General features: G+C 41.7%; 3 protein-coding genes across 21 annotated transcripts; 2 read left to right on the forward strand and 1 right to left on the reverse strand.

Annotated features, from left to right (window-relative positions):
- Window positions 1–22,530: 22,530 nt before the first annotated feature.
- MBNL2 (muscleblind like splicing regulator 2) lies at window positions 22,531–140,543 on the reverse strand. 13 transcript variants are annotated; one of them, XM_068928726.1, is made up of 10 exons: window positions 140,403–140,543; window positions 139,364–139,432; window positions 96,148–96,994; window positions 58,124–58,288; window positions 54,748–54,948; window positions 53,286–53,549; window positions 47,635–47,688; window positions 46,833–46,986; window positions 41,969–42,063; window positions 22,531–25,450 (listed from the first exon to the last, which is right to left on the reverse strand). In XM_068928726.1, exons 3-10 carry the CDS (start codon window positions 96,319–96,321, stop codon window positions 25,436–25,438), a joined length of 1,122 nt encoding a protein of 373 aa, XP_068784827.1. In that variant the 5' UTR covers window positions 96,322–96,994; window positions 139,364–139,432; window positions 140,403–140,543; the 3' UTR covers window positions 22,531–25,435. The 13 variants fall into 13 exon arrangements, with proteins under 13 accessions (XP_068784827.1, XP_068784807.1, XP_068784840.1 ...); XM_068928706.1 differs by lacking the exon at window positions 139,364–139,432 and adding an exon at window positions 43,438–43,473 and having other exon boundaries at window positions 140,403–140,525; XM_068928739.1 differs by lacking the exons at window positions 47,635–47,688; window positions 139,364–139,432 and adding an exon at window positions 43,438–43,473 and having other exon boundaries at window positions 140,403–140,525.
- Window positions 140,544–162,910: 22,367 nt separating this feature from the next.
- Window positions 162,911–213,700, forward strand: LOC104139303 (2-oxoglutarate receptor 1). Of its 7 annotated transcripts, none has more exons than XM_068928751.1 (7): window positions 162,911–163,124; window positions 165,753–165,869; window positions 190,109–190,207; window positions 200,756–201,270; window positions 206,723–206,860; window positions 207,301–209,058; window positions 212,030–213,700. In XM_068928751.1, exon 7 carries the CDS (start codon window positions 212,046–212,048, stop codon window positions 213,030–213,032), a length of 987 nt encoding a protein of 328 aa, XP_068784852.1. In that variant the 5' UTR covers window positions 162,911–163,124; window positions 165,753–165,869; window positions 190,109–190,207; window positions 200,756–201,270; window positions 206,723–206,860; window positions 207,301–209,058; window positions 212,030–212,045; the 3' UTR covers window positions 213,033–213,700. The 7 variants fall into 7 exon arrangements, with proteins under 7 accessions (XP_068784852.1, XP_068784862.1, XP_068784870.1 ...); XM_068928761.1 differs by having other exon boundaries at window positions 190,114–190,207; XM_068928769.1 differs by lacking the exon at window positions 200,756–201,270.
- Window positions 213,701–233,774: 20,074 nt separating this feature from the next.
- On the forward strand, window positions 233,775–235,040 carry LOC104139302 (2-oxoglutarate receptor 1). The gene has a single exon (XM_009667395.2). It carries the CDS (start codon window positions 233,976–233,978, stop codon window positions 234,948–234,950), a length of 975 nt encoding a protein of 324 aa, XP_009665690.2. The 5' UTR covers window positions 233,775–233,975; the 3' UTR covers window positions 234,951–235,040.
- The last annotated feature ends 29,506 nt before the right edge of the window (window positions 235,041–264,546 follow it).

Genomic DNA, 264,546 nt, shown 5'->3' on the forward strand with positions numbered 1-264,546 from the left:
CAGCTCCGGGACACGCGCTCCCCACAGGGCCAACCAGCGGCCGCGCGGCCGTGACGCGCCGGGCGGGTTGAGCCAATGGCAGCGCGGGCTGGGGGGCGAGCCGGGCTGGGCGGGCGCGCGGCCGGAAACGGCTGTCGTAGGCCGGCGGCGGTGCCGGGGCGCGGGCGGGCGGGGGCGGCCGCCCTGGGGCGGCGGGAGCGGCCTGTGGCGCCGGGGGGAGCCGGCGTCGCCCTGGGGGCGGGAGGCGGCCCCTCCGCCGTCCTCCGTTGTGGGGGGAGTGGGGAAGCAGAGGCCTTTCGCTGGCGCCTGGGTGGAAATCCCCGGTTGCGCTTGCTCGGGGCTGGGGGGGCCCCGGGGAGGCGAGTTCGGCGCCAGTCCTGGCCGCCTCCGTGTGTGCGGGGGTCTCAAGGGCACCGCTCTAACCCCGCTTTGTGTGCTTCCTGTGCACAGAGTCAAAGGGGATTGGTAAAACGGACCGCACCGCTCCTGCGAGCCTTCCCTTTGCATCCGGTGCGGCCGGCCGTCGTGCCGGTGTGTGCTCGGAGGGACGCAGTCATGCGTTTGTTGCTAATGAACGCCCGCCGCCTTGTCCCATCCCGATAGAGAGTGAGGGCCGGGAAAGATCTGTGCTCTGAGCACACGGTGACTGAAGTGGAGATACCGGAGAAATGTCAATAGCATAACAACTGCAATGACGTATAAACAACTCACAGGATCCAGTATCGCTTTGGAAGAATGCTCACACTTCTATGCTTATCTTTTTGCTGTGACACAGGACTCCTTAATTTTTTTTTCTCCTTCAGCATCATTAGTTGCGATGGTTGGATATAGGGGGAGAAGACTTTATTTTCATTAGCAGCGCGTGGTTCAGCCAGAACCATTAGTCTGCTGCTAGTGAAAGCTTTCAGAGGTCGCTCGTGAGGTTGTGTTTCTCTTTGGGCTGTTTTTCCCTTTACACTGACCCATCTTCATTGTTGATCTCTCCCTGCTTTCCAGAAATGTCCAGTTCTGTTTCCTGGCTGACTTTTACTTTCAGATGTTTTTCTAGTGCTCAGGGGCACACTTATCCTCTGGCGGTGTCCTTTGATTAAATGTTTGTCGTGTGCAGTCCTTCAGACTTTCAGTCTTTTACTGGGGCCTTCTGCTTGAAGAGTTTCTCTTTTCCTCTGTGCTTTTGTTTTTGATCTGCAAAGCTTGGACAGACAGACAGACTAGCTTTAGTCTGTCTAGAAGAAAAGGTTGGTCACTGAAATGGGCCCACAAGAACACGTAATAGTACAAAATGCAAGATACTACATGTATGGATTAGTAAGTATTTCCGCAAAGAGGAACTTATAAAGAAAAACAGCCAGGAGCGTTATTGGAAAAGCATAGAGCTTATTTACGAGAGTACACTGGCAACATTTGTCTAATTAGCCTAGCAAAATCAAACACGAAGGAGGGCTATGACTGCTCATCATCAATAAGGCAGGGTAGAGTCAAGGGGTAGGCATGTAAATTAACTAACAGTATTGACAGAAGGGCAGGGATCTAACCCGATTATAAGTCTCAGATATCTCAGGTGACTGAGATTTTCACCGTCCAATAAGAATGGTGCAAGACAAAAATGGCTAGCAGGCTATAAAATACATCACGTTTCAGAAGAGGAAATGTTGTGCAATCATACAAAATAGGTTTACATGATCTATGTTGAAGGGAGGTGATTGGGCATCCCTTTTTACACATCCTGAGACTAGAACAATCTCCTCATGTTCATTACTGCTCAGAAAAAGAGGCTATTGAGTCTTGATTAATGATGAGGATGATTAAAATGAAAATGTAATAATTCATAAAGTGGCAATACAAACGCTCACGCTACAAGATTTACATCAGATGTTCAGTCTCATAGATGAAACAGTGGAGTTTGATGGGCAGCAAAGCATTTTTTCCCTTAAGAAGCAACAATAATAGTGTGTGGGGGGGGGAATGTGTGCAAGCAGTAAAGAAATACGCACAAAAATGAGAAACACAGGGAGAGTATATAGCATGCAAGATGAAAAAGAAGGAGCAGGATGATCAACTGGAGGAGAGGCTGGCTTTCTAGAATGGATGAGTATTCCCAGGGATCTCATTCATTTCAGTTGTGAGACTAAACACATTATCTTTACCCTGCTTTTCTATCCTTCACCCTTGACTGATTTTGATTTATCTGGGGAAGATGAAAACATTGAGAATTCAGCTGGTAAGTGCTGGAGCCTCTGCCCTAAAAACAAAACCAGTATCAATTGCGTGGAGTTATCTGTAGTGAGGTGATTGGAGACCATGCGGATGTGTAGGTGCTGCCAGTTTTTCTGATCTCTGATTTTTATGCACATTGCCTATACTTTTATTATTTTCTGCCCAAGGGTGGAAAAGAGAAAAGTGAATTTCAAAGGAAGGGAAACTTTCTGCCGCAGAAGATTGAACTGGACAGGGCATGTCCAGGGAAATATGTCAGCCCACATCTGACTGGCAGACAGGCTCCCTTCCCAGCATGACATCCTTTGCAGCTTCTCAAAGCAGGAGTCATCTAGTCCCTCTGTACCATACAGCTGGGGTTTTGCTGGCTTCCTATGATTTAGAAAGCTTACTTCTTGAGTCTTTCCTGTCTTATATTGGACTATCGTATTTCAAACTTCAGCAGCCTGTGGCTAACCACACTGTCTTGTGATAGGCTGGAGTTTCTCAATAAATGGTGAATTTTATCTTATGTTGAAAACAACTTATGGTTGCATAATTTTTTTGCTAGCTATTATAGCCTCTGGCTACACATTAGGTCATGTGTTTGAAAGAGGAACGAGGCCTCTCACATTTACTTTCATTCCAAATCCAAGGTTTGCTAATTGTGCAGTAACAACAGTATCAGTGACAAGATTTAAATTGGAGCAAAATGAAAAATGAGCAGGTCTGTAGCCCCCTCCCTCTGAAAGCTAAATGATTGTCCTCTGACGTCTGAGCACAAGATAACCTGTCTACTCTACAAACTTTACTCTAGTGTATATTTGTTTTCCGTGGTCAAGAGCTCTTTTGCAGTGCAGATCATTAGAACAACAGTGATTTCCTGTTTTTGCTTACTATCATATTTTTATGTTCAGGCTGGCAATGCAGTTCTGTCATCCCACAGATTGCTCCTAACCATGTGTAATTACGGTACCTTAGGAATTGTAGCTAGCATTTAGTGTTAAGGATTCAGATTACATTTAGTCTTTCATCTAATATTTTTGCTAAATTACTTATCTCATTAGAACTGTTTATGAAATTGTTATCAAAGTCGAGATGCAACTGACTACAGTGAAAGGTGGCTGACTTTTCCTACCCCATGCTTAGCACACGAACACATTTGTAAGTGATCACACTGTTAGGTGATGATCCCTGCTGTAACAGCGTGCCTTTCTTGCTGACTGTGAAAGCATACGGGTTTGAAATCTTAAGTTCATGAAAACAGCAGCTTTCCAGAGGACAGCCAGACCCTTGCTGGGGCCATGGGGAAGGAAAGACCTGAGCCCTTCTCCATCCTGTTTGGCAGTGCTCAGGGAGCGGCTCCGCCACATGAGAGCCAGACAAGGGACAGCAAGAGCTGTCTCCTGCCTGGCAGGGGGCATGGGGTGGGATTTAACTTACTGCACTGCAAGAGCACGTTTTTTAGAAGCTAGGTTCCATTAATTTTGCTACTTGCATGCCAGTTTGGGTTCGCTGGCTTTTGTTTTGTTTTGTTTTAAGGAAATCCGAGCCCTTGGCTTCACAGCTATAGTGGGCGCGCTTCTGTTAGGTACTAGTAAAGCCTGGTGGTGAGCTGACTTCTGTTTCTGCTTTAAGCCTTCCTGAAGTCAGGGCATCTGTACAAACATGGGAAAATAGCACTCCACAGAACTTACTGCAGGATCACAGTCAAAATTCGCAGTGGTGGATTGCAATGATCTGTGTTTGCGTTGGCTGGTGTTAGCCGTTCTCTAAGCATAGCGACTAGCCCTTGTAACATCCTGTGCTTAGCGCGGTTGTGTATTACAGCTGGTAAACTACAGTGCACAGAGGCTGAAGCTCAGATCCACAAAGCATATGAAGCATGGTGGCCATCAGCATTCCCACACTTTAGGTTTGGTACCTGCTTTTGGGAAGGGAATTCACAAAGCTGAAGCAAGCACTGGGAAGTTCCTTGCCAGCTGAGAATTTGGTGCTAGAGTTGGATTGCCGGCAGTCCAGTGTGCTGAGCAGGGGGATCTTACACCAGCCGAGCAGAAATGTTGGGTGGCCAGATTTTTTTTCCCATCGTTTAACTTGCTTACAGCCTTTATTTAAGCATCTTTAGAGACAGGGAGGCAAAATTTGAAACAGTCTCCTGCACTTGGGCCCCCCGATCTGCGACTCCATAGCTGCGCAAGCAGCCGGTACCTGCTGGCCACGGTAGGTCCCCTCCTTCAGGCCCGCGCTGCCTTTTTCTCCAGTACCGCAGTGCTGGCACTCGCCCGGCTCTGCTGAGCTATTTCAGCTCACTAAATTTGGAGAAAGTTAATAAGACAAAGACAAGTAATTATTTTGTAATTGCTAGCTGCCAGGGACTCAGCCATGAAACAAGAACAAAAGTTAGCTCCATCCTCAGCTTGAAACAGTTTAAACCCACACCTATTGCTTCCCAAGAGAGTGTTTTGTTTGGTGAAGTGAAACAAACTAGATCACATTCCAGCACAACTAGATTAAATTAATGCATCGTACCTTCCAACTAGAGAGGACAACAAGTGTGAACACAGTTACTGTGGCTCTGCCAATAGGTACTCATTAAGTTGCTGTAACTGTCACTTTCAATTGCGTGCTCCCATCCCTCGGGGTTTTTTAAACAATTTGAAAGACACGGAGACAATAGGAGTAGGCATACCAAAGTCTTCCCCCAGCCATAATTTAATTTTCTAATCAGAAAGGAGCATTCAGGCTTCAGTCCCATGTGTTTTTTTCCACAGGATGACCAGTTTAGTAGCTTTGCAAATCAACACAGCTTTCTGTTGTTATCATCTCATTAATGCTCTTTCCTGACATTACAAATTAACCATTCAAAGGACGGGGATTGCTCACTGAGGGGCAGGTCTGGTATTTTTTAACTGCTTTATGCAGTCAGCTATCCATCCCTGTCGTGTAATAAGGTCATTGTATTTAATTGAAGATGTTGGTTAAATTTAAAAAGAAGTGCTCCCGGCCCCTCTTTTACATTAAGAATGAAAATTTCTTTGAACCTTTTCCCAAAGCACCGAGAAATCTAAGTGCAAATATTCTGTTTTAGCTTGTGACCTGATTCTTATTGTTTTAGTGGGGTTTTGGTGGACTTCTGCTGATGTATGATGGTGTTTCACAACAAAGCTTTCTTTGTTTCCCACAAAAGCAAACAAGAAACCTTTGTGGTGTTATTAATTTTAATGAAAAGCTTCCACTGCATATTTAAGTGTTGTAAGAAATACTGATCTGCCAATAAAGTTAGGTTAAATAACTGTCGTTCAGACGTAGGTTCAAAACAGGAGAAGTCAGTTTCAGGAGATATATATATATGAATAGTGAAATAAACTAAGAACAGCTAATTTATTATTCCATTTGACTCTTTCTCCTTAGGATGTTCAAAAATAAATCAATTCAATCACAAGATTTAAGAGAAAGTGAAGATAATGAAAGTCTGTTTTTATTAAGATACTAAAGTTTTAGAATACCTATCACAAGTCACATAGCCATTTTTTTTCTGAGTCAGACTTGAAAGTAAATGTTTAACTCCTCTTTTTTAACAACCAGAGTATTAGCATCAGAGTCTCGTATTTCACAGGCATTAAATTTCAAAAGTGTCAATAAAAATCTAATATTACAGTTACAATAATGTTTTCTTTCTACATGGTTGCTTAGTTTAAAGAAAATATTGAGAACTAAATTAAATTATAAGGTGCCTTAATTGTTATGAGTTACAATTTAAATTAAAATAAGCTTTCAAATACATTTTTCTCATATATATTTCTTACATATGCATTTTCTTGAACAGGATAGTATTTAACCTTTATCGCTCAGGAATGATCAAGTCACAATTTACATCAGTTCAATTAAATACACGTCCTAAAACTGATTTAGTAAGTTTGTGCATGTCTGAGTAGACACGTTTGTTCTGGATGTTTGGATTTACATCATCTGCTATAGGCAGTTTAACTGGTTGCTCTGCAGAGTATCCATAGCAAACGATGTAAGACCCCTGAAAGGTCAATGAAGAGAGGTAAGTTTTAAGGGCTGAGTGAGCTGGGGCTGAAAATTGCTTTGTGGGAAGTGAGATCAGGTCCCTTCCGAAAGACAGTCTGCAGCCAGTTGGTCTGCAAACACTGGCCACGTGTCCATATCACAAATAGATGGACACATATGCTCAGACCAAGTGTGGGCCCCCACTCTCTCCCTCAGTAAATGTAAATATGTACAGATGAGGTCATTTGGGGTATAGCTGTGGGCTAGGAGGCAAGCTTCACCTAGAGTTACTGTCTCTTTCTACCTTCTGTTAGGGTTGCTGCTTCTGGGAACTTACTGAACTGAATCTCCAGTTAGTTGAGCTAGAAGTGCTAACTAAATGCTTCAGAATCCAGAGTTTTATATCCAAATAAGAGTTGCTAACTACTGGCCTTCAAAGATAAACAATAAAGGTCTGAAAATCATGAGGCTTTGGGTGTTTCTTAATACTGAATACTTAATTTGCCTTTTAGTCTTTATTGCTTCTTTCTGCTACACCCTCATACACTAGACTTTTTTTTTTAACAGAAGCCAGACATTTTATGTTCTACTTGATTCCAATAGTGGGTGCTTTAAGACCCAATATAAATTTGTGATAAAATCAGAAGTTTTGGCAACATAGACTGTGATTACCTCAGTAATCCTTCTAAGCACGGAGAGAAGATTCATACAAAGAAAAAACACAAAGGAACTCAGTTAGTAAGGGGTACGAAGCTCTCTTAGACTCTTTTCTTTAAGCCTTTCATGCTGTATGACTGCTTTGATGCTACCCTGTGACTACTGCTTTATAGCAGATTTTCGGAGTTGTGTTATACTGGGAGGACTATCCCACAAGCAGGGGAAAAGCACGTGTTACTTTAAAGTAAAGAATCACAATTTGCTTCCTTAAAGAAAATCATACAAAGAATAAGCGCAGCCTCTCTATGGATTTCCTTTTGGGACTTCAGTAAAGCATGATTAGACTACAAGCAAATTCTTGCAAAAAAATTGGGAGCAACTTAGAAAATACCCAACAAATCCATAAAATACTATTTTTCTGACTCATTCAGGAACTTTCTTAGACACCTGCTCCCACTGCACAGATCTGAGCTTTATCAGACTTTTTTGGGCCGGTTCCAGCAAGATTTCCTACTGGGTTTGGGAGGAATGTAGTGGGCATATTAGGTGACTGATCAATCTGCTGGAACTGATCCTTGGTTGTCTTCTCAAGGCTCTGTCTGCTGGTTTCTCTCTTCTTCCTAGTTCTGCTTTCATCTTCTAAGTCAATGCTCTTCTCGCACTTTGATCTCTGGTCCAGCTACTCAGCAAAGAGAGAAAAAATACATAATCTTTTGTATTTACTTAAGTAAAGAGTGTGATGCACCAGTCCAACAAGGATTATCTCTTGGTTGCTTTGTTTGTAGTGTCATTCTTGTTGGTTCTTCATCTTGTAAACTTCCTTGCCTCATGTCATTTCTTGGCTTCCTTCTCTGTAATGTAGTGTCCTCATGACTCATCTTCACCATGGCTATACCCTCATGATACGTTAGCTTTGACAGGGACACTAGAGGACAGATGTCCTCCTGTTCCCCCTAGCTACTCCCCATATCAACCCCCAGTGCTTCCTCTCCCATTTAACGCAGAGCCTTGGGGCTCCAACACACCATTGCTCCTCCTCTTTCAGTCACTGACTGTAAAGTTATTGCTGCAGTCTGAGGAGCTGTTCGAAAGGAAACTAACATTATTTTCTGTTTTCTAATTGTTACTGCATTTACGTTTATTTTACCTCGTGGTACAAGAAAAAAAGCTTTGATTAGAACTTCAGCATTTGGAAACTCTTTAGTTATATCATGTCCTGATGTCCTGGGTCTATAAGCATTCACTGCCTGGGAAAACTCTCAGGTGCTGAAGTCACCTATGAAGGGGCTTGCTTCCACCCTTATAGAAGGACAGCACTCAAGCATCTGCTTCAGAAATGTCAAGATTACTGCCACGAGCAGTTGCTACTAAAGCATACTGGAATTTCTTTAGCGCTACAGAAAAATAGGCTGATGAGTGGATTTCAAGCAAACATACGCTTCACTGCTCCGCTCTGGGGCAGCCTGAGTGTATCAGGGTCGGTCCTGACTGATGTCTATACAACCTGTTACTGAAGACCTCAACTGGTGGAGCTGCCACAGAGTGGCATGAAGTGTCATGTCCCCTTTTCGCCAGCCTTTTGAGAACCTTAAAAAAATCATATTTTTCTCTGTCTTCTCCAGGATAACAAATGCCTGATCACTCAGTTTTTCCTCATAAGCAATACTGACTAGACCGCCAATCAAATTTGCTGGTCTCCTCTGGAGTTGTTCTGATTAGACCACCTTTTTCCTGAAGCACAACTTCCCAAATTGGACACAGTACCTCAGTTTAGGCCTTACCAGAGCTGAGTAGGAAGGAATCATTTACCTTTCTAGCAGGCTAGGCTCCTGCTTTACATACCAATATAACTGGAAGCTTTTTTTTTTACAACAAAACCATGGCAGAGATGGTTCATGTTCAGCTTGTGATCTGCAGTTAAGCTCACCCACCCAGTTCCTGTAGGAAGAACTTTTGTTCAACCGGTTGTATCTCATCCTGATTTTGTGAAGCTGATTATTATCTATGTCTTCACTGAATTGCATCATGTTTTTCATACTGTTTTTTTGCAATTTGTCAAGACCGTTTTGAATTCTAGTTTTGTCCTCCAACATACTTGTAGTTCCTCCCCAGCTTTGTCTCATTCTCAACTCTAATAAGCATTCTTTATTCCATATAATACACTAATAAGTGACTAGTTGCTGGATTATGCCCTAGTACAAGAAATAGGTATTACCTTTACTGTTATTACATAAGAAACTAGATTGTAGCAAGTTCAGATGCCAAGCATATTGGATATAACCTAGAGGTATCTGCTCTGTAACCACAAAAGTGATGGCAAGGCAGAGTACAGAGACCTGAGCTAGCCAGTATAGCTACCATAACTACTCAGTTAATTCGAAATAGCAATTAGTAGCACAATTTGCACTGCTCTATCGCATTCTCTAAGCAGTGTATTTTTTCAGAGGGGCTCATGTCTGCAAGGGCATGCTCTGTGTTTAGATATCATTACGCCATTGATCAAAAAATTCCTCAAAAATGTCCCATTCAGATAAAGATTGTGATGACTCAGCTGTATCATGGGTCTACACATAATTCATCTCAACAGCCGCATCCAATGCCAGGCAGCCATTAGTGAAAGCTAATTGCTGCCTTTGTTTAATTAAAAAAAGGGGCTAGTTCATAATGTAGATGTCTGTATAATATTTCTGTACTTACTTACAGTTGCTTCCTAAGGTTTGTATCACTGTGTTGTCAAATGCCTTTCATCAAAGCTACTGTTTGCTTATAAATGAAGCATGGGAGTTTTTGAATTGCATCCACGCAACAGAAAGAAAATCCTGAAAAAGTCCAGAACTACTTATTTGCCTCTCTCTTCAGGTAAAAATGCGAATCTCTTCTGTAAATACAGACCACAGAGACCTATGAATGGCTGGCTTCATGGGAGACCTATCCAGAATGAGAAGACCCATCCAGAATGAGAAGACCTGGGACCATGGTGTTCAGATACCTCCACGTGTTCCAGACCGGTCCTTTCAAGGGCCTGGAGCCACGCAGCTATCGGCTAACATAGGAAGCTTGTTAGCTCAGGTCCAGCCCCACGTGAGCACGGCTCTCCTGAATCAGGATTCCCATGGATACCTCCATGTGGCCCTGCAGTCTGGCTAAACATGTGTTAGCGATGTCTTCACCCCTGCAGGATACAGATGCACTCAAAGACATGGGGGAAATCTGCAGGCTAGATAGCGGGTCTACTGGGGTATCTGTTAGATGCTGCTAAGTTGATCCATTATCTTTTATCAGTCATTCTTATCAGTTTAAAAAGTGTTTTAACTGGCTATTCTCACTATTTTCAGCTGGGAAAATACTGGATAATATGCAGGTGGTTGGTAGATGACGCAGAGAGCGTGTAACTACCAAGAGAAAAATCTTGGAAAGGGATCTCCAGGGAGATGTTGCCATATGTGTAGCATGTAGCAAATTAGACTTTACTGCAAGATGAGAGATGCTAGTAAATCAACGTGAATTTGAACTGGGATATCGTGTTTTAGCATAAGGTAAGAAATGCTCCTTCCCATGCAGCCTTGATGAGGGTCTCCTGAAGTACTTGGTCAGACCCAGCCTCTTTAGTGCCCAGATCACTTTTGAAATTGGTTCTTGAGCCCCAAAGTCTTGCAGATGTTTGAAAACTGTCCTATATGTTTTAGACTACAGTCTCCAAGGTAAAGCAACAGGGAGTTTGTGTCCCCAAAGTATTTTTAAAAAGTTGTTTGGAACAAAACCCAGAAAATAACCAGTTAGGTCTCTAAAAGAATTCTTTACAACAAGAAATAGCTGCAGTTTAATGTGGGCGGAAAAGAAAACAAGCCAGTAGTGGCTCCAAATCAACCATGAATAAATGTGTTTGTTGTATGTAGGAAGGTGATATATCCAGAAGAGCGCTGTACGTTTGTCTCCACTACCGTGAAGGCGTGCCTGCAGTTTGTATTAGGGCCAACTGCACAATAGTTGATGTGGGAATCATAGTGATGCAGCCCAGTGCGGGTGTCTGGTGGGAGTGATAAATGTATTTATCCGTGCTCCTGATAGGGCTGCGCTCAGTCACTACTGCAGCTATCTAGTTTAAAGGTGAGTTGGGTGTGTATGAATGTTAGCTGTGGTTACATTTTTAACTGCTGTGCCGACATGCCCTATGCCTATTTTAGAAAAATACACTTCTACCAGACATCTTATCATATTTTTCTTTCTGCAGAGAGTGATCTGAGCGGGAAAATTTACTGGTCACTTTGGCCCTAGAATGATCTCTTAATCATAAAAATCAGCCATCACATGTCTAATTACGGACTAAATTTTAATAAAATGCTCTTATAAGTAAATTTTTAAATATACTTATTGCAAAATTATTTTAAAATCATTAGAAGCATGCCGGAAAAAATCTGTGTCATATTCTAAAAAGTAATAATGCAGTTTGCAAGTTTTATGTTTTTATGTTTTGTGTAAATGTGTGTGTGTATACATGTAAGTATATTCTCTGTGTGTGGGTGTGGGGGGTGGGGGGGTGGGTGTGCGTGCACGTGTACATGTGCACAGGCTCACAGCCTACTTTGTTATATTTACACCTGGTCGTGACTGCAAGTTTTTAGAAACTGGCTTATTCTTGTCTGTTTGAAAAGGAGATAATATTGTCTCATGTTTTAAATTAGATAGCTGTCCAGAAGAAAATGATGATAATATAGTTAAGGCCAAAAAAAAAAATTTTTAAAGAGAAGAAAAGAAGCCTGTTTTGGTTAAACAGACTATTTACAACTCTCTTTGCACTCTTTTATTTCCTTTATTTTTGTATTTTAGCCAGTGCCCAGGAAACGGGTTGTCTCTCTGATGCTGATATACTGTCATACAGAGTCATTTGATTAGAGAAAGAAACGTCTATTTAACACTACATAAGGGAAAAAAATAGAAGACCAAGAATAGACTTAGGTGCAGTATTTTCAATAGCATTGAAAACTTTCAGCCAGAGCCTCAGCAGCTATAAATTGGCGTGAGCTCCAGTATGTTAAGGCTGCATGGGTTTATGTGACCAGAGGAGATGATCTCTGGGATTTGTGGAACTACTGTGTAAATACCAGAGCCTTCAACCTGCCAATGTCCAAATAAATAACGCTTTGGGTCCAGTCCTGGCTCCGTGCTTTTGAGCTGCTCTGCACGTCAGCTCAAAACGCACCCAGATACTGTTTTGAGTGTTGCCATTTTCATCTTATAGATGAGGAAACTGATGAAAAGAGGCTGTCTCTGTGCTGCCATACTAAAAACGGCATTTCTTTGCAGCTAAAAGAGGCCATGGCAGAGCCTTCAAGTACTGAGTCTAGAGTGAGGGACAAGCCCTGCTGCTAGCGGATGGCTGGCGTTTTTCCTCCACGCCAAGCATTTGCCAGGCCTAGCCTATTTTGGGATACTGAAATAGGCAGAGAAAAGAGGAACAAGAGCAATAAGGTTGTTGGCCCCCAAAGCTAAAACTGAGAAGGTGAGATACTGCTCCTGCAGTGCTGTAGCACTCACCTGCCACCTGCAGAGGTGCTTCCGCCCTATTTCAAACCATGCGAGGGCAAAATGTGTGGAGTTGTGCATCTCCAGCAGCTCCACCTGTGGGTGCCCATGCGCAGCGGGGCTGTTGTCTCAGCTGGACACGAAGGGACAAAATTGGATGATTCAGCCAGCCCAAATAAATTGTTTGGAATGTAAATGCCTAAGCAACAGGATTTTTTTTTTTTTCTTAGATAAAAGAGGTAGTGATAAACCTAGACCTTGAGAGCTGGGACCGGAGGGAGGGGGTGTAAGGCAAAAGGTGCCAATGTGAGCTTTATTCAAAAGAAAAACAGCAGCAGTTTGTGAGCTGCCAGGAAAGCTCCCAGCAGCGGAAGTGGAGTACAAAGCAATTCCTCTGCGAGGCAGGCTCGATAGATTTACTCTACGAACAGGCATAGCTGCAGGCGGCCATAATCGTAAACCTCCAGCTATTTTCATTCCATCAAAACAAATGCAAAGTTCACCCATAAATGCATACAAATGCTCTAATGGGGTCTTGGATTATTTCTAATACTTAAAAAACAAACCCAAACCCAAACCCAAACCCAAACCCTGCATCTCATGTCTGCAGGGGGACAGATGTGTGGATGGAGGACTGAAGGGCTTTAGCTCGTGGGCTCTGTGCAGAGCTGGGTGAACAGCTGAGCAAATGAGCCTGTGGCACTAGCGTTAAGCTAGTGGGGCAGTTGCAGGCTTAAGACCTAAGGCAGAGGATTCAGGAAATACAAGAAAATACAAGGAGATGAGAAGAGGCTGAGGAAGCTCAAGGGAGAGAAGGAAGAAGAGGCAGGTGCCCAGAAACCTTACGGTGAAGCAGCAGCACAGGCTGCAGTAAGGAACTGTTAATACAGGAACCAAGGTGCAGTAGGGAAACTGCATAAACTTCATTATTCAAGACAAATCCCACAAAGACCTAGTCTCGCTCGCCTGAAGGTACAGGTGCTTGAGCAACACCTTTGCCGTCACCACACTGATGGAGCAACCCACACGGAGCACACAGCAGCCAGCCAGATGCAGCGCAGGTGTGCCTTATCTCGCTTGAGCTGCCTCCGATTTTTGTAGGTGTCTAGTGTCAGCTAGTCTCCGAGGTCCCTGACCTTCCTAACATACTGGTTTAAAAATAGCCTCTGGCTCCTGAAGGGACTGCAGCTTGGTAGGCTTCCTCACCGCCCAGCTAGTTGAACAAGCTCTGTAAAACCTACCTGTGAGTCTTCCAAGTGTGGTAGGAATAGATGTATCTACATTTCTCTTTTCTGTGTGCTCCAGTTTCCCAGTGTTTTACAAGAAGGAAATATGGCAGAATAAGATGGCTCCAAGGCCAGCCAGCCCTTGGATCCATCGAGGATTTTGCAGAAGAAATCCATATGATGACAAGTCATAGGACTTATTGTGGAGGCCACACACTTTCCTTTTTCATACCCCTAGCTTCTTACAGGGGTCCTGCTATTGCTGATGCCAAAGGGGAGATGACCTTGGGGTTTTATTTTGAATAAAGTTATTTCACTTTATAATGGCTGTTGAAGCCATTATAACTGTAGCAGTTAAATACACCATGCCTCTGATGCAAGTTCATTTAATTTAGACCATGAAACTGTAACAATGTGAAGAGCTTTCTGCGACAAAACCCCAGCAAGATCACTTCACATCACTGTTTGTTCACTGAAAGCACCCCCCATTATTGAACGTCGTAAGAAAAATCATGATGTTATTGATAAAAAATGTAGCTCTAAGATTTTTATTCTTATTTATTTCTATATTCTTTCAGTTAAGCAAGAACCAGCTATGTGGGCAGTGCATATGTTGACCCTGTTTCTACAGAGCGGTGAAACAGCAGGGCTCCAAGAAATGTGCAACTTAATTGTACTTTGCAGACCCAGGACTAAGGGCCCAAGCACATTATCACAGCAGCAGCGTACGCTAAAATTGCCACGCAAGTTTTGAGTTGGAAGCGCTGTGAAATTCAACGCACACAAGTACCATTGACGTCTTTCTGTTCCCTGAACCCAGTGTTCTTCACGCTGGGAGGTTTGAATGATTGGAGGGAGGGAGATCAGGCTGCGTTGGTCATGCGAAATAAAAGAGGGCCAGCAAACAGCGTGGGCAGGCGGGGGCACGGGAACAGATGTTCGCAGATGAACTCTCATATTCTGGACTTAGCAGGAGCACTTTCCTCTAGTGTTTGCTTCTCTTCCTTACTTCTCCAAAATGCTCTCCTTGCCTGAGCAGCCCGAGCTTCCTCTGCTTGCCCCTGAGCCCCACCAAGGGGCTGCCATCAGCCTGTCTCCTACCTGCCCCCACCATCTCCTCCCTGTGCCCACCTGAGCTCCCCCATGGCTCTCCTGCTCTGCTTTTTGTCACAGGGCTGGGCCAAGCTAGTCAGGATAAAAATATATCCCCTGGGCTGTGCCTCTGAGAGGCAAAGCTTTTGCTTCTGGAGCCCTTCTGTTGCCTCCAGTGCTGTCAGGAAGCTGTAGGAAGTTCCTCGAGTAAATCCAGAGACTTGGCTAGTGGGATAAGCTACTTTATTTTATTAAGATACCTGAAGAGACCTTCTACAGCTTGTTTATAGCCAGTCTGGCTATCCATGTGCTGATTGTCACAGAGAGACAACATCTTGGGATCCTGAAAAAATTCATTACTTGAAAAGATTAGATGCTGTCTTCTGTCTCGGACAGCTGGGACACTCACTGCAGAGCAGTGCAGTGAGTTGCTACTGCAGAGCATGAGCACGCGCACAATCTTTGTAAACGCACATGTTAGCATACTGTAATACGCTTTTCAAGTAACTCAGCCTAAGTTTACTCCTTTCAGCTGCACATGCAGATATGGTAATATTTTTTTAATCCCTGCAAAGCCTAGCTGCTGCAGCTCTGGCTACTAAGAAGCCCAACCGTAAACTCTGACTGGTTCAAAGAACATCAGCCTGATTAACGGGAGCTCCTGACACCACAACGCCGCAATACACATTTCTAGATGAAATTCATATTGAAACATGTTTCCGTCACTGAGCAGACTAAGTCCATGTTCTACAAATACCACATCTTATCAAGCCCATTTTTTCTTGATTATATTGCAAATTGGCTGAAGTGTTTAGACTCCTGGAGCAAGAAGGCAGATCCAGCTATGTCTTAGGAAGAAGCTAAGAAGTAAAGGAGCAACACCTATTGCTCTCTGAAGCATTTGTGACGTAATAATAGTAGCAATACGGAAAATTAAAATCAAGTGCTTTCATTGTGATATTAAAAAAATAAGAATTCAATTGAATATAAAATGATCATTGATTTTAGCCACTTTGACTGACTAACGTTTGATTCTGAGTAATTTTCTGAGAAGAGCAAAAAGAAAGCCGGGTTGAGAGGAAACAGCTATAGCTTTGTATAGAGAGGTGCTGCTGAGTAGCACTGCTGGAGTTCTTTATTTAAATAAGAATAATTACATTGCACAGGAAACTTGGGTTTGAAAGCAGTTCCTCTGATAATTACTCCTGAAAAGGAATATATATGCCACACTCACGGAAATTTGAAGGCTGGTCACATAGCACAGAGGATTGTCTGTATTATGGCTAAAATTAAAGATAAGGGAGAGGAAACAAGCAAACAACAAAAAAAGACATAAACTACCAAATAAGTCCGTGCCAAAAAAAAAAAAAGCTCATTTCACCAATAAGAAGTGGCTAGTCTCTTAGAGTGAACAGGAGATGTAGACAGAAGTGAGAGGCAGAAAAGAGAAAGTGCTTGTTTTCCTTTTATGTGTCTACTGCATTCTTGCAGTAGGAAGTTCCCTCACTGCTCTGCACCTTCCGCTTTTCCTTGGATTTCCACAATACTCAATAGCTCTCATCAAAACATTTCCTGTGAATAAAATTCACTGTGAAAGACTGGCAATTTTTTTCTCACCAAACAACTATAAGCAGAGAGCTGGTTCTGAAGCAGGGTTTATTTGCAGACAGCTTAGAATAAAGCCCTCCCTCTCCGTGTTCTCCTTGATCCTGAAATATTGCATATAGCAGGCTAGTCATTGCCTGCATGAAATTCAGATCCTCCCTAGGAAGGGCCTGACCATTTTACCTTCAACACAAAGTGAGTCTATAATTAAACAATGTTTGAAATACTCAGACCATTGTGGTTTCCTATTGCAGTTATGAAAATGAAGATTTTTCTGGAGTCTAACTGGAAATGACCCTCACACAAGCTTTCAGAAGCTTGCAAGAAACTTCTCCACATGGTCAAATATAGCATGGCTCTTAATTTGGAAGCAAGCAGAAGCAAGTGAAACCAGATAAAAGCCTCTGCGCACAGATGAGAACAGGCTCAGCTAATAGTTCTCAGTAGCAAGAAGACTTTTTTTTTCTTCAAGTTTCTCTGTGTATTAAAGGATTCACTTTAATGTGCATGTGTAGCGCTGGGAAAGGTATTTGATTACTGCAGAACAGGTCACTTACTTACAAATCAGATTCCTGCCACTCAGATAGCATGCTGAATCTGTGCTGGCAAGAGAGATCACTTGATTAGAACTAATGGGCATAAACAAGATGTTAAAGAATTGTGATGGTGGAAGGACTGCAACGTGCTCCTGAACTACATGAAGGTTTAAAAAAAAAAAGCCAGCATCATTTCAGGAAAGAAAGAAAGGAGGAACAAGATGCTTTAAAAAAACAAACAAACCTCAGACAAAAAAGATACAGGAGCAAAAGCTGGCAGGCACCACTGGGTTCCTATGGTGCACATATGCTCAGAAGAGAAGCTCAGGTGAAAGTCAGACCAAGGAGGATCTGGCTATATGGAGGTATCTGGCTATACCTCACTGTGTGCACCAACCTGAGTGAGGAGGAGACTCGCCCTCAACATCTCAATAGCCAGCAGGGCTGGAGAGGCTCCTATAGAAGGCAGTTCTGCACAGAAGTTCAAAGTTGTTGCCCTGACTGGCCCTCAGGCAAAACCTCACTCTCTCTCTCGCTCCATTTCCTTATACTGCCAGTCTGTGGCCACATGCTAATGAGCTAAATATTGGGTGGTAAAAATATACCTGTTATTCCTCTAATCCAGCTTCCACCTAACTTCAATGGGCCAGTACACAGAAAAGGATGCCCAGAAACAAATTAACACTATCCAGGCAAGCCGTATAAATATTGTTTACATTTGGCAGAGTGCTTGCAAGTAAGAAAATGCAGCGTTGGTTGACAGTTTTATATAATTATGTTGCATATGGCTTACAGGCTCCCTGTATATTATCATTTATTGTTTTTCAATTTGTCCTTCATAAAGTAGAATATGTGAAATATCTTGTTGCAGAGTAAGTTCCATGAAGAATAAGAGAAACTGAGCTAAATAAATGAACGTTTGAAATGTGCACTTCAAAACAACTAAAGAGCTACAAGAGCTACAAAGGATAAGTGATCAGTCTAACATCTAAACAAGTTGGGCAAAAAAACACGAATCAAAAAACCTTATACATACCTGCAACTCCAAACAAAATCAGGACTTCAGGAGGTTCAGCTTCTCCCAGCATCCAGTTCAAAGAAAGTAAAATTAAAAGTCCTCGAGCCATAGGAGGAGTTGCCAGGGATGGACAGTAAGATCAGCCTAGGGATTTCTCGAGTGACTGGCGTGGATCAGAAGGGTCCCGGATTTCCACTTGCAGAGGAGGGCACTGATTCCCTCTTAGAAGAGATCAACATCATTTACTTCTCTAGAATTGTTATAAAGAAGTCACTTTTAAGGTCAATAAAAAGGGAATATGCTTTCAGTCACCTGGAGATGCATCTTGTAGTTAGAAAGCACACTGAAATCTGATCAAATGTGACTTTTTTTTTTTCCCTAAAAGTCCTATTTTCTTCAGGTTTGCTTGCATAGCTTCTTTTTTGAGCATATTTGGTTTGAGGAAGGACACAAAATAGGACTCTTGCCTTTCACTATTTATCTTAAATCTGGAAAGAATGTGTAGGATCTACCACAACGTCTATCAAAGGACAGCATGTTATCAAAACTTAGAGACAGAAAAGTTAAAGGAACATAACTACATCTACATTGGATACGGCAGGTTAGAACCTGCTCCACATGATATATTTACAATAGAATTTATTTGCATACAGGAAGAGTCCATCCCATTGCAAAGGCATTCACACTAAGTTATACTGATAACCTCACACCTCCATTGACATAATAATAATAATGGAATAAAGCCTGTATGAAGATCAAGCCTGAAGAGATGACACTACATGCCACAATATTTCTTAATTCCTCCCTGTAATATGTTAAGAGATAGGAACATCCCTAAGTCACCAAGCCTGTAAAATTCATGTTGTCAATTTTTATGACTTTCTCAAGAACATTGTAAGCTTTTAGTACTCTTTAATGTCACCTCCATGCACACATGGGCATTTTAGTTGACATGAAGAATCTTCTGGGCCTCATGGTTAGAGACAAAAAGCTTAAATATGCAAGCTGAAGGTACCTCACATACCTCCAGACAAGAACAGGATTTTTAACCATCAGATGATTTAAACTGGTCTCCTGATTTTGTGACTGCTGTGCTTGACGGTGTCTTAAAAGCCATCAAAACTATTGTTAGATTGACAGTCCCTTGTGAAAAAGGTGGGATTCATCACCTAAAGCCATCTGAGATGCTGCTGAGAAACCTGCAAGGGCTGGCAGACATGACTTAAGATAACTGCGCTCCTCCAAAGCAGCAGCTTTAGGCCAAGCGGGATACCCTACAATCGTCTGCAACGATACTAGACAGCTACAGATAGCTGATCCCACCCTAAAAGTCTTCCAAGTGTGAAAAACTAGTTTGCTTGCACTTCTGAGCAGGGCTGTTAGCTACAAACTTTAGCATCTTTGAATGTGCTCCACTAGCATTCAGTGTAGTGACTATAGCCATAAAACAAGTGAAGAAAAAGATTTGCCTTCTCTCCCCCAACTCTTCACCCCGTTAAAAGGAAAGGCATTTATGGCAGATGGAAACACAGCACAATGAGTGGATCAGCTCAGGTTTAGCATAGGCATGCACCTGAGCGATCATCCCTGGGGGCTGCTCCTACAGTATGAACTGTGCTCTACTGTGGTCACCCGTTTGGTCCTGTGACCCTCTGAAGAGCTACCGTTCAGGCTACACCTCGAGTGTTTTGTGACATGGACAGTTAGACTAAGGAGGATCCTCACCAAAAGTTGTTTTCCTTAAAAGCAGGGTCTAAATTCAGCTCTTTGAAGATGAGAGGAGTGGGGTGTCTTGCCTGCAGTGGTTTTCCTAAATTATAAATCCACTTTTATTTTCCTCATGCTGTAAGAAACTTTGGTGGATATAATGCAACTGCAACACCACACTGCAAAAGCAGTTCACACCAGTATCTCCCTTTCACATTTTTAGTATTTTTTCCCTCCTGAAGCAGAAGGGATTTTCATATAACAACCTGTAATTTATCTTCTACAATTTCTATAGTTCCTGTAATTGCAGAATTAGAAGAGTAAGAATTTAGAAGACATTTCTATAGTTTATTCACTCACAGATAATCTAACTATACATATTTTATACCTAACACTATGTGCTCCAACACTTTGCATACCAGAAATAGTAACTGCTCTGATGCAACAGTTGTGATGGTATCCCCCGACTCCACAACAGCAATAAAAATCATCTTGAGCCATAAGAAAAGCCTTCAGAACTGTAAATTACGTAACATTAAAAAGAGAGGTTACTCAAAAAAGGGCTTGGATAGAGAAATGTTTGCAGGCATAAAGAGCATGGTATGCATATGATCAGATGCCAAGCTTTCAGCAGTTTCAGGCAAGGCCTTTTTTTGGGTCCCATGAGTTTATGCAATAAATGCCTTTAGCAGAAGACTCACTATAGGGCATGTCCACACTGTCAAACACCCTTGCTCCCAAGTCCTTTTTCCCTCGTCATCCACAATGCATACATGTGGGGTTGTTCCCAGGCTCTTGTCTGGAGTGAAACAACTCCTTCTCTCTGAAACTAAACCCAGCTGCTGTTTTGGTAACTCGCTGAACAGACACTCCCAAATGCCGTGTGGACAAGGCTGAACCAGTTCTGGCTTCCTCCACTGTACACAAACATCCAAATCCACCCCAGCAGGCTTTAACCCCTCAAATGTCACGCATAGCCTCTCTTCCATGCTATTAACTGCAGAAGGCTGCAAAACAGCCCTCACGCTATTTCACACTATTGAACTGAAAACCAAACAAAACCATGCTAAAAATAATACTTATGGTCACGGCCACACCATGTGGTGTGGGAGGAGCTACAGAGCCAAATGTGAGGATGGACCTGGCCAGTCTGCTCTCGAGAAGGCTAACATTAAGCAATGTGATATTGTGGCACCACTTGGCCCGGGGTAAGGGGCTGCTCCCTGCAGTGAAGATTTGGCACCAAGACTGTAGCCCCAATACATTTGTGATGACGTGGAGGCTCCGGGCCACGGCCACAAGTCCATGAGAATACCACGGCTTTCTAAATTCTCATCTCTCAAAGTGTCTTGTTTCATTTTGGGAAACCCTGAAGTCACCTGAAGGAGGTGCACAAAGCCGACCTGCTCAGTGTGACACTCTGAAGTTCATGGCCCCCACAAGTGCTTCACAGCTGCTGCTGTAAATGCCAAAGTTGACAAGAAACAAAGCAATTTTTAGACACGAAAATCAACATGTTCTGACCCTTCTTGGCGGCTGACAACTGTCTAAAAAGTCACTGCAGGGTGGGGCCTTCTGTAAGAAAGTGTAAACAGACAGATTGCCTGCCCTGAACCTTTAGGAGATCAATTTGCATCTTCTGCTACTTCTCCTTTACAATGCCTTAACAGCCCTTTAATATTCCAGTCCTTCTCTGTCTTTGCAAGTCACCCCTGTATCTTTTCTCCATGTCACACGTTTGTTCTCAGCAGGCTTCTGGCTCAGTATGTTTGTGTTAGTTCCAAATTGATGGGTTGACCTGGTGGTTTTCCACATCACTTGTGACCTTGGACTCCTTTCAAACCAGCCCTGTGCTGCCGCAATGTATACAACTTTATGACACAAATTCTCGATTCTGCATGCTCCCAAGGGGACAGGAGTTTTACTTCCTTTCTCTGAGGTATTTAAAAAATAGATGATCAGAAAAAGGTGCCTAACTGATAGCCTTGGAGATTAAAGTCACCTTGGCCAACAGAACCAACCCTGTATTTCCAGAAAACTTTAGGTTTTTGGAACTACAGCTTTTGTGGCTGGAAAGGGAGGTCAGCCTCTTTGCTGTCTTCTGACAAAAATGAATACAGGCTCTTCATTTACGTCTGATCCCTTTCAAGAAAGCACGGCTCCATTGCTTGAAACAGGAGTACATCATGTTTCTCTTTTCTTCTCTACTAACTACAAAGGGTTCTGTCCAAGACTCAAACATCAGCACCGTCTTGTGAAGAAATTGTGCAGCTGCAACCTGGAAGTTTTAATCCCTTCTCTGTTACTAGCTAGCTGTGTGATCTCTGCCCTTAGGCACATAACTTCTCTGAGATGCTGCTTTCCCAAGAGGAACCAGTAAATAATAGGGATTACTTGTTTGTATAATATTATCTGAGATGTCAGGGGGAAGAAAAATCAGCATAATGTACTGGCAAAAATCCCCAAACAGTTATGCATCTGCGAGCTACACCGCTGAGATAACAACTGTGTGTGTGCACACCAGCAGGCACGTGCAGACTGAAAAGGCGGCTAAGTAATTGTGCAGGCTAAATCTGTGCCACGCAGCTGGCCCTACACAGGGTAGGCGCAAGGCAGAGACAGAAAGAAAGAGGGGGGTCCTTAGAATGGGGACACGGCAAGGACGCAATTTCACCACCAAACCTCTGTCCTGAGCAGAAAGTACACAGCAGGTGCAGATGCTGCTGCTGTAGTCAACAGGCCCATGGTCTTCTGTGCACGCTTCCTCATGAAACGCCTTTGTGTACCCTGAGCCAGAGGATCCCGTTCCAGGATTTGGTACTCAACATGCAGTTAAGGAAAAAAACCCTGCAACCTTTTTTGAACACCCCCTGCATTTTCGTTTGATTATTTTCGTAATCCTAGTTCCTCCTTTGCAGAGTAACGGCCCAACAAAGGAATGCTCTGATTCTACTTTCATTTTAAAATGCTTCTTTTTATTTCAGTGGTTGTACATTGGGTGAATGAATTTAACGTCACAACAGAAATAGACTGGCTATTTAACAGACCACTAGTAGTTATGCTGAAAAAGAGTGAATGAAGGGGTTTCTTTAACTGTTCCTGAAATATTCATTGTAAGTGTTGTCAATTATACTGTATGAGAGAGGCAAACAAAAAGGTATTTTGGTGAGGTGCTATATCTTTTAAAGAAAATAAATACTGAGACATCTCAAGTAACTTGAAACTATATCTCAGCTACAGTATTCACTGTCTCTGGGTTGGCCCATCTCATGGTTCTTCTGGGGGGGTTTATTTGTTTTTTAATTAAACAAAGCATTTAAAATTTACTCATTTCCATTAGACTTTTTAAAATATAAACAAAGTTTTGGCAAATAATATTTATACAGAAAAATAGTTTTAGATCTTCCCAAATTTTGAAATAGTCTATAAAATTACTTTATAAATAAATAAAATGCAGAATCTGTTGTACACGTATTTGCACATCTCTGTAATTGCCTCCTTATTGTTAGCATAGGTTTGTAGTTGTACAGCTTTTAGGAATATTACAAAGTCATAAAGTCGGAAAGTGGATCTCTTATTAAAAATACATTTTCTCTTTTTTGTCTGTCAGTTTATCTGGATGAAAGACCTGATGAATCTGAAGCTTCGTCATCCAAGGGCAAAAAATAGTAGTATTGGATTAATTGTAAAAAACATAGAATAACAGTTATTTTGAAACATAAAAAGTTCACACAAACAATGTTTTGAAGAGTTATCTACATAAAATATTTAAACAACATGGATAATTTACCATTTAGTATTATACAATAAGCTACCCAAATGCCTAAATTAACTATTATAAAAAAATAAAAACAACTTTGACAGATATAGGCAAGTTGCAGTGTCAACTACCTAGTTATAATGACTGAGAAAGTCTACAAATATTAGTGTTTAATAGTATATAATGGTGATACCTTAACTGCTAAAGTAACAAGTTAAGATACATTATTTTTCCACAAATTAAAACTAACGCAACGTTACAAGCACTATGTTAATTTTACAATCAAATTGTGATTATTTTTTTCTTTCGGATGATCAGATCTCCAGCTTTATATATAAATAGATAGTAATTAGACACTGGACAAACAAGATTTAGCCCAGAAAATAATTTCGTAGACAAATAATTATATGGTTAGTGCCTTCAGTCGTTCAGAACAGGCAGTGTTGCCAAAGTTTAAAATAGTTTACAATCAATCTGAAGAGGTTAAGTTAAAATACTGCAATCACTAATAATGTCCACATAGAAAATTTATGCCGCAAACAATTATACATAATATCCACTTATAACAGCTGTCCTGTTTTTTAAACAATAATTTAAAAACTATGTAATTTATGTGATACATGTGCAACATATAAAATGTGAAATATGAAATATTTGGTACAATAGTGCTTGAAACAAATCTCAAATCAAACAAATGAAATTTTAATTATACAGATATAATTACCTTGTAAATCAACAAAGTATTTAAAAAAGTAAACAACATTAAAATCTGCTTCATCCATATATATGTATGTATGTATATATAATATGTATATAACTGTATTAAAGATATCTTCATACTTTTGTGACATAAAATATGTTTTTAAAGAAAAACAATTAAAAGAACTATTTTTTCTCCACTCTAATCTGGTTACAATCTTATAATCCAATTTAAAAAATGCAAATACAGTAATGATTTATTAAACTGAATCTCATCCTACATTCTTAGTATTCAGTTAATAATCTAGATTAAAGTCACTTATCAAGTTTCAGTGACTAAACTGAATTTTAATTAAGTTAGAATATGATACAAATCTCTTCATCTACAGCCTTCTTTTTCTCCTTTTCCTTTGTTTGTTTGGTCTTTTTGTTTGATTTTGCATTTATAGAATTTGCTTCTTAACAGCTTGGATCTTTTTGGTAACCTGATTATGAGTTTGAAAGATTATTCGCTTCCTGCAAGATTAGACTGTTGGCATCAGGCTCACTTTCATCAAGTCTGATGTGACAAAATTTAGGCACTTCTGCAAAGTCTCTTTTAAAAACATTATAAATATACTTGTAAAATAATATTTTCAAGACTTTGTTCTTTTGGGGATTGAAGAGGGTATGAAGTTCATACTGTGCAATACTTTTAATTTTCTTCTGCTATTCTGCTATGATTCAAATGCAATTTCTCCATACAAGTTGAACATCAACTATGTGCATCTAAAGAATTTGTGCTTTACTTTGGATTTCTGGCTAAAAAATTTAGATTGGCAGGGTCAATGTGCAGGATACTGGGCCTTGTTTCACTTCCTTTGCCTTGGAATCAACTCACTAGGGGAGCAAAACCAAGATTTTTAAACCAAGAAGAAGAAACCCTTCAATAATTGGGGTTAAAATTAAACCTGCAACTGGAATAAGTTTTTAGCCAATACAAATTAATTATTGCTGAACTTGAAAGATTCATAAACATTGAATCTCACAAGACTAACTTAATTGGACCAATTGCATTAGGTTATAGTTATGGAGAAAAGACAATATTTGCAAGAAGTAAACTATGTTTAGAAAACCTTTAAAACTAAATGTTACCCTTTATGTCTTGAAACATCACAGCTGGTATCAGGTAGTTAACTATTTTAGGTTGGAATATAGTAAGCATACCATATTTAATATTCATATATAACATAGCAGCACTAGCTTTTTTAGAGTTTGTGATTTGTCCGTCAGAACAAATTCATTACTTAGCATGCAGTTTGTGGCAACTCTAGAGAGGAGGAGACAGGATAGTATGTACAGTAACCGGGTTTTGCCATTCGCAGGGAGGCTTCTTGACATTCCATTCCGTTTCGGCTGATTATTTCAGGATTATCTGTTAACGAAACGAAGATGTGATTGCACTTTCAGGTGACGCTACGAGAGCAACTCGCCAAACCGCGCGGTGCTGGCCCTAATTAAGCAAGTCACAGTTCGTACAAGACAGCATCCCGTATTCTCACGCTGCGTTATAGAAGCGTTTGCCTTTCACAAACCTGGTCTTCTTCCTCCCAATTATACCTCCTCAAGTGCACGAGAGCAGACACAAGGGACGTTTTACATACCAAAGCATCAGAGAGGTGCGAGAGAGAACCGTGCCAACGGGACGGGACGGAGGAAGGGCCCTGCAACGCGAGGCCAATCCATAGAGGCGCCAGGCGCCCTTAGCCCCCTTCGGTGCCAACGGGAGGGGAAGGGGCTCTGCGCCTCTTGAGGAGGCTGAGAATTGCATCAGTGTTCGCTGCTATTAGAAAGCTCAAATCTATCTCCAAAAGTATCGGGAATGATGGGGGGAAAAAAGGGTGGAGGCAAGGCCACTCACCACTCCCAAACAGAAAAATGTACCGGGCTGGATGCTTGCAACAAGCCAAAGTATCTTTTCCATGCATTTTTAGCAACTGCTGATTTCCTAAAAATTATCTGCAGGTCAGTGAAATGAAGAGTTTTCTCCCATTTCCTCATGTCAGGAGATCCAGAGGAATGCTCACAACGGTACCCGGGGAGCCTAGCTAGTCGCTAGCCTTGCTAGTTTACCTCCAGATGTTTCATACTGTGGGTGAAGCAATCATTTTACAGAGGCAAGCTGCTGTGCTTCCAATACTGCAAAGGTGAACAGCAGAGCTCTTTAAAATCAAGAAACTCAACCAGCTCAACAGGACTGGAAAACAATCCAGATTTCTATCATCTGCCTGAAACAGCTATCGGGGAACGCTATGTCAAAAGCAAGCAGTGTGATGTTTCATGCCATCACTGCTACATCTGTACTCCAGGCTTAAGCACAAGTCGAGGAATTAGGAGTGAAACGCTTGCTTTCTCTGTTTAACTTGGCATTCAACATATTTTTAAATTGTATTTGCAGGTAGTACGCAAGACAGTCATGACAGCACTCTGACCTACTTGTGCATTACAAAGACAGACTGCTGCTTAATGTAATATTTATTTTAAAAGGAAAAAGAAAATGTTTTGAAAGTAACTGCAGCAACATACTACCTCTGACATACAGATCGCCAAAAAATAAACACACTCCCCGCTGCGTGGAAGGCTCTTATTCTAGCCACCTTCGAGATCACATTTTAACATACCTCGCAGCCATAAATGCCTGCAGCCACTGCATGAATCATGTCCTGAAACCGAGTGGAATGTTTTGTTTCAGGTACGGCGTGCCGTGAAGACAGTTAACTATTACAGACAACTGCCCGGACACCTTCCGTCAGTGAAATAAAATTCCCAATACTGTGAAGCATTTGCAGGAGCCACACGAATGCTGTCGCACCTGAGAGTCGCCCTCCTTTCTCCCCGAGTATGGGAAGAGCTCCATGCTGGGGGGCCACATACTGAAAACATGCGAACCCCCTTCCTAGGGCACCTACAATTCGTCCATTCTGTTCAAGCTTTCCACCCCATAAATAATCCACTCGACGTCTGAGTTGGAAACATACTACTTACAGAGGCAAGGAACAGCCTCCGCTAATATCTGGTATCTGTACATGACTACAAGCTCCCCGGTCCTACGTAACCCACTGGCATGCCAAATGTAATCTCTGATTATCATCAACACTGATAATCTGGCAACAAGCAAAGCCCAGTTGTAATGACGACCTGTTGCTGCAAAGGGCTGAATATTTAAATATATGATGCATACAACACGGATATATATTTTTAATGACTTCCACTCATTGTGAGTTTGTTAGTGTTTTTTGTCTATCCTCTGTTTCCTGTTGAAATAATAAAGAAATATTTTTGCTGAAATAATAAAGCCCCTCCTGTAATAAAATCCTGGTCCATTTACAGCATTGTGGCTTGATAATAAGGACAAACAATATAGCCATGCTGAAAATAAGAAGTGACAAGGATTATCAGCACTGATATTTTTAGCATGTTACAACCCGACATGTCAATATAATTATTACAAGCAGCTTTAGCTACACTGGGTTGACCATAATCACACAGGTGCATTTAAGAGATCCTAAAGTCTAATTTAGTGGCACACAACCTGAAATCTATTCAGTTTAAAGAAATCAGAATTTCAGATACTGCAGCTGCCTACATCCTCTGCCAGTTTTTGAGGTGATACAACTTACATTACTCTATAGCTTTTTTCTCCCTGTACCAGCATTTCAGAAATACATATGGGGAAAGGATAGAAACAGCTCACTGCTCCTTGTGGTGAGATCTCCCGAAAGGTCAAATGTCTTCGTGACACTCCCAATTCCCTCAAAATATATGCCAGAAGGGGCAGTGGACCTGATCCTGGGCTCTATCTCTAGAAGAGAGTGAGGCTCTCCATGCAGAAGCATGCACGCTCCCCAAGCAGGCTCCCTGGCTGTTTGCCTAACCCCGCGCAAAACTGAGGCAACAGCAAAGACAAGGTCAGCACTTTGCTCGTGCGTGTCCCGTTTAGGTTGCTCCAGGTGCAGAAGGAAGAGCTGGAGCTCACCCTTGCCGCACCGCCACTTGGGCAGGGGATGTAACTAGGGCATGTTGCACCCTGGCTATTTCTAGTATACGTAGGAGTCCTCGCAGGGAAAAAAAAAAAAAAAATCAAGTCTGTCCTTCAGAACAAGCTTCTCCAGTGCAGAGACTCAGAACTGAGAAGCTACTTTTTTTTTTTCCTAGCCACAGAGTGTAAAATGCATCCTGTAGTCTTTAATCATATGTTCACACCCTATTTCTAAAAAGATATCACATCTCTACCACAGCTATATACACATGTAGCAGCTTCTGCAACTGTTTTTTCACTGTGTCTGACAGAAAACATAAAATACTGAACTACTTTACATGGCAAACACACTGTGAACCTCCCCTGTTTAATCTACAATAAAAGTAATAAACTGTGATGGAACATGTGGGCTATCTAAGTCTGCATCACTGCTAATTGCCTCAGCTCTTGCATGCTGAAAAAGAAGAAATTGTACAGAACATACCGACCAAAGAACATCCGTGCAAACACTTATTGCAAGGGAGACTCCCTCATCACTTGCAAATAGGTCCAACAGCCTTCTTGTTCACTACTGTTTGAAGAATGAGATCCCAAATGTATGCATATATGACTCATTTTCCATGATACTATTATTTTCATTATACTCCACAGTAACTTGACATAATGTATTGTCACTTTTACCATAGTAAATGTAAACATAAAAAATTGCAAATAAGACTATCTTATGTGTGTATATGTGTGCAGGCATGCACTTGTGTACACACATACTCCCAAGTGCAAAGATCTATGGGTCCAGCAGGAGAGAGCATTTTCTCCTGCTCTATAAGACCATATCCATATCCATGGGTGTGGATACAGATGTGCATGAGAACACACTTTCTGCTACTGCAGTAATAGATCCCAAAAGAACACTACTTCTGGCAAAAGCAGAATGGCCTGGTACTTATAACCTCAGATAATTATGCATATACCATAGAAGATTTAATAACAGCATTTTTTGAGGCAATCACAGACACAGGGTATTCTCTCCATTGCCTTCTCACTCGGTACCTGTTTGAGATGATGCGCCAGAAAGACTGCCACTCTATAGAGTCAAATCACTAAAACTGCCAATGTTAGTTGCTAGCTCTCAGTGAAACTGGTAATACATACGGTAAATTGAAATTTCTGCAAAGTACGTTCTAACTGCCAAGAAATGTTTGCTCTTCCAAATTTGCCACCTCTAAAAATATTGTAGGCTCTCAAATGCCAAGGCTTTCTCTCCTTTCCATCAGAGCATGGCTCATTTAAACTTTTACAAGCCTTCAGGCTCTGTGAAGTACTACAGTGTCATTAAGCCCATTGTGTAACACAGAATATCCATTAATTTAGCCAGGACAACCTAGGTTACTCCTAATGGTGATATAATTCTGCAATGCGCTCCATGGGAAAGACAACCAACAGATATGTTACTGTCAGTGCTTTCAGTTAGTTTCTCACCAAACCACCAGCCCGCTGTATGTAGTAGACCACTCTACAGCAGCTTGGAATTTCTTCCAATCCTGCAAAGATGGCTGTAGCTCGTTATTGTCCCAAGGCTGAAAAGGTAAAATTCAGAGTCTTTTAAAATAAGCTGGAAATTCAACCTTTCTGAACTCTTTTCTGACATCTGGATTACTAAGTGCAATCCTTTAGTTCATACAGTTCACAGAATTATCTCATCCATATAACCTAAAATCATGACTGCGTATTATCAATTCAGCAGTATTGTCTGGCTTGAGATTTTCTGTCTTGATTGCTACAGCTCATGAAACTTCTTTACTCTCTGTGTGTTAAATACTCTTTCCAGTTCCTTATTCAGTATACATCCATGAATCCAGAAAATTTTAATTTAAAAATTTTAAAATCCAGCATGAATTTGGTGTACATGATCTTTAGCAGTTCAGCTAAAGATCAGTCACAGTGGATCAGCAGAAAAACATGACTTGGCACACGTCTCTGAGATCTTGCTCTCTAAGAAGTTTTGAAATTATTTCTCCAAATTACACCTTGTTCTGTAAGTGCTAATACATCTGAAGATGGGATTAAGACCATATTTGACCTCCATATTGCAAAGCATCTGTCCCTCCAAAAACATACTCATACTCAGCAAACATCTTAGACTACTCAGCCTTCTGTCTATACAGCAATGTAGTAATAGGAGTTTCCTGAGGACAAGATTCATCTCACATGACTTTGGACATATAAGCCTCAGTTGGTCACCATACCTTACATCTGCCTGCACTGTTTCAGGAGACAGATCATCCTCTGACGGTACTTTTTTCTCCCTATCAAATGTAAGCATCTATGGCAAATGGTTCACACTGAGATATTTAACTTTTAGACACCTGCATCAGGGCAGATGAATCCTACCACAGTGACACTTTCTGTTTTCATGTTTTTCACAGGAGCAGCAGATTGGTCAGATATATCCGGAGTACACATTCAAAAAGACAGGTAGTTTCAGACAGCCTGCTCATATCAGGCTGTCTCATAACTTCTTCCACGTTCTAAAAATAAAACTAACATGAAGGATTTCTTCCCTTTGACATGAAACCCACAACTATTTATATTTCTCCATGCCTTTGGGAAGTGCATCCGTCTGTATATTTTTCATTTTCTCTTAGAATGCTCTTCTGTGGCATGTGCTTTGTCCTTTTTTCCAAAAGGAATTAAAGTCTCTTTTTTTCAACTGAAAGTGGAAAAGGATGAGTAAATGTTCAGCTATTTAATGAAAGTAATCATCATCATATCAGCTATGCTTATTTAATTTTTATATAACCTTACAGATCGACTTTTTTACCGCATACTTCTCCTTGGCTGCAGTACCAGCACCTACATGGAGCACGAAAGGCAGCTTTTTAATCCTCCACTCCAGGATGCCTATTTACACTCTTCCAAGGTATGGGATTTGACACTGTCCTCAACTGGCTAACAGTTGGGGTGGCTCCAAATCTCACTCAACCTACCAGCATAACATTAAAAACAATCTGCCTGCTCTGAAAGTTCAGGGTAGCAAGGTGCTTGGTTATACTCACCTCTCCCAGACTTAGTTATGGTGTTGACACTTGCTGTAATACCCCGCTTGAAGTGCCTTCCTGACTGACTGTCTTGGCTACATTATAGCTCTTGTCAGGGTCCCTAGAGTCCCCCTCTCTTACCTCTAACAAATACATTTGCACATTCATGCATCCCTTTCACCCGTCAAGTCTGCCTCACTGATCTGTTCATGTACACTTCCAAAACCGGCAATAATGCCATTACTAATTGTCACTAGTTTGTACTGCTGTCATTTCTCTCTACAGTGTCATTTGCAAACGCTTTGAAAGAAGAACAAAAATGAACAAAAGCCCCCCAAGTAAAACCTGTAGGAACTACTAATAGCATTGGAGGGTCTTGTTGGAAGCACCTTGTCACCCCTGCTACTCCCTGCTGATCTCTTCATACAAACCCCTTTATAAACATATGTCACTAGCTTCTTTCCTCTGTTGCTCTTACCAGAGGTTGCTCATTCTCCTGATGGCTAGAAATCTTATTTTCATTTCCGGTATTTTATGATTTAATACATATGCCGCCTTTTTTTCCCTCACTAACTGCAGACCTCTTCTTAGTGTTACAGGTTGTGGATTTTATCTTCTTGTTTCTCCACTAATCCAATGCATTCCCAAAACGTTTGTCTATTTTGCTCATCAGTGACGACACCTTTGACTCAAACAAATACGGTGAGATCTCTAGGCTATAGATGATCTCCTTGGTTGCTTGTCCATCTAGTAACTAATACAGTGGGCCTCAGGTGTTTCCTGAGGCATGGAGGTCCTGTTTGTTTGCCATATCTCACAGCTCACTCCCTTACATAGCAATTCCAGCGCCCTGCTCCATCTTCATTTCATTCCCTAAATCTGTGCCTCCTCAGTTCTGTCTGTTCCAGTCCCACACTGCTTCCGGGACCATCTACCCTTCTGTCCACTTGCCCAGTACTGCTGAGGTAAAGTGCCTGCCCATTTGGTTACTCACATTTGTTTGGGTCCGCTAACATTTTTACATATCCCATGCAATTGGATTTTTACCAGCCAACGCACACAAAACTGCGCGTTGTCATAGCCGGAATGATTTGACAAACACATAATCACATACCCCTGGCAAACTAATTCATCTGAGTTTCTTTGGATATGATACAGTAATGTTTTTACAGTGAAAATTCAAAGTGTCAGATAAGGGGACAAACATAGGCTTCGTTCTTACAGTTTCAGGAGGAGTAAGAAAAATGCCTTATCAGCTTCTCAAGACGGATATTTTTCGTGTATTTGATTCCTTTTATAAGGAAAAACATTAGTGATCTCTTCTAAATAACAACAATCAATTTCTCATTAAACCAAGATTACAGTTCCTAATTCTTTTATACCTCCTTCTATTTACTCTGTGTGGGTAAAAGACTTGAACTCCTATACCAGGAGTTGATAATATGCGTCTGGAAATGGCTGAGGGTCAGAAGTTCATGCTGAGGTGGACACATCTACCAGGATACTTTTATTCCATTAGACACAAGCTGTTGGTCATTAGGGTGTTATAGAGTTGACAGAGATACCGTCTGAATTTAGCTCGTCATGATGATCTAAAATCAAAGATCAAGGCTACTATGGGAACCCCAAAGGGCTCAAGGATTCAACAACACCATTCTTCTCATTTAATATTCACAAGGTCCCAAAAGACAGTCCAAAACCGCTGGTGCTGCCAACTCCTTAGCATGCTTATGAGCTTTAATAGGTACTTCCTCAAAGAGCGCTTTATAATATTTAACTTCATAGGTACTTACTCACTTTGAAGAAAAAGGATCAATTGCTTTTAAATGAAAGCAATCTGCTTTTATTTATTCTTCTCAAAAATAATAAATAATGCAGTCCTTAAAACTGATCATAATATACTCTAATATATTCCACCAAAATCTGTTTTTTCATTAATTGCACAGGCAACGAATGGACTGCATAGAAATGAGAAAACCACTACTATAATATTGTAGGAGTACCCATACAGTGACTCTTTTGAATAGCCACTCAATATTACTTTCAAGAAGGTCTGAGCTACTGCAATCATCTGTATTTTTCACTTCCTATTTTTAGGTGATTTTCTTTCTCTTCTTAAATTTTCGAAACTGCCATAATAGGCTTACACAGAGGAACTGAGAGAACAAAGGAGTGAAAGGCCAAGCACAAGTTGTGCATTCCCTATAAAAATATCTGTATTTCTCTTGTAAAAGAGCGCTACTTCTACAAAGCCTGAATCTTTCTAGTCTTCCTCACCCAGCATTTTTCCTACAAAACCTGCTTTATATTTTCCTCTTACATTTCATGCATGCCCAAATCATTCAAGATGAGAACGTCACTAAACACTTGACATCCCTATTAGGTGAACATTGCCACAGCATAAAGAGCCCAGCTCGTGATTTTCTCAGCAGTAACAACTGCACTGTAAAATCCAAAACCTGGGTTCCAAATTCAGATTCCGTTCAAAGCAAAAGCTGTTCTCCTGCAACATTCAGAACTCAATTTAAACATAGAAAGGCACCACATTTGTATTTTCTTCATCAAGGCTACTCATCACCCACCATGCTTATAACACGATATACTTTTTCGCATTACTGAACTTTTGCTCAGATTTTTAAAATTCCCTATACAGATAACTTTTCTGAGGAAAACCTAATGTTCCTGACTTCTGTCTACTTACTGCTTCTTTAATTTTCTTCTTATCTGAATACTCTCCTACAGACATATGTACATACTACTGTGTGTACATACTACATACACATAATATTGTGCCAAAAATGAAGTCAAAGTTAACAAACCTCTACCTCAAGCTGAAAGGCATGACAGGCACAGCAATAAATAAAGAAATAATTCCATTGTGGTTATGTGGGCAGCTGTCTGCACGCTCAAAGCCAAAGAACAGCATTTCTAGTGGGCAAAATGTTCACGTAATAGGTGATACACTGAAATAAAAATAAGATATTAGTTTATTTCAAAGGCAAGTAGTTGAAGTAACTAGAAATGTACAGCTGCAATTATTTCAATGAGCACAGTTCCAAACAAATGCCTTTGGAGCTCTGCATTGCATTGTGTTGTTAAAATTTTATGAACAATGAAACTAACTAACTCACTCATTTTCCCCCAAATGCCTACTAAATCACTTGACCCTTATATCTTCTCAAATATAAATACACTATTTTAATTGCAATGCTATAAACACTAAAACAGTCTGTAACAGGAGAGGGGAATACATGTATATTTTTGTTATATAAAAGAAATTGTGTTTGCCTTCGCTTAATTCTCATCTTATGTGATGCTGCCATCTAGCAGGCCAACAGGAGAAGTCAGTGATCACGCGTCTCTACTGGGGGGGGGGGGTGAAATTCCAAAAAACCAAGCAAGCAGATTTTGCATTTTCCACACTTATTTCTTGTGTATCTTAGCATGTGATCTAAAACTTCGTATGCAAGCCTGCCAGCAGTCTTCATCATATACACAGAACAACAGTCTATCAGAACTGAAGATATCAAAAAATGTTACTGAAAGTAAAACAAATATGAGTTAATTTGCATTAGGTTTAAATTAGAGTTCCTTTAAATGTTAGAGAGTAAACTTCTGGTTTTGCTTCTTTGCCACCTTTACGCTTTATAAAAACAAAGTGTTGCCATGCATTTTGTCAATTGTTCCAAGGAGATTCTTTTCTTGACACGGCTTGAGATTTCTTTAAGATTGAAAACTCTAACTTCTTGATTTTGCAAATTGTTAATTTTGAAAGTTAAAGTTACTTACATCTAACTCAGTGCCTCCGGAGAGGAAAACTTGCTTGAATTTGTGCTTTTCATTCTTGGGTGTCTAGCATGAAATAGGCAGCAAACAGTTTAAGTTTGCATTTCATTCCATGACTAACTATTGCTATTCAAATACCTTCCCAAGAGAAATTACTCTTCAGTATCTTCATGATGAAGGACAGTTTAGGAAAAAATGAAACACCCCAGCACACCAGTAAATCCACTTGCTATTGCTACATGTCATAAAGCAAAGAAATTGAAATTCTTATCCTTTTGTGAAAAACGTGTTAGAGAACAAATCTCGTTCCTCCGCCGACTCACACACAGCAGACTATGTCAGGTCAATTGGATGGCTTTCAAGAGCAAAATACTAGCAGGTATTCAGAGCTGCTGGGTGCTGCCCAGGTAAACTACAAAGCTGGAGTGTTTACAGCAGTATTTAGGAACACGTAACTACATTTGACTTTGTGCAGGTTCATTTCTCCAGACTCGGTCTGGGTTCTCCAGACCCAGCGCTCTTTCACCTGGCCCAGCTGGCTCAGGGCCAGCTGCCAAGGTGAGATGTCCAGTCCTGCATCTGAAACCCCAAAGCTGGCTGGTACCTCTCCGTGGCCCAGCACGGCTGAGCATGGACCCCCTCCGCCAATGCCCAAAGCTTTTCTGCCCAGGGCTCACTCTCTGCGAACATGCCCTTCGAATGATGTTTCTGAGAAAAGAAAATGTACTGCTGTCTCCTTTTCTAGATGTTTTGATGTCAGATTCAAAGCACTCTTTCTGTAGCTAAGAACAGAATGTCCTATAGGAGGATTTACTTTGGATTTTCTAGAATGTTTAGCCAACATTTTTAGTCAAAAAAGACCAAAATTCTTAAGACACCTCTTCTTTACTTTCTTACCTCTTCCCTTAGAAACTGCAGTGTAAAGCCTTTCAAAACAGTAACAATAGATTAGCATAGACTCCTAATTGTAACATTGTTATATATTGGCACCAAAGACGCAAATAACATTTCCTTTGCCTTCCCACCTTCCTTCTCAAGAGGTTGCTTTAAAACCAGGAAGAGCATCTGTCTTACTACTCCCTTCCAGGTTTTCAATTCATTTACTCAGCATTTGTTACTTTTCTCCTTGTTTACAAGTTCAGCAGATTTCCACAAAGAACAAAGGGAATGTGACACACAAAAAGTCTTTTCGCTCCTCAGCAACAGTGATGACAGCCACTTGCCCTACCAGAACAGTTCTTGGGGATAAATGGGTGGACTGGAGAGGAAGCCCTTTTGGAGATACAAGGGTCTATTTGCAAGAGGGAAGAACTTCCATAAAGTGCTTCTGCTTTATGCAGACAGAAGAAATTCATTTGCACGGGCTTGTGCTGGTACCACACGACATTTTCAGTTTCATGGGAGTCTGTCTCTGGGAGAGCAGTCTATCTTAGACAGCAACGCTGCACCCCCTCTTCCCAAGAGAGGTGTTTCCTTGCTGCATTTTCCTGTTCCCCTCACTCCGGAGGAAGCTGCCATCCACAGCTTCTCAAATCCTCATCAGACATTTCGTGTGTTTGTATTTTACATTATGTTAAACACTTCTTGAATTCTGGGGCAAATATTTTAATTGTTTTTTTGTTTGTGGTACTTGAATGTAATACAACTATTTTTATTTTCACTTCAGTGTATTTTATGGATTTCAACAAAATTGAAGACTATTGAATGATTTCATAATTAATATCTCTGCATAATTGCCACCTAATTTAGTGCAAAAAACTGATGCATAATTTAAAACAGCTGTGCTACATAATCACAAGCCTTAGCATGAGACAGCCTGTTGCATTTTCATTTCTTTTCAGACATGGCCTGTAAGTATTTCCTTTTTCTACTACATCTGTCTTTTAATTTTTTTCCTTGATTCAAGGCCTTATAACCAGTAGAATAATGTAGTGACTACATAATATCTTTAGCTGGTTCTCTCCGTAATGCTGTTTTTATAATGTTAGCATTTGGCACATATTTGGTGCTACAGAAAATATAAAGCATGTACTGTTCTTTACCAAAGTGATATAAGCAAGACTAATTTCTTTCAAATAATCTGGAATTCGTAGTTAGTTGCCTTATAACCACCAAGAACTGAAGATGCACGCACTGAGCTTGAAACTGAAGATTAAGACACACAAATGCTGGTGTCTAAATTCCCACTGCAATAAATGGCATGATACAAGCTAGTCAATACGTAAACGGAGCCTGGAGATCATTTCATGTGACTGTCTACTACAGGCTCAGTTTATTTGCTCACCAGACATTTAGTACCATTTTGGCTAAGGTCTCCTGTCTTGTCATCCAGCTGCCAATTCAGAAACATGCAGATTTGTCTGTAGGTCCTCTAATGTATCTGCCAAGCCCGCCAAAATGTTTCGGATAACCTAGACATTCAAGGCTGTCTTAGGACAACCTGAAACGTCAGTAGACGTGTGTTTAGGCAACTGAATCAAGCCTTATGTGCCTACCACAGAGTGAGCCAAATTGTTCTCCAAACTTCATTTGACTGTGCTGATAATCTCCACAGTCCACAATGGACACCTAAACTTCTAGCTCCCATGTAGACAACTATACTCAGACACCTACATTTAGATGACTTAATTTCAAACTGAATCCCATCCCCGTAATCCTTATAGGACTCACCAATATGCAGTATTTGTAAATGTAGCAATAGTAAGGGTTTCTACTTAGATATTGGAAAAAAAAAAAGCAGTAAGTAAATGGGCACATTGGCTTTATTCGACACCGGATAACACAGTCCCAGAACTGAGAATAGCAGCTCTGCCAAATAATATTAGGACATATCATTCCCTAAAATCTTACAGCTATCTGTGAGCAAAGCTGAGAGAGTAACAATAGCTTTGCTTGCTTGAGTACTGCCAGTCCACCATCTATATGAGCAACAATTAAATGTTTTGTTAAAGATCTCTGAAGTGTATTATTTACATGTTTTTGTCCACACACATGCACTAGAGGGAGCTAGTACCAAACCCTCCATTGATATTCCCTAAGGAGTCTCCTCATAACCATTATATACTTTTTTGGAACTCTTTTGGTTCCAATCTGCAAGAAAATGTTGTCAACGTCCCAAAACAACACCTGAACATAAGCTAGTTAAGGATCTACGCAAGCTTAAGCAGCTGTGGCTTCCATTCTCACTCTGGTAGGAATGGTTGGAGCAGTTGCGACTGCGGAAGGAAGGAAAAGGGAGAGAAGTGAATTACAAAGGGCTCCTTGAACCTCTCACAGATCACGCTCCTTGACTCCTCACGTAGCTCTAGAAGCCAATCTGCCTTCCACTGGAGATCCCAAAAGGGGCAGAAGTCTTCCCTTCATCTGCTTCGCATCCAAGTCTGGCAGCTAAAGTAGGGACACTCCCTTGCAAGATGTCTAAACACAGTGAGTGGCAACACCACCATCTCTTATATGAACTTAATTTCTTTTTAATTAGAATTTGTAAAATAGAGTTTGCTAGAAGTAGAATAGCTTTCACTCAATCCTGTTTCCACTGTACCAAGCCAAAACAATTCTCTTCCCCTCAAAAGTACAATAAAATAAAATCATTTTGGTTTTAAACCAAACTTCTAAAAGTTAGGAAAAGCAACAGATTTCCAGTTTTCCATGTATTCTTAACTGCATTCCCCTGCATGTATTGTTATGATATAGCCTTTAATCCTGTAAGTTTTCTCATTTGTCTCATTCCATGCTCATATTGAACATCAAGCACACAGAGCTGGCTGAGATTGATTGTGAATGGGTAAAGTGCAAGGTACATTTTGTGCCTTCTTACTGATGCTATTTTCAGAAAGAGAAGATATAGAGAAGACATGAGACATAGCTCATCTTTCTCAGAATGCAAACTGTCAGCACATACTAAATAGTTTTCTGGGCCCAACAGAGTTGTTATGTTTTTTAGCCGTCAGCTGATACTCCATGGCTTTTGGGATGTTAGTGTCTTCTCCCAACGGTGCTTCTAGCACACCTGGAACATCAGACCCCATCCCGGAAATTCAGCAATCTTTCCCCAGGAGAAGGCCAGAATATTAAGCCAATTGTTACTGAGCCTAATGATTAAGCACTGCTATGACTTTCCTTTCATGCCTGGCACGGCGAAGAGAAGCTGCAGATGCAGAAACAGGATGGCCTGAAGACTGCAGGATGATAAGAAAACTGCAATGGAGACACTGTAAAGGGGAGACTGTATCCCACAAATAAGTAAAGAGGCCTCAATGCTGCACAGATCAGGAAAGGAAATTTTATCCAGATAGGAATAAACAAATCCTTTTCTGAAGTGTACAAGACAGTCTAAATGCATAACAAAGGACAACAGCAAAGGACCCCTGAACTAAGTCGTAACAGGTGAACTCAAGTTAATTCCCTGCTTCTTCTGTGTTTCTGGGGCCAGAGAAATACTGAAGGTTAGTGCTGGGCCCTTCCCAACGTAGACTGGTCTCCAATTGTTAGGAGGCTGTAAAGAAACAGCAGAGCTGGAGCTTCACCTCTTACAAAGAAGTAGGTGCTACTACTTTGAGATATATAGTTTCTTAACAGTAGCTTCTAAAGGTTTACAGTGACTAAAATAAGGATCAGAATGACAAGAAAAAAGACAGCAATGGCACACACTACAGAAACCAACAAGAAATAACTGCTGGGGTGGGACTCATCTCCACTAACCGCAGTGGTGCAGAACTTAGGTGTTTTATCTAAATTACTCATCCAAGCTCCTTCCAGAGTCAACAGAAAGAGACAGAACCTCTGGAGGGCAATTCATCTCGCCCGACCACAGACTTCTAGAAAAGCAGAGGAAACGGATGTCAAACTTCTACCTGGCTGAAATTACACAAGAAGAAACCCATCCCGGTGTTAAATCATCCTCTAATTTCAGCAGTGGATTACACACACACACACACACACACACACACACACACACACACACACACAACTAAATACATACAGACACACACACACTTTCGTAACTCCTGTAAATGCTCTTAAACTGCTCTAATCCTCCACTGCCAACAAAATCTGCACCAAGAGCAGAAGGGTTCTGCTTGCTACCCTGCTAATTGAAAAAAGGCATTACAGCACACCTCTGTGTCTCCCACCAGCAAAAGTTACTCATACGAAAGTAGCCCCTGGGGAAACAACAACAAAAAAGACCGCTTGCCAGCCCTTTTGTAGGTATACAAGTATTTGCTTTACTTCAGCCACAGTTAGCACCTTTGCTACTCATGCAAAACTTCTCTCTGGGGCCCAGGAGTGTTGAGGGCAGAGAGGCAGTGCACTGGGGAGAGGGTCTGCCAGGTGATCCACTCTCAAAACAGCCCTGCTTGCTCCTATTCCCTTGTCCTTTTCAAGTCCCTGTGCCACCATTTTAGGACCACAAAGCTACACTGAATACTCTCATGCCATTTTCTGTTGCACAGACTGTTCTTCTGTGTTAACTACCAAGAACCTGCAATCCGGCACACCCACAGGCCCTTCAACCTTCCCACCCAGAGTGTTAGCTCACTGCATCACCATACCCTGAGAAACAGAAGAGGATAGCTAAAGGCATCATCTGCCTGTTAAACTTCTCTTCTTGTCCCAAGCGTTTTCTTCACTAAAATGAGTTAGCTTTCAGAAAGGAATGCACAAAAGAGCCCTGTTCTGATCAGAAAGCTAAAAGCACTAACACCGCTCTGTTGGCAAACAAGCCCTTCAAAAAAAAAAAAAAGAGAAGAGAAAATGGACTGGTTTGTGTTTCTTTAAGAAAGTAAGGTGTATTTCAGAGGTAGTATATTTTCCCTAGATTATTACACATTAACTGTTATGGAAACTACTATTCGTTAATGGGATATTTAAAATAGTTTTGACAGTTAAAAAAGAAATCTTCTGGTATAACATTACCAAGCAATACATTCTCACTAATTCCCTCACAATTTATTGGTGGGTGGGAGAGGAATCAGTGAAGGGGTGTGCATTTCTGCTAGGTTCAGAGCAGCTTCTCGGTCTGTCCGGGCCCGCCACAAGGCAACACGATCACAACACAACCCTTTACTTTCTTTCGGGGAGCAAATCCACATGCTTCCTCTTCAGTTTGACCTTTAAAACCCCGGGGGAGAAGAGCACATCCCAGCTGCCACAGAAGTGCCTGAGCATGATCATGCAGCCAGAAAAAAGCCAGAGCGACCACAACACAAATGGACATGATAGCCCTTCTCCTAGCAGAAGTCTTGAGCTTCGAGGGGAGCATCTCTGCAGCCTGAATGGAAAAGCCAAAGTTGCACACTAAGAGCTACAACAGACACCTCCCGTATGAATCCTACAGGAGGAGGGGGAAACCCTAACAAAATGAGAACTACCACTAGCATAACGAACCACACAAAAAACAGAGAAAGTATTTTCTTTCCTGCTCTGTCTCTGCCGATAATTTTAGGGATTCTTTGTAACCACGTCCTTCCTTAGGGAAATCAAATTTCCAGGTTGAAGATACTCCTTCAAACATAAAGCAGACAGAGTCATAAATAACTAGATTGCTGTGAACTAGCACTGGCAGAAAACATTCAATTTTGTTTTGCACATTTTCTTTTTCAGCTGCCTTGTCCCCGCTTGTTATTTTAGACAGCTTCCGTGCTTACAAATTACTCACTGCCACAACGCTGTATGGAGAAGATTACATTAACACACCTGAACATTTGAAATCTGTCACGGTCTTCCTTTTGAACACAGGATTTAATAAAAGACTATTATAAGTAGTCTGATACTACAGTGATTCGAACTCCAGTTGGGTTAATTACACGATAATTAGGTACAAACATCGCAACACAAAACATAGCTATACCATTATTTGCAATAAATGTTAACTCTAAATAAGTGCAACCTGTCCCACAAACACTTGCTATAAACGACTTTTTTTAAAAAAAAAAAAATTGATGGGTAAACATGAAAAAAAATTCTCCGGGAGAATTTTTTTTTTTTTTGAGGGGGGAGGGGTGGGGGGGGTAAAAAATAAAGATAAAAAAATCTCAGCACTCATTTAGAGTTCGGGGTCCGTGAAAGAAAAGCTTTAAAAGGAGCAAACCTGATTGGCTGTGGCTGTTGCGGCGAAGGGAACACTTGTTGCAGGAGTTGTTGCTGCAGAGACAGTGGCGGCCGTAGCGCTGTGCATCATGGGTACTTTCAGGAGGGGAACCATGGAAGCAATGAACAGGAGGGTGTAGCATTATGGTAAGAGAAGTGGTATTTTTGGCATGGTGAATATCAGAGCGGCAAGCCATCATGGGTTAAACCAGCAGATGGCATGCAATCACAGTGCAAAGCGAGAAAAGCGTGGCAGAGAAATAAAAAAGGGAAAATAGCTTATTACAAGTACAATTAAAGGAAGTTTGTCAACACAATCAGCGATTCCCAGAAAAAGAGCAAAGATCATTGAAAACGCGGGGACTTGCCTTGGGCTGGTTGTGCAAATTAGGGCTCTACCGAAATAGCCGGTTACCTGCAAATTGCTACCTGGAGAGCTTTTTTTTCAGTACTTGTATTGCAACTACTCCAGCATAGAATTCTACAAATAAAATGTTTTGCCCAGGGAAGGAAAATGACAACTGTTTATTAATTTTTAAACACAATTAAAAAAGAATTATATTCATTTACCTTCATTACGAAGTAAACCAGATATTTGCTGTCTTCCTTTACAATCCAATTTTTGCATTTTGTCTTCCAGCACCCCATAACTGTTAAGCCTTTATCAGAGTTAAATTATCATCTGGTTTGAGGCAAAAATCGGGAGGAGGACAACGATCGTCTTCCTGATCTAAACACTAAGTCGTTTGATCTAATAAAGCAAGGCTGAGTCTGTGAAAGTTTCTGCTTTTGTCCATCTTAAGAATGAATTTTAATCAGCATTTTCATGACAGGGTATTAATTTGACTTTTAAAGGCCTGATACTTGAACTGCTGATCTGAGTAGTCCAATGAAAACTCATTGGGATAGGGCTACAGAACGGAACAAAGATTACTTTTCTGAGTTAGAGTCTGTTGCGTTGGACTTCAATTTGCACTGCCAAAAGTGTTTGTTCCGAGTTGCAAATATGTTTAAAGGAGGAGTGAGATTCAGATCGCGGGTCTCTACAGAACATCTGTGGATCGAAGTATGTATTTCTGGGAAACGCTGATAAAACTTTCTAACACACAGCAAAAAGGAGAAATAGGCACACCACTATGAAACTTTAAAACACTGATGAAATTTGCTGGCTTTTCCAATATTTTATGATTTTATAGTACTAGACAATATAAAATATAAAGAGAAATAAAACTTTGAAAACTGAAAAGCAGACTGGAATTCATGATATTATGCTTTTGCAGTGTAGTTGTTATAGCAGGTGATATCACATCTAAGCTGCGGTTTTTATCTACAAATCTAAACACTATACAACGTCAACCAGAAGGACAAGTGAACCTTTAATTCTAGTCATTGTCTAAGTCTGGGCTAAGATTTTTGAAACAAGTGAATATACATTATACACAGTATAAAATAAAGAAATTTGGAACCTACCAATACTGGTAGCGGGTGTCATGCACAAAACTGACCCTGCATGTCATGCAATGATAGGTGAAAAAAGTGAATAAAGGGAAGAAACAGGTTAGCTGTTTAGAGTTAACATTCAAAGTGAGATTCAAGCATAACCACAGATAAGTTAGTTAGTTAAACCAAACCCTAAGGTCATTCATAGTTTTGCTTTGTTTTAACCCCCAAAATGTGATTATGTTCATATTAAAGTTCCACTTGATTATACTATATGACTTTTTGCATTTTTCTGCGTACATACAAGATACTTCATAAACCTTTTCATTTAATATGTTTGCAGCAATAGGTTGATGTTTACAAAAACTTCTTCCAGTAAATATCACCTTATTTTGGGGACTTTCAGAACACCTTACAAAATTCAAACAGTTTAATGTTGCACAGACTAGTGTTCATCAATTCTGATCTGCAATGGAGAAGGAAGGCAAAATGGAATTATCCATCATTATTCTGCAGGTTTTGTCAAATTTATGTTTAATATTAATGGGCACATTCTCAACAACACACAAAGGTTAAGTGGAGATGTGTTTCTGACCAATCCAATAAAAATGCTGCTGTGACAATTGTCAAAGCTATAAAAATACAAATTGAAAAGCGTGGTCAGAAAATAAAAACCGTAAAGCATGGTCAGAACTCTGTAACGTCCCTTGGGCCTCCAGCAATGCTCAGGAAAGACTATTTACCTGCCATGCAGTTTAGTTTCGGTGCCTTCAACCTTTCTGAAAGGCCAAATGAGAAAAAGAACAGTGTATTTTCAGTATAGTGCATAGAGCAAGCCAGTGAAGGGTGGACAGGAAAAGAGACTAGTACCACATACACCCATGTTTGTTACAAAGTCAAACACGTTTTCTGTATTCCTGCTGGATTATTACAGCAGCCTTTAATCCAACCATCACAGGAGCAGAGTAACTATGAATGACCTTACCAAAGAATAATCCCAGAGAATATACAAAGTTCCTAGTCTAGTGGTTATAAAAACTCCGACAAACAGCACTGGAAGGAGGGAAAAGACTTGTTGCTTTTCAGATCATTCACCAAACAATAAGGAGAGGTGATAAAGCAATCATACGGACGTAAAAGAAATAAAGTGCAAAAATTTGGAAGTAAGCCATGCTAAATCAAGCCCCACACTTTTTTATTAGGGGAGCAAGTGGTTAGGAAAGCAGAGAAGTTATATAAAACAATTCAGTTTTATATGTATTCCAGCAGCAAAATTTGTCTTAAAAATAAACTTTTTAAACACACACACACAAGGAGCATATTTTAAAATTACAGCAGTTCAGAAAATATTACATAATCATTTGAAATCCAATAGACAATGTCATGCATTGCTCCTCAGAATTGGGTGACACGACAGTCCTTGCACCCAGCAATTCCAAAGAGATGCATCTTCTTTTGGATTTCTCAAGAAATACGGGAATTGCAGGTGCACCATCTTTAATGAAAAGCTCATTATACCCATTCTTATAGAGTGGGTTCCCCCTTCCTAACCTCCTCCCGTACCCCACTCCTCTCTCTAACGTCCTTTAAAGGTGCTGATGGTGCTCACAAAGAGCAGGAGACTCAACGTTGTTAAAAAGGTCTTCCACTGTGGGTCTGGGCTTCATCTGCTATGTTATCCCTCTATTTCTTCCTTTTTGTGCACTTGTTTTGGCACGTGCCAGCAATCTGGCCCTTAAGATTTGGCTCCAATAAACCACCTTTTCTACCATCAGAAATTTATAAGCGAAAACTGTAATTATGACCATAAGTTGGAAAGAGGAAAGGATAATAAACAGCACAAAGAATGAGCTACTCAGGGAAGCATGAGCACTCCAGAAGTCTGGAAAACATCTAAATGCTATTTCACTGAAAAAAGTTCATAGACTACTGTACTTTCCATAGTTAGTCTACATTCTATGGTAATTGCCTACAATAGTAATAAACCCTGAAAGGGAGCGCCTAAGGGAAGGAATAATGCATATCTTACTGCCGATTCTTCGGGTGACAATATAAGATGAATTTGTGGAAATGTCTGTATGTTTGTAAGCACAGGGCAGTCTTCCATTCATTTCTAAATAGGCAGGCTCATGAATTTTTCTCAAACGCTCCCATAAGTGTCAGCACATTTTCTGCTACAAATATTCTGGTGCACCCATGTGCTAAAAATACTGCGTTCTATAATTTGTTGTAACAAATACAGGGGAAGGTTCCAAGGTTATTACTTAGGTCTTACAGCAAAATTCCATGAAATTAATGCCATCTGTGTTTGCTTTTATCTTTAAAAACATATGGAATGTTGATATATTGGGAAATCATTGCATGTTGCACTTCATCCCTTGTTTAACTGGCATTATTTCTATATACTAAAATAAAATGTTGAAACGTCAACAAATGCATTGAAAACACATAGCTTTAAATGATTCTGGAAGTTCACAGTTGATAACAATCTGAAACTAAAATACGTAATTTTTTAATTACATTACACGTAATTCATTACACAGGCTATTTACCTTTAGAAAGTTCAGAGTGGGGGTGACTGACATAATTTAAAAAATTATACTGCTATTGTTTACGCAAATATCTAGCACCTCCTTTCTTTATGTTAAATAGAAGCCCTGGCACCAGCTGTTATGCAGCGCAAGCCACAGTGGATCTTTGAACGGTCTATCTTTACAGAGGTTTGAGCAATGAAATACAAATTACACTCTCTTGTCTTTAGATCACCTACACGAAGAATTATAACTCCAACTATTAGCCATAAACGCTAGGAAAAGTACTGGTTTCATTCCAAAATGAAAACCACGAAAACCAATCTGATGCCTGAAAACCCTTAAAGGCAGATGCAGGGAGCAATTTCTTTTCACAGTGCTTCCATGCAGGCATTGGCTACGAGGTTACTTCTAGGGCTCCAGTTCTCCCTCGGCTGATGTGCAGCAAGGGTAATCCCATGGCTGCAAAACAGCAATGGAGGGAGCATAAAGCTGCATCCCGAGGATGGGGAGCAACTGCACACTTCACATTGCATCTTGGAAGCGTAAGGCCTTTTGCAGCATTTTGTAAGCAATATTTTGCCTTCTCATTTCCTAGGAAAGCTCTGGCAGATAAAGTCAAAATACAACCAATTTAATGTGGGAAGAAAGGGCAAAGTATGGACAATGATTAACTAGACTGTGAATATGAAAAGCAATCTAATGGCATGTTGAAATTACTGCTTGAATTCTCATACGCTGCAGAAGGATTAAAATAGCTTGTAAACGCATGTGCAGACTTCATCTCAGAAAGAACAGGGAACATAATAAAACATGTTCTCAAGCACAGTAGAAACTGTCTTACATAGAGGCTACCCAATAATATAAAATTGGTTCAATGTGAATGCAGCATACCTGTTGGGATAAACGCTGCGTGTTGCTGCAACTGAGCATTGGCAAGAGCCTGTTGATAGTGCAAGACACTGGGATTGAAAACGGCACTGGCACCATTGCTTTTTTCAAGTGCTTGTCTCTTTGGTAGAGGGTGAAGAACACCAGGAGGAAAGGCCTGTAAATAAGAAAGCTAGTTAAAATGGCGTCATTTTTAAGACACTGTCTTTAACATACATACAAATACAAAAACTTAATATTTTTAAAGCAGCTAAGGATGCCTTGCCATGCATATTAACTCAAAGCATAGCAATGTAAAATGAGTGAAATATTGTTATTGATAGCAAAAGCATGGTACTATTAACCTAAAACTGTAGCAGCACAACTACTGAAAAGAAAGGCCTTTAAAGCAACAAAAATGGCATTTCCTTTAAAGAGGTTTTTGAGTATTACAGGGAGAAAAAACCACTTGTGTTTCATTGCCAAGTATCTTTTTAATTTAAATACTGTTTCCTATTATTATATAGATTAATGGATTATGTTAAGCATTTTCAATTACAGAAGCAGTTTTATCTCAGTTCAACTTTTTTATGACAAGATATTTAAAAATGAAACCATGTTAGGAACCAAACTAAATCGTCTGCGTTCATTACGTATGGAAATGAGATGGAGAACTACAGTACGGAGGGTTTTTTTTTTTTTTTCCGTAAATTAACGAGAGGTGAAATCATTTCCGGTTGATGTTTAAACGAAAGCAATACGAGTTTCATTAGTTGCTTCTCCGAAAAAAGCTACATGCAAAGCAAAAGGTGAAAGGTCAAAGTACCAGGTCTACAGTTGCTTCGAGAGGTCGCTTCATTGCTTTGGCAGTCGACTGAGTCTTTTAATAACAGGCAGCGAGCACATGATGGCAGTGGGCCAATGGGATTCAAGCGAATTAACATACAGGTAAACAGCAAGCAGAGGTGCATCATGGGAACGGCATTGCATTGTGGATAGGTGAGAAGGAAAAAAATATTCTGAATGCAATATACAACATACAAAACACTAGGCATGCACAACAACAAAAATGTCTTCTAAAGAAATGAATATTACACTTTGAATTAGTACTGAAGCAAAAATGCATCTACTATACCTTAGTTAAAAGCATATAAGAGAGTAAAATATAGATGTTTGAAATTCAGGAAAGTTGAGTAAAATAGCAGCTTGCAGACACTATTAAGCATTTTATCAACACTTCACAGAGATGCAGCAAGTTTTAAGGATACTCCTATAGGAATTTCTGATAAGTTAGTTAAGTCAAATTAAAAAGCATAAAATAAGTTTTGAAGGTCAAATTTTAAAATCAAAAGCACTAGTGCACGTTGTAATAGGTTACAAAGGCTACTAATACATGTGTTTGCAAGACAAGGGTCTTAGTTGATAATAGTGCATTACTGAATAGATTTGGGGTTCAAAATGAAAGAGGTTCTCCTTTTCCAGGACAAAGCAGATTAATATGTTGAGTTACACTAACTTATCATTAATTCTTTATTTTTTCAGTGTGGGGGAACATTTTCGTAGATTTTTTTCCTTGTAACTTACCACATTACATTGAGAGGAAAAAAAGCCCTTCAGAATTTAAAACTTATTTTCTAAATTTCATTACAACCTTTAATACCTAGCTTCAGGAGCATACACTAACAGAAAATATTGCTCCTAGTGCTTAAGTGAACATTTAAGTATGACTTCTGATACTAGTCCAGCATCATTAAAAATGTTTAAAGAAAATATCTAGGCATAGTAAAACAACATTTATGTATATTTCCATAATAAGATAAAACTTATGGCTGCTATGACAGCTTTCTGCAAAAAAATCTTCTCAATATATTAAGTACTACTTTCAAGTTTTAACGTAAAGAATGCTTTAAAATGTTTAGAAAGGAAAGAAAGGTTTACTTATAAATCAGAATTTTTACTTTTTTTTTTTTTAAACAGACTGACATTTAGCTTTTTTTATGATATGTGGGACTATGTATGTCTTGACATCAAAATGTGGAAACAGGGAACAAAAGTGAAAAAGGGAGAACAAGGCACAAAATGCCTTCAAACAGCTGATGGTCACAAGATTACCTAACGTCAGCGGGAAATTTTCCAGCATGAGCCTTGCTTTGCCTATTCCATGCTCCTGCTCTGCTGCACCTGCATTCCAGGAGGATCCCCACCACTCTCACTGTCTCTCTTTCAGCATATTTCTGGATTATATACCCTGATCCACAGGATCTGCTCTTCTGCGGTTCCTAAGGATGTGTCTGAGTCCAACACGGAGATATAACAAGAAACATCTCATGTAAAGTTGTAGAGTCTCCATCCTTGGTCACATTCAAAACCCAAGTGGACACGGTCCTGGACAACCTGCTCTAGCTGACTCTGTTTTGAGCATGGCAGGTGGTTGGACTAGACTATCTTTGAAAGGTCATGGTGATGAGGAGAGGTTCCTGAGGACTGGAAGAGAGCAAATGTCAGCCCTGTCTTCGAGAAGGGCAAGGAGAATCTGGGGAACTACAGGCCAGCTAGCCTCACCTTGACCCCTGGGAAGGAGTATGGAGTAACTAATCCTGGATACCATTTCCAGACAAGGAGGTGACTGGGAGTAGTCAACATGGATTTACAAAGGGGAAATCATGCTTAATCATTCTGATGATACCTTCTATGATGAGATGACTATCTGGGCAGATGAGGGGAGAGCACTGAATATTGTTTACCTCAACGTTAATAAGCCTTCCAACACTGTCTCCCATGAAATCTTCACAGAGAAGCTGATGATGTACAGCACTGCAAAGTCCAGCTGGAGGCCAGTCACTACTGGTGTACCCCTGGGTACAACACTGTTTAACCTCTTCATTAATTACCTGGATCATAGGAATCATAGGACTGAATGCACCCTCAGCAAGTTTGCAGATGGTACAAAACTGGGACGAGTGGCTGATACACCAGAGGGTTGTGCCAACATTCAGAGGGTCCTCAGCAGGCTGGAGAAACGGGCAGAGAAGAACCTCATGAAGTTCAACAAAGGGAAATGCAAAGTCCTGCACCTGCGGAGGAATAACCCCACGCACCAGTACAAACTGAGTGCCAATCAGCTGGAAAGCAGCTTTGCAGAAAAAGATGTGAGGATCCTCGTGGACAAGAAGTTGAACATGAGCCAGCAATATAACACTGCGACAAAGAGGGCCAACAGTCTCCTGGGCTGCATTAGCAAGAGCATTACCAGAGGGCTGAGGGAGGTAATTCTTCTCCTCTGCTTAGCCCTGGTGAGGCCACATCTGGAGTGCTCGGTTCAGTTCTGGGCTCTCCAGTAAAAGAGAGACATGGACCTACTGAAGTGAGTCCAGCAAAGGGCCAGGGAGACCATTAAGGGACTGGGGCATCCAACACGTGAGGAGAGGCTGAGGGAGCTCGGGTTGTTTAGCCTGGAGGAAAGCGGGCTCAGAGGCATCTTACCAATGTATGCAAATACCTGATGAAGAAGACAGAGACAGACTCTTCTCAGTGGTATCCACTGACAGGACAAGAGGCAATGGGCACAAATTGGAATACAAGAGATTCCATTTAAACATCAGAAAAGACTTTATCACCTGTGAGGGTGATAAAACACTGTAACAGATTGTTGCCCAGAGAGGTTGTAGAGTCTCCATCCTTGATCGCATTCAAAACCCAAGTGGACACAATCCTGGACAACCTGCTCTAACTGATCCTGTTTTGATCAGGGGGGTTGGATTAGACAATCTCCAGAGGTCCCTTCCCACCTCGATTCTCCTGTGAACTAGTCTGTGAATTATCATTTTAATTCAGGCTGTATATTCCTCATGGACTTTTCATGCTCTCTCCTGTATGAGCACTTGCAGCTCCTTAAGTACAACGTTGGATGACATCATCTTCTAATGCCCTTCACATTTAAGCTGTACATGGTCTATAGCCTCTTTCATAGATTGTCATTCCCCTTGCTTCATATCTAAACTGTACATGGACATGGTTTATAGCCTCTTTCACACTGTCATTCCCCTTGCTTCTTACTTCAAATGATGAGGTCAGCTAAGGCATGCGAGTAAAAACTCCTAAGCTTAAATTACAGAACTACAGGCAGGGTGTTTTGTGCAAGGTCCCGGACTACAGCATTCATTGACCTTCAAAGGTCCTCTGCTCTTAAGGATTCCCTATCCACAACACTCACCCACAAGAGCACCCTCTGGACCAGAACAACCCAGCTTGCTCACACAGGAAGGAAAACCTCCTGCGTTTTTGCCAACAATCCACAGTGCGCTCCCTTGCTTTGTGAACGGGCCCTGGCACCCTACGCCTAGCTTGTGACTTCCATCTGCTCTTTCAGTGGCATCACATGACAAACAGCCAGTAAGGCAGACAGTCCCTGTGCCCTCCCCTGCAAGGCTGTGATGTGAAGGCAGCCTAAGTCTGACCCCGAGTCTGTGCAGACGTGGCCAGCATACAACTTTGATGCTGATGGAGATGTACGTTAATACATTTCACTATAAATATACATAGGGCTATCGAGAGAGATGAACATCTACACATAGCAAAGCATAAAAAGAATTGTATATCCTGACAGGAATATTTCATAAAGCCCTCGATTATCTAGGTCTTACACATTTTAGTCTCTCAATGTACCTGCCTCTGCAATTGCAGAGTGGCAAGGTACAGTTGTTCTTGGACACAGTTTCAACTTGGGAGCAACCTGCAAACAAGCCCTACAGATAAGGAGTCTTACTTCTCCCTTAGTTTTGCTGTCAAGATCCAACTGCGTAGTCTGGTCATTCTTGACCACATTAGAATGCTAACATTTCAATTCTGTGTTCCCAGAGATGGTTCATCTTCCTCATTTGAGGCTAATACAACTCCAGTTATGGCTTATTTAAAATCACAGGATTACCGAAGTGCAAAAAAAAAATCTCAACTCTCTCCCCTCTTCTTTAGTATATTGCCTAAGAAATATTCTGTTCTCTAAAGGGGCAACAAAAATTGTAAAATTGAAGCTAATTAGAATTAGAAAAATCTCCTTTGCTTTAATTTCCAGATGGTATTCAATTTCTGCAAGCACAGGGAAGTTTAACAAAAAATCATCTCATTCTAAATAGAGATTGGAGATACTATAAAAAGGATTACAATTGAAGAAATTTTCTTCTGTTTGGAGGTTTACTTTCTTGCATAACTTATCCTTTGTCCCTCGAAATGTCTGGTCTTTGCTAATTTGCTAAATACAATAGCTTGGGGTAGTTATATACTGTACTGTATTGTGTTTCTGCTAGGCTTCTTACCCAGAGAATAACTGTATTGTCTGTAACTATTGTATGCACTGCCCACAAGTCCACAAACCACATCTGCTTAACTATTCGTCCAGTGCCAGCAATGAGGACAACGATTCTTTGATTCGCTGGCAGCAATTCTGTCTCCCAAGTCAAATCCTGCATGCTTTATTTATTTAACTTTATCAGTACCATCCTATGCATTTAAACTTACCAACTTTGCTTGTAGCAAACATACTAGATATCTAACACTGGTGAATGGATGGAATGACTGCTCTAAACAGTTTTCAGCAAGTGCTTAAAACTTCCGAAAATAAAAACACCGTCAATCTCTCTTCATCTGACTGTACTGAATATGTTTTTTCTTGAATATTCACATTGTAGTTTACTGCTTTTTAACCCCATTTTTCTAATAGCAAAACTGTAACACAGATTAAAGTAACTTGCCCATGACAGTGGGAGAGTTAAGTAAAGAGTCTAGGTAGGCATGAGACTCATCTGTCCTAACCAGAGTTCAGAAAGAGCTAGTCAACACTTTCTAGTCAATGGATAGAGATGTGTATGTCCTTTCTCATCCTCAGACAGGCACAATGATAGATCAGATGAACAGCTCTCTGAATGTGCTTGTTTTTCTCTGCTAACTAAAGGCAGACAAGGGTGGCTAGGTTAGGCTCAGATATCTAGAAGTCTGGCATCTAAAGTGAGGCAAGCTGAATCAGAATTATAGGGGTTTTTTTCCCGTGGCCCGTCTCTGAGGCAAAAAAACCTCTCTCTCTGCATTTCTTCCTTTTCTTCCCAATTTCCACATTTATATCCACACCAAAGAGCTGAAACAGCATATATGCACCTATTTTCCAGGGGGCATTGCGTCTTATCAGTTTTATTTCTGTTCAAAAAATAGGGGCAAATTTAACATATAATCAAGGCAGAGAACATAAGTGGTATAGAGCGTCATTTGCTTCACTGTCTTGGATAGAAACACAGCATTAAAATAAGGGAATAAAAGGGAAAAAGACTGTTTCCTCCCAAAAAGCAATAGTAATTTTATAAATTCTTATCTTTTACCAAAAAAAAGGCAAAAGAGAAAAGAAAGTACAAGCAAACAGCATAAAATTGAAGCAAAATAGCCATCAAAGAGCTTTTGTCAAAAAAGGCAGCCATATATTCTAGCACTTACCATCACAGTCGCAGCTGCCGCAGCTGCCTGGGCTGCCACCGCAGCCTGGTTGGCTTGGTGTTGCGCCGCTTTGATTTTGGCCTGCAAATGTGCAGGAGGGTGAAAATACTTGCATTTCTCCCTCATGCAACGACCTTTTATGTAATCCATACACACGGTTACGGTGTTGTCGTTTGTGTCAATCATTGTGCTGTCTGCAGGATGTGCAAAGCGGCAATCAGTCTCTCCACGCGCACAGTTTCCTCTCTGGAACTCCCTGCACACCTATGTGCAAAACAGCATTCATTGCAGCGGAAGGACCCAACAGCGTAACGTTAAAGGGGAGGGACAGCCCACACCCCTAAAAGACAGACTTTCCCCCTTCCCCAGCTAATTCAAGTTTTTCAGTAAATTCAACTTAATTAACCCTTTATCTTCTTTTGGGAGAAGGGAGAGGAAAATGTATCCATTTTACCCTTACACATTTGGCTCCACAAGCAGCTTTATGGTATAACTGCTAAATGGACTTGATATGGAACAGAAAATTTCCCAAATGTCTATTTTTTTTTTTTTGTTCCTGTTTAGAAAACACCCAGGAAGGATACTCACTGAAGTAACTGCCCCTGCAAAACTAGCTGGGGATCACAAAACATTCAGTCCCTTTCTGACTGTACTTTATATTCATGCAACTCCACTGGCAGAGAAGAGGTTCATCTTGCTGATACCAGGGGGAGGTATGAATCAGATTCACAGCATTTTAATACAGTCTACAAACAAAATAGAGAGCTTCCTTAAAAAATAAAAAAAGGACAGAGTAAACACAGAGATTTTTGTAAAAAGAAATGTGCTCTACACATTAGAGCTCAGGCTTTTGGGAAAGGACATTCATTTCTGCAAGTGTCATTTGGCCTTCTCATGTATTTGGATGACAGACTCTGCCAAGCTCAGTCATACAGAGATCCATCACCTCCAGTGAGGCTCTGGGTGTAACTGAGGGTTTGCCTGTTCAGTCTGTTCCGGGGTTTTTAACATTCAGCATCGGTATTTGCAGCTCAGGGCTGAAAGGCTATAAAATTCCCCTAATACCAATCTATAAAGATCAGGATAGAATTAATACTGGAATAAAAATGTGACTGTTAGATATTTCATCAAAGCATACCTTTAAAGGCCTGTATACTTGCGGTTTAAAAGCTATGCCATGGAGAGTTTCACAATGAAGAGGCAAACTTTTCAAACAAAGCAACTTTGTGTTGCTTTCTGTGTATTAAATTTGAGCAAAGGTGCTACCTTAAAAATAACAACACAAAAAGCATGGTTTAATTACCACTGGCTGCAAGAGTAGAAATCCTGCCTATTCATGATGTCTGTATTTGTAGCAACTAAATTTAAGCATAGCTGGTAAAATTAATAGAGTTTTTCTCAAGGATCTTTCATACAGCCTAGCAGAGAATTGTATTTCTAGTCACAGTGGTGTCTACAGTACCTCCAGTTTATCAGTCCTGAGGAGCTTCTGGGTAGCATTTGAACCAGGGACTGAAACCGGTGGACTTCCAGGAACAATGACAGGCGGCGTGGGTAGGATCTCGGTCGGGACTAAGCCAACTCCTGGTGTTACTGGTGTTAGGTAAGGAGCAAAGCTAATAGCCGTGTTCGTTCCTATTGTGGGACCCACTGGAAACGTGGGCTGCAAAATGAAACACAGAGCAAGATGAAAAAAATGCTCTTACCTTTAGAAGAAACTTAATCGAGAGCTTATTAGCTGTCTTTTGCATGTTATTTCTGGCACCAATTCATCTTCTTACTCAAAAATTTCAAACAGCTGGCAAAACACACAGCATATTCTCTTCTTCTAATCATGTAACACATTCCGGCTGCATACTAAGAGCTGCACTTTGCAGCTCTGTTACTGGAAAAGAGGCTGCCAGGGCAAAGGAAGTTATAGTTCTAACCTGAACCTCTATGGAGGTCCAGCTTATATTGCAGGCTTATTTACACATCTGAAAGTAGAAATAACATGGACTTTATTGCTTTTTCTCAATACCTGTTTCCTTAGGAAAACATGCTGTTTTTCAAACTATCAGATTTCACAGGTGAAGCATTATTAACTATACCAAAGCTATGTTATATTATAGTTAATATATTAACTATATTATATTTCTAATAACCGTATTCATAATGACCTCTTCAGCATGTCACTTCCATCTGTTTGCATACTGTATTTTGCCACCTCATGCAATTATATGTTACTATGGCTCACACGTCTAAAAACCTCACCTGCGCAAATGTTTGTGTGTTCAGCTGCCATTAGTGGCAAGCAGAATAAATATTATAATCTCAGCTGGACTCAATATTTAGAAAAGGATTATTCAGGTTTAGCTAGAGAGTTCATCTTACAAATCTTACAAAGAATTTGACTAGAAGGAATGACAGGAGTCTAAAAATCTGTTTCATGACTTCCTAAAGCAAGTCAGAGAAGTCATGACCAGAAGAAAGAGCATTTGTGTGATGCTAAAACCCAGCTCTACTAAGGTAGAATAGAGGATCTGTTACCACCCATTCCACTGGGGATGGAGACAGAACATCACCATGGTCAGACCATGGTCAGAACCGGAAAGCTTTTCAGTTCTGCAGAACTGATGTTTACTCCGGAGAGTGAGGCTATAATTATAAATGAGGAAAAACTGCAGAAAAATAGGACAAATTTCAGATTAGCTTTGTCACAAATTAAGTTCCCACATAGCCTGGCAGCTAGAAATGAACCACATAGCAGAACGCTAGAGAAAAATTTAAGAACATTTAATGAAGGAGGAATGTCTTCCTCATCAAGGTGGCCTCTATGGGCTCTATTAGAAAAGGGAAGCCAGACACACATATGATGAAGAAAACACGTAAGAGAACGCATAGGAGCTAGGGGGTTTATTTCTGTTTTGTTTTTTTGTCTTTGGAACAAATTCCTAAACTATAAATGAGTCTGAGTTAGTACCGAGAAGACGCTGAGAGCAGCAGATTAGCCAGGACACTCAACCATATGGAAATGGAATCTATTTGCCCCGGCGACTTAAAAGCTAATAATGCTCTGCTTTTATCAGAGGTCAAAACTGTTTGCTATAAAACAGCACAGTTTATATCCTAAGTACTAGCTAAATTCTTTAAGTCATAATAATGAAATTTATAGGACATAACAGTTCAAATATTTTGGGACAATATGTGTTATATAAAATATAAATACCACCTTTGTATCAGATACAATTTCATGAATAAATCCACGCATCAAATGACTTCGGTGAAATTTTTTCTACTTTTTATCCATTTGGTCAAAGCTGAGTCATCTTATTGTGGCAATTTATGTGAGACAGAGAGAAATAAGTCTTCACTTTTATGGCAGCAATCAGTACAGAAGACATTATGTAGATGAAACTGTAAAGTTCAAATGATGAATTGGGAGAGTAGAAAAAAGGATAATTTTGCCACTTAAATTTTGCTCATAAGACTGAGTAGTGGAATCCCTGTATTATTTCATGAAAATTTTGGGGGTGTGAAAGCTCAAGCAGTAAAAACATAAAAGAAATACCAAAACACTTTATGACAGTATGTATATTCAAGGTACATCTTACATACATTGTGAAAGCTGATGAACTTCCCCACTGGGAGGACTGGAAACTGAGACACTAAGGTGAAATCACCCAAGAAAACTACACGTACCAGAAAGCCAAGGACTCATACATGCATTTTTTTGCTCATACAGCAAACATACACCTTACAGCAGACATTTCAAGTGGAAAGCAAGATTTGAAAGAGAGGAATCTGGGTTGAGATTCCTCTGACCAAATACAGATGTCTTCATCCAGGATGCTGTCACTACTGGGCTCCGCTGACAGTCCACGGAAGGAAAAAGGCACTTTTAAAACCAAATCATCTAATCCTAACGCACACATCTGAAACAAGCCAACCGAACAGTATTTAAAAGTGCCTGTTTCTTTTGATAAACTGTAAAGGGATCTAGGAAGCCCAGCTTTGAAGCTGATGCATACACTGTAGATGCCTCAAGTCAGAGAAAGAAATCCCACCTCAGTGCCTTATGCTAGCTGTTTGAAATGGAAAAACAACAGCAGCAGCCATGTGTGAAAAGTTCAATGCGGATAACTTGCCTAACAATGTTTGGGAAGTCTGGTACCATCAGGGAATGAACTGCAAAGGCAGCCCAGAGCAACTGATCATTTTCATATATATCCAAAGATGCTGCTCATGCCTGCAGGACTCTGGCTTTATGTCACCTTCTGGATTCGAAGTATTCCACGTACTATATGGATTACCTCAAGATAAAATGCTGAAGATTTTAAAGTGAATGCATCATCAATTCTCTTTGTCTGGCTTTTCCTGGGACATTTCGGATTTCAGGGCAGTAACAAAATACTACCCGGAATGACATGACCCTTTGTTCCTGGTAATGGGATTAAATATTACTTAAAGCCACTCAACCTCATAGACTCCTGTGAGGAGAACTTTGTAGCCCTACTCAAATAATTTACTAGCAAATTATACAGCTTTTCTGTCCCAGGAGGATTCTGGGTAAAACCTTTGCAAATCTAGACAAAACCTGACATGAACTGAATGAGAGAGAAAGAGAGAGAGAGAAAAGTAGATGAAGCTGGGATAAAAATATATCAACCCTACAGTAATACTCCTTCATATTTTTATATGCAAATTTAAATAAATATATTTCTAGCACCTCTGCAGTTCCATAAGTTAACAGATAATGATTATTTTTATTGATATTGCTTCAGAGAGCTTTTGCAGGTCAGTATAGTCTGGTACCTCAACTTTACTTGTCAATAACATTATCTGAGAAACATACTTACCACCGGCTGTAGCGGCGTTCCTGGAAACATGAACTGCATTTGCTGGGCAAGCATTGCTGCTGCAGTTTTTTGCTGAATTAAGTTGTTCCTGCCATTGATTTCCAGTTGAGTTTTTAAATGTGTCGGTGGATGAAGGTACTTGCAATTCTCCCTTGTACAACGACCCTGGGAAAAAAAAAAAGTTACACTAATTGCTCTATTGCTTTTGACGAGTTTAATGCCTTGGGGCAAAATATTACACCATAAACTTAGCAAGAACTAATGAAATACTGGGTGTTTCCTGGGAACTCTGTAGCAAGCTGAGAGGACCTGATGGCCTAGAGCTCTGCTTCAGCCCACTACCTCTGATTGGTCATTAAGGCTATTATCTATGAAAAAAGAAAAAGCCTTTGGAAATAGTTGATGGCATTTTAGTTTGTTAAGTACAGATCACTGCTCTATAATTAATACTCTGAGTATTATCCAGACTACCTGAATCGCCTCTCATGATGTCTTGGCTAGGCTATCTGGTGTTACCATAACATAAATGTTTTTTTTGAATTACATTATGAATAATAAATTTAAACATTCTTTCAGAAAATATAGCTTTTAAGCACATTATATTAAAATAATTGCATGGTTCTGGCAGTAAAGATATAAAATAGCAACTTTCTGCATGTGTTCTCTTGTATGTTCATCTTTACTGCAGTTCACTGTCTTCCAGCCTCCTGTTTTTATTGCATCAGTGCAACTTTGAACTAGTTCTAGTGACCTCACATTGGTATAGAAGAAAGAAGCCAAGCCGGTATTTCTGATATTTCTAAATTTAGTAGCAGTACATGCGGCTAAATCTGAAGATAAACAGCAAAAGCAGAGCTCCTGACCAACCTGAGAGCAGGAGTATGAGACATTTATATGACGAAATAGATAACGAAATATGGTGGTCTGTGGCCTTCGAGAGCTTGTGTTGCAAAGGGATGGACACAGAGTATGCTTCTACAAGCAGTACATGTTGACTGAAATGGAGATAGTGTAAGAAGCAGTGACACATTTTTCCCCCAGAAAAGGAGATCAGAAGGTAAACTAGCAGGGCATGAGTTGATCCCCATAGCTGCACAGTAGGATGCTAAGATGAGAAGCTCCTCAATGATACAGCTCATAAACAGCCATAAAGTTCTAACATCTGTGGCCAGAGGTCGTAGAGCATTGGTCAAACTGGGTTTGACATGCTCAATTTGTAGAAGATAAGTTTCTTAATCGAGAAATGTTTAAAAAGTGCTTCTTGAACTTCCCATTCACAGGTGCAAGGGCTTTATAATTCTTAGCCAGGCAGGAACATATACTCCTGTAGCCCAGACTAACTCATTAAGATCCCTAAGAAATAACTTATCACAGCATACTCTGACTCTGTACATTTATGTACATGTACACACACACACACACACACACAAAAAAAAAACATGGACTCTTCTAATGTCCCAGAATTAATGCTACACTCTGTTCAGATACTGAAATGCTGCTGATTCTTCCTCTAATCTTCTATGAGGATTTAACAGCTACCTATACAGCAGCAAATTCAACATGCCCATGTTCTCTTGTACTGAGGCCAATGGGAATGTAAACGGCTATATCCGCACTATTAAACTACTGCGAACAGCCTCTATCCCCTGCTAACTCCAGAACTGTGCCTGGCAACTGCTTGGGAGTACGTTAGATAGCAGAGGCCAAAAGAGTTCAAGAAATCCAAAAATTTAACAATATAGATAAAACAGGTTTCAGCGCTCAGGAGCATTTCTTCGTGCTGTTTAACTTGCTAGCACAGATGCAGCCACTTTCAGTATATTGTGCCTTCTTTCTGAGGTCTGTGCGTCACTAATTCTGTCTGTTTTAATTAAGTACACAAAATAAAAGTTACTTTGTCAGCTGGCATAAACAGGAATAGTCACAATTTGCTGAGGACGCAGAAGAATACTGGCTCTTCCATTCACTTGGTAATAATGCCATCGCCTTACGATGTTAAATCACAACATGTTTAGCGCAGGCAACGAACACGCTTTCATGTTGGTGGATGAGGATTTCCTGATTAAGACATTTTTAACTGAGCCCTATTTAACCTTTATCTAATTTATATGTAAATGGTTTATACTGCAAATATGAAAACAAAAAGAGCAAAATAAAATCAAGCACCACTCTTATCTGATGGAAACAGCTATCTGTGGAAATGAAAGTGATCCTGAAATAAAGAGTCAGAGTAGCTCTCAACTGTCATGGCTTTTGAAGTGTCTTAAGTCTGAAGAGAGGGAACAGGCAGCACTCTAATATGATTTCGGAAAGCACACAGCTAGTAAACAACAACACAGCAAGTTCTGCAAAGCAACCCACAACGCACAAAAGATTGTTATTCCAGAAACTTTCCAAGATAATCCAACCATATAGAAAACTATTGCCTTATCTTTCCATGCATCTCCAAAATTGCTCATATTTGTGCCTCATTTCCTAGTTTTCTGAGCTGTTTGTTAGCAATGAACTCACTATACGAGAGTCCTGGGGCCCCCTTCATGCTTCTATAGAAAGCACTGTAAACAGATCAAGTCTTGTTGAAATGAAATGACCCAAAATAAACTGCGACAGAATGAAGACTGAAAACAACCACAAGATTAACTCAGTCCTCTCTACCCAAACGAAATAAAATCTGAGACCAGGCGTCCCTTTTTGGACCTGCAACGGCTGAAGGAAATTCCCTGAAAGTAACTTTTCATCAGCAATTGTTAACAAATGTTCCGCATTCCCATGAACTCCTGATGAGAACCACTTCAGAGCTTAAGTGGGCTGATTCCCAACTACTGATCAATCCCAAAGCAAAAGCAAAAAGTCAGATTTGAGGTGTCATCCCAGTCAACTGTGACCCTGGATTTCTTGTTTTCTAAGAAATCAAACATGAACTCCAACCGAAATGATAGTGCACATCAAGCAAACAGCAGAAAGAACAACTGTACACAGAATGAAAGAGTTCTCAACGTGGTGGGTCAACGTCTAGAAAAAGAGTATCTAGCTATCAGCTAGCCTGTTTAGGATTCTTGCAAAGAATTACTACGCCAGTAGGCCACCTCATAGCAAACACAGAGGCAAAACTGAGTGTGTTAACTTTAGGATGGATTAGTATCAAGCCCCTGGAGCGAGGCTTGGTTCACCATATCCCACCAACTCTTAAAACCAGGGAAGTTTGGCAGCTGCTCCACAGACGTTTGCTCTTCCTGGTGCAAGTAGCACAAACTCTGTTAGAAGGATGGAGCGAGCAGCAGGGAAAATAACTGCTTCGGACATCCACTCCCACGTATGAGTCAGAGTCCTGAAACTGAGGGTGCAGGCAGATCGATTGGCTTGAAAACTTTGTCCCCAGAAAGTTCTTCCACCTATGAAGTGTAGATTATCAGCAAGCTCATCAGGAGCTGTTGTTCACTTCGCGTGCACATTCACTTAAAAGCTCACTTTCAATGAGCTGTCTCCTTGTCCGGACTTGACAGCAACGATGAATGGACGTCAGATTAAACTCCCAGTACGGTGGTACTCCCCTCATCCTGGGAGGACTGTGCCTACCTCTGACCTTTCATTTCTCCAGCTCTGTTTCCTACAGCTCACCTAGCTTAATGAGCAAGGCGAAATTTCAAGCAGGTATTGGAGCACTTTGGCACAAACACCATTTTTCTACAGCTAACTAACCAGCCTGGGAACATGCTGTGGCTCGCCCTGGGAGTGTGCCACAGGTTTCATTGCAGCAAGGGAGTGGGACACAGAAAGGATGAGCACATGGGGCTGGGAGCTCAAAGGACTTCCAGGGCCCCCAATTCAGGTGCAGCAATGGGGGCAATGCTTTCCAGAGTTGCCACCAGACTGGCTTCATGTCAGAAATACATCCCTTAATGATGAGCCATGTCACACCACTGTTTCTTTTAAATCAACAGATTTCCCTGTGAAGAACGATGGATAGTTTTGTGTAAAAGCAATGGCACAAAACAGCCCAAAGACTGGAGTATACTAAAAAGCTGAGAACTGTAATTTTAAAATAAGCAAAATAAAGCCAGTGCAGAAGTAACACCCCATAACCGTGCCTATTAAAATACTAAGAAACCATTTCCTGTCTACAGGTTGTATGGCTACAACTCTTTCCTGAATATTTTATTAATCCACAAAATTCTTCAGTATTTAACTATTGCTTTAACAATAATAATAATAATAATAATTCATCCCGGTCCAGGCTGTGAATTGTCTATGCATAATAATAATTCACAACATGGCCCATAGTTGTTACTTACTAAAATTACCGTTATCTTTCATAACAATTAGATGTTTGAATGTAATTATAAAAGAAACCAAAATGATAAGGTTTCTTTTATCTCTGAAGCTGAGAATCAACTAACACATGCACATTCATTTGGCCCATGCACTGAAGTTGGCTTTTAAGACCAGGGTTGATACGCATTGTTAACACGTTTACCATAGAAGCCTGGTACTAAATGAAACAGCCCAGATTTATGGCAGTCAATCCAAAATGCCTGTGACATATTTTCCTGCAGCGAATTCATTTTGCAGGGGCAAAAGCACAGTCTAATTCAGATTGGAAGGGACATCGGGAGGTCTCCAGTCCAACCTGCTCAGAGCAGGGTCAGCTCTGAGCTCAGACCAGGCTGCTCAGGGCTTTGCCCAGTCGGGTCTTGAAAACCTCCAAGAATGGAGCCTCCCAGCCTCTCAAGGCAGCCTGCTCCACTGCCTGTCTTCATCATGAAAAAGCTTTCCTTGTATCCAGTCTGAACCTCCCCTGTTTCTGCTTATGCCGATTGTCTCATGTCCTTCCAGCACACACCGCTGTGAAGAGCCTGGCTGTGTTTTGTGGATAACCTCCTTGCAGGCATGGCAGGACACCAGGGCCGGTCTCGGGAGTGTCATGGTGCAGCACCACAGGTGCCCTGTATTAGCGTGCCTGTCTGAGGTCTGAACTCTGATGTCTGAGGGTTCACGTGAGGTTTTTTAAACCATATCAGAAAAACTAAGACTTCATCATGCTTCACACGGTACTCTGGGAATGCAGCAGCCCTGGTGACCTGTCATCCTATCAAAGCAGCAACATTATCCGCCATCAAACCAACCAATTGACTTATATTTTTGTTAAACAGTTGAAATGGGAAAAGTTCAGCTTAAAGCTGATGATGTGTATACAACTCCAACACCAGTTAAGGTCATTTACTGATACTATTAGTGGGAAATAACAAAGCCTGCCTCCCTCACCTCACAGTATAGCATAGCACCGCATGATTTGAACTGAGACGCCTCATCACATTTGAGGGATAGGTTATCCGATGAGGAGCAGATTTCGGGAGCCTACTTTCTTGCAGAAGTCTCTCCTTAGTTCCTCATCTCCTTTCCCATGGTACTTCTGGTTACCCGCACACCTGCCAAATCTTCATAAACTCCCAGATTCCTTCTGTGCCCCATTTCACAGAATCACAGAATCACAGAATCGTTTAGGTTGGAAGGGACCTCTGGAGATCATCTAGTCCAACCTCCCTGCTCAAGCAGGGTCACCTAGAGCATATTGCCCAGGATCACGTCCAGACGGCTTTTGAATATCTCCAGCGAAGGAGACTCCACCACCTCTCTGGGCAACCTGTTCCAATGCTCTGTCACCCTCACAGGGAAGAAGTTTTTTCTCAGGTTCAGATGGAACTTCCTGTGGTTCAGTTTCTGCCCATTGCCTCTTGTCCTGTTGCTGGGCACCACGGAGAAGAGGCTGGCCTCATCCTCTTGACACTCCCCCTTCAGATACTTGTACACGTTGATGAGATCCCCTCTCAATCTTCTCTTCTCCAGGCTGAACAGGCCCAGCTCTTGCAGTCTTTCTTCATAGGAGAGATGCTCCAGCCCTCTAATCATCTTGGTAGCCCTCCGCTGGACTCTCTCCAGTAGTGCCATGTCTCTCTTGTCCTGGGGAGCCCAGAACTGGACACAGTACTCCAGGTGAGGCCTCACCAGGGCTGAATAGAGGGGCAGGATCACCTCCCTCGACCTGCTGGCAACACTCTGCCTAATGCACCCTAGGATCCCATTGGCCTTCTTGGCCACAAGGGCACATTTCCCTCCCTCCTTGTTTCCTTCTTCCACAGATATCCTCTTCCCCTCCCATGTTTCCTAACTATAGACTGGGAAACAGGCACACCGTAAATATAACTTGCTCATGCTGTGCCTGTCCTGAACGGCCAGCCAGAATGTGCATGTGGCTGGCACACCAGATTAGTGAACAGCTCAATTTGTGCTGTGGCCTTTTCCTTAACTGGGCAATAATTTGGGTCTCTCTCTTTCAAATAGATATGGACATTTGCATAACTAGCAAGAATTTTCTGATGCATCTTTGAGATGTCTGCTTCTAGCAATTATTCCTGAAATTGGCCAAGGTACTCAAAAGTTATTAGACTGCGGGGATGACTGACAAAAACATGGATAGTGCAATTATGCAAGCTTTGTTTCTTTAAGAACACAAGCTAAAATTAACAAATGCAGATGAAATTGTGTGATCTCCCCAGATTAAATATGCAGTTTTATGAAAAAACGTATGTGACTTCTAAGACATGAATGGTTTTAGAAGGCATTTGAGCAACTGGTTCTACAAGAGAAAAATGATCTTCTGCTTTCTAGCTAGACTTACTCTCAGACACAAACATTTTCTGGAGTTAAAACACACACGCACAAACCCACCAGCCGGTACTACAACCACATCTCTAGCTGAAAAAACAATGCTATTTTCTATATTGTACAGCTTCAACAAATTAGCACATGGTTATAAAGATCAGATGGCATTCTAACCAACTAATGTATTTGCAATCATGGGAATGCTAGTTAGCTAGAAATCACCTGCTAGATGTTGGTATCAGATATCTGAAGATATTACATGCTGTTCAACTCTTACTTCTTGGCAGGGGAAGAGCTAGCGCAGGCCACTGTCTGAGACGGTGGCAGCACACAGCAAGAATAGCCCCTGAGACAGCAATGTCAGCAGCTGTGAAGGTAACGCAGCCAGAAATACTCCTCCAAAAGAGTTTCTGATGAGTGCAGAAACCATTCCTTCTCCTTTTGGGGTTCCTCCTCAGCAGGCCCTTGGCAAATGCTGAATGGGAATGCGCGCGGCCTCACCTAATCGATTTAACAATTTCATCATTACATAAACAAAGACATTCTCAATTCCAGTAAGGCTGGGCTCTGTAAGGCTAAAAATAGACTCCATCAGTAGGAGGGCAGGGTATTTTGAGATACTATGCTCCTGTCCACAGGCAGCAACACTAAATCTGCCACCTCAAAACATCTAATTCAAAAATTATTTTTGAAATGCAGAAATACCAAGAAGGAAAATGAAATCTAAAGAAAACATTGACTGTATATTCATTCAGGCATCCAGAAGTGATGATTCCTCTTATTCTACAGGACTGACGTTTACATATTTCCCTTTATATTTTAGTATATAAGAACTCAAGCACCAACAGCACTTTTGACACTCAAAATTAAGGAAAAACACTAGACTCCAGTTCGGGTTAAGTTAAAAAGCATTTTCCTTCTAACATCACAACGCTGAGATTCAATTTACATATGCAAGTCTATCTGCTTCTTAACTTCTCTCAGAAAGCAAAAAAAAAAGTAGACTACTCACAGCCATTAAGCATTCCCTCTGTAATGGCTGTGAATACATACTATCTCATTGTACTGCACTATACACGCCTGTAGAGTTTAAGCATATGTGGAAAGACTTAGAGGATTTTGTTAAGCCTTAAGAGTGAGCTGTAATAGATGTTTTTTTAAATGTGACTTAGTATTTTATTTCTTCCTTTAAGGTATAGGAAAAGAGCTTCAAGCATTTTTTGATTTTTGCGTAATTTTGTATCTAGGGTATGTTGACTTGCAAATATGCACGCTTATGAAAAGAAAATATGATTCCTTTAACCTCAATAGAATCTTATTTTATAGAAAGAAACTGAGATCAGAATAAGAGTCTATATCTTGAAAATGAGACATACCTGAACTATTTGAGGAAAAGAATATAAAATTCAAAAGGACCAAACTATACCAGTAACAGGAATAAGAAACTTCTGACAGAGAGTCAATTGCCTCAGAATTCACTTGTTGCCAATACACCTCCCTAACACAAAGACCTATAGGAAAAAATGTATTTCAAAAAACAAAAGTATCTTATCTATTACATTTGAAATAACTCAGTTATTGGATCTGTTTTCTCAGAAAGAAGTAGAAATTTTGCAGAGCAAATTCATTCCTTATTTCTACAGCTACCTTGCAAGTCCACCCACCAATGTTAGTGAGTGTGCATACATATTTATATGCACCTACACATTTCCATTTGAAGAAAAAGTAGAAGGCAAATTCACCTTCTTGCTCTGAAAGTTGAAAGAGAAATGAAAACAAAAAATTCTCAGGTGACTTTAGCTTGATTCAGTTTGCAAAAAGATAAGAAAATCCATGAGCTACTCTTGTAACGATTTCAATTATTTGTAAGAAACGAAAAGCTGGCATAATACAAATGATCATTTTATTCATAAACTTAGAGAACAAGAACTGCCTGTAATTGACAAAAAAAGACAGAAAAATAATGAAAAAAATTGAAGTCTTACAAAAAGACGGAATCTCTAAATGTTGCAAGGGTCTTAACACTAAAGACTTAATAGGAAATACTTATTTAAATGGAAAAAGACAAAATGTTCTACTGAAGAACACACTTGCAATACACAGAGAGCTCCGAGTCTTTCAAGATGCTCTTTCAAACAAATGTTGAGAAGGATGGCTATAGAGAACGGTTTAATAATTTACCTTACAACATCAAGGGGAGTGTACTCAATATTAAATTGCTCAGAAGAGAAAGAATTCAAGCAGATATTGCAGATGCCAAAGAAGATGTTTACGAAATTGTAAGCCATTTGACAAACATCCTTGAGATTACTTTTACAAATAAGACAAAGAAATTTAGACAAAGGAACAACAGTTTTAAATTAATATTGATTTATTTTATTTCTATGTTTGTTGCCACAAAAATAACTTGAGAAATACAGGGAAATAAAGGTTTCTTCCCCAATTACTTAGCCTCTTTTCTTTCCTGTTTTCCATTTTTTCCCCCTCATTGGCACTCAAAATCTAAAACAGTGCTGGTTACATTAGCTCCTTGTTTGACTGTCAACATTGATGAATATATCACAAGAAACTGCATACAATGTTAAGTAAATCTTCACTCTAAAGTGCACAGGCAACTCCACGGAATAAAAGGCAGACAGCATGGAGGTAGGGGGGAAAACCCCTATGAAACTAGCATAAGAAGAGGAAAGTATAACCTTATTTACATGAAATACTTAAAATGCATCATTTCTATTACCTTAGCAGACAGACTTCATAGGTTGCAAAGTCACCTTGTGCAAAGCACTTTACAACCATATGGCTCCTCATGTGAAAAGACTATATGCAGTCAGCCAAGTAACTCAAGAAGAGTTGCAATAACAGAGTCATAAATTTAAATGCCCCAACTCTGCATATTCTGAAAAGTAGAAGTATCTGCAGATTCATGCACATACGACAGAGAGTATGTTTAAAATCTTTATGAAGTATCACTACGCGCTGTAAAGAGAGCATTAGACGCAGTTAAATGTTGACTGGGCAGTGCTAACACATCAACTCATTACAAAGATCAACTGTTTTTAACACAGAAAATAACGGCATAAATTTTACATGGGACCACACAGTAACTTAGGGTGACACTGATTTTTCCCTGGTAAACAGCGTACTTGATCACTAAGTTTAACCTGACTGAAGTGAAAAACAAGAAGAGCTGAAAATCTTGGTAGAGGCAATTTTCTTCAACTTTTCTCACTCTCTCAAGAGCAGACAAAAATAGCCGTTCTAGAAGTAATGCCAGTAAAGAAGATAAATTGTCTGACTGCAGGTCAGCTGGCAAAAGAAAAGGGAACAGCAGTGTAAAAGAAGAATAGCACATACTAAATTCTGACCAAAGAAGAAAAGGAGTGTGGCACGGCTCCACTCCTTGATGTACTTCTTTCCTCACCACTTTTACAATTTGCATAAACGTCTTCAAGGAGACATACGCTTATTTTAATTCACGCTTGCTCATATGAACAGAAGTGAATTTAAACTCCAGGCTGTGCTTTACCTTGGTTTGGAAATAACATTTTGCAGTGAAAATGTAGGCCAAGATAACTGAAGGATTGAGACACTGTATTTCTCTCTTGGTAGACTGGGAAGGAACCCTACAACTGCTCAACCTACAGATTATACCCTCCAGTGCCCACAGACATATGAGGACGGGCCTTTGCTGTCAGGACATCTTCTTGTCCTTCACAAACAGCTATAAAATATACGGCATCAAAAAGGAGTAGAAGACACTTTGGTAGTGACATGCCTAGCTGACTGGATCATAATAAAACAAGACGAGAATGTTATAAACTGGCTACTGCATATAAAGTCTTGCACAAAATACTATCCACTGGAGGGAATCTTGAGGAGATGTTTAATTTGAGGGCTGCAGTCAGTCCAAAAAAAATGCTTCCATTTAGAAAAGGCTGATCGGTATGATTTGGCAAGTCTGCTACGCATCAACGGACTCAGCTAGTGTATCACGAAGAATGACAAACACCACGTACCAAGGGAGAACCTCGGGGACACGTGCTTTCCAGCATCAAATTCTCAAGCAGGACACACAGCCGCCGTACATCTCCATAGGGGCCAAGAGAGGAATTGCCACTTGGGTGACTGCCATTTGGCCACCAGCCTGTTGTGGGCAAGTCACACTACCGCTCTTTACATGGGTGTTTTCACCCTGTCTTCGTCATCCTTCGTCTGCAGAGCTCAGAGGCAGCTCTTTAAGGCAGAGGTTTCTCTTACTTGTGCATCTACACGCAATATAATATACTGGGACTTTTGAGTTAAGCCGAGGCTTTCTAGGCACTACCAGACTACAAATAAGGAAAAAAAAGTTTCTTTCCCACATAGATTTCATACTTTATTAGCCAACTGTGGGGTCTACTTAACAAACAACAGGAAATGCACAAATAGTCTAGGGCATGTTACGTAATTGGAAAGGTGAAAAGTACACTATCTCGTCTCTACAAAATGAAGAGTGTTTACCAGCCCTTAATGGCAGTGCTGAAACTACAGCTGGGTTATTAATAAATCATGGGTTTCGCTGCTGGGACCTGCCAGGAAGGGCTGAGATCTGACAGCAGTTCCCGATCCACTGGAAAGCTGGTGAAAACACACAGAAATTTCTTAAAGTTTTAAAAACACTGTATGCTTGTAACAACATTAAAAAGCACAAATTAAAGAAAAAGATTCCTAAAATAAAAAAGAAAATATTCTTGTATTTCCAAACAAGAACCACAGACAAAATCTCCTATACTATCTATATCCACACAAGAAGCAGCAAACAAACTACCAAGACAACATTAAAAGACACCGTATCTCTCTAGTACCATCTACAGAGAACAACTGTCTACCAAGTGTGCCTCAACCGAAAAACAAAAGGTAAGCAGACACCTTTCTTACCCTTTCCCATACACAGTCCATGCTCTTCCTTTTCCAAGCATGGACTTTCTGAGCAATGGTGATGTATCTCAGAAAGGTAAGCCTTTTCTTCCAGTTTGACCTACCTTGGATTGCCCTGTTTAGGAGGAGGGAAAGCAGTACTCCTGGTCGGAGGGTTAATCAGATCCCTGTCTCCGGAGCAGCAGGACACAAGGGTTAATACTGGGATTTAGCCAGAAAATCCACAAAATAGATCAGCTTCAAAAAAAGAGGGAAGGAGGGTGACTAGAAGCCCAGAAACTCTAGTAGGGGGAAAAGAAGGAACCCCAAAAGTTTAGTGACCAAAAAAAAAAAAAGCTTTTCTTTTTGGTGAAGGGCTCTTCTTTGCCCACTCTATGTTAGGAAAATTCCAGAAGAACTAACAAAAAAAGAAGTATAAAGCAGTTGCATTTATCTCAACTGGTAGCTTACAGAATTAGGCCGCTAAATCATAGCTGTGAGAAAAGATAGGACACATTAGGATGTCTTATTACCTTATTTGAATGCTGTATTCATTTAAGTACTGGAGGATATGATTGTGGTCTTGAGAGTGCTTATACCTTCTCAGTACTCTGTTGAAGGAGCAGATAATGATCCTTTTCTTTAAAACAGATTCAGTGATCACTAAAGACAATTCTAGGTTAATCTCAAATTAAAATATTGTCTGTAGATTTTCTAAGGCATATATCTATGACTTTCAAGGGACTGTATACACCAGACTGACAGATACCACTACCAACTATTATACTGCAGCTACACTGTCAAATGCCAGCAATACTGATGTCCATTTCTTCAATGTTGCGAGTAGATGTTGTGAGGCCAACCTCAATTACATGATCGTAACTACTATTTCACCCTGGCCTCTTTCCCAGTCAGAGAATAGGCAGTCAAATACTCTTTCTTTTTAACCCTGACAGTCAGTGGATAGTAGTGCTTTAACTCACGTTCATCTACACACTGTCCCGAGTGCAACGTTATTCACTTCCTTTTGGGCCTATCGTATGGCTGACCGTATACGACCACATTATGAATGACTTCATTTAAAAACACTAATGGATTTCTCAGTCTTTGTGTGAGATTAGATATTATTCTCATTTTACACAGAATGAACTGAGGCCAAATATGGTTAAAATGCTGAGAAGCATCTGTGGTTTCTGGCTTCAGTTCTGTTTTGCCTTCACTTTACAATTGTGCCCGCTCAGCACACACAGGTGCTCCAGTTCACTCCCACTGCTCTTGATTTGGGGGAGTCCAGCCATTCAGCGGCTAACAGCGAAAATGCCAGTTTAAGGGTCTCACTCTTCCCAAGAGTGGCAGTGAACTTCTTGGACCATCTCTTGATCGGCAACTGCATGCCTCACTTGCTGCTCAGCTTTCCATGAAGGAGACGGGCATCCTTTGGACAGAGACCTCACCCACTTGATACACCTGCCTCTTGCCAGAACACAGTCCACAATGTGCACACGCTGAGGCTGAAGTGCCTGTGCAAAATTAAAGACTGGAAGAGAATATACACTAACGTTATCTGAACAATACTTCTTTAATCTATTTTCCTCAATTTTTGGATCATCAGAGGGTCCTAAAATTTCAATTCACATCTCAGCTAATGAGCCGAGCGATCTGTGGTAAGAAAAGAAATACATCCTGCCTGAAGGCTTCCAAGCTATTTGCTGACAACATGGGAGAGAAGAAAGTAAAGGTTTTCGTGTTGCGTTCCAGCCCCAAGAAGGCCACGTGCCTAGGGACTGCAGACCAGGCAGAGCCTTTGGCCCCCACTGCCCTGAAAATTTCTATGCCCTATGTTCTCCTCCCAGCCCCTCTGCCATCCCAATCCTGTCCTCCCCTACTCCCCCCAGTTCGGTTGCGTGAACTCTCCATCTTGTTTGAGTTCTCCTCTCCCTCTGCCTGTCCCCACAGCCCACCCCCTACAGCCTCTCTTCTTTTCCTGCTCTCATTTATTTGCGTTTTATGATGCCCATTCCCTTCTCTTCCTCCCCATAAGGACTGCAATTAAAGAGAGCGCTGAAAATGGAGAAACCTTCCCTGCTCTGCAGCTGCAGAGCCTAACACCAGAAGGAGCAAATGCAGAGACAGTGGTGTTCAGCTCTTCAGGCACTGAGCTGAGGCAAGCTTACTGCCTCAAAGCCTCTACTAAGCATCCATAAAACGCAATTTTTGACACTTGCAAAAAAAGCAAATTTGGATGAAATTTTACAAAAAAAAGCAAAAGGCAAATTACTGATATCAGAGCAACCCTTCCATTGCTAGATCTCAAGTTTCAGCTGTAAAAAATGAGAAATAAAGTTCATTAATGACCCAGTTCTGAGAAACACTTAAGAAGGAAAAGCAAGGTATTTACCTCTCAGCTGCTTCTCAAAAATGGTTGAAAAGTTTCACTGAAACTTTCACTGAATAGTGTGAGTCAGCTACTCCCGTGTTTCACCCCAGATAATTACAAAGAGAAACACAAACTTAAAAGTAAGATATTATATGGAAAGTGGTGGGCAAGATTAAATCCAGGTGATGATGATGGCACACTGTAGGTAATGAAACACTCATACATGCCTCCTTAACACACGCAGTCAAAGGCTAATGATCGCAAGTACTCCAAGCACTTACTGAGAAATACAGTTGTTAGCACACAGTGACAGTAAACAAAACATTAAGTAACGTATTAAAAATGAAATCTGCAGGCCAAATGACCATTTGTCTAGAAATAATTTAAAGCAATTGGCTGCTGTGCATCTCAGCTGACATACTCCATAGATGGAATAAAAAGTCACCAAACAGTGTTACGGAAAACGTGATGCCCATAAGCACAAGTGGCATTGCCACGGACTTCATTCCGTGTCAAGTTCCATCAAAAAGAATGGTCTCCTTGTCTACCCAGTCTTTTCCAGTGTCAAAGCAAAGCCCAAAGGATATATGCAGCAACTGAGTAAATTACAATCATCTGACTTAAATAAGGACTTCCCTGAATTTTTCTTCTTCAATATTTTGAAGATGAAGAAGTGACCACTTACCTTCATACCCTAACTCTTAGCAGGTCAAAGAAAGTTAGCAGTTATTGACAGGCTATCAAATGATCTACTGTAGAATGAGCAGGCCCACTTGGACTGATGGATCACCTTTGTGACTTGGTTTTCCTTCCCTTTTTTACAGGTTTTTACAGGAGGCAAGAAGGTTTTCCCTGCAAAGGTGACAAACTGACAGCTTTCTGTGTCTGTTTACTAGAAGCCTTCACAGGTTTTGCACCGCTCTCATGTTTCTGAGGAAAAACTGACTCAGGGTCTTGCAAAAGCGTACTCCAAACAGCAATCACAAGACCACATAATTCATGACTTTCCTCCAAAAGTAAAGTGTTTTCACTCATCTGCAACATATCTGAGCAGCAGTCATAAGACAAAGATTCCCACAGAACATCTTTTTGTCAAAATGCTTCCTTTGTTTGGGTGCTAGGAAGGAAGGGGCAGGACGCAGTTAGAAGCAGAAGGCTAAGCCAAGGCTTCTGTCACTCCTTTTTACGCAAAAGTGGCAACGCTACAAAAATGAGGCACTCCAGTTGAAGATTATACCACCTGTGACTGACAGAACTTTCCTCCCTCTGCTTCTTAATGGGAATGGAGAAGAAGTGTTGAGAACTTTTCATTCCAAAACAGGAAAGAGGAGAACAGAATAACAATAAAGTCCTTAAAACCACATCTGAGACTTGCAGAAGTCATCCAGCTCACCACCTGGCTGCTGCTGTGGCTGAACTACGTCTTCGTCATTGCTGAGAGAAGCATTCATCACAGCTGCATTGTGGTCAGAAAGGGCTTCAGTTTAAATATTCTTTACAAACGTCAAAAGGCTGAAGAATGCATTAAACTAAAACTCCACAAACCAAAACAAAGTTTTATGGAAGAAAAAATACATAATGATCTCATGCTTTTCACAAGAGTAGTTCTTTCAGGGCCAGAAACCATGAAGTACTTGTTTCTATTTTCTGTTTTTATTTGTCTGATATGCACATCATAATGTGATTAAAAACGCCATGGCACTTCAAATTCGATCTGAAGGAAGGACACACAAGTTAAAATGCAGTATGGTACAAAACGTTAATCATTATGGAAACATTCAAGATTCAGATTTTTTTATAATGCCTTTGCAATTGCAAACAGTCTGGAAAAGAAGCATTTACAAGGCCTAATCAGTGTTTTTTCCCATCCTGCTGCTTTTCAGTGAAGAATTATGATGGATGAGTACCACTCATCAGGAGAAACAGTCATAATATGAGATCACTAACCAGCATCTAGACAGGGTTTAACCAACTCCCTGATTTAATTGGTGGGGATTCAGTTTCTGGATGGAGAGAGGGCTGGAGGGAGTTTAGCTAATTCTACAAATTTAGCACTAACATATTAAAAGGAGAAAAGATTTTCATCGGTGTGCAGTGCCCAGTAAAATCTATTGTTGATTTCCCAGCACAGAGAGAGAACTCACTCACCTAATGCTGACTGTGTGATGATTTGAATATGTCTCACCAAGAGCTCATTTTGCCATGATACAAGCCAGAGGCCATAGTCTGGCTTTCTTTGTTAAATGCAACACAGAACTGTGTCCAAAAGGTACACCTCCTGATACAAGCAGTCATTTACCTCCTACCACAAGGCAGCCTGCAAAATACCACTCTTCAGGCTACTAATTCCTTACGTTATACGAATTAGCAAACAAATAAAACAATGAAAGCAGAAAGAAAGGTCTTCCTTCACAGATGTCTTCATGTCTTCGGGCCAGGCATGGGGACACAGAACTAAGTGTCAGGGCATCCACAAGTATGGTATGAAAACTTGAAACTTATTTGCGAGCCTCTGGCACCCCTATGAGCCACAATGACTACCTTCACACAGTAAGAGCAAAGCCCTGTTCCCATGCACAGAAAACTACATACATAGCAAGTGCGCAGGTAAAAGATGCAGGCAGTTGGAAGGACTGTGATGTCCGCCCCTCTTCAGTACACAGGCCCTATACTACAGGGTAGGTAGACTGCATATAGGCAGACCGAATATACACAGGACAAAAGGCAATCTCTACAGATGGACTTTGCCAATGAAGATCATACCATTACCTTATGGTACCTCACCTTCTAAACAGCTTTACAGTGAGAACTTCATAAAGGTGCCTCTATACCTTCAAAGAGGTCACAGAGACATCTTTCATGCAGAGACTGCTTTGGCAATGAGTTAAACAAGACTGCACCCCAAGCATGTAGTTAATAGCTTTACAATTATTTGGTTCCATTTGTTTTTGTAAATTTTTTAGATACTTTAAAAGTAGAGTGATTAGAAGTATCTTGTTTTCCTACCCTATCTCAAGCAGAATATAGTAAATAATCTCAGCCTTCCTTGGCAAGTTACTTCAGTAGAAAGGAACAGAGCGCCAATGCGGGAAATGCCTTTTAATGAATATTAAATTGACATTAAGAATACAGTAGTTGTGCTAACTTTTTCAAAGAAATCATGTTCTCCTCCCGTAGACGTCACTGGGCTTTTTGTTTATTTTACGTTACCAACCCACACTGAAATCCCAGTGTTTCATCAGTAAGTATTTATCTGAGTTCTTTTCAGCGATGTCAATCTCAGGCCTCAAAGTTTCAGTGAACAGAGAATTCCAAATTAGCTTTAAAAGTCAACTCTGCTTTGAGTGGAGCAAATGTAGTGTATACTAAAAGGATGGAGGACTCAATAGAAGGTTCGTCATATGTACAGACACCCACCATACCGGAGACCACGCTTGATCAGTCTTCCTGTGCTGTAATCCTAAGAACAATGAAACAAGAGGATGGCAAAAAATGGAGATGTATGCCTCAAGGATTTCCTTAGCTAGCTGTATTTAACAAATAAGTGTTCAGTTTTAACTAGTTAAGGAATGTTTGATTAGCACGTCATAGCAAAAACAAACAAAAAGTAAGTGCTATGAAAGACTTTCTTTCAAACAGCAAACAGAAATGAAGCAAGATTATAAATAGCGTTGCCTGCAAGCAAGTAATTTCTGGAATGTACCGCGGAAAGCAAAGGAGAATCCCACAACAAAAGACATTGCAAAAGCCAACCCAGTTTAACAAGTGGAATTACCAGTTTGGAGACTAGAGGGAAACGATACAGAAATACCAGGCAAATCTAACACAAACAATTTTTCTCGGCATTTACCAAACAGAACCCCAATATACAGGTCAATTGCTAGGTAATTAGACATGGCTCCTTAGAAATACAAAGCCTTATAGAGTTATTAATTACTCATTAAATACTACAATTAAGGAGGCATTGAGGTTCTCACACTAAAGCTGAACAATTTCAGATACATTTTAATATATTCAAAGCAAATGACTGAAATTAGAACTGAATCCTATATAAACCATGCTGGATCCCAGACGGAAAATGTTAAGATATTTAAGGACCAGACAACAAATTACATACCTTCAAAGAGATGTCTGCCAATTTAGCATTTATTTCTTGTAGACGCACAAAGAGCTGATAACACTATGAAGACCTCTAAAAGCACGGCTCTAATGCTTTACATCTACCTTTTATGACTGCTATAAAAACAAACACAAACATTAAAGCATAGACCTATAATGAAATGTTTTTCAGATCTTTCTGACTGCAGACAAGAGGATAATCTGTTACGGTGGAAATGTGATAGCTACCACTGCTCCGCCACAAAACGCCTATTGCTAGTAGGGGAGGATCACTGAGGTAAGAGAAAGCAAGTATTTGCCAGTCTGGGAACAAGAGAGTCATCCTGGGATGTTTCTCCTTCCCTGAGCATGGCCCAAGCAGACGGTTTACTCATCTGAGCAGAGGGCTGTCTGGATGCTGGTGGAGTCCTTCAGCTGTTGGATATCGTGGATATCACTGTACTGCGTGACCATATTAAATGCCCCCGGTTCCCATTCCCTCTTCCCACACAGACAGAGCCAAGATGGCTGTGAGTAGCTGCACTAGGAGGTCTGGGACTGCTGGTCTCACGAACTGCCCAAGAGCCAGTACCACCTCCTCTGAGGACCCAGCAGAAAACACAGCAAAGCAACCCAATCCAACCCAACCCCCCCTCCTTACCTTATCACTGCCTGATCCCACAAAATACAGGGTGGGCCAGCCTGAGCTTGCGTATTCAATTCATTAGCTGTCTATAAGCACTTATTCAATGGTCTTCAGCTAACTGTCTTCCATTTAGAAAGGTAACTTATACATAACAAACTGCATCAGGTCTGTTTTTTTGCTCATGTTTGCTAACAGATAAGGGATGAACACTTGTATCTGCCCTGTAATTACGAAAAATAAATGCATGTTTCAGGAGTAAAAATCTGTGTTTAAGGATAAAACAAAAATACCTGTTAGCGTTCCTTAGACTGGAAGCCTTTTAAGGACAGTCGAGTCCAATGAAAATATACTGCGTGTTGGCTAGTTCACAATTGCTGGAAAAGGAAAAACTGCTGCTATCAGTACCACAGCTAAGAGGTATTTAGGAGAGATATTCAGCCAACTTTAGCTAACTGCTGAGTCACAAGTCAACAAAGCCCAGGATCTGTAAGTGCTCGCACAACTTGAAATTTAAAAATGTTGGTCAAGGTTTTCAAAATTTTCAGCCTCTTTTCAATAATATAAAAGAACATGGTGAATACATCAATTAATTAAAACCCTCACAGTATGTGAAAAGGGTTAGCCTTGGGGAAAATAATAAAATCAGATGACAGTACACTTAATTATAAAATCCATTCTGATTGATAGGTAAAAGTACGCCTAAACTAATTTTGATGTCCAAATGTAGAATTTGGTTGAAAATTCTGTAAGTACAGATCCCAATCTCAAAAAACTAGGAGGGCTTTGACCTTTTCATACCTGACCAAGTAAGCAGATAGGATTTACGCCCAGGAAACTTAAAAGACCTCACAAAAAGGGCATCACCATAAAGCTATCTTTATTAGTCTAGTGTTACTAATAATACTTTTACGGAGTCAAGTCTGGGCTCCTTGAAGCATACCACAAAACTGTTAGCAACTTCAGTGAATGAATCAGGAATACAAAAAAAAAAAAAATCATTATGAAGCAATAGATTCCACAGTCTTATGCCTACTTGTTAAAAAAAACACAGTAACTTTGTATTACTCTACATATTAAAAGGAATAAAATATTCAAGGATCAAAATTCATTAATGTTAAAATATAGAAGTTTCAAAAATAATATATAAAAAGACTGCACTTCGGGGCCCTTAAAGTTTTGCTAAAGGGACTGTTCAGTAGAACATTTAAGATCTAAAGCTTTGATAAGGTATTATGGAATTTGGAAAACTCCCTGATTCTCTTCTGTCAGATTTGGGGCAGATTTTGTTCCCATTTGACACCCCTTTTTTCTCTCCACAGCGCAAGCTAGTGTAGCTCTCCTCTTCCGCTGCTGTTGGAGTTCTCTGGCTATGGCTCCTCTGAAATATCCAGTCCTGCTGCAAGTTGCACACTTCCTCGCAAGCCGCGATTCCTGATTCTGCACTCTGCAGAAGGTCACAATCTGGAACACTTCTGCAATTACTAAGATGAGCTGTTGTACACCTCTGAATTTGCCTTTATATTCTCAAGAGCAAACCACAGACTATGCTTCTCAAGAGCCACTGCAGCTGCATACAAGTAAATAAATAAAAATCACTTTTTCTGATAAATGATTCAGCATCTAAGAAAATAAAAACAGCTGTACTGTGTTAGAACAAGGTCCATCCAGCCCAGTGTCCTGTTTCCAAAAGCAGTCAGAAGCAGACGTCTAGGGAGTAGTATAAGAACAAGGAAACCATTTAATGATATATACTGAAAACATTTTTCGCATATCCTTGATGGAAAACAGAGATGGAATTTTGGCAGAATGGGGGAAAAAAACCAAAGGAAAACAAAGAGTTGAACACATAAAACCCTGTGCAAAAGCATGAAACACTCATTTCAAAATAAAGCGGGAACTGAGGGGAAAATAAATCGTATATATTTCCCTATCTTCCCTTTCTGAAAAAAGTCTGCAGGAGCAAGACAAAACCAAAATCCCACTTGCTGTTCACAGAAATAGTGTAAGCACATATTGATGCACATCATTGACTAAATAGTTTAAGAACCCTTAACTATGAGTGTCAATGGCTTTTTCTTGTGAAATAATCCTCATGGAAACCTTCAGCTGCATGCCTTTATGTCATGATACCACTGCTGAGAGCTCCCACTGTATTTAAACTAATAGATTTATAAAGACAGCTTCAAAAATATACATAAGATGGAAGGGAAGCCTGTTCCACCTAATTCCCCAAGTAGTGGAACAAGCATTAAGTCAGCATATTGGACATAGGCAAAATAGGTTGAATTTAAAAAGGTACAGAGAATATGGGGCCAGTTAAGTGCCCCATGATATCAACCAGAGGTAATTATTATAGACCTATTTGGACAGAGGATCAGTCCCCAGGATAAGTCATCCATGGGGACATAGGCTGGAGGGGCTATAAAGTCACAGAGACAGAAAACAACTGCTTTGATTACACTGTTTAGCTTCGTGTCTCCAGGACAGTGGGTTTGTTTCTCAGAAGCTCCAGACAAGCTAACGAAATGTGCTGATGACTCAAAGTCAGTTGGCAATGGGAAGAGAGAAGGATCTGTGTATGACCAAAGATGACGACCTTGAAATTTGGAGAATGAGAAACAGTATGAAAGAACACAGTATTTCTAACTGGTGACATCAACTCCAGACATCAGTCCAGATACTAACAGGAAGGCGTTCAGCTGCAAAGCGGGGACACCATGCCAGAGCACATTGCAGATGCTTCAACCAACCACTGACTAACGGTGGAGGCATGAATGTCATGAAACTGTGAAAAAGGCAAACACAGCCCTAAGGATTTATCGAACAAGGACTATCTAGAAAAGGGAGCAAGCTTCCGTAGCAAGGCTTTTTCTCTTGGGGTGATTCTCTGCTTGCAATGCTGTGTGCTCTTCTGGTCAGCAATATCCAAAAAAGATGGATTCAATCTGGAGCGGGCATGGGCGAGGGCTACCAAGGGGACTTGGGGAGTGCAAAGCCTGTCTTACAAGCAGAAAAATAGAGCATGGTGTTTTTTAGCTTAATAAACAAAGGTGGAAGAGGGATACGATTGCTTTCAGTGAATATGCCGAGAGAAGCAGGGACAGCAGGGGAGGGGTGCCAGGACGGGGCAATACGATCAGTTAAACTGCAGAATAACAGTGCCATTAAACTAAACGGAGGCAAACTGGCTGCGAATAAATTCATAGTGGAAAACAGAAGAATGCATATGGGAAGTGAAATCACAAGAAAGTCTTCTGATGGAAGCAGAAAAAATCCCTCCCAAAAAACCCACCCATTTTTAGGATGGAGTTTGGTAAACTACCTACTGAAGAAGTGACAGGGCTGTCCATGACGAAAAGGTACTGGAATCTCTGAATTAAACAACTGACTCAAAGTTACGTTTCTAACATCATTAATAAAACAGGCATTTGCTGGTATACAGGAAAGATGTCAGGAATGCAGAAATCTTTGCTCCATAGAGAACTAGCAAGCAAAGCGCTTGAGTGTGCTCAGGCCCCTTCCAGCTCAGCAAAGCATAATACGCTGTATCGGCATGCTTAAGGGAAAACCTTTCTCAAGCAGCAGGTGACAAGAGCTAAGAAGTCGAATGATTAAAAAAAGGAGTTGATAGTTTTTTTAAAATACAGAAACAATCAACCCAATTGGATTTTTGAACCTCCAGTTTCACACTACATTACAGGTAGCTGCAATTGCAGGTAAAAAGTAAGGCTAGAAAAGAGTGCATTCAGATGTTACCCAACACCTTCCAAGTGGCGCTTTTTGCATCTAGAGAAAAATCTCAGCAAAAGAGTATACATTTCCACTTTGAAGTTAACAGAAAAGATTATATCAAGCTTCACCCTAATATGAAAATAAAAACTTTGTGTACTTGACAGGTTTTGAGAACCTCTGGAACGCCGTGTTTTTAAAAAAGCTTGAAATGGAGTCTCATTCACTAAGGGGACAGACGTCAGTATCTTCCAGCGTAAATTAGTATTTCTAACCTGTTCTCTGCAGAGCCCTTCAAGCGTACTGTCGGGTTCCCGGTACGGCAGCGTGGCTGCTAGGCAACAGCGTTCGCTGCCTCCACTTCGGCATCCCCAGCACAAGCGGTTTCTTCATGCAGTGTGCCTCCATTTTGGGGTACCCAAATTTAAAGACCTAGGCCAGCCCCTCTAAAGGGAGACATCTAAAGTTGGGCAGTATATTTAGGGGATCTCGATAAATGACTTGTTTTGCCCCTGAGCACTGAACTTGCACGTCAACCATTAAAGCTCCTACGCGCAGACGAAGGTCCCTCCTGTAATGCTGGATACGAATTGCTTCTCTGAACTGCAGAAGAAATCAACAGTGCTTTTAATTCCTCTCAATTCTGCCATTTTGCCATAATCTACCAGACTTTTGGAGGCCAGAAACCTGCAGGCAAACTGCCATTGCCATGCAGGAGTGACTCCTAGTCCAGTTGCATCAATTGGGTGCATCAACGCCAGTGCACAGCACATACCCAATATCAAGCATACGCATGTAATCTACACGTTCATCTACCCAAATATGCAAAGTAATGAGCTAGTATGAGCTAGCTGCACTACAGATGCAACTTCTCCCAGATATTTTGAAACGGACCAGTGACTGCAGGTGTGCTCTTATATTTCCAATATACGCAATTATTTACAAATATGACCCAAAAAAGGGTGTGTGAGCACAGAGGTTTCGCTGTTTTTTCCCAACTGTGTTAGCTGGTCTAATAGGAAGTATTATTTCTCCCCATAAACCTTGCAGAGCTTATTAATTTTTCCTACTTCTAAAAGACAAAGAGAGGACAACTAAAAAGCACAACACAATCACCTCCCTTTCACAAAAGGGAAAACAAAGGCACAAAGATGTTGAACATTTTGCTTGATATCATTCAGCACATCGTTTCAAAAGCCACCATTTAAATAGACATCTTCTAATTTTCAAGGTCATCTATTTCTGGTCCAATAGAGCTCTGCTATAAAACGAGTGGTTACTATGTCTTGCAGACATGCTTACTACCTCAGCTTGGTACAGGCAGACACAATAGAGGCATGCTTAAATATACATATAGATACTGATATACTGAGATGATTTTAATTTACCACTAATTTTAAGATCTGTGTAAAAGCCATAGCTATAGTCAGAGCTGTAATTAGGAAGAAGTATTTAAATACCATAAACTTTACACAGATTTTCCAACAGCATCATTGGACAAATGTTGCCTTACAAAGAACACAAGAGGAAATACTATATCTAGGAAATTATAATTAAATACAGTGTAACCAGGCCTCTTCCACTTGCCTCAGGAAAGAACATGTTGAAGCTACTGTATCTGCGTCGATACATTATGGTTGTCTATACTGACTAGGGTCTTAACTGCATACACATGTATGCACATAAGAAATAAAGTCAAAAAGCTATCAAACTAATACATTTTAAGAGTCATCCTGCATATGTCATCACAGGAAGCTCCAGGTCTCCCTTCATTTCAGGTCATTTTTACATTTGCCTTTATCTACAGTTGTACAGTATATTTTTCTTCCGTATGATAATGCTGCTCTCCAGGTCGGTTTGAATTAACACCCAAGCAAGAGTAGATGTGGTACAGTCTGAACATCCTCTTAACAGCATCAGCATTACCGTATTGTCTATGCCTGCCCGTTTTTATCATCATACTAGAAAACAATCCGTTTAGGAGGGAAGGTTCCTTCACATTACGTGCAACAGCAGGACACAGTTCTGCCCACAGCTTTCCCATTTCTACGTGTTTACTTTATTCTTAAAAATGTAGCTGAAAAATTGGCACAGCATTTTCCAAAAAGTGTTGTCCTCTGTGTAGTCTCCTCACGGCATCCACAGCAATGCAGAACACCAATGTCAACTATTAAGCCAACATTGGGCTGTGCCAGCTCAGCAGTCCATTCTCTCTCTTTGGACCGCGCTACTTAAATGTTGTTCCAAGAGACGAAGCAGTCTAAGATCACAAGCACGCTGGGATCAGCAAGACCTGTTAGTTGCATCGGTTAATTAACGTCTGTTGAACTGAACCAAAAATCAATTTACCATCATTTCTCTGTGGCTTCTAAAGAAGCTTCAAATTTATTAACTTATTGCACTATGATTTTGTTTGGTATTTCCATGTCTGCATCGAGAGAGAAGCACACTAAGCAGAATTTGGCCCTGCGTACAGATATTTTATGAATTAACTGACCTCCACTTGCTACTTAATTAGCTTGTGATAACAGTTCCCATATCACATAAAATCTTCAGACCCCCCATTTCACGTGCATCACCAAGATATACAGCTGGTTTACACCAAATCAAAGCACATCATGATACAATTAACACAGATCAGAGAAGAACTTCTCCAGTAAGCAGGGTTTAAAGGTGAATAACTAATTAGAAAGAACAGCATTATTCAAAAAAAATCTAATAATAAAGTCCCTTGCTCATTAAACATATTATATATACTGTAACAGCTGGCACGCTGAAATATCTCATAAAGAAAAACTTGCTTATAGTATTGTTGGTGCTTTAGGGAAATCTGGCAAAACCTCCTTTTTATAATAGCATTTGTTTAGAAGATCATCTATACATGGAAAAGTGGAGGACTTATGACACTGCAAAAATGATGAGTCTGGGAGAAGAAAGAACTTATGCAAACATCTCTTGTGCCAGTCCTGAGCAAAGCAGAAGTCCAGCTAACCCGTGTGTTGGGATACAGGAAAAGCCTTGTAGACTACTGCTCTGAAAACAAAATGAGATGCTAAGAGTTCAGGACAAAATGGCATATGGTTCTCATATAAGAGATATATACACCTCTGCTCCCAGGGCCGGTTTCGTTTTTTTCATCAGGTGGTTGTCTAATGTAAGAATGCATAAAGATTTGATGGGAGATGAGAACTACAAACTCCCTCCTTCCAGATGAGCTCTAACCACACAGTTTAGAGCTACACCTTCCCTTGTGATTTCTTATTGCCTTTACGAATTCTGCAGTGCTTTTTATACAACAGCCAGCTTCAACGAGGTGAGTTGATCCACCTATCATCTAGGATCCTTTCACTGCCTTGTACAACTACCTAAACTAAGTACTGAATCTGCATTCCTAGTCATATTTTCCTTCTCTCTGAAGAAAAAAGAATTAAAGGTAAGTACCAATGACTCAATATGATAAATCTGCTATTTGAAAAAGTGGAAAAAGAAAAATACCAAGAAAGTGGCATTTAAAAATAAGTGAAGGTTCAAGCTAAGAAGGAATGAATAAACACAGCCCTCAGCAATAGCTGTTTCTCAGTGAAAGGACTTAAAGACCACTAGCATCGTTAAACAGGTAGTTCTGCAAGCACCGGGACAAATGAAGGCGGGTGTTTTACACATTTAATCGCAAATTCCAAATGCAGACTTTCTTGTGAGTAACCCAGTTATAAGGATCTCCTCTTGCCTGTGCTCCCTGGCAACAAGAAGCAAGTTCACACTAACACCTTTTCCCTCATTTGGGAGGCTTAAGGTCACTCTTTCTTTCTCCACCGCTCTCTTCAGCTGCCTGTTTTCACAAAACGTGTAGGAACTTAATTATCTTGGAGACTATGTTCTCTTTGTCAAACTTGGCTGAAATTGGCCAGCGGGTTCAAAAGTTAGTGGGGGAGGAGGGAAAGAGAGGCAGTCTGATTGCATAAACCTCATTTCCTCAAGAATCCAGGCTAAAAACAATTATAGCCAGAAGGTTCAATTAAAGAAAAAGAACCATAGACTTTTCCTGCACTTCTAACAGTAACCAGTTCATGCATACTAATCATCTAACGTTGCTCTCACTGAAATAATGAGAGTTTTGCAGCAAATTAGTATTTGTATTGATTTATACCGAGGACTGTTGTAGATCAGAATTTCAATAGTACAACTATGTTCAGCATGCAGGGCACCATATAAACTCCATTTTACACATGCACACAGACGCAGTATCTCCATATCCATATCTACATACCTCCATGCTTCCACTTGCAAATCCAAAGTCTTCACTTTTAATGACACTGATATATATGGCATGACTAACGCTGTGAAGCGCACAGGTAAGGCAGGATGCGTTTAGGGATCAGCCTGCATATTCATTACGTTCATTATGTAAAACCACTACCTTAGCCTTTGAAAAGCAATTCATTTTTCTTGTTTTGTATTATAAACCAGCTACATGTATATCTGATAGCACCTGACACACAGGTTCACATCTGTGACAAACATTGAAACAATGGAGAATTATATTTTGGGGAAAGAGGGGCTTTGTTCTTCCTTTCATTGTTTTCCAAAGTGCATAGACTATATTCTGGTTAATTTCTAGTTTTAAAATCTTTACTAAAAAGCTATGGTTGCAAGTCAATTTAAATTTGCAAAAAGTTGTCCACCTTTTTATTTTTAAACAGACCGAGTTCACTGTCATAACATCTCAACGCCACAAAAGACTTTTACTCCTGTAGACTGGTTTACACCTATGTCAACTTAATGAATTTACATTAGCTGTTGTCTCATTATTGAGAGTGAGCTATACAGTACACGCTGAAAATATTCATCCCCTTTTTGCTCCCCATGATTGCATTCTTCTATTATATAAGACAGCTTCTTCTGGGTTTATTCTAAACCCCAGCTTCTCTCACAGCCAGGTCATCACTGTGAAAACGCACTGTCTGCCTTCTTCTCCAACTGGGTGCCATAATCTCCAGCTGTGACAGCAGCTAATGCTGCCTCCTAAATGGCTTCACTGAGTTACCAGAAGAGAAGTTTGCAGGGCCACTTGGAGCACCCTGGGACAACCAGGACCTCTGCCTAGCACCAGCAGATATGACATACTCCTCTGACACGTAACTGCAAAGCCAGCAAGGGCGCTCTACGGCATCTCAAATGGTAGGAGATGGCTGTTTTCGGGCAACTGAATCAAGGCCAAAGGGTAAGGTCCCATTCACAGCAAATAAATATGCATTAATTTTAAAGTGATGGCCTAATCTAGAACCTGATCTTAAAAAAGGCATTTTATGTCTCTGTTAGTTTCTGAATTACAGCTGCACTGGTCTTATGGCCATCGGGTACTTTCACAAGTGCCACCAGACTGGTGCTCAGTAAGCTCCCTGGCTGACAACGCACGAGCTGGTGCATGAATCAGTTCAGTCAGAGGCTTACCTTCACTGCAGACTGAAGTCAAGTCTTAACACAAGGGACATATTAAATTTAAAACCAAAGCAAATAAAGTAATTGAAAAAAAGAGGTGAAAAGCTGTCTGGCCTACTGGCACGTGCAGGTGAAAGCTCTACCTAGCAGCACCCCTTACGCGCAGCTGGAAAGACGCTGCACAGCATGGATTCCCTTCCGTTGCAGCCGAACAAATTTGACACCAGGCAAAAGGGCTGAAACCTTGCCAGCCTGGTGGAAAAAGGTATGTCTGCACTGTGGTGACTGCACCAAATCACCTTGCATTTGGGGGGGGGGGGGGTGAGGAATGTGGTGTGGCACAGCACAGCACAGTGTCATACAGAAACAAGTGAGCTTGCAGGTTCACACATGAGTGCAGGAAGCGGGACGGCTACATTAGCCGGAGGCTCCTTGAGCTCATCCGTGCTGCTGACTGGCAGCATAGAGGAGCGTGACATGAGTGGAGTGACGTCTCTCATACATGGTGCTGTTCTCTAATGACTGATGACTCCTCCTCTCTCTTCATGGCTCAATGATTTGTCTTTCCAAGCATTGGTGCTATCTGATTTTTGGGGAGTCATTCAAAACACCTTGCTATACATTTCACAAGATGGACCAAATAGGTAAGAAGATCATCTTTTTCCTTTTATCAATTTCTTCTTTGCTATGGTCAAGACCTTGCAGGAATCTCATCCTGGGTGGCATGCTATGCTCGTGATCAGCAGAAATACATCAGTTTGAAGAAAAAAAATAAACTAATGAGTTCATCTTGAATTTCAATCTTGGAACTGGTATCTCGGAGCAGTCCTTGAAAACTAAGTTTCAGCATCTCCAAAACCGCTACAGCTTTCCTTTTTTGCAATGATTTTCCAATACCATCTACCTGCTCAAAAACAAGGAGCCAGTCCCTGCCTGAGGAGATGTGAGTTGGAGAAGAGGGATGATTGCAAAATGGGACTTGGCTACCTGAGTCTTGTCTATGGTTTTTTTTTTTTAAATCTCAAAAATTCTAAAAATTTTGTTAAAGAACTCTTTCTTGTCCTCTGGCTGACTGTTCTAACAGGAACACGTGCCTTGTTTCTACTAGGCTTTTACATCAGGAAGCTCCCTGTATCTGAGCATAACCCTGTCTTTTGCATTGATGATGCAGCCTTTAAGTATAACAGCTTGGGAAGAATGGCTGACACCTGAGTCGAGAGAAAGCTGCTTACACAAGGCCAATAGAAAAAAAAAAAAAACCCTGGAATGAAAGAGGTACCACCTGTCAGAAAAATAAAGGAGTAGGTGGGGAGACCCAGAGAGAGCAAGCCTGTAGGAGCGGTGACCTGAGTTAATAGGGAGCGTGGGGGAGGAGTGGGCAGCAAGCAATTGCTCTTGTGTTCAAAATCCTAGTGATGGGATGAGTCAGAGATTCTGATTGAATTTTGCCTTCACTACACCCACAGACTGGTTATTATAAAGCTAAGGGGAGCATGGGTTGGTACAGCAACAAAAACTACAGCATGGTGAGTTGGTGGGTATCTGAAGGACCCCTAAATGCTTGAAAATCTGAAGAACATCTGCTAAATATTGCGTCCGGCATTTCCTGCAGTTCTGACCAATCTGCCTATCTACACTTCTTCACATAAACAAACTTAGACTGGCAACCAAGTGGTGGCTGCATCTGAGGCAAAGGGGTATGACAGACTATCCAGGAATGCCGTTAGTGAGGACTGCTGGGGCTTCTGGAAGCAGCAAGCTCCAAGAGCTACCAGGACCTAGCAATGCCACTGCCTGAGAACTACTAGGAGTAATGCGGGTCCTTGGGACAACATGAGACACCTGTATTTCATCCTTCAGCTAGTGTTTTTTAATTGCTTTTTCCTTCAGCTATTACTGATCCTGTTGTTCACTCTTCTCCCCAAGCCAGGAGCAGCAGGCAAGACACACACCAGACAACCCGCTCAGCAAGTTGCGCTACACCAAAAAAAACAGTGAAAACTGCCAGTAAACATCCACTCACTCACACAGGGCACTCCATCATAACGGACCAAAAGAAGCACCAGTTGCGACAGGTCTTCCAATGTGAAAGAGCCTGATCCCACGTGCTCCGATGACAGCGAGCCTCTGAAACTTAACTGCCTCACTGGCAAGTGGGGTTCCCATATCTTCAAAGGGAAAGAGGGGCCACGTATCTCAGTCACCAAATGTCCGACTTGGCATTACTTTATGAATACAATCAAGCTAAGGTAAGGTGCTCAGATTTTAAATTTGACAGCTCTAGTGGTTACTGGGGATACTAGCAACAGTCAGGATATCTTCACGCTCTCATTTCTTCACACTGCTGACAGAGATACTCAGTATTTCCAAAAGAGAGAAACACTATCTACATAATGAACTGCCATTGGTCCCTCCCTTTCCCATCGTTTCAGTCTGCAGGTAAACTTCACCACAGAAACGGTGGTGACAGGTTAGGGCTTGCTCCTCCAGGTCGATCTGATCGTTAATGGCCCTCGGTCGCGGCGCCCAACCCTTCAGCTCAGCCCACAGGAGAGACCCCATACTCCCATAGGACACAGTCCAGCAGTTTGACACCACAGGCTATGGGGCTGAGTTAAGCCTCTTGACCTTGCTCCAAAGCAGATGAGAAATGTTCCTCTTGAAAGAGGGACCAATTCTAGCAAACAATACAGCTACTTTCGCAGTGAACAAATGCCCAAGGCCTTTGTAAAAATGATGCCAAACGCTGTGTAATGCATCAGTTTAGGGTTTATGTCACTTCTGTTTGACTTGCTCCTAACCAATTTAAACTAAGACAAGTCTATGTATTTTTAAGTGTGTCCAAACACCAGTTTAGCTATTTGGTTTTAAATCACACCTTTAGTCAAGCCAGTACAGCTAGCACGTAGACAGGTGCACAAACTAAACTCAGGTAACTAAACTCAGAGATATAGGGGTGTCTGGACTGATTCAGAAAGAGATTCTCCCCTCCAAAACTACACTAAATCTCAATTTACACTGGATTTTGACAGTTAAAGTCATGGTTTCACGTTACATTTAATCCAGTTCTTTCCTTGTGCTTGGGTCAGTTCAAACTATCACTTGAACAAAGATTAAAAAAGGGGGAAAAAAAAAGTGGCTCGTGTAACTGTGACAGGGATACAGACTGGATTAACCGTGCCTTTCAGCAGCAGCTCACAGTTGCATGAATTAGGTATAATATGAAACACAGCGTAATTTCAAGTAATATCTAACTCCCTATACTTTATTGTGAGTCACAAACTTCCCATAGCCTGAAAAAGGCACCAGGAAGCATACCCGTCCATGGAATAGTATTGCCATGGACTAAAGTCAAAACAGTACAGCTTCTCTAATGAGACTTCCTTTGAACTCAGCAGAGAGAGACAGGCTCCTTCCAGAGAAAAGTCAGTGGGGGGGGGGGGGGACGCGCGGAATTAGATTCCTCCTTGGGACAATTCACAGTAGATTGTTTTCTGCTGCTCCAGTACAAGAACTACAGGATATTAAATGAAACTGGGAGGTTCAAAAGGAACAACAGAATTTGGTTTGCATGCTACAGATAATTAAGCTATGGAACTCCTCACTGCTGTATCCTGCGGATGCTGAAGGTATTCATGGTTCAAAAAGCAACTGGGCAAAGCCAGAGGAAAAATACATCCACCAAGAGGTATTAAGTACAACCACATCGCATCTGGCTCTCAGACTCCTTCAGCACTCCAGGAAACTATTACATGCTTGCATACTACTTCTTACATATCCACTGCTGGGTCAACTGCGCCAAATGGGGCTTTGGTCTGACCCAGCATGGTCACTGTTACTCTGAATACAGGGGGCACCTACACAGTCAAGTTTCAGAAAGCTAAAATTGGCCTTCATTAACACTTCCTCTTCATGCCTACAGTTTACTGCAATTCAGAAATCGGAAAGCTTCTGTCAGGTCTTCTCAGACTGCCTGTAACTTAGAAGAACTTCTAAAAGTTTAAATTAAAAAAAAGATGAAAAGGGGCGCTCTGCCTTTTTTAAGAACAACCCACTGATAGGTCAGAAGAGGGAGATCTGGATTCTGAATCCTCCACCTGAAAGGCTTCAGTCTACAACTTCCACATCCCAGGAGCCTAAAACTACCAAAAGCACAGCCTTTCCCTATCCTGCTGAAATTATGTCACTGGGCAGTAAAGGAGGCCAAACTCACAGGGCCAGAAAGACGAGCTGATTCTGCAGCCTCCAACCAGCCCCACACGCAGCCCTTGAACTCACCCTGTATTTGAACAGGGTGACACTACCTAACTGTGTGACAGGCAGAGATTTAGCCAACTAAAACGCTACGAACGTTCACTGTAATGTTTTCTGCTATAGCCAAGTCTAGCCAATCCAATCCGTGTCCTGTGCTCATCTACAATCTGCCTCAACTGTCTCAACTGCAAAGTGAGAAGAGGTATCACCTACCTCAAAGTGTGATGTGATCCCAATTCCTTCACATTTGTAAAACATTTAGGGATCCACAAAAGAATCACAGAAATGCAAATGACTAGTTAGCGCATCCTAACTGTGAGATCACACTCTTAAAAACAGCCTGCTCAGTTTACAAAGACTTTTTTTTTTTTTTTTGGAATAAAATCAAATCCATTTTAAACAGCTTCTCTTCAGTTCCTGATATTTCAACAAAGTGGATGTTCCTAAAATTTCTTTTTTTTCCTGGAACCCTTTTAACTCAGTAAACAGGTCTCTGTGTACAGTTTTCAATTACCTTTTGTTCTGTAGGGCTAAATGAGACCAGATAGGCATATTCTTAAAAGGCTTTCATGCAAATGCAAATGAACAGTTCACACTAGTCTGCTGGCTCAATAAATAGAACAGTTCAAAGTATTTAGTCACCACTAAACAGACTTTAAAAAATTACAGAAAAATCCATCTGTGGTTCTAGAGAAGCTTTCATTTTCTTGTTACTACCACAAAACTTGCCATGGCAATATATGTTTAGAATACTTCCTCCATTATCTGTACTAGCTTAGACAGTGTATCCATCTAATAGCTGACCTGCAGAAAGGGTAAAAATCTGAGCCAGGGGAAATTAGACCAGAATTTAAAACCTAGGCTTGCCTGTGAACGCAAGCAAGTCAGCTGCAAGTAAAACACACGTGATCGTATTTTCTTATCCGCCAAACTTCTCCCCCCTTCCTCTTCTACACTTCACCATTCATTTTAATGTTGTTTTTAAATCCAGGTCAAATACAGTGAAAGGTTGCACGTTCTTGTCCCCAGAGATAATATATGTTAATATTCCTTTGAAAGGATTTTGCTCTTCAAGTAATGCTCAAAAGCAGGTTTGCTTATAGTGTTCAGCTTGCAGGAATCTACACGGGTACATGAACTGTTAGACACCCAGGTTTTTCACTTCTAAAAAGTTTAGCTACTTGAACTGAGCAGGAAGTATACAAACGTGAAAGGAGGAGTTCCTGAAATTCAAGCTTCCCAGTTTCACAGGCCCCTTCACAGCCCCTTTCCACAGCAGAACCGCCGCAGCATCCAAATGGGAGCTCGTTACGTGAAAGAAACAGCCCAAAAAAGGCTTCAGAAAAGGGTTTAAGGCCATGAGGCTCTGGCTCTAATGGTGCTTCCCTAAGCAGCTCTCTGCTTTCCCTTCCACCGGCACGGCTCTGGGCTGCATCACGTAAGTCTTCCTTAATCCACTTCAGGCAAAGGCAACCGGATTAGGTCAGAGCCACTTTCATCCATGCACTAAGCTAACTTAGGCCACTTGCCTGCTACAGTTTAGGGCGTGGGTTATATGACCACATTGGCTGGCGGAGTTCGGGAGGTCTGCTGTTGATGCAGGGTGTCAAATTCCTAGGGGGACTGCTACGATCAGTTAATGCTCGTCTTAAAAGCAGGACTGGTCTAGCCACACTCTCCTACTAATTCCCCAAAATACCCTGCTTCAGACAGACCAAGCTCTGTCCTTCACCAAAGAGCGGGAAACAAATGCAGAGTCATATCTTAGGAGGCTGTGCCGCAGAATCCGGCATCAACACATTTCTGGCAGGAGAAACGAAGTTCATGAGGCCTCAGCTATTTCTGTCTAGCCTGGAGCAACTTGCAGATGAAGGATATTTAGAGGCTAGACAGTCTTCAACAGTGAACATTTTGGATCCTCAACACTGCAATTAGTCCACTGGGTTGTTGCAACTTTTGCTGGGTTTAAAGTCAAGTATTGCCAAGGACAGGTATTCAGAGCCAAGAATCCCTTTTGAGCTAAAAGCAAAGTGTCCACTGACTTCTGCTCACCTTTTACTTGCAACCAGCAGAGAGCTACTGATACACTACTTTAACATAGGAAAATGAGGAGTCTGACACACTTGTGCCACTCCAACAGCCTGGGTCCAAGGCCATGGCACTACCACTGAAAGAGGTAACCTAGCGCTCTGCTGGCCCCATGCAGACACTCCCGCTACACAGCTCTTCTCCAGTGTGTCAGCAGCAAAACTAAATTATTGCTGCTGTAGTTAACCGCCCTCACTTTCCCAGTCTGGTGCACCGCACACTCAGAAAGACAACAATGGGAGCACAGAGGAGGATGTGGCCGGTGGGATTATTTCTCGCAACCCCAGGCAGGATCAGCTCTTGCTAACTTAGAGCAACCATGAGGCTACGGGTAGAGGCAGACTGAAGATGCTTCTGGTCCTTTGGCTGTCTCATCCAGCTGGCAGATACTGTTACCGTGCTCTCTTATATCGTGGAAAAGTAGAAAGAAGACCAAGGCAGACAACAAGTTCCTTCCCAGAACTGGGATTCTGATCACCAATGTTTAAGGGAGATCACCTCAGAGTGCTATACCTTATATGCGACTGATTTCTTATTGAGCTGCCACAGCTATTAGGCACCACCAAAACATAGCACATACCTCAATCTTAGAAAAAAATTTCTTCCTTTTCTCTAGATAGGAAGACATCTATTCAAAGAAATTCAGCTTTCTCACTGCGATTTATTTTTACAGCAGGTACACTCAATCAAGACAGTAAAAATACTAAGTCTTCAAAGCTAGATATTATGTAAATAAACGCTAAATCATTGTCTGCACTGATATGCGGCTCAGTTTTCAGCAAGGAAAACAGTTCTTGCTTTTTAATTAAATACTGGTTTCATCTATATTCTAGACTGTTCTGTTTATTTACTTATTTATTTTTACATAAAATGTTATCCTGCTTGTTGAATTCCAAACTGTTATTCTGCACCTATCTGATTAACACCACTATTTTAGAAAGGTGCAAATCAAATCAACTTACGTGACTAATGACAGAAGTCTCAACTGGCAGTATAAGCAAACGGAGCTAACCAGGTGCAATCTTGGTGTACCTACATCAATTTACAAAAACCCTTCACAGCATAATGAAGATAATGGATGGGAGGATATTAGTTGATATAGCCAAGAGCCATGCACTTGCAATGATTCCTAAAAGCTTTTCATGTACTAAAGGGTCAGGTAACACACTTAAATGCAAGGCTGTGACTCATGCTCACCAGCAAAGAGCTGCAGCAATTGAAGACATTATCATGCCATTATTGGATCGCACTCTGCCTGCGGCACAGTCAGTGGAAAGAAACCCGTACCTCCAGCTCCGCTGCTGCAGGCCACAGTTTAGCATTTTAGTATAATCCCATCTTTAATGGCAAGTTAAGCAAATATACCCAACGACAACACAGAACATCGGGGCACACGTGCACGTTCCCTTCTGCCGACTGCTATGAGGGGGCAGACATGAAGCAGGGGGGCAGGATGGAGCAGTACGACTTCAGCCACCAAAGGAAGATTTGACAGAGCAAACCTGTCAGAGCCGATATCTGACTGCACTAGAACAAAACATGCTCATTAACTACATTTTTGAAATGATTTCAGACTTCTCTCCAGTGAGTAATAACACTGCTTGTCAGTAAATTATCAACACAGATCCCTTAGGATCTCTCTTCACAGTATTATTAGCTCAGGCTATGACTCAAATTTTGATTCTCAGATGATTCTCATCCCCGCACCAAAGTCCCCAGCTCCGAGCAGCCGGCTCTGAGCTAGCAGCAGTATCAGGGAGAGCAGGAAGAAGCAGGAGTGCTGTGGATGCCAGGGCACGGGGCAGCACAGAGGCACACGCTGCCACTCAGGCAGTGAAGGCGCAGGAGCTCAAGTCACAGCAACTCAGGCACTGCGGACTCATTGCTGGCAGCACCGCCCCTGGGGCTCACCCAGCCGCCCGGGCTCTGGCGGCGGCCCTCCCGGACAGGTACGGCTCGTTGGAACGGAAACAGCTCCGTGTGCTAAAACCAGAAGAGCGTTGCTGCAAAGACTGACGCAACAAGGTCAGGTTTGTAAAACTTTTTTCTCCCCCGCCAGAAAAAGGAGATAAGCACAAACTCAAAGCACTGGGATTTGGGTTGGTTGGTTTTTTTCCACTTTTATTTTGTTCATGTACCTAACAGTGTATTAGTTCTAAACTGAGACATTAAGACAATGGCTTTGGTAGCGCTCTGCTTTCCACTGAGTTTTCTTGTTTAAAAACTTTTTTGGTAAGGAATCGAGATGTTCCTCTCATATTAATCCTTTGCTTCCAAGGTTATAGGTATGAATCATGAATTTTTCAGCTGTGATTCATGCTTGATGTCAGAAGTGAAAGATTAAGCCATGGTCTGGTTGATTCTGAATCTTAGAATTATAAAAACAAAGAAAAAAAAGCCTTAGTGCAAAATTAAAAATTTCTAGGCAGCCTGTAAAGATTCAAGAAACATTTCACAATCGTTAAAAATTGCATTTGAACAACTTTTTTTGGCTTGTACATTTTTTGTAAAAGCTACTTACTGCCCATTTGCTGCAGATGCTAGGCTGCCATTAAAAAAAAAAAATCCCATTGGCAGATGACCCAATATACCAGAACACCTACAAAGAACCAGTTACAGTTCACCATGCAGTAATCCATGGATTAAGGTCATTCATAGCACTTGATGACATACTGTAATGACTCTTAAGGGGACACTGTGGTTTGAAGGATGTACAGAATGTAAACCCACCACAAACATTTCCACAGATACCTTCTTCTTCGGCATAAGAGGAGACGCAAGAAGATGCCCAGTAAGAAAAAGATGCCTACTACAATATTGCCATGGCACAAAACGCATAATAATGAAAATAAATGAACATTTTTCAAACAAAATAAAATTTTCTTCTCATTCACATCGGAATTTTCACTGTCTAGTAAGAGACTTCTGGTGGGTAATTGAAATTTTGTTCTACAGAGCTTATTTTCAAGCAAAGACATTCTGATATGCCCCAAATACAAAGTTACTCCTGAAACTTTAAGAATTAAAATCTGAAATGCTAAAGTTTTCCCTTTAATTATTTAGCTTAAATACTTTTACCTCCTGTTTACATGAGAATAAATGTATCATTACAGAAAACACTGTTTACACACTAAATCGCCCAGGGTTATTAACCTTATTATGCAGTATATACAGCATTTTCTCAAAACTTTTAAAGTAATTTTCTGAAGTATGTTTGACACCATCAACAAGTTAGGAAAAGCTGATGTCCTATCAACATAATATCTAAATTTCCTCCAGGGGAAAGCATCCCTTCACTCTGTTCTAAACTACTATCTGCACTGTTTATTTATAGTTAGCAATGTTATTCATTTACCTGAGACTCCACAGTACCAAGAATAAACATAATAGGTTGCGTCAAAATTGAAGTAACGGCGATTTCTCTTACTTCTGTGGATTTAAATAAAAGAATCTGTGCTTTTAACGTAATTTGCTTCATTATCACTCTGACAGTAGCCTAGCATTTAAGCCACGATGTATTTCAATTTGCAATGAAACAAAGATAATCCATAAAGTGTACTCCAGTGAACGCAACTGTCATACCACGTGTAGACAATCCTGTATTCCACAGTCATATGCAATTTTTGTAAACAACATACTGGCACTAGAAAAGAGAATCCTTAGAAAGGAAACTTCAAAGCTTCAACAGACAAAAGTTAAGACAAATAACATTTGTATTAATACATAACTTGCCTAGAGCAAATCATTTTCTGATTAATCAATTTGAAATTGAAATACCTTCATTTTTTACTTGTGATATATTAGTCTTTTCGTTACACATGCAATTTTCTTCCTTACCTTTAAGGAATCAAAGCAGGCAATAACTCTTCCATTTTCAACCTGGCAACTTTTAGGGGGGTGTGCAAATTTGCACTCTTCATCAGAGCGTGAACAAGTTCCCCTCTGAAATTGTCTGCACACTTCTAACGTTAGCCATTTTGTATCTCTTACAGGAGCAACATTCAAAGCCATGATCAAAAGCTGATTTAGATTCTGTGAATTGCTGTTAAGTGAACTATGCCAAAGAAATTTCCAAAAACCACTGATGAGGGGAGCCGGGGAAAAGAAAGGGAAAAAAGGCTAACCAGAAAAAATAATTCCAACAGGAAAGGAAGTGTCTGTTTTGTTTTGTTTTTCAAAGTGGTGGGGGAAGATTAAGAAAGTCCAACACGCACAAAGCAAAAAAAAAAAAAGCAGAGAAAGTTTATCAGCAAGCAGTCACTCAATCATTAAGTCCCACTTGTAGACTTTCGGCTGAAAAAAACCATGCTCAGTAGCATTTCTGTCTGTAAAACGTTTGGGCCTGTTGATTGTATCACGAATACTCCAGTTAAGCAAAGGTTCTTCAACGCAATGGCACTCCTTGAGAGAGCAGTAATCCTCTGTAGGTCGCTCGCTGGTATTGATTACACAAGAAAAGCAATGCAGTCATTTGCTCGTGTCTCAGTAATAATTTTTCTTCTTCCTGTTACGTTGAAGTCCGTTTCACGTCAATGGATTGGCAAACCAAGACAGCTGAGGTATCTTCTGCCACGTGTAAGGTCAAGGCAACGTCTAGATGGCAAAGACAATATTTTGAAGACACAGGCGTAGCAGTCCTCTCTCGTAAAAGTGACTTCACAAAGGCACTTTTAAAATCACTGACCTGATAAAACAAATACAGTATCAGTTCACATTCAACTTATTTGAATTCACCTTATGAAACCTATCATCACTTCTTACCAGAAATTGTAAACACACTGCCAATGCTTACTTGTATTCCTTTCTCCAAACCAAATCAGCCTCCTTCATGAAGTTAGGCATGACAGGGGAATAACCAGTTGAAACACATATTGCAGTAATATTCTAGGCAGCAATCCAGAAGTTGGGAATGATTTAAATAGATGAATGTGGCAGACGCAATAATTAGGCATGCTGGTTGTGAAACAATTCAATCTAATGTATATTGTTTTGGAGACTAAGCACAAGTTTCCATTAATTTATCATTTGGACCTTTAGATTGTGTGCTTGCATGATAAACTGTTATTTATTCTCTTTCAGAATGAAGATGGTACTATTCTGTTTAGATGTCCTGTCTCTCTCTTTTTCTCTTGCTCAAAGGAGGAAAAAAGAAAAAAAAAAATCCCAACATTACAGGAAAAAACCGTTCCTTTTCCAGAAAAGATAATCAGTTTCCCTGTTAAACTAAAGGCTCTTTTTGAAAGGCTTCATGAAGGGCCACACCTTTCCAAGTCACCGTTCTCTGATGAGCTCTTTCTAATATGCAGAATCCTTTTCTGAACTTTTCCTTGATTAAATTGGCTTTTATGTCCCTTTTACAAATACACGGTTCACCATCAAAATCTTGGACTTTTAAATATGGAACTTAAACTATAAAACACCTAGAATATTCTACAGATAGACTGGAAAAAACAAAGGGTTATATGTTATATACAATCTTTAATGAATGACTGTATTTTACATGCAGATCGTGAAACTAGAGTCACCGTGTTTCCTTCCTTCTATTCAGTTTCTAAAGAACACAAACTTTGCTTTGCAGATACCAACCAGAACAGTTCATAGATTTTTTTTTTTAAAGCAAAAGAATAACGAAAGGCAGATGATTGGAAGAAGTGATATTTTAAGATGTACCAATCAAAATAGCTCTAAACACACTGTCGGCTTTCCCACGCCAGAGTAATTACCATTCTGTGCTCGGATTCATCTGGTTTAATTGAAGTCAGTATTGTTAGAAGTAATGCGAGTAGGAATTACAGAGAGTTTCAGGAACAGTTCTGACTTCTAGGTCTTCACCACATCAAAAGGCTCTTCTATTACTTAGTAGTGCTATCAAAAGGAGTTTTACTATGCAACTAATACCTACAACAAAATTTGCTGCTGCTGCTAGCACAAATAAAGGTAATACAGCACTGATTGCTCAGAACTTCAGTTCCAAGTCAAACGTGCGATGAAGTATCTGGATCACACTTGGCTAGCTCCACCTTCAACAACAGCAAACCGCAAAAGCATACATTTCGAAACAATTTTATACAACTGTAATACAGTACAAAATGTGAGTTAAATATTCCTTTCATTAATTATTCCTTCGATGCTGTCTCACAGCATCAATGACGAATAGAGTTAAACTGAAAGTGTAGGCAGAGGTGAGAAGAGACTTGTAAATGATTAAAAGCAAAGAGGAAAAAAAGAAAAAAGAAAAAAAAAGAAAGAGAGACTTTCCGAAGAGCTTGCTGGGCTGATGATCTTGCTGGCTAAATGAAAGAGGAACTATTCTCTCTAAAACCACCCATTCAAATTCAGAACTTTCAGTAATGGTTTTCAGTAATAAATGTAGGAGATGTAATTTTTTCTTAAAATTTCAGTCTGTTATACTGCATACTGCCTAAAAAAAAATCACAAATAGTAACTTTGCTGCACTGTATACCACTACAGTTGATAAAGTCATTTCTCAAATAGTAGGTGTCAAGACTGACAAAAAATAGACATTACATATCATGACAAAGTAAACACTACACATTATACAAATGGCTCCAGTCATATCTAAAAACATGTTCACAGTAGAATCAAATATGAGAGTGTAACAAGAATACCACAAAGCTTATGGAAGGGGGAGGAGGAAGAGAATGGAAGAAATACTAAGTATACACAGAAACTTTCCCCATATTTCCTGTCGTCTTAATATTCGAACATACTAGTTGAGATTTTCCAAAGAAAGAGGGCATGAAGAGTTTGTCTCCCAAATCCTTATTTCATCAAAAATAACGACACGATGATTTCCTGAGAAGGATGGAGTACCAGCAGCTTCTGCTGACCCAGCCTTGGGGGAGCCTGAGAAAGAAAGTTGAGATGTTTCTGAGGGTGAAACGGCTTTGAGGCAGAAGTAGGCGTGAACGTAGCGGGGACAGAAGACTTCAGGGAGCCCCATCAGTACAACCTATGTGGCCTACACGTTCACGATCACACCACAGGCAGCTGCTGTACCTCCTCCTCCTCCTCCTGTCTTCTGGGTCAGGATGGGGACGGAAGAAGAGCCTGAATTTGAGAGGGAGGTAACGTAAGGAGAAGGGAGGGAAAGGAAAACCTGAGAAAAATTCTAGAAGGAATGAAGAAAAAGAGTATAGAAAGAGCTCAAGAGAAGGAAAAACGCAGGAGTAGAGAAACAGAAAATGAAACAGCTGGTTATGGAAGAGGAGGGCAGAGGCTTCATGGGAAAAGTGAGACAGGGAGAAAGAGGAAGTGAACATTGGGGGAGAAAAGGGAGAAAAGGCATTTTTATAAGGAAGGGAGAAAAGAATAAGGTTACATGGAAAAATCTACTGGTTTTGGTAAAGACATAGAAGGAAATGAGAGGAAAAGAAGCATGGGATTTATGTAGGAAAATACAATAATAAAAAAAGCCTCAGTAAAATGCACCCCCCCCAAGCCACAGGCCATTATTAATGTGACAGCTAATTCAGACCTTACGCGTTACAAAACCCACCCACGTGGAGAAGAGGGGGGCCTCTAGCAAGTGTAAATTCTGTTTTTCTTTCCACTGGTTCTAACTTAAATTTGTCCCACGTGCCAGGCAAAGTTAGCTCGTCCTGCTTAAAACAAAACAACCCCCCCTCCCCCCCAAAACTAGCCTAGAGCACTCAGCACCAAGGGAGCCGCACCTCCAGGCAGGAGGGTTTGCTTTTTGGTTTGTCTAGGGTTCTTGTTTAGGTTTTGTTCTTGTTGGTTTTAATGATTCCAGCTCTCTGGGCAAAACAACTCGACCCTACATCCCCCACTGTAGCTACACAAACTACCAAAACTTAAATATGGACAACTGAGATGCAAAATACCATTAGTAAAGCTGCCGAAAACATTAAACATGATACAGATAAAGGAACTAATTTTTTTTTTGTTACAACTATTACTATTTAGTCTCTCGTGCACTTGGATCAATGGAATCAATCCATAATATATCCACAAATGTAGTTTTCCATACACCAAATGAACAAACTTATTTGCAAACACTGTTCAGCTGTAGACCTCCCCCTTTCACTTCCCTTGGCAGAATCCTGGAAAGGCACAGAGGAGTAGGTGGCTTTTGCCAACGTCACGTTCCTCTGAGATAATAGGGAAGGGCCTACGTCCAAATCCAGATCTTCTTTGCTATATATTTTAAGCCACAGAATCCTTTTTCCTTTTCTGAGTAGACATCATATACCAGTGCCTTTAAAATATACTCTTTCTGATAAATAGCTTCCCTTTAATTTTTAAATAAGGCAGAAAAGGTTCTAACTCAGAGAAACATTAAGCAGCTGCATGGGAGCTTCTAGTGAGCACAAAGCCTTGCCTTATTACAAAACAGTGGATCTCTTAGCAAGAGCTCCTATTTTCTAGCTATGTAAAACACATGGGCTGCCCTGGTCCAGTAGTTTTACTTATCAGGCAAGTTACGCAGTGAAGTGGATCTGTGTAATGGAGAAGCTGAGGCTTCTTGGATGTGTTCTGTTCATGCTTCAGCAGACAATTGCAGTAAGGTCACAACAACTTTTTCTGTGTAATAACGAGCTAAGACCTCATCTTCAAAAAGCCACCTCTGCAGATGACAACTTCCAGTAAAGCAGCAGAGAGGACTATGTATGGTCCCAACAGAGATCGTGAGTGAAACCACTAATTTCAGAAGGAGTTATAATTTTCCACTTTAGAGAATTAAGTGCTCCATATTATTCACCAAATGAAAATCTTCAATAAGAGATGTCATGACTGGGACTCTATTTATTGATCCCACTGTCAGAGCTTATCAACAAAATCCATTTATTACTTTATATATATATATGCGCACTGGAAACTCAGGAACTGTAAGTCAGAAAACCCTCAGTTGTACGTAAGCAGGATTGCATAGTTTAAGTACATGACCACAAACTCTTCTTTCCCAGGGGACCAGAAAAGATTTGCTAAATATACTTAACTTTTAAAGTTCTATTTTTTACAGTAGTCTGTTTTAAAACTAAGGGATAAAAAACAGTAAAACAAAAAAAACCCGCACCCCACTGTGTGGCAGAACCATGCTGACCTTCCGTTAGGTCACTAGCAGGGCGAAAACCTGTTGACCTTCAGCACAGCCATCTGCTGCCCAAAATCACACTTTAAGTGGTTGCAACAACTATTTTCAGTGTGAAACAGCCCCGAAGCTGGGATGAGACACAAATTTTGGCACAGGATTCATAGCCATTCACCAGAATAGGTAAAATGGGATGGGATCCAGTACAGGAGAAGATTAGGCTAACTTTTCTAATAACCCTACTCTCTTGCATTACACTTTATGAATCCAGTCAGCCAAGAAATCCTGCATGCATTTTGAAAAACAGAAGGTGTAAATCCTCAAGTAGTTACACAGCATGGTACTTCAGCTCCTCTACCTACTCCCAGCCAGCCACTTTGTCTCCGTTCATGCTCCCATTTCCCTCCAGGTTCAGGGCAGGCAGCCATTCGTCTCGTCAGCCCTGCTTGGGTATCAGAATAAGAAGGCCCAAGGGGATACAAAGCAATCTCTGAATATGCAGGTTAGGCTTAACTCTGAGATGGCTTCGCCCTCTCAGGTTGTCTCACTCTCCATCAGGGGAATCTAGGCAATTCTGTTACTGAGATTAACTGAGATTAACTATTGCAATTAAATGCCTGAAGTTAGGTGGAATAAAACCAACCTTCAGGACCTATCTGACTTACAATCTCCAACACTGACCTTAGCATCCACAATCCAGTTACACAAAATCCTAGTCAGAGCAAATAGCCTTGGTGTGCTGAATACTCAATGGCACAAGAAAGTCTTGAGAACTTATGTTTTTAAGAATAGCAAGTGTATAGCGTGATTTTTCAGACTGCTAGCTTAGTCGAATATGGTAACATGTTTAAGAGACCCAAAGTCATATCTCTAACCCCAGGGAAATGTTACTGTCAAATTCCAAGCTCTTGATCCCAAGAAGGTTACTATTAGAGCTTTTATACACTTACATACCCAAACATAAAATTATTTTGGTTACTTCTACAAAATTGCATCCTTAGTCCTAAATTCACTTCAAAAATAATTTTTAATAAAGAAACAAACAAAAAAAAACCTGCAGTAGACACCAGGCATAGAGGATTTCAGGCTGACATTTTAAGGTTTTGCTAAAAGTTATCAGCAGGTGAAAACAGACTCTCTTATAAAGAATGAAAACTGTCGGACATTCTTAACCATAAGAATTGCTAGCTTCACAACCCAGCAACCACGTCTTTAACACAGGATAACCTTATCCATGGCTTAAGGTCCTCTGGAGTCTTGACATTCAGCGAGTTCCAGCTGTCTTGTCAGAGGATAAACAAAACTGTAACTGTTTAGCCATTCCCTTCCATCAACAGTTACTAGTTCCCAGGCAGTGATCTTGCTTGAGATGGCATTGCAACAGGCAATATGGGACAAAATGCAACCATCCCCAGATGCCGCAGGATATCCCATTAAAGGCAAACACCATGACTAGCCTATGTGCCATGCTCTACAGATGCATCTTCAGATCACTGAAAAGGAGTCAAACTTTTAGGAAATACGGTGCCACGTGATCCTTCTGAACACTTTTTCCAACAGCTACTATTCTTGCTGGCCTTCGGTTTCGGCACTCCAGTGCTGGGAAGTCAGGCGGTGCGCTACGTGAAGGCCCACAGGCGGGCCAAGGCGTGGGAAGGCTGGCTGGCGCAGGGACAGCAGCAGCTGCGGTGAGAGGCGCCCAGCTCCTGGCGAGTCCTGAATGCAGCAGAGGCCAAGAGCTCTCCGCCTTACGCAAAGCCACAATGCTGCTGATCAGCAGCATATCGCTCCTCTGGTAAACAGCTTCTGCCAACTCCTGAAGACTACCGACTGGAATACTTGCTAAACTCCAGTTCAAGAGAGAAAAAATAAGATCTGGAAAATCACGCTCACTCCCTTTCAAAAAGTTGCCAATCCTTCGGCAGCTGACCACAACTGCAAAGGAAACTTTCTTTGCAGCTCACTGTGTTTATAGTCAAAACCTAGTGGAAAGATTCCCGATATAAATCTAATACACAGGGATTCTTCCATATAAAGCAGAATCAGATCAAGTTAAATACCTTAAGATATTCACAATGGAAATATAGATATGTACAAAGACTGACAGCTACTGAACATGCCCCTTCATCCTTAAGATGGACCTCTAAAATAACACAGGCCAAAAGAAAAGACATCTAAATCCCACTAAGTCACACTTACCAGCACTGCACAGTGGATTCTAGTTTTAAAGCGCTCAGGAGACTACTACACTTCTACGGGACACTGGCAGGTAGTTCAGTCCAAAAGACAGTGTGGTTTTTGCTCTGTTTCCCCCCCCCCCCCCTCCACTAAACCTCACTGCTACATTCTTTAAAGTGTCATTATTTTTCATTCTTTGTTCTTTAAATAGCATTCAGGGCCTCAAAACTGAATACAAGCTGCATATCAAGTGACCACAACCACTTGAGTGCACTCCACCATGATCTTAAATCCCAGCCTCCTGTCTCTCCTGGCCCTACTTGTGCTTGCCCTTCCTCAACGCTGCCCAGAAGCTCGGGAGATGGTGGCTGCAGTGTGATTATAGGCGAAAGCCAGGTGTAAAGCTCCTGCTACCAAAGCATTAAACACCCCAGCGATATGACAGCATGCTGATCCCATATAACCCACTCTACCAGTTCAAATTTGTTAATAATTTTTGAAAAGTTAATTCTGATCCAATAGGTTTTCTGACAGATCCAATACTGCTCATTCACATCACTTAAGATTTACACTGGCTCAATCATGATCTCTCCCCAAATCCAGAATAAAGCCACCAGAGAAGCATACAGCAGGTACAAACCCTGCATGCGATGCAGCTGGTTAACTCACTAGAAACGTGATTGTGTGCCCATGTCTCACACCTGATGAAGCACACAACAGACCTGAGGTTAATGACCGTGAAACCACGGACTAAATCGCCGTTCCTTCCCCTACACTCGGGCTGCCCTTTCTACTGTGACACGTCCAGTTCTTTGTTGCACGCTCCTGTAATGCGGTGAATCTCCAAGATAACCTAAATTCACCTAAATTACTCACTGTCCCTGGAAAGCAAGGCCATCTCTGAGTCATTTCACGCTATTACAAGCCTCACTGCAAAATTCCCTGCTAGCCAATATGGAGAGGATCTTATTTCAAAAGATGCTAAAGTGGATGAAAAAAAGTTATTTTGCAGACAAATAACATGCCAGTCAGTATGCTTGTTAATCACATTTGAATAAATTACATTCTTAAAGACTGAACATGCAAGGACATTTTTGTGTGGTAGATAAGCTTTTCTCACTTCACCAGCCTACCAGGTGAGGAAAAGGAGTCCAGAAAGCCATATGACAACACTGAGGTATCGTTCATCAATAAGTACAATGCCAGTTTTGTACTGCTCTCTTGAACCAAGTTCTAACCCTTCATTCATATTTTTGACATATAACTGTAATATTAGAGTATTTAGTAAAACTACACAATGCATGGCAGAGTTTAAGTAACATCTTTTTGCATAGTTCAGTAAAATTTGAGTATTAAAAACCGAATCAGGCCACTCTTTCCTGAACTATTACAAAGTCACAAAAATAATGACTTCAGATGGGGAGTAAGCTGATGTGCCCCAAGAAAGTGACTAAAGAAAACCAGGATATCATAGAAAAAATCCCCTATATTCAAGAAACAAAACAAAACAAAAAAGATTTCCATAAAACACCATTTGTTCTTTTATGGAAAATATGCATGGAAAACCATAACATTCTTAAGAAAAACTATTCAATTATAGTAGAAAGCAACGAATGCATTCTCTTTGATAGATTAAAAAGAAATTTGTGATCCTTTTTTTATTGTTTTTTTTAAGGCTGAAAGCAGATTTCATTCTTCATTGAATAAACCACTATTGCTCAACTGAGGAAGAAAACAGAAATACCCTATCAGAGAAGCAGCACAATAGTCAGAACAAGTGGGCAGGAGCCATATATACTAGAATTTTATTCTCGGTCTTTTTATTAATTTGACTTGAACTCTACTGAAGTCTCCAGACCTACAAAAAAAGCCCTGTTATTTATTTGCCTGACCTGGAGATAACTATTGCAACACCTTTGTTTGTTATACAATCAGAGATGGACACTTTAGTCAACCATAATTCAAATGAATAATTTACTGAGAGTCAATTCTAACTATTTTAGTTCAGCTGACAGAAGTCCAGGGACAGGTTGGAAAGTACAGGTCTCTTATTTGAACTACAAATAAGAGACCTACAAATAATCAGTTTTACTAAATGAGCCATATTCTCCTTGCCAAGATCACTAATCTGATATGTTGATCCTTTTGCTGCTCTAACCAAGGTTCAGGTTTTTTAGTATGTTCCATGCTATTTACAGTATAGCAATGAGCTTATTCAGAAAATCTATCGGTTTACTTTAAAGCTGGCTTTACAATATAATAGCACTAATGTCCTTTGTCCTCTGAGAAACAGGTGAGGAAAGCGTACCACCAACTGTGAAACAACAGATGCAGCACAGGACCTTTACAGTGATCCATCATACTCTGCTGGTAACGGACCATGAAATATTTCTGCTGAAGTTTAAGTCTGTAGATGACTGGAACCCACAGGAGTATTTTCTAACGTCAGAGTGCTTAGAAGTCATGCTGATAAAACTTATGCTCGTTATACTTTAGTTAAAATGCAATCGCAGAAAACAGTTTTTTCTTCTTCTGGCAAACGCTTTTTGGCTTTTACAATAGCTGTCATCCTGCTCCACTGCACCTTCCACTCTATTTTTGGTCTGTATCTTCTCTTATAGTCTGTATCTTAAAACATTCCTTGTTCCTGAGTCAAAAGGAAACCAATTTCATTCTCTAGGTGTATGAATTTCATACATAAAATTCTGCTCCCACTTTGACAAGAGGGCTAAAGTAATTTTTGTTACTGTGCCTCTGTGAACAAAGTTAATCATCCCCAGCAGCAATGACGTATCACTTGGCCTCTTGTGGACACAAATGTTTTGCTTTTGGCAGCCTGTACCATGTAATAGCTATTAATCAAGTTGAATTCCCCAAGGAAGGGTACCCCAGTACATCAGGAGGATCTACTCACATCCAGCTGCGGACGTCTATTGTATTTTTCAGGAGTTTAACAAAATTCATAAAAATGTGTGCTTATGTACTCTAAAATTTTTATAGCTCTGGACAAGCATACAGAGAATACACAATCATGACACGATTAATGCATGAACATGACTGCTCTCACCTGCCAAAGGACCAATAGCACGCTACTACAAAGGAGCGCAATTTAAAAGGGCTCAGACGGCTGCTGATTCTTTATTTTCTCTACTCCAGTTTTACCCTAAGCCTAGAAAAGAGAATCCTTACAAAGGCTTTTATTTACGTGACAAACAGCATTCCCTCCCAGTGAAAGAAAGGGACAGGTCTGACTAAACCAAGACTCCATGTAAATTAAGAAATGTTCAGCTTACAAGCTGAAAATATGTTTAAGACTGCGAATAACGTTGTTATTGAAACAGGTTGCACGGCACATCCAAACACAGCTCCTGATAAGCGTACAGCAAGAGAACTATCTAATGCTATTAACTCTGGCTGTGTCTTAAGCACTAAACCCATTCTGATAAAGAAACAGATTCTCTAGGCAAAACCCAAGAGGCAGCAAAGTTCTGAGACAGAACGCATGCGTTCTTGTGCCATTTTCGCCATTCACGTTTTAACTACATTTTAACTTACGTACACAAGAATAACTTTAGCAGGTCAGCCAGAAAGACCATCTACCCCAATACCCTGCCACCAGCAGTGGTCAGTACCAGACGCCTACAGCACAGTACAACAACGGAGCAAGCAGAGTGTGATAATTTCCACGAATATTCTCCCAGCCTCCAGCAATCTGCGACTGATGTCTCTGTATTTAATAGGTCTCACTGGATTTCTCCTCCATGGATTTGCCCAGTCCCTTTTTCAATGCTGCTCTGCTAGAAGAGGCTTTCATCAGCACGTGCATGGAAAGTGGGATACTAGGAGGGAGTCTGACTAGTTTTGAATTGTTGACAAAAGATTGGCCCCACAGGAGAGAAAAATGGATACGGAGGGAAACACTTCAGGACTTCTGCTGTTCGCAAATTTGTGCTAATCTCCAACCTAGACAAGGGGTAGTGAAATGACCGATTAAAAAATTCCTTTGCTAAACCTGTGTCGTTAGTGGCCTGCTTGTTATCACCCCAGAACGGGTTAACCAAGAAGAGAGGGTGCCCGCTTTTGCCTCCAGCAAAGGTGGAGCTTTGAGAAAAGCCGTTTTTAAAGCCTACCAGAACAGGAAGAAACACTAGGCTCCCTCCCCCCGCAGCGCTCCAAGCTGCATTAGGCAGAAGTACTCGCAGAAGCAATGCTGTCAGCCACCCCGCAGGGGATCGCACCAAGCCGAACCTGCTGGCGTGCCCTGAAGACCCGGGGCTGTGCACAGGCATTAGGCTCTGCCAGACCCTACGTATTTCACAACCACCTCAAACAGATTCTGGAAGCTGCAACTCATCACGACTTGCAAAGCGCTTTACCACAGGCAAAAACGACTAATGTCTTTAGCGCCTTGACTTCTCAAAGGGTTGCCCAGGCAAGCCTTCATCACGGCCGGTTTTATCACAAGTATTCAGTCGCCCTTTTTGCCTTCATTAGTGGCACGCACCTAACACGCACAGTTTTATTTACTTCCAAAATTAAAAGCAATCATGATGAAGCTGAACGTACTCAAGCTTCTTGCTTCTTACATATTTTACGGGCCACACTGCACAGCCAGATTAAAAGCATATGTGACAGAGGATTTTTTTTTTTTTTTAAAACAGAAAAAACACTATTTTCTGTGAGAACTGCCAGAGTTTCCTACCTTAGGTCAGAATATTTTATCCCTTACAACAGTTAAAAAGATGGTACAGTAACCTAACTTTAGCTTAATCTATGAAATAGCAGATTGTTAAGATTGTAACCAAGTATCTTTGCTAGTAATTCTTTTGTATCTTTTTAAAATACTGCACACTCTTATGCTAACATTCAGACAGCAAGTATTTTATATGACAAGAGCAGAAATTTTCCTATTAAAAGTCATTTTTCGAAGCTCCTTCATAGTCAAGGAAAAATACAGGTTTTTTGGCATGCAGAATTTTTTGGCATTTTTTTAATACCCGAAAAATACATATTAAACAGGTTCATTGATCTCTTCTAAAGACAGTATGCCTTTTTGTTTGGAACAGAAAGGCTCATTCCTTCTTTTTTTCTTTTTGGCCCTCCAAGGTGAATAAAGAAAATATCCAATCGTGCCCAATGTGGAGACGACAGTAAAAGACTTTTTCATTTCAAAATTCATGTCATTTATTTGTCTACAAGAAACCATTTAAGACTTCCGAGGCCATGCATGCTGTATTAGATGATACATAACGGAAACTGAACTGCTACTGAACTTTTTGCTTGAAAGCTGACTAAGCAGCAGTGACATGCTAAAAAGGGGTCATACTAATGCGTTGCTTTAATTTTCCAAATACATCTCCCTTGGTCCAAGAAGCTCACCACTGCTTTGATGACACTTGAAGAAAACTACTTTTTAACCTGTTCTCATTTTAAAAAATAATAAACATATTTTTGAATAAATAATGGGAGACAAAGCACTTAAGGAGAGGGTACTTAGGAAGAAACTCTGAAGGTTTATCAGCTTTTAGCAATGACACCAGATGAGTTCATACTTGTTTTTCCACCACGGGCAAAAAGCAGAACTATAGTTCAGTTGCCTGCAACAGTAAAAGCGGACATAAACCACATGCACGTTCCTGGAAGAAAAAAACCTGCCAACGTATTATAAGAACAATTTTAACGTACAAAGTCTTCCTTTTCATTTCTGTTAGCCTGAAAGTTAAAAAGACATTGGACTCGTGAAGCAATACTCACCTTGGGAACATCATTCAACCAAATTAGGCAGTGTCAGGCCTAGTATTCCTCGATTCTACACAGAGGCATGTCACTGACTCAAATCAGCAAACTGCAAACTTTGTCAACATTTTAAATGACTATTCATCTCTATTTTACCTCATTTAATAAGGAGAGAGAGCAATAAGGAAAAAGTCTTTCCCACTCAGACTTGCTGAAAACTTTCCTAAAGAAAATTTCAGTATCTCAATGCCTCCTCAAAGCTGAAAGGTGAAAGTATTGGGGAAAAGGAAATGTAGCAATATTGAAGCAATTCCACCTGTATGCTTTATTTACATACAGTTGAATCATTTTATTGTAACTTAAATATTATCATGGATAAGCACACACTTATTCTGGCATAGGTTATAAACAGCATTTCAATATGAAAGTTGAAAGGGAGTTCGTTCTTCTTACTGAAGCAAAGAGGTGCAATATTTTTTCAGTGAAAATTTAAACTGAATTGAGAAATGTTTTGATGGAGCATTTTTTCCAGACCTTTTTCTACAATCTCTGCTTACCTATAACCGTAGAGATTTATCCCCCCTGCTGGGGTTAACAGTACTGCTAAGTGCAGCCTGGCGCTCAGGCATGCTTCCAGTGCAATGGATATGCTCGTGACAGTAAGTCAATCTAGCTGGCTTTGGGCAAGAGAGGAGTTTCTGCTCATACTGCAATATAAAACTCGGACTGTTAAACTTAAGTCTCCACAGTTTTGTTCCTTTAAAAGCTTAACTTGTTTGCTGTGCTTCAGGCTTAGTCCTAGATGGGTATTTGAATCCACATTTTGTTATACACTGCACCATTTTTATTCCTCTTAAATAACTATGTTAAATTCAAATTCAAAAACTTGCTTTAACCCTGCATACATACATCTCACCTCGATAGACAGCACTATCTCTAAAAGATAACATCAGGTTTTTCCTAGTATTTCTTTCCTTACATAAAAGTTTTTGTGTTACAAGGTCTTTGAGGCCACCAGATAGCACAAAAAATATTTCTGATTTGGGCAAATAACACCAAAAGTGTCACTCAGGGATCAAATACTGTGTGTCTATGAACATTTAAAAAAAAAAAAAGAAGAAAAAGATAGTTGTTGTGATTCTTAAACACGTTTCTACCCTAGAAATCAACTTTGTAAAAATGACTTAACGGATTTCTATGTTGAACGTGCCTCATTTCTATGCAGTATTTGCTTAGCTTGTAAATCACAGATTTTCTTCTTTTCTAATCTCCAGCCTATATACATATACTGGCCTGTGACACTCGGTAGGAGTTCTTTTCATTTCCTACATCATTCCCAGGACTAAAAGCAAGTAACATGCAAAATCAAACCAGACCAACAAAAAACACAAACCAAGGAATTCACTCTCAGTAAAAATTATGCCCTCAAGCAATCCCGGGCAACTTCATGAGCTGCAAAGTATACATTACCAATACGTGGCTTTCACAGAGATATCCAACTTATTACAACGCATGGACTCTCAAAACCCTCAAGATGTATTTGAAAGGCCTTTCTCCACATTTATCCCTCTGTCCATCATCTAAAATAGTAGTAACCACGGTACCACTTTACAGCAACTGAACAGAGCTGACTGTCCACTACCAAAAAAGGCACTATTATACTCCAAAAAGACAGAAAAGGGAGAGACTAAAAGTGATGCAGTGGTATTCTAGTTTTATGCTTTCAGAATTTCAAACAAACAAAAGGTAGCTCAATTTGCATATTAGAAGATTTTTTAAAATTAATTATGATGCTCTTGTAAAGTTAAATGGGGACCCATAATTTAAGGTCCCTTGTTTTCTGGCTTCCTTACTGCCACATATTCACCAAATGAGCAAGCTCTGGAAGGACAACTAAAAGAACAATCCTGCTGATGCACAAGGCACAACACCATCTACATTTTGTAACTGTAGTACTGGAATCAATACAGGTGCACAAATAAAAAAAAATTTAGAATCTTTAAATTAGAAGAGTAAAAACTAGTCTGCTGTTTCTGAAGTCCTGTTTCAAGCCAATCATTTTTACCTTCCAGACGAGGCACTTCAAAGATGAAAATCATCATGTACCTTCCTAAGTGAAAAGTAGGCTAACTTTTTGGTATCCAGAAGCCAAGAGGATTCAGATCAAGGTGGTTAGCTCCCTAACGTCTACCACATACAACAAAGCAGAACACTGCCAGTAATTCTGCTTTAATTTCACCTAGTTTTTAGAAAAGAACCTATACTGATTCCTCTCACAAGAATTGTACACACTGAAGCTTAAGGATCCACCACACAATTCTATGGCAGCATAGCTAACTCTTACCCATTTCCCTGGGAGCCTTAAAATATCAAGTGCATTTCATAAAGCCTACAAATACGTTCACAAGGAAACGTCAGTTTATATTAAAAAAGATTTAAATCTGACAACTGCTGAGAGAAGTTAGAAAATACAAATCCTACAATTTTAAAATTACAAAAAAAAGAAAGCAAATGGATCCCCCTCTGTCTGTAACCTGATGATTTTTGTGGGGCATAATTCTCACGATTTTGGAGGCACAGCAGTCTCGATGCTATGACTCTTATGGTTGTTTGGAGAAATTGAATTAGGAGAACCAGCTGAAAGTGTAAAATACTTGCAGATGGCATGAAGACTGAAGTTAGAGTAGAAGCTTAGGGCCAACAAATTCTATAAAAGCCTCCAAAACCAACAAATTCTCATGATTAAATAGAATGCTTTCACTTCTAATAATCTGCTGTAATTTTCACAAAGAACACTACAACAAAGTCCTCTCCTCTTCTGCTTGGCAATATATCCATGAAAAATAGTTTGCAGATGATACCAAAACATTTAGAGGTCAGACCTCGAGCCAACTGTGAAGAGTTACAAAAGTATCTCATTATACTGAGTATACCAGACGATAAAACGACACACAAATTTCACATGAACAGAGACAAAATAATGCACATGAGAAAAATACAAAACAAAGGCAATAATACACACACAACAAGACACTACCACTCAGGAAAGAGATTTTGTACGTGTTATAGGAAATGTTATGAAAACTTCAGTAAAATCCTCAGCAGCTGATGAGTATGAAAGCAGTAAAACAAAACCGAGAATAAAACAGAAAAAAAGTTACACTAGTACATAAAGTCATGAAGCACATAAATCTTGAGTAATAAATGAAGTTCTGATCTGCTTCATCTCAAAAAAAAAAGATTACAACAGAACTAGAAAAGACAGAACAGCAGCACGATCACTGCTATGAAAAGGGTACCATACATCCAGAGACAACAATGAGGCTTTTGACAGCAGAAAGAATGTGACATTCATATAGAACGATGAAGAATTCTAAATGCGACTAAGAGGCAGGGGGTATCCAGTGAATTACCACTCAGGAAAACATACAGAAGGCAGTCATTTTTGCTCAGGGTAAACAACTAAGGTGTGAAATTTAGGTGATGGTGGGGTGATTTAGGACAGGTGATGTACTGAAGGTCAGAAATATGAGTAGGTTTAAAATGTCAAATTTTCAACTGAAAAAAAAAATCAGAATATTTAACAGTCATCAAAATTGCTGTTGGCTACTAAATAGGGTCAGATGGCAACTCCTCCTCAGAAAATCTCCACCCCCCCGATGACCAGAAGCCAGAATCATTTGCCAAACAAGCGATGTACTCCTGTCCTCAACTGACCTCTTTTCCTTCTCAACTTCGGAACTGCGATTCCTTACATGCAGCCTAGTTCTGCAACTAGGGCTGGCTACAGATCCATAGGGAAATACTGATCCTCAAATCCTGCCATGAGAAAGTCAACAAACACTTCAATCTTTTCTTTCAAACAAACAGGTTTTGGAAATGGAAGATTCGTATCACCTATCTTCAGACACCTGAAGGTGCCACTGTTGACTGACCGACAGGCGTCAGTCTCTTAGTCATCTTCAATGTCAAGGGAGAGACAGGCCCCCCCCAAAGAATGATTCAGACCTTAAAGGCATGGCTTTATCTCCTGGACCTTGATGAAGTTATTGTACATAGGAATCCCTACAAGAAGGGTGGAAAAGCGGTCGCGCTCCAAACATGCTCAGAAACATGCGTTTGTTCTCAGGCCACCCTACTTTGCCCTTTAGGGCTTGCATTCTGCTCCTCAAGAGACTGGGGAAAGAAGGAAGGACAAAAAAAAAAGAGTAAGAAAACAAAGACAAAGGAGGGGGACATGATCCCTCACGTTCTACCGTTCACGTCCAACCGTTTCTAGCTCCATGGATGAGGTCTAGGTCCATAAGATGGATTTAATGCCACGTATTGCTCTCAAGCTCAACTTTCCCCCCTTTAAGATGGAAGTTATGGCTCCTTAGCACTTAGGGCTTTTTACACCAACGATTAAGCTGCCTGCTTGTCTCCTGCTGCGGTTTCTACTTCAAAGAATTGCTACTGTGGACTGCAAAGCCCTTCAAAGTGGTCTCACTACACAGTCAAAGTAGTGAGCATTAAATGGGAGGTGGGGCACAGAAGGTTTTCTAAACATTTTAATACAGCCACTTCTAAAGGCTTTCACGCCCTGCCCACCATGGCAATGGAAAACTTCAGGTTTTGGGGTCCTCCCCCAAATTATGGCAGAAAAAAAAAGACTCAAAGTGTGCCCCAGAATTAGCAGAGGAGATTAAAATGCACAAGAGAACTAAAAAAATACATATGAAGTGAAAAGTTTTTAAACGTACGTGCTACAGCTCCAGGACAGTGGCACACCGTCCTGCTAACGCCTGTTTAGCACGTCAGTAAGGACCACAGCACTGCAACCTACACCACAAGCAGTCCACACGCAAGTGTCCTCTTGTACAGAAACCTCTCACTAGATAAAGGTTGCTAAAAAAACGCAGGAAACGTCAAGGTCTTGTTTGTCTTGCAGCTCCACACCTCGCTTCCAGGACTGCGCGGAGCATTTCTGCTTTTCCATTCGTGATGGCAGCTGGCCAGCAGCCCAGCTTCACATGTTCGGGGGCCCCCCATCTCGACACCCCAAACCTCGCCGTTCGGCTGCGCGTCAGGATCAAGCACACTGACGAGGACAGAAAAACAAACGTTGCTTTCCTCACAGCACTAAGAGGCAATGCAGAGGAATACTGTGCTATCAAGCAATACGGCTGTCAGGGAAATCCCATAATTATCTTGGCAACCTTTTAAACAAATAAAAGGTAAGGCAGTGCTGAAGTCCTGAATCATTAACTGGGTACACACATGCACTCCAGTTGCAAATGGGGGAAGGGAAGGGCTTGTCCGGAGACCAGAGACAGTCAGAGGGGTTTCTTTACAAATCACAACAGTTGTAGGGTTGAAATATTTATATAGCTGTTGACAACAGCACTGTAAACCGTCCAAAAAGGAGGAAGGAATAACAGACAAAATTGGACTACAGCTAGTCTGCGATATTCTACGAGGCCATTACTTCTCCCGTCTCAATGTCAAAGAGTCTCTTAGAGGAAACTTCCAGCTGAAAGCTTTAAAACAGAGAACAAATACATTGAAATCCACCATTGAAAATCATGTTCTAAGCTCTTGGTAATAAATAGAAATCTTGTCACTTTACAATTGAATCTTAGTTTCAGCCTGTAAGTTCAGAACACTGTCTATAATACACATAAGCCATAAAAACAATGACAGATTCAGGAACTGGGGTGAAAAAAGGATTTTGAGCCATTTGGTGTACGCAAAGCTTTAAAACAGAACATGTAAAGAAACAAAAATCCTCAGAAACCCAAGAAAGAAATATTATGCTTGGATAGGAGACAATGTTATAGGAAAATAAATATTATTTACTGGGCCTGCCTATTAAAAGTGATCACAAAAAAATGTATTTTGAAAGTTACCATCAGAATTTACAAAAAGGAGAGAGAGGAGCATTTTTACTGAACCTCAGCTTCCTTCCATAAACAAGACACTCTTGCACCGGTGTTGATCAACCACTCAGATATTTCCAAGTTATTGATCTAAAAAAGAAAAAATTAATAGGCGGATGTGAACCATTTGTTCCTACTTCTTCAGCTGCTTTTTGTGCACTGTTAAAACTCTCCTACTGTCTTATTAGGGCTTTTTTCTCTTTCAAAATCCCCAAAAGGAAAGATCGTATGTGTGTGTGTGTGTGTATCTATATATAAAAATAGGAGAGAGAGCAACTGTGTCGTGTCTGCGTGCGCCTCTCTGTTTCTCCCTTTTATTTACCAGAACTAGAGCTGAGCTCTTCTAACTGGCAGAGCTGGCGGTATCACAAGTGCACCAGATCCGATGCCAGACTTGCAGCTCCAGGAGTCCTGTGGGTCTTCTGCAAAGCAGCATGATGAATTTGGCACAATGCTGGCAATTCTCAACAGCTTTAATAAAAATCACTAGCACAAAAAGCGCACTGCATGATTACTATTCCTTTGCATTAGTTATATGGATTTTTCATTTAATCTCCTGTTAGATATATTTTTCTATTTTCACTGGCCCCCAAAATTTTCCTTTTTAGTATGCTCAAAATATGGAACTAATAACACAGAACTTGACACTGTCAATGTTGTTGAAAGGAGAGCTGGATGTTTTAACAAGCCTTCATGAAAAAAAAAAAGAGTGTGAGAGAGAGAGAGAGAGAGAGAGAGAGAGAGAGAAAGAGAAAGAATAAAAAGCTGGCAGATTCTGGAAAGGGGACGCATAGTTTCTTTCTTCTCAACTACCCTCTACCCCAAATACAGCTGAAAAGGTTGTTTTTAAAAGGAGACTTTGGACTCCATTTATCAATAACCAACAACTGCCACTGAATTTGCTAGTAACGTGTAAGAAGATCAGTTTATTTAGTCTAGTAGTTAATAGTACCATTATTTGGACTTGTTTTCAGTATTGACACCCTCCTAAAATGAGTTTTACTTTCCCCCTCTTAACATGAGTTTTATTTTCCTCAGGCTGTAACTTCTCTTTGTTTGCAGACAAGTTGCATTGCACGGATGTACACCTTTTAACCAAAATACATTGTGTTAAACACAACATAGCAAATGAGTCTCACAGTCAAAGGCTATAAAAAATGTTTTTAAGAAGGAAAGTATACTAACAAATTTTAAAGTGATTATATTCTCTTCTGCTACAATTGTGTTAACAACTACACGTTCTTAGTCAAAGAGGAATAAAAATCACTGAGCTTAAAAAAAAAAAAAAAGTGTTTCTTCCCTGAAAGAAAAACATCTGAAGTCAGGGACTTCTAATAACACTAGAAAACAAGAAATCACTGAAAGCTAATATTTGAAGTTTTAGCTCAGCAATGCATCTAGCCAACGATTTTGATTCAAGAAATTAAAACCATATGTCCACTTATTAATGAGGAATATCATTTGAACACTATAATTCTTTTTTCTTTTCTCTCAATACTACAAAAAAGGAGCATTTTATAAACGTAAGAAGAGCTTTTTACAAATAAACACAGTATGGATTATTCCCGACGTACTTGTGAACAAAAGAACAACATTCATTCACAGAAGAGGTGAGTTATCAGACATGAGTACCCAAAATCACATTAATAGCTGTTTTCCTTTCCCCCAAAAAATAATACTAGTAGTATGATTTTTTCAAAATGTCTATAAAAATGCATACTTATAAGAGAAAAACTTGATTTGATTTTATGAAACATTCCATAAGCACAACATTATACTTCAGGATGAATAACTTATTAGTAAATGCTATTTTAGGAAAACGAAGAAACTAAGTAGAGTAATTATTGCTTGTAAACAGACAGACTGCATGCAGTAAGATATTACTGCACAAATAGCTCTGATGGAAACGACAGAACAAGTAAGGGTAAACAATACTGCTCGGAATGAAAAGAGGTACCAGAATTTGGCCTGAAATAATTTTACTACCAAGTATTTATACAGTAAACAAATACTGCGTATTTAATACTGTCTCTATCCTCCAAGGCCAAAAAGCCCACCTAACAATCCATATAAAGCATACCTTGAACAGGAAAGTTTTTTTTTTTTTTTTTAAATCCCTTTGTCTGCTCGACTGCCTGTTCTGCCTGATCTTCTGATAAAAACTGTTTCATTGAGTAACGAATACAAATTATCTCTGCGTCAGCTGGGCATAAGGTTGGTAACTCTGTATGCTGCCATCTCAGCAATATGAAAAACAGCCTCTTAAAATAAAAATTATCTGAAAGATAGTCTGAAAACATATGACTGGAAAGTTTTGTCTCTAAACTACGCATGAAAATAGTTTTATTTGTGAAAATTAAAATATTAGCATTTTATAGCTTGAAAAAGATAACTTATTTCTAACAATTAACCTTTGCTTCGCAGACTTAACGCCTCCTCTGCACACAAACACTACCTCTAAACATATCCAGTGAATGGGTTAAACATACACTGTACATATTCAGATCCCTTGGCATTTAAAAAAGGCTTTTTTAATAATAGCGTTCTATATCCCGATATAGACATAGCGCATAAAATGATCCTGAGAAGGGTTTGAGATTCTCAGAAGAAACTTACAGCTTATTTTACTTACAAGGGCTTAGCATTTAAAAACAACTGGTTCATAAACCGAAGATGTATTGGCATCCTTGCTCTAGATCTTTACCAAGCATGGAGGCAGGTAACTGGGAGCTTGAGTCACGCTTGCCTGAACAGCGAGCGGGCTCCGAGGAGTTGAGGGATGGCAGCAGAAGTTTTAAGCCATGCCCTGTACTTCTCCTTGAAGTGGGAGGGGGGAAAAGGCTGGTCTGGAAGGACTTGTTTAACATAATCCTTTTAAAACATTTAAAACATTTTAAATGCCTTTTAAACATGCGTTTTAAAACATTTTTTTCCAGCCAGATCCTCTTTAAATACAAATATTTATATGCAATATTTATGGGCATTACAGGAAAAATAAGACGACATTTTCTTGTTTCACCAATGGTCTGCTAGCCTTAAAAAGGCAAAAAATTAAAAGGAAAAAAAAAAGCTATGTAGCATATTGTACGTACACACATTATGCTCCTACAATACAGCTGAAGCCAGCATGTTAATTCAGGTAGCTCATTGGGTGCACTCCTCAAAGGTACTGAGCACCATCAACGCCTATAGCAGTTAAGGAAAGTTGGCTTTGCTTGATCTTAAGGATCTCATATAATGAGGTGATGTTCTCAGACCTTCCAACCAATAGTCTGGTGAAGTTTGCTTCCAAAGTCTAATAATAATAATAATAATAATAACAAACAAACAAAAAAACCACTTGTCATTCCTTCCAAAATTTTACAGACGTCTGTCTAAATACCCTTTTCCTTCTCTCCAAAGCACTTAACATAAATCTTCACCATTGCTTGCTGAGGCTCCTCCTGAGCAAGAAAGTTAATGTGTCTCAGCACAGTGAAACCATTGCTTTAAAAGCCAGCCTGCTCATTAAATTATTCTGCTAGCTGTGTGTTCTCTCATTAAAAATGTATAAAGATCACATAATTGCAGTAAGTATTATTAACCTTGTTTTCACATAAAGGTTCTATTCTGCTCCCAAGACAAAGACCTGGAAATGGCAGGGGAAATGTTCAACTGAACTACAATGTCAGAAAGTCTAAGAGTTTGCCTTCAAAAACACAAGGAACCACCGTGTATTCAGAAACACCCATACTTTTACAACGGAATAAAACCTTGTCATCTTACTGCATGGCTCCTCCGTATCTAAGATAGTCAGCCTTGGTTTAGTTAAAGCCTCTGAGAGGGAGTTGTTTAGATCAGCCATCCTAATTCATGTAGCTCTTCAAACATATCTGTTATAAACTTCACAGATTTCCAGGTTGACTCATTCTCTGTACTAAAGCTAGGAAGCACTACCAGATGACAACCCAGCTAAAAATCCAATTAGGGTACAGCACTTCTGAAACATACTGACCTATTTCTTTTTTTACTTGTGTTATTTTTAATATACATATGCTCACGTTCTATTTCTGAAGACAGCTATTTATATTTGTAAATTAATTCCCTTAGCAAGTAAGATAACATAAAATTCACGTATTACACCCAAACAGTACGCATTCACCAAAGAAATCTCATTTCCCCGACTCCCCCAAGCAACACATATGGTATGCAGCATACTGCAGCAAACTCTTTAAACATTCAATAAAAGACAATGATCCTCCTACCTTGTTTAGCTCTGTCTAGTCGGCACATTTCCAGCGCGAACTGAAACGTCTGATATAAACAAATAACCGTCTCGTTCCCATTGCATCATGATGATGAATAATTTTCACGAGAAACAATTAACAGTGCTGCTTTTCTGTGCCCGGGAAGCCTTGTGCCTTATATCTGGGGATTTTTCCCCTCAGATGATGAAGCAAAGACACAGCCTCAACTCTGTTGCTGAAAGACTGCAGCCCTGCCTTCTAACAAATCCCTCCCAGCATATGGCAGCCAATCACACCCAAGTTCGTCAGTCCTACTGCTCTTAAACCGACTGTAATAGGATGATTGACACGGCAACACAGCACTTGTAATGTGTAAAAACAATGCATCCATACTGATGACCAGGAATTTCCCTCGCGCAGCAAAGGAGTTTTGCTGGCGGGGTAAGGTGACACCTCTGTGAACGAACACACGCAGCAAAAGCAAACAACTCCCTTCCCCTCCGTTACAAACACAGCCAACCCATTCCTTGCACAATCGTTTTAAACGCTTTTGTTAATCATAAATGCATAGGTAAACAACATTTTTTAAACACTAGCACTGCAATGGTGCTATCCCTTTGGTGCCCTGCAGCACTAGAAGAGTATAAACCACATAATCTACCCTTTATTTTAAAATGCAGCCAATACACAGACAAATTCAGACAAAGTGTTTCTATTTTAATACTGCATATCCTTACCGTGTAGTGGCTGCATTTAACAGCAGTATATACATAATATCTTCCAGAAAATCTGAAACCAGCTACCACGGACTACAGGTACGGGATGCTTCTCTTGATGCCAACATAATCAAGGATATTAAAACATTATCATATTGGCAGACAAATTGCATCAGCAGCATCCAAACTGTGGTATACGTGATCAGCTTACAACTAATGTCAGTTTGTTGTAAGGTTCAGGCGTAAGGACTATGATAGCAGCTGCCATTTTCAGGTCCACCTGTTGGCTGCTTGATGTACTTTGTACGCAATGCCTGCTGCTGACCAGTTTTCTCACAAATTCTGCTCAAGTTTTAGGACAAGAGATCAAAGCAGCAAAGGATTATTGAGCAAGAGCTGGATATAAGAAAAATCCAGAAAGGAACAAAACCTGAAAGGCAATGAAAAAGGGTGAAAACTGCAGTGTAATACTACTTTGGAAAACACTGTATTAAACGGATTGTATTTTATAAAAATGTGTAAAATGTATGCAAAATTCTATTAAAAGCTTAGAAATATGAACAGACTAGAAAAACAGAGCTCTCATTCAACTGGCAGTCCTATGCCAAGGCCCCATCGTTTCCGACTGACTGTTTTGCATCTTGTTAAAAAAATAATAATAATAAAAATTATTCCTCTGTCCAACAAGTGAAAACTCTCCTTTCGGCTTCACCACCTCTCATCCAACTTGCTAAAATCCACCCTCCCCCCCCCCCCCCCCCCCGGCACAAGCTGGCCACTTGGCTGGGCCTCGGCCCCCTTGCAGGCTGCGGTGGGCAGCTCCAAGGCCGCCTCCCTGGGCCCACGCTGCCTCCCGCTCCTCCACCACCTCGCACCGGGACTGCTCGCTCCTGCCAGGAGACTCCTACCAGGCGGTCTCCTCTTCGCTGCATCACCCCACCAGTCTCGCTCTATTTGTGCGCTACTAAAACAAAAATAAAAACAAACAACAACAAAAAGCCACTAAATAGCTGATTCTGCCAGGTCTCAGGAGACCCCGGAGACAGTGCACGCTCTTGGCAGGGGTGGCGATTCCAGCTGTTATTAAGGGGGCCTGGGGCTTCTTATTGCTATTTTCACATTTTTTTGACTTTGCCAAACTGGAACTGCCAGTGTTAAAATTTTCCATGCTGGACATCTGCTGCAGGATTTATTTGTTTTTCTGCCAAAAACAGTTTGCCCATTTCTGAGCTAGCCTAGACAAAAATCTGTTGCTCTGCCACTCTTCTCACCGATTTAGAAGAAGATCTCTGCTTCCCCTGCCCTTGACAGAGCAGTCTTGAAATTTGATAGAGTGCTGATCTCTCATATCTCTCAGGGTGGTTTGTTTGTTTGTTTGTTTTTTAAATCAAGGATACACCTTTTGCTAGTCTTATGAAAACATGTTCCTATTTGGCAAAGCTATAAAACCCGCTAGAATTCACTCAACAATAAACACTATCCTATTTTTTTGAACTCCGCAATGTAAATCTCAAAAATTCTTCTGCAGTAAGCATCCCCCAACTCCTCCAAATGTCTGTATGTGACTAGAGGGGCACCATCCAGACACTGCAACTGAGCATGTAATGGCCTCAAGTTGTAGGAGATTAGCAGGATTCCCCCCTGTAACTGCTGCTCCCATCTGCCAGACCCCAGAGGCTGGAACTGCTAGCGGGACAAGTCTCTCCTGTTGCTTTCATGACCCTTCTGATAGTACCCCACAGAGGTATCGGAGGAAGACCCTTGAGAGAGAAACTGCAGTGGGAGCAGGAGAAAGGTAGCATGGACCAAAATAAGGCATGATGTTGGGCAGAAAAGGGAGAGACCAGAGACCAGGTAGACCTGGCAGGCAGGGAGCGAGGAGTAAAGAGATACAGTATGGACAGGACAAAACGGAGAGGCACATTCAGAAAGAAACATGCCTGCTAACACACTCCCTCTTTCATCTTCAAGGGGGCCCACAACTTAAATCCCCTCCCCTCCCTCTGTGGCCATCAAACTTCTGCGAAACAGTCGTAAAGCATGGCACGCTTTGAAGTTGGTAACGCTCCTTGCTATCATTGCTCCCAAATAAAGATAGCCCAACTGTCAGAAACCTGGATCATAAGGGCACCGCTTTACTGCTAAGTGGAGGAGGGCCATGGGGCTAGCGCAGGCACTGGCTATACAGCTTTCTTAACGGCTGGCCCACTCCCTGGATCTGCTCTGAATCATTCCCACTAGCTCCCATGGTCCTATGCCAAGGTATTCCTGGGCATAGTACCAGGCACATCTCTCCAAAGGATGCATCTGCGCCAGATCCAGCTCCCTTCAGGTTATGCAGTCCATTAAGGCTTTCCCAGAAGGCCTTACACTCTCAAACATGCTAGGGCATGCAACGCATCCTCAGTTTCAAGCTGTGAGACCACCACACTGGTGGGCTGCAATACAGCCCTTACGATTATTTCCGTTGCTGAGTCAACTCCCTCCTCCCAGAACACACCCCCCAAAAATAAGAACGATGCCTTATGGCCCAGGCACACCACAGAGGGTGCAAACACAGCCCACGGCCAAATGGTACATAGGCTAGACACTGCCAGTCTGCTCTCAAAGGGGCTGGTGCTATGCAGTGTAGATGCAAGCCAATCATGTTACCTGGCTTCAGGGCCAGCCCTCAGTCCCTGGCCCTCTTCTGTGCAGCAGCACACACACAGTCAAGGTCTTCCTGCTGAACCATACCCACACTCACCTGACCACAGATACTGTGAAATTCGGGGGGAGGTTAGTTTGTTTTTAAGATGGAAATTAGCAAGTTACCTCAAAAACATTAAGACTAACACAAGAACGAGAAACACTGAGATTCAGCGTTGCCCGTACAACCTTGTTTCGGCATCCTTGCTTCATAATACCTATATTGAATCTTTTAACTACACAAACCACTGCCTCACTCCATGTACAGGACAGACTGTTGCGGGAATGAATCAGGCCTGTGGTGAGTAACAGCTTTGCGGGCAGGACTCTTGCCTCCTTCCTCACAAAGCCAGAAGGTATAAAGCAAGTGAGCAAGGCAAGGGATTGCAGGAGGAGAAGAGCTAGTCTCACAATTAAGGAAGCTGAGCACTGTCCTGAAAAACTGCAGCATTTCCTATCTCTGCCAAAAAGTTCCTATACAAAGATAAGTCAATTAGTTAAACTAAAAACTCTTAGTTGGCAACGGGGCAATCTCTCATTTTTCAGTTGGTCAGTTTGAAACATTTAGAGTTAGATTTGCAGAATTAGAGTTTTTTGCAGAATTAGATTTAAGTTTGCAGAGCTTCAACTGAAGTCAAAGGGGCATTCTGGTCTGTATACATAAAGTGTTCTACAAAGCTCAAGTGCTCCGAAAAGTTATTCCTAGGCCTTTCAAAATTTAAACCCAAAATTAGCAGCCCCACATGCTCACCTTGATCTTCTTGCGGATGACTATATTTTAGTTCCTCCCCAGTTAAAGGATAAAACACCCCTCAAATCACAAGGGTGTGCTGAAAATAAGTCATGTCACCTTTGTGAACCCCATTGCAAAGCTCATGAGAAAATACACAATCTTTCTCAAAAATGGTGTGTGAGTATTGTGCAGCAAATAAGGCATGAGTTCATTGGAGGGAAAAAAAAAAAAAGAGATATTTTTAAAAGAGAGATATTTTTTAAAATATCTGCTGTGTGCATTGAGTGAGGTGTTCCAAAGTGACGGATCCAAAGCTAAGATGGATCCACCTAATCACTCATTTTTCACATCAGTTACAAAAGAAAAAGGACATTATTTTAACTTTCAGGCCTATTTATAAAATCTTATTATATATTTAATTGCAAAATGGCATAATCAAAGAGGAGCAGAGAAATTCAGATGTCAAACACGACAAAGAATAACAAATGAAAGGTAAATTCGGAATACAGAAAATGCCATCTGCTCTGTTAGACGTGCTTCTGTAATTAACAACCCAAAGTAAAAATGCTGCTACAAACAATTTTCTGAAGGGTGCGGATGTCACTTATACAGAAAACTGGACTATTTGGGAAGTTAAAAATAAATAAATAAATAAAAACTGGAACATGCAAAACCTGTGGGTTTTTTTTCTTTACTCTTGAATAATAGGAATAATCTCAGAAACATCCAACTTCTCAATTTAAATAGAGTTATGTAAGACGTGTGGCACATATATAACACAAGCGCTTAAGATGGCAAGCAATTTACATGACATTTAGTATAGTAGAAAGATGGTTTTGAGGCATGCAGAGATTACTTGTGGCAACAGTGACGTTTTGATAAATTCGGCAATGGCGAAAACAACTTCAAAACTATTCCTTGTGTCAGTAATAGACTCTTCCCCTAGTAACTTCCCACAGCTGCTACTACAAGCAAAACTCAACCTTGGTAGCTATGATCCAAATGGTAGTATACAAAAAATTCCAGGCAGCTGCTGAGAGCGTAAGTCTAGATACCTAGATCTGTTCATGCATAACAGCGTTGAAGCAAGACCCTCGCCTTTGGTAGCTGCCTCCCTACTCCTATCTCTAATGGAGCTGTGAACTGCTGGTAGAAACCACTGTAAATTACAAAAATTAAAAAAGAAATAAATCCCTAGCACTGCCCAATACTCAAGTTAGTAATTGGAAGCAAGTTTACTGTTCTGAAAGGGCACTGTTAGGTCTAATTTTGGTTTTTAAAATACACTTATTGGTAAAAACAGTATTTCACTTGTTTAAACATCCTAGCAACCAAACATTGTAAGGTCTCCCTAACCTAGAACAACTTGAAGTTGATTGTAAACAGACATGACGACAAGCTATTCTATTCTCATCATCTATGCTGAGAGAAATAGGAAATGAAACCACACCGCAAAAACAAACATACATGCGAAATAGATGTTAGGATTCAATCTTACCAAACTTACGGTGGCTTCTGGAGGCCTTCCAAATCCCCTCTCTCCTTCCGCTGGTTGCACAGGGAATTTAAGCCATGTTTAAACTGTGAGACCCAAATACATAGGTTTAGGCACACACCCTGTCTGTTTTCTGACTTGATGTTGGGATGACACCAATTCCCCATTAGGATGAAAACTGAGTACCTAAGCACCTCCTGCTTCACACACTGGTTTCAGCTGGGGCTGGCATGTTCATCACTCTTCTCAAATGAGAGCTATAAGTATGCTCCCACCAGGTTTTATAGCTGAATATTTGAGACATCCCAGGTGCACCGGAGAGCTCAGCTGCCTCTGGATATATCCTTATGCACTTAGCCTGAAATATATTTGACCAAATATAAACAACCCCATCTCACTGAGTCACTCTACTCCCCCTCTCTCTTTATAGTCACTGAAGAGAAATAGGTATTTGTAGGCTGTGATTCATCTTATCCCAAAGTAAGTATCTGAATTCTAGCAGATGTATCATGTCCTGTAACTGCCTGCGTCTCTCTCCTGATTACCTGAGCTCCTCACCCTTAGGGTCCTTCTATTGAGTCCTTCATTAAACATATAAAAGATGAAATTTTACTGAAGAAGAAGCTTTATTAGGAACCTAAAATTTAAATACTTAAGTTACCTGCATTGGATAGCACTTTTGATTTTCAAATTCATTTAAAATAACTACAGACATCAACACATAGCTGAAGAACACCTGTGTTTTGACAATGTGCAGATAGAACTTCAGTGTAAATCCTCAGCTTGCTATAAGCATGCCCCAGCTTTGCTGCTATATAAGTGCAAAAGCTTGTTCTCTTAAGCTATGTTGAACACGTTTCTTGTTTTTTTCCCTAACTGAACATCAATCCTTGCATTTGTTCATGCTTTCTTCCACCTCCTCTGAATAACTGAGTGAAACCAAATTAACCAAAAAGGAGCTGGACTGGGATCGTCTTTCTGATTGTTTTTGGTTTTGCTGGGGATTTTTGCGAGGGAGGGTTGGTAAAACATATAGACAGAATCAGTAAGAAATCTACTAAGTTCAGTAATATAACACTGGCAAACCATTATATTAATCAGCTTTTAGAATGCAGGCTTCTGTAAAAGTTTTATTAGGAAAATGATTCTATTTTTCTTCATGACAGCTGAAAAAGCTGTTTGCAGGTTGATGATCTGAAATATGAAATCACAGAACTGTTATTAAAACATTAATCTTTAAAAGTTTAGCCATCCAAAAAAACATTTAGTGCCATTTCAGACACCCTAGGGAATCCCCGCTGGCCTCCATCCACCACCGCAGAAAAGACTGAGTCACTGGTATGTTCTGGGTCATATCTGTCAGGCCCATGCAGATGTCTCAGATATGAAACAGTCTAGTGTCACTTCAGATGCTGTATATTTAGATACCTGAACCCACACCAAAATGTAAACCATTTCCTCAATACACTTTCAAAACAGATGTTTCCAGCTCTTTTAGCAGAATATGGAAGAGGTAAATACAAAACCAAGTCCTTTATCTTCAACCATGGAACACTATTCAGAATAGCTCTTTCATGATTCACAGGGAATCATACGGTAAGGGTACAAACGCTATTTAAGGCAGCAACATATGTAGTAAATTCAAGATAAATCCTCCCCTTTGCTAAGTGACTTCATGTCCCCCTCTTCTGTACAGCATCCACCACAATCAGGGAATGATCTCATGGCAGTCTTCCAAGTCTTACTCTAGATGAAATAAATGCTGAATGCTCAAGCCTTCATAAAAACGTACTTGAAAATCCATGTGCTTGTGAAGAATACTTTCCAAATGTGCCAAATGTAAAAAGAGTTGTACCCTTAAGTTTTCAATATCCAGCTGGAAACAATGCAAAGGTGTAAACTGCCGCTATTCTGTAATGCCTAAACAAGATTTAACAAGACCACTGTGTATAGGGAAGTTCTTTCACGGCTGGTAAAAACATGCTCCTTCCTCCTCAGATTCCTCCATGACTAATTTCCTCCGTAGCTATTGTTCTGGCCTCAGATTTGGAGTAGCTCCTACTCAAACTCACAACAAGAGGAAACCATTTGATAAATCATCTAGGCAGAGAACTTACTAACCTCATCCACAAAGCCACATACAGTATATAGGAAAACCACCTTGTGTTTCAGGGAGCACAGGTGGAGGATGTGTATATTCAAATTCCTGCCCTTATCCCAAGAAGCTAAACTTTACTGGCTTCCTATAATGGCCAATGTACTGGGAAGATCAAGCAGCAATCTAACAAGTTCCCAAACTACCAGAATTAAACCTTCACATGATTACATGAAAAAAGTATTCTAATTACGTTTTCTGCAGGTAAACCAAATATGTACTTTTTAAATCATCTACGAAGCTTCAGTTATTAGCCTCTAATGTATCCCAAATCCTATAAAAAATTGAAGTAATGGTTGCAAATAATAAATCTCACCAGTGATGTAATGAGGACTCTTGAATTATCTTTTAAATTCAAAAGCTGTATTTTATTAGTCAATTATAAATCCAAAGGGGAAAAGATGCCACTGAAACTAAATTAGTATTCTGAATTTCCCCCTCTTCAATTGGCACAAAAACAATTCAACTCAATCTTTTTAATTCATTAAAATTACTCTATTTGTTTGGCACACTGTTGCAATAAAAGTGTGCAATGTTCCTTTGCATTTAACAGGTGATGCAAGCTGGCGTTTCCCTACAAGCTGCCACTTAACAGCCTGAGCCTGTAGGGTAGATGCTCCGGGGCATGCAGCAAAACCAGCAAGCAATCTTCACTGTAAGCAGAGAAAAGAGGCTCTCAGAGACTTCACAGAAAATGAGAGCCAATTGGATAATTTTTGTTTTTTAAAATCAGTCAGAGCACGACTGAATCCCTCACGCTTTTACAACAATTAATGGCCTGTATATGTAAGAGCAGAATACTCCATGTAATTAACAAAGCATTACCTTGGCAAGGAGGAGAGGCCTGGAGTATGTAAGTAAAGGGTTTTATTTCTTTCTGTGAAGTATGGATGACAGGTAGGAGAAAGCTATGCCAAGTGAACTGCTGGCAAGCAACTAGTCTTTCGGTTAGCAGGCAGCTCTGTTTTGTGAAGTCTGCGGGTCTGTGTTCACCCAGGCAAGCTTTTCTTTAAGCATCAGAGTTGCACATGTTCAAATGGTCATTGGTTTTGCACCAAATTTCACTTTTCACCTCAAAAAAGGTTGCTTTGCTTTAACTTGCTGTCTGATTACTGTGAAGTGTCTGGAATACTTTTATTTGTATAACAGTTTTATACATTATAGGTCATCCTTGGCCTAACTACTCTGTCACATAATACTGTTTTTACCGATGTCATCCTAAGTTAACGGCAACATAAAAAATAAGTAGCTGTATAAACAGGAGGAAACAAGAATTGCTTTCACTCAAGAAAAAAAACAAACAAGTAGAAGTAACGAAAGACAAGAAACAAGGTTCTCACATCCATAGCAGAAGCATTAGTGTGCGATAAAATAGCATCCAAAAGCCTAGTCTCTGATGGCAGTATGGCTCACACAGCACACATCAAGATTTAATCCCACCACCCCAAAAATGAAGTAAACTCTATAAAGAGTGCCTCAAACAAAAAAAAAAAAAGAAAAGAAAAAACATGCAGTAATTCATTCATCAGGAGTTCAAAGACAGAACCAAGAATTTATTTGTAGGGAGAAGTCTGTAAGTGGATAGACTCCAGCTCTCCAACACTATGCGCTTTACCTCTTCCGTATTTTACTCTTAACTCTCCTCTCTCTCAAAAAGCAAACCAAGCTAAAACAGAAATCCCCCAAAACCCTAAGTAAAATCGACAGAGACATTCATTTGGCTATTCCCCCTCGTACCAGTTCTAATAATGATGAAATTTTGGCACTAATAGGTATTGGTACACCCAAAATAAGCTTAGAAGGCATCCTGTCTGCTACCTTTGGCTTACTTAAGCACTAGGTAAAAGGCACTGCAGAAGAAAAGAGCAAGATGAAGACCAGATCTTTTGCTGTATATAGTCCTATGAACTTAGGACTGTATGATCAATTCCACCAGAGCGCACGGTGCTCTTGGGGAACCCAGTGACGCCTCACCTGCAAAAGCCACCTGTGCCAGGCGCACGAGGAGGAGTTTGCCTGTTTAGGTCATATTAACCACCCAGAGGGTAGTGCCCCTTCTCTCTTTGCTGGGAGTGACAACAAAACCTGTCAGGGCAGAAGTATCCTGCAGGTCATCAGGCCCTAAATATTTAGGCCCACCCTAGTGATCTCAGGATTGATCACTAGAGCACTGCTATCTAAACTACAAAAGCAGTACTGAGAATATAAAATTCAGCTTAGCACCAAGGATCAAGAGAGAGCTGCTCAGCTCAGTTCAGAGTTGTACAAAAGATATTGGTTCGTGTTCAAAAATAAAAAAAAAAAAAATCACAGAAACATTGGATGGAAGAGACCTCTGAGCAACACTCGATCAGGTCAGCTGTGGCTTTATCTTAATGAGTCCTGAAAAGCTCCTAGGACAGATATTAGCTTCTCCGGATGACGTGTTCCTGTGCCACACCACCCTTCTAGTGAAAAGGATCTTCCTAATGTCCAACATAAACTTGCAAAGCAAGAATTGTTGGCCATTGCCCCCTGTTATGTCATCTAGCAATACTAAGAAGAGTTTGGCCCTATTATCTCTGTAACTACTCTTCCAGTAGCTGTAAGCAGCTGTCCCTTAACCTCCTTTTTTAGCTTTAGATTGTCCCTTAGCCTCCTTTTTACCAGACTAAAGCAGCCCAATGCCCTCAACCTCTCTAGCTCTAATTCTCTATTCACATTAGTAGACATTCACTGGATCTACAGATGGCAACATCACTTAATCTGAGCTAAAAGTATTGCCTTTCAGTCAAAGCAATGAATGCGTGCTCAGCTCCCAATGGATGAACCAGAAAGACTTCTAGCTTTATCTCTTCCCTCTACTGTTGGCACAGCACTTGGGAGGGTAAGGGAATATCACTCAAATGTTTTGCATTTGCTTCTTTTGATTCTTCTTTGAAGTACTGACAGCAGGGACAGATAAAATGCCCTGGATCCTGCACGTAAAGGTCCACAGAATTTTGCGCCCTACTACTTCTACCCTCTTAGATATTTGATGCATTGAGTGCACTTCCATTTGTTAAAGATAGTTACAAATAACACGCACAACATTTCACCAAAATCTCTTTCAACTACTGAAAGACAGGTGGACAACAGAAGAATAAAGTTATCAGTGCTTACTTCCTAGAAGAGTTCCTTACAGATCCTTCAGAATTCAAACTCTGATATGGACAGTTCCTATTATGGCTGTCTCCAAAGTTTCTTTTCGAGACAACATAACTTCAAGTGTACTGGCAGCTCAAAAACATAACCTTTAAAAAAAAATTCCCTTTACTCCTTTTTTTCAGTCTTTTTTGCTGAAAGACATAAACAACTACGAACAAACCGACAAAATCTTGCTGAAGTAACTACAGCATTTTGGACCATTCCTTCAGTTTAGAAAACTCATATGCAACAGCTCAATCCTAAAAGACTTGAGCATAAAGTTCCACATCCCTTTTTCCATTTTTTTTTCCAGTGTGCGACTGTCTCAGGAGAAAATCCTCCATTAGGGATTCAGTAGCAGCAAGGACCAGCTCTAGCATGTTTGCTACTGCTTGTGCCACTGTGAGGAAAAAGTGCTTCAATCATCTTTGAAATTTTTAGAAAAGAATGAGATAGGCCTTCTAGAAAGTGAAAACAATCCTTCTGTCCGCCCTGGGGCCATCATCACAACTCAGACTACTAAACCGCTCTGCTGCTTCATGAGGGAGGAGTATCGAGCTCCACCCAGCTCTGGCCTCCAGTTAGTGCCACTCTATTAGTCAAGAGACCACTTTACAGCTCAGAAAATATATACTGATTTTTCTTCCCTCTTCCTCTAACTCACAACAGTGAGGACAGGTTATTTCAAGAAAATGAACGGCTTGGAAGAACACTGACAATTTCTCCTTCTGCTGGAACGTACCCCAGTCTTACCATTACTGCTATTATGCCCTCACCCCTCCTGTCCACACTCACCACTACGCCCAGCGGATGCATTTCTACTTCTGACCAATCCCAGGATTCAACAGCTTATATCTCTAGAAAGAAGCACAAGGTATCCATGCCTCTAGAAAGAAGCACAAGGTATCCATGCCTCTCCCATGACAACCAGCAATCCGAATTGCACAATCTTCTTCATCTGCCACGGTATAAACATGGAACAGATTGTTCAAGGAATTAAAAAAAGAACCAGAGTAACCTTCTAAAAGCTCTAAGTGGCACAAGAAATACACTCCACAGCAAACGGGAAGCAAACAGCATAAAGTAGTATGAAATTAAGTGAATGAACCGAGTAACACAGAATCACAGAATGGCCAAGGTTGGAAGGGACCTCTCCTCAAACAGGGTCATCTAGAGCATGCTGCACAGAACCACGTCGAGGTGGGTTTTGAACATCGGCAGGGAAGGGGACTCCACAACCTCTCTGGGCAACCTGTTTCAGTGCTGACTGGACGTTAAGACCCATCTCTAACTGCCAACAGGTAATACTGAATCACAACTCCCTGCCACAGGAGGTCAAGAAGTCAACGAGGGGAGGCACTGTGCTGGGCATCCTCCTTACAAACAAGGAAGATGTGAAAGCAGGGGCAGCCTTTGCTGCAGCTGCCATAGATGGTGGAGTTCAGGATCCTGCAAGGAGGGAGCAGAGCAGAAGTAGGATCACAAGCCTAGATTTCAGGAGAGGAGACTTTGGCCTGTTCAGGGACCTGCTTGGAAAATAATCTCGTGGCATATGGCCTTGGAGGGAAGAGAAGTCCAAGAGAAACGGCTGGTATTTAAGGATTACCTCCTCCAAGCTCAATAATGGTCCATTCCCACAATCAGGAAATCAAGCAAAGGTGGTAAGAGGCCTGCATGGATAAACACAGATCTCCTGACTAAACTTGAACATAAAAACGGAAGTGTACAAGAAGTGGAAGAAGGGACGGGCGACCCAGGAGGAATACAGAGACACTGTCCAAGCATGCAGCCATGGGGTTAGGAAAGCCAAAGCCCATCTGGAATTGAATCTGCCAAGGGACATGAAGGGCAACAGGAAAAGCTTCTACAAGTACATAAGCATAAGCTTATGCAAAAAGGCGGCTAGGAAGTATTTGGGCCCATTGCTGAATGAGGCAGGAGCCCTGGTGACAAAAGACATGGAAAAGGCCAAGGTACTGAATGCTTTCTTCACCTTGGTCTTCACTTGTGAGGCTGGCCCTCAGGAATCCCAGGCCCTTGACACCAGAGGGGAAGTCTGCAGCAATGAAGACTTACCCTCAACGGAGGAGGATTAGGTTAGGGCACATTTAAACAAACTGAACATACAAGTACCTGGGCCCTGATGGGATGCACCCATGGGTGCTGAGGGAGCTAGCTGATATCAAAGACAATCAGTAGTGGCCTAGCAGTGAAAAGTCATGCTGATCAGAGAGCCCCCTGAGGACTGGAAGAAAGCAAATGTCATCCCTAACTTCAAGAAGTGCAAGAAGGAGGATCTGGGGAACTACAGGCCAGTCAGCCTCACCTCAATCCCTGGGACCGCGATGGGGCAACTAATCCTGGATACTATTTCCAGATACATGAAGGACAAGAAGGTGACTGGGGGTAGTCAGCATGGATTTAGGAAGGGAAGCTTATCCAAAACCTGATAGCCTTCTATGACGAGATGACTGGCTCAGTAGATAAAGTAAACAACATCCACTGCTCTTTCCTTATGTATTTACTTTACTTTATTAAGGCTTTTGACGCTGTCTCCCATAACATCCTCATAAACAAGCTAATGAAATATGGGCTAGATAGGGGGACAGCAAAGCAGACTGGAAACTGGCCAAACAGCTGGGCTCAGAGGGTTGTGACCAGCGACACAAAGTCCAGGTGGAGGCCAGTCACTACTGGTGTACCCCAGGGGTACATACTGTTTAACCTCTTCATTAATGACCTGAATGATTGGACACAATGCACCTTCAGCAAGTTTGCAGATAGGAGTGGCTGGGAGGAGTGGCTGATACACCAGACAGTTGAGCTGCAGGGCATCAGCAAGCTGGAGAAATGGGCAGAGAGGAACCTCATGAAGTCCAACAAATGGAAATATAATGTTCTACACCTGGGAAGGAATCCAGGTGGGGCCAACCAGCTGGAGAGCAGCTTTACAGAGAAGGCCTTGGGGGGGATCCTGATGGATGACAAGTTGAACACAGGCCAGCAGTGTACCCTCCTGACAATGAAGCTCAACTGTATCTTGGGCTGCATTAGGAAGAGCGCTGCCAGCAGAGCAAGGGAGGTGATGCTTCCCCTCTACTCATCCCTGGGGAGGCCATATCTAGAGTGCTGGGTCCAGTCCTGGGCTCCTAGTACAAGAGAGACATGGACCTACTGGAATGAGTCCAGCCATGGAGATGATTAAGAGAACGCAATAACTCTCATACAAGGGGAGGCTGAGAGAGCTGGGACTACTTAGCCTCGAGAAGACAAGGTTTAGGAGGATCTTATCAATGTGTATAAATAACTGGAGGGTGTCAAGAGGATGGGGCCAGATTCTTCTCACTGCTGCCCAGTGACAGAATGAGAAGCAATGGGCACAAACTGAAGCAGGAAATTCTTTCTGATCATAAAAAACACTTCACTGTGAGGATGGCTGATCACTGGAACAGGCTACCCAGAGAAACTGTGGAGATAGTCAAGACTCAGCTAAACAGAGGCCTGGGCAACCTGCTCTAGCTGACCCTGTCTGAGCAGGGGGATTGGACCAAATGATCTCCAGAGGTCCTTTCCAGCCTCAGATATTCTGTGATTCTGTGAATCCAAAGAGCAAATTACCAGATATACATTGCATCACTAAAAGCTGTCTGGTCAAGATCTACATCCTGTGACTTCCCCCCCTCTTTTCGTTTTCCCTTTTCTTCCCTTTTCTTTCTTCCATGATGCTCTGTAAGTCAAAGACTCGAACACAAGCAGAACACAAAAGGTACTTCATTCACCTGTTCTGCAAATACGCAACCTAAGGTGCCTCTATTAAGGCATCTTTATTAGATTTTATTCATCTGAAAAGCTAAAGCTAATATTTATTCACTTAAAGATTATAACAAACAAACAGAGTTAGGAAAGCTAACCCTGATATCTTGTAAGGGAAGGTTAATCTCCCGGGATGAAAAACCTTGGCAATTTCGACAAACATATTGACAAGGCCGAACGTGCGGAAGTCCCGAAAACTCATCTTTTCATAGTTTCATAGGAAAAGACAGCTTCCTCATAGTTTCCTCAGAATCTTCACAAGTTACCTCCAGTCCAACCTGCAGACCTCACCATACTTTGGGCCAGACCCTTTGCATAGAAGTTGAAGATTAATGATTTCACAACACTACTGCTGTTTTGGAAAGAACATTTCACCGAAACAAGTTAAAGAACTTCCCATTTCCTGTAACTTGAGAAGCCCTCAGTAGAGCAAAGACTGAGAAACTCAAAGAACTTCTACAGCTCATAAAAGGACAGTAGCAGGACAGGGGCCTGAGGGCTAAGGGAATCACTAACTGTATCACTAGCACTGATCATAAATACACTCAACCCCCAACAACCATTGCTCCAGTAATGCTCACAAAAATTGCCTTGATGTTTTGACATCTCACTGTATACACACATAAGACAGAAAATCCTCATGTGAGAACAGCAAATACAGGCTGATATGTACAGCAAATACGTAATTCATCAAAGCCTATGCTGAGGCAAAGAAAATATTCCTATTATCCTAAAGCTTTCAGATCTCCTCTTGAGGAAACTGACCTGGCTTACAGGCCTGGACATCAACGCTGAGAGCTTAAAATGTCCACATAAACATAGAGCACTGCAAGGAAATACTCTATTTCCTTGAAAACCTTGCATACATTTGGAACACCTTCTCAGCTGACCTGAACACACTTAACAGCCAGCTTAGACAACCCAAGTTGAATACATCTCTGTACGTTAGAAGTTTTTCCTCTAAGATCTGTGAACTCCATTCATAGTACTTCCAGTTCTAAATCGTTAACAAAATATTCAGAAGTTTCCCTTCCTCCTTGGAAATGTAACAGTCCTACCATTACCGAAGGATCTCACCAGGGATATACTGACCCTAGCAACCACTGGCTAGTGCCAAATCTCTCACTCCTGAGAAAGCTCAGTAGCAAAGCTGGCTACAGGCTGACCTAATAGAACTCAATGCTATAGACCAGAGACACCAAACTAAAGAGGACATGGAGGCTGATACCTTAAATGACCTCCTGTCAGAGGATAGTGGGCTGATACATACTCAGTCTCCTTAATTTCGTTTTGCTACTATCAGGCATGAAATAATTGTGTCTCACCTTGCGGGGGGAAACTTAACAAGGGCCCACAAAAATATGATAAATAGTCTGGGACCCTTCTGGATAAACTAGTAGCAAAGGGAAACTATTCTACCATCACTCAGCCCTTGCCCTGTGGAGACCTACACAGCTAGATTCTCTCAACAATTCTTTCCAACATCAGCATCAAACCACTAGGTGAACTAGTCAGAAAGTACAGACTCCAATTCTTTCAATATGCAAACAACAGGCTTATTCATCCTTCACCACAAACAGCTCTAGCACAATCAAAATGACCTGCTGTGGAGGAACAGTCGAAGTTAAACCTAACCCTAGAATTCACCAATGGGTAGAGGAAAACACTTTCGAGAGCTTGCAGCCACAGACAGACTCTGGTTTTGTTGCTTTAAGATACACGATTCCAGCTGGTCATAGGTCAGAAGTATTTCTGGACTTTGCACTGACATTATACTTTCATACTGAAACCACGCTCAATGACAGTGTTGCCGTTTCAGCCCTACTTAAACAGAGTGACTTACAGATGTAATACACTACAATAGGGCATGAAGTCTTTCACTCTAGGAAATGTTGTTAACCCAGAACATGCCGTGTCTTTCCTCAGTAACATGGTTGCATGCCATCATTTAACTTGTCCTCCCATTCTCCAAACTGCATGCTCACACTGTTCCAAGAACCTGCTCACCATCTTGAAACATTCTGTGGCCTAGGCCCAGCGTAGTGAAAGGACTACCTAAATCTCCACAGAAGAATAACCACTGACAGTAATCATTTTCATCAGTCACTGAACACAAGCCAAAGATGTTGGTGTGCAGCTGCAAGTCAGGGACAGAGACATTTCTAAACTATGGAGTTGTTCACTGCTTTAAGCTCTTTGAAGAAGTCTACTCTTCCCTCATAGTTGTATTTGTTTGAGCCATAGCTGAGTGCATTTTTATTCCAAATTTAGTAAGTGTTTCAATATTCTTTTTCTCTGAAGCCTTAAGCAAACCAATGGTGGCAAATCCAGCTATCACAAATAATTCAACAATAACAATCCAGACCATACAGAAAGTGCAGGGAAAATATCATCAGTCAAAATAGGAGATTGTTTTTATTTTTAAAAGCTTATTCACCAGGAATGAGTGACTAGAAAATGAAAAGTATTTTTGATCAACACTTTTCCTGACTTTCACTTCAATGACATTTTAATCAACACTTTCTAACCAGCTCTACTTACATAAAGTTGCAAATGAATGTGGGAGATCATTGAAGAAAGATAATAAATAAAAAAAAGAAAATTCCATCAGGCATTTTCTTTCTTGGGTGTCTAAGAGAAAACGAATAATAATTCATTTGGGGAAAAAGTGATCCAGCAAAGATTCAATTGGCAAAAGACATTTGGAAAGGAGTAATGAGTAGGCAGAAAGAGTTTGAAATATGATAGAGGGACACGAGGAAAAAAACTAGCAAGATCTGGAACCCAATTAGGTTACTTTGCAATTCTGCAAAGACTAAGGCAGTGTGTTCACATCTGTCTTGAGTACTTCAGCACCAGAAAGCAAACAACAAACTGTCAGAAAAATTTATAGAAGAGCAGTAAATGTGATCGTAGGACTTGATGGAGCCACTTGAAGTGAGATTTCTACCCTGAAAACTGATGGTATTAAAACACCTTCTTTGATAACAGGTTTAATTTGGTTCACGGTTCTTTGTTTCTGTTTCTAGAGGCAGGCTGGACCAAATTCTGAAAGATTCTAGTAGTAAGATTCAAGCAATATCAAAATAAGACCTCTCAGGGACTATTAAAAGTGAAAAAGAGGCAATGTATACAAGCAGGCTGTTCATTCACCTAGCACAGAATTAGTTTCAGTGAGAACCTGCCAAACCTAAATAAATTAGGCTGTATAATTTTACTCAGCAACGTAAGAAGTGAAATTATCATACCATGTTACTGAGATTCCAAAAGCGGCTCAGAGGATGTAAAAGCATCTAAGACCATCAGGCAGCAATAGAAATACCAATTTACTATGTTTGCCCAACACTTGTTACTGCCATAAATTGTTAACAGAATTTTTTCACCGCCTTATAGTTCCGCTTTTAACCTAAGAAGTAAGACCAGGAAGGTTCCCAAACTTACAGCAGTCACGTCACCAGTGACAGGATTCATTTGCCACTTTTGCTACAGTACATACACATCAGTTTAGGAATCCCTAGTTTAAACAGCACACACTAAAAGCATTAATTTATTTAGTATTGCATAGCACAATTCTATCAACTAGGCAATCAGCAATGAAAACTACAGAGCAGATGTAACAGAAGAGATGAAAATTTCACCCACCAAGTGTTAACAGCAAGTAGACTTTATTTTTAATCTTCTTATGACAACTGTTATTCTGTAAAAGCCAAATTTAAGAAAGTGATGCTCAAATGAAGTTTTCAGCATCACAATCCCAAACACACCATTGCCAAAGATTTGAGATTTTGGCAGGTCTGCTCAGGTCTAAAAACAAGCCTTTTCTTCAGAGTGAAGGCCTTAAACGATAAAGGAGGTAAGTTACAGAGGGAAAGTATGTTAAAGTGACTCATGCCATGTGGGCCACCACCATATCTGCACAATGCAGACGTTACAATCTTGTGGTAACAGCAGGGATACTATGACAAAACAACCTATCTCTCAAGCTACAGAAAAACATTACTATACAGCCCTCATCCTGCAAGCTACCTCACGCAGACAGACCAACGCAGACCAATACTGCAGTCCACAACTATTCCCAATGTCACCTGCATGTAGAATCTAAGCACATCATAATTATATATCAGCAACTACAGCAAGTGTCAAACACTGAAATGGACTTCAAACACTAGTAACTAAATTTCTGACACAGCCTTAGATTTTAAATAAGCACAGTAGCAGCGAGCATCCCCAGACCACCTTATCACAGAAGGGAGAAACTGCAGCATTCTACCAGGGGTTCATATACAGGCTAAAAGCATACAAAGCTGACACTCCACAAAAGGGCCTTGTCCATACTAGGAAGAATTACATGCTTTCCAGCAGCAGTAACAGCTGTATTGTACGTATGCAGTCTTAACACCAAAACAACGTTGCAAGTTACAAATTGGTATCATTGATGCTGATGCAACATGTTGTTTTTTGGAAACATACTCAAAAAATGTGTCAAAGCTTTCCATTAGTCCTGGACAGCAACTTTAGAGCGTTCCCCAGAGATGTTTAAATGAATACCTGGCCCTAAAACCTGCTGTAAGTACTTCTGTTGTTTGTGTACATATGCACAGTGCAGTACATGCACACACATAGGGGAAAATGAAGACAGATGGCTACATCTATGCATGTTTACCAACGTATGAATACCACGTTAAAAGCATAAGCACTAGGCCAAGTCACATGTTTGAAGTTAATTACACTTCCACTACTACCTACAAGTCTGTACTGCTAAAAAAAACCCCAACCAAAACAAAAAAAAAAAACCCAACCCCCTCCCACACAACAAGCCTGAGCAGGACATATCAGTTTGACACTATCACTTAAGTATATTAATCCTACATGGACTTCCTCTATAGCCGAACTAAATTCATACCAGTTGTTCCAGTGTTTCAAACACATACACAGTAAAATTCCTACTGTTATTTGTATGTCTCCTCAGACATACAACTATTTCTAAAAAGAAAGCAGAACATTTGAAAACAGAAGCCTATGGGCAATGTTGTCATATAGCAAGATATATGCGTGTAGGTATGTACATATATACACACACACACATATATTTAAAAATAAAAATAAATGGCTTCTGAATGAAACCAGTGGTAAGCAGAACATTTGATTTCCACATACCAGAGTTTCTCAGGCTGCATTTATGCTACCACTTCAGCTTTTCCCTCCCCACGTTCACCTTCACTGGAGCTGGGAAAAAAAGCTTGGTTAGAAAGCAAGCGCCTTTTTTAATGAAAAAAATCCTTCAGTGCTGCCTAGTGTTTTTTAAACTTATAACGAGCGAGAGCCCCCCCCCCCCCCCCAAGTCCCAGCCCATCGCTACCAACTGCAGAGCTGCAATGGCGGGGGGGGGGGGTGCGCGTCAAATTTGAAGCAAAACGCTCACGCAATCAAGGCCTCAGGGAGCGCTTCCTTTCTAGAAGTAACAAAAACTTATTACTTCTGCTCACTGCGACTCCCCAACACGCACCCGCCGCCAAATGCTGAGTTAACAAAACCATAAATCACCACTGAACCAGACATAATGGGCAGGCAGCAGCCCTCCACCACCCGCCACGGCGTGAAGGGAGGCCGGCGCCTCGCACCCGCGGGACCTTCCCCAGCCGCCGCAGCTTCTCCGAGCAGGAGGAAGAAAAAAATTAAACGGGGGGAGGTGGGGAGGGGACTAGCACAAGTGTGCGGCTGCCGGCGGCCGCCTGCGGGGCAGCGGCCGCCCGCTGCCGCGGGACGGGCTCACCCGGGCGCGCCCCGGAGGAAACGCGGCGGCGGCGGCGGCGGCGGCGGCGGCGGCGGCGGCGGCGGGCGCCCCCCCCCCCGCCCCGGCCCCGCTTCCCCACAGGGAGGCGCCGCCGTTTCGCCGCGCTCCGGAGCCGCCCGCCCCGCGGCGCCAACTCCTCTGCGGGCCGGCGCGGACGCCGAAGTCCCGCCGCCCGCCTGGCTCCGGCCCCGCCGCCGCCAACGGCTCCTCGCCGCGCCGGCTCCAGGCCGGGGGGGGGGGGGGAGGGAAGGGGGGGGCGCGGGACCGGCGCCGCCGCCGCCGACCCGCCGCGCCGCGACCGTTGCGGGGGGGGGGGGGAGCAGCGGCGGGCGAGGCGAAGCGAAGCGAGACGCGGGGCCTGGCCAGGCTGGCGGCGGCGCGGGCGGCTCGGCGCGCCCTTACCTCGCGGAGGCGAGAGGAGGAGGGCGCAGCCGCTTCTCCCAACCGGGCTGAGGCGCCTCCGCCGAGCTGCCCTGTCACCTCTCCCGCCCTGGCGGCGGCGGCTCGCGTAGGGGCGGTCCGGCCCCTCCCTGCCGGGGCCGAGCCGCCGCGCCGCCCCGGCCCGCCCCGCCCGGTGCCGCGGCTGCGGCCTGCCGAGGCCGGCCCCGCCGGCCGAAGGGGCCCCGCGGGAGGGGGCCGAGCGCGTCCGCGGCCGAAGAGACGGGGCGGCCGGTAGCTGGGGGGGGGGGTGTCTCAGGCCGTGCGTGTTGTTCCAGTTTGTTTATTGTCGGAGCCGTGAAGCGTCGTTATTGTAGGCAATGTCTGGAGCAGACACGTTGTTCTGCTTCCAGGGCGCGTTCTGCCCAGGTTTTGACCCACGTTTCTTGAATAGTTTTCGTTCCCCTAAAGTTACGTTCACAGGCAAAAAGCGCTCTTTCCTCTCACCGCTAAGAGCCAGCGCAGGCCCGCCGTGCCCGCTGCGGCCCTGATCCTTCTGCACCACGGTCTCTGTGGCACCAGGATTGGCAGCTTTCCCTAAAAACCATACAATATCCCCGGGCAGAGTAAAGGGGGAGCTGTGATGCTGCCTGGTTTCCCGCTAGAAAATTCAGCTGGCCTCACCCGCTCATGCTCCGCTGGGTGAAACTCCAGGTGCAGTTCAGCGGTGCCTGCCTGCCCGCCGTCCCGTCGCCCCAGCGCCGGCTCAGCTAAGCCCCGCGCTGTGGCACAGTTCGGGAGCCACAACAGCGAAAGCCTCACCTGACAAAAAACGATTTGTTTCCAGGTCGTTTAGCTCCCCGAGCAGGAGGCTCTCCAGAAAGTCAGACCGCTAATGAAGAGACGGTAAATGCGTGGCCGGGAGTGAGGCCACAAACAGCTAGTTTAAATAGATTTAAACTGCTGTAGAATCACAATTTATAGGAAAACAAAAAATCAGACAGCATCTACATTTCAATTTCAATTACATTCATTTAAACTATCCTTGAGGTCTTTTGGAAGAAGAATCAGTGAACTTTCAAATTTCTGTTAATCAAAATGCGTTAGATTTTGAGCAAGAAAATAAGTGTTTTGACTTATCATCTCAGAGTTTCACTTCCTTTGGCATTCCAGGGCTGAAAGAGAGACAAAAAGAAAATCTTTTTTTAAAACTAAAGAATAGAGTGATGAATTAATATTTTAAGGGTAATTGAAACCAGGTCTCACCAGTTTGTTCAAGGCGACCCTATGAATAAAAATGTTTGAACGTAACCAATCAGAAAAGTGTGCTAATATTGCTCTCCTTTGAAAGGAAATGATAATAAATGGAACAAAACAAAGGCCAGCTAGAGCCTAGCTGAAGATGCCACCAGGAAGAACCTGATATGATGAGCATCCTTTGCAAGATTCAAGAGAATGGCTTTGAAAAGGAAAAAAAAGAAAAAAGCCGCTGGTGCTCCAGCTCATCCCACTGCTGAAGACTGTAGTCCCCAGGCTACTAGGAGCAGCAGCAGCAACACATCTACCACTTCCTTCCCTGCTTCCCTGCTCACAATTTTGGTCTTGGCGAATTGCAATTCTATGAAGGAAAATAAACAAGAGTGTAAACATCTTACCTTGCACATTCACATTCTCTTTTTATCTTCATTAAATGAGAGAAGAAAACCTGAAAAAGGCATTGTTAAATGTACAGAAAGCCTCAACAGGATGTTGTTCCATTAGTCAGATTTTAGTGCACAGGTGAAATCATAAAATGTAGGATCTCAAGGAGCCTTCTATTGGGCGTCTGCTCACGCTGAAGCAAGCTTAAAATATTTTAGGTCATACCGAAGATGGTTTTCTACCCTGCTTTTAAAAACCTCAAGTGAAGAGCATGTTACCTCTTCAGGCAACCTGTTGTGCTGATTAACCAGTTTTTGCCCAAACCTCTCTTTCTGCAAATTCAGCCAATTAAATTCTGTCTTTCTCTTTAGACTGTGGAGGAGAAATGATTGTTATCCTGTTTATGACAATCTTTTCCGTGTATATACAAAGGTATCAGGAGGTATCATGTTCTGTTCAGGCTTTCCCTTTTGATTCAAATTGTCATGTTCTCCAAAACTTTTATCATACTTGTTGCTCTCCTCAAGGCGTTCTCTAATTTGTATATATTTTCTTGAAGTATAATGTCCAAAATAGGACATCGGAGACCTGCTGAGCCTCATCAGTGCTGAACAGGGTGGAATAATTACCTCTGTGTCTTACGTACAGCATTTTTGCTAATAAATCCCTCAATGAGATTTGTCTTTGTTGCAATGGCTACTTAATGTCGACTTATTCAGTACGCGGTTCTTTTATAAAACCTAGTCAATAGCAATAGCACTCCTTAGCCTGCTATTCCCTATATGAATTTTAGGCCTCCCTAAGTTTAGAAACTAGCACTTACCCTCATCTTCTTAATTTTAGATCATCTCTCCACCAATTGAGAGCATTTCGCAGTAGGAACAGTTCAGCAATGTACATTCCAAAGTAGCATACTGATATTTGAGTGTGGATTATTAGTTTCGCATTTTAAAAAATCTCTGAACAGTTTAATGGGGCTTAGTCGATATTATCTCACTTTGAAAAGCTGCAGCCTAGAAAATTTATGAGACAACAAGGAAAAGTTAAATACTGTTAATTCTTTAATATTTGGAGGTTTTTGTCTTGTTTTTATTATTACTTTTTACTAAAAACATACCTCAAAGACTCCAAGTATCTTACCACTAAAACAGGGCATATGAATAGGGCCATCCATATTTTGCAAATTGATAAAATTATAAATAGAGATTTTAAGTACTCTTAAAGTAGATCTGTCAAATCTTTTAAGAGCACATGAAATTCATTCTTTTGGTCTCCACTGTACCCTGCCCTGCCATGCCACCTGCATCTCAGGTATTTGCAGTGAGACAACCAGCTATGTCATGTACGCAGAGTCCGGGAGCATAGCTAGCTTGAGGAATGTGCCACTAGACATAAATTTTCCAGCAGCAGCCTGTAACTGCAAGCCATGCCCCCACCCAGTGGTGCCCTCACGTGTCTCCCTACATGAATGTCAAACATTGGGATTCCAGCAATTTGACTTTTACATGACACAATCTGGCGCACACAGTTTATACATGGTGTAACCCCTTTCTCTGCGATCTCAAGTCGGTCTAGGAGTTTCACTCAAAGGAAGACACACAGAGTGAAATAGCTTGAGCACATACCGTGCATAAGCCTTTAACTAGGTACCAAGGAAATGCAACAACCTATTCTAGATCATGGCAAAGTCAATATGAGTTCCAACATGAATTCTCTTTGCCTCTAAATTTCTAAGACCACTAGTGAAAAAAAAAAGCTTTACAAAAGACCCTTCTTAGTGTCTATTTACATGCTGCAGCTAGGGAAAGTTGGCATGCTTTCATTGAAATTATGCCTGTCTACACAAGTTGAGATTAAATTGTTGTTTCAAACACAGGTTGAACAGAGTGGTTCAACCTTATCCAGTTTTTTTAAATAACAAAAAATTCAGTGTTGTATGAAGTTTTCCCATCTGTGGGAACAATTCACCCAAAGAAAAAATTCACCCAAAGTTTGTGGAAAGCAATCATCCAAGGAAATCAAGCCTGCAAGCTGCTGCTTCTTTACAAGGCTTGGGCTGCCTTTTTTATGTATGCAATATTAAATTTGTTTACATGACAAGTATAATATCTGCCCCATCTGTTCAGGATGCTTTTTGGGAATAATACTTCAAATACTTTTGTGATATGTTTATTAGGAAGTTTCACAGACCTTCATTATTTCAGCACTTAAGGCCACAGTGGATCAATAGATTAGGGTCACTGAATGCCGTGTGCTATTAGATTTTATATAGACACTGCCTTAGAGAGCCAGCCCAGTGGCTTTGTTACTCATCTTCAACAGACTGTCTCAGCAGAAGTTATCTTATCCCACTGCAGACTGAGCTTTGCATGCTATACTCAAAGAACAGGAGAAACTAAGGTTGACCAAGGGCCAGGCAGGGTCGGGTTTCTTCTTCAATCTGCAATGGTGCCATGTCTCCAGATGATCCTAGCAGAAAACCCCTACCCTGTGCTCCAAAGGAAGGTAGGAATCCCCCTGACTTGGAAGAAAATTCCTTCCCATTTGTAAATTTATTGAGCACTTTGAGACTTTGTTCGTTTTGTGAACAAGCCACAGCAGATAAGCATTTGAGAAGAAAGGTTCTTCATACGATCTCAGAAAACAAGTGCATTCCCTCTGATGTTCCAGCTCTAGGAAAGACTAATTTCCAGTGCTTCAGAGAAAGATAACCCTCTACCCACAAAACACAGTTGGGATAGTGTGCATCAGAGAGGCGCCTTCCCTCGCTATTGCAGTCAACCAGCTGAAGTCCAGACATACAAGATTTTAGTCCATTTGTTGTCCTAATGAAGAGCTGCAAATGTAATGAGTGTATTCAGTGCAATACAGCGTTCATATTCTCCAGGAGGCCTACAAAGGGACACTTAGGCCCTCTCTATACTACTAAATAAGATAGGCCAGGGACTTGTCTCTGATCCTATGGCCCAGTGACGCAGCGTGCATTGCGTGCACGTGGCTAAACTTTCTTCTACCCCTCAAACAAGCTGGCCACTTCCATACTGCATGGTGTGCACTGTTATTGTCTGAGCTCGGGATAGTAGGGTCTGTTGACATGCTCAACATTGTCCGGAAGAGCGTTAGCTGTCATCTAACAGCTAATGGGTCAGGTAACCGTTAAACAGTCTGGACCAAGCAAATGGCCAATACTGAGCCCGCATCATTGCCCTGTGCAGTTCACTGGTATACACATAACCTCATAGACTCCTCAGCCAGAAGAAGTATGTAGCACTACAACCATCCATCCTGAAACTAGCCTAAATTGTACATATTGAAAAGAATTCTGATCAGGTTTTGCACAGACTTCTAGGTGCGAGTCTTTCACCTTCCCCAAGAACCTGTTCCAATAACTAGTTATATTTGTTGCCAGCAGGTTCCTTTTGACTTCAAGTCTGTTTTGATCCATCTTCAAACTAACAGCTGCCAAATAATGTTGTGCCTTTGACATTCAAGTTGAAAAGCCAGCCATTATTGAGCCTGCTATACCAAGTGATCAGATTAATGCTCTTCACTGTTTTTGATAGCAGAGCACACTGCATTCCTCAAACCTCACACTGTAAAACTCTTTATTAACCCAAAGAGTTCCCTACTATATAGATATCATCATATTTTATGTTGTCTAGATGACTGATAAATAAGTTTTGGGCAAAAAATCAGTCCCTGGGAAAAAACTCACAATAACCTTTTTTGGCGAGGTCTCTTCATTAACAGTGATCTGGGGATCAACCAGTGAGTCAGTCCTTAATCCATGTAATTTAAATTTCATATAATGGAAGTTTTTTAAATCAAAGTGTTATTGCGGTATTGACTAAAATGCTTTGATGAAATCAATGGCTGTTATGTGAACATAGTTGCCTTTAGTACTCAGAATTATATTCTTTTCAAAGCAAACAAAGCAGCACAGGAAACACCCCCACTCCCAGACAACCAGCTTTGATAAAATCTACCTTCTTTGCTGCTCTATTGACTGGTATTAATTATATTTTAACCTCTAACTTTTGTTGATAAAATCCCAAATTGGCAATCTTTTTGTAACGGTTATAAATGACATCTGTTAATTAATCAATCGGTCCTTTAAAGCTTTTTAAAAATTGAAACAATTTTGTCAATATTGTTCTGGAATTTCCCATGACTTAAAAACATAAATTACTAGCCGAAGACAGATCCTCATCTAACTCTGTTAAGACTGAAGTTTAATTTGAACAGATCCTGCCCCTCTTTCTTTCTTACAGGTGTTACTTGTGTTCCAAATATGGAACAGAGATCTGCTGAACATTTTTTGCTTTTCTTACATTGTTTATTTGTATACTTGATGTCAGATTCTTCTTTTTCCGTCCTAATACTTATGAAAAGTGTTCTATTACTGCCTTTAACCCAGCCACCCACTACTATTATAGCAAGCAACTTTTTTGTGTTGTTACTTTTAATCTCTGTCATTAATTTCTTTTTTCCTGTCTGAGTCTTTACAAATTGATTTTATATTTTCTCATTTCCTCATTTCATTTTTAACCAGGATAGCTTTCTTCCCAGGAAAAGCTTTACATGCTAATGAAATCACGGCTTTTTACATATGCAACTAGATATCTTTGAACAACTTGCATTTTCTGTTAACGCTTGCTGCTTCAAAGTCATGTTCTCTGTCCGTTATGCTGACAATTATTCTAAGCTTTGGACAATTAACTCTTTTAGAAGTCCATAGATGAATATTGGGGCTACCATTACGTGTTTACACAAATGGAGAGTAATCAGATTCTCATCAGAAATACACGAACAGAGTAATTTTTAGATTGACAATGAACTATTCTTTGTCTGTCAAGAGGTCTGATAATGAGTCATTCCATATTGGAAGAAGGGCATACTGGATTGAGAAGCTTTAAAGAAAAACTCTTCCTCTTACTGTTTGTGACTTACTTTTTCCTTAGCCGTATCAGCTATCTAGAAAATGTTTCCTAGGCGGAATTGACCAATGGTATGTATTTTCTTTCTTGATGCTCTGTATACAGATCCTAAGCATTAGCATAAAACAAGCTGTCATAAAGTACAATCCAAATGCTCTGACAATTCATATGTAGAAGAATCTATTTCATGCATTTTGCCCAATAGTTTCTTAACTATATGCGACCAGAGATCACAGCAATAAGCTAATCACACGTGCATTAAAAAGGACCTACGTCAAGCCCCTAGTCTCTGCTTTTAGAAGGACTTCTAGCTAACTGAAATATTTCAAGGGCTAAAAAATTCCACCATGGCCCATACTAACTTGTTCCAGTGGTAATTACTCTCACTTTAAAATGTACAGCTTATATATGGTCCAATGTATTGGAACAATGGAACTCCTTAGGTTAAAAATGATACGTTGGCACACAATGGTACGCAAAATAAGAATGTTCATTTAATGATTCCTAGCACCAGTTATTCCTACTGCTGTGACATAGTATAAATCCGTGCAAAATTTAATGCTGCAGATGATACTCATTTGCTAGGGGCGTCGTATTTCTAAAGCTGTATTCTTTTTGCTTTAAACAAAACTCCTCTGTGTATCTGGCTTTTTAAAATACCACTTTTGAACCTAAACGTAGTAAAACTGTATGACTCTGTAAAAAGATAGCATAAAGGTTTGTATCTGTCATTAGTTCATTGCCAGAGAAGCCTTCTTAGACTCATTAGTAAGGTTGGTAAAGTTGAGACTTTACAGTTGCACGTGCATCTATTTTAATAATTTACAGGTTGGGAATTGCATCACTCAATTCTGCTTCAACAAAGCACTTAACTTCTAGCATTTGTTTAAGTTCGTCACTATTTGTCAGACCACTTAAGCAAGTCTTGAAGTTCCAGTGGAGCTTTGGTATGTTTAAACGGTTTGATGAATAGAGATGAATTTAAGCACATGCTCAGATGGTTTTTTTGTGAAGTAGAGACTTGTTCTGCAGCATATACTTTCAAGTATATACTTCAAGTATGCAAGATAAATACTTTCAGTATTTCTCCTATTGAATACCTGAGAATGATAGTTCTTTGAGAACTTTAAATTAAAAATTACTTAGGAAAAATATGCAAATATTTTTCATAATTTATCCTTTGAAATACAGAACAAAGCACTGAAATATGCAGTGAGTTATAAATCTACAGTGAATTTTTCAAATGTTCAAATGACTTTTATAGGGCTATGTTCAATGAATACTTAACGGATATCTGAAGCTTGAAGCTACTGGCACCACTTCACAGAAGTTGTGTCAGAGTTTTATACCTATGCAGCACTGCCGCAGATGGAGAATGTTTAAATAATTCATTTTCTTATGCATGCAGTGCATTGATAAGCATAGGTCCCCTACTAGCTATCTGAACCTCAGTTATAGTGTAATAAAAAAGTCAGGAGTTTCTGGAAATGCAGACAGGTGTGAAAGTAAAATAATCAAGAATGCAGTCATGTAAATTCTGCCATGAAAAATGAGTGTTGAAAACAGGAAGCAGCTGATCCATTTAAATAAGAAAATCTAGTGTCTCTCGGGAAAATTATGCAGCATAATTGTGCCAACTGCCATGAAGCAGGTTCACAACCCGTTAATACTGGGTTCTGACTGTGGCATCTGAACTGTGTGTTTCCCCACAGTCAGTGCAGTGAGACAGCAAACGCTCCGTGAGGCCAGCTCGTAGCTGCGAAGGACGAGATGAAGCTGTGGGACCCTGGCAGAACATGGAACTGCAGCTGAGGAACCAACGATAGAAAAAACAGAAGGGCTTTTATTTCAAAACCAATAGAGATACCAATACAAAGCAAAGTTACAGTTTGGAAAATATCTATACAATTCCCCCCAATATATGATTCCTATAAACATGTTACTGTGGATAAATCCAAAGCTGTACTATGAAGAGGTAGCATATCTGCAGGTTAACTAACAGAGCATCTGGCACTGAACTGGGAAATTTTGTACTTGCTGATGTTACATATGGAGTAAAACTCGGATTTGGCATCACACTATTTCTAAGTGTGACTTTGCTAGTCTGGACCAAATTTACAGCATGTAGAGTACAAATTCTGTCTTAAGTACGTTAAATGTATGTTTTTACACTTAAATGGTTGTCTGCACACTGTATTACAAATCTGAACAGGCACATATGTTAGGTTTAATCTCACTTAGCTATCTTTAACTTTTCTCTCCTACTACTTTTTGGGTGCCTTTTTTTTTTTGTTAAAACCCCAAAACTCAAGGGAACTTAACAGTGGAAGTCCTCTGACTACCCAGATTAAAGTCATCTTTATGTTAAAAACTTAAATAGAGCTTTATCTCTGAAAAAAGCTTTAAAAATGAGGCTGTGAAAACTATTCTACCTGGAAGCATTATGGAAACATGGTAGGTAGTTCATCAGTGAAAGTTCAATTTGACTGGTGATACTAGAAGAAGCTACGTTAGATAGCGTATATATACACACACATATAGTAAACATATAGAGTATAAATACATACTATGCATACTCTATATACATATATACATGTATGTACACACATATACACACACCACTTACGTGTGCACACACACACATATACAAATACATATACATATATATAAAAATTCTGTTTAAAACTATGATAGCGTGTATCATGAGCCCTTTCACTGGGATTCATCTCACCTAACCTTAGGTGCAAAACACTTACCTAAAGGTGTCTGCAGTGTGGGTGTGGGACTGAACTCCAGATTGTAAATAAATAAATGTAGGTATCTATACATATCACAGGTATCTACAGAGATTTAGTCAGTACTGCCATTGACACCTGGAAAGCAGTGTAGCTCACTCTCATGTTGATAACTAATGGGCTGAATCTCTAAGCTCTGCTGCCTGGGTGGACCAGGTGTTCATTGACTATAATGCAAGCTCAGACAGCTAGCTTACATATGTACACCTAGGCTGTAAACTTGGACAGCTGAGTCGCACTTGATATCTACGCTGCAAAAATGTGTGTTTGAGCTAACCTAACTCCTTGTATAGCCAATGGAGATTTGTGCTTTTATAGCTCCATTTATTTTACCAACTTCAGACTCCTACTTTAGGAAGAGATGAATTGCATCTTAGAATTATGTTTCTCTCTGTTGACTGAAAAAGAAGTCTAGACAGTTAGTTCATACATAGACATCTACATCATAGACATATGAAATCAGGTGAGCTGAACACTATCCTTTTTGTCCTTCTGAAATGTGTTATCTGATTGAAGTCTCCCTTTTTAGGGACTGGCATAGCGTTTGCTTTGCTATAACACTATGCCAATAACATTTAACTAATGAGTTTAATTTAATATCATAATACATTTCTAAGTAATTAACCTTACATACATAGTTTCAATGAGACTGACACTTTTGGTAGGTAGAAGAATCTATACATTTCATGAGGAGGGAGCAGGAGCATTCAAAGCCACCGGTGACAAGTAGGCAGAACGGGATGTAAATGATCATCCATAGCTGTAATCTGACTGCTGCTGTTTGACCTGCTTAGTCTCTGATATTCTAAATTTTCTTGCCTTCAAGCACGATCCTGGAGTGCTCAAAGTATATGAGGTTCTTCGTATGCTTGCGGGATTTTGTACGCTGTAGTTTCGAAACTCGAAAGTACAGTTACTCTGCTGCAACACAAGGGAACTGGGTAGGGTTCAAATTATGTAAGAGCATTTCAGTTCCTCTCTGATGGATTTTGAACTGGATTGGGAAAACCATCTGCAGTTACAAATTCCAGCTATGTGAATTCATAGGTAATAAGAAAAGGTCAGCAGGATTTAGCCCTTCTTATTCTGTTATTTTACCTACCGACATCTACCTTTAAATGTACTATTGCTGGGGCAGTTGAGTACTCGGCAAAGCAAATTCAGTTCAGTGGAACAATAACGTAAAGGAAGAATGGCACCATAAAGAAAATGAGTCAGGCAAAATGCATATGAAATCACCGAATAATAAAAAAAGTGCTCTCTATAAATCGAGGGGGTTGTTCCAGAACTGTTTCTGTTGCTGATCTTTTCTGATAAATTTGGAGAAAGAGAGAATTATACAGAGCAATTAACTCAGTGGAATCTCATTTTTGGACTTGAATTTCTCATTACCAAAAACAAAAGCTGGGAAACTGAGACAGTCTTTTGTACCCCCAAGTATAAACACATACTACCACAGTCTTTTTAAATAATAGCAGCTCTTTGCTGCATGTTCAATACTTCATAGCACTTTGCCTCTTCAAAGTACAACATAAGTGCTACAAATTCAATATAATGTTACACTGAAGTTTAATAGGCTAAGGATTATATTCGTTTAAAAGAATGCTATCAAGTCAAAAATGGCATTAAAGTAAGTCCTCATTTGTGTTATTGATTAGAACTGTCTTAGAAGCTTTCTTCTAAGGCTCCGTGCTATTCCCATCTGTGTTGGTCCTGTCTATTTTAACACAAGACTAACCCCAATCCCAAGGCTTTTCTTTCTATTAATCTCTTCCTGCCTGAGCCATCATAAGGTTTGTATACTTCATACCATTATGGCAATACAAAGTCCCTGTACCTTTAAAGAGACAAAGGCTCATGTCCTCTAATAATTTCCACTGAATTGTGAATTTGATTCTTTGTATTGAATATATTTTAATAGATTAATGTCTGTGACAGAATTCCTTTTTTTTTTTTTTGTTTTTCAATCATGGGTGTATCTTTCTCTATACTAGTGGATTTTCCTATTTGCTTCTATTATGCCTGTGATAAATACAGTAAAGGTCAATGGTAAATATTATTGCTTTCAAAATACCTCTTTTGTATAGGTTTCCTGAGATGGTGCCTCACATGTCAGGGAGAAAAGGGAGCTAAGGCACATTTTCCCTTAGGACAAGACATAAAGGCTGACTGGATCATTGCCAAACAGCCACAGAGCAAACATCACCGTTATATATTCTCAACAGAGCGAGCTGCTGAGACTTAGAGTAGTCTGAAGCAGAAGGAAGACTTTATTTCTAGGCCCTGTAACCAAGCTAACAAGCAGTATACTAATCCGGAGCCAGAGAGCACGGAGAGAATGAAGTTTTTAAGAAAACATAGCTTCTCGAGGGGGAAGACGAATGTGGGTGACAGAGGCTCTGGAAGGAAAACAGACCTAAGATGCTGAGCTGTCTAAAAGCATGTAAACTGGATCTGTTCTCTTCCTGTATCTGAAGAGGGACACCCCACAAAGATTAGATGAGACAAAAATATGCGTAGGTTGCTTGCTAAAGAAAATCATTTCAAAGCAGCACTTTATTCAATCTGCTAATAAGCATATTTGTTTTCAGAAGGCTCTTCTCTCATTCCTGATGGAGCTAGTCCCAAGCTCCCCAGCAACAACAAAATATAATTTTCCAGATGGATCATCATGACAACAAGAGATTGACCTAGGAGATACACTATTATTTGACTCCAGTCAAAGAGGAGGAATGCTACGAAATTCCACACCTACCCATGACAGGGGCAAAGACCTGATACTTAAAAGCATGCTTGCATTTGCTTTTCCAAATCACATACCACTGCTTTACTGCGTTTAGTGAAATCATTGCATACCTTACTGAATTAAAATAGCATATTGGGATTGGCTCAGAATTCCAAATTTCCATCTACTTCTTGACCACATCTTTCCTGCTAATACATATATTTGGATATCTTCCCATTTATTTATAATGTCTACTTTTTGAATGACAAAAAAGGTTTTCTCTGTGGTTCTTCAGGAATTTCTTGGTCTGCTGTATTTCTTATTCAAACAAACAGGATTAGAATCCTTTGTTCCTTTTTTCTTACAGTAATCTGTAGATCATCAGTAACGTTTCATCTTTGTATTTACATCCCTATTGAAAAGATTATCTCTGAAAATCTTCTTTATAGTATTAAAAGCAGCACCCTTGTATCTCCACATTTCCACTCTTGTGGATCATGCTGAAGCCCCTTACATGAGTTTTGCAGCTGTGTATCAGCACCGTCATGCTTACAACATATCCTTCAACACTCAGCACGCACACGAACATATATTTTAATGTTACGCAAACATATATATTTTAATATTTTTGATCCTTTATAATTATCGTTTCTGGGTCCACAAAGAGAAGTAGATGTCTGTAAGAATTTCAGCTTTCCAAAGAGGCACATAAAGGAAGTCCGACGTACAAGTTCTTGTATCTCATCAGCTAGATCCAAAAAGAAGTAACAGAGAAAGGGATGGATTTGGACACATCATTTTATTATGTTGGAATTCCTTACAAGAGAGACTGTGATACCACAATCTCCCTTGAATTGTCTTCTGGAGCATGTGAAATGGCAAGAAGCAGTGACTGATATTACACTTGCATTATTTACAATTCTTTAAAAGGCAGATTTAAATGATTCTTTTAGTTACTATGGTAATCTAGGAGACCTTTTCAGCCTCCAGCTTTCTGAATAAGGAATGAACTGTTTCCTCAAAGCACTTTCAGTATTGCTACAGAAGAGTATTTATGATGCTTGTATTTTCTTTTTTCTGTCCCTTTTAAACTTGTTTGGCTGGTAACGCTTTAGACTGCTGATGTCCGGAGCGGCGACTTCACTGTAATAATTCTGGCATCTGTTCTGTAGACAGTATGGGTTAAAGATATTCAGTCAACTCTTATCCGGATGTGTAAGGATGTAAATCCCAATTTTCCCCATATCAGGTCATAAAGGTACTCCTGATTAATAGAATACGAGGTCAACATTTTGAATTTATTTGATGTTGATGTTCTTTGGGATTTTTCCATTCTTTTATGTCCTCATTTGAGAATTTACATTGGGGGTGACATTTAAGTTCCCCCTTCAGATGGTCTTTTCCTGTTGAGAACGCTGAGCAGTTTTTGCAATTACTACCTCTGAACTTCACAGAACAGTACTAAACATTGGTAAACTGCTTTAAAATACTACCTTATTACTCACTTTTAGAGCAACATGTCTTTTTTTTTTTTTTTTTTTTTTTTTTTTTTAAGAATTACACAGTTATGAAAGGTGATGGACTGGGAGATCCCTGGAATCCAACATTTTAACTCACAGAGAAGGTGCAATACTGAGCAGTACTGCAGTTTTGCTTACTTTGTCTCACCGTTTTGTCTGAACTTCAAATGAAAGAGGTAGTAGGCTCAAGAAGGCAATTCCATCTCTTGTGCTCCTCCACTTCCTTGTGGGCCAGAACATTCAGTTATTTGTCAGGTCTAGTGGAAGCATGATGGAGAGTTTTGTGATAAACCCACAAGCCTTCAAGGAATTCAGATTGGCACCACCACAACTGTTTTAGGAAATGGTTGCCCTGATGATAACAGCCTTCAGTTACTATTGGCCTGGACTTGTTCTGAATAACAGATGAAGAGATTAACTTTAAGATTGGTTTGTAGTTGGACTTTTCTTCTTTGAATGTTAGTGGATAGCATGCGTATTCCATTCTTCCTGGGTGCAACTCCCAGTTGTTGATTAGAAATTACAAATTCAATTTAAACATATTTTTAAAGTTTATTCTGCTGCATTTTCCCCAAAGAGTAGACACACTTGCAAGAGTAGACACACTTAAGCATTCAAAGTAGTTAGGTAGGCTTTATAGTCAAATCACTTTCTTTGTCCAGCCTCTATACATTGCAATGAAGAAATAAAAAAATGTAACAGAAGTTTGCATAAACAATCACGTTGCAGTGGCAGAATGAAAAATACATACTATTCCACCATCATCTCAGAACTTCTGATAGCTTAACTTGTTTCTCTGGCTTTAGATCCATTATATGTGCAGCACCACAACATAATTAAAATGTGCTTTGATAAAATTCTCGCTGCTTTCCAGAGAAAGCCATTGAAACAAAAACAGATTTTTCTACCTCATTATAGCTCATTCTTCAGTTTCAAGCTACCTTTAAGTGTCCCTTTGAAAGAATGCAATGACACTGAATTTAAGTTATATGAGTTGTATACATCTTGTTGATCTAAAAGAAATGTTGAGAAAGTGATCAAATTTAAATAGAAAACTAATTCAGCTGTGTCTGAATCAGCATTTTGGCTTTAACCATTAACGCAATTTTGAATCAAATTCACCAGTTGTTCACACCTACTGCACATTGGTGCATGTGAGGAATGACTGTGGTGTATTCATACCAGATTCTGTTCAGGGAAACTAAACCAGAAGCGCTACACCAGGTGCGCCCCAACTATGCTCCAATCCTATGAGGAGGGTCCAAACCATAATGCCCAAACCAGACTTCACACTGTTTCATAACACATATGTACCAGACATTTGGTCAAAGGCAACAGATTAGACCCAGTCTGACTAAAAACTCCAGAACCCCATCTATTGTAGATGTAGGAGGCTCAAGACCTGACAGCAGATCTATTGATCTGCTCCTAATGCACCTAATGTGCCCATGGGCTTAGTTTTCTCTGCATGTGTAGACCTGGTACACTTAGGAGGAATGTGTTTGCATGTTTTTTGCAGACTAACGTGGCTGAGCTCCACTTGTGCTCTGAGACAGCTATCACTGGTTGACTGAACTGGAGCAACTAAACCTTTCCAGGAGATAGATACACTAATCACCGCACCAACTTTGCTACAAGTTTTCTGTGAGGCTCAGTGCGCAGGCCAGCTCATGGCTACCTGCCAAAAACCCTGTGCCCATCCTCAGGGCAGAGCTCCACATGGGCTGACCAAGACGCTGCACAGAGATTTCTTCCAGTGCAGGAAGACACTTTGTGGAAATGCCACCAACAGGTGGCTCCCAGGTCCAAAGCCTCTTCTGCTGCACCTCAGAGGAACGTTTTGATGATGGCATGCAAAATTATGAAACACTACCAAATTTCAGCCACATCAGGACTACAGGCCATGCACTACACAGAGATGTCTGGAAAACAGATGCCTCTTACAGCTCTAGTTATTTAAATGTATGTGAGTCATTGTCTTTTTTGCATTATTGAACAGAAATCATGGAAAATCAGCTTCAGATAGGAGATTATAATAATCGTGACTTTAGTGGGTCCAAGAGACCCAAAGATATTTTGCAAGCGCGCTTAAAACTGCAAAAGCTCTAAAATTGCAATGAATACCTGACACAAAGAGTCATTTCTGTCCATATACTAGTGTTCCCCTTATTGTTGTTGATGGGATATTCAGACTAAAATTCTGAAGCTTATTCATTTTTAAGCCTATTTGTGGATTACTTTCAGCAACTCGGTTTTACAAAACAATCCTAACAAAAAGCACACAGTGTAGCTCTTTATGGCAATATATTTCCTATTCATCTTTCTTTTATATGTTATAGTCCACCCATCTTTACATACAAAAGGAAAAACAGTTGCATTATTGAGAACTGGCTTTCATAAGAAATCGCATAACTCAGTACTTTTCCCCTAGGTAGGAAAAGGAATCCTTCCTTGTTAAAATTCTCTGTTTTCATTTCACTCTTTTCTCTTTACCAACCAAACTAGAGATGAGCAAACCTCAAGCATATGTTCAGCTAAATATCCACCAATGTGTTTGAAAAAGCCAAACTTCAAACAGGCCAAAAGACAGTTTTCTCTCGTCACACAACTTCAAAGGACATTTACCAGAAGACTCACTCATTTGGACAGAGAATCTTTTAGAAACCAGAAATGACAGTTCAAGCACACATTCAAGTCCTAAATTCTAATGCCCAGTGTTAAATGCTCTGCCATCTCTAGACCCATCGTGCAAAAAAAGCTTCTCATTCTCCTCTTCTGTCTTCCAGTAACTTCAGCTGTTTGTCTTTAGTTTCTTATCAGATTTACGGACATTGTAAGACTAATTCCTGTAACAGTTTGTTGAAAAAAACAGCATTATTCCTGCAGAGTGGAAAGGACTGGATGGCTAAGCAGGAGAATTTCCTTCTAGCAGATTCAGTCCTCTAAGGCAAATGGGGGCAAACTCAAGAAATGACGAAGTACATATTAATCTCCGTTATAAGTTAAATTCTGAATGCAACCTTGAAATACATTCTAGCTACTTAAAATTGATCTTACTGCTAAACATCATGCAACTAAAAGAAAAAAAAAGGAAAACTTAAGTTCAGTGACTCCTGATTGTCCTAGGCCAAGACAAGTCAGGTTCGTTGTTCTGGACACATTCACTGAAATTGTAGTCACCAGCCAGAGGTTCCAAATCATCCTACGACTCAAGACATTTTAAGGAGATATACAGGAACAGAAATGTCATAGCCAAGGCAGTTTGTTCCAGTGCAACTCAAGGGATGAACAAAGAGTGAAAAGGGGTGAAAAGGGGACTCCTGCTCTCAGCAATTCTTCAAACACATTTGTTGCACAAATGTTAGCACTCTCTTGTTGTTTTTGAGAATGAGTCTTAAATCAGTCAAGATAGTCCTGTTAGAGTCAAGCAAAAATTAATATCTCCTAGTCCTAACATGACCTCGTCTGGACTCCTGTGCATAGTTCTGCCCACCCAAGCTTCAGAGAGAGGAGTTTAAGTTCTAACAGTTGCAAATGATATTCAGATAATCCAAGGAATGGAGAGCTTGTTTTACAAGAGGAAATTAAAAGGGGTTGGATTGCTTAGTCTAGCAAAAGGATGACTGTGGGGGAACATGATTCATGTCATATACTTGGGTTTGTTCCAAACTCTGTCAATTCTGCCCAGCTGGCCAGGATACACATGCTAACTGGCTAACAGGCAAGCCAAACAGATCAAAGCCCTGCTGGAGCCTTTCCAACTGTGGCCTACTGACATGGGTCTGTCTTGCCTACCTAGCAAAACTTTGAGTTCCTTAAAACTCATAAAAACTTAATATTTGAACTATTCCTCTGTCAAATTCAGCTGAAAAGCTGGCAGACTGAAAAGAATTAACTGACAGGTGGATAGACAGTATCAATAGTTTCTTAGGAAACCAGGCAAAAAGGACAGCTGTGAACACCTTATTAAAAATGTATAGTGACAGTAAACACTCCTTAAACAAGGAAATGATGGTGAGACAGAGAGGTAAGGCAAGAGATATTTGCATGCATTGAATAAGCCATGAGAGACAACAGCTCTTTTACTGCTTTGATCAGCAGTAGCAGTATATTACATTTAGAGTTTCTCTATTTGACAAATACAGACTGCAAGGAGTAACAATTACATAAAAGATACAATAAACATACTGCATTATTACTTCAAATTACAACGGTCATAGTTTGAGGAACTGCACTGAGAGGGAAAAATTAGCAATCTGGTTAGTGAATCTGCGTGCAATCCAGTCTGCCTAATTTAGGCACCTTTATTTTAGCATTTAGATACCTTTATAGAGGACTGGTTCACTAAGATTTCCCTATAGAGAGAGAAAGTGGCACCTCTGAAGACCTCCAGACGTTCACTTCTTAAAGACCTTAGGCCCTTATCTTAGGAGTGGTAGCTCAACAAGCATCTACAATTGAGGTGCAAGTCGAATATCCAAGATTTTTGGACTGAACCTCCCCTTTCAGAAAGGTTTGTTTCCAAGCCCTATATTTTTGGAATCAATAGCTTATTGATTGCACGAAAGCATTTACTTTCATTATTTTTACAAGTACACCATGAACAGCACTGCCTCCCTACGTTGTGCATATCCCTGCCATGTACATTCAACATTTCAACATCCCACTGAAACATTTCAATGTATTTAAGCAGTTGGCTTGGAAGGCTGAAGGGATGATCAAATAGATTAACTTTCATTTGCTGCCATTCATGAGTTTCCACACAAAAATGTTGTCTTTTCCTCCCTTACAGGTCATGAGGGGATATGATTCTTTTTCAGTCACGTTCATTTCCAAGAAGCAAGTCAAAAGTTTGCACAGACCACCAAACTGGAAGGACTTGCAGTCAAGAATTAAATCCTATTTGCAATATTCAAGCATTATCATCTTTTACTTACGGCTTATATCAGTAAGACTCATTGGTGCAACTTTCTCCGAGTGGCCCGGGCTTAATTAGCACTAGGTATTGATTGTGATAGGTTGTCACACAGTGAAGGCCAGATTTTCTGGAGGGGAGAAGGTAATAAAAAATGGTAAAGGAGGTTTTTGTGAGGGGTGGAGTGGGTCCTATATTACCTGCAATAGGAGGACTGACAGATGGGGTGGCTTCTACATCATTTGTGTGGAGCGGGATGGGTTCTGAGACCCACCCCCCCCTCCACGTCCACCCACCCTACAGCAGAGAAGAAATGAAAAAAGAAGAGCACAGGGGATCCCATATCACTTGTAGTGATCTGCAAGGAAGTCTCCTGCATCACATAAATCAGCAGGGTGGTCTGCATCATTTCAGATAGCTAGGGGCCAGTTTCCACCGTATCACTGCCGAGGGTCACATCTCTGCAGCCAAAAGGACTGCGATTTCCACATTTTGGGAGCGCTCTAGTGGCCCTTGTCTTCTGGATTTCTACCTGAAAACCTGGGAGACTAACAGTGAACGTAAGTACAAAAGCCTCTGTTTGACAAATATATCCTCATGAAGAAACCATATGGAAGTGCAGAATTGCAACAACTACAGCTTGACAAAGTTTTTTTTTTTAATCAGTGGAGGTTTCTTTTCTACAAAATCCTAATTACAAAAAAAAAAAAAAAAGAAACACACAGCTCCTAAACCAGTCTTTTCTCTCCTGTCTATACCACTAGGCTGAATATAGCAGGAGGAAACTATAGAGATGAATCCAGCTTTTTATTCTGGGCTGTTTTGCAGTCCAGTTCTCACAGGAAGCCTGACTAATCTAACAGCTCCTTCAGACTCACTCCAGGCCAGTAACTGTTTCTGTGCAGGAAGACCAGTGCATTGTTGTAAAGCCCACTGAACTGGGCTGCATTTCAAGATTCGGTCTACCTAGCACCCTAATTATGGAGCACTCTTTCAAGGGAACATGTTTCAAGGAATATATTTAATTCTTACAATATCCTAGCACTCGTATCAGACGTTACAGTGTGCACAGCAAGCAGCGTCTTGCCAAATGGACTGGATGACCCAATATAATGAACACCTTCCATTTGTAACATCTATAACAATGTCTCCAATTCAGGCATTTGTGACAATGATCTTTACATGCTGTATTTGGGATTAGCTGTCCTAGTGATATCCCTTCCAAGTATTAGGAGACAGAATAATAATAGCTCATCCTTGCAGACGGCAGCAAGCATAAACAGTAGGAGACGTTAATTATCACCCTTCCGGTTTACAGTGGCAGAAACCACCATTAAAACCAAAAGAAAAAAACTCCTAAGTACAAGATGACTCTTCATTGTCAAAGCTTCATTTCCTACCAAAAGTGACCTACAAAGGAAAATAAAGTTGAGATTATGCCAAACTTGGTTTCTTTATGAGGTACAGATGCGATCTGAAAAAACAATTTTTGATGTAATACGTGGAGATGAAAAGGGAGCTTGCATTTTCTTATTTTCATTATTATATTAATAAATATGATATTTTTATTACAAATATTTTGACACTTATTGCAGGGAAGGCTTTCATACCTGTAGTGATTTTTAGTATCAAATCAATTCATAGCAATTGAGCTAGTGTTAAAATATAAGGCTCTATCTCTATCATGCTTTCCAACTTTACTACTATTTCTGGATCTGCTCACAATGATTAGACAATTTTAGACAAGATTTTAGAATAGTCAGTAAGAATATCCCTTTTGCTCTGAAGCCTCCCTCTGAAAGGCATGGATTAAGCAATCCTCTCTCAAAAGGAGATGTAATTAAAGCTGAGGTTATAAAGATTCACTAGAAACATTTAATAGCAATAGGATAGAATTGAACTTAAATCATATAACATGCCTTTACTGTAGAGGTTTTCAAATGCCAAGTCTGCATCTTTAAAGAAATCTGCAAGAATTCTGTTTTAACCGTTTCATCTATTTTCAATTTTCTATTTGTAATCCTGAAGATGATCAAAGACGTTTGATAATAAAAAGCTGCATAGAAGCCATTTGGGAAGAGCATGAAAAATCTTACATCCACAGAAGATTTGACAGTGATCCAATTGACCCGTCACAATATAAACAAATTGCTGCTATACCACACCAGCTCTTCCAAAACCGAACTGAGCGATTTATTGGATTGTAGGTTTGTGATCTCATACTTAGGGTTTCTAAGGCTAATGATTCTTCCTTTGCCTATTGTTGCAAGCTCCTAATAGCCTCTATATATCTGAAATTTGATATATAAACAAACCAACTCAATTTAATTTTTAACGCAGTGCTCCAGCTCTGCTTTTCAACATATCTAATGCCAAAATTTGGATGAAAGATCTCTAAATTCTTATTGGTTTCCAGAGTGACGAGTTCTGCTGCACAGAAATACATACACAGCAAAACACACTACAGGCAGGAGGAGTTCATGTGAGGTGTTTCAGTTCAGGTGTTATCCATCTGTTCATTTATAACAAATACAGGAACTTCTGCCCAAACTTTGTTCTTTCAAACCCATAATTTGTCATTCTTAAGAAAGGCTGTAATTTAAAGATAGATACTTAATGGCATAAGATAGCACTGCTGCTGAAAGAAGGGGTCACCACTCTCCTCCACTCTCAACAGCTCGTTCCCACCTCTGTGCGGCTGCCTTCCTTTTGCTGACATGGCTATTTTTGCAGCTACGTGCTCAATCAAACCAGAGATCTCGTCTGGCTGCGTATGAACCCTTAGCCCAATCAGACCCCCAATCCAGCTCACTGCATAGCCTCACAAACATGTGACTATAAAGAAGAAAACAAGCATCTGGGGACTTCTGAAAGCTTATTATGGCTTAAAGAGTTCCTCAAATTACAGTCTTGGCTATAAGCCACATGTAGTAATGGCTACTTAGGCTAGTCAAGTCCTCAAATTGGGGGGAGGAAAAGACCCTCAGGAACATCAAACAGACTTAACCTACCTAGGTAGATAGATGGCATAATGACAGACTGAGCTCAATGTTGCTAAATACAAGATAATTCATGAGTGAGGGGAAACACTTGATTATTCAGGATTTTTATTCAGGGAAGATACCTGCTTACCACCATGGACACCTCAAATGAAGGCTCCTTCTTCAGTACACAGCCGTAGTTCAAAAACAAAAACTCTGCCTGAGAACAGGACGGAGAAAAACACCAAAGAATACTACGAGCCCACTGGATAAGCAGAAGTTCAGCCTCCTGTATAATACAGGTCGCAAAAGTGATTGCTCCGTCACAGAGGGAATACTGTACAAAACGGTGGGGGTGCGTGTTACGAGAAGAGCAACAACAGTCATTAGGAGCAGAGAAAAAACTTATGAATAGAGATTGAAGAGATTGGGATCAGTCATTTTATAAAGACGACGGTTAAAAGCGAGCATGAGAATAGTATTTAAAGTAACAAATGGTACAGGGAAAGGTAGATAAAAAGCTTTGTTGAAACAGCTTTGTTCCCTCGCTCAACACAAGACTAACGAGACATTCAGTGGAACTGCAAGGCAGCAAATTAAAAACTGATAAAAATTAACACTTCTTAACACAACATGTAATTAGAGGAGATGGCGGTGAGGTAGAGGGTTGGAAGGTTTGAGTACAGGGGGTAATTTGAGGTTGCTTCTCTCTCAGTGGAAGAATAAGATACCTACCTCGCAGGGTAGGGTAAAAAAGCACGAACCTAGGCACAACCGATTGCTACCAGTTGCTAACCTAGGCTAACGGCCTCTCCATCCAGATTTGTGGCCATCCCTCCGCTGCCCTGCCGAGGGGCTTTTAATTAAACAAACAGGAGAACTGCCGTTTTTTCATTAGGCTAGGAGCTGCCTATTCAAAGGAAGTCAAACGCGTTCACTTTAGGGGGCTGAGGCGCACACAAAACACACCGCCATGTAAAAGGGGATTTCCTAAACAAGACCGCGCTGCAAAGGGACTTCCGTGGCAGAGAGAACAGATACGTGACCACAGCGAGTGTCTCTTCTGCTTCCTAAGAGGGAAACTGCCCTCTCTCCAAAGACCGAGGCCAGCCTGAGGCGTCCGACCCCGGGGATGGGGACAGCCGAGTCAGCTCTGTTTTCCCAACACGGGACAAGCAGCGAAGTCCAGAGATACACGAAGTCATCCCTGTGGATTACTTCGGAAACAAGAGGTAAGGCCGTATTTGTGAGAACTAACAGAATTAAGAGAATTTTTAAGAATAATAAAAAAGTCCATACATAAACAGTGCGGTATTTCGAGCGGGCTGCTGACAGGTGACATTACGCCGTCACCAGCTAAAGGCAAGCGAGCTGTGGAAGGCAGCCGCGCTACGTGCAGCCGTGTTTCAGCGCCGGTGGCTTTGGCTCCCGTAACCCCCCGCTCATAATCCCCCAAAACGTGTACGGCTGAGCCTGAACCAGCGTCACCGCGCTGGGCTTCCCGCAAGGTGGGCGCCAGCCCAGCCCTCGCAGCCGTTCATGCGGGCAACCCACCCGCATGGCACCGACACAGCGCCGTTCGTGAAAACCCTTTACTAAAGGCGAGCTCGCCGGTGCTGGGATGAAAAACAAGCGTTTTAACGATGTAATTTCTGGGCTAACGCCGCGGGCGCAGGGTCCTCCCTCCCTCCCCTCCGCCTGACCGGCCCCGCCGTGGTGGCGGTGGCGGCGGGCGCGGCCCCCGCCGAGCCCCACAGCGACGTCCGGCGGCCGCCAAGCCCGGAGACGTCCCCGCCCTCGCCCGGGGCGGCCGGCCGCAGAGAAGGGGGAAAAGGAAAGGCCGGCCGCCCGCTGAGGGCCGGGCGGGCTGGCCGCTTGCGCCATGGCGGGGCGGGGCGGCGAGGCGCCGCCCCCGGCGCCATTTCCCTTCCCTGGCGGGCGGCGCCGCCGCCGGCAGCTCCGTCTGCCCTCACGGTGTGGGGGCGGGCGGGTGGAAGTCTCCCTCTCCCTCTCCCTCTCCCTCTCCCTCTCCCTCTCCCTCTCCCTCTCCCTCTCCCTCTCCCTCTCCCTCTCCCTCTCCCTCTCCCTCTCCCTCTCCCTCTCCCTCTCCCTCTCCCTCTCCCCAGAGGGGGGCGGGCGAGCATCCCTTCTCCTTCTCCTCCTCCTCTTCTTCTTCTTCTTCTTCTTCTTTTCCTTTCCCCTCGCCACCCCCGGGCGCGGCTGGCGGTGCGCCGACCGCGGCCATGAGGACATAGGCAACCCGCTAACGGCTGCGCTGCCCCCCTGGCAACCATGGCGCCCAGGGCGGGCGGCTCGTCGCCTGGGAGTGAGAGAGGCCTGGGCCCGAAATTAATCGTCCCTGGGGAGAGGAGGGCAGGCAGGGTTGGCCTCTGCTTCCCTGCCGCCTCTTGGTTTCGCAAGCGCGTGGGGTGGATGTCGCGGCCAGGCAGCCAGGCTGCGAAGGAGCCGGCTCCCCTGCCTTGACCCGTAACGCTCTCGCTCCCTGTCATCTTCGAGGCCCACCCGCGACACGTTGCAGGCCAGCTGTGTTTTTCCGTTCCCCGTTGAGGATATTGCCTCGTTTGGCGCGAGGACGCATTGGTGTCAAAGAGCGTGGTTGGCAGTGAGTCATTCAGCTGCTGGGGAGTTTGTGCTCGCAGCCGGTTTAATCACTTCTCGGCACCAAGATCTCTTGAGGCTTGGGGCTGGATGCTGAAAAATTCAGCAGAAGGTGTTAGGAAAATAACGATGCGGTGTGTGGTTTTTGAGTGCCAGCTATATTGTGCCAAACAACTCTGAGTAAAATTGTCATGTGCTGCATTTATGTTACAAGATTAGAAGAGAAAGCCACGTGATGCAGTTGAGGTAGGACATGAAAACAAGGGATGGGCTTATTTCAGTGTCTTGGAGCTAACACATCCCCCTTGAAGGAATAAAACGCCCTGTTTTTCTGTGACTTGTACTTCTCTTTTGCAGGAAAGCAGAGACCCCAAAGAAGCACTGAAAACTTGTTTTGTCACACTTCAAGTTCCTTCTGTGGTCTCTCAGCTCTGCCCGCTTGTCTAAAACTATTTTCCTCTTTAGTCAGCTGGCTCTATCAGGCCATCAGTTCTGCTCCTCCTTCAATTCCTTTCTTAAATCTGTCCTAAATCTCTTCCTTGTGTCTTGTAAAAAACAGATGACGGCAGTGGCTCCTTTTCTAACTTTTTGTAATTTTTGCTTTGATTTGGAACTGTGTGCTGCTAACTGCCTTACATCTATTGTTATTGTCTCTCTTTCTTAGGCTATTTTTTCCTCATCTTTAATAATCTTTTTTATTCTCGCTATATATGCGCTGTATGCGGTGACTGGACTTAGGAGGGAGCAGAGTTATGTCAGTCTAGTTATAGTCAGTGTTTTGCCTTTCTGTGATATAATTTTGAATATTTTCTAACTTGTCTGTCCCCCTTCCAAGAGTTCAATCCTTGGGAAGGATACAGCAAGCCTGTGGTAGTTTACATCTACAGTATGCAACAGGGACCCAGACTCTTATAAATCTGTAAGCGTCTTTGGTTTTAATAGGGCTTAAGTACCTGACAACAGTCAGGGATCTGGGCTTGGTTATTAAAGTAGTCACAGTTGGATTGTATTGCTTTAGTTTGATAGCAATTTGTTGACACTGTCAGAAAGCAAGCAGAAGACAAGACAATCATTTAGTGAAGTCTTGCAATTTGCTATTGAATACAACAGCAGTCCATAGAAGGTTATGACCTACTCCTCCAAGAGCTCAGCAAATAAATCATTTTTGACTGGCAAGGTCAAAAACTCTAGGAAATGAACCAGCAAAAAATCTAAATTGACAAAGATATTTTTTCTTACAGGGATCTGGGCAGTTGTTTGCACAGATCAAACCTCTGCCTGGAAGAAGACTGGGGAAGAGTATGTTTATGATGACAAAGCTCTGCCAAACTAGATACCCACATAGTGTTTGGGGAATGGTAAATCCTCTTAAAACACTTTAAAATTATTCTTTGTCTTGACTGTTAAAATCTGCTTTAATCTTAAAAAAATATTTTGTTAAGAAGGTGTTCTGTTCACAGACTCCTAAAGGGAAGAATTATACCCAGACTGCCAGTATGTTTCGTACATAGGGTGGTAGGAGAACTGCAGAATTTCCATCCCGAAGTGACCAGACATGAGGGGACATAGCCAGACAGGAGAAGAGACAGCTAGCCTTGAAGTAGTGGCACCTGTGCCAAGAACTGTTAAGGTGTCTCGACTTCATGGAAATAGTGGCAGTAGCACTGAGCAGTACCTATATATTTACTGAGTGAGAAGACAGAAGGAAGAGCAACACGATAAATCCAAATGACCTATTTGTAAATGTAGAGGTCATCTCATTCATTTTGTAACTGCTTTTGTTAAGTAATATTAGCTACATAAAAGTGCTCAAAATTGATGTTTTTTTGGACTTGTTTTTCTCTGAGGAAAGTTGAAGACCTTTCTGGCTCGTAACCTCAGTATACGTCCTGTCACTGTTCTGAAGGAGAGCTACAACAGGCCAGTGCAGTCAGGCAGAAAATACTGGGCATAAGTGAGAAAGATGTAATGAAATCCAATGCTTCTATACTTAGCTAAAACAGAAGACGACATTTCAGTGATTGAAAACAAGCTGCATGTTATGCCAACAGAAGTACGGGTTCAGGCTTTACCAAGAGAACCAAAGCAGAAACAAATATTAAACTGCCTAGCTTTTAAACGTCGCCACATCTTACATTCAGTAGTCAAAATGTGAGACTGACTTAATGAGATAGGTGGTGGCTGTATTTTAAGTTTAGCGGGCCTCAAATTAATAAGAGCACCAGAAGAACACAGCTGAGACTGAAGACCACTAGATTATTTTTGAAAGCACTAATATTAGGGCAGTGATTAGAAATAGAGATTCTCTTCTGAGGTAATGGGCATCTTTGCCAAGTGTAATTCCTAGCATTTTCAGGCGAGACCATGCACCAGAAGTTAAGACCAAAAGCTTATGTAGGAGCTTGCCTGTACTATGCAAGTGACAAAGAGAAAAAGCTTGAGGACGTAGAAGAAAAGGGATGTCCACTGTGAGATTTTTACAGCATAATAAGGAACAAGTAGTCTGCTCTTTTGGACAGGAAAAAAAAAAAAAAAAAGAAAGGAGTCCAAGAACCAGGTTCCAAAGCTGAAAACAGGGCAAAGGAAGGAAAAGACCAGCACTGCCAGTTAATGGGAGAGGAAGGAGCCTTTCACTAGGGACAGTGATAGCCAGTGTCTAGAGGGTATAGAGTCTTTTCAGCCTATCTCTTTTCTCCCAAGGAGGGCTGCAAGAATAGGGAAACAAGTCCATTCCATCAACAAACCAGTAGCTCTTTGTACAAGCCTGGAGTTACAATTAAGCCAAAGGATGGAGGCTGCGAGTGGTGTCATAACATGGTAAAGTTCCATGCATGTAGTTGAGAGTCCAACCCAGAGTCTACTTTTGTGGAAAGCAAAGTCTGACTGTGGATTTTTTCTGGAGGAAAGTGAACCCAGAAGAGTACTGTCACCCTAAGCCTCATAAAGAAATCCTATGGAATGAAAGATTACTTTTTGCGTAGCATTTTCTTCTAAATAGAATTTGCAATCGACATTTAGACTATAAGTGAATGTATAGAGTTTTTAGGCTCAGTGAAGTTTTTGTGAAAAATCAACAATGTAATGATCAATGTTTTTGGAGAGACATTTAAACTGTCTTGATGTGTCTAGCATCCTTGGTTTATTGAACTCAAAATGAGGTTTAAACTATTCCATCAATCTTCTGTGATTTGCTACTTACAGCTATTAAACCTGTGCAAGCATTCATCAGTGGAAACGTTAATGCTGACTAGTACTGCTAAAAATTGGGTATTGCAATGGGAATACATGTAGCATAAATTCTGTTGACCCCAATGAATGTAAAATATTGCAGGGTTTTTAGTAATACCCAGTGGGATGCAGAAAAGCATTCCTGCTGGTATGGTAAACTGCTCTTTGATCAATAAAAACTGTATGAGAACACAAGACCAAATGAATAAAACTGTCCACGTAATTAATGTATTCTCTTCTCCCAGAGTTTTGCATTGTTCTTCTGTGTCTCTGAACTTCAGTGCTTCCACTGCGCTGTTGTAGCCATCTCACGTTTTTATCATCTGCTGTTTTGTTCTGCGTTCTCCCTTGTCATTGTTTTTTAGTATGTCAGAGGAGGAGGAGGAGGGAAACAATGTGGCTGCAGCTGGGGTGAAAAAAAACCACAAACCCACCAACTGAAATAAGCTCTTACCAATGAGCTGTTGTGGCAGCAATAGGATAGGTAGATCTTCAGCTACTAACAGGCTCGTATCCTCAAATATGTGTTTATTCTAGCTGTCCAGCTCATTGAGATCCAAAGCACTTTTAACACAAAATCCTAAATCTGCCAAAAACCCATACTGTGCAAAATAATCTTTGCCAACCAAAATTTTCACGTGTTTTCCCTTGCCACAAGGGTGAAGGCTTCTTCACTGGCACTCCTCTGCAGTCAGTTTTCTTCTTCTTTATGAGCTAATGAGTGCACCCTCACTATTCCTTAGATATATACTTGGAACATCCACTCCATAAAATGATACACTTTAATGACATTTTACTTTTGGGCTTCTGAACAGCAGATTCCAGTGACAATTTGCAAAGTATCAGACCAGATTCATGTCCAGAATAGTTGATTTCCAGTGTCCATTTAACTAGGCGGAAACAGCCATGCTTCAATAGAGGTGAAAGGGCAAAATCCTATTAGATCGTTAGTTTGCATGGATGTGATGACCACCCATCTACAGCAGGTATCTCAAAATATTTAATAAATCTCACTGCCCATAAATTAACCTAATTTTCGAGGCAAGTTGTTTTGTCATACTGATGTGCATCATTTTGACCCACAGGGGAGCAATGATAGCTGATGATTTTGCGAATAGTGTGCAGTAGAGTTTTATGGAAAAGTGTATGTTGAAGGAAATCCTCTACTAATAGCATAGATAATTACAATTGTTTTTGTTTCTATGTGCCTATGATAACCAGGGTGTGTTTTCAGCATCTACCATTCAGAGATAGTGTCTCCTATCCTCTCCAGAAGGGAAGGACTGTAGCTTTTGATTATGAGTGGACGTAATGTTGACTAAGTACCGTACACTCAAGCAACAAATGGCTGAGTAAAAATCCTAGCAGCAATGTGTGCAACTAGAAGTAGAGTACATAGAATACTAGAGGGAGCACCAGCTTTTCCAGACTTCAGTACTGAAAATTCTTACTGTTTCAGAAACATCCTAAAAAACCCCTCACGTTCCTTGTAATCCATTCAAACCAGCTACTTTGAATGCAGCTACTGCTCTTACATATTTGGAAATGAGTGTATATCCTGCATTAAACATGAAAGCATTTGCTAACATCTGAAACAAAGGCCACCAAAGGACTGAAAACGCAGTTAATTGGCTGTTCAAAATAGTTTGTCAATTCCTAGAACAAGGTCTTCAAAGGTTAAACAGCTATGTTTAAAGTACTTTGAAAGGATTTATGATTGCTGTGAGTATTCTGGAAGCCTTGCGCATGGTAAAAGCTAAAATTTTGCCTTCTGTAGTTTTACGGAGTGAAAACCAGATCTGAATTTAGCCTTTCATTGTTTATGTATTTATTTTTATAATTATGGTATCACAGAAATAGATTCTGTGGGTGAGAAGAGCTGCTATTATGAAAAGATTTCTGTCTTTGGCAAATTGAGAGCAAGGGTGGGGAAACAGGGAAGTTTCTGTCCGGGGGAGTTTCAGACTGTGAGGATTCACTGAATGCATGACAAAAATACAACTTAAGAAGACAGAAACTATTTAAGTAATGTATGTTAGACCGTACATTACAGAGTTCCTTTATGTAGTGTGTTATTACAATGATCTCTGGTTGGGTTTTGCTTCTGAATCACTGTATTGACTGAGCACAAATGGTGTGCCATTTTTCCTGTAGGAACAAGAGACGGTCATGGTATATATAACTGTATACCGTGTGTACACAAGTATATGAACAATCACTACCTCTTCAGGAATGTTCTTTACAAGTTTTTTCTATTGTGAGGAATGTCCTGTGTAGTCTGGTAGCTTTTGTACAAGATCTAAAGAGCATAAGGCTTTGAACTGCACAGTGTTGAACCAGATATTGTTACTCCTGTCTGGGTCCTCTGCTGGGCTGTAACTTTTCTCCCTGACCTACTTGAGGGAATGGGTGAAGGAAGCCTCTTTCTTCCCTCATTTTGAGGACCAAACTTTGGTTTGTTGAAAGCAAGCAGATGTTATCCTATATCTCCTGCAAATTCTAATGCAACAGCTAAGTCACTTACTGCACATAAAAACTTGGAAAAGTTTTGTGTAGTCATTGTGTAGTTTTAGGCTCCTAAATGAGGTGCCTCCATTGAAAGCTTTGTGGTCCAGGATCCCGGTGGGGAAGGTAGAGGGTCTGGAGGTGTCTGTTTTGCCCTATTGAAACACTAATTTCTTTCTGGAGATACCTCAATAGGCAACCTTAAGAGACTACATTCTAGTTCTCTTATTTCCGTTAAGTAGCTAAAATGAGAAGGCATGATTTTTTCCAAAAGCTTTCAAAGACCAATTCCCTCTCTGGGGTTTCTGTTACTGAAGTCTTTGAATTACTGCTCGAAGACATCCTTAGTCATGCCCCAGGCTCCTTTAAGAGTTCACTGCAGACAGAGGATTTACACGTGCCTCTCCCAAAGTGTCCTGTCACGCTCCACTTCAAGACTTCAAAACACATGAGGAAGCCCTAATACCCTAAGTCAGGGTGATGCGAGAGCAGAGATCCTCTTAAGGAACCCGCGAGCCTTAGTATAGGGTTTTCCGGGGCAAGGGATAGGGGAAAGTGGTATTAAAATGTATACTATTCTGGAACTCTTTTATTTATTCCATCATCTCTATGACTAGATCCTCAAAGGCTCTCAGCTTACATTTAAGTGCCTGAACTTCTACCAAAACCTAACTTAGAGTTAGTAGCCTGCTTGCATTTGTATACTATGGCCTGTGAACACTAAGCTCAGGGATGTGAAAAGTTTCTGATCTATTTGTGAAAGGCCATGCTTAGAGGCATGAGGATAATTTTTAGTTATGTTTCCTGTATTAACAGTCAGTATCTGCTGTTCAGTATTACTTGTGCCAATAATGGATCCCACAGAACAAGATAGATCATAAAAGGCCAGATTAAATTAATTTGAGGTTCACTTTGCACTGATGAGTGGTACAAGATGGCACGTGTGTGGCTTAGGTGTACAAGACTCAAACAGAAGTATGATAAAATTTGTCAGTCATACCTCAAAGGCCCAGTAAGTTTTTCCTTCTGCATGAACCTGACTTGAAAGTCCAACTGACTTTTAATGAGAGCCGGACTGCCAGGTGCAGCTGCACCTTGGACTGCAGGTGGCATCCTGCAAAAATGTAGCCTGGACTCTTAAAGTCATCATAAAGTAATAAAAGCCTTAAAGAAAGCTGCAAGTGCAAAACATTGCCAGATAATTGTTCAGTCTGGGAAGGAGATAGTGTTTTGGGTGTATGGCTTGGCTACACAGAAGTACCTGCTTTAATGCAGGGTACTATGAAAGAGTGCTGGGGGCTGATGCAGTTCTCACTGAAGTCCAGGAAAAACATTCCACTGTCTTCAGTGAAAACTGGATTGAGGCCTTGGTTCTGAGATAACAGGATGGACTTTCTCACCCACAGCAAAAAAGGCAGACTGAGCTGTAGTCAAACTTGACTTTTATTTTTTTCTTTTTGTAGTTTTTCACTTTGTAGATGCCCTTTCAGGCTTTTATTTAGTCTAGGTGTCCCGTGAGACTGAAATGTTCATGCCAGTTTCATGGAATGGACTGAGTAGTTTCAAGAGACTGTCTGAGAAGCACTTTATGCCTCTGGCTAAAATCTGAAATACAAATCTACAGGAGAACAGGGAGTTAGGCTAAAAAAAGAAAAAAAAAAAGAATGATAAAAGAGACAAAAACATGGCAACAGCAACAAAACCACTTTAATCTCTGAAGCCATGACCTGTTACATTTTATTCTCTATAGGGAGAAGAAAGAGTTAGAATTCTATGTAGGCATCTTCAGTTGAGAGGCGTGGAAGCAGTGGACTGGAAACAGATATTGATGGTGCTAAAAAATCACTTTTCCAGTAAGGGAATAGAAAGTTCATCCTTTAATGCTGTCGGTAAACTGCTTACCTGAAGTCATCAACAGTACAAAATCTTCAGTTTAAGAAGAATCTCATTATATAGTTGGTAGCTGAGAAAAAAATCTATCCAATGCTTATACCAAAAAGCAAAAGCTAGATACAGTTTTTATCAATCCACTCCTTTCTGAAAGTCTTTATCACAGCAACATCTGAGCATCTATGGATCCCAGCCAGTCCTTTAAAACATCCACAGAACATGCTACAGTTTGTTTTATTTATTCTTAATGGATATTATGATTTCAGATCACAACAAGTTGTTTCATTCTGGAACTTCACCTCTTCTACATGTTTTATTCACTTTCCACTGGCTCCATATGCACTATATTAGTATTTGGAGAGTACAGTGGAAGGAAAAGTAGTAGTATAAAAATGAATGGTGTTTCTTTTTTCTTTGATTAGATCAAACGGCAAACAATGCAAATTGGGCTAGACAAAGAAGCCTGTTATTCTATTTTTTGGAAGAGATTAGCTGCTAAGTAATACTAAAGCTTGTACAATGATCTAGAAAACTGCTATCAGACAAAAAGGATAATAAACTGCTTTGGACAGAAATACAAACAATAGTGAATAATGAATATCTAGAGATCTGAAATTCTGACAAAGGTTTTTCTTTGAGCTGATGTGTTAGAACTACATGCACATGTACTTGCTGAAAATACTGCAATATTTAGCACAATTTGTGTACTTTGTAAAATGCCTCACAGTAGCACAGAAATAGAACTACGCCAGGTGCACAACAAACAGACATGCTACTTTTAAAAAATCAAGTAAGCCAAAAGGAGTAGGAGCCAATGAGAGCAGATGATCGACATATTTATTTTGAAAGCAGCCAGAAAGCCTCAACCTTCTTCAGTCACAACTATCTAAAATATTTTAAAGTCATGATCATCCCGGAAACAGCTAAGCCAGGTTATGACTCTGGTAGCAGGTTCTCACCTGCTAGAGTAAGACTAATTCTTTTACTCTAGCCAACTTTTGTCATTTCTCAGGATTGTCATCACTGTTTATTTTATCCATGGTTAGATAAACCTGGGCCTTGCTAAAAACATGGGCTAAGCTTATATATGTTGATGTCCAAATTAATACACAGAGAAATCCTCAAGTCTTACCCCTGTTGGCCCAAGCTCCAGGGATGCAAGAAAGTAAGTCAGTGACATGAAGTGACTTGCTACGACGTCCAAGGAACGTGGGCATAGTCATTTTGGTGGAGCCGAAAGAAGATTATGACTCGTCCTGCCAATATAGCAGGGTCTTCGAAAGAAGCAGAGGGCAGCTCTGAACTGAAACTGGACGTTCCTTCTCAGCAATTTTCTCTAAGCAGATGAAAATATCTCTGAATATTGGGATTCAAATTCTAGATTTTAATGAAAATGCTCAAGAAAGAAATAGATGCTAAGACTGAAGATTTTTAACTTATCAATGGGAAGCAAATTTACAGAGGAATAATTTTTTAAAAAATAGAGTGGCAAGGAAAATAAGCCTCATCAAAATAATATTCAAGTGTGGTCAGTGGTGGAAAGCAGGGGAACGGGACAGGCACATATCTGGTGAGAAAGGAAGGATTTTCAGGAATCTAATGCTAACGGCAGAGTAACTAAATGAGACTGGACAAAATGGGAATTCTGCTTATGTGATATCATTACCTATGAATTTTCAGGGACAATGCAAACGGCCTGTCTGGCGCCAGCTGTAAGGAGAAGGTAGAGTTTGGTCAATCTGACCTCTTGTCTTTCAGAACATAAGGATGGAGAAAGCATTTGCTGATAAGCAACTTAGAGTCAATGTGTTGGGTTGTCCCTCTAAAGGAATGGAGGTACTTAGGAACGAACACACAAATAACTGCATAGGATGGGACTGGAGAAAAGGGTCAGGTAGGAAGATAAACTATTAGAACAAAGAGGCAGGTCTGGAAGTGACACAGGAAAAGCAGCAATCAATGGTTTTATGTGAGCAGAGAAAAAAATTTGGGGACTATTAGGTAGATGAAGCACAGGAATCAGGTGGCAAAGAAGACCGCTTTCAAGGAAGTACCTTAACTATGGTACAGTGATTTTTCCTTGAGAATGAGAGGCAGGGAGGAGGGAGAAGGGTAGGAAACTGGGAAGAAATGAGAAGGAGGGGACTTGCACAGAACAGGGAGAGACCTGGAGGTAGAGAGACTAACAGGGCACAGAGTGAGTATTTTCCATAAACTTAGAAAGCTGTCGATGGGGATTTCGGTTGTTGTGTTGTGCTGGCCATGAAAAAGGTATCAAAATGCAGACCCATTTAATGATGTAGATCTATTCTGCAATTGTGATAGCTTACTTTTGTCGATTAGCATTTTAATGAGTCATATGAAAATATAATGTGCAGCTATAATCTGTGCACAAATGCTTGAGGAAATGAAAGACTGGCTGACGATCATTGTATAATTTCAGCATGGAGAAGTTATTGCCCAATTCAGATGTCAAAACCATGCAAATAGAGATGACTTGGTCCTACTAGGTTAATGTTCAATTTGTTCTATTACCATTTCAAACATAAAGGAACACGGGCAATAATATTTCTGATTTTGATATTTAACCTTCATTCCAGTAATTTCTTTTCTGAATGAAATGAAACCTAGAGCCAAAGCAGTCTAAGTGAGAACAAGGATGTTCACTTAATTCCATGATTAGGTAAGGGTCTTCACATAATAAATCTGGCAATATTTTTCCTTAAATTAATATTTTCAGAACAAAAAGGTCTGTTTCACAAGCCTTCAAATCTTAATTTTGTCTGAACATAGACATTCTCAAATCCTGAATTCCTTTAGACCAACAGATACTAAAGCTGAAAAGATATTTTTGCCATTTTTTCAGTAAGAAAATGCCAATTTATTGAAACTAAAATATTTCTCAGAGGTGTCTGGGTTCTGACCACAGAACCAGGACCCCCAGCTAAACTTACCTCAAGTCAATGTCCAGAAAAAATAAAAACATCCTGATGGAAAAAGAACTCTTGAAATAATCTCTTTTTTTCCAGAATATTTGGTTTGCATTCTTCATCAGAGTGAAAACGAATTTTGAAACCAGTTTTCCATACAGTTGGTAAAGGTGTTTTTTAAATGACTTTTCTTGCACAATGAACAGCATGAAGAGAATACAAAGTATCAAATAAGGGTACAGATGGCTGAGTAAATAGTGAATTTAAGACAAGGAGTCCTGGAGCAGACTCCTCTAACCACCAGGAGAGAGTCCTATTCAAGGACAAAGGAAAACAAAATGTACAATTCAGCTCAGTGGCGTTAGGTGTAACAGTTAATAGCTGGCAAGCTGCCTGTATTTGATGCACTTGTTCAAATAGGGGAATGCTGGACTGGATGAATGGAGGGTATTTAAGGACACAAAGTCTAGCTCCTCACACCATTTATTATCACAGTGTCTTATCAACTGCAGAATGTGGGAAAAAGCCCTTTGTGTGTTAAGAAAGGCTTTATACTGACGATCCTAGGTGGAGGCTTTTATTATAATTAGTGGCAATGACAATTATAAAATAACTGAAACTCTCCTATGTCCAAGTCAAGTACTGCATTCAACATTTACTGGTGTAAAAGCCCCTTTCCCCACAAAAATTTCACTCACATGATTTCTCACAAGGATAATCCTACACTATCCATTGTAGGACAAATTCCAGTCCTTTTTTAAGAGAGCGTTTTAATGGGTAACTTTGTATGCACGCTTTCAGAAGTCAAAGGTAATAGAAGTGAAATACTTTTTTTTTTTTAACTGGATATGACGGCATGGCTGATCAGAGACCCCAAGATCTGTATCCCCAGACTCCGTGGGATCGTGAAGAATGCATGTGCTAAAGCCTGGCAATCAACAGACTGATGCGAAGAAAGCTCACCTTTTTAGATCAGAAGGATGATAGATTCTCAGTTTTGCTTAGTATGCTTTAGGGCTGACATTACCTTTCTTCTCACCCAAGCTACTGGGGATTTTTTTTCTTAAAAAAGTTGAAGATGCTCTGTTTCTCTGGAGAGGGTGCCCTATACATATTTGTTCGGATGTATTTGAAAAGGAGAGCTAATTTTTAAACCGTATGTATTATTCTAGGTGAAAAGACCCTTTCTTTGATGGTAGCATACAATAAGACATTTTAGGTAGGAATAGTGTTATGGTTATTAAAAGATATCTCAAGAGAATAGGTCTAAATATATAACCAGGTTCTTAATGCAAGATGTTCTCGTTTTCAGAGCTGCAGAGCACCTGCTTGCATTTGGGCGAGTTAGTCATAGAGGGTATGCTACCAGCTATCAAAAGCGTGTTCTTAGAAAGTATATGCTCAAATAGCTGGTGCTGCCCTAAGCGACGTCACAGGTGCCCATGAGTCAGCAACTGCAGTTGGCTTTATTTTAGCGCGGGGAGCCAGCCCATAACGACCACGAGATGAGAACGCAAGGTGCAGCCGCAGCTGTGGCGCGTGCTGGGCTCTTCTTGCTGGGTCACCGAACGCGTTCGAAAGACGAGAAAACGTTGGTTTGCCCAGGCAGCCCCAGTTTTTTTTTTTTCTCTTTTTTCTTTTTTCCCAATGAGTAATGCCTGCTCTCTGCTACTTGATAGCAGAGACTGGTGGCACTATGGCAACGGGCTGCAGCAAGGGCGGAGGGGAAACGTCGCGTAGCAACGGGAAGCTTTCCACAGGCAAAGACGTTTTAGACTGATCACCCTAGAAGCGAGCTGCTTGTTCATTAATAGAAATTACGGCTATAAAACAGTGAGGACTACATCACGTCAGATCCAAATACTATTAGGCAAAGCAGAGCGCCGTCGTCTTAATCCTCCTGGCCCCTGAGCCTTGGCGTGGAGTCAAGAGCTGCCGTGGTGATTGCAGCCCAAGCCCCACGCGGCCGCTGCGCAATGCCGCCCTGGGTGATCCCCCCCCAACAGGGACCGGGGCTCCCGGCTCCCAGGGAAGGTGAAGGAGCGATTGCTACTCCTACTCCTTGTTATTTATGTTTTTGCTCCCAGATGAGAAAGCCTCTACAGGCAAAAGAAGCATAATCTGAAAGGCATCCAATGCACCAGATTTTCAAGTGATAATTTTCCATAGATGTTTTTCCAGTGCTCCAGGCACCCTCACACTTCGTTAATAATGCAGTAAAATCCCAGCGACGTTACATTAAGCACTTCAGCAGGAACCCAGCCAGTCAGGCACCTCTTTTTCAGTCCTCCATCCTCAGCCTGCTCTAAGCACGGTCTCAAACAGACGTCTTTCACTGCATGCTTGGAAAGTTGCCCAATTTGAGCTATTTTGGACTAACAAAGGGACAATTTCATCCAAAGACACAGAACCCCCACAGCGCTGCTGCCCTCCCCACTGCCAGTCCTAATGGGGGTTGGGTGTTTCTGCTGGCTGTGGTGTAGGCAGGAAAACATGAAAAGAAACTAAGCTGGTCTAACCTTCCCCTTTAAAGTCTGCCCAGAGAGCAGCAGGGAGCTAACATGGATCTGCAAGTACCGGACGCCGCCGTAAGCTCCTAGCAGAGTGCCCCATCCTGCAATTTGGTTACTGTGTCGGGCCCATGCCAAAGGGCTTGATTTTGTTTTTTAAGGGAGAGAAATCAGTATACTATCGGCAAAGATTGATTTGGCGAAATGACAGTGGGAATGTGTCAGTCTAGTCAAATAGCAATACGATCAAAGATTTCAGTAGCAAGTAGCTTGATGGGCAGGTCTGCATAGGACAGTTTTCTTCCAGCCAAGCAAGCCAACCAGCAGCCAGGAATGGAGAAGGTCCCCGAGCTCCTGACTCCTCTGCAGGCCACCACCATGGCTGGCCACTGCCACCACCGGCCACTGCCGCCGGTTGTTCCCTGGGTACCTACCTGCCCGTTCCCTCCTACCCCTCAGGAACCAGCAGCGGCCGAGGAGCCAGCTCTCAGCTGTAGCCTTGCCACCTCCCAGGCTTCAGGGCTCCTGGCTGAAGCAGTGTTTTTAGGGCTTATAATGTTACAGGGTTTTGTATTCACGTTTACCAGGGCCATTGTTTCGCGAGTAGATAATGCTGACTAAATTGATACTTTACAAAGACACAAAGGAGTCAGCTTGTGACTGATACACAATACTGGTTAACAAGACACATACAATGGTGGTATTAGTGGGAGGAAAGACAAGCTCAACTTTCTGTCAGTCATAGGTTCATTAGAAAGTAAAGAGTTGTTAGTAGGCAGATAGGCTCTTAAGATAGATACATAAAAATGATACCGATTGTAACAAAAATTAATCTTGCTTTAATGCTGGTGGAACTAACTCAAACTCTCTTCCCTCAAGTGCTATTTTCAATAGAATTCTGAAATGTGTACGTTAAGAGAACAACCTCTGTGAAAATTCCATTTCTCTCTGTTAAAAATGCCCTCAAAACATCTTACATGCATTTTGGACACAGATCGATACTGTCAACCTGAAGCTTCTTGAGGAATGCCAGACATTATTGTAATAGTAATGCCCAATAAAGGCTTTAAGAATTATACAAAATAAATAATGTGAAAAGTATATTATCTTTTTATTTTATTTTATCCTTTTTCTCTTGTAATGTTCAAAAAGGTATTACAGTCATGAGAAGTGAGAAGGAGGTGTTTAAAATGCTTTAAATCCTCCAGTCACGCACCGAGGAAACGTAGAGAGAGACATTAACATTTATGTAAATCAAACAAATAAAATGAAGGGGATACAAAAATAGCGAGTAAACATTCAAGATGCAGCCCAAGTTTAACCTGGTTTTAAATGAAAATGATTGTGGCTAATTGTTGCACAGAGTCTGCAAATATATCTTCCAAAAAAGTTCAATAATATTTGGATTTTAAAAGTCTGAGAGATATACTAGTGTGGCCAGTCTGCCCTAATAGCTAGGTGTTCATTTGATCTGTCTTCTTTTTTTTTAAGGCAGCTTTGCGCTCACCTGATGAGCTGACAGGTCCTGCAGCGCAGACTGAGAGGTCTGCTCCTTTATTGCTCTACAGCGATTTTGGCTGACATATTCTACAAAACTTAATGCCCTGCAGCGATTTTGACTGACAAATTCTACAAACCTTATTGCCGTTCTGTTTGCCTTGGAGCAAAACAGCAAAATTTAACCAGTCACACTCACATGATCTTATATCTCAAATAGCCCGAGATTTTAACAACACTGCCCATGGAGTAAGGTGTTTTACTTGATATAGGATGTAAGAATACTGGTACAACTGTGACTAAGTACATTCACTCGTCTCTCTACACTCTCATTCACCTACACCACTTGAAAAAAATTCCAAAGATGTAAAATTCAAAATATGAAAAACATCAGTGTTAGTAGGACATATGAATATCATGAAATGCTTAGGCACTATCATCTAAGGAGCTGACCGCTGCTATTGACAACATTTAAGTTACCAGGCGATGGATTGGTTTTACTTTGCTTTGGAGGCCATAGATTGCAATAAATAAGGTATGTGTTGGTGAGGACAGGGAAAGGAATTAATTTTTTTTGAATGATAACTTTGGATAAAAAGATTGTAGCAAGATCTGATTTTAAAATAGTTCTTATGATTTGTTTTCTGTAGCAGTAGTCGACATTATACATACCATTAGAGCACAAATGAAAACAAAAATATGGAAAAGGATTATATTCTGTGCAACTGAATAATAGATGCAAAAAGCAAACTAAGATTGCATAGATTGTTTTCTGACCTCTACTAAATTGTGAGTATTCCACCCTGAAAGCTTAATGGTCTTCAACAGAAGTTTCTTGCACTCAAAGCCTGACCATTTACTGCTTCTATATGCAGGGAAAGCTTGTAAAGACAAATGTATTGCCCTAGTACCATCTAGTGGAGAGAATGCGTGAGAGAGATTTAAATAAATGTGCTAGACTGCAGATAGCTGGGTCCTGCACCACCTGAACACCCGCACCGCTCTCAGGTCTCCTCTCCTCACCTGCTTCCCCTCAGCACCTTCTCTGCTGCTGCAGTCACATCCACTGCATTCCACCAGCGAATGCAAAATTTGCAGAAAGGAGAAGAGCTTACATGAGGTGGAAGTCAAGCCCTAAAGGGCAGGGGCAGATGTTTGGGGAAAGAACATCGAAATCAGATAAATATTTTTGTTCAAATTGCGTGCAGACTTGTTCAAGGTTTGCCCTCCCTAATTCCCACAGAGATTAATAAACTGCAAATGACCGAAATGGCTTTTAATAATAAGGATCATCAAGCTTAAAAGTGTTTTCAGTTTTTACTCTGTTTTCTGAAGAAATTTACAGGCAAACCTCATGTCAATGATGCCACCTGTTTCTTATTTGACAGCAACCATCTGGAGAGCAAACACACTAAAGCCAAGAAAGTCATTGCCATCTGCAAGGCAAGACAGAGAGCTATAACTTGAATGCCCAAATGTCAGCCACAGTATGAAGAATCATATGCAGCCCAAGGAATGGATAAGGTGGAAAGCATACCTATAGCTGTAAGCCTCACGTTAGAAGAAACAGTGATTAAAAATACAATATGTAGACTTGAATGGCCTCCTACTCATCCTGTTTCTGTTCACAGTGACCACTAGACAACTGAAAAAGCCTTTTCGAAGATTAAACCAATGTATAGGTGCCACAAGCAAAGTGAAGGCAGCAAAAAGCTGATGGATCTCATGAACTCATTCTTTCACACACCCTGGACAGCAGTGAAGTAAATAGTCTGTTGTATTCAATTTAAACTCAGCTGACTTCTGGCCACTCACTGGCTATCTGACTCTCTCCTTCCCCTGATCTTCTTCCTCAAAGTCCCATCAGTCTATCTGTCACTACATTCACCTCCTTACTTCCTTCTACCCATTTCTCAGTTTCTTTGGTCCTCACTCTATTCGTATAAATTAAAAAAAAAATTACCCAAACATCAAGAAGAGAAAGAGCCCTAGGACAATTAAGGCTGTATCTCATTGTAGCAGGGGAATGCCCTGCATAACAAAGAATAAAATTCAATAGAGAGATTAGGGCAGTAAGGCAAGAATAGAGAAAGCATTAGAAATTGAAGCATATAATTTGCTTTTGGAAGGTGGCATACTGAGCCAGGGAGAACAAAAAGCAATGATTTTCAGTGCTACTTGAGTGGCTGGCAATCCTCCCGTCTTCAAACTGAGTGCTAATTTTTAAACTATGCAAAGTGTCTCCTGGGGCCACAGAGCTTATCTAGAAATGAGACCCAGGGGAGGGAGGGCAAGCTTTAACGATGGGCAATAAGCAAAAGAGAAGAAGGGCCTCAAGGTAGCAGTCAAACAAACAAACAACCCTTTATTTGCACTTTGTGAGTTCTTTAAAATAGAAATGGCCGCATGGCAGTGATCAGGAGAAGAATTACCAGTGACAAAATGAGGAGAGAATTACTATCAGACAGCAAGGTAATAGTGTTTATTACAGTCTTAGGCCATAACTAAAACATATATCAATTATGATTAGTATAATAGATCCAAGACATTTTGGAATCAAATTTAACTCTCAGGTGTTTTCATCACAAGACAGAGTAGAAGGTCTTTCTTATTTAATTCTCTCAATGGTCAGTCTGTCTCAGCCCTGCTCCAAGGTTGTCCCTGGCACAGACAGCTCCAGGTATTGTTCCTGAGTGGAACTCTATGACAGACAGCTGTAGAGTGAGGAAAAGTGAGAGAGGAGATCATCACAAATACAGCAAACTTAAAATTTTAAAATCAGTAATCCTTCTACTGGGGTAGATGGTAGTTAAAAGTAGAGAAGTTAACCTAGGGATTCCCCCTGGAAACTTGAAGTAGCTCTGACCTGAGCTGTCATTCTGTGGATAAAAATTTCTTCCCCACTCACAAGTGCTGAGTCTAAGCATCTGAAACAAAAGGAAGAAGGGAGGGGGAGAGAAAGAAGAACAAAATAAGTTTAGAAAAGGTTAAGTAAATCAAACAGATTATGTAGAACTCCTACCCTTCCACAGGATGTTGGGATAACCTTCACCTTCATTCTCCTCCCAGACTTGCAGGAGTTAACCAAGCAGCTGTTAAGGCAATGCATTCTAGCGCTAGCTATTTCCTTTTTCCTTCCTGCCCCAACACATTCTGTTTATTGCCCAAGATAAGAAACAAAGCTTGACAAAATCTGGTCAGTACTACCTCCTTTTTTTCAATGCTATCTGGCTTTGAGGGTCTGTCACCTGTCTCAGCTGAAGGGATCGCAGCTGTGGTGATGGATGGGAAAGCCCTCTTCAGGGTCCTCTAGGGAGGCTCCTGCTTTCCGTAGCTTCAGCCCCAACAGTCTCTGCTCAGCTAATTACTTTTGAACTGTCTCCATTGACTCAGCTCACTTCAATCCAGGTGCTCAAAACTGAACTGAATCATGCACTCTTTACAGGAGGATGGGGTGTAGGCAGCCCCAGGAACAGCATTAGCCGTCAGAGACGATCTTATCAAAAGCCCCTTTCTTCTTTCTCTTTTCCTTGGTTACTGCCTTTACCCATATAAGCAGACCTAAGTATCGCTAGTATGAGAGTGTTATCTCCATGACTGCATGGTCCTCCATCTTGCCAAGACATGCAGCCCTACCTGGCAATTGCTGTCCCTCTGAAGACTTTAGCTAGGCCTCCATCTCCATCCGCACCAGGGGCAAGCATGCATTCATCACCTGCCTCCAGGATGGAGGACCTTCAGGGACAAGCCCAATGTCAACATCCCCAGTACTCTCTTAGCAGTGTATGGAGATGCTCAATACCTGGCATGGTTACCCAGCCCAAAATTCTTGCTGCACATACATCACACAGTTAAATTTTGTGACTTTGCTTGAGAATCTTCAGCTAGACTGATGCCTCTGCAAAGACAAAGACCTGCTTAGAGAAAAGCTCTGGACAGGATGGCATAACAGCTACTGAGAACATGAGCCTAGAGGAGATGGCAAGACCATGGGTAGGCTAAACTGTCCGGCTCTACAATATCCCAAGAGCTTGATCTGCAAAAGAAAAGGAGGAGGGTATTCAAGTAAGCACAGGCAAAGGGAAGAGAGGTAAAGAGCAGGAAGAGGCCATCTGTCCCTGCCATGTGGTAGGTCCCATGGCACTTCCTGCTGTGTCTTTGCAGGCTACACTGCCAAGTGAAAGGAGAGCCTTATGCTATTTCCAGTGCCTTGATGGAAAAAGGAGAGGACAGTTGAGATCAGTAATGGAGTGTTGGCTAGGTTTGCTGAGTGACTGCTGGTATGTGCCATGTTGCTCATTGGCAAGATCCATGGGAATGCTGCCAAGGATTATTCACTGGAAATTGCCCTTACTGGCCTGGAACTGCCTGCAGAGTCTACTTCATGAGAACTTTGACTTCTTCTCCTACCAGGAGTGACTGCACGTGGTAGGTGGAGAATGTGATGTTCCTGCAGGAGCCTGAAAACCCAGGAAGCCCTGCTCAAGGTTACTTAAAAAGATTTCTTCCCAGTCATGGTGTGTTCCCTGCCTCTGCGCTTGAGTCCTGAGAAGGGAGCAGTTCTTCTCTTGTCCCAGAGTGCATACAAGAGTCTTCCCATTCACACCAGTTTCTTTAGGATCCTGTCCTGCAGTTGCCAACTTCTGGCCAGAAAAGCACCTGGGAGGTTTTCCATGATTGAAAGTGCCATGCTTGCAAGTGAAAGATTGCATGTCATCCAAAGTCTGCCTCTTGCCTGACGGTGTATTTCGCCTTAGCCTAGCCCATGCGGTTAGTGCTTTCAACTAATCATTCCCAAACATTCAAAGCAGCCAGCTTCTGGACCATACTGGCTTCTGGGCTGGTTGCTCCCTGTGTTATTTCAGACAAAGGCAGTGGGAGAAATGTGGGCAATGTTTTGCCCCTCCTATAGCTCTCTGGACACCTAAACAGAGTAAGTTTCAGGCTGAACTGTGGAAAGTTGTGCACTGCAGTAAGCTGGACTGCAACCATAATTCAGGTCAACGGGGGATGGACAGCTCTGCTGAGCTGTCTCTGATGGCTGGCTCCTGGCTCACACCAATGCCTGGGCTCAGTTCTGCAAAATAGTTCACTCCAGGACAGTGTGGACAAGACTAGACCTTGTCTGACTCCTTCCCTCCTATGCAGTATTCCAACACTATCCTAGTAAGTTTTACACCTTCAAACATGCCATACACATTCCCATCTTCACTCTTTAAAGCCACCACTCCGGTGAGCTGCAACACAGGTCTTCACTTCAGACATCTTGAACTAGCAAAAAACACATAAAAATAATGGTAACCAAATGGTCAGTATGGTACACGGTAACTATGTGGGATGAGGGAAGTCATAAGGAAAAGTGCTGTGTGGCATGGATCAGGCTGGTCCTTGCCACTTGGTCTCAGCACTGAGGATCAGCCCTGGCTCTCTTTTATTTAGTCATATAGCCTCACGGTCTAAGTAGCTTTTTCCAGCCCTACAACAGGTCGAGTAGTTTATATTATTCTTAACAGAGCTAAAGCCTAGGAGACCATTTTCAATTTCAGCCATCTTCCACGGGTACACTTTCAGACTCCTTGAAATACAAGGTTCTGCATTTCTGAAGAATAATTTCATGCAGGTTTAGATCCGTATCCTGCATCAATAAATACATTCTGTGCCAAAGATCACATGTGCAGATATGTGATTCTTACTTGCCAATTTCTTTTGTGTTTGAGGAGATTGTAGGTTTTTTTGTTTTTACCAAGAAAAGGTATAACGTGGTGTACGTACAGTTATAATATAGATGCAGTATTAGGAACTACCAGAAAGATCAAATTTACTACACATTTCAGGAGATCTTCAAGTTAAATAATACATTCAACATCATGGGCCAAACTATGTTCTCTGTATACTGTAGCAGCTGCAGTAAATTCCATGAAATTAGTTCATAGGAGCAGAGCCAGAAGGATTTGGCCACACACCTATTTAACTTAAGGAAGAGTAAAAAGAATTAATGATGCTTAGGGAAGATGTCAGATTGATTGCATGAAACACCCATAGCCAATAGTAAAAATCCACTCAGTTAAATGGATGCCATCTGTGTATTCTGGCATTTGGTTATATAAACAGCTTTTGATATATTTGGACTCAGAAACAAAATTAAAAACTGTAAAGCTTCCAGAAATCACAAAAAAGAAAAAAAGTATGAATTTGCACATTTCAGCAACTCATATTTCACATTTGTAACTCCAGCTTTGTTCTGTGACATTATGACAGAAACAAAAAGAGTGACTACAGTTACAGCAGCCAGAAAATTTCTTTGTCATTGACAAGGATAAAGGAGAGAAACAGGAGAAAATGGCTGCAAGAGGCCCAGTGCCAGAATATACCCCGATAAAGAGCCATGAATCTGGATCCAGCCTACTGTGAGCTTGCCTGCATCCAGGTCATCTCTAGTATGAATGTACAGTAGCATTGTGACATAAAAACTGCATCTTCTGTCATGGTTGCTTGCATTTGAAGTATGAACTTCTAAAAAGTTGAGTCACCCATAAACAAATAAAAGTTTGTCTGATCTACGCTATGGGAACATTAGTCTAACTTACATGCCCACTTCAATCTTTGTGCTTACTTTACCTGAGATAGGTTAAACTGACTTTCCCTAAGTCTTCTAAAATTCATTTTGCTAAATGGAAAAATGGGAAAACTCCATTTTGAGGCAGATTTGTTGGCAAAAAAAATATGGACTAGCTGTATGGAGTATCATTTTTTGGAAGGAAGATTATATTGGAAAATGATCTTATTTACAGCCTTAGCTAATACAAAATGCTATTCCAAACACTGCTGAAGTGCAATAGGGCTTCAGAGGAATGCTCATAACTATTTATACAAACCTACCAACAATATGCAAGAGTTTTATTCTTGGCAGAGAGCCAAGGAAATGCCACCCGTATTTGAAGCTGCAGTTGAAGCTGTCAGTCTCAACTGTATTCAATCCAGGACCCTGAAGTTATAGCTACTTGTATGGGAGAAACCCAGGCTTTGAAATAACAAGAAGTCAGGAATTTGGATTTCTTTATTCTCCAACTGATTGCTCTCCAAGAGCACTCTACCTTTTCTAAAATACACATGGAGGGCTCAAAAAGTGACAGTGCCTAAAATTTGCCTACATCTTGGTGCTGCCTGAAGTGTTGGGCACTTTCCTTTGAGGTGGCAGTAGTTTCAGGGGAGATGCGTAGCAGCAGACCCAGCCATAATTGAATGAGAGCTGCCAAGTGCAATGCTCAGCAGCTCTGATTGCGTTAAGTGATGAAAGCAGACACATGCCACATCAGCAGATGTTAATGGGCAAGGGCCAGAGACTCCTCACCTCTTCCTATCTCCCCAGCCTCCTGGGCATATGGGTAACTGGCCATAAATTACTGATAAGTGTCTAAACAACACTGAATTCGTGAAACAATTTCATATAGTTGCTTAGTACTTGACAATACCTGTCTTCATAACAGGTATCAGGGAATTTTTGTTTTTATTTTTAGTGGTAGAAGAAAAAAACCCTGCTGCGTATCAGTTTAGGTAGTCATCTGATAATGCACAGCTGGCCCTTTTCAGTCCAGGGGCCCAGTTTTCAAATGGTCTCCCTGGCTGTGTGGTGCTCTGTTTGCCTCGGATCGAGTCACTAGGTCAGCTCTTGGTAGCCGGGGCCCAGGAGAAGGTGTCGCTTGGCATATGCTCCCATCTTGGCTGTTTTCTGCCATCTTGGGGAGTGGCCTGGCAAGCAGTGCTGCTCTTTGTGGGAGGAGGATCCTGCATGCCTCAGTGAGGCTAACCTTTCTGAGCACCAGCCACTCTTAACGCAGCCAGAATTATTATTTTACATCTATCCACTTTCTCTTGAAGCATGATGTCGATAGATCCCCGTTCATTTCAGAGAAGTGAGGACTGATATTCCTGTGGGTTACCTAGCTCCCTTTACTGGCTCTTTTTACAAAGTGTGAAAGGAAGCCAAATACCATGGAGACTATGTTTTTTTGGCTGTCCTTTTTTGCTACCCTTGACTCTTGTTCCATCAAAGGATACCTAAATCTGCATTTGCAGATTTAGGTATCATCTTTATAATTTAGATACTATGCTGGAATCTTTAAATGAGGGAAATTTAATATGCATTACATAAGCAAACTACAAGAACAATTGTTTTTTGCATGGTCTAGACTGTTTTGCAAAGAATGACCATTCTAGAAGAAGCCAGCTTAAATAAAACTCTGCTACTGAGTATTGTGTATTTGGGTTTTTTTTTTTTTTTACTACTACCCTTCACCATTCATACTAAGCAAGGAGCAATCAAGTGAAGTATAAATACAAAGTAGCTATTTTCAAGGTCCTAAAATGCATCAATGTGAAATGTGACTACTAAACTGGCAATTAGTAAGTGGATGAATAACGTCTGTGTGGTAACCAAACGCTTCTGCCCCTGGCTCCAACAGGAACCAGACCAGTACCCCGAATCTCACTAACATTCCTGATAAACAGGAATACCAAGCATCTTAAACCTTTCGTTCTGCGTTAGGAAAAAAGCTCATTTTTTCCTGCCCATTTCAAAGTTTGATGATTTTAACAGCTCTGCTTTTTCAAAGCCAGCAATAGTATATTTTATTTCTCATGTGGTACAATCAGAATGAGTGCACTCCTGACAACTCCACCCAGTCAGGGTTGTATAAGTGGGGCAAGACACATGGGCTGGACTCATCCCATGTGTGGTACCCACTTATTCCTAATTCCCTTAATGTAGATTTGTCCCAGATAGGTCCGTAAATGTAGATGGGATGCATCTTCGCTCACAGGTGCTTTTTAAACCTCAGAAAATATTTAAAAAATATAATGTTAATTCATCAGTATTTTCTGAGGAAAAGAGAAGTAACTAGCTCTGCAGAGGAAATCAGGCACTACTGTACTCTGCGTTCCAGTGAATACTTAGCATAAAATACTTTAACATTCATTGCAGATGAACTGGAAGCCAGGCTGCTCTCTTGTAGTAAAGTCACTGAGGAAGCAACTGGCTTCAGTTTCTGAGAACTATGTGCAAGTTGGAACATCATGAATGATGCATCAAAAGAACCCATCACGAAAGCCTGATTTATGGCAACCCAGTGCAAATGGCAAAAGTTGTTTTCCGGCTTTGCATTGAGCTAGGTTGGAAAGTCCTAAATGTGATGGACAATCTGTCCAATAGTTTGCAAGAATCAGGTATTTTAGCAAGCAAATTGTAAAAAGGATTTTATAAGCTATCTTGTGAAAATATTAACTGCCCTAAATCTCTTCAAGCACCTAGTGTTGGATACTGGTGCTCAATAAACCATGTAGTGGTTTGTGAAATTTGAGCTGAAGTTGTAAAAATAATTAATGACATAGTAGCTCTCCTATGCTTCATATATGATAATGAAACATTAAAGGTAATCGTGGAAAAAACAGTCCTTCAATGTTCTAAGCCTTGATCCTGCATACTTTTCAGTTTTTCCGCTGAATTTGCTGACAAGTCAGCTGGACATTGGAAAGGCACAGGGACAGACATACCAATTTCCCTTTTGCCAGCTGAAAGGATTTGAAGCAGACCCCGAAAATATGAAACTTTGTTGAAAAGTTGGCACTAATGTCTATTCTGGGAGCATAAGGAAAGTGTAGCTGTTCCTTCTCATGGTGTCTGACTAACTTTCATCAAAGAGGGGCTCCATAAGCAGCTGCCATACACAGGATGTAGTATGTAGAACACTATTTAAGCAGTTAATTTAGCTGTGAGGTAGTACCCTAGACATTCAAATGGTTGCTTGCTTTCCCTCTGGTTTCCAAAAAGGATCTTTGTCCAAAAGTAATTTATAAAGTACCTTACAACATATTTTAGTACAATAGCTGATATTTGTTGATCTTCATTTAAAAATTAAAGGGCTCCGCCACCGTCATCATAAATCCTGCATTACCTTTGAGGTTTGGCAGGCTTTTAAGGTCACCTCTCTTTAAATTTGAAAATGGCTGCTCACAATCAACTCTTCTTGCCAGGAGGACTCAATTCATTAACTTGCACTTATATGGATGGCTATTTTACTGTTTCTTTAACTGAACTTTTATGTTGGCTGCCTGCTGTGTACTGAGTGCTGCGAGCATTTCAGAAAGTAGGTGCATGCTGTGAAGGCAGCCCTCTCTGTAAATAATGTTCCAATTAATAAGATAATTATACAGCACTGCAGTGCTTTATTGGTGTTCTCTGTTACTGCAGTGTTGGTCATAGCGCAACAGTTAAGATAGCATCAACATTTTCTTATAAGCCTTTGTCTTTAGAAGGTTAGACTTGGAAATTCATTCCACTCTGCAAATCTGTCATAGCAAAGAAACAGAAAGGGATATATTTTACAGTGTTTTTATATAAAATTGTTTATAGATTATATAAGCAAAATTAAGAGGAGAAGAGGGGATTTGTCTGAGAGTCTTTTTATATGAAATGCTTTCTATTTTATGACTTGTAAGAGTAAAAACAGAATGAAAATGTATCTTCACTTATATTTTTAATGTTTACTATAGCTCTCCAAAGGCATTTTAAACTGAAATTTTACAGGTCATTAGTCTGCTATATGAAAGGGCCCAGGAACGATTGTGGAGTGAAATTTCTAAGGTCCAGTCACCATCTGTAAAGACCTGGGTAGAATTTAGATGCGCACAAGATCTTGAACCCCACTGCTGAGCTGCTGTATATAACCTTGGGGATGCCCACGATCTAAAGGCAATTCGCTTTCTTTACTTTAGAAATCCCCAGATGCCTAGGGCTGTGCTTCTGGGCGCAGCAAGTGTTGCTGTCGTGGTACCTATCTCACGTCTCAGCCCAAAAGAGATGCAGAAAGTAATGAGTGTTTTGCCTTATTTCCCTGGGGGCCCTGACCCAGTAAGAAGCCTCATAATGTGCCCTCCCACATAGTAATACACTGAAGGGCAAATAAAATGCCACAAATGTTTTCTTTTAAAATATTTGAGAAGATGATTACATCTCTTTCTCATAAGGTGGCTTTCTCGTAGGATAGACGGAGAAGTAACTGAGGAAGGAGGATATCCAGGGTGAGGCCAAGAGAGGAAGAAAAAAAAGAAAAAAGAAAGAACGGACCTTACAGCCTAGAGGTAAGAACACTCACATGGAGAGGATGGATCTGGGTTTCTGGGTAAAATTCAGATACAGTGTTTCATCAGATTTACCTGTAGTTAACTTTCTATATATAATCAATTAAAATGTTAGAAGAATCCTATAATGTATATTTCTGGTGTCTTCTACATTAAAATTAGTACTGTAAATAGTATCAACATCGTTTTTCCATACCTCTGTTGCAATTTGTCCAGCCATTTTGAATATTTTAATTCTATAGGTTATAGAATGCCTCTTCTCTGTATTTTTCAAATTACAGAGCCATGGAGGTCTAATGCTCAGCTGGGATTCTTCAGCTCTGTCATAATATTTAATAAGTCTCAATTTTGCCTGTCTTTTGCACAAATGTGGTTATGCATCTTTCAGATAATCGGTTTTGAAATCCTGCTCCTTTGTGTCCTTATCAGCTTTCACAGTTATTGCTAGTTATTTACCATGGCTTAGTTTTTCCTGTATAAAACAGAGAATAACTCCAGAGGCTTTTCTAATCTACTTGATGTAAAATCCACTGGAGTAATATCTGCCCTCAACATGATTTACATGATAGGGTGAAGATTTTCTTTAAGCTGCGCATTAACAGCAACACATGAAGTTATACTACTGTTGTTAAAGGTTGGGAGGAGGGGAAGCTTTACACATGCCTGCATTCACTTTTCAGGAATACAGCAAACTGAGTTATTAAATCCAAGTTATGTCTCTCGCCACATTCATGTGACCTCACTTTAGGTGGCTATGGTAGGTGGAAGTCTGTATGTCAGCTCAGCATCTGGCCTCCCATGGGGACTAGACTAGTAGTCTAGTCAGTAAAGTCAGTGATGCTTTAAGATCAAATGGAGGCATTTACTTTTGGATGAGGTGACTGGCACACTATACACTGCTCCCTGTATCTACCAGCTTTCCATCACCTGTATTTGTTTAGTTGTATTTAGGTGAAGCCACTCCTGACTTTAACATTCTTGTTGACTTTAGAGCAGGGCAAACAGGAAGGTCAACTTTTGCAGGTGTATACTTACCCGTTATACTTACTTTTTTTTTCACCTCCTCAATATGATGAAGTTTTGAGGGGTCAAAGAAGACTCTACATTTATTGCAGACACAGCAAACCAGGGAAGCAGAAGAACTAGTGAATCAAAAATTCAGCTTCAGACAGCAACTCTTCCTGGGCTATATGGCAAACCAGCTTTAGAAGAATGAAAACACAAAGCCCTGTGTTGCGGAAAAGGCCTTCCCTATTAGCCACAGCAAATGACTCTCAAATTAGTCATCTTTCAGTACCCACACGCCTAGCTCAGGATATCTGTGCTACAACACATGCGGGCTGCATTATGCTTAGCTGCCGCTTCATACCACTAGTTTAGTCGGCACAAGGGGTTTTTATCACTCTCATGTTTCGAATCTTCTGGCACGTGATCCTGGCATAGCAAGAATAAGAATACATGCTAAAATAGAAACCGTTTTCATTGTCTGGGCAGAACATCACTGCTAAGCACGACACAGCTAATCTGATTGCCAAGTATTTCACGTGGACCTTTTTGTCCCTCATCTTTCACAGGGTTGGTTCAGTCCACCACAGGGGCCTCAGGAAGCGCTAACATCCTTTAGCACTTAATCAGGATGACTTGAGCACAAAATAATGCCACATTTAAGAAGACAAATTAGCATTTTGTCATTGAAAGAATTTATGAGGTGATACATAAAGGTCTGGCAGTGGACAGTGAGAACTGCTGGAATGAGACTAACGGAAAATACAGGCCATTGACAAAACTTGGGTAATGAGTTTACTCTACCCATACCTGCAAAATATAAAGAAAGGTTCTTATTAGGCCTTCTGGTGATGGGAACCTTCCCTCTGTTGTGCATCCAACATAGCGTAAAGGATGTGCCCCATGGAAACAGAAGAAACAGTGAAAAGTGAAAGAGGAAAGGCAATTTTGGGGTGGAGAACCAGAGAAAGCAAGACGTAGCAGTAGATACAAATAGTTCAGTTATGTGATCTTTCCCCAGTGGAAACAGTCTTCTAACACATTACCTTTTTGACCAACATTGCTGCTGGTGCAAAATAGCTACTGCAAGTAGAAAATGAAGGTTCCTGGAAGAAGCCAGGATTTGTGCTTACCAGGGATGCAAGAAGGCGTGGGGGAACCAGATGCATTTCAGTATTTGCGTGTACAGCCATGGGGAGTGGGCAGGGAGGTGCGCTTGGGGCCAGGCTGCGTTGCCTGCCAGCTGCAGAGATGAATGTCGTTGCTTGAGGGTTCAGGCGAAAAAAGGCTGTGACAGCTACAAAAGGTAGGGGAAGGAAGGAGTGAGCCAGCTTCCAGCACCAACCTCCTCTCCCCCTTGACAATAGCTCTGTCCTCATCACACCAAAAACTTGGCTAGCCTGCAGGCAGGGGACCAATGACTAATGAGGTTTATCTTGGGCAGCCATGGCTCAAACACTATTTTGAGTGCTGGCCATCACATCATGCAGTAATTTTATGGAGAGGCATCACATGTAGATGGCAATGCCTGTTATGGAGATGGATGTGGCTGGAAGTGTTGAGCAGAATGGCTATTTTTGTGCCATTCCTGTTACACAAACGAACAGCTGGCTTTGCTGTTCAAGGAACAGTATCAAGGAATTAGTAGCATGGTTCAAGAGCAAGAAAGCATAACATAAGAGAAATGCTGCATGGGTTATTGTGATGCCCTGATCATCTTGTCAAGATCCTTGAATTTCTTTCAGTAGTGATAAAAGAAGCAATAGAAGCAAAAGGAGTAATAAAAGAACCCAGACTTATATGTCTACATTGTAAATATATACTATATATATATGTTTTAAATGTCTTACTATTAGCTTTCCCCAGGCACCCAGCTTTGGGTTTCTCTGTGACAGATTACTTTTTCATTTCAGTGTTATCGTATCCTTCTGGATGCCCTTAATATTAAATCTATAAATGCATAGTAAACTTCTTCAAGGAAACTTGAATCTTCAGATGATCTTTGTGAAGAAAGAAGATTGTATTAGGTCATTTGTTTGATTACTCTGCAGTGCTTTCCTTTGCACAGCCTTTACTGTAAGCCAAAGACTTTCCCAAGAAAATAGGCATAAACCAGAGTGAAGACTAATTATAATGTCTATAGCAACTATAAAATTAAGTCTCATCTAGTGACAGCATTATCCTTTGGTAATAGACGAATTATTTTTTGTTCAGAAAAGCTAATTTGTATATGGAAAAGATTGAGACTGACAACGGAAGTTTGGTGGTTGATATGAGAAAGAGGACTTAGTTCCAGGATTTAGAGCATTTATTGCAGCTCTGAAAGCTCAGAAGAACCATTTAAGTGCCTAACCAGTGGCCTAAAACATAAGAAGTTTGCAAACTTCATAAGGTTTTCAGCAGCTCCATTTCAGGCTGTTGAAAACCATTAGTAATGCAGCACAATAACTGGTTAAAAGAAAAACATATTGTTCAAACAAATCTCCATGAAACTGTCATCTTTATTTTTATACTTCTGTTATTACTAATGTGGGAATTTGTGTGTTAACAGCAGTTTCTTCTCCATTAGCAAGACTGTAACCACAGAAAGTGATTGCATAAATGGATTTTTTTCTTGCTTTGAATTGTACACAAGTCTTGCACTGTGCACAGAAGATGGAAATGACACAGCAGTGCCATTTGTGTTTGCGATTAAACATCACAGGAAAGTAAAGCAAGCCCAGCTACAGCTCATACAAATACCAAAATGATCATTCATGTTTGCTTCTTGCTCACAAGGTAATAACCTTCACCTAGGCCATATAAACTGCAAGGATTATGCCGGATGTGTTAAAAGCAAACAAATGTCAAGGTGGAAGACTATGACATGTATTGGCTTAACATACAAATAAGATAACAAATGCTGCCATCATAAGGAAGCTCTTAAAATTTAAATTGTGAATGAAAACAAAACAACATAAAATGCTGAGTGAGCAGCCAAAGCAGTAACTCCCCCATGAAAATGGTTAAGCACAGGTTGTCTGGAGAGGCGGTGGATCCCTCATCCTTGGTGATTTCCCAGATTAGACTGGACTGCTATTGTGACTTATTCCAGTTTTCTGTACAAAGCAAGGGGTGCTGGCGGTGCCAGTCTTTTGCTCTACACTTGCAACTAGAAGGGTTAGTCTAAACAAAGATTTTGTTTAAAAGTATTGTGTCCCATAGCAGCATGACACTGGTAAATATTTCTGGTGTTGGGTTGGTCTTAGCTGCTCAGGCCTCGGAAATGTCTACCGACAAGTCATCCTATGAAGGTCAGAATAGCCTATAAACTGCATAATATATGCTCTGCGTTTTAACTTGTGCCAAGTCACTTGCTTGTGACTGCAGGGGGAAACAAATGAGTGCCCTTGGCAGCTACTTGACTTTTGCTATGATACAGTATTTAATCACATGCTAGGCGTATCATCTGACAAAGCAAGCTTTTCTCCCCCTTGACTCTGTATGTGGGTAACTCACTACATTGCGGTTCTATTCCCAGGCTTAACAGTCATCTCAGTGCTTATCTCACTTCAGGAAATCCCTGGTATAGCATTAACGCTGCCTTTGATTTTCTTCTTTGAGACTTTAGACTAAGTTTTTAACGGATAAATTATTTGTAAAATACTAGAAGCCTCAGGTGAAATTTGTAGTATTTTTTTTTCTATGCAAGCAAAAATTCCAGAATGCACCAGGACAGTTTGCCAGCATAACTACCTTAGTGATAAGTTTTCAATGCTTTCCATGTAGACTAGAGTCAGGTAAACAAGGTTAGTGATTAAAAACAGCTGACAATGTATTTTTGGTAAAAACTGCTTTCACCTTGAAAATAAGTTTAAGAAGAATAAGTTTAAGAAGTTCACTGAGAATTATTTTAAAACATGACATACAAAGCTCACACAGTACAAGAAAGGAATTAAACTATAAAGTCAGTTGCTGTCTCCACCACCTATATAAAGAAGCTTTTCCTCATGTTCAGGTGGAACTTCCTGTGCTTCAGTTTGTGCCTGTTGCCTCTTGTCCTGTCACTGGGCACCACGGAGAAGAGTCTGGCCTCATCCTCTCGACACCCTCCCTTCAGATATTTGTACACATTGATCAGATCACCTCTCAGTCTTCTCTTCTCCAGGCTAAGCAGGCCCAGCTCTCGCAGCCTTTCTTCACAGGAGAGATGCTCCAGTCTCTTAATCACCTTAGTAGCCCTCCGCTGGACTCTCTCCAGGAGTGCCATGTCTCTCTTGCACTGGGGAGCCCAGAACTGGACACAGTACTCCAGGTGAGGCCTCCCCAGGGCTGAGGAGAGGGGCAGGATCACCTCCCTCCACCTGCTGGCAACACTCTGCCTAGTGCACCTCAGGAGACCATTGGCCTTCTTGGCCACAAGGGCACGCTGCTGGCTCATGCTTGACTTGTCCACCAGCACTCCCAGGTCCTTCTCCGCAGAGCTGCTTTCCAGCAGGTCAACCCCCAGCCTGTACTGCTGCATGGGATTATTCCTCCCTACGTGCAGGACCCTGCACTTGCCTTGTTGAACTTCCTGAGGTTCCTCTCTGCCCAGCTCTCCAGCCTGTCCAGGTCCCTCTGAAGGGCAGCACAGTCTTCTGGTGTGTCAGCCACTCCCCCCAGTTTAGTATCATCAGCAAACTTGCTGAGGGTGCACTCTGTGCCTTCCTCCAGGTCACTGATGAATACATTGAACAAGACTGGACCCAGGACTGACCCCCGGGGGATACTGCTAGCTGCAGGCCTCCAACTAAACTGTGCGCCACTGACCACAACCCTCTGAGCTCTGCCATCCAGCCAGTTCTCAATCCACCTCACTGTCCACTCATCCGACCCACACTTCCTGAGCTTACCTAGGAGGATGTGATGGGAGACAGTGTCCAAAGCCTTGCTGAAGTCCAGGGAGACAACATCCACTGCTCTGCCCTCATCTGCCCAGGCAGTCACTCCATCATAGAAGGCTGTCAGATTGATCAAGCATGCCCATTGGTTGTGGGTGCATCCCATCAGGGCCCATGGATCTGTGGATGTCAGGTTTGCACAAATGGTCTCTAACCCGATCCTCCTCAACCAAGGGAGAGTCTTCCTTTCTGCAGACTTCCTCTCTTGTCTCCAGGGTATGGAATTCCTGAGGGCTGGCCTTAGCAGGAAAGACTGAAGCAAAGAAGGTATTCAGCATCTCTGCCTTCTCTGTATCCTTTGTTACCAAGGCATCCACCCCATTCAGCAGCAGGCCCACATTTTCCCTAGTCTCCCTTTTGATATTGATGTATTTGTAGAAGCCTTTCTTGTTGTCCTTGACATCCCTTGCCAGATTTAATTCCAAATGGGCCTTAGCCTTCCTTGTTGCATCCCTGCAGACTCCGACAATGTCCCTGTATTCCTCCCAAGTGGCCTGTCCCCTTTTCCACATTTTGTGTACTTCCTTCTCCTGTTGGAGTTTTGCCAGGAGTTCCTTGCTCATCCATGCAGGTCTCCTGCCCACTTTGCTGGACTTCTTGCTCATAGGGATGCACCCATCTTGAGCCTGGAGGAAGTAATGCTTGAATATTAACCAGCTCTCCTGGACCCCCCTTCCTTCCCCCCTACCCCATGAGATTCCTCCAAGCAGGTGCCTGAAGAGGCCAAAGTTAGCTCTCCTCAAGTCCAGGGTTACAATCTTACTTATTGCCCTGCTCCCTCCTCGCAGGATCCTGCCAAGGCTGCCCCCAACCTTCACATCTCCAACCAGACCTTCTGTGTTTGTTAGTACAAGGTCTAGCAGCACACCTCTCCTCATTGCCGTCTCCACCACCTGTGTCAAGAAGCTATCATCAGTGCTCTGCAGGAACCTCCTGGATCCTTTGTGCCTAGCTGTGCTCTCTTCCCAGCAGATGTCAGGGTGGTTGAAGTCCCCCAGGAGAACCAGGTCTTGTGATTGTGAGGCTACTTCCAGCTGTCGGTAGAAGGCCTTATTGACGACTTCTTCCTGATCAGGTGGCCTGTAGTAAACCCCCACAACAGTGTCACCCATGTTACCCTGCCCTTTCATCCTTACCCATAAGCTCTCAAGTTGCTCTTCATCCACCCCTAGGCAGAGCTCCATACATTCCAGTTGCTCCTTCACATAAAGAGCAACCTCGCCTTCCTGGCCTGTCTTTCCTAAAAAGCACGTAGCCATCCATGACAGCATTCCAGTCATGTGAGCTACCCCACCATGTCTCTGTAACTGCAATGAGATCATGGCCCTGTGACTGCACACAGATCTCTAATTCTTCCTGCTTATTCCCCATGCTGCGCGCATTGCTGTACAGGCATTTCAGAGAGGTAATTGAGCATGCAGGCTTCTCAAGAGAGGTGCAAGAGGATCCTCCATTGCCATGTTCCATGCTGTCTCCCCTGGCATCCTGACTTGAGCAGTGTTTTACTGACTACACTGTCTCTATAACACTCCCCTTCCCTCATCTCTCCTAGTTTAAAGCCCTCCTTACCAGGCTGGTCAACCTGTTGGCAAAGACAGGCACGCGTGCCCCGCTTGGTGAGGTGGATCCCATCTCTCTCTCTCCATCAGTTGTTGATCTTTAGACAGGTTCCCATGGTCATAGAAACCAAAAGCCTGCTGCCAACACCAGCGGCGCAGCCAGTTGTTAGCTTGGAAAATCCATCTACTCCTCCTCCCGTCCTTCCCCCTCACAGGCAGGATTGAGGAGAAAATGACCTGGGCTCCCAGATTGTTGACCACCATCCCCAGAGCTCTGAAATCCTGTTTGATGGTTTCCAGTTTGCCCTTGGTGTCATTAGTGCTCACATGGAAGAGCGGCAGAGGATAGTCGTTCAATGCATGGACAAGCCTTGGCAGTCTTTCCACGACATCTCTTATTTGAGACCCCGGCAGCAGCAAACCTCTCTAGAGAAGAGGTCAGGTTGGCAGATAGGTGTCTCTGTCCGCTGTAGCAGGAAGTCACCCACAACAATCACTCGCCGCTTCTTCTGGGTGTTCCTGTATGGCACGGGGTCTGTCAAGCCAGTAGCTTCCCTTGGAGCCATGCCCAGCTCCTCCTCAGCCTGGAGGGCACTAAACATGTTCTTCAAAGGCAAGTCTTGAGGAGGAGCAAGAACCTTTCTACTTCTATGAGAAGTGACCAGTTTCCAGCCTTCTTCCACAGTGTTATGATGTACTGTTTCACACGGTACAGAGCCCTCTGGCAACTCCACTGCAGTGGGGAGTGGAGACTCCGGGAGCTGCACGGTCTCTGAGAATACCATGTCAATCTCTTGCTCATCTTCTCGGATGCTATGCAGCCTAAATGGTGGGCTTGTTTCTCCCCAAACCAATAACAAGTTTGCCACATTCTTTCGACTGAAATTGGGGCAGGGGGTGGAATGGGGAGATATCTCTATTCATAAAACTGCCAGAAAAGTTTTTGCCATTCCCTGACCTGATGGCCAGCAAGCAACAGAACTCACTTGGGCAGTGGGAAAGCTAGCTTTAACTTCTGGTATGGCCTGTGGGGTTTTAAACCTGAACATCCTGCTCCTCAGGAGCATACTTTACCCAACCTGTTACTCAAACCCTCTTGTTAACAGCACTTGACCTTGAATATTCACTGGAGCAAGGACGAGAGTCAGTTATCCCTTTTCGTAGGTGACCATCCAGATCTCTGAGGTGAGCAACTAAAATCGTTTTGCTCACTGTCCCAAAGATTCCTAACAAAGTGGAAGCCATACCACAGGAAACACTGACAACAGCCAACCTGAGAAAATCCCACACACTGTGGATTAGGGTCTGTCCTGAGTAATGTAGTTTCAGTTCAGACTAATAGAAGTCTTCCTCAGAGTGGGCAACTGTGCTATCATTGGCTAAAAGCTAGCAGGAACAGGTCAGCTTTTTTCTGAGACTTTTGGTAATACAGTGTGGCATTTTCTTTCTTTTGTTTGTCTTGATCAAAATCCCAAGTCAGATGCTGCAGCATAATTAGCTGAGAGTTTCACAGTACAACACACTTTGGTCCTTCTTATTGTCTTGTTGAGTGTGCACTCTATCCGTGAAAAAGAGAAGAGGATTAAGATGTGTTTGAGTGTTTTTTTTTCACACTGGAATTCATGATCTTGTAATCTCTTGATTTCAGGACCTCGGGTCTTAAGAAGGACTAGAAACAATGTGAGATTTAAAGAAGAAATGCACCACAATTATTGCAAAGATTATATTCCATTAAGTTCTCTTATGTCATCATAGACAACACCATAGTGTCTGAATGCTCCTTGAGTGGCATGAAGGCCATTTGTTATATGAAGATTTTTCTGCCTTTTTCTATCAAAGGGAATGATCCTTTTAGGAAGTTTCTACAACACGTTTCATTAGGGTTTATTTTCATGATGTTTGCTCTAGTTTCTGTGCTTAGTGCTGAAGGCAAAATGAAAAAAAAAGGGGTGCCTCTTTTGGGATGGAGATGGCAATACCAGCAGCTGTTCTGACCAGTGACAACTAAGGTTGTGAGGCGGAGTGAGTCTTCAGTGAGCTAATCCTGGGGTCTTGCCCAGCCTGCAGGACCTTGCAGGATTTACCGTCATGAAGAGTTACTTTCATAACAGAGTGCTCACAGCGTCCTTTCTCCTCGCAGGAGAGGCCATGGTCCTTAACCCTTCACTTGTTCAACTTTTGAGGATAAAGTCTCACTGAAACATCCTGAAGATAAGGATGGATATTCTCATGGCTGTTGAATGGGAAGTCATTGCAGACAGCAGATGACAAGGCTGAGGTGTTTGCAATAGTCTGTGTTGCTGAAGAGTTGCTTTAGGCTGCCTATTAATATCCTAAAAATGAGCACACAAAGTTCAGGAATATTGCCCTTGGCTGCAGTAAACGTATGTGTAGCTTCTGCATGGTGTTTATAGAGGCATTACAGTCCTATGTAATACTTCTATTTCACAAAATATGAAATACAAAAAAAGAACACCCTAGGCGATGTTTTATAATCGCATATTTGATTCAAAATATGTTTACAAAGCCCAATTTTCCTGTCCTATCAAACTTCTGCTCACAGTAAAGAGCGAGGCCAGCATAAGTCTCCAGCAGCTTTTGTTTGCCTGACAGGCGTGTGGCTGTGCAGTGAGCTGATAATCAAATTACTTCGGAGCAGCCATAATTTTTCTGATCCCCCCAGAAAAATGCATAAACCTTTCAGAAATAATTCATCTTTAAGTCTATGCCTCTGACAGGGGGTTGTAGGTTTTTTTAAAGGGTGAAGACATTTCCACCTAGTGGCAAGGCCTGAAAACATAGCAAACATGGTATCAAATCTTTGATCAAAATCAGTTAATCTGAGTTTTTATGTGTAACATGTCAGGCATAATGAAAAACCTAGAACTGTAGTCAGTATGCTTCATAATTCAAATATGCTAAGGTTTGTAGAAGATACTCAGAAAAGTATTTGCTTCTGTTGCAGGTGAAAAGCTTAAATTCCAAATTCTAGCAGGTGGCAGATACTAGGCTGTATGTGTGTGGGGGGCAAATTTCTGAACCTGAACTTCTGAATTCTCCAGGAAAAGCCTGCTACTTGCTTCTGCAATCGGTACGTGCTCGTTGTGAGTTTTCATAACACCTGGACTAAACACCTCCAATCCTCCCGAATCCTCCAATTCATAAAGCAACATGAGATGAATCCAACAATTAAGAGTCCAATTATGCTTGTGCTTCTGCATGTGGACTCTTTAGATTTGGAAAACTAGGGGCTCGAGGTGCCGAAGAAAAGGATTCCCAAAAGAAGAGGTGGTCTTGGAAAGAAGAAGGGGGACCAGAAAGAAGAAGGTGAAGATCTTGTCTGCAGGAAAGATCTGGGAAGTGGGAGAAGACCCAGGATATCAGAGAGCTGCATGGAGATGAGTCCTGGGGGACACCCAGGGACCGTAGTCACTAATGCCTGAGACTAGGTAAGGAGCAGCACAGCAGGAACCCATCCAACTTTCTACCCAAGCTTCCTGGGCCAGCAGTGACCTCCCTGGTGGGAAGGGACGTTGAGACCTTGCGAACATAGCACTGGGGGCAAGCAAGAGAGCAGGTGAGTGAGATAACCAAGTAGGAAAAAACATCTTGTCTTGGTGGTTGCAATTTTGCGGGCATTTTACCCCTGTCTGGGCATTGGTCCAGCCTCCCAAGTTACTCAGGAAGACTCTAAAGAAGTGAAATAAGTCCTACACACAATTGTAGGATGAATTTCTCTACAGCCTTTTTAAGGCTGCAGTCCTCGGTGCTTTGGAGATAACTGCTGTGAGGTAGTTACACAGCTGCCGGATGAGGTCTGATGGTTTTAAGTAGGGAGGAAAGCAGAATTTGCCGGTGCTGCCCAGGCTGGCAGGCTTTTTTTTTTTTTTTTTAATTAATTGATATTATACTATCACAGCTGGTGAAGCAGTTTTGGTTTGCTCCATTAATGTTCAGGCTCCTGTGCATTTACATGTAACATGCATGGCCAAGCCAATAGAAATTCTCCTTCAGCCCCTCGCCACCTGAATTTCCTATTCATTTCCCAATGGCTTATGTATCGAAATGGCAAATTTTGGACAAGATGGGCGGTACTGCATAACTCAGCTTTCTCCTAACATGCACCCAAAATTGCATGCCGAAAAATTTTCTGTACCGAAACAAGAAATGCACCTTTCTACAAGGATTCAGGACAAGGCTGGAGCGGAACATAAATAATATGATTCTTTGCGTAGGCATGTTTTACCTGAAAATAAAGTTTTCAGGCAGTAGCAATTATGACCAGTAGTTTCTCTTTTTTCACACTTACATAAAGGATCCATTGTTCAGTGAAGGAAAAACAAAATTTTATACGTTAGGCAAGAGCGACATCTACTGTTCAGCACAAACAGCAGCTATATAGTTGGTTGGCGGGCTGACTGTGTCCCAGTTTGTAAAGACAGGTGTGCTGGTAGACTCTACACATTTCTGCTCTAAGGTCTTTGGCTTACAATGTTAATTAAAAGGAATGAGATACCATATTTGTATAAAATTAATAAATTACCCAAGCTTTTAGGTGAACAAAAATGAAATGCAGAGCCCTTAGTACCAAAGTTAGGGCATGTATCAATAAAGTGGTAGCACTAGCAGCTCAAAATCAATGAATAAATAAGGTAGAAACTCTCCAGAACTGAGATATATAATTAGCCTACCCAGTCATTATTCATTTTAAGGAGGAGTCTACATGGGGTGATAATCTAGGTTGTGAATTCAAAGTCAACCAGATACATAATTTGAGTGGTGAGGCATTTTAATATTGAAGGCAAGTTACTACCTAACTTGTGAATTCAAATCTCAAAGGTGACTAAATCTTCCCTGCCAGGCCTTTTGTGTGATCCTAGACTTGTTCCACAATAAAACATCACAGTTCAGACCCGAAAGAAAGCATTCTTCATAAACAGAAGCCTGACAATTTCTCTTTACCAGAAATTAAGCTAAAAATTTCATGCCACAACTCAAATGAGTAATTTCATGACACAAATTTCTATTTAAATCCAGGCTGCTTTCTGCATGCGAATACCCTGTGTAGCCAAGGAGGCACACAGCCGTACTTCCATGTCCAAATCCTAAACATTAAAAAGGAATATAAAGGACTGGGCTACCTTGTGGATTAATAAAACAGAAAATAGGAAAGTTAAGGTATTTCAGCTAACAACTTCAAGACTCCTGGGAAGCAGAGACTGGACATTGTTGGTAATGGAATTACCAACTGGACTGGACATGTTGGACTGGAATTTGTTGGTAAACATGACTGTCTAGTGGTGGGAAGGGATTGACCAAGCAGTAGGATACTTGGCTACTTTTTGGTCTTGAAATGCTAGATTTTTGGTCTTACCCTCGATTTTTACAGTTTGTAAATTTCATAGGATCATCAGATCCTAGGATCGTTCAGGTTGGAGGGGACCTCAGGAAGTCTCTAATCCAACTCGCTGCTCGGAGCAGGGTCAGCTCTGAGGTCAGACCAGGTTGCTCAGGGCTTGATCCAGTCAGGTCTTGAAAATCTCCAAGGATGGAGTCTGCAGTGTTTCAGGTCAGCCCGCTCCACTGCCTGACTGCTTATGGGGAAAAAGTTTCTATTTGCTTACTGTGCCCACAAAGTTGAACTGGACATTTCCAGTTTTTAGCTGCAAAAAGGCAGCAACAGAGTGACAAGCTGGAGGAAAGCCGAGGCTCTTGTGAACCTCAGCCGCATGTCCTTGGGCAAGGCAAGCATACAAGGGGAAGAACATGCTCGCACCAGCAGCAGGCTCACACGCTGTGCAGAACTACAAAAATGTTTGACAAAAGGTAACCATCATCTCTAGGTCTGTACCAATATTTGCTCTTCTGCTGTACAGGCTCAATGTATGGGCAGCTAGAGTCTGTGCTAGACAAATATGTCATATGCGAGAGTTTTTTCTTGTCTACTAGCCAGGGGGTATAAGAGCAAAGCTGATCCCTGCTTTTAGCTTTTATCAGACCTCAAATGTAGCTTTTTGCTTGGTTTTGCCTCAATTGCCAGCTAGTACCATGCTTCAGTTCCCTGCCCCTCTGCTGGCCACCTGCTGTGTCCCTGCACACGTGCACTGCACTTACTGTGCCTAAACAGAAGCACCTCTGCAGCTAAGGAAAGCAGCAGGGCTCATCCCTAGCTACAAGGAACCGGACATCTGAATAACACACACGAAAAACCCAGTAAAAGGGAAGAGTATGACGAAATAGCTTTCAAGAACTCAGCTAAGTTACAGAAAGAGATCTGTCAGTAATACACACCCTTGGAAGAACACGTGTCATGAAAGATGAGAGGAATCCTCAGCAGTGTGTAGTACAAACAAGGAAAAAGAAGAATTTTCACCATACCACATCAGAGACAGAGTTAAAAAATGCCAGACTCCTCAAGGCTGAAATGAAAACAGAAAATAAAACTAAAAGGAATGAACTTGCAGTTAAGATACGGACAGTCAGCCCCCAAGTGTGTCATAACCCAACCCTGAAATATATGATTAGCACCACTTGCCTAATTTGTCCTAGCACTACAATCCTATTGAACTGAAAAAAAAGAAGTGTTACAAATAACATACTAAACGTAGCAAAGATTTCAGATCCTGTTGTACAAGATTCCACAGGTATTTTTGGGCTTCTTCGATTTTTTTTTTTTTCACTCCAATGAACACTTAGAAAACATGTAGGAAAACAACTTACAAACAAACATACATCTCTGGAATATACACATATGACTTACCAGGCTGTCATGCACGGGAAGGGTGTGCATTCATCCAGTGGGCATCCGTCTACTCTGCGAGCTCCTGCAAGCACACCATTACTCCCCTGGGGGAGTAACATTTTGCACTAACAAAAAAATGGAGGTATTAGCATCACATTTTAGCAGGCTGAGTTTTTCACTGAGTGCAGGAAGTCAGTCCTCAGTGCAGGAAAGAGAAATAAGTGGGCAGAAGAATGAGTGGGGTGGCTTTATAGTGGCAAAATTACCAAGCAATAGTCTGTAGCAGAACTCTTTTAGGACAGCGGCAATCTGGGAATTTTACACAGTCTAAGGAAAGGGAAATTTTTTTCCCAGAGGAAAACTGTAGGTGTGATTGAAAATACATGTATTTGATGAACCAATCATTGAATACATTTCAGTGGCAGTCCCTTAAATTGTCTCTATTACAAATACAGAAACTCTCTGTTAGAACAAGAGAGGAGAGCAACACAGGAGGAGGGAAGCATGCAGCCAGTGGGGTCGGACAAAGAGATTTATTGAAGGAATCAAGGGCAATTAGTATCCAACCCCTCTTGATGCTGAATTGCCCATAATGCTTTTGAAAATCTCATCTCAGTCAGCATGAAGCCTGGCAAAGATAACTAGCTAGCACCTTTGAAGTCTTCAGTTGCATGGGACCAAAAAAATTATGGCAGAGTCAGAGCAATTTCAAAGGCTAATAGTCTTTGCACAGGAGTAAAACGGCTCAGTACTGCATATAGGAAAATTACATGATGGGTCATGTGGAATTCATACAAAAATATATGTTAAAGAACATCTAAATTTGAGCAAAGAATCAAGGTAACTAAATTATTTAAGAAAATATCTTTTCAATGAGAAAACACAACTAGATTTTGCTGGGAGAGAAAGTGGTAGGATCACGTTTATTCATTACAGTAGGAAGCGATGTACGATGACTGGATCATCTTAAACTAGTTTACAACAACACATATTTTGGAAGCAAGATGAAGACAACATAGTACAGCATAGTCAGACCTGAAAAGCAGGAGAAACACTCTGACGAGGCATGGGCTACGAAGGCCCTTCTCACTAACATTGCATAACAGAGGTTGCATTGCTACACGTCTTCCCTGCACTATATGCTAAAAGAGGGAGGAATAATTCATTGCTAGCTGTTGCTCATGCGGCAGCAGAATGAGCTTCCGTGATCCTTTAACTCCATTCATTGCAATCTCTCTTCTCTCTGCCCTTCTCACCCTGGACAATGGTTTCTCTAGCACAGGAGATTTATTCATATTCCACTCTTTCCATCATGGTAGCTGAGAAGGGGAAAAAGGAAGATTTTCTCTGTTTCTAGGATTTTGAAGAGAAAAGGGATACAGTGAGCTTCTCCTCTCCTTTCCACACTTCCTCTGGTAGGCAAAGAGTGCCCACAGTCTTCAGCTGATGCTTAGGTCAAAGTCAGAAGAAATACCTATAAGTTCACTGATCAAGGGTCAGAGATCCCAAAAAGCAGAACGGTTTCCCTGGTTGCTACAGGACTGCATTAGAGCTCAGGAGAGTCACGTGTGCACAATGCACACGTTACCGTCAGCACTCAGCAGTGTCTTACGGGTAGCTCTGGTAGAGCCGATTTGTGCGTCCAGTTTGGGGACGCCTGGGATTTCTGAGAGTACAATAGCACATGCAGAGCTACTGCTCCAACCAGATTGGCAGAGATGCAGAAATTTCGTTGCTTGGTATTTGCTTGGTTTTTTTTTTATTGACTGTTTAATATTTTATCTGCTTTGCTATGGTATTTTCAAGTAAACATGGGTATTATTTTAGCATTACGACTCAAATGATATTAAAAATGGATCATTACTTGAATACTTCATCTCAGGCTTAGCGTTACTATTTCAAAAAAAGATTTTGAAAAATTGCAAGAAGCTGGAAAAGAGCTTCAGGAATGAGTGAGTTCTAGGAGATGTATTGTGACACATCTTGAGAGATGTACAAGGCTTTAGAGATGCATGTCGGTTAGTTCATTTAAGAGTAGATTTAAACAGGACTTGATTATAGCCATGATTACATCCATGGGAAGGAGACTCCTGGCATAAACATAGCTAGAGATACATCACTCTGGGCTAGAAGTGAACCACAAATATTTCTCAGTGAGGGCAGGTAACTACTAAAACAAAACTCTTTTAGTAATATGGAAGATTCCTTAACTTTCGGAGTTGTTAGTCAATGTTGAGCATCTTCTGCAAAAATATTGGTACTAACATAATCCTTTATACATTGATAGGAATTTATAAATAAAATGAACAAAGAAGTTCTTCATCTATATGTATTGGAATACACTGGGAGTCCGGAAAACATACAGCTTCAGGCCCCTGGTCTCTCCATGACTCCCCATATGCCCAGCAAAGAGCAAAGAATCAAGGTAACTAACAAACAAAATTTGCTAAAGGTACAGTTTCCATGATGTAGAGTAATAAAACTATTACTATGCAGTAGCCAGTTACATGGTAAAAAATGTCTTCAAGTCTTTCTATAAACAATGGTGTCCCATACCAACACTTGTTCGAGGATGTGTTCACCACTGTCAGTTTATTTCTGAACGTATTTATTTATGAAAGCTAACCGAACGTTCACATTCAAGATTAATATGACCAAATATGTACCAGAAAGAGTTAAGGAGAACAGATTATGCATGACCAATAAGTTCAAATTCATTCATGTGTAGATGGCAAATATTGAAAGCATCATACAAACATAAAGAAATAAGATAGTTATGCAATCATTTTAAAAGTTATATTTCCTAAATAGTTTGTGCCTGCTTCATCATTACCTTATGCAGTATATAATTGCTTGTATTTTCAGGTTCACATCTCTTGTCATCATGAGACAGAAAATAATAGCTTCAAATGAGCGATACTTCTAGTATTGGAAAACATTCAAGTTCTTTTCAGCCTCATCTAAACATTTCCTTCTCAAGATAATAACTTTCCTTCCTCTTCACATAAGTTTGCAAATATTTACTTTAAAAAACAAATCTGGAATGCTTGTGCTTTTGAAAGTGTTTTCTTCTTCACGGGAAAAGAGAAGCGTGAAAGCAGAAAAATAAGCAATGCTTTGAAACAACATGGCAGTAAGCAGAGCAGTTACCCATGAATCAAAAACTTAGAGAAGGGAGAGAGAAGATCAAGCAGAACGCATAAATCCTGGCTCTGCAGGAATTCTCTACAATGCCATGTTCTCAGCTAGCACACACACCAAAAGGTCAAGTCACTCCATATAATCTTAAATTATCTGCCCCTGTGCCATAATTAGAGCGGCATCTCTGAGCAAGCCCCTGTTCCTCACAGCTCAGCAGGCCAAGAAAGTAAAAGCCCTGTTGCAGGGCACCCAGGAAGGCACATGTGCCCTTCTCCAGCCTCCCAAGGTAGAGGGGACTTCTGCCAGCCCCTTCTGGAGGGGCTGCCCTTGGCTACAGTCAGGGAAGCGCTGATCTTTCTTCTAGTTTATTGCCTGGATATGTGGGGCCTTTAAAACAGCCCAGGTCACACAGGAGGTTGGGTATTTTTGCAAACACTGTGCAGATAGGACATGTATGTTGACTTCCTAGGCTTTTTTGTTCCTCTGACCCTCAGGACCGGTCAGGGCAGCACAAACACGTAGTGCCCGTGTAAAGTGTTCCTGGTGCAGGAGGTCGTCTGGTGGAGTCAGGCAACGCCTTTCTCCAGCAAAGGCCTCCTCCAGCTGGGGTGCCCTCAGCACCTGCAAAGGAGCGCATGGTCTTAGGCACAGGCTCCAGCTCGCAGCCACTCTGGAGCACAGGTTTAGGATAGCAATCACTGGGTCAGAGCCCACAGACCCAAGACGAGCAGGACTGCATGTACGAGCGGCTCCTGCTCACCCCCGAGCATCCCTGAGCACTCAGCCCTGTGCCTCCACGAGGGACTTCCCCATGGGAGAGGCAGCTGCTTCCCCCAAGGGAGCTCCCAGTCAGGGAGCAGAAGGCAAGGATTTGGGTCCGCTCTCCCGGCACCTGCCAAGCTCTCTGCAGAGCAACTGCTGTCAATTAAAACCCTGCTGTCACCTCCTCTTTCCCCCATCTCCCACCTCTCCTATCCCATGCACAGACACCAGGGGTGGAAGTATTTCTTGATGTGAGCGCTGCTTCTGCCTGCACCTGCACTTCTGCTCTACCTCCCTCGCTGAGGGCTGGAAACACCCAAAACAAACCACCGCAGCCAAACCACACAGGTTGCGGGCGGTCCCAGCTGATCTGGCGAGCGACACAGGGCAAGCCCACATGTCCCGTGCTGGTGGTGGAGGCCAGGAAGGGGAACGACAGCCACTCGCGTGGCCTCTGTTGTGGGGGGATTTGACAGAGAGCCCTTGCCAAGGTGAGGAGGGTCAGAGCTGCTCTGGTCCTGTGACGCGGCGCCCGCGCTGCCTTCGCCCAGCAAAGCCCTGGGAATGGAGGCAGAGCACTCCTGCAGTCTGCCCGCTAACTTCCCTGACGCTCTCACTACACAAACCTGTCATATTTAAAAGCAAACTCACAAGCAACAGAGTGGGATATTTAAGGCTCCAGCTATGAAGAGGACAGGAGAGATCACAAAGGATTTACAGGTAAAGTGCATATTTTATTTTTAAAGGTCTTGATTTGGAGGCAGGGTGAAGTAGACAGAGAGGAGCAAAGGGTTAAAACACGGTGAAAGCACAGAACAAATTAAACTTATCTGGGATGCATCCAGTACTCAAATTAAATCCAAATACTCTTTTTGCATGGAGATACCTCACTGAATGATAAAGAGTAAGGGGAGGAGGGCTCATGTCTTCATCCTTAAATATATCATTTGCATTTCTTAAGTCTGAGCCAGTGGAAGAGTCGAACACTGCGAGCCAAATCTTATTTAATTTACTCAGCAACACATCTGTGTGAAATATAGTCCAATTACAGGCATTAGGTTACTTTGCCATGGCTGCAGCCATTTGGCTTTTATTTCCAGCAGGCTGTAATTAAATTATCACAATGTAGGAGCAGACAAGTTTCCCTTATACGTGATTGCAATTAAAGACAAGCAATCATAACATTTTTTAAAGTGACTCCAATCAATTGGTTACAGTAAAGCATACCATGTAATAGAGCAGTGACTCCACCATTAAGACTGAAAGAGGGTTTCTATTTCAATAATCTAGTTCCCTTTTATTATGAGTTCTGCTCTTGGATAATTTATTTAAAGTTCGTTATATGTCTACAGCATATATCATTTGCCCTCTGCTTGGGCTGCACAAGTCTCATTACGGCCGATTACTTAGTGTGATAAAATCTGCCTCAGTACAAACTGTTGCTTAATTAGATTTAAGTTTTGTCTAAATTATGTTTGTATTTCAGACAACAAAACAACAAGGCCAACAGCAAAGACTTGCTGTCGCCTTTCTGTTGCCACTGTGGTAACCTGTTACATCAGACATAGTCCTAGGGCAGAAGTTCAGACCTGAGACCCAAACCCATGTGCTTTTCCTCCAACACTTTTCTCCACTCCAGATTTTCTTGGCCAACACCAGGTTTGCAGTGGCCTGGTCTGCAAGGGAGTCTCATGTTCCCAGAAGGGAGGCAAATACCATGAGATACCCTGCCGATAGCAAAGGGAACAGCTCTGAGAGCAACTGAGAGACTGTGGCAGACATTAGGGACTGCAGTGGCTGAGTGCCGCTGCTCTGCTCTTCAGTAATCGGAGGGATTGCTCTGCAGTCCCTATAGGTTTGCTGTGGCAGCACACTGGTAGGCAGGAAAAAAGTCTGGCAAAAAAATGAGAGTCCTGCAGAACCACCAAGTATAGCACCCTATCACATGAAGCAGTATCCAGATGTGCACTTCAGCTCTTTTAATGGCTGTGCCCTGTAAACACCATGGTGTGCACAGTGCTAGGTGCTTCCAGGGGCAGACAGCACAATGTGACCTCTACTGCTGGATGAAGCTTTTGCTATTTAGCTCGTTAAACATTAGCCATACCAGTGGCTTTAAGTTTGTTTGGGGACGAGGCTATAACTGCATGACTTCTCACCTGCTTTCCTGTGCACATCACCCTCTCTTTGCCCTAGTCAAACTGCATCCCTCTCCTTCATGTGAAATACCAGATACCGCTGACATTTCCCAGGCTCTCTTGTCTTCCTTGTGCTGCTGGGTGGGATAGGGATGCTAGCTTGGAAAATGCTGCAAACCTGCAGTCAAGATACAACTTTATACAAAACATCTCCTCCTCTATTCCCAACCGTGAAAAGGAATTTGAACCTGTTTGGCTCTTTGAAAACAAACGACAATGTTTAGCATATGTCTCCTCAAGCTCCAGCTGCAGTTTTTAAAGTGTTTTAAGCATATTCCAACCAAACGTTCTACATAAATTTGCAAACCTGGCTCTGTGAAATTTCACAAGTGAATGGAGGAAGAAGCAACATAAAAAAAATTCAACATCGTACAAGAAATGGAAGTGATGATTCAGTATGGTGCACTTTAACAGATCCAGGCCATAGTAATTTGTGGTAGGGCTTTGTCCCATAAGAGGTAGCATCCCTCAGGAAATGATTACATTGGAGGTTTGTTCTCCTTTTTTCTATCAAAACAGCTACTCCACTTGAAAAGAAAGAAAGCATTCACACAAGTGCATTTACTGGATGCAACAGTAACAGTTATTTGCCAGCAGCTTCAGTGGCCCTCTATTTTCTACTGGACAGAGCATGTATTTGACTCTTCATTTCCCCAGTTTCATGGATACTGCTCGAGTCCTATGTTGCATCTCGAGAATGGCTGCTTTGCAAAGTTGGATGAATTTATCCTGGTGTTTCAGAAAATAATCTACTATCTAAGCAAAACTATTTAAAAATTTTACAGGGACAGAAATTTATATAGCAGCTAATGATAAGCCTGAACATAACCTATTTCTTTCAATATTAGTCTTGTTAATAAATTAAAAGAATTAAATATTCCTGTATCAGTTGTTTTCAAGAAAGAGGGAGAAAAATGTCAATCAACTCCAGTATCATAAACAATAGGAAATCATTTCAACATCTGCACTGTTTTCCAGTTAATTAGCAGAAGATATAAATAGTTTTTATGAACGAATAACATTGAAGACATTCCCCTTTGTATTTTTAGTGAATAGAAGAACACAACTAATCTATCCTTCTGCTCCACTTGATCCTTGATAAGAGTAGAAGATGAACTTTGTATACTGGGGAGCACACTTCACACACTGTGGTGCTCGAAGTCCATTACATTTCTGTTGAAGAGTACTTGTGCCGGCCCTTCTCGGAAAAACAATTTTTTAAAATAAAATTATATCTATCTATACAGAGAGATGAATAAAAGGCTACTAGATCAGGATCAGTTCTCATCAAAGCAACAAGGCCTTTTCTTATTCAACAAAGGCACTTTAATAGTGACTGATGGGAAGCTGCAAGGAAAGACCTGGCTATTTGAAGGTTTTCACAGGCTAGCAGAAAGTTTTTCTGTCAATAAAGAAATCCTTCATAGGGCAGTGTGGGTTAACCCGTTTGCTTTTATCTGTCAGTGAACACTAAACATTTGTCTCTTCCTTAGGCATTAAGGAAAAAGCATGAACACAAGTGAAGACTCAACCAAACTTGCCACCTGGCAAAACACTGAGGGTGATTTCCCCAACTGCACTGATGTGGAAGCCATTCTGAAGACTTTGTATCTCCCGATTATGTACAGCATCATCTTTCTGGTGGGCTTCCCAGGAAATGTCATTGCAATTTGTGTTTACAGTTTCAAGATGAGACCTTGGAAGAGCAGCACCATCATCATGCTGAACCTGGCCCTCACAGACCTGCTCTACTTAACCAGCCTTCCCTTTCTAATACACTACTATGCCAGCGGGGAACACTGGATCTTTGGCGAATTCATGTGCAAGTTCATCCGCTTTGGTTTCCATTTTAACTTGTACAGCAGTATCCTCTTCCTCACCTGCTACAGCATCTTCCGGTACTTGGTGATTGTCCACCCTATGAAATTCTTCCACATCCAGAAGAAATGGTGGACGGTGGTGGCTTGCGCTGCGGTTTGGGTGATCTCACTGGCAGCTGTGAGTCCTGTCAACTTCTTGATCTCCTCAAAAGTGGAGCAAAATAGATTCTTATGCCTCGACCTCACTAGCTCTGAAAATCTCAGCACAATCAGGTGGTATAACTGGCTTCTGACTGGACTGGCCTTCTTCTTGCCCTTGTTGACAGTGACTCTGTGCTATGCGCTCATTATTTACACTTTAGCTACGGGGCCTCACACACAGGCTTGCTACAAACAGAAGGCCCGCAGACTTGCCATCGTCCTCTTGGTGGTCTTTTATGTGTGCTTCCTCCCTTTCCACATCTTTCGGGCGGCTCGAGTTGACCTACGACTGTGTGCAGTCAGTTGTCACATGGAGAAGCAAATCCACTCTGCCTATATCATCTCTAGGCCACTAGCTGCACTCAACACATGTGGTAACCTATTACTTTACGTTGTGATTGGAGGTAACTTCCAGCAAGCCATCCTCTCTCTTTCAAGGTGTAAGTGGAGCAGTCTGGGAGCAACAGTGATGTGAACAAGGCAGGAATCACATTAAAGTTATGAAAGAATCCCTTCAAGAAAATTGCAGCAGCAACAAATAAACATGGGATTGCTTTGGTCTTGTAACCTCTTACATTGGCAAGTGTATTGATGTGGTGGCAAGAATTCCAGCTGGCTTCTCCCTCTCTCTGCAATATAGCATTTGTCAAAATGCTAAGTCTCAGGAGCAGGTTTATATATACCTCTTTCAACAAACAAACAAACAAAAAAGAGAATTAAAAGATTGTAAGCTGTCCTGAAGGTGGAATTTAAAATTACCCAATCAGCCTGTTTCCAAAGATATTTGGGAAATGTAGGATTCTTCTTGCTTCAGGCTTTGTGGTTGATTATAGAAACTCAGAGGGCTTAGTTTTGACACAAGAACAACTTCCATTGATTTCACGGTTGTCACTGATGTAGTGCCTGGTTTATTATATGTAGGGTGAAATGCAGCAGAATGTCACAGCTGCTGCAACCACTGAATTACATACTTAGAAAGCACCTAGATAAATCAGATGTTTTCAGATTAGATGGACCTGATGAACTTCAGGATAGGGCACTTAAAGAACTGAAAGACGAAATCTCAGAGCTGGCCTTGAGAAGGATGAGGGGAGTACCAGAGGAGGACAAACATCCCTGAAAAAGGGATGGATGAGGAATTAATGTCCGTCTCAAAAAAACAGTGGAACAAACAATCAGACGATATGTCTACAAAAGATGAGTACTGGTGAATAACAGACAGTATGGACTTTTCAGAGACATACAATCCTAAATCAATCTGATTTCCTACTACAATAAATTAGGAGGCCTTGTACATGAAGGAAAAGAAGATGTCATATAACTTGACTCTACAAAGAGTTTTAACACTGTCTGGGATAATATTTTTGTGTATAAGCTAAGGAGAGAGTCTACTGCTATAGTTGGTTAGAGAGGTGTGCTCAAAGGGGAGATAATAGTGACTTACTATCAAAGTAGAGGAAGTCACTGAGTGGGGTTTTGACCAGTCTGTCCTGGGTTCAGGGCTATTTAGTGTTTTCATTAACAAACTGGATGATGAAATAAAGTGTGATTATTATATCTATAGATGACAGGAAGCTAAGAGGACAGTGATAGGTACTTTGTATTTAGGTAGAAATAATGAACTGTACGAACACAGAAGGAGAAAAAACTACTTAGGTAGTAGTTCTTGCAGAGAAAGATGTGGGGTTACAGTGACTCGCAGGTTGGACAGGAGCCTGTCATTTCAGTGGGCTGGCAGTGTCTGCTGCTGCAGAAAAGACAAATGCCATGCTGGGATGTGGAAATAAGAATATAATGTACAAGATGTGTGAAGCAGTCCTTATACCCTTCTCAGCGTTCCTCTCAGCAGGAGAACTGTGTCCAGCTTTGGAGGCTGTCCTTCAAGGAAGACACAGATGAGAAGAGAGTGAAAAGAGCCCTCAGAGGAATCACTGAAGAGGAAGGGAACTGGGGACATTAATCTAGACATGGGGAAACATAGCAATAACCTTCATATATGTAAGAGAGAAGGAATACATTTTTCCATCTGTTCAGAAAGTAACTTTTTTTTTTTGGTTCAAAAAAACCAAATGGGCTTTAAAAACCTCACGGGCAGATATTAGGAAGGACTCTCCAATTGGGATTGGTAGTGAAGCACTGGAACGGATAGCCCAGGAGCGAGGATCAGTCTCCACCGCTGGTTGTCTCTAAGAGCTGCCTAGCCAGGTTTAACAAGACTAACACAAAACTACCTGACCTCTGGCGGTCCCTTTTGTCCATAGGGCCCTGTGATTGAGTATACATTACTGGCTTTGTGTGTGCTACTAAAACAAGTGATCTTTGGGAACTTTCCTGACACTGGCCTCGTCCCACCATCTCGTCATGGTGTTCAAGCAGCCTTGGGCATGCTCCTGGCTGGTGCCAGCCAGCACATCCCCAGACAAACCCCTGGCATACGCCATGAGCACTCCTCGTCAGCAGTAGCTGTATAGACATCGCTACCTGGGTACTGCATGTAAATAGGTCAAACAGTAACACTATCCTATTTTAACGTACCTTGTGGATATTTAAAAATACTTTATTTGGTAAATCCTCAACATCTTTTAGAAGCAGTATTACGGGCATTTTGACATGTTTTCTATTCTCAGTTGTCCTCTTCTGTATTTGGATATGTTATTGAAGCCTGAACTTTGCAGGTTGCTACTAGATGGTGGTGATTCATGGTACCTGGCAATGAGCAAGCTACCTGGTTTCACATATGCACATGTGATTCAAATCCACAAATTACACAAACTGCACAAGATGATTCACATGAGATAAATCTTTTCTGACATGGATTCATAATATCCAACGTAGACAAATGGTACAAACACACTGCATAAATTCTTTTCCTTTTCCACGTAAGTAAAAGCACAAAATGTGTCTAATACATCTGAAGCCTCAGCATAGGTTAAAAAAAATCTTTTCCCTTTCTCAGAGTAAAGACTGTCATGGCATTTTTAATTCTTGTTCTCAGTTCTTCCTTCTCAAGTCTAAGCAGAGCTTATCACACACGAACAGAAGCTCTTACATACTACACATACAATTTAAAATGGAACAGCTAAAGGTTAAAAGTGTGAAATGGAAGTGTTCAAAGTCTTCCATCTCTGCCTGCAACAAGAGTGACAGTCTCATGATTTCAGTGCCCTGGAGAGGGGCTACCTTTTCTCTTCCTCTTCCCTTTCCCAAGCAGAGCTGTTGCTTGGTTGCCCTCCCCCATCTCACCACTGCCTGTCTTCCGTTAGCTTGAGCTAACCCAGCTGATTGTTAAGTGTCAAAGTAGATTAGGGAATGGTCCTCGGAGCCGTGGTTCATTGGCGGGGCAATAATCTTCACCAGAGGGTCAGTCACTTCTTCCATTAGCATGGCTGAAGCTAGAAGAAGACAAAAGCTCCAACTTTCGTGTGTCCATTTTTAAAGAATTCAGAGGCTGCTCAGGTGCTTTGTGGGAGCAAGAGCTCCCTATCTCATGTGACTCATGCCTTTTGTCCGCTGGGAAGGGCGAGATCGCCATAGTTTCTTTTTTTAGCAGTTGTAAGTTTACTGCTGAAACAGGGGTAACTGCTGCAACTGCAGTAAACAGCAGACACTTCCCAAACTCTGTATACAGTGTGACAAGATAGCTATATAAATTACTGCTCTATTGCAGGCTAATTCACTGCATAGTTATGCTCCAGTGACCAACCTTCTGCTAAAGGTCTCCTTGTCTGCAAAGACATTCATGCTAACTCAGAGTACATACTAACAAGCTACTTTCTGTATAGGTCCATGAAGAATCCAAAATAATAACTTTGCAAGAATGCAGAGGACCCTCCTAGTAACCTGCCTCACAGATGATAGAAAAAAACTCTGACTGCAATGCTGTGAATATAAAAAAAATTGCAAAATCTGTCCTAATCCAGATGCCTCGAGCTGCTTTTCATGCAGTTGTAGTGCTTTGTGTCTTACTGAATTTCCAAAAAGTTAGAAAGCGTAAAGCAGATTGCATGTAGTATCTAAACAGTGCAGTAAGCAGCTAGAAGAGAGATAAGGGAACATAGTCTGAGAATGATCTACTGTGACAAGTTCTACGCCAAACATTCACGGGAGCTAAGACTACAATTCTACCCCAATATAATGACACCCTAAGTCAGGGTGTTGCTATTTAACTGTACAGTTTAACTGTACAGTAGTGATCTACTGAATGAAATGGAGGGTAGTGCCAGGCTCACCACTGAGTAGTTTAGACTTCAGATAGATATTGTCATTTTGGTGATAAGGCTAAAGTAGTAGAATGACCGCTTCCATCTGTCAGTGTTTTGTACTCTGAAAATGCAGGTTGAATGAACCTAAACTTAAAAATAACGAACAACAAATGAACATAGTGCCATTCAACTCCCACCAGCCAGGAATGTGCACTTGCCTTTCCCTGCCAGCAGAAAAGGAGACGTGATGTAACAGAAGATACTTTGTGTGTTCCCTTACAGCTCCCCTATGTTTTCTGAAAGCAGAGGCATTCAGTGGTGCCAGCTGATGTCACTTTCAAGTAAAGGCCATACAATGAAGTCTAGGAGGGAAAAAAATTGTTTACCCTAAAGAAGGTATATTTCAAGGCTTATTTTCTGAAGTAGTGACTGGAAAAGAGTGGTCCTTTTAACTGAAGTGTTTTGCTTACTCTGTGACTCAGACCCCTGGGCTCTGCGGTGGAGAACACAGCAAATCAGATAACTTCTAAAGCAGAAGGAAAAATATTTTCCAGAGTTGTACTCTGGGACCCAGAAGGAGAAAAAGTATAGTTTGGGACCCAGAAGGAGAAAAAGTAAAGAGGGTAAACACTGGGTTAAGAGTCTTTCAAAAAGAAAAATTAAAACTCAAACACTGATTTTTTGAAACACACACGGGCAACATGATTTTTCTGGGCTGCTGCAGGCAAACGTAACGCAGGGTATGTTTGCTTCATTATTTCTAGAATCTTAACAGGCATTTGAACCAAAAGATATTTTATCTTCTAAGATCTCTCCTCAGTTTCTTTGCTCCCCACAATGGTTGATGTCACTGATACCTAAATTAAAAGAGAGAGCTGGTTACATGAAAGCTATAGTACCAGTGACGCTATCCAGTCTTACAAGGAAAACAAAGTTCTGAGCTGTATTTTATTTAAAAAAATGAAAGATATGTTTTTCAATATTTATACTTTTTTTGTAATCAAATGATTTTATTGATTTCCTTTACTTTTTGAAGAGGGAAAGAATATACGGTGAAGAAGAAAAAAATACAGCTTTGGAAGCAGTTAGGCAATGCAGCACTGAATCCTAATAAAACAAGCCAGAGCGTACTATCCCCTGGAGACATCCTCTTTCATGTGGTGTCATTAAATTCAGTAGTATTTCCAGCATCCTCCCAGTCACCAAAGCTAGGAAACCTAATACCAGGTACCTGATACCTTTCCTCTCCCTTCACCATGTTGTGCCTGTTGCTCAAACACTGTCAGCTTTTCTTGCATGTTATTAGGAAATTCTTTCTGTCCTCTCTACCTGTTCTGCTAAAACATTTGTGCTTCCAGTTTTGCTTCAGCAGCGTGGCTGGTTGGCTACATCTCAGTGTCCTTGCAAGACAATTCACTTGCATCTAGCAGAATCCATGTTTTGTGGGTGGATCCATGACGGGGTATTTTCGCAGTACTGCAGGAACACTCTGTGGTATTCGTCCCTCCTTTACCCCCATGTCAAGGACTTCCATGGTGCCAGCCACCACGCAAAGTGATGCCCTGGACCTGCAGCAGGCAGGGCTCAAAAACACCTTCTTTGGGGGTACTCCAAACAGTGTCCGAGGTGTAGAGAGTCTCCTACTCTGCTCTTGTTACAGTTCTGTTCATAGAGATCTCTGACATGTCAGTCGTGTTTATGGAAATAAACGTTATGCAGCTTAGCAGTGTTACTGTTGTTAGTTATGACTAGGTGCATAGAGAACAGCACATACACTTCCTATAGTGCGGCTATATTGGTTTGTTCAAGGCTGGAGAAAAAGGAGGTGGTTTGACACCGAGCAGGGTGGCATTTGGGGGGGATTTATTTCAAGCCCCAAATGATCCCTATGGGGCAATTTTCCACTGAGTGAACCAGGCTGGCACAATCTTTTAAGGCCATAGCAATAACGAAGAGGACCTAGCAGAGAGAGACATACAAATGTACTGAGCTCCAAATTAAAGCAATAAATCTCTTTGAAAATTCCCTCTTCCCTTCACTTCATGATGCTTTTTATCATTGGGAAGTTATTTTAACAGACAAGATGACAGCACCTGCCTACAGGAGTTTTCTCACATTTACCTTTCCGTTAGTAAGCTGCTCAGAGGTACTTACATATTTCACCCCTATTTTACAGGTGATGAAACTGAGGCACAGTGGAGTTAAGTAACTTGCCTCTGGTCACGAAGCAAATCAGCAGCTAAGCGGGGAAGAGATGGGTTCCCAGCCCAGAGCTTTTAGAAAGTGCATTATAAAGGCTTAGGGTAAGATTTTCAAGGGAGTCCTGATTGCTCAGTTGTGGCATTTCTGTAATAAAAGTTGAGTTAGAGCAGAGTCTGCGCTACTCAGGCCACAGTTCAATCTCAGCATCTGTGAAAGGAGCAGCCTTTGTCATTTCTGTTTTCCTTCAAAGAAGTTTTCTGGGGACTAGCTCCTTCTCCCCAAAAGTATTTGGTTACCATTGCATGTGATCTCACCCCAGAGCCAGTAACTAGCTGCACGCATTCATCCCATTTCTGTGTTTGTATCAGGTATTTGTTAATTTGCAGGTTGACATGAAATATTAGCAGCGCTAGAGGGAGAGCTTTCCCTCCAAAATGTATATGCCACACCACAGGTCGGGATGTTTTCTCCCCGGCAAGGTCCAAGGGTTGGTAACTGGCTGCCTAACTGGGGAGCTGCTGTAGCCTGGAGGCTGGGTACCACTCTTCACCATGTACAGATGCTGATGCCGAGCAAGGACATAGCTGCAGCTAATATACCTCTGAGCTGAGCATGGCTGGGGCAGACCCTTCCCTAGCACACCCTGATTCAGATCCAGCCATCCTTCTGCTATATTGTAACTTCAGATGTGGGTATCAGCACTTTTCTTGTCCTGGCAGAAGTGCAAGTAGGGTTTACGTGAAGATTTCTCATACGTCTTCTAAATTTCCATTCCGAGTACCCTGTAACAAGATGAACTTTAATACAGCCGTATCTGTTCAACATAGCTAAATATTTGGTCCTCAAAAATCAGTGAAAATTTAAGTCTGCCCCTATGCTCTCTAATGTACTGGAAAAAAAAATCCTATCATCAAACATATCCCCCATATTTTTTCCCGGAATACAAACCTGAATTTCACTGTGGAAGGGGGAGGACAGCGATGGGTCACTATATTTTTTAGAAACAGCACGAAGACCAGTTACTACAGTAATTCCAGGCCATACGTTAGGGGTTTTACTCTCCTATATTCCATCAGCTCAGCTCAGATAGTGCTATAATTCAAATTCCCACTAGAGGGTAGACAAAACATGACTATTGCAAGAATCACCTTAGAAAAGTGTAAGTGTGGGGGAAAACTGTCTGATTTGGAAATAGGAGACTTAGGCTGCAGAAGCAGCTGAGTATAGAAAAGGGAAGAATAAAATGACATTTATATGAGCCACAAGATAAAGGTGGGAGCACTGTTCCAACTTTTTCTAAAGAAGCAGAATCTGTGGTTTATAGTGTTAAATAAATCAATTACAGCTAGAGTGGTTATGTGGTTATAAACATGTAAATAATCATAAATCAAATATAGCTGAACTTAACCCTACTGATATTACCTTGCAAACAGTGATGGGGGGCCACATAAGTGCATCAAAGAGTTAGCCAGGATAAATATAGGCAATTAAGAGTTTATCCAGTTTGGGGAAATAGTGAATTTACTCGTCTACTTCTGACTGCCTGGTCTGAATATCAAACATTGAATTTATTTATTTTTTTAATTATTGTTATTGACCACTATACTACTGCAGGAAATAATGGTTTGTTTTCTCCTTACACATTCCTCCACTATTGAAATGCAGGGAGTTTTCTCTGAACCTTGCTGCTGAGGTGGACAATCTTGTTGTAGATTTGGGTGCATCTTCCTCTTCACCCTCTCCCAACAAGAGCAAATGCTTCCCCAGCGAGCCTGCTCGTTTCAGGGAGCACCCTGCATTGGAGACGTGGGCACTGCATAAACATCCTTCCTACCTCTCATCCGGCTTCTCGGAAGCAGGGTTTCACGCTGATTCAACATGCCCAAAGCTAGGGAAGCCAAAGCAGTTCAGGGTTTATTTTCTAATTTAGTTCCACATCTACAAAGATGGCATAAACCCCAGAAGCACCACCTACGTGAGGGAAATGACATTTCTGAGCGATAAATGAGCCTTTGATTTGATCATTTTAAATGTAACGCATTTATGCCAACAGAAATAGGAACAAAAAAACCCAAAAAACAAAAAAAAAGCCCCCCACACCCTGATTTACCTGCAAACACCCTGTGTTTGAGTAATAAGACTCACTACTCCATTGCAGTAGGTATTTAATCATGCCTCCTTCTCAGTGCCAGAACAAGAGTTGTCCGTGAGAGGCAGCAAGAAAATGACTCATCCCCTAAAGCTCCTTCCAGTCCAGACAACTCCCACAGCTAGGATAATTCCTTCCTACTTCCCTACAGCAGAGGCTGAATTAACTGTGTTTTGAAAGAAAGGCACAGCAATGTTTCCTACGGCAAGAGCTGCGCTCTCCCCTCTTCCCTGTCAATAGATACTGGTTACCGAAAGGCAAGTTCCCTCCTAGTGTGGGATGGGTCACACCTGTCCACGCAGTCTTGTGGGTGGCAATGACTCTCTTCCCAGCTAAATGTGTTGACAAGATTGGGAGAAACATGACACTACAGGTAGTAGTCCTCCTGTTGTCACAGAACAGGCTAAATAGGAGGTCTGCCTGGAGATGGATTACATCTGTGGCCAAGCAGAGGACCCCCTCAGGCAGCAGCATGTGTTTTCACTGTATCAAGGCACACAAATCCATTGCAAAGCTATTTTCATAGCACAATCTGAGGGAAGGAAGAAGCATGAGTCCTTAAATGCAGCCATTGCAAAATGTGGTTAAATTACGTATTCTCTATCTAACTTGTGCTGTAAGGTGAGAATGCAACTTATACTGGACTGTGCTGTTAGCTAAGGAGATGTGTCTGTAATTCATGCCAGGCTGCATCTGTCATTCATTAAACTATTTCAGGAGGTGAAATTCCTCCGTCCTGTGCTTATCAATACTTCTACCACCTGTCTGTGTTGTAACAACGGGAAGAACTACTTCAGGTAGTGCAGATCTTATGCAAAAAATCTCCTGTCTTCATCATCCTGAAGAAAAAGTTGTATTTTACCGAACAAAAAGTTATCATTATCCAAAAGTCTGTGACATCAGGTGGAAAGTAGAAAACCTCTGTTGCAAGCATTCAAGAGGATGAATTCAGTAAGGACTAGATGGATCTCAGCAGCTGCGCTCCTTCACTGTGTAGTTGCCTCAGGGGAGCTTTTAAAGTTAAATTTTGTACAAAATTTCCTTTTCTTGTATTAGCTACAGTCAGACATCTGAATCAGGTCTTCAAAGAAAGACATAAACTACATCACTGCTGAACCCCTCTTTCCTATTGCTTGCACAGCCCTGAGGAATGGTGGGACGGAGCTATATCACTCAACCCTGACTCACAATTTATTGTCTTCTACCCTGGTACACAAGGGGAACATGATGCTTTACTTTCATTTGCAAAGAGATCAGTGATTTACGCTTGCTGTACTAGACACTCCCACTTAATCCAGCTGCTGCCATGTTAGTGCTGAGGATTATTAGTGTACACCAACCGTTGAGGGAGAGAATTAGAAAAAATTGTTCTGCCCATGTGCTCTGTGAATGGGCCTGACTACTTTGTACCTCGTTTATTTAGGCAGAATTCAGATATGCTGACTTCAGCTAATCAACAAATTTCCAACAGAGCGCTTCCCCTGGAAAATACTAAATCAATGGAATCAAAATGCTCCATGTGAATGTGTTGACCCTATCATAAATGTTGATAGAAACCAAGTAGGCAGCCATGCAGGCTAGCTACAGAGCCAGCCTAGCAGGCCAGGCAGAGAGCAAGGGCAGCTGGCAACGACGGGAAGAGGGCCGTCAGCTGCAGAAGCTGCTTACTCCAGCATCGCCTGGGTCCTTTCCTGGGATGGAAAAAGTTTTCCCCTGAAATGGTCTGGCAGGGAAACACAAGAAGACACAAAACCTGGTATTTTGCCTCATCTCACAGTTTTTTGTACAAAAGCCTCTGTTGCAGGGATCTGCGGCTGAGCTGCCGCTCCACACACGGATAACACCAAGGGAAACTTCTAGCAGAGAAGTGCAAGGCCTAGTTCTGGGATGTTTAGCATGGCAAAATTTTCCATCCAAGTCCAGATTATGCAGTGAGATCACCCTTATTATATTCACTAGTGATTTGGGCAATGGAGTAGAAAGTATACCCTTTAAGCATGCAGATGACAGACAAGTGAGAGGACTGCTGGGATGCTCGAGGACAGCATTAGTTTCAAAGCAATTTACAGAAAGTGGAGAAATGGTCTGAAAAAACAGGACGCAATTCAGTGAGGACAAAGGCAAAAATTTTGTTTGGAGAAAAACAGCCAACTGCACAAATATGGAATATCTGCTTAGGCAGCATTACCACAGTAAAGAATTGAAGGGCTATGCCGATCACAAGCTGAACATCAGTAGTTAAACACATTATGCTGTTGTGAAAAGGGCAAACAGCAGAACGGGGCATAGAAATAAGAATACAGACTGCCAGGCAAGCCAAGCAATCCTTCTGCTTTGGTAATGTCTCTCCTTGGATGGTGGGGTCCAGTCTGACACTGCACACCTGGAAGAATGTGGACCTGCTGGACAGGGATCAGAAGAAATGTTCAAAAAAGAGACCTCTGAGAAAAGTTTGAAGGAACTGAGTTGTTCAGTCTAGGACAAGACGCTCTGGAGGAAAGATGGTAGTGATCTTCATATATGAGACATGGCCAGGAAGCAGAATGCTCCCGGCTGGGACTAGGCACAGTAGATGTCAGACATCAGGCAACACTTCTAGTGGGCACAGAGAATATTTGGGCAGACAGAAGGTTTTAGGAGAGCTTGGAAAAGCACCTACCAGGGCTGCCAAAGATACAACCCTGTCGGGGGCCACAGAGGGACTACACGCCCTCAGGAGTTTCCTTCTACTGCAGCTCCTGCAACGCCTGCAGCCAGGAGCCTGTCTGAATCAGGACATAGGATTTCATGGAAGGAAGGCATCTGGCTTCACACACCAAGGTAATCTGACAGACAGGGAAGGTGTCTGCACTCGGTTACACAGACTGTGCCACAAAAGCCAATAAATTAGAGGGCCAGATTTGCTATTGGTGTGAATTAACTTGACTCCAAAGCTAGCTATACACCAGTTTGCACCTCCTTAGAATATGATGTGCAAAATCTGATGCAAAAGCCTGGTGAGCAATTCCCTCCTCAGGTTCTAGCGGCCATCACTCACTGCAATATGCAGCAGGAGAACTACATGCTGGGAAAATGAAGAGTAGTAGGGGCCAGATAAAATACCCGGCTTGACCCCAAATAACCTGAACATGCAGGCAGTGCTATTTTTTATATCCTTGTTCAATACACTGCATCATTCATTTTATTGCCACCTATCAAACCTTTTGAAAAACAAAAAGCCAGGGTAAAGCACACAGACCCCCTTCTAATTGACTTTTATTTTCTCAGTTTCTTGAGAAAAGTAATCTTCTGTCACATGGTGGTATGATTTCTTCCCTGTCTCCCTGCTATTACAAACTTTAATAGATACTGTCACATAGCATTTAAAATAGGCAGTGCCCGCTTTGAGAGAATGACAAAAATACACTGCATCATTATTCTGTACTACTGGGTTTACATAGCATTTGCTTGTCAAGTTAGCCAGGCTAACTGCTTCCTGGTAACTCTCTGCTTCAGCAGACAGAGCAAAATGCATGCACTCGCTCTCTGTTTGCCACGTATTTCACTTCAAAGAAAAATCATTTGGTATTACCACTCCAGCAGGAACCAGTTCCATCGCAGACCAGCAGCAAAACATTACTTTCTGAATTATGTGACTCCGATTTTCTCGTGCTCCATGATTTTTGCATTTGGTCTATATATAACCAGTGCAGCCAGTCCACTCTTTTGCTTTCAAAACGACAGAATGAAAGCTGCATTTGCTGAAACGCTGGTATTTTACTAGAAACTCGGCACCCTGATGGAGACAAGTAAGGTACATTAGCTTATAGCAGAGACCTCCCCTCCTCCAGTTCATGCAAGTGTGGTGAGTAAGCCTGATGGTGTGTTCGTTCAAGTCCTGCTTTCTCCTGAGACAAAGATCTGACCTTTGTCCAGGAGTAGCCCTGGAACTCTTGGTTAAAGCTAGCATGCAAAGGCAAAGCCACAGGAGTGCACCTCCCTTTCATTTATCTGATTTAGATGAGCATGAAATAGCCAGGGGAAAAAAGTTAGATTAAAAAAAAAAAAAAAAAAAGCATGAATTCTACAGGATCAGCTTGCATGAATTATCTCCTTGAAGGCTATTTCAATAACCCACTTCTCTACCCAGTCTGAATAGATGGAGAACCATTTAATTGCCTGAGGATAATAATGCTTAGCATTTAGGCATCATTTAAAGAGGCTCAAGACTCTTTCACACAGATGGAAGAGCCTTGCTGCCTGGCCCCTATGGAGGCAGAGCAGCCTTGGTGAGCAGGGTAGCAGAGACCTTTGCCTTCAGAAATGCTGTGACAGGAGACACGGTATGATGCTCGTGGCCTCTGCAGACCCATAACGGCATTGTGAGGGCTGAGGGTGGAAAGCGGCCCAGGTGCTTGTCATTGGCATATTGGTCTTCAGGGTAACAGGGGGCTCAGAAAAGGGAGACGTCTTCAGCAGCAGCATTGGGTTGCCCGAGTCTGAATGTTTGCAGTGATGGTCTGTGAAGCCATCATATTCAGAAATTCCAAAAAAAGGATCAAAAGGATCCTCTAAAACCTTCTGTAGAGGTGATTCCTGAGGACAGAGTTGTTTGTGCCAGGCCAACAAGAGATTTGGTAAAGAAAGAGGTACTATGCCCACCATGGCACAATGCAAAATAAAGTTCTTGTTCGGAAACACTGCCTCTAGCCCCTCTACAGGCAGGGAATGGGAAGGGTTCAAACACAAGGAGATGGATTATGTTCTCTATTTACATAGATGTCTCCAAGAAAGACAGGGCAGTTGCTCTGAAAAATAGAAGATCTTCGACTCAACAGTCATATGACAGTTTGCAATGTTTTTAATGTTTGCTCTTTTTGTTGGTCAAGCAACCCTCTAATTTCACTTTGAGAATTATTTCTGTCCATTGTTTTACAATATTAAAAATATAGCTGATAATTACCTTATTTTATCAGAAACAAATACGAGTAAATGCAAACAACTAATTTACCAGTTCATAACTGTCATGACCGTGTGAAGAAAAGAATTAAAAGAGGTAAGCTTGGGAGGGAAGTTGTGCTTTTAAAATATGGGGTGTATCCTACCTGGCTGAGCTTCCTTCATTGGCCTCATTGTGCTCACCTCGGCACCAGTCCTTCTGGGAAAGGCTTGCTTCCAAAACCCAGAAGGATTTTCCACAGTGCAGGAACACACTTCCTGGGCAGGGGAATTCAGGATTGGGCCCAAGGCAGGTAGTGGTGTGGGAAGGAGCAAGCAGGAGGGCTGCGGTAGCAGGACTGCAGAGATTGGTGCAGAAACATAGTGATTCGTAGTGATTTCTTTTGCCAAGAGTCATGCGTTGGCTGAGAGCTGAAGGAACAGTAAGCTGAGGGAACAGTACCTGGCTAACATAAAAGGCTCGTTTTTGGCAGAAGACGTTAAATTCAAGTGTAGAGGTCTGTGATGATAGGAGTCACTTTCTGGCAATAAAGCTTTCTGGTCAGACTTTCCTTGACTGACCATAGCTCCCTGCAAACAAAATACAACAGCAACACAGAACATTTCTTTGATGACAAAAAACTCCCTTGAACACTCAAGGCCAGGTTAGCAGCTCCTTTTGTTGAAGCCTGTAGGGAGTAGGGACACGTTACTAGAAGTCAGGAAAGTACCATCTCACAAGAGTTTACAGACTACTTCCTTTTTGAATTAAAAAACAAAGCAGCAAAGTATTCCTTTAGGTTTTCAGACTGACTAAGCTGGGCCATTTTCAGGAAATGCCCCATTACCTAAAACAACTGATGTCACATCTCTGATGAGTTTAGTTTGGCTTTTAGTGTCTGGTGGGAAAACTTTAACCAGCACAAATGCTGTGTGTAAGGCTGCTTCATAGCTGGGTGCTCCTGCAGCATTTTTTATTCATCAGTTTATGGTGTTCTACATGCTATACCAAGGTACCTGAGCTTCAAGCTTTAAGCTGCATTTAAGCTAGCTTTAAGCAGGCAAACTGTCCCGCTGTCCTTCCTCTCCTGCTCCCTATCGGGCAACTCACCTTCTGAAAGTTAAGTGCTTATCAAAGGGCTTCAGCAGATTTTGTCATCAGCACCCTGTGGTGGCTGAGCACCAATTCAGCTCAAGGACTAATATTAGCCGTAACATAGCACCTCAGATCCATATAGGCTATTTTTGGAATTATATCAAACTACTTCTGCTTAGCTGATGTGACAGTACTGCCTATATCCCAGATTATAAATCCAATTCTCCTAAAGTAAAATATTCCTTTGCTGGAGTTTTCATTAACAATCTCTATTATCTACATAATTGGATGGCAGCATTTAACAGTGATTAATTTAGAGTTAGCATGCATTCAGGAAGTAAAAAAAGCTGCCCTTACCAGTTTGTCTTAGTGGAAAAATAAGGAGGGAGCAGAGGAGCTGATTTCCCTGTATGATGAAGACACACAATATCATTACCAATAGAACAGAGCATCTCTTGAAGGTGGCCTGATAACAACTGTAATTAGGTATTCAATCACACACGCACACTAAGACCAGCCAAACAAATGTACGTCTACAAAGGGAAATAGCCCATGGAAAGATTATACGTTTGCTGAACCAAAAGTAAAACATATAATGAAAGCTCTTCGCACTGTGAAGTCTAGTGCATTGCCAAACAAACTATTTGCTGTCTATTAAAATCTACTATTTTCCTATGGACTTATTAATCAGAGCTATCCATGCGATTTCTGCTACATCGCACTGGGCACTGCCGTGTTCCGAGGTCAGACCCAAAGCCCAGGGTGGCTGACAGGAGCCTTTCATTTATGCCTGTGGATTTTATATCTGATTTTATGAAATGAGAATAGTCCCGCGCTGGAGGAGCAGCTTGTGGATCCCTCACAACTACAAGTGCTAATTAAACTCAAGTTCAGCTGTGTTGCTGCGATATCACCAAAAGCTCTGCTACGACCTCTTCTGCCCCAATTCCTACAGCAGCCCATATGGAAGAAAAGGGATATGGTGTGTGACAGGTCACATATGTTTTAACAAAACAAAACAAAATAAAGGCATTGTACTTTCTTCCTCGCTTTTGTATGTTAGACTGTAAATTGTCTGAGGCAGATGGTGTACCTCTGGCACATGGACTGGCCTGTCAATCATCCTAAGCATCCTGCTCAGCCCACCATAAGAGAAGGCATAGCACAGTATGGAAATGTTCCTATTTGTTTGCATCATGCTCTCTGTAGTAGCTGGTCCACCCTACAGCAGTAAGTTTTTGATAGGAAATAATTAATTAATTATCCTGCTACCAAATCATACTGGTTTCATTTCCATACAGTGACCAAAGGCAACAGTTATATTCACACGTGTGAACTGTGTAGGATTTTACATCGGTGGTTTCAAGAAAAGTGCAAACAGTTAGCTTTTTGTTTGTGTTAATTACTGGTCTGTGCAATTCTGATCAGTGGTCATAAGGTTAGGGAAAATGATGGCACTTCCAGCCAATCCATCCATTCTGCCCAGGAGACTGTCTAATCAAGAGACGAATGGTACATTCTGGGGGAGCACTGCTGGAGGCCAGCTTCAGCTTAGGGTGGCCAGCTGCCTGCGACGGAGAGATACCCACCACTCCATACCCGGGGTACGGCCTTGCCATCAGAGTGAGCTGGACTATCTCTGCCATCCTCCTCTTGCCTCTGGCGGGGCCCTGTCACTGCTTCCTGTAAGCCCTGGTGCCCACGCAGCCACAGGAAGAGCCTTGGCCACTTGCCGAAGTGCTAGAAAGGCAACTCGAGAATTAGAAAACAGGTTTGTTTCCAGCCAGCTCAGCTTATTTATCCAATGTACCCCATGATCATACAAGGACTGGGGCCATTGAAAACGTTTTAGAATGAGAGGAGGGAGGTGATGATACCAGCTCTTCTGATAGAAGTCTGCAATTAGAGCCGCTTAAGCCAACTGTGAAACTAAGAGCTAACTTCACTTCTCTGCACTGCTTGTAGAGGAGAGCAGGGAGAGAACAACCTGAGTGAGGATAGCCTATAGAGCACAAAAAAGCCCGTGTTTGTGGTAAGGATCAGGTTGCTCTACCTATGGCAGACTAAGAAGGTCCATGGAAATGAGAGGGGGAAATTACTGGTAAGAGGCTGAGGGTCGACCTGCTGGAAAGCAGCTCTGCGGAGAAGGACCTGGGAGTGCTGGTGGACAACAAGTCAAGCATGAGCCAGCCATGTGCCCTTGTGGCCAAGAAGGCCAATGGTCTCCTGGGATGCATTGGGAAGAGTGTTGCCAGCAGGTGGAGGGAGGTGATCCTGCCCCTCTCCTCAGCCCTGGGGAGGCCCCAGCTGGAGTACTGTGTCCAGTTCTGGGCTCCCCAGGACAAGAGAGACATGGCACTCCTGGAGAGAGTCCAGCGGAGGGCTACTAAGGTGATTAAGGGACTGGAGCATCTCTCCTGTGAAGAAAGGCTGCGAGAGCTGGGCCTGCTTAGCCTGGAGAAGACTGAGAGGAGATCTGATCAACGTATACAAGTATCTGAAGGGAGGGTGTCAAGAGGATGAGGCCAGGCTCTTCTCCGTGGTGCCCAGTGACAGGACAAGAGGCAATGGGCACAAACTGAACCACAGGAAGTTCCACCTGAACCTGAGGAAAAGCTTCTCTTCTGTGAGGGTGACAGAGCCCTGGCACAGGTTGCCCAGAGAGGTAGTGGAGTCTCCTTCGCTGGAGATATTCAAAACCCACCTGGACAATGTGCTCTAGAGGACCCTGCTTGATCAGGGAGGTTGGACTAGATGATCTGCAGAGGTCCCTTCCAACCTCAACCGTTCTGTGATTCTGCGACAAAAGGTTATCCAACAGATCAAAGAGCAGAAAGTCACACTGGAGAATCAGCCTCTATCCATAGAGATCCTACATAATGCCAGGCAAGCAAATTAGAGTTGATATTCATAAGTGGCCCTTGTTTGTCTATTCATGATTTCCCAACTGCCTGACAGAGCCCCTGGGCCAGACACGTAGCTGCAGTCGAAGATAACGTTTCCAAAGGCCCATGTGCAAGGAGAAGGCGCTGCAGCCCCAGCGAAGGGGACGGCAAGGCCTGGGGGAGGTAGGAGCAGGGAGGGTCTCTATCACTGACAACAAGACGGGAGATCTGCATAGGCTAAGGAGCAAAACCAGGTCTACATAAACTATTAGTTATTAGTTACATTAATTATCCTATGAGTCTTCCTTTCTTGAACTCAATTTGAAAATAAGATTTTTAGTTTCCTACCCAGAAGTAGATGAGTCAGAGATTAGTCCAGCCTCTGGTCCAAACCCTAGTGCCTTAAATTCATGGCAGTTCTGGAGCACAGTACTGGGAAGGCTCATTTCTGCTTCATGTACTACCACCTGCAAGGTAAGATAAATACCAGCGACTGCTGTTCAGGTTTTCTGTTGCTCAGAGGTATAATGGATTAAATAGTGGACACATTAAATGATCTCTAACTATAATTAACTCCCTCTGTGCTTATAACACTACAGCCTCATACAAATGATTTCTAACGATACATGCAGTGCCTAGGAATAGGGTAATAGCTATTTAAACAGTTCCTGATCCCTCAGCTGGTACATGACAGTGTATTTTGTAGTTATGGAGAAACTTGAGAGATTTTTAAAATGCTCTAGACATTGACCCAAAGAAAAGCCCAGTCAAAGGAGAAGAACAGAGATGGTGCCCTTCTCCTAACGGTAACAGATAGGTAATGTTCTAGTTGTGAGATACTACTGTTGCTCTTTCCCTGCAGCATCATTAGCAAAACAAACAGCATTCTCCCAACCCATGCCTATGATATAGGCACTCAAAGAGAATCAAGACAATCTTCCTAAATATATTATTATCTGTATGGTTCTCTGTAACTAGACTAACACACCTAATGTTCAGAAATGAAAGCTTATTCTTTTAACACGTCATAGTAAGGCTCATCAGTAAATAAAACTTACAAAACTACCGAGGTTGCAACCTGCCAGCCACACAGGGCAGCATGGACCAGCTCGCAAGCTCAGGGCCTGAAGCTTGCAGTTTCAAAAATCAAGATATTGTGACTTTTTTATTTTAAGGATTTCTTTTCATCCTGTTCCTCAAGCAAAGGATGATGATGAGATTTTTATTCAAGAACACTCTTTTGGTTCAAGAAGCATGGAAAATTGCAGCTCTTGTGAATCATGAAGCCTGAAAGCAAAGGCACTGAAGAAAACAAGTTTGCAACTTTAGGTACCCCAGTAATGACTAGCCAGCACTAACTGTGTATATTCTATTCACTGAAAATAAGCAGTAAACATGCAATAAGTAGGCACAGTTCCTGAAAACCACACCTTGCCACAAGAAACTTTCATTTCTTCCATGAGCAGAAAATTGGACTTCATTAGAAATTTGTTTTCAATGAAGAAACAGCATGTCACAATCCTTCTCATCGGACCTTGAAAATGGCAACACACCTTAGTCGGTGTGCTGATCAGGTTTCACTTCACAGGAAATGAGGAATAAATTTAATTTTCCTTTTTTTTTTTTTTTTTTATAAACACACACGCACATTTAAATGTGATCTGCTGCTATTTGAATACTATAGGACTACCTGCAGCATGCAGAACTGCTGCCAGCAGAGCGCAATCTGCCCACTGAAGACAAGACAGCATGAATGATAGAGGGCAAAGGAGATCTCTTAGACTAGCCCAAGTCTAAGAGCTGACACCTAAGCCAGGAACAGAATTTACTGCCACATGGAAGCTCAGTCTGGTAGGGAGTGAGTGTATGTGATTGCAAAGCCATACTAAAACCTGCTTCACTTGTAAGGAGGACATAAATACATTTCATTTGTAGTGCTCTATGCTCAAAGCAATGAAAGAGAGAAGCAGAATTACAAGTTTCCAGGTAAGCAGTATTTCTCTATTTTCAATTTGGAAGGTTCAAGATTGCCGTGAAGAACTGATCAGCAATATAAGGAAACTAAACTGGGGATGAATCAAATACTCTGGAAAATTTTGTCTAGCTTTACTTGAAATATAACAGTGAGAGACATAATGTGGGTAACAGTGGTAGCAACATGCAGGAGAAAAGAGAGAAAATGTGCATATCCCTAGCTTCTGTCTGAACATAAATCTGGATGTGTTTAAAACAAGCCTCATGGCTTTTACCTACTACATCTTTGACTGCAAGGTGGGCTATGCTGGAGCTAAGGTTCATGTTAAAAAGTATTAGTGTTTGAACTAAATTATAGGGATACCGTTCAAATTTCTCTCTCAAATGCTCCCTAGCAATTAAGTGACACCTATCTTTCTGACTAGTTAGGATCACATCATTCCTGTTGTATTCCAGATTTAATTACTGGCTTTGTGAGAGAAAAATCTGCCGTGTTCTATTGGTCATTGGTATAATACAGAAATTGCCATAGCAGTAACATGCTAACCCACGCTAACAGCATGCTAACGTGCTGTTAATTGAATCACATCAAAACCTAATTCTATACACACAACTAGTTCTACAACTACCGTTCTGGCTGCTTTCTTTTTTATGCAGTGACTTCATTCTGGATGTTCAGTGTAGCACCGGGTTTAGTTTAAAAAACTGTGTTTCTGGGACAAGAGACAGGAATTTGGGCTTGAAACTACCCTATCTTGCACTTTGTGAAGTCACTTAAAATATTTTCTCAGATGGACTAGATTAGGATCTGGAGGAGTGCTGCTGACCTGAGATGCTGAAGACCCAGAGTGGCTCTCATCTTGCCTCACTTGAGCTGTATAAAGGTTAGGCATCCAGGTCTGAGCTATTCACCTTGGGCTGCCTTTGTCGTCAGTGGAGGGAAATGGGTATGCCAAAAGACTAAATCATTTATCTTACTTAGAAACCCCTCTTATGGTAAGATATAGCATCCCCTGGAGGAACCTACATCTCTCCCTTGACTATAAAGGGGGTGCTGAGGATGACTGGCTCTAATTTAGATTTTTCAATAGCTGAAGTCAGATGTGATGAATTTCATCCCTGGTTACCACTCTTTCAGGTTAAAACACTACAAGAAAGGTTATGTCTTGCATAACCTCTCAGTGTGGAGAGATTCAAATTGGCCATGGCAGGTGAGAAGCCATTTCAGAGACAAGTCTAACTAGTGCCACTTTGCAAGAAATAGGATGCAAGATCTGTGCTTTCCACCACTCCTCTGTGCTTTGAGAAACAGAGCCTTTAATCATTTAAATCAGTTTTGTCACTATCAAGCTTGTTTGTTTTTTAAATGCATTTACACCAGTTTTATACTCTGCTGACTTTAAGATAAGAAGATCATACTCAGGGAATGAATTAGAATTGTCCAGTGATTCGAGCATCAGGTTCTGACACCTGTATCCAAACATCCAAACCATCTTTTGATTTTCATAAAACCAGAACAACCTCTCTGCTTTCATGAATGCAAACCACTGATTCACTAAGGTAAACGAAGTTAAAATATGGGTTTAGTTCTAGTTTCTGAAATGCTAAGACTACTTTGTAAGGTTTTGCAAAATCTAAGCCAAAATGCTCCCTAGCCCCCTAAACCTGCTTCCTACTTCTGCGGGTTTGCAAATAAGCAGTAATTATCTTCTTCAATATAGGAGGTTAAAAAAAAGTAAGGGTAAAATTAAACATTATCAAAACTAAACATAAAGGGGAGGAAAGGGTGAAATTAAACATGTGAGTGGGAGGTATCTAGGTCAGAGCCAGGTATGTTAACAAAACCCTCTCCCTTCCCTACTATGCCTTGTAAAGCAAGGCAAATATGACATTTGCTCCAGTGACAAAAGATGTAATTGAATGCATTTGTCCTAACAATCAATTACAACTAAATATATGATTTTCCTAAAGCTTTCAGAAGATTCCTGCAAACATGACATCTGAACACAAAGCCAATTTTACTACTTGGCCAGACCACGCAGACCCTTATACAAGTTGCAAGGACGAGGATTTCTTACAGGTGAAATCCTATCTCTCTGTCCTTTACAGCCTAATCTTTCTGGTGTGCTTCCCGGGAAACATTATGACAATTTTTATATACTGTGTCAAGATGAGGCCCTGGAAAAGCAGCACCATCATTATGCTAAACCTGTCTATTACAGACCTATTATACATAGCCACGCTTCCTTTCTTTATACATTACTCTGCTAATGGAAATAACTGGATTTTTGGAGACTTCATGTGCAAGTTTATTCACTTTGGTTTCTACTTCAACATGTACAGTGGTATTATCTTCCTCAGCTGCTTCAGCCTCTTCCGCTTTTTTGTAGTCATCTACCCAGTTAGATGTTTTTTTGTTCAAAAACGGAGATGGGCAGTGGTGACTTGCATAGCAGTTTGGATGATTTCCCTAACAGCCATCAGCCCCTTGGGCGTCTTGATCGCCACAAAAGATATACACAACAGAACGATCTGCCCAGACCTGGCTAGTGCCGAGGACCTTGATACTAGTCGATGGTATAACTGGCTCCTGACAGTGTTTGGCTTCTTCTTGCCCTTGCTGACAGTGACACTGTGCTACGCGCTCATTATTTATGCCTTGGCTACGGGGCCCTACACGCAGGCTTGCTACAAGCAAAAGGCCCGCAGACTTGCCATCCTCCTCTTGGTGGTCTTTTATGTGTGCTTCCTCCCCTTCCACATCCTTCGGGGCATTCAGATCGAGCTCCGACTGCGACCAGTTAGTTGCCGCTTAAAGAACCTGATCCTTTTTTTGTTTATTCTAGCTAAACCCTTAGCAGCGTTAAATACGTTTGGTAACTTACTGCTTTATGTTGTGATGGGAGACAACTTCCAGCAGGCTATTCTCTCACTCCTCAAGCTCCAGATAAACAAGAATCTGAAATAGATCTCCATGCCATAAGAAAACTACGGAGGAATGGGCCAAAAGTGACCGTGACCAACCAGGCACAACCTCCCTGCCGTCAGAACAGCTCGTGTTAACCCTACTTGTTTCAATAGAGAGCTTATTTCTTCTGTGTTTTGGAATTACAAATCAATCATCATAAAATAAAACTTAAAACCTTAAAACATAAAATAAAATATTGAAAAATAAAACATATAACTTCTCAGAAATGTCTCTGCATTTATGCCTGAAATCTTAGTGTCTGTTCTGGAGAATGGCCAGTAGTTCTGGCAAAAAAATAGTTGCTTACTAATGGCAGATACAGACTCAGGATGGGAAGGATTTCATTTAATTTTAGTAACTTCAAAGTTAAGTGTCGAGTCTAAGCTAGGTGCCTGCCTTTGGTTTCTTTCATAATCAATGAAGAGAGCTAAGACCCTCCAGAGGCAATTCATCCCACTTGTCTTAGACATGTAGGTGGGGCTCACCTTACCTCACTGGCGATGTTGTAAGGGTAGGTATCTATATATAAGCTAATCACCTCAGCCTCTCTTTATAATTTCCTTTTATATTGGAGAGAAATAAGCAGTTTTAGAGTGTGATTCACCTAATTATTCTTGATGCCTACATTTGGATGAGATGAATCATGACCTAGAAATGCCTTTTTCTCTCCATTGACCATAAAAGGTAAGTAGATCAGACACCAACCTAATGTAGATGCCTACTTTTTCTGCCTGCTGAAACCCAGCTTCAGTACAGAGTAGGATGGATCACTCCCCAGAGGTGGCTAAAGTGGGAGCTTACACAACAAGACCGACATTTAGTGCTTTCAGTGATCTCCTGAAGATTAACGGTGCAGTAACGCACCATCACCCTTGTAAGGAATTTTCATTCTACTAACTGTATTTCTGGATTAATTGTAGTTTGGAGATAATCCACTGGTTGATGCATAAATGGGCCAGATCTGTACACAATACAAATTCATGTTTGTCCATCTTTTTACTCAGTGGAGCTCAGTTTGGCAATATCAGCTGAGGAACAGCTTTGGGTAATAACATGTCTGACAGGCAATGTCAAGGCTTCACAAGAGGAAAATGGGAGTCTAATACTTGCAGACACTGCCTAGAGAGGTCCCAGCACCAGCCAAGATACTCCAGCCAACAGCAGCACAAACTATGAACAACATGGTATTTAGATGAGCCCAACAGTGTGACTACGGAGCAGATCTAACACCGTTTTGTAACACCCTTATTTAACGTCTCATCGTTTTTGCTCTCCACTCCAAAATATCTGTTAATCAACAGTAACACATGCTGCCTCAAGGCCTTAATGCTGCCCTTCTCCTTACTGAGTCCCTCTATGCATGGCCTTGTCTTCAAGTGACCACCTGACCATTTGACCTTCCCATTAAGCACATGCATGAGCGCAGGCAAGTAGCCTGACACTTCTCTGTGGCATGGGGAAACTGGTTGCTGCCTTTATCAGGGCCAGTCACATCAGCAGCTAGGGGAGGACAGAAGGCAAAAGCAAGCAAGAGGCATTTCAGGGAAACGAAAGGGTGTAAGAAAGCATCCCTGACATAAGAGCAAGATTGGGAAAGGAATAACAGGGTTCATCTGGGACAGGGTAGAAGATGGTCTGAGAAGGAAAAGTTCTGGCAGAAGATGAAGGAAGAAGCCATTTTCCTGCAGGAATAGCCCATTTGGTTTTAATCCACCCCTAGGTATTAGTCAAGGCAATTTTTAAAACTTTTGCACAATGCAGCAAGTAGCCTGTGCTGCACCCTGTGGCTACTACCCATCCTCAAATTGCAGATGTGTATCTTAGGTGATGAAGGAAGCGCATGCACTGCAGGGCTGCACAGATATTGCATGTGGCAAATGTCTCAACTTTCAATTAAAATGTCCCCCACCCTGCATGCCTCATTGAATTTGCCAGACTCCAGAAGCAGCACCGTCTCCTCCACTACCCTTATGGTTCTGCTCACAACTGCTTGCTCCTGAGACACCAAAGGCAGCTGATCCACCATCAGCAAGCAATGCTGAATATGACATCTTACCTATTTTTTTCAATTTAGGCTGCACTATCCGGGAACCACCTGATTCTTTGAGCACAAACAGGATGAGATATTCTCTTCTAAGCCTCTAGTGCATATGGATATGGGCATTTTACTAACTTCAACTGCGCGCTACTTAAATATCTACACCATGGAGGCTGGTTCTTTTGGAGTTTGAGATAGAAAAGGAACTGACTATTTTTGCAGCAATGATAAGGAAAAGGTTCTTGCTGTCAACTTGAAATGAAGCTCTGCTTTAGTCCCCTTACAGCTGTACTTGATATTTTCTGGAAAAACTACTCAGCACGCTCATTTGTTCATACATCCAAGCTGTGTACGCTTTTTAAATGCAAGATGCCTGGAACATCTTCAGTCCTAGCATCGCTGCCTGGAATTATTTGAGCAGATATAATCCATAGCTGGCAAGGGGATGCACCAGATCTAGGTCTCTCAGACCTATTTTTCTGCAAACTGTGGAGAGTGAACATATAAGCTACTTCATGCTAAATGGTACATTTACAGTTTCAGTAATAGTCATAAGATAGAGAACGGGAGAAATATACAGGAATCCCACCCCGTGCTGACTAATGCTGCCCTCCAACTATATTGCTTCATGTTGTGATAATCCACCCCTCTTTGCTTGCCCTCTGGGCATACAATACTTGCACCCTTTTCCTGGTGCTTTCTTGACTCCTGCTGCACGTCTGCCATGCTGCTGGCTGCAGAGCAGTAACTCTTGGCAGGCTCGTCCCCGGCTTGCTGTCCCATGAGCTGATGTTAGCCAACCAAAGACAGTAATCACAGTTGTCTACCTGTCAGCATCCATTCAACTCTCCCTTCACCCCACTGCAATTCATCCTCAGCCTAAGCTGGGAAGAAAAGGGGAAGACTATAAAAATGTTGCTTTCAAAAAAATATCAGCCGACATGGCTGTCCGATCCAACAGCAGAACATGACCCTGGTATCTGAAGATTTATATCACCACAGATAAGGGAAAACAGTTTAGTCAAATTAATATTTCATCATGTTTTGATTCGACATCAGTATAGGTTTCATTTTCTTTTTAGCTTTAATTTTAAACATTCTCATAAATTTGTCAGAGTTTTACTATGGGAAGGCTTAAATTTTTTTCCAATTACCTCCAATATGCTTGTCTTAAGGGAAAAGAAGAAAGAAACTAAACGTGTTCAGGAACTAAAAGACAGATCTATATCTCAATCACCTATGGGTAGGGCACCCATTTTCAAATAAGTACAATACTCTGATTATTTCCTGTTTACTGAGGTAATGTTCTCACAAGACTAAAGCATTACTTCCACATACAAACCAAAGAGATACACAGTCAACATACATATTTTACTGCTCCAAATAAAGGCCCTACTTGTGCAAATGCACCGGAGGAAACAGTGTAAAAGAGGACAAGAATGACATTTCTCAGCAAATATGGAGTTTCTCTGGTGTCTGATTCCCAGTGATAATTAAAACAAAAATGACAGTTCCTAAAATAATACCTTCTGTAAGGTAGTCAATAGCAATCACTATTGTAAAGCAAAGGGTAAATCTTAGGAGTATCACTGTTTATACCATGTTCCCCGTTTTGTTCTGCTTTAATCTTCAGGACATGATGGGATCTTTGCAGCAGTCAGAGCAAGGGTTCTGCTCCTCTGAGGATTTCTGACTGGTTTGTTTAAGGTAAAAGATCCATCTCTGGAAGCGTGGGAGGTAACTATTTAACCCCTTGGGCAGCTCCACCAGCTTCACCCCCAGCAAAGGGCACGACTGCTATTTTAAGAAGGCTATGTGCAGAGAGCAGAAGGAACACAACTGGTGGGAGAAAGCTACAGACGTGACAAAATGTCAGAGAGCCGACCATAGTTCTCCACCTGTCTATTACCAATGGCAAGGAAAAACAGTGAGAAATCTTCTTACACAAAAATAGAGCAGTTCAAGGAGAAACCTGGCTGATGCCAGCAGCATGACAGTGGCAGATTGTCAAGCCTGTCCCACGCTGCTGCTTGTTAGTGACATGGGGCTCAGGGACTTCACGACTGAGCCAGTGAGGAAGAGGGCAAGGCTAGTCTTGTCAGGTGTACAGCACATGTATCTCATTTGGCCCTATCTCTAAGGAGCTAGAAATATCTCTATTCTTAAGAATGCTTGAAGAGCCCAGCCGAAAGTCCAAGCCTGTCAGTTCAAGTAGCCTGGACTGACTCCAGACCTGTGTTGATGCAGGGACTGGAGTGCTTGAGGGACAGTGAAACGGGGAGGTGAGCAAAACCTGCCTCAAGTTTGATGCATGGATCTGTGGCTTTGACCTTCTCTGCATGAGTATGACCCCCTTTCCTTTTTCATCTTTAAAATAGTTTCTTTTTTTTTTTTTCCTCCTTCTCTGGCAGCCCATGATTTGGGATGCCTCTGCAAACCCTGCAAGGAGCAGGAGGTACAGGTCTTTGTGTCCAGACAGCTGTGAGGAGGGAATACACCACACACAAGGATGTACAACTTTGTACAGCAACCCACAAAACCAACTCAGCTTGTCACATTTCGTTTAAAAGTGTAACCACACAAGGACAGACATAAAAAATGATCTTTGGTCTTAGGGAGGGAGGAAATGCCCCTGCCAATTCATCAGTGGTTTCCATTCCCAAGGAGTAAATCTGACCCTCAATTAAATAAATCCTCTTTAATTACTGCATTTACAAACTATGAATATCAGTAATATCTCTCTCTGTACATGTACAAATCCGATGCAAATAGCTCTCTAGCATATCCCCACAGATCCATCAGCAGATTTCCACTTCATAAAACCACTTACCCAAACATTAACCTCAGTGGCTGTTCATAGGTTTGCATACGCAAATCCTGAGGCACAGTGACAAGGATGACTAAACTTGCAAGAAAACACAGCCACTAGGCTTAGAGCCTTAAAGCGGGGTTCAGGCATTAGCCACAAATTATGCTGAAATTCTGAACCTTGTATCTAAAGCCTTCCTGAACTTCTGTGGCACCTTGGGCCTGCATCGCAGAGATAATGGCATCTTCAAAATAAATTATGGTTTTGTATTGTAGAAGGAAATGAGGACATCAGAGATTTCTGATTTTTACTTACACCCGTGAACGGAGGGACAGTGGGCAATCACATTCATCTGCAGCTTTTGGTCTCGTTACTGCATACTACAATCGCCACAGAGGGTATAGTTCCTACTCTTCTTAAAAAGTGACTTGAGTATGCTGAACAGAGCAGCCTACTTAACTTGTTCTTCTGGTCACTTGGAAAATTCCTCACCAGAGACAGGGAAACACAGGCATTTTTACCACGATGTTGCTCCTCTGCTACCCAAAGTGGCACTGAATTGAGCACATGAGCAGCAGCAGGTTGACTCTTCCCCAAACCAGCACAGCTGACACAAATGCCAAGAGTGCCTGAAAGAGTCACTGGTGCAAACTGAACCTCGCAAAACCCACCAGCTCCTTTCTACCTTTGGGTTATCCGGCCTCAATAGAGCCCTCCTCACTCTGAGCAGATGCAGGTGCCTCATTTTCTGCCCAACTTCAGCTCTTTCACTCCAGAGACAGGTAGGAGCTTGGATACATCCTGGTTCCTCCCTTTTCCCATCACCTCTGTCTGGACTTCAGAGGTGACCTCCCTCCTCCACTGTGTGGCTGCGGCAGGGGGTTGGAGGTGAGCGCCTCGTTTTTGGACACTGAGATACGGGTGTTTGAGGAGAGTGGTCCAGCAGACTGCCCTGCGGCATGCAGGGATGCGTCCGAGCTTGCTGCCCGCTCCTCGGAGCTCCAGGCAGACAACGAGGTCACCTTGGGAGCCCAAGTCAGATGCTTGAGATCGTTCTCTAACTTGCCTTTTTTTTTTTTTAAATTATGTGATGCAAGAATAAGCCTGTGCCAGGGAAACGTTTTCTTCCTGTGGTTCCTGTCCTGCCTCAAAAAGGAAATCCAACAACAACAAATTAATCTACTTATAAGTGTCTCAGGCTTGATTTCTAACAATGTGCATGCAGAATCCTATGGCTAATTTATGGCATTAGAACATTCTCCGAGGAGCTGATGATACAGCTACGTGGCTCACCCCAGGCTGGACCATCCTTTCACCCAGCAGCACCAGAGGGACAGACAGTCTGGCTGTGAGCACAGAATAAACCGCAAAAGCCCACCAAATCAGTGCTGTTGATTAACCAATAAATCTGTGCCCTGCAAGTCATGGCTTTCATTCTCTTCCTCAAAATGACCGAGCCACCCATCTAACTGCAAAAAGTCACTTCATCTCTTCTTAATTGTTTTCCCTGCCACATTTTATCCGCTTAGAGTTATAAGCCCCTTGGGGCAGATGTCTGATGTATTTGCACAGCAGGATCAGAATCTCAAATGGGCCCTCCTGGCATTATGAAAATTCAATCAAGGGCTTACGCCACCAAAATGGACACGATGCAGCTACTTACCATTTGTGCATACAGCTTCACATAAACACACATAGGCAGATAGAGATACATAGGGAGTAGCACCTAATGCAAAAATATAATTCTTTCAAAATAATAGTTTAAGCCTCTCCCTTCGGATATTAATATACATTTCACTTGTTCCTTTTCTCTCCTTTAAAATACAAGTAGTATGCCCCTGGGGACAGAAATTGTCTGGACAGAAATCACTTTTCAGGACAGAAAGCAATTACTACAAAAATAATTGTAGCAACATGCAAACTCTTTTGAAGCAGTTTTCAAAAGTCTATGTGATGACGTGCTGGATTGAATCAGCATTATTCATTTTCAGATATAATTTTCTGCTAAATTTGAAGTAATGAAGTTTTACTATTGTTTCCAAAGCCCATTTCTAAGTATGCTTTTTTGTTTATATTTAATTTAAGTAACACCTGGCTATTTAGCTTCTTTTTTGTGCCATGGAAACAAGCTGTATTTGCCTATGGGATAAATGATAATGTTCTGTTCTAAAATGGATTTGGATGTGTATTCAAGTGTGGGGTATTTGCTTGTGTAAATTTTGATGTAAATTTTGCTGTTAAGAGCTGACTTCACTAGCACAGTCATGAAGTCCCTAAGCCCCACATCATTAAACAACATGCTTGTGTGGCTCACTTTTGCGCTGCAAAATTAAATGCATCTCCCTGTCCAAGCAGTGTAGGTTTATTCAGATATTTAGACAGAATGCAAGGAGTATACTTATCTGACCTATTTGCAATGTGTAGCTTACATTGAGCTGCTTTATCCTGTAAAGGTGACTATTTTTCCTCACTTAATATAAAGGAACTATTTTTTCTCCTCTGAGAAGAAACATTCTCATCCCTTTTTTTATTTTACTTTATTTTTTCTTAGCAGTAATTTTGGGTAAAATTTCCTCAGCTAACTTCAGGTAATATAAAGCTCTACCCGTGAACTAACCATCTAGGGTGTTTTTATAGTTAGCAGAGAGAAATGGAAGCTTGGAGGGTCCAGTTAATTCCCCTTAAGGTGGCCCAAATGAACTGTGCCTCAGAAACACCTGTGCAGGGAGTCAAGGGTGTCCACGTTTCTCATTTAAGTGTCTAGGCTTCGGTAGGATAAGACTGGTCCACTCTGTGTCATTGTTAGGCTCATCCTTTTTTCTGTCCTAAAAAGTCTGGCAAAAATCAGGCACAGATTTTTGATGTTGTGTTAATTTTTAAAAGTATATCTCCAGAGCACTTTAGTGAATTTTTACCATGTCCTTTGGCAAATCACTATCTTCAGGTAGCCCAGCCTAGAAATTCTGTTTTTACCTTAATTTGCCCTGCTGAATGAGAGGCTTTTAGGGAAGGGGAACAGTATGTAGAAAAGAAGGCATACATTCTGAAGCAACATAAAATGTATAAAAATATTTAAACACAAGAAAGATCTAGCTCAAGTATGCGGTAGATGAGAGTGGGAGTGCCCCAGGGTCTCCCCCATCCCAAGTCTCCCCTCTGCCTTGTGCCCCAGCCCTGCTCCGTGAGCTTTCCACCCATGGGGGCAATACATCGAGTTAAAGGGGTTTAATCGCTTGTGCTAACCAGGTGCTGATGGGGCTATGTTGCAGGAGGGATGCCAAGGGAAGGGGCTGATTTTCACGCAGATCTGTGCTAGGCTTTGGGCTTGGGTACTGGAGAGAGACAAGAAGGGATGTGGGGAGAATGGGAGGATCCCTGCATAGGGCTTAGAAGGAAGAGCTAGTGAGGGGCAAGAAAAAGCAAAGAGTAAGAGAGAATTTGGGGTTTTTTTGAGATACAGAAAAGGTATGAAAAGTGACAAGCAAAAAATAAATAGATAAATAAGTACATAAAAACGAATACAATAAATGGGTGGGGAGCCATCACGAAGGAAAAAAAGAGACCCCAATGTGTAAAACAGAGGCAGGTACAGACAAACAAACACACACACACAGCATTTTTAAGAGCCTGAGAAGGTGTTTAGAGGGGTTGCTCATGCCTGAGTCCTGCTTGTCCCCATTCGAAGTATTAAACTCCCTGAGTCTGCCGAAGACCAGAGCTTTTCCGAATGACCCTTAGCGGAGCTTGTTAGAAAAGAACTTTTCATCATACTCCTGTAATTTGCCATAGCTTTAAGATAGGACTGTGACTGAGACCCTAAATGGAGTATAAAAAAAATATGAAAGAAGTTCAGAAGTCCAACTTATGGGAGATTCCTTCCTGTAATGTAACCAAACTATTAATTTTTTTCATGAAACTTCTGAAGCACACAATTTTCGGCGGCAACATTGAGGGACTGACAAGGGCATGAGAAATATAGGTAACAGAGATTAAAATGAGTGGCAGCCCGCAGGATGACAGCTGCGGGACAGATATCTTCACCACCTGTGGAACCTGCTCCTGAACAGACAAGCATTAATGCTCATCCCTAATACTCCCTAATCTCTAAGCTACACATGTAGTTAAGAACTGACACAGCTGAAAGTTTGTCTCAGTTGCACCCAAGCAACGCCCACATCAAAGGATATAATATAAAAATATCTTACATTTGCACAAAGATAATGCAACATAATGGCTTAAACAAACACTGTAAGAAGAACAAGCGGAAGAGGGCTGTTGCGGGATGCAGCCTGCTCCTCATGTCTTCAAGCCTTCACCATGTCTTGTTGATTCAGCTGTTTTTACACTGCCCGTTCAACATTACCTTTGCCCTTTAAAATTTACAAAGATATACCTACCAACCACAGCAACAAATTAGTAGGAAATTAGAGAGCCCATTATCTACTCACAGGACCCCTTTTCAAATACATTTGCCCTAACTCTTCGTAATCTAAGTTTATACAGACACCCAGAACGGCTCACAAATAAAGGTCACTCTGATAAAATTCCTCATCCTGCTCACATTCGTTTCCCTGAGAGAACTATGCTTTTTCTCCAAGCTAGGGATTCCTGGGAGATCACAAGCCAGAGAGAAACCTCAGCGAGTCCACTCCAGCAAATCATGGAGGTCATGGTGACCATGCATTGAAACACACGTGGTGAGAATAGGACCTATCTTGTGCCTCTAAGTCTGATCGTGGAGTATCAGTTCCCCCAAAAGTAAGTGCCTCAGTTCCCCATAGGAGGAAGGCACCCTTGGAAGCTGCTGGAGAAAAGGCCTGTGCAAACACGGTAAGTCGCCCATGTATGCGCCTACTCTGCACTTCTCCAGCAGTTTGAGCTGCCCTGACTTCCAGCTGGCACAATCCTACTCTTTCCTTCATCCCCAGCCACTACAGCCCTTTTCCTTGAGCTAGCACTGTGTACAGCAAGCTGACCCAAAGAGCCAGGCTAGCTGAAACTAATTACACTTTTTTCCTGCGTTGTGCTATCGTTTCGGGCTGGGCCAGGTCCCTGGGTGGCTCACAGAGTGCCAGTGCTGCTGGGAGGAAGACAGCGAGGCACAGGGCTGACGGGCAACCCTGGTTTTCCAGGCCTCCCTCACTGTAACCCTCTGCAGAGCCTTCCCCTCTGCTTGGGGGTGTCAGGTATCCCCCCAGAGACATCCCATGCTGCTCCATGGAGCACACATGCAGCGTGGATACAGGCGGGAAAAGTATGCACTCCTCTCTAGCCACCAGCTGCTCTGAGTCATGGCCTGAGCTGGTCTTCTCGGTTCTCCCTCTGGTGAGGAGAAGGAGGTTTCCTCCTAATGCAGCTGGCACTTGACTTCTGTGGAGCCTCCTCTCCAGCTTTGCTGTCTGTAGGACAGCCTGGGCACCTGCAAGTCACACACCTGCATGCAGATAGCACTGTAGAAACGCCACTGTAAGGGACTATACCACACCCTAAATGCACAGAAAAGCCTAACCCTTGCACCCATGCCTAACTCATAATTTAGTCTCATGAAATCAAGGGCACTTTCACCTGAATTTCTCTTGCAAATGGGCATAGCTCACAGTCTGTGTGGAAAGACAGGATCTGCTCTGTCACGCTGTCATTGCCAGCTGCTGTGACACTGACGAGCCAGGTGCCCATCACCTTCACCATCTGTGCTCTCTCCGCAGAAGTCACACACCAGGTACCCCTTCTTTTTCCATAGACCCTCTTATTTTTAAGTTTATCTTCACTGCTCTCATGCATTCCTGTGTGATCCCTTTTAACTCCAAGCTTCAGATGAAGATCTACTTATTATTCAGCTTTGATTTCTGAGACAGTGCTCATTTGTCACAGAGTATGTATCTACACAAATATGGCCGCATGGCTGTCATCCTCACCTGTCCAGGACTGTGTTTTCTGACACAGACAAATGACATCAAAGGTGGCTAGTGCAGCACCACTACAGGCTCTCACCTCACCACTGAGATAGTGTATCTGAGTGTAACTGCTGACTCAGTAGCAAGGTCAGTGGAAAAAAGGACTGGAGTGGTGATGAAAACCAAACTAGGATGGGTCCCAGCTAATATAAACAACTTATTTGCTAATGCAAACTTCTTCCCTTTAAATGACTAGGCCAGTACTTGTTCTTCTCATACGCTTTTCAATCACAACCACACCCATGATCAGAAGATGGGTTTTTCAGATATGTGGAATGTACTCTGCCAAAGCACCCTTTGGAGCAGGAGAATTTATTTACAGTATTCTAGGCGGAGAAATGTTTTGTTAAATCTGGCTGCAGCTGTCATACGATAATTAATGTACATACCATCTATCCGTGACTATTATTTGAAAAAGCACCTGTGTCAGCCCCCAAAATTGCACATCAATTACATAGATTTGTCACTGAGAGATAAATGAATCCTATCTTCAGAATTCATGATTCATGTGCTACCCTAGAAAACCAAATGCTAAGTTTAATTAGCTCCTGGACTAATTGCTTAATCCAAAAAAAAAAAAAATATATTCCTGTAAAGCTCTCCTAACCAAACATTTGTCAGACTGCTGCTTGGCTGAATGGTGCTAATGACAATCAACAGAAGATAACGTCAACTGCAGATCTGGTGACCAGGCAGGCTCCTTCCTGACCAACATCAAAGTATCCCCAGTCAGGCCTGGACTTCTACTGGAACAAATGGTGGACAAGGGCATTGGTTGTTTGGAGGCTTTTTAGTGCCTTTTTGCTGAAATAATTCCATCTATCCATACAAACTGCTTCTGCCTGCAGAGTTTATTTTGTCCAGAAAACAGGTGAAAAGCCTTCTTTTACCCACTGCATGCCCAAAGGCCTGTTGTTCCAGTTGTATCTTCAGCCTTTGCCAGCACTGGCTGAACCTGAGGCTTTTGTACAGCAGCCGGAAGCAAGTGAGTAACTGATACTGGGTTCCCTGGCATGGAACTGAACACTCAGATAAGCGTGACTGAGCAGAAGGATACTGCCCAAATAGGAGAATCTGCTGGCTAAACAGAGGCCACAAACACACTAAAAAAAACATGCAAGACACCTCATGTTTAAACCTATTCTTAGTCCCACTGTTGGTGAGATATTTAAGTGATGTCCTGGATTGGGACTTAAGTAAGCATTTTCATGTACAACATATAGGTAAGAATTTTAACCTGGAGCTTTTTCAGCCAGGAATGCTTTTCAGATTGATAATTCTGGTAAATGATATTAAATAACGACTAAACAGTAAAGGCAGGACATTTATTGGATGCATTTTCAGAACAACCCCAATAAAACCTAGTGAAAGAACTGCCAAGGCTTAGCGAATCTGAATGCTTAAGCAGGTTTGGAGAAAAGGAGACCAAAGTCAAGTCTGCATGCTCAAACCAGAAGTGATTATCTAAGTATATAGAAGGATATAACATTTATCTGTTATTTGAATTAACTGTAACTTTAACTGGTATTTCAGTGCTCTACAAACTCGCAAAATACCATCCTGTAGCATTGCGGGCATCTTCTGAGGTGTCAGGCATCTCAGGTGACAACCACAGCTTTTCTTCCTTCTGATCTGACGCTTCGGGCTCAAACGTGAGCTGCCTCTCTCCTTGGGACTAGAGGGTACACATGTACACGCACACCCACACACCCACACCCTCTCAAAACTCACTTGACTCCAGGAGCAGGGGCTGAGAAGCAACCAACCAATCTCAGGCTCCCATGATCCACCTTACGCCTCCGGGGAATACCCCACGCTCCACCCAGTGGAAAGGCACACCTTTCCTCATTGTGTGCGCGCCACACTATAAGGGTGAGATACTATGGCAATGGCCTATAGAACAGCAGAAAACATCATCCACTAGTGTGTTGTGAAACAAGCTGACTCTGAAAGACGCAGTCACCGCATCACAGACCAGTACAAAGCTTCAGAGCAAGAGAGTAAGCGTAATAGTTCTCAGCAGCGTTTTTCTTGCAGCCTATGATATACATTAACAGACAAGGAGAGTCAGTGAATCTACATATACACTGCAAAACCCTCATCTCGCTCCTTGCTTGTTTTACCAGGAGGGCTTTTGCTCAAGTAATAAGCATTACTCTGATTAAGCAGTACAGCTCTGGTCTGAGTTGCATCCCATCCACCCCAACAGTACTGACGTCTACAAAGTTCAGTCTGTACATGCAGCTCCCAGCTAGGCATTTATTTGCTGTGAGTTGCCTAGCTGTCCAACCTACACATTTAATATCAAAACGTAATATTTAATATAAAACATTCAATTATAGATCCCTTTCAAAAACAACCAGGACAACAAAGCAACGCACAGAGAAAAGCAGAGCCCCTTCTGGGTTCCCTATCCCACATTGCATGCAGGGAATGCAATGCAAGAGCTGTAGGGGTTTTTGTCCTACAGAGATGTTCAGCTGCAGATCAGACTCTGCATTTTGTGAATAAGCTTTACCTCTCAGCAGTTTGGCTAATGGAATTTATTTAGCTGGCACCTAACCCAGAGCCAGGGGATCTTGGCTCAAGGTGCCATCCTTGCCTGAAAAATGGGAAATATCCCTCAAGAAACTACTGAAACAATGAAGAAGCAAACAATGAATTATCACTTGCTCCAGTCCTTCTGCTAGTGTGCTCCTCGCAGTCATTCCCGTCCCCTCCCTCTGTTCTTCCTTGTCATTTCTTTTGCTAACACCCTGAACATTTCTTTAGCACAAATACTGAAGGCTTGTAGCATAACAACATGAGCAAGAACAACACTATTTTTTTTGGTCAATAATTCAGTTTCGTGGATTGTCAAGATAAACTACGTGGCCTTGTAGAGTATTCACCCACTTGGGAATTGGATTACAGCCTCATAAAATAGCACAGTGCTCCTATTATCACCTAAATAAAGCTGCCATCATACTGGAACAAATAGGTGGAAGCAGTCAGTCACCAAGTACCTAGAGTTGAAGAGAAGAATTAAAAAAAAGGAAAAACAACTGATATACAGTTCTTAAGAAATTCTTCACAAGGAGGCAGATTTAATGCCCTGAAAGCTAGGGTTTTTACACACGCAAAAACATACACTCATCTTTTTTATCACCGTCTTATCAAAAGCACCGAGTGCTCTGTAAAGACAGGATCCAGGTGCAATGCTTTCTGAATAGCTGATGATTACAACGCATACACAATATTATCCTCTGTCACAAGAGGATGCCCAAGAAGTTTGTCAGCGTTTATAAGCTAGAAGAGGAGCTGCTTTTGTTGCAGCTGCCTGCGATTGTACGTGGCTCAATACAAAATCCTGGCTGTTTAAAAAAACATCTCCCAGCAGGTTTCTGTAGCTTGCAGTGTAAAATGACCAGGTGAAAACTAAACTCTTCTACAGTGTCAGCTGGACCCTGTTCTGACTCTACTGCTGAACCACTGTGGGCCATTGAACAAGTCAATTTAACTTTTTCGCATATGTATAAAATGGAGCAGGCTCATCTCTGAAAGAAACTTTGGGCAAGCAACTATAGACAGTGATTTGTAGAATGACATCCTGTAACTATTTATTCTTCCTTCGAATGAAGGGGATGTAACCATTTACAGCTTGGTTACCACAGGGTACCATGCATTTGCAAAATAAGGATGGACAATCCCCCTAAAACACCTTTTAGCTAAAAGATCAGCTTCTTTTCTGTTCTGGAAATGCTCACTCAGTTGTTTCACTGCGGGCAGCAGGTGCAGAGGGGCCTTGCTAGGTCTGGGCAATTATGCAGTGTGTGCCTGAGACCATGTCTATGGGGGAGCGGGGGTGGGAAAAAGCAGGTATGGAAAAGGCGAGTGCCGTCTAGGCATAAGGGACAGGAGATGGAAACCATGCTGCAGAGCGCTCCTCCCAAAAACACCCTCCATGAGTGCCCCGAGCTGTGATAGGAAGCATCTCTCTCCCAGCGTATGCAAACACTTTATGGAGTCCAGTCAAGATGATAACTGTCCTTCAATGTATCACAGACCTCTCTAGTAGGCATACCTGACGTTTGAATCCATTCTTTTCAATGTTAAAGAAACATTTTACAGGTCTGAGCAAGCAAATAAGGTTGGCAGGACTCAGAGCCTCGATGGCTGTGTGTTAACAAGCTGTAAGTGACCTCCAAGTTACTGCCCAGCAGCCCCCAGCTGCTAAAGGGGAGCCAGTGAATGACAGAGCAAAATGAAGCCCTCCGGCATCAGGGAACAGCTGCCAGGTTCCCGATGGGGACCTCCGCTCAACACTGGGCCGCCTCCTCCCTGCGGCAGCCCCAGGGCTAGCCATCGGCACCCCCGGCTGGCCTTCATGGCCCAGGGGCAGTCCTGGCCCTCCCTGCCTTGATAGCCCATAACACATAGGTAGATCTATTTTTTTCCTCCAGACCCATTTCTCTGTACTTGAGTCTTAAAAGATGGTGGGAATAAAGTGTTGAGCTTACTCCTGCAGCTTTTAATAGAGACATAACAAATTCGAGTAGCTCGATGCCCTTGCTAAATCGTGGTCACTCCTCTTGCCCAACAGATGAGGTTGTGGCAGCACTGTGGGGTGTTATGACATCCAGTGGTCACTCGGACGAATCACCACTAATTTCCAAGATCATTTTTCCCAATTAAAGGCCCCAGATAGAGTCGGGGACTGTGTCCTCCTTTGTGCTGGAAGGACACAGAGTGCATGGTCAGCTCCCAGTAGAAATGCTGCACTCCAAGGAAGCAGATCTCAGCTAATGACCAAAAACTGTTCGTTTGCAAATATATTTACTAGTAAGGCAATAACTCATTAAGGTGGACATCTGTCTTCTAATCCTACCTCGGCAGATGGAGATGTTATCCAAGAGCAACACCAGGAGCAGACTGATGTCCCCTGTGAATACATGGTCTTTGCCAGTTTTCCCTCTTTCCTCTCTGTCTGGCTCCAGTACAAGTTCAGAAAAACTGAGTACTAACCTGCAAATGAGCCTTCTCAGCAACGCCTGGGACTCAGGCCACGAGGAGCCCAGACCCAGGCAACTGGAGTGACTGGCCTCATTGATTTACATGGCCAATTCTAGAAAGAGTATCTGTGCTTTCTTAAGCATAAATTAAAGAAGCACAATTAAAGATGAAACTTAGGCACAATGATATAGCCAATCAAGATATGTTTAATTTTCCCCAAGGACAGCTACTGACATAAGCAGAATTACTCACTCATTTTTTTCTCAGATGTACTGCTCTTGTAGAGCCTGCAAGGCAGCAGTTCTTTCTTGAGTGTTGAATTTGCTCCACTCCCACTCACGTTAGCAGATCAACTCGCAGCTCATTTTAAGCCTTTTGGCCAAAATTGCCCCTTTTTTCCTCGCAAGTGCTCTTGCTAGGGAGCCTCCCTGAAAACTGCAGCAAGAACTAGATTACCCACATTTACAACAAGCCTGGGGAAGACTGAGTAAGAGCAACAAGGCAACTGCTCCCAATCAAATGGCACAGTAAGCACCTGTCTGCAAAGGACACCTGAATTTCTCAATGTCTTAACGATAACGTGGACCACAAAAGCCTCTTCCTGGACCTGAAATAATAATTAAGCAGTCATCAGCCTTGGACTATGATCTTTGCTTTTTATGTGTAGACAGATACTGAAGAACAATGTAATTTCACAAAGAACTGGTAAAATACCCAAGACAAAGCTTTCATTTAAACAGAAGTCCCTGACTTTGGTACAAAGGTAGTACGCCTCTATGCTACAGGGACGGTACTATCAGGTTATCACTTCCGTATGTCTGTCTTGTTTATATGGTACACCCAAGATACTGCTTTATTTTTTAACTCACTGCCTGTCCATGTGATTAACCCTTCACCTCCAAGCTGTGCCAACTAGAACCAAGACTTGAAATCCTCAGGGTCCCTGAGATTAGAGGAGAAACGGGCAAGAAAAATTTGCCTCCACGGTGCACACGGTGAACGCGACAATATGGACGAATGCCAAAACTTGGGCTGAGAGGTTGGGTGGCTGTTGGAGAAGGTAACCCAGCTTTGCAGTTAACACACTTTGCACATAGTCCTGGAGGGAAAGACATGGTGCCCTGAGCATCGATGTGCCCTGAGCACTGGAGAAAGAAGAGGGTTGTTGGAAAGACATCCAGGGTTTGGTCCAGTCTAAATAAGAGGAAACAGGAGGCACCTATGTCCTCTTAGGATCTAGTTTGCGTACCCATTTTTTAGAGGCACGTAATGCAACAGGCCTGCCTTCTTTGAAAGACATGCAGTGCATACAGTTGAGCAGTTACAGCTTTGACAAGAAATGGGAAGGGTTAAGTTACGCTCTCCTTACTTTTAAAAAGGCTGGAAGCCTGAGCCTCCTGGAGGTGGTGGCTCCAGGGAGCCCCAGAAGCAAGAAGGGCAAGTGTTGGACATCAGGTCTTCACTAAATTAGAGCCAGTCCTGGGAGGAGGGACCACCAGGTGCAGCAACTGGGCTAAGCATCAGTAATTTTTTGCATCTGCCCTTTTTATTCTGATTTCCCTTTGTGCTGGGGTGCTAGGCTGCAAGCTGCAAGGGAGGCTTTGCAAGCAGCTCAGATGTCTGCTCCTCAGCTGCGGCAGCAACATTTGATGAGTCAGAGGATAAGGTGAATGGCTAGGGATGGTAACAGCTTCAGTTGTCCAATTTTAATCTGCAATTTCAAGGTTGTCAGAGCTCCTTATCCCAATTTAGGCAGACCAGATCCTGCCTTTAGTAAGACAAGGTAAAGAACAGCCTCCTAAACTCTCACCTGACTGTGAGTGCTTTTAGCCTATTGCATGGCAAAGTCAGATGTTAACAGTGGTTTATGCTAGCTTCTCAGATATTGCATTGAGACAGACTGGGATCAATGACTGGAGGGCGATTGCAGAAAGCTGAGGGATTTAGGAATCTCTCCCCTGTCTGATGTTAAGTTACTTCCTCCTCCTGTCAGGGTATATACACTTACTTTCTCTGTTTCAGAACAACAGGCATTGTGTCTGTTTCAACTCAGTGTGCACTAACAGAAGAGGAGCCTTTGTACAATTAGGCACAGCTCAGAGGAGGTTTAAATGCTTTACTGCCTCTTTGCCATTAGTGGCTGCTTCCCAGCTGAGACATGGGATCTGGTGGTCTGTTAATTTAGATGCAATAATTACAGGCTAAGAGCTCTGCTGGGCCAGATCCCAGCCACAACATGCAATGTGTTTCTGTCATTTACAGTAAAAAAAAAAAAAAAAAATTAAAAAATTGCTATTGAAAACACCAGGTTAAATTTACACCCTTTATTTCCATCAAGGCTCTTCTTGGTGATGGAAGCTATTTGCCCAGATAAGAGTGCCCAGTTTTTCTCTAAATCTGAGGAGACCTGCATTTGAAGCTGAGATTAAAATCTACCAACTTTAATGGTTAAGTCACTTTGGAACTAATAATAATAATAAAAGTCAGTGTCAGAAAACCTGCTACAAGAACTTGGGGGGCAGGGGCAACAGTATAAAAAAAAAGACATTACAGCACTACAAAGGTCACCTTAAAAGAGGAAATGTGTTGGGGGTTCAGCATCAAACTCACTTCACACTCACTGGGTGTGGGCACATGCCTGATGTCTAGGCAGGAGGAGCAAGGTGGGAAGACTCACACTACCATTTTGGTGTGCCCCAGCACCCATCTGCCCACTCCACAGGCTGAAAGCTCACCTTCTCCAGCATCAGGTGAGCTCCTTGATCTCAGGCTTTCCTTGTACCAGGGATTTGTGCTGGTATGGCAGAGTCCTCCCAGGTGGCCCCAACCTGCTTAGCAACAGCAACAGCATCCCCTCCACAGGTGGCCTGTGGGTGTCCTTAAAAGGTGTCTCCTAAGCTAATCTTCTTCTGGCATATCATCTTCCCCTCTGATGTGTCTGTTTAATCAAAAACTTAACCTATGCTCTAAATCCTTCCTAGCTCACTGCAAATGGCTTCACCTGATATCTCTGCTCTCCACCCACCAGCTGCATGTGATTTTTCCCTTCCTAGCTCCTAGCCAGCTCTCCTAGAGGAATATAGGCTTGTTATGTTTTTCTGTTTAAGCAAGCTTTTGCTAAGAAGAGGTATCTGAGCTGTGCATATAGTGTTCTTTAATCCTTTACCTCCTACACTTCTCTCTTTTCTTAAACCAAGCTGTTAATAAGAATGCAGATTACTGTAGCCAAAATTTATAGCAAGAATTTGCAGTAGCCAAGCATAAATTTAAAAAACTGGCAGCAGCATGATCAAACCACAGCTCTGCTTATAAACATTTCTACAGTATATTATTTTTCCACGGCTTACCTATCACAAGTTATAGTCATAGATACAACTTTAACTGAGTGGGCTTGTTTTTAAGGATTGCCTGTGTTATAACCATCAGAGACAGTGTATTTAAATCTACAATAACTGATGTGTCCCAATGTGATTATCAAATGTAAACAGTTAAAATGAAAAAAAAAAAAGTGAATCACCCTGCAACTCATACTGAAAATAGAGAATGCAAGTTCATCTCTGCAGAGCCACAGAGTTCAGGGCAGGAACTGAGGGACTTTGTCCCTCAGTGAAATAGCAAGCACGACAGAGAGGCCTAAGAGGCACATCAGTATTTTCTCTTGTATGAAACTATATTAAAAGTTTGTACACATTTTTCTTTGTAAACCTTTTTATAATTTGTACCCAGCATAAAAACTTACATTCGGACATATTTTAATGGCATAGTTTAGCCTAAATACACTTGTCATGGCAGGGTGCAAAGCCATTTTTTCAAAAGGCAGTAACCCATCACCCAAAAGGCTTATCCATTAGTAGCACTTACATTGCTCGTGCATATTTAATACAAAATTTCCACTGAGTAAAATGGCCATTGCATCTCTCAGTTAAATTCACATATGCACACTATGCAGATCGCACGTCACCTTTGTAGCCTCATTTACCACTTACTACAATTTGCTGTATCACAGGACTTCTCCTGGTGGTTTCCCCTGCAAGAGACAAAGGGGAAGGACACCCTAATCCGCCTCCCTCTGGACGCCTACAGCACGTTTGTGTGGCATTCAGCGTGTGGGCCCTTCTTCAGATTAGGAAAGCCGTGTTCAACGTAACTGATAACAAATTAAAGTGAAAAAAGTTATTAGCTATGCTTCTGAGAAATAGTGAGTTTTATCTAAGAATTGTAAGAAGCAGTTCCTGGCTAAAAAAGCACAAAAGTATGAGATGTGACAGTGCATTCATTATTTAAAGATCCATGTCAGTCAGAGAACAGCAATGCTTGTAAAAGTACAGAAGATGAAGCACGCTGCATTTTCCAGTTCACTGCTAGGAGCACAGATCACAGTGTTTAGACAGTCTGTGATAGTAAAAATCAACAGATTGCCAGTGGCTTTCTGACACACAGTAGTCTCTCCGGATGGGGATGGGGAATGGGGATGTGAACTCCTGAAATGTAGCACCCCCAGCATGCTCCAGTCAAATCAATTTTGTTACTGGTCAGAGACGCCTGGGAGCTGGAGGAAGCCCACTTCTCTCTGCTTATCAAACTTTTAAATAAGATTCTGACCCAATAACCACTGCTCGTTGCACCTCTTGCTGCAGAAACTTCAGAAAGACATGGAAATCTCAGCCCTCAAATGCTGTCCTCATCAGAACACACACCTGCTCTTACGTGATGAACATATATATTTTGAGGGTTGCTCACCATTATTCATGCAGCTCAGTGCTCTGCATGCAGCTCCTGAGGATGCAGCCTTCTGAGAGGAGGCCTGGAAGACCCCTGGGGCATCCAGGGCCGTGACGGCAAGAGCTCTGCCCGCCCCGACCGCGTGCTGTCTGCTGCAGCATTGCATGTCAAATGCAAGTCTTGCGCGGGGACCCCAGCCTGGGATGGGAGCGCAGAGGGAGCTAGGCACAGCTCACACCCTCTGTCCCGCTCGCACCTTGCCTCATGTCCTACTGCAAGGGAACGTGAATGAGCAGAGCCAGCACCTGCCTGTATCTGTTTGTCCAGGAAAAAAACGGGCCTTGTTCTCGGCCTGACTTTACAAAACTACATCTGCCGTGTTCTGCGTTTAACAGTTGTAGCAATTCTTGCTGTAAATGCAAACAGCAGTCAGAACTCTGCAGCCCGTTTCCGTGTGCTTCCACAGAGGGGTTGCTGCAACCCCAGAAAGTGTATCACCCCTGACATGACCTTTTCCCACAGCATGCTGGAGAGCTTGTAACACCATGTGTTTGAGGCACCTTCAAGATCTAGCCACAGATAAAGATGTATGAGCAGCAACAAGTAGACACTACTGTGCAAATGAAAACAGTAATAACCTGTTTCTATGCCTCGGGCATCCTAAACTGCCTCTTAGAGAAAATGCTTTCATCAGACAAACTGTACATCAAACCACAAGCCCCGAGTATGAACTCAGATAACTAGTGGTGTTCATGGGAAGGGAGAAAAAGTCTCTCTCACCTTGTCAGAAATCATCAGGAGAAAATGACACAGTGTTCACATACCATTAATTATATCAGCAGCCAGCTAACAAGGTGAACAGCTAGGCCAGCCAACACCACGCTCAGGATGCTGGGACTAGGAAAGGCCTTAGTTCCTGCGCAACATCTGTTCAACAACCGTATAGTCTGTTGACTATCAACTATAATATATACTGTAGTATAGTGCGTTTGTGTTCACTGCATGAACGCCTTTGACTATCTCATGGCATAAAATGCAGGACATTTTAAACTTGCTGTTCTCTTGCTGTCCCTTACACGATTCTCTTCCAAAGGGCATTTATGTCTTCAGACTTCTGTTCCCTAAACATGATGTTTATTATATTTCCTAAGACAGGCCATATCAATTACAGTGGCTGAAGAATTCAGCTTGCCATAGTTTACCCAGAAACCTCCTTGATATTCATTACCTGCTTGGCAGACCACATGAATTTGGATGCTGATTTACAGAACAGAGCTTAAAACCAGTGTGATATATCTAGCCAGTTGGAGGACGGGACGCAGAGCCTCATTTCCAGTCTAACCGAAAGGAAGCATTAAATGTTCTATTTTATTACAGCAGTTCTGATAAGGGCCATGGCATGCTCAGTAACAGAATCACAGAATCACAGAATCGTTTAGGTTGGAAGGGACCTCTGCAGATCATCTAGTCCAACCTCCCTGATCAAGCAGGGTCCTCTAGAGCATATTGCCCAGGATCACATCCAGACGGGTTTTGAATATCTCCAGGGAAGGAGACTCCACTACCCCTCTGGGCAACCTGTTCCAGTGCTCAGTCACCCTCACAGTGAAGAAGTTTTTTCTCAGGTTCAGATGGAACTTCCTGTGCTTCAGTTTCTGCCCATTGCCTCTTGTCCTGTGCTTCTGTGTTAGCCCAAATAATGGACTGGGAGGTCCCAAAACTAACGCGGTCTCTACTTTTAATAAAAAAGCAATTAGAGTAAACTATGTAGATCAAAAAACTCCACGTTACTTTACCATCCTCTCCTCAAGCCCATAACCTTTTCTATTCCCCACAAACTCCTCCAAATCCCATAATTTTCTACACTCATAAGCCTCTTCCAGGGCACCCTGTCAGCAGAGTTACTAGATGCAGGACCTCTCCAAGCAATGCATGGGACCTACCTGGCCAGCACCAGCTCTTGACCTTTCTCAGTATTAATGATGGACCTATGTCCTCCTCCAAAACCGTTATTTAGCTGGTGGCTTAGGTTCAACTAGCACTAGGTTACAGAGCTACTCTCTCTCATGTGTTCTCTATGCCTAAGCAGGGACCTCAGAGATGGTGACTCCAATAGATAGCTTCATGCAGTAAATCGGCGCATGCGGTATAGTTTGTGAATCTAAGACAACTTGTTTCAGATCTTATCATTCGGAGGCTGGGGGAATCAACCCTTCTTATATTCAAGCAGATCCTCATGGAAAAGAATACTAATATTTTTCCTACCATTTTTGACCCCTGTCTTGTGTTAGACTGGCCTCCCCCCGACAGGGTCCTGTATTTGCTAGTGCCTTAAGGCACATTCTTGGAGACGGAGTGAGGTCTCCAAACTGAGAGGGCTCCATATCAAACACTGGCCTTGAAACAGCAGCTCATGTATAAGAAAATATGTCTCTTTGTGCAGGATACTTTATTTCAACTTAAAGACAAACAGAGATCAGAAGTATGATCTCTGTGGCAAAAAGATCACAAGGTAAGATCCAGAAAAGCCTTTTCCATCTGAGTATGAATTGATCCAAACCACAGACCTCAGCCAGCCACTTTCCCTAGGAAACATAATTACCCAGACATCATCTTTGTTGAGATGGCCATTTACAAGCCTATCTCCTTCACAAGTGCCCGACTGAGTGGAAAATGGAGAGGGGAAGGTTGCTTACTTGCTATTCACCCTCCTCCTCCTCCTTCAGCTTAACTCTGCCCTCAATTTAACAGAGGGCGGTCATGATGGGAGGAGAAAGAGCAGTGGGTTTGAACCTCATTGGGACAGAAGGACTTAGAGCTTAAGTTTATACATCTTAATTTCACTTCCTCCTCCAGTCATGTTTGCAAAGAAGAGATGAGCCAGTCATCTAGACCTATGTGCCTGACATAGGCACCAGAGCATAGGGAACGATATTTGGCTCTGCACCCCAGCATGGCAAAGCTGTTCCGCTGCAACTGGGTGCTAGATGCCAAGGTAGAAGGGAGGCTCTGGACATTGTCCTCTCTTGGGCATTTTAGATGGACTGCTCTGGGGCTCGCTGCTGTAAGGAATGCCTCCTGGAGCCCTCTGGGCTCCCCAGCAATTCCTAACTCAGCACTGTGAATGCTACGCCAGGAGCTGAGTGCCAGCTCCTAGGCATTTCAGTGCCAGTATCACAAAACTCGTTTCAGTGGTGGGTACTTACAGAAATATTTTGCGTTTGACCTGATGCACTGCATTGGCATTGGTCTTTGCAGCAGAGAGGTATTCCTCTTCTACGTTTCAGGTACAGAAGTCTACAGAGACCCCAGTGACAAATGACATCTCTCAGTGACACAACGGTAGCCATCACACATCCTGCAGCTAAAATATTGATTTTCATCTCCCTTACAGATGAGATTTTATCAACAAACAAAAGAAGAAAGAAAAAAGTAAAGCTAACTCTACCATGGCATATATCTAAAGAAAGCTGGTGAACCTTACTGTAATTGAAGACGTTTTGTGAATACTTTACCTTGTTTCACTTGTCTCAGACAATACACCAAGGGCAGGAATTGCTGCCAGAGAGGGAAGTATCCAACTCTCTGAGACAGGAGAAGGGATAACGAGGACAGTCTGTCTTGAGCTAGCTATCAGTAAAAAGTCTGGAGGGCCTAAGAAATTAAGAAATAAGCCTCTTTCCCCCCAGTCCCTGGCTGCTCACAGCTGTCACTGCTATTACCTGCACAGCGGCAGCCTGGCTGGTAGCAGCCACCATAGGAGCGATGTGCAGCCGCTCATTGTCACCCGGTGTGTACTTTTCACCTCTGTGAAAGCAAGATGCCCTTCCCCAGCTGGCCTCAGAATGATGAACTCATCACAACCAAACCCTCCCTAAGCTTACTGTAGGGCCAAAATACAATACAAGGAAATGAAAGAGATGCACAGCAAAATTATCCTCAGCACTCACACATCAGAGGACTCTGTTTTTAATGGGTAATAATATGGCTGTGTTGGAAGAAGAATCAGTAACAAGGACCACATGTGGGAAAGGAACAGTTTGACATAAACAACAGCAGTTATCACTTAGAGACAAACCAAACAGGAAAGCAACCGCCGAATCAGTGCACTCCATAAATCAGCTGCCTTTCCCCATAAATTAACCCTGTGGCCTTTGTCAGAGCAAGGTCTGCTCACCCACCCATTTGTTTGGACAAGAGCACCATCACACTGGGCTTGGCCAAGAATGTTATTTCTCATCAGCCTGCTAAACAGGCCAAGAAAATGCAGCAGCGCACCGTCCACCAGCATGGCTAACACAAGCACCCTAGGCTATGCCTATACTGGTAAAGACACGGGCAAGGGGCTGCTCTCTGGCACCTAAGGCAAGTAGCATGGCATGGCTTTTATCTAAGCAAATAAACATGTTCTTCATGCTGCCATCCCAAAGCAGGGTGGCCCTGTCCAAGCTGGTTTGAGGATAGTCCCTGGCCTGGATCATGCCTCTGCCTGGGCACCATATGGGAAAGCTCCGAGTTTACCAACATTGGAGGTACAGCACCAGTTAACAAGGTAGCTCATAAAGCCCAAGCCACAGCATCCCCTGCTCGGTTGTACTGGCTCTACCAGATCATCAACCTTAGGGTTTGCCTAGGAGGGAACATGTTTCTGGTGTAAGTTTTCCCATAAACTTCTATTGGCAGGACTATAATGAAAAATGCATCCAGACGGCTTTGTCTGCATGAGGTTAATTTGCCTCCTGGGTGAGATTTTGAGGCCACATTGCCCTGAGCTGCTTAAATTGCTGTAGGGGTTCCCACAGGGTGGCATCCCATGCGTGATGTCCTGCTGGGCCATTGCGTGGCTAATGGGTTGCTAATGCTTGAGAGCCTCATCTGTCTACAGAACTGCAAGGTATTATCATTACCCAAACAAAAAAGACAAACTGGGAGTTCATCAAAGACTTAAACAATTAATAAGATAAATTTCTGCCCCTCCTCACTGAGATCCCAGTGTTGTCAGAAAGGCATCAAGGATTTCTTCTTTGTTTATTGGAATTAATTTACTTCTTCCCCCAAATGACAACTGTAGCTTGGTTAAAGCAGTCAGTCTCACACTAATTTATTTGTTCAGTGAGTGCCATTCGGATCCCCACAGAAGTTACGAAATTAAAAATTGTCAGTTTCTGTAATGGCCTGACCTTTTCAAGCTGAAAAAGTTCAAAGTCTGGCCCAATGGGTCTGAAAGTAAAGCTGCCAAGGGCAGCTGCCTGCCTTGGAGCATCAATGTAAATGTTCCAACAGGTAAATAGTCACTTGGAGAGCTTAGGAAAATATCTTGCAAGTTGAACAAGAAGGGCTCATGAGCAGAGAAAATTAAAAAGGAAATACCATTTTAGTGATATATCCTGGGGAAAGAACAGAGCTCAGGTGTCTGTCTGATCAAACCTAGACACTAGAAGTTAATATGTTTCCATACTCTTGATTCAAACAAAAGAGGAATAACCAAAAATTCAAGCTTGCATGAACAAGAGCTATTAACTCCCTTCTGTCTGCCTTTCCTTTTAATTAGCGTCCTTATTTACTAGTTATCATTAGTAACTTTAGGCTTCAGTAACACTCAGTGGTATGGTCAGTACAAATGTACGCATGGCGAGCCGGCAGAGCACCCCAGCTGAGTTGACTCACCCCGTGGCCGTGCCATGGCTGCCTCCCACCCCCGGGAGGTGGTGGGACCGCAGCAGTGTGGGCGTGGGAGAGCAATCAAGGCCTCTCCAGAACAGCCCACTATTCAGGTAGGTTCAGCCTAATATAACAACGCATCCCAATGCCCTGGTCCTGCTCCACTCAACATACACGAGCAACCGGGCTGAAAGGTCACACATGCCCTTACATGGTGGTAGGGTTAGGGCTAGGTTTTAGTCAGATGCAGATGAAGAAAATTCGTTTGGTGAAGGCAGGAGACTAGCAAAAGTCAGGGAAGAGAGTGCAAACCCTGGGCTATCTATTACTGCTTGTTCTAACATGAATTTCTTGGAAGGGTATGGGGTTTTGTTTTCCTGTTTGTAATCCTTGGAAGTGCTGCATGGGAATCCTATAACTCCTACAAACAGATGACTTTTGCTATAAACTTACCGACACATTACAGTGTATAGTTTGTTAGTCATCTTCCCACTAATGACATAAATTAAAAACAACAGCTGATAAATCTTTGTCCAGAAGAGATGTTACTGTCTTAGAGCTGGTGGGGAACAGCAAGCAAATCTGAAGGAGGAATTCATAAAACAAGCTCTGGCTCCCCTACAACACACATGGCTGCTTAGGATTTATCTCACATCTTTGATGAAAAGTGAGAAAGAGGGGATTCTCTCTTGCCTTTTCTAAGACCCTGATAAGTTTCTCAGGGACTAGAGATTAACTTCTGGCCTCCTGGCACAGCAATTACCAGTTTAAATAGTATTTGCTCCCTAGGATGCTCTCTGCATAGACAGAAAGCACCTCTGGTCTTTTGGATTTTTTTTTTAATCAGTCATTCACATATTCAGCCCACATCTAAGAGCCAAAGTTGAAAGCTACATGGCCATGTGCACTAATTATACTATTTGTGATAACAGCAGGGAACTTGGAAGGTTTGAGTATTTGAACAAAGACTTTGGGTATTTTCAGTTTTTGCCAAAAAAGGGAGGTGTTGAAAAGGGAGAATCAGCAACGAGCTTACTGAGTAATTACAGCCTGGAAAATACCATTTATAGTCCCTGAGGTTACTCTGTTTTCATTGCTGCACTTCAAGACTGAGTCTCTAGCTCTTCAGATCTCTCTGAAAACATCTTTCCAGTGGAATTAGGAAGTCAATAATTGGTGTCACTAGGCCTCCAGTCATTTCTCCTGCCTGCCAGACTTTTTCTTCTGCATGTGGCAGAAACTAGTCAATGTGGTTAGCTTTTTGCTTACTGCAAATGCATTCTTCATGGAGATTCTGAATTTCCCTGCTTCCTATTCATTTGCCCAGGTGTCCAGCAAGCCGCTCTTGGCTTTCTTCCTCCCTGGCTTGTGTCAATGGAAGTTCCTTCCTGAAAATGTGTTTTGTTCCCTTTGGATCCTTCCTCTGGGCCTATTTCCAATGTGATGCTTGGGTAAACTGTAAAGTCAAAATAGCAAGTAGATGTCCTCTATGGAAAGTCCCTTGCAACGTCATGCATATATCTTTATGATTAATGACACATGGCCTAAAGAAGTGTTTATTGTACAGGGAACAGCATGAAAAAGCATACCTTCTCATCTGTGAAGTTGCAGGGGGGGCTAACTTTGTCTTTTTTGATTCTGAGGTTTTGGGTCACTTTTTGTGGTGTACTTCAGAAACCTCAAAATGACTCCTCCAGTGGGTGAAGCCTAGGCAGTTTTAGGTTTATCTGTGCTGCATCCCTCACATGCCACACTGAGACTTCCCCTCCAAGGGGTGAGAGGGTACTCCTGCTTCAGGCAGATCCTCTTGCTCTCTGCTAAGCCTGTTAACAGCCTGGAGCTAACCCCCACTGAGAAATGAAGTAAGATAAATCGTTGCAGACTTTAAAACATCTGTCAGCTTGAGGTTGCTTCCTGGGCTTTTGGTAAGAGCCAAACCACTTCAGCAGCTGCCTGAGGCAACCAGACTCCAAAATTCCCGCAGGGCAGAATGAGCCCTTCTCCCCCCCGGCCCCACTCCAGAATCACCCAAAGCCCATGGGCACGCAGCTTTCTATGCCTCTTTTAAGAGTGAGTATATCAATATTCACTCTGTGTTTACAGCCTTGGCATGGAAACACATCTCCAAATGCTGCTATATTATTTATAGGCTAGGCCGAACACCAAGATATTGAAGTAAGGCTAGGAGACATTTTCAGTTTCAGAAGTGGCTCATAAATAAGAAGTTAAGTCTTATATTTTAAGAAGAAATGTTAAGGTTCTTATCCTTGAGCCTTACAAGAAAGAGTTGAAGAAAATACACTCCGCAATACTGGCAAAATCTATTAACCTGATTCTTCTCCAACTCACCTCTGTTGTAAAACAGCCTGCTCCTCGGGCCATCTTGCCAGCACAGGGGACCGAGATGGCTGCTATCTCTGCAGTGAAAAGGCCAAAGGAAGAGCAGATCCCCCTGACAAATCACCTTACCCCTGCAAATAGATCCTTTTTCCAATCATCTTTTGCTCATCTTCATTTCCTGTCACTTTCTATTAACTGACCTCAAGGAGAGAGATGGCCACTTAATTTTCAGCTGTTATTTTCTCCTCCTAATCTGGGATCTTTGGGGGAGTGGTTTGTGAACCTGGCTCTGTTCGTGATGAACGCTGACTTCCTTCCAGCAAGTGAGGGACTTGGGTGTTTTACCTCAAAATAGCTTTGGTATCCTTGGGCATCAACCCTGGGTCATCTACATAAGTATTCCTAAAAAACAAGCACTGCAAATACAGATCAGGCAGTAGGGAGGTATTTCTGTTGATCCCACTTTTTATGGCTTCTTGGTGGGGTGCCTCCTCACTCTTGTCTCCCCACTGCAGTCACTCAGAGCAATAAATGAGCCTGCATTTGTGCACATTATTGAAATATAAGCATTAAATCATTGTAGTTACACGTTTCTAGCAGCTGCTAGGGTGGCAAGTTTGATTTTTGAGCTTCCAAAACAAAACACAATTAATGAAATTTTTGCAAAACTAAAAGCAGCCCCTCTCTTCTTGACAATCTTTGCATGTAGCTCAGCCTCGCTTCCTACTGCGTATAAATAATAATAATGTGGCTATCAGTGCATTTTTTGCTATAATTTCTAAATGCAGTTGGAGCAAATTAAATCAGAACAGAAAGTTTATAGCACGTCACATTTTTCCATATAGGGTTTCATGCTGGGTTATACACAGTGTTCATCACATTCTTCGTACCTTATTTGCTGTGAGATATCAGAAATTTTTTGTCTTATCTGATCCATGATTTAAGATTCTGACCTTTTCAGCTTTCTGTAATTTTACTGCCAGCTCACTCAATATGCCTTTGTTTATAGCCTTACAGCAGAGAGCAGAAGTGAAGACAGGAGCTGCTTATGTGCTGGAAAGGCAGAAATTTCCATTTGCC

The sequence above is a fragment of the Struthio camelus genome, chromosome 1 (genome assembly GCF_040807025.1).
Source record: "Struthio camelus isolate bStrCam1 chromosome 1, bStrCam1.hap1, whole genome shotgun sequence".
In the NCBI taxonomy this organism is placed as follows: Eukaryota; Metazoa; Chordata; class Aves; order Struthioniformes; family Struthionidae; genus Struthio; species Struthio camelus.

Bases quoted from the DNA above. Each gene is read 5' to 3' on its own strand.
- MBNL2 (XM_068928686.1), bottom strand. From the start codon at position 96,321: ATGGCTTTGAATGTTGCTCCTGTAAGAGATACAAAATGGCTAACGTTA. The intron at 58,289-96,147 runs GTAAGGAAGAAA...TTTTTTTCCCAG, and splicing joins CCTGCTTTGATTCCTTAAAG to GGTCGTTGTACAAGGGAGAA. The intron at 43,474-46,832 runs GTATGCTGCATT...CATGACATGCAG, and splicing joins CGCAGCGTTTATCCCAACAG to GGTCAGTTTTGTGCATGACA.
- LOC104139302 (XM_009667395.2), top strand. From the start codon at position 233,976: ATGACATCTGAACACAAAGCCAATTTTACTACTTGGCCAGACCACGCA.
- LOC104139303 (XM_068928751.1), top strand. From the start codon at position 212,046: ATGAACACAAGTGAAGACTCAACCAAACTTGCCACCTGGCAAAACACT.